The sequence below is a fragment of the Engystomops pustulosus genome, chromosome 2, assembly GCF_040894005.1.
Source record: "Engystomops pustulosus chromosome 2, aEngPut4.maternal, whole genome shotgun sequence".
Classification (NCBI taxonomy): domain Eukaryota; kingdom Metazoa; phylum Chordata; class Amphibia; order Anura; family Leptodactylidae; genus Engystomops; species Engystomops pustulosus.
The window spans coordinates 14,725,468-15,000,691 of record NC_092412.1 but is presented as its reverse complement, the minus strand read 5'-3'; the positions used below and the strand labels follow the sequence as shown (position 1 = coordinate 15,000,691).

At 49.1% G+C, this 275,224-nt stretch overlaps 2 protein-coding genes across 9 annotated transcripts; both read right to left on the bottom strand.

The window, feature by feature from the left end:
• Window positions 1-43,499: 43,499 nt before the first annotated feature.
• ARAP1 (ArfGAP with RhoGAP domain, ankyrin repeat and PH domain 1) lies at window positions 43,500-186,359 on the bottom strand. Of its 8 annotated transcripts, none has more exons than XM_072133782.1 (36): window positions 186,006-186,134; window positions 154,360-154,536; window positions 153,538-154,248; window positions 136,793-136,923; window positions 134,945-135,006; window positions 134,243-134,352; window positions 127,933-128,097; window positions 118,855-118,924; window positions 118,012-118,132; window positions 117,748-117,926; window positions 113,106-113,212; window positions 112,706-112,905; window positions 105,573-105,658; window positions 104,613-104,795; window positions 87,322-87,496; window positions 80,331-80,465; window positions 80,045-80,180; window positions 79,852-79,954; window positions 79,571-79,766; window positions 79,262-79,304; window positions 79,015-79,178; window positions 77,167-77,373; window positions 76,801-76,906; window positions 75,750-75,897; window positions 75,243-75,326; window positions 75,099-75,167; window positions 63,620-63,737; window positions 63,326-63,442; window positions 63,123-63,256; window positions 59,552-59,590; window positions 58,499-58,581; window positions 56,998-57,048; window positions 55,680-55,743; window positions 52,603-52,755; window positions 47,903-47,940; window positions 43,500-43,841 (listed from the first exon to the last, which is right to left on the bottom strand). In XM_072133782.1, exons 3-35 carry the CDS (start codon window positions 154,209-154,211, stop codon window positions 47,926-47,928), a joined length of 4,428 nt encoding a protein of 1,475 aa, XP_071989883.1. In that variant the 5' UTR covers window positions 154,212-154,248; window positions 154,360-154,536; window positions 186,006-186,134; the 3' UTR covers window positions 43,500-43,841; window positions 47,903-47,925. The 8 variants fall into 8 exon arrangements, with proteins under 8 accessions (XP_071989883.1, XP_071989884.1, XP_071989886.1 ...); XM_072133783.1 differs by lacking the exon at window positions 186,006-186,134 and adding an exon at window positions 181,395-181,570; XM_072133785.1 differs by lacking the exon at window positions 186,006-186,134 and adding an exon at window positions 154,636-154,744.
• A 31,481-nt stretch (window positions 186,360-217,840) lies between these two features.
• On the bottom strand, window positions 217,841-254,820 carry STARD10 (StAR related lipid transfer domain containing 10). The gene is made up of 6 exons (XM_072133781.1): window positions 254,513-254,820; window positions 233,861-234,008; window positions 233,630-233,733; window positions 228,093-228,210; window positions 227,919-227,971; window positions 217,841-218,520 (listed from the first exon to the last, which is right to left on the bottom strand). Exons 1-6 carry the CDS (start codon window positions 254,669-254,671, stop codon window positions 218,293-218,295), a joined length of 810 nt encoding a protein of 269 aa, XP_071989882.1. The 5' UTR covers window positions 254,672-254,820; the 3' UTR covers window positions 217,841-218,292.
• Between the last annotated feature and the right edge of the window lie 20,404 nt (window positions 254,821-275,224).

Below are 275,224 nucleotides of genomic sequence, written 5' to 3'. Positions count from 1 at the left end.
GCTGTGAGGGCACAACCCCAGTGCACCCGGACCAACTGGTAATGTTTTGCAAGTGTGGCTACACACATGTGATGGTGCAGGACAGGTGTGTCTACAGGTGTGATTATACAGGGGTAATTATACAGGTGTTATCATACAGATGTGATTATATAGGTGTGAATATACAGGTGTGATTATACTGGTGATTATACAGGTGTGATTATACAGGGGTAATTATACAGGTGTGATTATACAGGTGAGGCTGCACAGGTGTGATTATACAGGTGTGATTATACTGGTGTGATTATACAGGTGTGATTATACAGGTGAGGCTGCACAGGTGTGATTATACAGGTGTGATTATACTGGTGATTATACAGGTGTGATTATACAGGTCTGATTATACAGGTGATTATACAGGTGTAATTATACAGGTGTGATTGTACAGGTGTAATTATACAGGTGTGATTATACTGGTGATTATACAGGTGTAATTATACAGGTGTGATTGTACAGGTGTAATTATACAGGTGTGATTATACAGGTGTAATTATACAGTTGTGATTATACAGGTGAGGCTGCACAGGTCTGATTATATAGGTGTGATTATATAGGTGTGATTATACAGGTGTGATTATACAGGTGTAATTATACAGTTGTGATTATACAGGTGTAACTATGCAGGTGTAATTATACAGCTGTGATTATACAGGTGAGGCTGTACAGGTGAGGCTGCACTGGTGTGATTATACAGGTGTAACAATACAGGTGTAACTATGCAGGTGTGATTATACAGATGTGATTATACAGATGTGATTATACAGTTGTGGCTGTACAGTTGTGATTATACAGATGTGATTATACAAATGACACTGTACAAAAGTGCGATCCGCAGGACCCTTAGTATATAAGCCCCCATGTGTCCATGTTCTTCCCATCTCCTCATGTTTTATCATGTTGTTTTCACCACGGATCTTAGCTCTTAGCATGTTCTCCGCACCTCGTTGTGTTCCTCTCATGTTCCGTGTATGTTTCCGGGATGTAATTACATGGGACGCTGCGGATCTGAGCGGCTGCCGGGAGGGAAGATTCCCGGAGAACGAGCGCCGCACTTCTATTATTCTCCCTACATATTACCGCCATTGTGTAGCGCTGCCTGATGACACGTGTCAGATAATAAGCACAAGCTCCAAGCGTCATGTCACCCCCCCCCCCCACATCAAGAAGGGAGACTTCTGCCCCCTCTACTCATAATGCCCCATTTATAACCCATTTTTATAATTCCCCCATGACTGTTGCCCCTCTACGTAAAGTGCCCCCCATCTTATAACACCCGTCCTTTCTGTACCCTCTGACTTCTAAAGACCCTTCACATTGCAGCCCCCAATCTCTGCCGCAGCTCCGCCCAGTTAGGTGACAGGCGCCATGATGTCATCTCACACACCAGCCTCAGCCGCACCCAGAAGGAACTCACCCGAGGACCCCCGGGACAGACCCGAAAATTATACATTGAAGCTTCCTGGCATCCGGGAAGGGAAACAAAAATGACACATACTTTCCCTTTAACATTCTGGTCCCAGGTGAGACTGCACCTTCTCCACCCATCATGTTACATCCCAGGTGAGGGCGATGCCAGGAGCCGAGACATAGAGTACACTGCTTAGATACATTGCACAGTATCACAAAACTATCGTCATTAATGTTCTTCTAATTGTAGTTATAATATTTCTCCTATTTTTCCTGATATTATTAGGATTATATTATTGTTTTTCATTTTAACATTCTTATAATTTGTATTGGATTTTGCGAATTTTTCTAAAATGATCACTATTATGATTATTATTATTTGTATGAATTATTGTTATTAGTATGGCAATTCTTCTTCTTATTGTTCCTATTACTTTGTGTTTTATGAATACTTTTCTTATCCTGATTATTATTTATTACTATTATTGGTATTTTCCTGCGTGTTTTGGGCTGTCGTTGTCTCGGTGCTCCTTGTGTCTGGTGGAGGTGTCGGCCACTCCTCGTCTTCGCTCTGTAGGATGTAGGACAGTATGGAGGTGTGTGACGCACTTGGCTCAGGACCCGCTGTGTGATCGCTGGCAGTGACTGTCGTCCGGCAGTCCCCGATTCCTGCCCCCCCCCTGTCCTTTGTGTCGATGTCTTCCCATGTTTATCATGGATCATGTTGGAGCGGCTCCTTCCCTCGGAGCAGAGATACTTGTCGTCCCCATTACATGTACAGGTGGATGGCGTGAGCCCGTGTGTGTCATTGGTGCAGCATCCTTATTCCCTGCCACCACGTTCTACATGCTATACGCGCCCCACCATCCTATACAGTATTACTTACTACAGTCTGGATTAGTCTATGACATTCATTGCAGCAGCCGTAAAGCACTCCCCCCTTCCCTGCTGCCCTTTCTTGCCCATAATTCTAGAAGACTGTACAATTTCAAGATCTCCGCTTGACGTCAGTGAATACAACCACACATTGTACGCAGCATCTCCGTTACATCTCACCTGCGCTGATACATTGTACCAAACTAGAATCCAAGCCAGTGTTGGACTGGGATTCCTTAGGTCCAACTGATTGGGTAGTCCTCTGCTGGGCCTCAGAGGTTCAGTATTAGGTTGGAATCTGGGTCCCCGGAGGATCCTCTGGTTGTCTGATGCAGGGTCAAATATATTCATACAAACATCTTAAATGATTCATTGGGGCCCCCTAGATCAACCTGGCCCCGCACTGCCATCTTAAAGACACCAGGGTGGAGGTAATCAACACCAGCAATAGTAAGGACACTGGTAGTGGTGGAGAGCAAACTGGTGATGAGGACACTGGTGATGAGGACACTGGTGATGTGGACACTGGTAGTGGTGGAGAGCAAACTGGTGATGAGGACACTGGTGATGAGGACACTGGTGATGAGGACACTGGTGATGAGGACACTGGTGATGAGGACACTGGTGATGAGGACACTGGTGATGTGGACACTGGTAGTGGTGGAGAGCAAACTGGTGATGAGGACACTGGTGATGAGGACACTGGTGGTGGTGATGTGGACACTGGTGGTGGTGATGTGGACACTGGTGATGTGGACACTGGTGATGAGGACACTGGTGATGTGGACACTGGTGGTGGTGATGTGGACACTGGTGATGAGGACACTGGTGATGAGGACACTGGTGATGTGGACACTGGTGATGAGGACACTGGTGATGTGGACACTGGTGATGTGGACACTGGTGATGAGGACACTGGTGATGAGGACACTGGTGATGAGGACACTGGTGATGTGGACACTGGTGATGAGGACACTGGTGATGTGGACACTGGTGGTGGTGATGTGGACACTGGTGGTGGTGATGTGGACACTGGTGATGTGGACACTGGTGATGAGGACACTGGTGATGTGGACACTGGTGGTGGTGATGTGGACACTGGTGATGAGGACACTGGTGATGAGGACACTGGTGATGTGGACACTGGTGATGAGGACACTGGTGATGTGGACACTGGTGATGTGGACACTGGTGATGAGGACACTGGTGATGAGGACACTGGTGATGAGGACACTGGTGATGTGGACACTGGTGATGAGGACACTGGTGATGAGGACACTGGTGATGTGGACACTGGTGATGTGGACATTGGTGATGAGGACACTGGTGATGAGGACACTGGTGATGTGGACATTGGTGATGAGGACACTGGTGATGAGGACACTGGTGATGAGGACATTGGTGATGAGGACACTGGTGATGAGGACACTGGTGATGAGGACACTGGTGATGAGGACACTGGTGATGTGGACACTGGTGATGAGGACACTGGTGATGAGGACACTGGTGATGTGGACACTGGTGATGTGGACATTGGTGATGAGGACACTGGTGATGAGGACACTGGTGATGTGGACATTGGTGATGAGGACACTGGTGATGAGGACATTGGTGATGAGGACACTGGTGATGAGGACACTGGTGATGAGGACACTGGTGATGAGGACACTGGTGATGTGGACACTGGTGGTGGTGATGTGGACACTGGTGGTGGTGATGTGGACACTGGTGATGTGGACACTGGTGATGAGGACACTGGTGATGTGGACACTGGTGATGTGGACACTGGTGATGAGGACACTGGTGATGAGGACACTGGTGATGTGGACACTGGTGATGTGGACACTGGTGATGAGGACACTGGTGATGAGGACACTGGTGATGTGGACACTGGTGATGTGGACATTGGTGATGAGGACACTGGTGATGAGGACACTGGTGATGAGGACATTGGTGATGAGGACACTGGTGATGTGGACACTGGTGGTGGTGATGTGGACACTGGTGGTGGTGATGTGGACACTGGTGATGAGGACACTGGTGATGAGGACACTGGTGATGAGGACATTGGTGATGAGGACACTGGTGATGAGGACACTGGTGATGAGGACACTGGTGATGTGGACACTGGTGATGAGGACACTGGTGATGTGGACACTGGTGGTGGTTAGCAGTGGTGGCAGTGGTGGAGAGGAAACTGGTGGTAGTTAGGACATTGTGGTGGCAGTGGTGGAGAGGAAACTGGTGGTAGTTAGGACACTGGTGATGAGGACACTGGTGATGAGGACACTGGTGATGTGGACACTGGTGATGAGGACACTGGTGATGTGGACACTGGTGATGAGGACACTGGTGATGTGGACACTGGTGGTGGTGATGTGGACACTGGTGGTGGTGATGAGGACACTGGTGATGAGGACACTGGTGATGTGGACACTGGTGATGAGGACACTGGTGATGTGGACATTGGTGATGAGGACACTGGTGATGTGGACACTGGTGATGAGGACACTGGTGATGAGGACACTGGTGATGAGGACACTGGTGATGTGGACACTGGTGATGAGGACACTGGTGATGTGGACACTGGTGGTGGTGATGTGGACACTGGTGGTGGTGATGAGGACACTGGTGATGAGGACACTGGTGATGTGGACACTGGTGATGAGGACACTGGTGATGTGGACATTGGTGATGAGGACACTGGTGATGTGGACACTGGTGGTGGTTAGCAGTGGTGGCAGTGGTGGAGAGGAAACTGGTGGTAGTTAGGACATTGTTAACGATAGTGAGGACAATGGTGATGAGGACACTGGTGATGAGGACACTGGTGTTGGTGGTGACACTGGTGGTAAGGATATTGCTAGCAGTAGGGAGGACACTGGTGGTGGAGGTGAGGACACAAGTGACACTGGTCGTAAGGACAATAGTAGTGGTGATGAGGACACTAGTGGTTAGTAAACTGGTTGCTAGTGGTAGCGGTGACACTCGTGATGAGGGCCCAGTGTTGGAATGAGGTTCCTTAGGCCCAACTGATTGGGTAATCCTCTGCTGGACCTCGGAGATTCTGGTATTGGTGGTAGCAGCGGAGAGGACACTGGTGGCAGTGATGATGACACTGGTGATAAGGACACTAGTGGTGGTGGTGAGGATATTTGTAGCAATGGTGAGGACTCTGGTAATAAAGACACTGGTGGTTAGTGGTGACACTGATGGTAATGACATTGGTAGGTTGTAGGGAGGACAGTAGTGGCGTTGATAAGGACACCGGTGTTGGTGTGGACACTGGTGGAAGTGGTGAGGACACTGGTTTTGGTGGTGACACTGGTAGTGCTGGTAAGGACACTAGTGATGAGGACACTGGTGGTGGTGGGACACTGCTGAGGAATATACTGGTAGTAGTGATGTTGAGGACACTAGTAGTGGTGAGGATACTGGTTGTGGTGGTGACACTCGTGATAGGGACACTGGTGGTGAGGACACTTGTGGTGAAGACAATAGTGGCAGTTGTGAGGACACTGGTGGTGGGGTTATGGGCAGTAGTGGGCAGTACAGTGATGGTGGTGGGGTTATGGACAGCAGTGGGCAGTGCAGTGATGGTGGTGGGGTTATGGGCAGCAGTGGGCAGTGCAGTGATGGTGGTGGGGTTATGGGCAGCAGTGGGCAGTACAGTGATGGTGGTGGGGTTATGGGCAGCAGTGGGCAGTACAGTGATGGTGGTGGGGTTATGGACAGCAGTGGGCAGTACAGTGATGGTGGTGGGGTTATGGGCAGCAGTGGGCAGTACAGTGATGGTGGTGGGGTTATGGGCAGCAGTGGGCAGTACAGTGATGGTGGTGGGGTTATGGGCAGCAGTGGGCAGTGCAGTGATGGTGGTGGGGTTATGGACAGCAGTGGGCAGTACAGTGATGGTGGTGGGGTTATGGGCAGCAGTGGGCAGTGCAGTGATGGTGGTGGGGTTATGGGCAGCAGTGGGCAGTACAGTGATGGTGGTGGGGTTATGGGCAGCAGTGGGCAGTACAGTGATGGTGGTGGGGTTATGGACAGCAGTGGGCAGTACAGTGATGGTGGTGGGGTTATGGGCAGCAGTGGGCAGTACAGTGATGGTGGTGGGGTTATGGGCAGCAGTGGGCAGTACAGTGATGGTGGTGGGGTTATGGGCAGCAGCGGGCAGTACAGTGATGGTGGTGGGGTTATGGACAGCAGCGGGCAGTACAGTGATGGTGGTGGGGTTATGGACAGCAGCGGGCAGTACAGTGATGGTGGTGGGGTTATGGACAGCAGCGGGCAGTACAGTGATGGTGGTGGGGTTATGGGCAGCAGTGGGCAGTACAGTGATGGTGGTGGGGTTATGGACAGCAGTGGGCAGTACAGTGATGGTGGTGGGGTTATGGGCAGCAGTGGGCAGTACAGTGATGGTGGTGGGGTTATGGGCAGCAGTGGGCAGTGCAGTGATGGTGGTGGGGTTATGGACAGCAGTGGGCAGTACAGTGATGGTGGTGGGGTTATGGGCAGCAGTGGGCAGTACAGTGATGGTGGTGGGGTTATGGGCAGCAGTGGGCAGTACAGTGATGGTGGTGGGGTTATGGGGAGCAGTGGGCAGTACAGTGATAGTGGTGGGGTTATGGACAGCAGTGGGCAGTACAGTGATGGTGGTGGGGTTATGGGCAGCAGTGGGCAGTACAGTGATGGTGGTGGGGTTATGGGCAGCAGTGGGCAGTGCAGTGATGGTGGTGGGGTTATGGGCAGCAGTGGGCAGTACAGTGATGGTGGTGGGGTTATGGGCAGCAGTGGGCAGTACAGTGATGGTGGTGGGGTTATGGGGAGCAGTGGGCAGTACAGTGATGGTGGTGGGGTTATGGGCAGCAGTGGGCAGTACAGTGATGGTGGTGGGGTTATGGGCAGCAGTGGGCAGTACAGTGATGGTGGTGGGGTTATGGGCAGCAGTGGGCAGTACAGTGATGGTGGTGGGGTTATGGGCAGCAGTGGGCAGTACAGTGATGGTGGTGGGGTTATGGGCAGCAGTGGGCAGTACAGTGATGGTGGTGGGATTATGGGCAGCAGTGGGCAGTACAGTGATGGTGGTGGGATTATGGGCAGCAGTGGGCAGTACAGTGATAGTGGTGGGGTTATGGACAGCAGTGGGCAGTACAGTGATGGTGGTGGGGTTATGGGCAGCAGTGGGCAGTACAGTGATGGTGGTGGGGTTATGGACAGCAGTGGGCAGTACAATGATGGTGGTGGGGTTATGGGCAGCAGTGGGCAGTACAGTGATGGTGGTGGGGTTATGGGCAGCAGTGGGCAGTACAGTGATGGTGGTGGGGTTATGGACAGCAGTGGGCAGTACAGTGATGGTGGTGGGGTTATGGGCAGCAGTGGGCAGTACAGTGATGGTGGTGGGGTTATGGACAGCAGTGGGCAGTACAGTGATGGTGGTGGGGTTATGGGCAGCAGTGGGCAGTACAGTGATGGTGGTGGGGTTATGGGCAGCAGTGGGCAGTACAGTGATGGTGGTGGGGTTATGGGCAGCAGTGGGCAGTACAGTGATGGTGGTGGGGTTATGGGCAGCAGTGGGCAGTACAGTGATGGTGGTGGGGTTATGGACAGCAGTGGGCAGTACAGTGATGGTGGTGGGGTTATGGGCAGCAGTGGGCAGTACAGTGATGGTGGTGGGGTTATGGGCAGCAGTTGGCAGTACAGTGATGGTGGTGGGGTTATGGGCAGCAGTGGGCAGTACAGTGATGGTGGTGGGGTTATGGGCAGCAGTGGGCAGTACAGTGATGGTGGTGGGGTTATGGGCAGCAGTGGGCAGTACAGTGATGGTGGTGGGGTTATGGGCAGCAGTGGGCAGTACAGTGATGGTGGTGGGGTTATGGGCAGCAGTGGGCAGTACAGTGATGGTGGTGGGGTTATGGACAGCAGTGGGCAGTACAGTGATGGTGGTGGGGTTATGGGCAGCAGTGGGCAGTACAGTGATGGTGGTGGGGTTATGGGCAGCAGTGGGCAGTACAGTGATGGTGGTGGGGTTATGGGCAGCAGTGGGCAGTACAGTGATGGTGGTGGGGTTAGATTTTTCTGCACACCCATTACTCGTATCTCACGTTCTCACTGGTCACAGACTTGCAGGTTGTCCTGGTTACCTATCAATCTGCATTACTGTATAATATTGCAATCCCACACATATTCTGACTGCCAGTCCTCACTGCCAAGCTAGAATTATAGTCATGTAAGTAACACAGTATAATCAGTCCCATCGCTAAGTGTAATACTAGAGGTTTGGGGCTGCCCTGAACCTGGAGACATCTGGCCTGTGGATGGGTTGTCGTCCCCTTATCCTATAAAGTCGCCGGTGTCTAGAACAGCCAGAAAACCCATCCTAAAAATATCCCGATATCACCGTGACAACGAGTGAGAGATGAAATATGTGCGGGCTGTGATATCCATCATTATAGAGGCATCTATTATAAGACATTAGTCATGTGACCCGTCGGGTCAGCACCACAACCCCCTGGCTGCCGAGACGTAGGAAGTTCTCTGGATATAATGAGGTGTTTGCCAACTGATAAATCACCCAAAGGGAAGAGGAATCCTGCGGAATGTTGGGACTGATACATTGTAACGCTAGAACGGGGCGCCATAGACAAGGGGTGGCACCGGGTACCGGCGATATCTCTCCCTTGGTACTGTATGGCACTATGGCTTCTCTATGTGGGCACAATATGGCACATGCTGGGTACAATATTGTGGGCACTCTATATTTTGCTCTACATGGGCACAATATGGCGCTTTCTTGGCTCTGTCACTATGTTGTGGGCACAATATGACACCTATAGGTAATTCTTATTCATACGGGGTTCAATGGGCGCTGCATTTCTCTATGTGGGCAGAGATTGGCACACTCTGAGTAGTATTTCTCTATGCACTATAGCATACATTGAATGATATTTTGCTCTGTGTTGGCAGAGATTGGCGCACTCTGAGTATAATATGGCAGTCGCTAGACACTGTCTAACCTTACACCCCCATGCCTTTGCCGCTATATTGTTCTGTGTGGGCACAATATGGCACTGCTAGGTCACTATTTGGCGCTACATTTCTCCGTGTGGGTGACATTTGGCACTCAGCGGGCAGCATTTTGCATTACACTATACTTCACTCTGTGGTATCAGCTTTGCCAGTCCCTGGGGACTATTTGGTACAATCTTGCTCTATGTGGGCATGCAGTGGGCACTATAGTTTCCCATGTGGGCACAGGGTGGCACTCCCAATGTGTCATTGCTTTTGGCACTCTCAGGGTTCTGTCTGCCACTATGTGAGTAACATATGCGCACCATTGGCACCATTTCTGGGCACAGTCTTTATGGGCAGCAGCTAACGCCTACACTATATGGTCCATCATCTCCCCCGCATATAATAATGTTTAGGGCACTTTATAGGATTTGCAGATGTAACTTTACTGCGTTCTCATTGCAGAGAACGTTTTTAATTTTTATGTAAATGAGCTTCTCAGTGCACTAGGGGCGGGGCCATATCAGCTGGTGCACCCGTTTTCTTCTACGCTCCTCTCTATGGGAGACGTCAATCATTATGTAAGGGAAAGGAGAATGTGTAGCATAGAAAGAAAAAAACAGGTGCACTATATAAGACTAAGCCCCGCCCCCAGTGCACCAAGAAGCTCATTTGCATAAAGATAAAAACAGAATTAGCTCTGAAGGGACAGATCCCTAGAACACAGAGAAGATATGCCTGGAAATCTTATAAAGTGCCCCATACATTGCTGGGGGGAGCTGGTAGACCCCCATTAGTGTCACAGCCCCAGTACAAGTCATAAGACCCTGTAATTCTCCTGCTGCGCTCAGTAAATAAAACCGCCCTTTACTTTCCAGGAAAATCCGTGTCTTGTGCATCAGATCAATAACAGGACAATCACATCAAGAAGAGCAACGAATATCGACCCTCTAAATGCATCACCGAGACGCAGACATTTCCTCCAGTTATGTCCTCAGGAGGGTCCCACAATGCACTGCACCCGCCAGCACCACATCCCACCAATACTGGGGGTCAAATATTTACTATCAATTATTACTACGCAATTATTTTCTAGGAATTATATTTTATAATTATTTTTATAGTTAATTTCAATACTTTAATATATTCATGTTTTTTTACTATTATATTAATATAACAATAAATAATACATTAAATAAATAAAATAAAATCATTTTAATATAACCATTACTTTTTTCTAATTATATAATATTTTGTATCAATATAAGATTTCATTATTATTATTCCATTATAACTTTGCTTTCATTCATATTCATGATTATTAAAGTAAAAATACAATATATAATTAGGATTATTAATCATTTTCACAATATTTAGAAATATTTAAAAAAAATTATTAATTAGATTTTTATAATTTGATTAATATAATAGCAATTTATATAATTATTTTTACAATATTTTGAAATATAATTTTTTTAATTACTTAGATTTTTATAAGTTGATTAAAATAATAATAATTTTTACAATTATATTAATATAACAAATAGCAATATTTATAATTTTATTAATATAATACAACAACAGTGTAAAAATTCAACGTTGTCAAAATGTGTTTATGGTTATATTTTATTAATATCAGATTTAATTTTAATCATTATTATTATTATACAATTATTACTTTAATAACCAATAGCAATGTCAAAAATAAGAATATTATCAATATTATTTTATTATTTTTTATTAATTTTATTATTATTTAGATATTGATTATTCGTTTCTCTTTTATAATTATACTAATATAATAAATAATAAAAATAATGAAACAACACTGAAAAAAATGTAATTGTTAAAACATCTAAAAACAATATTATTACTGTTATTTTTACATTATTATCTAATTAGGAATCCATTATGGTGTGTTTTGTTGTTATTACCAATAATAATATCATTATCCATGTTATTATAGCATATTATACATTACTGATATTAATAATTTTATTTCATCCCATTTCTGTTGTATTTTATCCGCTCTTTTGGTTAGTTTTTTATTTTGTTTTTGTATTTTTATCCTTTGATTATTCTCTGATATTATTTTCTGTTATTCTCGGATCTTTTGGAGGTTTTTCCCTCTCATTTTCCCTCCAGGTGACTGTAGATACAATGGGGCAGATTTACTTACCCGGCCCATTCGCGATCCAGCGGCGCGTTCTCTGCTCTGGATTCGGGTCCGGCCGGGATTTAAGAAGGTAGTTCCTCCGCCGTCCACCAGGTGGCGCTGCTGCGCTGAAAGTCATCTCATCGCGCCGGAATGCACCACCTCGGACCAGGTGAAGGTAAGCGCTCCCCAAGCGACACTTTTTCGGTTTTTAAATGCGGCAGTTTTTCCGAATACGTCGGGTTTTCGTTCGGCCACGCCCCCCGATTTCCGTCGCGCGCATGCCGGCGCCGATGCGCCACAATCCGGGGGCAATTCAGGTACAATCGGCGCAAATCGGAAATATTCGGGTAACACGTCGGGAAAACGCAAATCGGGCCCTTAGTAAATGACCCCCAATATGTATTGCAGTTGATTTCACATGTAAACATTGTAGACGTCTGATCCCCAGTGATGAGGATGGAAATCCCGGGAAAACCATCGAGAAAATGTCTGTTCTGCAGGAAAGGAGATGGGACACGGATGGATTGGCAGAGAGATGGACTTATTCTAGCAGAAAAGTGAATATAAGGCCGATGCCTTAGAGGTAAAGTCTATACGTAACCAGGATCAGGGGGAGCAGACACTTATCATCCAGGGGGGGAGACAGGTAAGTAGATAGAAATAGAGAACCTACATCAATGATTTATACAGAGGTAGGTGACAGTCTCCTGCAGAGAGTAGGGCAGAGGGACATCCCATATACATCTTACAGGGTTGTCCTATAATTGTCAGTCTGTGGTCATCCGTGGAGTTATGTGGCCTCATCGAGTGGATTTCACCCCCTTGTGGCACAGACAGATGTATATTAGGTGTTGGATGTTACTGGCACCTTCTTCCATATGGTCTCGGAGGTTCCACCCATTCCAGATTATTGGGTGACCATTTATTCCTATGTTAACACCAAGTTTGGGTCTTCCTGGTGTCTGTACAACTCCGGTGTCTCTGCTTGGAATAGTGTGAGCGACAAAAATAAAACTCAGAACATTTCTCAGGCCTAAATAACTGTGTAATAAAACAGTGTTTTTAGCTCTAATAGATCCACTGTGCATCAGAATCCAGTTAGGTACATATTCAGCTGTAGTCACCGCTTCCCGTTCTTCCATAGATAGCAGTGCAGCCTGTAGTCCCTGCTCTCCGATCTTCCATGGATAGCAGTGCAGCCTGTAGTCCCTGCTCCCTGATCTCCCATAGATAGCAGTGCAGCCTGTAGTCCCTGCTCCCTGATCTTCCATAGATAGCAGTGCAGCCTGTAGTCACCGCTTCCCGTTCTTCCATAGATAGCAGTGCAGCCTGTAGTCCCTGCTCCCTGATCTTCCATAGATAGCAGTGCAGCCTGTAGTCCCTGCTCTCTGATCTTCCATAGATAGCAGTGCAGCCTGTAGTCCCTGCTCCCTGATCCCCCATAGATAGCAGTGCAGCCTGTAGTCCCTGCTCCCTGATCTTCCATAGATAGCAGTGCAGCCTGTAGTCCCTGATCTCTGATCTTCCATAGGTAGCAGTGCAGCCTGTAGTCCCTGCTCCCTGATCTTCCATAGATAGCAGTGCAGCCTGTAGTCCCTGCTCCCTGATCTTCCATAGATAGCAGTGCAGCCTGTAGTCCCTGCTCTCTGATCTTCCATAGATAGCAGTGCAGCCTGTAGTCCCTGCTCCCTGATCTTCCATAGATAGCAGTGCAGCCTGTAGTCCCTGATCTCTGATCTTCCATAGGTAGCAGCACAGCCTGTAGTCCCTGCTCCCTGATCTTCCATAGATAGCAGTGCAGCCTGTAGTCCCTGATCTCTGATCTTCCATAGATAGCAGTGCAGCCTGTAGTCCCTGCTCTCTGATCTTCCATAGATAGCAGTGCAGCCTATAGTCCCTGCTCTCTGATCTTCCATAGATATCAGTGCAGCCTGTAGTCCCTGATCTCTGATCTTCCATAGATATCAGTGCAGCCTGTAGTCACCGCTTCCCGTTCTTCCATAGATAGCAGTGCAGCCTGTAGTCCCTGCTCCCTGATCTTCCATAGATAGCAGTGCAGCCTGTAGTCCCTGCTCCCTGATCTTCCATAGATAGCAGTGCAGCCTGTAGTCCCTGATCTCTGATCTTCCATAGATAGCAGCGCAGCCTGTAGTCCCTGCTCTCTGATCTTCCATAGACAGCAGTGCAGCCTGTAGTCCCTGCTCCCTGATCTTCCATAGATAGCAGTGCAGCCTGTAGTCCTGATCTCTGATCTTCCATAAATAGCAGTGCAGCCTGTAGTCATTGCTCCCTGATCTTCCATAGATAGCAGTGCAGCCTGTAGTCCCTGCTCTCTGATCTTCCATAGATAGCAGTGCAGCCTGTAGTCCCTGCTCCCTGATCTTCCATAGATAGCAGTGCAGCCTGTAGTCCCTGCTCCCTGATCTTCCATGGATAGCAGTGCAGCCTGTAGTCCCTGCTCCCTGATCTTCCATAGATAGCAGTGCAGCCTGTAGTCCCTGCTCCCTGATCTTCCATAGATTGCAGTGCAGCCTGTAGTCCCTGCTCTCTGATCTTCCATAGATAGCAGTGCAGCCTGTAGTCCCTGCTCCCTGATCTTCCATAGATAGCAGTGCAGCCTGTAGTCCCTGCTCCCTGATCTTCCATGGATAGCAGTGCAGCCTGTAGTCCCTGCTCCCTGATCTTCCATAGATAGCAGTGCAGCCTGTAGTCCCTGCTCCCTGATCTTCCATAGATAGCAGTGCAGCCTGTAGTCCCTGCTCTCCGATCTTCCATAGATAGCAGTGCAGCCTGTAGTCCCTGCTCCCTGATCTTCCATAGATAGCAGTGCAGCCTGTAGTCCCTGCTCCCTGATCTTCCATAGATAGCAGTGCAGCCTGTAGTCCCTGATCTCTGATCTTCCATAGATAGCAGTGCAGCCTGTAGTCCCTGCTCCCTGATCTTCCATATATAGCAGTGCAGCCTGTAGTCCCTGCTCTCTGATCTTCCATAGATAGCAGTGCAGCCTGTAGTCCCTGCTCTCTGATCTTCCATAGATAGCAGTGCAGCCTGTAGTCCCTGCTCCCTTATCTTCTATAGATAGCAGTGCAGCCTGTAGTCCCTGCTCTCTGATCTTCCATAGATAGCAGTGCAGCCTGTAGTCCCTGCTCTCTGATCTTCTATAGAAAGCAGTGCAGCCTGTAGTCCCTGCTCTCTGATCTTCTATAGATAGCAGTGCAGCCTGTAGTCCCTGCTCTCTGATCTTCTATAGATAGCAGTGCAGCCTGTAGTCCCTGATCTCTGATCTTCCATAGATAGCAGTGCAGCCTGTAGTCCCTGCTCTCTGATCTTCCATAGATAGCAGTGCAGCCTGTAGTCCCTGCTCTCCGATCTTCCATAGATAGCAGTGCAGCCTGTAGTCCCTGCTCTCTGATCTTCCATAGATAGCAGTGCAGCCTGTAGTCCCTGCTCCCTGATCTTCCATAGATAGCAGTGCAGCCTGTAGTCCCTGCTCTCCGATCTTCCATAGATAGCAGTGCAGCCTGTAGTCCCTGCTCTCTGATCTTCCATAGATAGCAGTGCAGCCTGTAGTCCCTGCTCTCCGATCTTCCATAGATAGCAGTGCAGCCTGTAGTCCCTGCTCCCTGATCTTCCATAGATAGCAGTGCAGCCTGTAGTCCCTGCTCCCTGATCTTCCATAGATAGCAGTGCAGCCTGTAGTCCCTGCTCCCCGATCTTCCATAGATAGCAGTGCAGCCTGTAGTCCCTGCTCCCTGATCTTCCATAGATAGCAGTGCAGCCTGTAGTCCCTATTCTCTGATCCCCCATAGATAGCAGTGCAGCCTGTAGTCCCTGCTCCCTGATCTTCCATAGATAGCAGTGCAGCCTGTAGTCCCTGCTCCCTGATCTTCCATAGATAGCAGTGCAGCCTGTAGTCCCTGCTCTCTGATCTTCCATAGATAGCAGTGCAGCCTGTAGTCCCTGCTCTCTGATCTTCCATAGATAGCAGTGCAGCCTGTAGTCCCTGCTCTCTGATCTTCCATAGATAGCAGTGCAGCCTGTAGTCCCTGCTCCCTGATCTTCCATAGATAGCAGTGCAGCCTGTAGTCCCTGCTCCCTGATCTTCCATAGATAGCAGTGCAGCCTGTAGTCCCTGCTCCCTGATCTTCCATAGATAGCAGTGCAGCCTGTAGTCCCTGCTCCCTGATCTTCCATAGATAGCAGTGCAGCCTGTAGTCCCTGATCTCTGATCTTCCATAGATAGCAGTGCAGCCTGTAGTCCCTGCTCTCTGATCTTCCATAGATAGCAGCGCAGCCTGTAGTCCCTGCTCTCTGATCTTCCATAGACAGCAGTGCAGCCTGTAGTCCCTGCTCCCTGATCTTCCATAGATAGCAGTGCAGCCTGTAGTCCTGATCTCTGATCTTCCATAGATAGCAGTGCAGCCTGAAGTCCTGATCTCTGATCTTCCATAAATAGCAGTGCAGCCTGTAGTCATTGCTCCCTGATCTTCCATAGATAGCAGTGCAGCCTGTAGTCCCTGCTCTCTGATCTTCCATAGATAGCAGTGCAGCCTGTAGTCCCTGCTCCCTGATCTTCCATAAATTGCAGTGCAGCCTGTAGTCCCTGCTCCCTGATCTTCCATAGATAGCAGTGCAGCCTGTAGTCCCTGCTCCCTGATCTTCCATAGATAGCAGTGCAGCCTGTAGTCCCTGCTCCCTGATCTTCCATAGATAGCAGTGCAGCCTGTAGTCCCTGCTCCCTGATCTTCCATAGATAGCAGTGCAGCCTGTAGTCCCTGCTCCCTGATCTTCCATAGATAGCAGTGCAGCCTGTAGTCACTGCACCCTGATCTTCCATAGATAGCAGTGCAGCCTGTAGTCCCTGCTCTCTGATCTTCCATGGATAGCAGTGCAGCCTGTAGTCCCTGCTCTCCGATCTTCCATAGATAGCAGTGCAGCCTGTAGTCCCTGCTCCCTGATCTTCCATAGATAGCAGTGCAGCCTGTAGTCCCTGCTCTCTGATCTTCCATAGATAGCAGTGCAGCCTGTAGTCCCTGCTCCCTGATCTTCCATAAATTGCAGTGCAGCCTGTAGTCCCTGCTCCCTGATCTTCCATAGATAGCAGTGCAGCCTGTAGTTCCTGCTCTCTGATCTTCCATAGATAGCAGTGCAGCCTGTAGTCCCTGCTCTCTGATCTTCCATAGGTAGCAGCACAGCCTGTAGTCCCTGCTCCCTGATCTTCCATAGACAGCAGTGCAGCCTGTAGTCCCTGCTCTCCGATCTTCCATGGATAGCAGTGCAGCCTGTAGTCCCTGCTCCCTGATCTTCCATAGATAGCAGTGCAGCCTGTAGTCCCTGCTCCCTGATCTTCCATAGATAGCAGTGCAGCCTGTAGTCCCTGCTCCCTGATCTTCCATAGATAGCAGTGCAGCCTGTAGTCCCTGCTCCCTGATCTTCCATAGACAGCAGTGCAGCCTGTAGTCCCTGCTCCCTGATCTTCCATAGATAGCAGTGCAGCGTGTAGTCCCTGCTCTCTGATCTTCTATAGATAGCAGTGCAGCCTGTAGTCCCTGATCTCTGATCTTCCATAGATAGCAGTGCAGCGTGTAGTCCCTGCTCTCTGATCTTCTATAGATAGCAGTGCAGCCTGTAGTCCCTGCTCTCTGATCTTCCATAGATAGCAGTGCAGCCTGTAGTCACTGCACCCTGATCTTCCATAGATAGCAGTGCAGCCTGTAGTCCCTGCTCTCTGATCTTCCATAGATAGCAGTGCAGCCTGTAGTCCCTGCTCTCTGATCTTCCATAGATAGCAGTGCAGCCTGTAGTCCTGATCTCTGATCTTCCATAGATAGCAGTGCAGCCTGTAGTCCCTGCTCCCTGATCTTCCATAGATAGCAGTGCAGCCTGTAGTCCCTGCTCCCTGATCTTCCATAGACAGCAGTGCAGCCTGTAGTCCCTGCTCCCTGATCTTCCATAGATAGCAGTGCAGCCTGTAGTCCCTGCTCCCTGATCTTCCATAAATAGCAGTGCAGCCTGTAGTCCCTGCTCCCTGATCTTCCATAGACAGCAGTGCAGCCTGTAGTCCCTGCTCTCTGATCTTCTATAGATAGCAGTGCAGCCTGTAGTCACTGCTCTCTGATCTTCCATAGATAGCAGTGCAGCCTGTAGTCACTGCTCTCTGATCTTCTATAGATAGCAGTGCAGCGTGTAGTCCCTGATCTCTGATCTTCCATAGATAGCAGTGCAGCCTGTAGTTCCTGCTCCCTGATCTTCCATAGATAGCAGTGCAGCCTTTAGTCCCTGCTCTCTGATCTTCCATAGATAGCAGTGCAGCCTGTAGTTCCTGCTCCCTGATCTTCCATAGATAGCAGTGCAGCCTTTAGTCCCTGCTCCCTGATCTTCCATAGATAGCAGTGCAGCCTGTAGTCCCTGATCTCTGATCTTCCATAGATAGCAGTGCAGCCTGTAGTCACTGCACCCTGATCTTCCATAGATAGCAGTGCAGCCTGTAGTCCCTGCTCTCTGATCTTCCATAGGTAGCAGCACAGCCTGTAGTCCCTGCTCCGTGATCTTCCATAGATAGCAGTGCAGCGTGTAGTCCCTGCTCCCTGATCTTCTATAGATAGCAGTGCAGCCTGTAGTCCCTGATCTCTGATCTTCCAAAGATAGCAGTGCAGCCTGTAGTCATTGCTCCCTGATCTCCCATAGATAGCAGTGCAGCCTGTAGTCCCTGCTCCCTGATCTTCCATAGATAGCAGTGCAGCCTGTAGTCCCTGCTCCCTGATCTTCCATAGATAGCAATGCAGCCTGTAGTCCCTGCTCTCTGATCCTCCATAGATAGCAGTGCAGCCTGTAGTCCCTGCTCCCTGATCTTCCATAGATAGCAGTGCAGCCTGTAGTCCCTGCTCTCTGATCCTCCATAGATAGCAGTGCAGCCTTTAGTCCCTGATCTCTGATCTTCCATAGATAGCAGTGCAGCCTGTAGTCCCTGCTCCCTGATCTTCCATAGATAGCAGTGCAGCCTGTAGTCCCTGCTCCCAGATCTTCCATAGATAGCAGTGCAGCCTGTAGTCCCTGCTCTCTGATCTTCCATAGGTAGCAGCACAGCCTGTAGTCCCTGCTCCCTGATCTTCCATAGATAGCAGTGCAGCCTGTAGTCCCTGCTCTCTGATCTTCCATAGGTAGCAGCACAGCCTGTAGTCCCTGCTCCCTGATCTTCCATAGATAGCAGTGCAGCCTGTAGTCCCTGCTCTCTGATCTTCCATAGGTAGCAGCACAGCCTGTAGTCCCTGCTCCCTGATCTTCCATAGATAGCAGTGCAGCCTGTAGTCCCTGCTCTCTGATCTTCCATAGGTAGCAGCACAGCCTGTAGTCCCTGCTCCCTGATCTTCCATAGATAGCAGTGCAGCGTGTAGTCCCTGATCTCTGATCTTCCATAGATAACAGTGCAGCCTGTAGTTCCTGCTCCCTGATCTTCCATAGATAGCAGTGCAGCCTGTAGTTCCTGCTCTCTGATCTTCTATAGATAGCAGTGCAGCCTGTAGTTCCTGCTCCCTGATCTTCCATAGATAGCAGTGCAGCCTGTAGTCCCTGCTCTCTGATCTTCCATAGGTAGCAGCACAGCCTGTAGTCCCTGCTCCCTGATCTTCCATAGATAGCAGTGCAGCCTGTAGTCCCTGCTCTCTGATCTTCCATAGGTAGCAGCACAGCCTGTAGTCCCTGCTCCCTGATCTTCCATAGATAGCAGTGCAGCCTGTAGTCCCTGCTCTCTGATCTTCCATAGGTAGCAGCACAGCCTGTAGTCCCTGCTCCCTGATCTTCCATAGATAGCAGTGCAGCGTGTAGTCCCTGATCTCTGATCTTCCATAGATAACAGTGCAGCCTGTAGTTCCTGCTCCCTGATCTTCCATAGATAGCAGTGCAGCCCGTAGTTCCTGCTCTCTGATCTTCTATAGATAGCAGTGCAGCCTGTAGTCCCTGCTCTCTGATCTTCTATAGATAGCAGTGCAGCCTGTAGTTCCTGCTCTCTGATCTTCTATAGATAGCAGTGCAGCCTGTAGTCCCTGCTCTCTGATCTTCTATAGATAGCAGTGCAGCCTGTAGTCCCTGCTCTCTGATCTTCCATAGATAGCAGTGCAGCCTGTAGTCCCTGCTCTCTGATCTTCCATAGGTAGCAGCACAGCCTGTAGTCCCTGCTCCCTGATCTTCCATAGATAGCAGTGCAGCCTGTAGTCCCTGCTCTCCGATCTTCCATAGGTAGCAGCACAGCCTGTAGTCCCTGCTCCCTGATCTTCCATAGATAGCAGTGCAGCCTGTAGTCCCTGCTCTCTGATCTTCCATAAGTAGCAGCACAGCCTGTAGTCCCTGCTCCCTGATCTTCCATAGATAGCAGTGCAGCGTGTAGTCCCTGATCTCTGATCTTCCATAGATAAAAGTGCAGCCTGTAGTTCCTGCTCCCTGATCTTCCATAGATAGCAGTGCAGCCTGTAGTTCCTGCTCTCTGATCTTCTATAGATAGCAGTGCAGCCTGTAGTCCCTGCTCTCTGATCTTCTATAGATAGCAGTGCAGCCTGTAGTTCCTGCTCTCTGATCTTCTATAGATAGCAGTGCAGCCTGTAGTCCCTGCTCTCTGATCTTCTATAGATAGCAGTGCAGCCTGTAGTCCCTGCTCTCTGATCTTCCATAGACAGCAGTGCAGCCTGTAGTCCCTGCTCTCTGATCTTCCATAGACAGCAGTGCAGCCTGTAGTCATTGCTCCCTGATCTTCCATAGAAAGCAGTGCAGCCTGTAGTCCCTGATCTCTGATCTTCCATAGATAGCAGTGCAGCCTGTAGTCCCTGCTCTCCGATCTTCCATAGATAGCAGAGCAGCTTGTAGTCCCTGATCTCTGATCTTCCATAGATAGCAGTGCAGCCTGTAGTCACTGCACCCTGATCTTCCATAGACAGCAGTGCAGCCTGTAGTCCCTGCTCCCTGATCTTCCATAGATAGCAGTGCAGCCTGTAGTCCCTGCTCTCTGATCTTCCATAGATAGCAGTGCAGCCTGTAGTCCCTGCTCCCTGATCTTCCATAGATAGCAGTGCAGCGTGTAGTCCCTGATCTCTGATCTTCCATAGATAACAGTGCAGCCTGTAGTCCCTGCTCCCTGATCTTCCATAGATAGCAGTGCAGCCTGTAGTTCCTGCTCTCTGATCTTCTATAGATAGCAGTGCAGCCTGTAGTTCCTGCTCCCTGATCTTCCATAGATAGCAGTGCAGCCTGTAGTCCCTGCTCTCTGATCTTCCATAGGTAGCAGCACAGCCTGTAGTCCCTGCTCCCTGATCTTCCATAGATAGCAGTGCAGCCTGTAGTCCCTACTCTCCGATCTTCCATAGATAGCAGAGCAGCTTGTAGTCCCTGATCTCTGATCTTCCATAGATAGCAGTGCAGCCTGTAGTCACTGCTCCCTGATCTTCCACAGACAGCAGTGCAGCCTGTAGTCCCTGCTCTCTGATCTTCTATAGATAGCAGTGCAGCCTGTAGTCCCTGCTCCCTGATCTTCCATAGATAGCAGTGCAGCCTGTAGTCCCTGCTCTCTGATCTTCCATAGATAGCAGTGCAGCCTGTAGTCCCTGCTCCCTGATCTTCCATAGATAGCAGTGCAGCGTGTAGTCCCTGATCTCTGATCTTCCATAGATAGCAGTGCAGCCTGTAGTCCCTGCTCCCTGATCTTCCATAGATAGCAGTGCAGCGTGTAGTCCCTGATCTCTGATCTTCCATAGATAGCAGTGCAGCCTGTAGTCCCTGCTCCCTGATCTTCCATAGATAGCAGTGCAGCCTGTAGTCCCTGCTCCCTGATCTTCCATAGATAGCAGTGCAGCCTGTAGTCCCTGCTCCCTGATCTTCTATAGATAGCAGTGCAGCCTGTAGTTCCTGCTCCCTGATCTTCCATAGATAGCAGTGCAGCCTGTAGTCCCTGCTCTCTGATCTTCTATAGATAGCAGTGCAGCCTGTAGTTCCTGCTCCCTGATCTTCCATAGATAGCAGTGCAGCCTGTAGTCCCTGCTCTCTGATCTTCCATAGGTAGCAGCACAGCCTGTAGTCCCTGCTCCCTGATCTTCCATAGATAGCAGTGCAGCCTGTAGTCCCTGCTCTCTGATCTTCCATAGGTAGCAGCACAGCCTGTAGTCCCTGCTCCCTGATCTTCCATAGATAGCAGTGCAGCCTGTAGTCCCTGCTCTCTGATCTTCCATAGGTAGCAGCACAGCCTGTAGTCCCTGCTCTCTGATCTTCCATAGATAGCAGTGCAGCCTGTAGTCCCTGCTCCCTGATCTTCCATAGATAGCAGTGCAGCCTGTAGTCCCTGATCTCTGATATTCCATAGACAGCAGTGCAGCCTGTAGTCCCTGCTCCCTGATCTTCCATAGATAGCAGTGCAGCGTGTAGTCCCTGCTCTCTGATCTTCTATAGATAGCAGTGCAGCCTGTAGTCCCTGCTCTCTGATCTTCTATAGATAGCAGTGCAGCCTGTAGTCCCTGATCTCTGATCTTCCATAGATAGCAGTGCAGCCTGTAGTCCCTGCTCTCTGATCTTCTATAGATAGCAGTGCAGCCAGTAGTCCCTGCTCCCTGATCTTCCATAGATAGCAGTGCAGCGTGTAGTCCCTGATCTCTGATCTTCTATAGATAGCAGTGCAGCCTGTAGTCCCTGATCTCTGATATTCCATAGACAGCAGTGCAGCCTGTAGTCCCTGCTCCCTGATCTTCCATAGATAGCAGTGCAGCGTGTAGTCCCTGCTCTCTGATCTTCTATAGATAGCAGTGCAGCCTGTAGTCCCTGCTCTCTGATCTTCTATAGATAGCAGTGCAGCCTGTAGTCCCTGATCTCTGATCTTCCATAGATAGCAGTGCAGCCTGTAGTCCCTGCTCTCTGATCTTCTATAGATAGCAGTGCAGCCAGTAGTCCCTGCTCCCTGATCTTCCATAGATAGCAGTGCAGCGTGTAGTCCCTGATCTCTGATCTTCTATAGATAGCAGTGCAGCCTGTAGTCCCTGATCTCTGATCTTCCATAGATAGCAGTGCAGCCTGTAGTTCCTGCTCTCTGATCTTCTATAGATAGCAGTGCAGCCAGTAGTTCCTGCTCTCTGATCTTCTATAGATAGCAGTGCAGCCAGTAGTCCCTGCTCCCTGATCTTCCATAGATAGCAGTGCAGCGTGTAGTCCCTGATCTCTGATCTTCCATAGATAGCAGTGCAGCCTGTAGTCCCTGCTCCCTGATCTTCCATAGATAGCAGTGCAGCCTGTAGTCCCTGCTCCCTGATCTTCCATAGATAGCAGTGCAGCCTGTAGTCCCTGCTCCCTGATCTTCTATAGATAGCAGTGCAGCCTGTAGTCCCTGCTCTCTGATCTTCCATAGGTAGCAGCACAGCCTGTAGTCCCTGCTCCCTGATCTTCCATAGATAGCAGTGCAGCCTGTAGTCCCTGCTCTCTGATCTTCCATAGGTAGCAGCACAGCCTGTAGTCCCTGCTCCCTGATCTTCCATAGATAGCAGTGCAGCGTGTAGTCCCTGATCTCTGATCTTCCATAGATAGCAGTGCAGCGTGTAGTCCCTGCTCCCTGATCTTCCATAGATAGCAGTGCAGCCTGTAGTTCCTGCTCCCTGATCTTCCATAGATAGCAGTGCAGCCTGTAGTTCCTGCTCTCTGATCTTCTATAGATAGCAGTGCAGCCTGTAGTCCCTGCTCTCTGATCTTCTATAGATAGCAGTGCAGCCTGTAGTCCCTGCTCTCTGATCTTCCATAGACAGCAGTGCAGCCTGTAGTCCCTGCTCTCTGATCTTCCATAGATAGCAGTGCAGCGTGTAGTCCCTGATCTCTGATCTTCTATAGATAGCAGTGCAGCCTGTAGTCATTGCTCCCTGATCTTCCATAGAAAGCAGTGCAGCGTGTAGTCCCTGATCTCTGATCTTCTATAGATAGCAGTGCAGCCTGTAGTCCCTGATCTCTGATCTTCCATAGATAGCAGTGCAGCCTGTAGTCACTGCACCCTGATCTTCCATAGATAGCAGTGCAGCCTGTAGTCCCTGATCTCTGATCTTCCATAGACAGCAGTGCAGCCTGTAGTCCCTGCTCCCTGATCTTCCATAGACAGCAGTGCAGCCTGTAGTCCCTGCTCTCTGATCTTCCATAGACAGCAGTGCAGCCTGTAGTCCCTGCTCCCTGATCTTCCATAGATAGCAGTGCAGCCTGTAGTCCCTGATCTCTGATCTTCCATAGACAGCAGTGCAGCCTGTAGTCCCTGCTCCCTGATCTTCCATAGACAGCAGTGCAGCCTGTAGTCCCTGCTCTCTGATCTTCCATAGACAGCAGTGCAGCCTGTAGTCCCTGCTCCCTGATCTTCCAGCAGTGCAGCCTGTAGTCATTGCTCCCTGATCTTCCATAGATAGCAGTGCAGCCTGTAGTCCCTGCTCCCTGATCTTCCATAGATAGCAGTGCAGCGTGTAGTCCCTGATCTCTGATCTTCTATAGATAGCAGTGCAGCCTGTAGTCCCTGCTCTCTGATCTTCAATAGACAGCAGTGCAGCCTGTAGTCATTGCTCCCTGATCTCCCATAGACAGCAGTGCAGCCTGTAGTCATTGCTCCCTGATCTCCCATAGATAGCAGTGCAGCCTGTAGTCCCTGCTCCCTGATCTTCCATAGATAGCAGTGCAGCCTGTAGTCCCTGCTCTCTGATCTTCCATGGATAGCAGTGCAGCCTGTAGTCCCTGCTCTCTGATCTTCCATAGATAGCAGTGCAGCCTGTAGTCCCTGCTCCCTGATCTTCCATAGATAGCAGTGCAGCCTGTAGTCCCTGCTCTCTGATCTTCCATGGATAGCAGTGCAGCCTGTAGTCCCTGCTCTCTGATCTTCCATAGATAGCAGTGCAGCCTGTAGTCCCTGCTCCCTGATCTTCCATAGATAGCAGTGCAGCCTGTAGTCCCTGCTCTCTGATCTTCCATGGATAGCAGTGCAGCCTGTAGTCCCTGCTCTCTGATCTTCCATAGATAGCAGTGCAGTTTAATAGGATAGTATAGAGAGGTGGCTGTAAGACATAATGGGGGTCATTTACTAAGGGCCCGATTCGCGTTTTCCCGACGTGTTACCCGAATATTTCCGATTTGCGGCAATTTTCCCTGAATTGCCCTGGGTTGTTGGCGCATGCGATCGGATTCGGAAAAACCGCCGCATTTTAAAGAAAAAAATTGGTCGCACGCGCCATACTTACATGCACCAGGAAGAGATCAGTGAACTTCAACGCAACTCGGCGGACCTCAGCGCAGCAGCGAGACATCAGGCGCAGGACCTTCATGAATCGCTGGAAGACCCGAACGCTCGTCCGAGAAGTCGCTGCTGGAACGCGAATGGACAGGGTAAGTAAATGTTGCTCAGTGTGTATTGGAAGCTTCACTATTCCCCAGCAGTCACACAAGTACATGAGATGCGGGAGAAGTCCGGATTCGTGGCTGCGACTACATTTGACTCACCGGAAGCGTCTGTGGCTGCAAATGGAAAAACAAATGGCTTGACATTGTGTTTTCATCTGAGCAGCACAATGACTCTGCGGGAACCATGGTGACAGCCTCCCCTCAGCACCGCCTTTACCAATGTTACATCTCTTATGTTTTGGGGCTTATGGTCCTCCCTTATCTGCCACCAATTTTCACTAGGACAATATATGACAGCACCTGCCACACAACAGACAGAAAATCCTCAATGTTCACCAGGTTACTCTTATTCTGGTTTGGCTATCACCCAAATCTGTCCCAAATTACCCAAATATGTCTGGTTGGGGATCGCAGAACAACTGGCACACCACACACCACCCATGGTTATTTGCCAGCAAAAACAAAACAGAGAATAACCTGGAGACCCTTCCCCCAGATCAGTGTCATATGTTGTTTTGCTACAATATTATCTTTGATAGCTGTAATAGGGATGTTATGTGCCTTGTGGTCAAATTTTTTATGCAATTTACTAAGTGGTTACTGAATATTTTCACTTCCCATAGATAACAGTACATCCTGCGGTCACTGATGGATTCAGCATCTCATAGATAGCAGTGCAGCCTGTGGTCACTGATGGTTTCTGCCTCTCATAGATAGCAGTGCAGCCTGTGGTCACTGATGGTATTTCTGCCTCTCATAGATAGCAGTGCAGCCTGTGGTCACTGATGGATTCTGCATCTCATAGATAGCAGTGCAGCCTGTGGTCACTGATGGTTTCTGCCTCTCATAGATAGCAGTGCAGCCTGTGGTCACTGATGGTTTCTTCCTCTCATGGATAGCAGTGCAGCCTGTGGTCACTGATGGTTTCAGCATCTCATAGATAGCAGTGCAGCCTGTGGTCACTGATGGATCCTGCCTCTCATAGATAGCAGTGCAGCCTGTGGTCACTGATGGATTCTGCCTCTCATAGATAACAGTGCATCCTGTGGTCACTGATGGTTTCAGCATCTCATAGATAGCAGTGCAGCCTGTGGTCACTGATGGTTTCTGCCTCTCATAGATAGCAGTGCAGCCTGTGGTCACTGATGGTTTCTGCCTCTCATAGATATCAGTGCAGCCTGTGGTCACTGATGGTTTCTGCCTCTCATAGATAATAGTGCAGCCTGTGGTCACTGATGGTTTCTTCCTCTCATAGATAGCAGTGCAGCCTGTGGTCACTGATGGTTTCTGCCTCTCATAGATATCAGTGCAGCCTGTGGTCACTGATGGTTTCTGCATCTCATAGATATCAGTGCAGCCTGTGGTCACTGATGGTTTCTGCCTCTCATAGATAGCAGTGCAGCCTGTGGTCACTGATGGTTTCTGCCTCTCATAGATAGCATTGCAGCCTGTGGTCACTGATGGTTTCTGCATCTCATAGATAGCAGTGCAGCCTGTGGTCACTGATGGTTTCTGCATCTCATAGATAGCAGTGCAGCCTGTGGTCACTGATGGTTTCTGCCTCTCATAGATAGCAGTGCAGCCTGTGGTCACTGATGGTCTCTGCCTCTCATAGATAGCAGTGCAGCCTGTGGTCACTGATGGATTCTGCCTCTCATAGATAGCAGTGCATCCTGTGGTCACTGATGGTTTCAGCATCTCATAGATAGCAGTGCAGCCTCTGGTTACTGATGGTTTCTGCCTCTCATAGATAGCAGTGCAGCCTGTGGTCACTGATGGTTTCTTCCTCTCATAGATAGCAGTGCAGCCTGTGGTCACTGATGGTTTCTGCATCTCATAGATAACAGTGCAGCCTGTGGTCACTGATGGTTTCTGCATCTCATAGATAGCAGTGCAGCCTGTGGTCACTGATGGTTTCTTACTCTCATAGATAGCAGTGCAGCCTGCGGTCACTGATGGTTTCTTACTCTCATAGATAGCAGTGCAGCCTGCGGTCACTGATGGTTTCTTCCTCTCATAGATAGCAGTGCAGCCTGCGGTCACTGATGGTTTCTTCCTCTCATAGATAGCAGTGCATCCTGTGGTCACTGATGGATTCTGCCTCTCATAGATAGCAGTGCAGCCTGTGGCCACTGCTGGTCTCTGCCTCTCATAGATAGCAGTGCAGCCTGTGGTCACTGATGGTTTCTTGCTCTCATAGATAGCAGTGCAGCCTGTGGTCACTGATGGTATTTCTGCCTCTCATAGATAGCAGTGCAGCCTGTGGTCACTGATGGTCTCTGCCTCTCATAGATATCAGTGCAGCCTGTGGTCACTGATGGATTCTGCATCTCATAGATAGCAGTGCAGCCTGTGGTCACTGATGGTATTTCTGCCTCTCATAGATAGCAGTGCAGCCTGTGGTCACTGATGGTTTCAGCATCTCATAGATAGCAGTGCAGCCTGTGGTCACTGATGGTATTTCTGCCTCTCATAGATAGCAGTGCAGCCTGTGGTCACTGATGGTTTCAGCATCTCATAGATAGCAGTGCAGCCTGTGGTCACTGATGGTTTCTGCCTCTCATAGATAGCAGTGCAGCCTGTGGTCACTGATGGTTTCTGCCTCTCATAGATAGCAGTGCAGCCTGTGGTCACTGATGGTTTCTTCCTCTCATAGATAGCAGTGCAGCCTGTGGTCACTGATGGTTTCTGCATCTCATAGATAGCAGTGCAGCCTGTGGTCACTGATGGATTCTGCCTCTCATAGATAACAGTGCAGCCTGTGGTCACTGATGGTTTCTGCCTCTCATAGATAACAGTGCAGCCTGTGGTCACTGATGGATTCTGCATCTCATAGATAGCAGTGCAGCCTGTGGTCACTGATGGTTTCTTCCTCTCATAGATAGCAGTGCAGCCTGTGGTCACTGATGGTTTCTGCCTCTCATAGATAGCAGTGCAGCCTGTGGTCACTGATGGTTTCTGCCTCTCATAGATAGCAGTGCAGCCTGTGGTCACTGATGGTTTCTGCATCTCATAGATAGCAGTGCAGCCTGTGGTCACTGATGGTTTCTGCATCTCATAGATAGCAGTGCAGCCTGTGGCCACTGATGGTCTCTGCCTCTCATAGATAGCAGTGCAGCCTGTGGTCACTGATGGTTTCTGCCTCTCATAGATAGCAGTGCAGCCTGTGGTCACTGATGGTTTCTGCCTCTCATAGATAGCAGTGCAGCCTGTGACCACTGATGGTTTCTGCATCTCATAGATAGCAGTGCAGCCTGTGGTCACTGATGGATTCTGCCTCTCATAGATAGCAGTGCAGGCTGTGGTCACTGATGGTTTCTGCCTCTCATAGATAGCAGTACAGCCTGTGGTCACTGATGGTTTCTGCCTCTCATAGATAGCAGTGCAGCCTGTGGTCACTGATGGTTTCTGCATCTCATAGATAGCAGTGCAGCCTGTGGTCACTGATGGATTCTGCCTCTCATAGATAGCAGTGCAGCCTGTGGTCACTGAAGGATTCTGCCTCTCATAGATAGCAGTGCAGCCTGTGGTCACTGATGGTTTCTTCCTCTCATAGATAGCAGTGCAGGCTGTGGTCACTGATGGTTTCTGCATCTCATAGATAGCAGTGCAGCCTGTGGTCACTGATGGATTCTGCCTCTCATAGATAGCAGTGCAGCCTGTGGTAACTGATGGTTTCTGCCTCTCATAGATAGCAGTACAGCCTGTGGTCACTGATGGTTTCTGCCTCTCATAGATAGCAGTGCAGCCTGTGGTCACTGATGGTTTCTGCCTCTCATAGATAGCAGTGCAGCCTGTGGTCACTGATGGTTTCTGCCTCTCATAGATAGCAGTGCAGCCTGTGGTCACTGATGGTTTCTGCCTCTCATAGATAGCAGTGCAGCCTGTGGTCACTGATGGTATTTCTGCCTCTCATAGATAGCAGTGCAGCCTGTGGTCACTGATGGTTTCAGCATCTCATAGATAGCAGTGCAGCCTGTGGTCACTGATGGATTCTGCCTCTCATAGATAGCAGTGCAGCCTGTGGTCACTGATGGTTTCAGCATCTCATAGATAGCAGTGCAGCCTGTGGTCACTGATGGTCTCTGCCTCTCATAGATAGCAGTGCAGCCTGTGGTCACTGATGGATTCTGCCTCTCATAGATAGCAGTGCAGCCTGTGGTCACTGATGGTTTCTGCCTCTCATAGATAGCAGTGCAGCCTGTGGTCACTGATAGTCTCTGCATCTCATAGATAGCAGTGCAGCCTGTGGTCACTGATGGATTCTGCCTCTCATAGATAGCAGTGCAGCCTGTGGTCACTGATGGTTTCTGCCTCTCATAGATAGCAGTACAGCCTGTGGTCACTGATGGTTTCTGCATCTCATAGATAGCAGTGCAGCCTGTGGTCACTGATGGATTCTGTATCTCATAGATAGCAGTGCAGCCTGTGGTCACTGATGGTATTTCTGCCTCTCATAGATAACAGTGCAGCCTGTGGTCACTGATGGTTTCTGCCTCTCATAGATAGCAGTGCAGCCTGTGGTCACTGATGGTTTCTGCCTCTCATAGATAGCAGTGCAGCCTGTGGTCACTGATGGTTTCTGCCTCTCATAGATAGCAGTGCAGCCTGTGGTCACTGATGGTTTCTGCCTCTCATAGATAGCAGTGCAGCCTGTGGTCACTGATGGTATTTCTGCCTCTCATAGATAGCAGTGCAGCCTGTGGTCACTGATGGTTTCAGCATCTCATAGATAGCAGTGCAGCCTGTGGTCACTGATGGATTCTGCCTCTCATAGATAGCAGTGCAGCCTGTGGTCACTGATGGTTTCAGCATCTCATAGATAGCAGTGCAGCCTGTGGTCACTGATGGATTCTGCCTCTCATAGATAGCAGTGCAGCCTGTGGTCACTGATAGTCTCTGCATCTCATAGATAGCAGTGCAGCCTGTGGTCACTGATGGATTCTGCCTCTCATAGATAGCAGTGCAGCCTGTGGTCACTGATGGTTTCTGCCTCTCATAGATAGCAGTACAGCCTGTGGTCACTGATGGTTTCTGCCTCTCATAGATAGCAGTGCAGCCTGTGGTCACTGATGGTCTCTGCATCTCATAGATAGCAGTGCAGCCTGTGGTCACTGATGGTTTCAGCATCTCATAGATAGCAGTGCAGCCTGTGGTCACTGATGGTTTCTGCCTCTCATAGATAGCAGTGCAGCCTGTGGTCACTGATGGTTTCAGCATCTCATAGATAGCAGTGCAGCCTGTGGTCACTGATGGATTCTGCCTCTCATAGATAGCAGTGCAGCCTGTGGTCACTGATGGTTTCAGCATCTCATAGATAGCAGTGCAGCCTGTGGTCACTGATGGTTTCTGCATCTCATAGATAGCAGTGCAGCCTGTGGTCACTGATGGTTTCTGCCTCTCATAGATAGCAGTGCAGCCTGTGGTCACTGATGGTTTCAGCATCTCATAGATAGCAGTGCAGCCTGTGGTCACTGATGGATTCTGCCTCTCATAGATAGCAGTGCAGCCTGTGGTCACTGATGGTCTCTGCATCTCATAGATAGCAGTGCAGCCTGTGGTCACTGATGGATTCTGCCTCCCATAGATAGCAGTGCAGCCTGTGGTCACTGATGGTTTCTGCCTCTCATAGATAGTAGTGCAGCCTGTGGTCACTGATGGTTTCAGCATCTCATAGATAGCAGTGCAGCCTGTGGTCACTGATGGTTTCTGCCTCTCATAGATAGCAGTGCAGCCTGTGGTCACTGATGGTCTCTGCCTCTCATAGATAGCAGTACAGCCTGTGGTCACTGATGGTTTCTGCATCTCATAGATAGCAGTGCAGCCTGTGGTCACTGATGGATTCTGCCTCTCATAGATAGCAGTGCAGCCTGTGGTCACTGATGGTCTCTGCCTCTCATAGATAGCAGTGCAGCCTGTGGTCACTGATGGTTTCAGCATCTCATAGATAGCAGTGCAGCCTGTGGTCACTGATGGATCCTGCCTCTCATAGATAGCAGTGCAGCCTGTGGTCACTGATGGTTTCAGCATCTCATAGATAGCAGTGCAGCCTGTGGTCACTGATGGTTTCAGCATCTCATAGATAACAGTGCAGCCTGTGGTCACTGATGGTCTCTGCATCTCATAGATAGCAGTGCAGCCTGTGGTCACTGATGGTTTCTGCCTCTCATAGATAGCAGTGCAGCCTGTGGTCACTGATGGATTCTGCCTCTCATAGATAGCAGTGCAGCCTGTGGTCACTGATGGTTTCTGCATCTCATAGATAGCAGTGCAGCCTGTGGTCACTGATGGTTTCTGCCTCTCATAGATAGCAGTGCAGCCTGTGGTCACTGATGGTTTCTGCCTCTCATAGATAGCAGTGCAGCCTGTGGTCACTGATGGTTTCAGCATCTCATAGATAGCAGTGCAGCCTGTGGTCACTGATGGTTTCTGCATCTCATAGATAGCAGTGCATCCTGTGGTCACTGATGGATTCTGCCTCTCATAGATAGCAGTGCAGCCTGTGGTCACTGATGGTTTCTGCATCTCATAGATAGCAGTGCATCCTGTGGTCACTGATGGATTCTGCCTCTCATAGATAGCAGTGCAGCCTGTGGTCACTGATGGATTCTGCCTCTCATAGATAGCAGTGCAGCCTGTGGTCACTGATGGTTTCAGCATCTCATAGATAGCAGTGCAGCCTGTGGTCACTGATGGATTCTGCCTCTCATAGATAACAGTGCAGCCTGTGGTCACTGATGGTATTTCTGCATCTCATAGATAGCAGTGCAGCCTGTGGTCACTGATGGTCTCTGCATCTCATAGATAACAGTGCAGCCTGTGGTCACTGATGGTTTCAGCATCTCATAGATAGCAGTGCAGCCTGTGGTCACTGATGGTTTCTGCCTCTCATAGATAATAGTGCAGCCTGTGGTCACTGATGGATTCTGCCTCTCATAGATAGCAGTGCAGCCTGTGGTCACTGATGGATTCTGCCTCTCATAGATAGCAGTGCAGCCTCTGGTTACTGATGGTTTCTGCATCTCATAGATAGCAGTGCAGCCTGTGGTCACTGATGGACTCTGCCTCTCATAGATAGCAGTGCAGCCTCTGGTTACTGATGGTTTCTGCCTCTCATAGATAGCAGTGCAGCCTGTGGTCACTGATGGATTCTGCCTCTCATAGATAGCAGTGCAGCCTGTGGTCACTGATGGATCCTGCCTCTCATAGATAGCAGTGCAGCCTGTGGTCACTGATGGATTCTGCCTCTCATAGATAACAGTGCAGCCTGTGGTCACTGATGGTTTCTGCCTCTCATAGATAGCAGTGCAGCCTGTGGTCGCTGATGGTTTCTGCATCTCATAGATAACAGTGCAGCCTGTGGTCACTGAAGGATTCTGCCTCTCATAGATAGCAGTGCAGCCTGTGGTCACTGATGGTTTCTGCATCTCATAGATAGCAGTGCAGCCTGTGGTCACTGAAGGATTCTGCCTCTCATAGATAGCAGTGCAGCCTGTGGTCGCTGATGGTTTCTGCATCTCATAGATAACAGTGCAGCCTGTGGTCACTGAAGGATTCTGCCTCTCATAGATAGCAGTGCAGCCTGTGGTCACTGATGGTTTCTGCATCTCATAGATAGCAGTGCAGCCTGTGGTCACTGATGGTTTCTTCCTCTCATAGATAGCAGTGCAGCCTGTGGTCACTGATGGTTTGTGCCTCTCATAGATAGCAGTGCAGCCTGTGGTCACTGATGGTTTCTGCATCTCATAGATAGCAGTGCAGCCTGTGGTCACTGATGGTCTCTGCCTCTCATAGATAGCAGTGCAGCCTGTGGTCACTGATGGTCTCTGCCTCTCATAGATAGCAGTGCAGCCTGTGGTCACTGATGGTTTCTGCATCTCATAGATAGCAGTGCAGCCTGCGGTCACTGATGGATTCTGCATCTCATAGATAGCAGTGCAGCCTGTGGCCACTGCTGGTCTCTGCCTCTCATAGATAGCAGTGCAGCCTGTGGTCACTGATGGATTCTGCCTCTCATAGATAGCAGTGCAGCCTGTGGTCACTGATGGTTTCTGCCTCTCATAGATAGCAGTGCAGCCTGTGGTCACTGATGGTTTCTGCATCTCATAGATAGCAGTGCAGCCTGTGGTCACTGATGGATTCTGCCTCTCATAGATAGCAGTGCAGCCTGTGGTCACTGATACTCTCTGCACCCTCAGCCTGGATGCTCCTCTCCCAGTTCTGTGTCATATAATTTTTGTTACTTTTAGCATCTTAGATTTAATAGGCTGATCAGAGCTATGGACCCGGCTGAGTTCTATTACATTCTGCATTGTCCTTACTTAAACATAACCAAAATTGGGAAACTCTACATAAACTGCAGTCCTCCTATGGCGATACTGACACCGCTGTCTCCAGTTCTGGTTCTGTGTACCATCTGCGCCATCCTGCCACTTTCTCCTTTATATTCCTGGCAGGGAACCTTCATCCATCTTGGATATTTGTGCAGTTTCCTCAGGACCTGGGTGTCTGGATCGGGTCCAGCTCCTCTGCCGGCGGCTGATACCACATTATTACTTCTCCTAATCATCCGCACATTATAGAGGGGAATGTAAATCATAACGACATCATTATCCCATTGGCTCCCAGATGGACACATTTTCCAGAGATTAAGCTGAAAATCAGAGTCATGACCTTCCATGAATTACACGGCGACGATTCGGAGACTCATCACCACCTGATGGTCTCTGCAAATCACCAAGGCGATAAGTGATGGGGGGTCTCTATAAAGGGCTGGATCGGGAGGGGGGGGGGGGGGCGGGTGCTATATGATCGAGAAAACTAAATGAACCCTTCGGAATGACTTGGAATTCTTGGCATTAATTACCAAAACAAACAGGACTGATACAATGTAACAGGTCACAGCCGCATCACAGGGAGATAAGTGAACCCCCCATGTTACTGACGGATGAGATGGGAAGTGAGAAGATCCATCCATTACATGAGACCGAGCGTGGGAACTGCCGAATCTCAGGAAAGAACCTCGGGAAGATCTAAGAAGATCTGTCAGAGATTTGTGATGGTCAAAAACGTTCTACCAGTCCAAGACAAAGGACCCGAAATGCTGCACACGAGACCCCCCAGAAATACTGAGGAGCTGAAACCCATCCGTTTCAAAATCCCCCCTCAGCATTGTACATGCCGGCCTCTCCCCAAAATATTTGGGAGAGCTAAAGGAGGGATGTACTTATAGTTGTGGTGACCTGTGAGGGAGCTGCACATTCTGTACAGAGGGAACCTATCAGCAGCAGCCGCCTCCACCAGATCATTACTATGGATGGAGATAAGATTGGTACAATGCTGCCGAGGGTTTTTGGACCCTGCCTTCCTGCACAGGGTCCTTTTCATCTATTTCTGGGAGGCCTTGTGTGTGGCGTCATCCCAAATGCACAAATTTTCTCTGTCAGGCGTCTGTCGTAGATTTCCTTGTGATTGGGGCTCATTTACTAAGGGTCGCGGCTTGGGCAGGTTTTTAACAAGTGTCACGTTACGTTGGCGTTCAGCTTCAGTTGTGCATCCTTTACGTTTTGACTCCATTGTGTCTCAGAGTCCGCAAAAAAAACGGAAGCTGTATGGAAACATCACACCTGGTCTTTCAGCCTCATCAGGGAGAAAAAACATGTGGCATCTGTTTACTTTGCGGATCCATAGACTTCTATTGCCTTCCCTGATTCGCATCCGTGAAAAAAATTGGACGTTTCATAATTTTTTTCCACGGATAATGTAACAGTGAAAATACAAGCCAATGTGAAAACACCCGGAGAAATAAATGGATTTGTGATCCATCCGGGAAAATCACTGAACCAGAGACGTGAAAAACAAACGCCAATGTGAATGAGCCCCAGGACAGGGCCCTCACTACCGTCTGCGTGTGATTGGTTACATTGTGATTTTCAAAGGGTTCACTTAGTTTTTGCGGCACTTATGTCATTCCGGTTATTTTGCTCCCTATGGTTCCCAGCAGCGCAGAGGGTTTCAGCTTTAGCGGGGACTGATCCCCGGAGGATGAAAGCCGAGACGTCTCTTTCATGTTCCGACACAAACCGTGGAAATCAACACCGGGCGAGATCTTATTTTAATGAGCCCCAAATGCGTCTATTTACCTAATAATACTAATTCCAGGAGCTCGGCTTTCATGTCGCCTCCCCAGCGAGCGCCGCGCCGCTTCCCTTCATCTTCTCCTGATTAAAATTAGATTTTGGAAATTATTTTCGAGGACGTCCTGATCCCCGACAGAGATGATGTCTCTATTTACCGTTATTTCCACTTCTTCTACAACACAACAAGAAACGGAGGAAAATATAATGAGGCCGATGATTGTATCAGCAGGAGGAGGGGCTGTGACTACCTCTCACACATGATGTACAGGCAGGGGGCGGGGCTGTGACTACCTCTCACACATGATGTACAGGCAGGGGGCGGGGCTGTGACTACCTCTCACACATGATGTACTGGCAGGGGGCGGGGCTGTGACTACCTCTCACACACAATGTATAGGCAGGGGGCGGGGCTGTGACTACCTCTCACACACAATGTACAGGCAGAGGGGGCGGGGCTGTGACTATATACTAAACGTAAAACTGATGCAAAGAAACCTCTATTCCACATGTGACAGATCCCACAGCGACATTAATGGAGCCTCCGCTGAGATGATGAACTTGATGCTTAATGATCTGCTGGGGAAAAGAATTAAGGAAGAAGATCACAGCGGGAAGTGTAACATGTGCCCAGAGGAGCAGCAATACCGGAGGAGGCCAGAGATTGTATCCCCCTGTACAGTCTCCTCTCCCCAGGATGTAATGGCTGATAACAGAGAGTAATAGATTGTATCCCCTGTACAGTCTCCTCTCCCCAGGATGTAATGGCTGATAACAGAGAGTAATAGATTGTATCCCCCTGTACAGTCTCCTCTCCCCAGGATGTAATGGCTGATAACAGAGAGTAATAGACTGTATCCCCCCTGTACAGTCTCCTCTCCCCAGGATGTAATGGCTGATAACAGAGAGTAATAGACTGTATCCCCCCTGTACAGTCTCCTCTCCCCAGGATGTAATGGCTGATAACAGAGAGTAATAGATTGTATCCCCCCTGTACAATCACCTCTCCCCAGGATGTAATGGCTGATAACAGAGAGTAATAGATTGTATCCCCCTGTACAGTCTCCTCTCCCCAGGATGTAATGGCTGATAACAGAGAGTAATAGATTGTATCCCCCCTGTACAGTCTCCTCTCCCCAGGATGTAATGGCTGATAACAGAGAGTAATAGATTGTATCCCTCCTGTACAGTCTCCTCTCCCCAGGATGAAATGGCTGATAACAGAGAGCAATAGATTGTATCCCCCTGTACAGTCTCCTCTCCCCAGGATGAAATGGCTGATAACAGAGAGTAATAGATTGTATCCCCCCTGTACAGTCTCCTCTCCCCAGGATGTAATGTCTGATAACAGAGAGTAATAGATTGTATCTCCCCCTGTACAGTCTCCTCTCCCCAGGATGTAATGGCTGATAACAGAGAGTAATAGATTGTATCCCCCCTGTACAGTCTCCTCTCCCCAGGATGTAATGGCTGATAACAGAGAGTAATAGATTGTATCCCCCTGTACAGTCTCCTCTCCCCAGGATGAAATGGCTGATAACAGAGAGTAATAGATTGTATCCCCCTGTACAGTCTCCTCTCCCCAGGATGTAATGGCTGATAACAGAGAGTAATAGATTGTATCCCCCTGTACAGTGTCCTCTCCCCGGGATGTAATGGCTGATAACAGAGAGTAATAGATTGTATCCCCCTGTACAGTCTCCTCTCCCCAGGATGTAATGGCTGATAACAGAGAGTAATAGATTGTATCCCCCTGTACAGTCTCCTCTCCCCGGGATGTAATGGCTGATAACAGAGAGTAATAGATTGTATCCCCCTGTACAGTCTCCTCTCCCCAGGATGTAATGGCTGATAACAGAGAGTAATAGATTGTATCCCCCTGTACAGTGTCCTCTCCCCGGGATGTAATGGCTGATAACAGAGAGTAATAGATTGTATCCCCCTGTACAGTCTCCTCTCCCCAGGATGAAATGGCTGATAACAGAGAGTAATAGATTGTATCCCCCCTGTACAGTCTCCTCTCCCCAGGATGAAATGGCTGATAACAGAGAGTAATAGATTGTATCCCCCCTGTACAGTCTCCTCTCCCCAGGATGTAATGGCTGATAACAGAGAGTAATAGATTGTATCCCCCCTGTACAGTCTCCTCTCCCCGGGATGTAATGGCTGATAACAGAGAGTAAAAGATTGTATCCCCCCTGTACAGTCTCCTCTCCCCAGGATGTAATGGCTGATAACAGAGAGTAATAGATTGTATCCCCCCTGTACAGTCTCCTCTCCCCAGGATGAAATGGCTGATAACAGAGAGTAATAGATTGTATCCCCCTGTACAGTCTCCTCTCCCCAGGATGTAATGGCTGATAACAGAGAGTAATAGATTGTATCCCCCTGTACAGTCTCCTCTCCCCAGGATGTAATGGCTGATAACAGAGAGTAATAGATTGTATCCCCCCTGTACAGTCTCCTCTCCCCAGGATGAAATGGCTGATAACAGAGAGTAATAGATTGTATCCCCTGTACAGTCTCCTCTCCCCAGGATGTAATGGCTGATAACAGAGAGTAATAGATTGTATCCCCCTGTACAGTCTCCTCTCCCCAGGATGTAATGGCTGATAACAGAGAGTAATAGATTGTATCCCCCCTGTACAGTCTCCTCTCCCCAGGATGAAATGGCTGATAACAGAGAGTAATAGATTGTATCCCCCTGTACAGTCTCCTCTCCCCAGGATGTAATGGCTGATAACAGAGAGTAATAGATTGTATCCCCCTGTACAGTCTCCTCTCCCCAGGATGTAATGGCTGATAACAGAGAGTAATAGATTGTATCCCCCCTGTACAGTCTCCTCTCCCCAGGATGAAATGGCTGATAACAGAGAGTAATAGATTGTATCCCCTGTACAGTCTCCTCTCCCCAGGATGTAATGGCTGATAACAGAGAGTAATAGATTGTATCCCCCTGTACAGTCTCCTCTCCCCAGGATGTAATGGCTGATAACAGAGAGTCATAGATTGTATCCCCCCTGTACAGTCTCCTCTCCCCAGGATGTAATGGCTGATAACAGAGAGTAATAGATTGTATCCCCCTGTACAGTCTCCTCTCCCCAGGATGTAATGGCTGATAACAGAGAGTAATAGATTGTATCCCCCCTGTACAGTCTCCTCTCCCCAGGATGTAATGGCTGATAACAGAGAGTAATAGATTGTATCCTTCTGTACAGTCTCCTCTCCCCAGGATGAAATGGCTGATAACAGAGAGTAATAGATTGTATCCCCCCTGTACAGTCACCTCTCCCCAGGATGAAATGGCTGATAACAGAGAGTAATAGATTGTATCCCCCTGTACAGTCTCCTCTCCCCGGGATGAAATGGCTGATAACAGAGAGTAATAGATTGTATCCCCCTGTACAGTCTCCTCTCCCCAGGATGTAATGGCTGATAACAGAGAGTAATAGATTGTATCCCCCTGTACAGTCTCCTCTCCCCAGGATGTAATGGCTGATAACAGAGAGTAATAGATTGTATCCCCCTGTACAGTCACCTCTCCCCAGGATGAAATGGCTGATAACAGAGAGTAATAGATTGTATCCCCCTGTACAGTCTCCTCTCCCCAGGATGGAATGGCTGATAACAGAGAGTAATAGATTGTATCCCCCTGTACAGTCTCCTCTCCCCGGGGTGTAATGGCTGATAACAGAGAGTAATAGATTGTATCCCCCCTGTACAGTCACCTCTCCCCAGGATGAAATGGCTGATAACAGAGAGTAATAGATTGTATCCCCCTGTACAGTCTCCTCTCCCCGGGGTGTAATGGCTGATAACAGAGAGTAATAGATTGTATCCCCCCTGTACAGTCTCCTCTCCCCGGGATGAAATGGCTGATAACAGAGAGTAATAGATTGTATCCCCCTGTACAGTCTCCTCTCCCCGGGGTGTAATGGCTGATAACAGAGAGTAATAGATTGTATCCCCCTGTACAGTCTCCTCTCCCCGGGATGAAATGGCTGATAACAGAGAGTAATAGATTGTATCCCCCTGTACAGTCTCCTCTCCCCGGGATGTAATGGCTGATAACAGAGAGTAATAGATTGTATCCCCCCTGTACAGTCTCCTCTCCCCAGGATGAGATGGCTGATAACAGAGAGTAATAGATTGTATCTCCCTGTACAGTCTCCTCTCCCCAGGATGAAATGGCTGATAACAGAGAGTAATAGATTGTATCCCCCCTGTACAATCACCTCTCCCCAGGATGAAATGGCTGATAACAGAGAGTAATAGATTGTATCCCCCCTGTACAGTCTCCTCTCCCCGGGATGAAATGGCTGATAACAGAGAGTAATAGATTGTATCCCCCTGTACAGTCTCCTCTCCCCAGGATGTGATGGCTGATAACAGAGAGTAATAGATTGTATCCCCCCTGTACAGTCACCACTCCCCAGGATGTAATGGCTGATAACAGAGAGTAATAGATTGTATCCCCCCTGTACAGTCTCCTCTCCCCGGGATGTAATGGCTGATAACAGAGAGTAATAGATTGTATCCCCCCTGTACAGTCTCCTCTCCCCAGGATGAGATGGCTGATAACAGAGAGTAATAGATTGTATCTCCCTGTACAGTCTCCTCTCCCCAGGATGAAATGGCTGATAACAGAGAGTAATAGATTGTATCCCCCCTGTACAATCACCTCTCCCCAGGATGAAATGGCTGATAACAGAGAGTAATAGATTGTATCCCCCCTGTACAGTCTCCTCTCCCCGGGATGAAATGGCTGATAACAGAGAGTAATAGATTGTATCCCCCTGTACAGTCTCCTCTCCCCAGGATGTGATGGCTGATAACAGAGAGTAATAGATTGTATCCCCCCTGTACAGTCACCACTCCCCAGGATGTAATGGCTGATAACAGAGAGTAATAGATTGTATCCCCCCTGTACAGTCTCCTCTCCCCAGGATGTAATGGCTGATAACAGAGAGTAATAGATTGTATCCCCCCTGTACAGTCACCACTCCCCAGGATGTAATGGCTGATAACAGAGAGTAATAGATTGTATCCCCCCTGTGCAGTCTCCTCTCCCCACGATGTAATGGCTGATAACAGAGAGTAATAGATTGTATCCCCCCCTGTACAGTCTCCTCTCCCCAGGATGTAATGGCTGATAACAGAGAGTAATAGATTGTATCCCCCCTGTACAGTCTCCTCTCCCCGGGATGAAATGGCTGATAACAGAGAGTAATAGATTGTATCCCCCCTGTACAGTCTCCTCTCCCCAGGATGAGATGGCTGATAACAGAGAGTAATAGATTGTATCCCCCCTGTACAGTCTCCTCTCCCCGGGATGTAATGGCTGATAACAGAGAGTAATAGATTGTATCCCCCTGTACAGTCTCCTCTCCCCAGGATGTAATGGCTGATAACAGAGAGTAATAGATTGTATCCCCCTGTACAGTCTCCTCTCCCCAGGATGTAATGGCTGATAACAGAGAGTAATAGATTGTATCCCCCTGTACAGTGTCCTCTCCCCAGGATGAAGTGGCTGATAACAGAGCAGTAGCAGTGTGGGTCCTCTGTATACTCCTAGTACATGGGATAATATTCGGATATTACTGCCCCTCCCCCCCCCAGTGTCCGGAGTTTCTTCATCTCATTATAATTGATATTATCTACAGAACGCTCCTGGATTCCTAATTAATCGTCTTTTGACCGTTTCTGCTGAATCCAGAGAATAATAACGGGCAGAGGTGGAAAGTAAATTATTAACAGATCCTAATTAGGTGAGAGGCAGCTTCACGTGTCTCCAGCAGAGGGGCGGCAGCTGGGGGCGCAGTGGGGACCCCGACCTGCAGGGATGACGGACAGGTGAGGTCACCCTATGGAGCCGCAAGGTATTGTATATTATCACAGGCTGCACTGTTACATTGTAGCAGCCCCTCTCCTCTGTATACATGATCACAGGCTGCACGGTTACATTGTAGCAGCATCGCTCCTCTGTATACATGATCACAGGCTGCACTGTTACATTGTAGCAGCACCTCTCCTCTGTATACATGATCACAGGCTGCACGGTTACATTGTAGCAGCATCGCTCCTCTGTATACATGATCACAGGCTGCACTGTTACATTGTAGCAGCACCTCTCCTCTGTATAGATGGTCACAGGTTGCACTGTTACATTGTAGCAGCACCTCTCCTCTGTATACATGATCCCAGGCTGCACTGTTACATTGTAGCGGCACCTCTCCTCTGTATACATGATCACAGGCTGCACTGTTACATTGTAGCAGCACGTCAGCTCTGTATACATGATCACAGGCTGCACTGCTACATTGTAGCAGCATTGCTCCTCTGTATACATGGTCACAGGCTGCCCTGTTACATTGCAGCAGCCCCTCTCCTCTGTATACATGATCACAGGCTGCACTGTTACATTGTAGCAGCCCCTCTCCTCTGTATACATGATCACAGGCTGCACTGTTACATTGTAGCAGCCCCTCTCCTCTGTATACATGATCACAGGCTGCACCGTTACATTGTAGCAGCACCTCTCCTCTGTAAACAAGTATCACAGGTTGCACTGTTATATTGTAGCAGCCCCTCTCCTCTGTATACATGATCACAGGCTGCACCGTTACATTGTAGCAGCACCTCTCCTCTGTATACATGATCACAGGCTGCACCGTTACATTGTAGCAGCACCTCTCCTCTGTATACATGATCACAGGCTGCACTGTTACATTGTAGCAGCCCCTCTCCTCTGTATACATGATCACAGGCTGCACCGTTACATTGTAGCAGCACCTCTCCTCTGTATACATGATCACAGGCTGCACCGTTACATTGTAGCAGCACCTCTCCTCTGTATACATGATCACAGGCTGCACTGTTACATTGTAGCGGCACCTCTCCTCTGTAAACAAGTATCACAGGTTGCACTGTTACATTGTAGCAGCCCCTCTCCTCTGTATACAAGTATCACAGGTTGCACTGTTACATTGTAGCAGCCCCTCTCCTCTGTATACAAATATCACAGGTTGCACTGTTACATTGTAGCAGCACCTCTCCTCTGTATACAAGTATCACAGGTTGCACTGTTACATTGTAGCAGCCCCTCTCCTCTGTATACATGATCACAGGCTGCACCGTTACATTGTAGCAGCACCTCTCCTCTGTATCCATGATCACAGGCTGCACCGTTACATTGTAGCAGCACCTCTCCTCTGTATACATGATCACAGGCTGCACTGTTACATTGTAGCAGCACCTCTCCTCTGTATACATGATCACAGGCTGCACTGTTTCATTGTAGCAGCACCTCTCCCCTGTATACATGATCACAGGCTGCACCGTTACATTGTAGCAGCACCTCTCCTCTGTATACATGATCTTAGGCTGCACTGTTACATTGTAGCAGCCCCTCTCCTCTGTATACATGATCACAGGCTGCACCGTTACATTGTAGCAGCACCTCTCCTCTGCATACATGATCACAGGCTGCACTGTTACATTGTAGCAGCACCTCTTCTCTGTATACATAATCACAGGCTGCACTGTTACATTGTAGCAGCCCCTCTCCTCTGTATACATGATCACAGGCTGCACCGTTACATTGTAGCAGCCCCTCTCCTCTGTATACATGGTCACATCCTGCACTGTTACATTGTAGCAGCACCTCTCCTCTGTATACATGATCACAGGCTGCACTGTTACATTGTAGCAGCACCTCTCCTTGTTATACTCTTCAGTCATTTGGGGGCGACACTGAGTAGAGGAGAACACATGGACCCTGCTTGGGCCCGATGCATGATGGGAGATGACACAGTCTTTATTTGGGGGTTATATACAATCAGTGGGGGAGGAGGAGGAGGATTGGGGGACGGGGGTCTCTGGTGAAGGCTCTCTTTGTTTGCTCTGCTTCCTGATTGGCCACCAAGGTAAGAGGCGCCATCTAATGTGTCTCCCCCGCCATCACCTCCTCCACCGCTATATTACTGCCCCTGAGGGCGGAGCTCCCACTGTACTACTGCCCCTAGGGGTGTTGTCCCCTATAATACCCCTGAGGGTGGAGCTCCCCCATACTAATGCCCATGGGGGCGGAGCTATCCTTATAATACTAACCCAGAGGGTGGAGCTTCCCTCATACTAATGCCCATGGGGGCAGAGCTACCCTTATAATACTAACCCAGAGGGTGGAGCTTCCCTCATACTACTGCTCACGGGGGCGGAGCTACCCTTATAATACTAACCCAGAGGGTGGAGCTTCCCTCATACTACTGCCCCCCCCAAAGGCGGAGCTACCCTTATAACACTACCCCCCTGAAGGCGGAGCTCCCTCTATACCTCCTCACATCAGTGTTAGTGTAGAGAAGGGACAAATCCATATATACATCTACAAGGTCACAGGAGGCGGAGTCTTCCTTCAAGCTTTCCAGGGATATAGAGCCCCTCCCCCCCCCCTCGTAGGTCCAGGGGTATAGAGCCCCCCCCCCCCCCCCCTCGTAGGTCCAGGGGTATAGAGGTCTTCCAGCAGTCCAGGGGTGTAGAGGCCTCCAGAAATCCAGGGGTGTAAAAGCCCCTGCCATCCAGGGGTACAGAGCCCCCCACAGCAGTCCAGGGGTGTAAGGTCCTCCAGCAGTCCAGGGGTCTAAGGTCCTCCAGCAGTCCAGGGGTAGAGAGCCCCCCCAGCAGTCCGGGGTCCATCACCCATGGAGAAAAAAAACGGAAGGAGTGTAAGTACAAGGCACACAATTTTTTAGGAAGTCCAATGAGGGTCAACACTCCTCTTGGACCCCCCAGGGGTGGAAACCTCCGCTCGCTGCATCATCCACTGACCAAGATCAGACCTGCACATAGAAGAGAACATGAAATGTAACTCCTCCCATACTGCACCGGGGTCAGGATGTCTGCAGGGTAATAATATCACATGTTATGGATGATACATGGTACAGGGTCAGGAGGGGCCGGGATGTCTGCAGTGTAATAATATCACATGTTATGGATGATACATGGTACAGGGTCAGGAGGGGGCGGGATGTCTGCAGTGTAATAATATCACATATTATGGATGATACATGGTACAGGGTCAGGAGGGGCCGGGATGTCTGCAGGGTAATAATATCACATGTTATGGATGATACATGGTACAGGGTCAGGAGGAGCCGGGATGTCTGCAGTGTAATAATATCACATGATATGGATGATACATGGTACAGGGTAAGGAGGGGCAGGATGTCTGCAGGGTAATAATATCATATGTTATGGATGATACATGGTACAGGGTCAGGAGGGGCAGGATGTCTGCAGGGTAATAATATCACATGTTATGGATGATACATGGTACAGGGTCAGGAGGGGCCAGGATGTCTGCAGTGTAATAATATCACATGTTATGGATGATACATGGTACAGGGTCAGGAGGAGCCGGGATGTCTGCAGTGTAATAATATCACATGTTATGGATGATACATGGTACAGGGTAAGGAGGGGCAGGATGTCTGCAGGGTAATAATATCACATGTTATGGATGATACATGGTACAGGGTCAGGAGGGGCAGGATGTCTGCAGGGTAATAATATCACATGTTATGGATGATACATGGTACAGGGTCAGGAGGGGCCAGGATGTCTGCAGTGTAATAATATCACATGTTATGGATGATACATGGTACAGGGTCAGGAGGGGCCGGGATGTCTGCAGTGTAATAATATCACATGTTATGGATGATACATGGTACAGGGTCAGGAGGGGCTGGGATGTCTGCAGTGTAATAATATCACATGTTATGGATGATATATGGTACAGGGTCAGGAGGGGCCGGGATGTCTGCAGTGTAATAATATCACATGTTATGGATGATACATGGTACAGAGTCAGGATGTCTGCAGTGTAATAATATCACATGTTATGGATGATACATGGTACAGGGTCAGGAGGGGCCGGGATGTGTGTAGTGTAATAATATCATGTTATGGATGATACATGGTACAGGGTCAGGAGGAGCCGGGATGTCTGCAGTGTAATAATATCACATGTTATGGATGATACATGGTACAGGGTCAGGAGGGGCCAGGATGTCTGCAGTGTAATAATATCACATGTTATGGATGATACATGGTGCAGGGTCAGGAGGGGCTGGGATGTCTGCAGTGTAATAATATCACATGTTATGGCTGATACATGGTACAGGGTCAGGAGGGGATGGGGTGTCTGCAGTGTAATAATATCACATGTTATGAATGATACATGGTACAGGGTCAGGAGGGGCCGGGATGTCTGCAGTGTAATAATATCACATGTTATGGATGATACATGGTACTGGGTCAGGAGGGGCCGGGGTGTCTCCAGTGTAATAATATCACATGTTATGGATGATACATGGTGCAGGGTAAGGATGTCTGCAGTGTAATAATATCACATGTTATGGATGATACATGGTACAGGGTCAGGAGGGGCCGGGATGTCTGCAGTATAATAATATAACATGTTATGGATGATACATGGTGCAGGGTCAGGAGGGGCCAGGATGTCTGCAGTGTAATAATATCACATGTTATGGATGATACATGGTGCAGGGTCAGGAGAGGCCAGGATGTCTGCAGTGTAATAATATCACATGTTATGGATGATACATGGTACAGGGTCAGGAGGGTGCGGGATGTCTGCAGGGTAATAATATCACATGTTATGGATGATACATGGTACAGGGTCAGGAGGGGCCGGGATGTCTGCAGTGTAATAATATCACATGTTATGGCTGATACATGGTACAGGGTCAGGAGGGGCCGGGATGTCTGCAGTGTAATAATATCACATGTTATGGCTGATACATGGTACAGGGTCAGGAGGGGCCGGGAAGTCTGCAGGGTAATAATATCACATGTTATGGATGATACATGGTACAGGGTCAGGAGGGGCCAGGATGTCTGCAGGGTAATAATATCACATGTTATGGATGATACATGGTACAGGGTCAGGAGGGGCTGGGATGTCTGTAGTGTAATAATATCACATGTTATGGATGATACATGGTACAGGGTCAGGAGGGGCCAGGATGTCTGCAGGGTAATAATATCACATGTTATGGATGATACATGGTACAGGGTCAGGAGGGGCCGGGATGTCTGCAGTGTAATAATATTACATGTTATGGATGATACATGGTACAGGGTCATGAGGAGCCTGGATGTCTGCAGTGTAATAATATCACATGTTATGGATGATACATGGTGCAGGGTCAGGAGGGGCCTGGATGTCTGCAGTGTAATAATATCACATGTTATGGATGATACATGGTACAGGGTCAGGAGGAGCCGGGATGTCTGCAGTGTAATAATATCACATGTTATGGATGATACATGGTACAGGGTCAGGAGGGGCCGGGATGTCTGCAATGTAATAATATCACATGTTATGGATGATACATGGTACAGGGTCAGGAGGAGCCGGGATGTCTGCAGTGTAATAATATCACATGTTATGGATGATACATGGTACAGGGTCAGGAGGGGCCGAGATGTCTGCAGTGTAATAATATCACCTGTTATGGATGATACATGGTACAGGGTCAGGAGGGGCCGGGATGTCTGCAGTGTAATAATATCACTTGTTATGGCTGATACATGGTGCAGGGTCAGGAGGGGTCAGGATGTCTGCAGTGTAATAATATCACATGTAATGGATGATACATGGTACAGGGTCAGGAGGGGCCGGGATGTCTGCAGTGTAATAATATCACATGTTATGGCTGATACATGGTGCAGGGTCAGGAAGTCTGCAGTGTAATAATATCACATGTTATGGCTGATACATGGTGCAGGGTCAGGAGGGGTCAGGATGTCTGCAGTATAATAATATCACATGTTATGGCTGGTACATGGTGCAGGGTCAGGAGGGGTCAGGATGTCTGCAGTGTAATAATATCACATGTTATGGATGATACATGGTACAGGGTCAGGAGGGGGCGGGATGTCTGCAGTGTAATAATATCACATGTTATGGATGATACATGGTACAGGGTCAGGAGGGGCCGGGATGTCTACAGGGTAATAATATCACATGTTATGGATGATACATGGTACAGGGTCAGGAGGGGCCGGGATGTCTGCAGTGTAATAATATCACATGTTATGGATGATACATGGTACAGGGTCAGGAGGGGCCGGGATGTCTGCAGTGTAATAATATCACATGTTATGGATGATACATGGTACAGGGTCAGGAGGGGCCGGGATGTCTGCAGTGTAATAATATCACATGTTATGGATGATACATGGTACAGGGTCAGGAGGGGCCGGGATGTCTGCAGTGTAATAATATCACATGTTATGGATGATACATGGTACAGGGTCAGGAGGGGCCGGGATGTCTGCAGTGTAATAATATCACATGTTATGGATGATACATGGTACAGGGTCAGGAGGGGCCGGGATGTCTGCAGTGTAATATCACATGTTATGGATGATACATGGTACAGGGTCAGGAGGGGCAGGATGTCTGCAGTGTAATAATATCACATGTTATGGATGATACATGGTACAGGGTCAGGAGGGGCCGGGATGTCTGCAGTGTAATAATATCACATGTTATGGATGATACATGGTGCAGGGTCAGGAGGGGCCGGGATGTCTGCAGTGTAATAATATCACATGTTATGGCTGATACATGGTACAGGGTCAGGAGGGGCCGGGATGTCTGCAGTGTAATAATATCATGTTATGGATGATACATGGTACAGGGTCAGGAGGGGTCAGGATGTACATTTTTGTATTATTATATAACTGGTCTCTACACCTCCTTCCTGACAACTATTCCAGTTGTCAGCTCCGCCCCTTCCAGCGGATGATTTTGGAGAATAGAAGTTACCACTGTCAGAACAGGGGAGAGAATACATAAGAGGAGAAGTACCTGGAGCGCCCGCTGCTGCCGCCTCATCCGTTTAGGAGCTGGAAAGACAAGAGAGGAAGAGACAATGTAACCAAATCTGCAGCTACAAGAGGCGGAGCCCCTCACTTTACTGCATTGCTGATACTGCACTGTGATAGGGTGTCCTCACACTGCTGTGCTCTGTGTCAGTGTTATTTGTAATCTGAATTTTGTCTATGTTGTTAGTAGCAGCAGGACTGTGATACATGGATTTATTTCTCAATAGCTTCTCCAAGTGTAATATAAGGGCATGTCCTCACACTGCTGGGCTCTGTGCTCTCTGCAGTCAGTGCCAGGTATTGTCCCTTAAGATTAGTGCAATCATACATAACAACATGTTGTTAGTAGCAGCAGAACTGTGATATTGTTTAGTAAAAATCCATATTTCAAACACTGACTGCAGAGAGCACAGAAAACAGGAGGAAGGTGTGATTGCATAGCTCTGAAGGGATAGTACATAACATTGGCTGCTGACAGGTTCCCTTTGCTCTGTGTACATCGCAGTGTTGTGTGACCCCGGGCTAGGCGCATTGCTTGCTGACAGGTTCCCTCTGCTCTGTGTACATGGCAGTGTTGTGTGACTCCGGGCTAGGCGCGCTGCTTGCTGACAGGTTCCCTCTAATCTGTGTATATGGCAGTGTTGTGTGAACCCGGGCTAGGCGCGCTGCTTGCTGACAGGTTCCCTCTGCTCTGTGTACATGGCAGTGTTGTGTGACCCCGGGCTAGGCGCGCTGCTTGCTGACAGGTTCCGTCTGCTCTGTGTACATGGCAGTGTTGTGTGACCCCGGGCTAGGCGCGCTGCTTGCTGACAGGTTCCCTCTGCTCTGTGTACATGGCAGTGTTGTGTGACCCCGGGCTAGGCGCGCTGCTTGCTGACAGGTTCCCTTTGCTCTGTGTACATGTCAGTGTTGTGTGACCCCAGGCTACAGGCAGTAGATTGGCGCGCTGCTTGCTGACAGGTTCCCTCTGCTCTGTGTACATGGCAGTGTTGTGTGACCCCGGGCTAGGCGCGCTGCTTGCTGACAGGTTCCCTTTGCTCTGTGTACATGTCAGTGTTGTGTGACCCCAGGCTACAGGCAGTAGATTGGCGCGCTGCTTGCTGACAGGTTCCCTTTGCTCTGTATACATGGCAGTGTTGTGTGACCCCAGGCTACAGGCAGTAGATTGGCGCGCTGCTTGCTGACAGGTTCCCTCTGCTCTGTGTATATGGCAGTGTTGTGTGACCCCGGGCTAGGCGCGCTGCTTGCTAACAGGTTCCCTTTGCTCTGTGTACATGGCAGTGCTGTGTGACCCCGGGCTAGGCGCGCTGCTTGCTGACAGGTTCCCTCTGCTCTGTGTACATGGCAGTGTTGTGTGACCCCGGGCTAGGCGCGCTGCTTGCTGACAGGTTCCCTCTGCTCTGTGTACATGGCAGTGTTGTGTGACCCCGGGCTAGGCGCGCTGCTTGCTGACAGGTTCCCTCTGCTCTGTGTACATGGCAGTGTTGTGTGACCCCGGGCTAGGCGCGCTGCTTGCTGACAGGTTCCCTTTGCTCTGTGTACATGTCAGTGTTGTGTGACCCCAGGCTACAGGCAGTAGATTGGCGCGCTGCTTGCTGACAGGTTCCCTTTGCTCTGTATACATGGCAGTGTTGTGTGACCCCAGGCTACAGGCAGTAGATTGGCGCGCTGCTTGCTGACAGGTTCCCTCTGCTCTGTGTATATGGCAGTGTTGTGTGACCCCGGGCTAGGCGCGCTGCTTGCTGACAGGTTCCCTTTGCTCTGTGTACATGGCAGTGCAGTGTTGTGTGACCCCGGGCTAGGCGCGCTGCTTGCTGACAGGTTCCCTTTGCTCTGTGTACATGGCAGTGCTGTGTGACCCCGGGCTAGGCGCGCTGCTTGCTGACAGGTTCCCTCTGCTCTGTGTACATGGCAGTGCTGTGTGACCCCAGGCTACAGGCAGTAGATTGGCGCGCTGCTTGCTTGCTTGCTGACAGGTTCCCTCTGCTCTGTGTACATGGCAGTGTTGTGTGACCCCGGGCTAGGCGCGCTGCTTGCTGACAGGTTCCCTCTGCTCTGTGTACATGGCAGTGTTGTGTGACCCCGGGCTAGGCGCGCTGCTTGCTGACAGGTTCCCTTTGCTCTGTGTACATGTCAGTGTTGTGTGACCCCAGGCTACAGGCAGTAGATTGGCGCGCTGCTTGCTTGCTTGCTGACAGGTTCCCTCTGCTCTGTGTACATGGCAGTGTTGTGTGACCCCGGGCTAGGCGCGCTGCTTGCTGACAGGTTCCCTCTGCTCTGTGTACATGGCAGTGTTGTGTGACCCCGGGCTAGGCGCGCTGCTTGCTGACAGGTTCCCTCTGCTCTGTGTACATGGCAGTGCTGTGTGACCCCAGGCTAGGCGCGCTGCTTGCTGACAGGTTCCCTTTGCTCTGTGTACATGGCAGTGTTGTGTGACCCCGGGCTAGGCGCGCTGCTTGCTGACAGGTTCCCTTTGCTCTGTGTACATGGCAGTGTTGTGTGACCCCGGGCTAGGCGCGCTGCTTGCTGACAGGTTCCCTCTGCTCTGTGTACATGGCAGTGTTGTGTGACCCCGGGCTACAGGCAGTAGATTGGCGCGCTGCTTGCTGACAGGTTCCCTCTGCTCTGTGTACATGGCAGTGTTGTGTGACCCCGGGCTAGGCGCGCTGCTTGCTGACAGGTTCCCTTTGCTCTGTGTACATGTCAGTGTTGTGTGACCCCAGGCTACAGGCAGTAGATTGGCGCGCTGCTTGCTGACAGGTTCCCTTTGCTCTGTATACATGGCAGTGTTGTGTGACCCCAGGCTACAGGCAGTAGATTGGCGCGCTGCTTGCTGACAGGTTCCCTCTGCTCTGTGTATATGGCAGTGTTGTGTGACCCCGGGCTAGGCGCGCTGCTTGCTGACAGGTTCCCTTTGCTCTGTGTACATGGCAGTGCTGTGTGACCCCGGGCTAGGTGCGCTGCTTGCTGACAGGTTCCCTCTGCTCTGTGCACATGGCAGTGTTGTGTGACCCCAGGCTACAGGCAGTAGATTGGCGCGCTGCTTGCTGACAGGTTCCCTCTGCTCTGTGTACATGGCAGTGTTGTGTGACCCCGGGCTAGGCGCGCTGCTTGCTGACAGGTTCCCTTTGCTCTGTGTATATGGCAGTGTTGTGTGACCCCGGGCTAGGCGTGCTGCTTGCTGACAGGTTCCGTCTGCTCTGTGTACATGGCAGTGTTGTGTGACCCCGGGCTAGGCGCGCTGCTTGCTGACAGGTTCCCTCTGCTCTGTGTACATGGCAGTGTTGTGTGACCCCGGGCTAGGCGCGCTGCTTGCTGACAGGTTCCCTTTGCTCTGTGTACATGGCAGTGTTGTGTGACCCCGGGCTAGGCGCGCTGCTTGCTGACAGGTTCCCTTTGCTCTGTGTACATGGCAGTGCTGTGTGACCCCGGGCTAGGCGCGCTGCTTGCTGACAGGTTCCCTCTGCTCTGTGTATATGGCAGTGTTGTGTGACCCCGGGCTAGGCGCGCTGCTTGCTGACAGGTTCCCTTTGCTCTGTGTACATGGCAGTGTTGTGTGACCCCGGGCTAGGCGCGCTGCTTGCTGACAGGTTCCCTTTGCTCTGTGTACATGGCAGTGCTGTGTGACCCCGGGCTAGGCGCGCTGCTTGCTGACAGGTTCCCTTTGCTCTGTGTACATGGCAGTGTTGTGTGACCCCGGGCTAGGCGCGCTGCTTGCTGACAGGTTCCCTCTGCTCTGTGTACATGGCAGTGTTGTGTGACCCCGGGCTAGGCGCGCTGCTTGCTGACAGGTTCCCTTTGCTCTGTGTACATGACAGTGTTGTGTGACCCCGGGCTAGGCGCGCTGCTTGCTGACAGGTTCCCTCTGCTCTGTGTACATGGCAGTGTTGTGTGACCCCGGGCTAGGCGCGCTGCTTGCTGACAGGTTCCCTTTGCTCTGTGTACATGGCAGTGTTGTGTGACCCCGGGCTAGGCGCGCTGCTTGCTGACAGGTTCCCTCTGCTCTGTGTACATGGCAGTGCTGTGTGACCCCGGGCTAGGCGCGCTGCTTGCTGACAGGTTCCCTCTGCTCTGTGTACATGGCAGTGCTGTGTGACCCCGGGCTAGGCGCGCTGCTTGCTGACAGGTTCCCTCTGCTCTGTGTACATGGCAGTGCTGTGTGACCCCGGGCTAGGCGCGCTGCTTGCTGACAGGTTCCCTCTGCTCTGTGTACATGGCAGTGCTGTGTGACCCCGGGCTAGGCGCGCTGCTTGCTGACAGGTTCCCTCTGCTCTGTGTACATGGCAGTGCTGTGTGACCCCGGGCTAGGCGCGCTGCTTGCTGACAGTCGCCGGCTTGCTCTTACTGATGGCTCAGTTTAAGCTGCGATTAAGACGACTCTGTGTCGTGTTTGAAGTGATCAAAGAAGATGAAGATGAAATGAAAATAGCGCCCCCCCCCCCTCTGCTCCCCCACTATTACCCCCCCTCCCCCGCCATTACCCCCCCTCCCCCGCCATTACCCCCCCCCCTCGCCATTACCCCCCCTCCCCCGCCATTACCTTCGGCGTCCGTCAGTCACCGCGCAGCGATACTGATCTCCAGTTAATCATCTGCGGCGCAGGAGCAGCGCTCCCCATCCCTGACCACAGGCTTAAAGGGCCGGTAACCCTGCAATGTATCACCAGGGGGCGCCGTCACTCACCGTCAGCTGCTCCGTGGCAAACGCCGCCACGCTCCTCCTGATATCCGTGTCACTTCCTCGTATAGGAATGAGGGGAACATTCCCAAATGTGGGCTCCGGCTGTGCGCTCCGGCTCCGCGCTGCCGCACTCTGCTCCGGCCACAGGCTGCCGTACTGCGGGTACAGAGAGAGACCACCGTGACTACCCACAGCGTCAACAACGCCCCCCACAGCCAGCCCAGGGGGTCTACCTGGGAAATGTATACAGCAATACCCAGAATATACAACAGCGCCCCCCACAGCCAGCCCAGGAGGTCACCCGGGACATGTATACAGCAATACCCAGAATATACAACAGCGCCCCCCACAGCCCGGCCCAGGGGGTCACCCCGGGACATGTATACAGCAATACTCAGAATATACAACAGCGCCCCCCACAGCCAGCCCAGGGGGTCACCCGGGACATGTATACAGCAATACCCAGAATATACAACAGCGCCCCCCACAGCCAGCCCAGGAGGTCACCCCGGACATGTATACAGCAATACCCAGAATATACAACAGCGCCCCCCACAGCCAGCCCAGGGGGTCACCCCGGGAAATGTATACAGCAATACCCAGAATATACAACAGCGCCCCCCGCAGCCAGCCCAGGGGGTCACCCGGGACATGTATACAGCAATACCCAGAATATACAACAGCGCCCCCCACAGCCCGGCCCAGGGGGTCACCCGGGACATGTATACAGCAATACCCAGAATATACAACAGCGCCCCCCGCAGCCCGGCCCAGGGGGTCACCCGGGACATGTATACAGCAATACCCAGAATATACAACAGCGCCCCCCACAGCCAGCCCAGGGGGTCACCCGGGACATGTATACAGCAATACCCAGAATATACAACAGCGCCCCCCACAGCCAGCCCAGGGGGTCACCCGGGACATGTATACAGCAATACCCAGAATATACAACAGCGCCCCCCACAGCCAGCCCAGGGGGTCACCCCGGGACATGTATACAGCAATACCCAGAATATACAACAGCGCCCCCCACAGCCCGGCCCAGGGGGTCACCCGGGACATGTATACAGCAATACCCAGAATATACAACAGCGCCCCCCACAGCCCGGCCCAGGGGGTCACCCGGGACATGTATACAGCAATACCCAGAATATACAACAGCGCCCCCCACAGCCCGGCCCAGGGGGTCACCCGGGACATGTATACAGCAATACCCAGAATATACAACAGCGCCCCCCACAGCCAGCCCAGGGGGTCACCCCGGGACATGTATACAGCAATACCCAGAATATACAACAGCGCCCCCCACAGCCAGCCCAGGGGGTCACCCCGGAACATGTATACAGCAATACCCAGAATATACAACAGCGCCCCCCACAGCCAGCCCAGGGGGTCACCCCGGAACATGTATACAGCAATACCCAGAATATACAACAGCGCCCCCCACAGCCAGCCCAGGGGGTCACCCGGGACATGTATACAGCAATACCCAGAATATACAACAGCGCCCCCCACAGCCAGCCCAGGGGGTCACCCCGGGACATGTATACAGCAATACCCAGAATATACAACAGCGCCCCCCACAGCCAGCCCAGGGGGTCACCCCGGAACATGTATACAGCAATACCCAGAATATACCACAGTGCCCCCCACAGCCAGCCCAGGGGGTCACCCCGGACATGTATACAGCAATACCCAGAATATACAACAGCGCCCCCCACAGCCAGCCCAGGGGGTCACCCGGGACATGTATACAGCAATACCCAGAATATACAACAGCGCCCCCCGCAGCCAGCCCAGGGGGTCACCCGGGACATGTATACAGCAATACCCAGAATATACAACAGCGCCCCCCACAGCCAGCCCAGGGGGTCACCCGGGACATGTATACAGCAATACCCAGAATATACAACAGCGCCCCCCACAGCCAGCCCAGGGGGTCACCCGGGACATGTATACAGCAATACCCAGAATATACAACAGCGCCCCCCACAGCCAGCCCAGGAGGTCACCCGGGACATGTATACAGCAATACCCAGAATATACAACAGCGCCCCCCGCAGCCAGCCCAGGGGGTCACCCGGGACATGTATACAGCAATACCCAGAATATACAACAGCGCCCCCCACAGCCAGCCCAGGAGGTCACCCCGGGACATGTATACAGCAATACCCAGAATATACAACAGCGCCCCCCACAGCCCGGCCCAGGGGGTCACCCCGGGACATGTATACAGCAATACCCAGAATATACAACAGCGCCCCCCACAGCCAGCCCAGGAGGTCACCCCGGGACATGTATACAGCAATACCCAGAATATACAACAGCGCCCCCCACAGCCCGGCCCAGGGGGTCACCCGGGACATGTATACAGCAATACCCAGAATATACAACAGCGCCCCCCGCAGCCCGGCCCAGGGGGTCACCCGGGACATGTATACAGCAATACTCAGAATATACAACAGCGCCCCCCACAGCCAGCCCAGGGGGTCACCCCGGGACATGTATACAGCAATACCCAGAATATACAACAGCGCCCCCCACAGCCCGGCCCAGGAGGTCACCCCGGGAAATGTATACAGCAATACCCAGAATATACAACAGCGCCCCCCACAGCCAGCCCAGGGGGTCACCCGGGACATGTATACAGCAATACCCAGAATATACAACAGCGCCCCCCACAGCCAGCCCAGGAGGTCACCCGGGACATGTATACAGCAATACCCAGAATATACAACAGCGCCCCCCACAGCCCGGCCCAGGGGGTCACCCGGGACATGTATACAGCAATACCCAGAATATACAACAGCGCCCCCCACAGCCAGCCCAGGGGGTCACCCGGGACATGTATACAGCAATACCCAGAATATACAACAGCGCCCCCCACAGCCAGCCCAGGGGGTCACCCGGGACATGTATACAGCAATACCCAGAATATACAACAGCGCCCCCCACAGCCAGCCCAGGGGGTCACCCGGGACATGTATACAGCAATACCCAGAATATACAACAGCGCCCCCCGCAGCCAGCCCAGGGGGTCACCCGGGACATGTATACAGCAATACCCAGAACCAAACCTGAGCAAACAAGAAGGCGGCAAACCATTCCCGCATATCCCCAACCGTATCACAGCACAGATACCTGCAGGGGAACACAAAGATATATGAGATAGATATGAGATAGATATGAGATAGATATGAGATAGATATGAGATAGATATGAGATAGATATGAGATAGATATGAGATAGATAGATATGAGATAGATAGATATGAGATAGATAGATAGATAGATATGAGATAGATAGATAGATATGAGATAGATAGATAGATATGAGATAGATAGATAGATATGAGATAGATAGATAGATAGATATGAGATAGATAGATAGATAGATAGATATGAGATAGATAGATAGATAGATAGATAGATAGATGGAAGATAGATAGATAGATGGAAGATAGATAGATAGATAGATAGATAGATAGATAGATAGATAGATAGATATGAGATAGATAGATAGATATGAGATAGATAGATAGATAGATATGAGATAGATAGATAGATATGAGATAGATAGATAGATATGAGATAGATAGATATGAGATAGATAGATAGATAGATAGATATGAGATAGATATGAGATAGATATGAGATAGATAGATAGATAGATAGATAGATAGATAGATAGATATGAGATAGATATGAGATAGATATGAGATAGATATGAGATAGATAGATAGATAGATAGATAGATAGATAGATAGATAGATAGATAGATATGAGATAGATAGATAGATAGATATGAGATAGATAGATATGAGATAGATAGATATGAGATAGATAGATATGAGATAGATAGATAGATAGATATGAGATAGATAGATAGATATGAGATAGATAGATAGATATGAGATAGATAGATAGATATGAGATAGATATGAGATAGATAGATAGATATGAGATAGATAGATAGATATGAGATAGATAGATAGATAGATATGAGATAGATAGATATGAGATAGATAGATATGAGATAGATATGAGATAGATATGAGATAGATATGAGATAGATATGAGATAGATATGAGATAGATATGAGATAGATAGATAGATATGAGATAGATAGATAGATAGATAGATAGATAGATAGATAGATATGAGATAGATAGATAGATATGAGATAGATAGATAGATAGATAGATAGATAGATATGAGATAGATAGATAGATATGAGATAGATATGAGATAGATAGATAGATATATAGATAGATAGATATGAGATAGATATGAGATATATATGAGATAGATATGAGATAGATAGATAGATAGATAGATATGAGATAGATAGAAGGAGAGGTAGATAATTTGATACAATGTTTCTTCTCTTTCTCACCATTGACTCCTCTCGTTCCTCTCGTTTTTGCACATTATCGTGAAGCCCCAACTGAAACACAGAAACGACACTTCAGCGCCTCTTGTGTTGTACTGTCTCAGCCTGTGTTCCGCTCTGTACAACCCTCCTCCATGCTTTACACTGCAGCCCTGCTCACAGCAGCCGTAAAGCAGGGCTCCTACAATGGAGGTCACTAGTGAGCGCCATCTATTGGCAGTGCGCACGCTGCGGCCCCCTGGATTGTCAGCTCTGTGGTCCAGCACTGATGCCAGTCACCTATCTGTCACTACATAAATTTGGCAACAAAAAAAATAAAACAAAAACTTTTCTTTAAAAAGAAATCATTTTACGGAAGCGGTTACCATGGCAGCACAGAACACAATGTATCGCGGTGGCGGCGGTTTCCATTAGCAGCGGTCGTCTCCAACTCTCACTATGGGGGGGGGGGCTGTTATCCTCTTTAATACTTCATTAATGAGCTGCGCAGACTGTGAAGGGTTAACCCCTGCGCGCCCGGCCTTGGCGTGTCTTAGCAACTGGCGGTGTTTCCATGACACGGAGCGGGCAATGCCCACACACCCGCTGGCAGGGCGGCAGATCCTTGTCCTTGTACACATGGCGCACGCTCGGCTCTGCTAAGTAACGGCACAACACGCTGCGCTGCAGAGCCTCATACACACAGCGATACTGCCACCTACTGGTGACTGACCGCAATCACATGCAATGCAGGGGACATCACTATGTATCTGTCAGGAGGAACAGGAGTAATGCTCTGCAGACCTCTGAGAAGTGTGCGGTGTAATAATCTGCAGATATCTGAGAAGTGTGCGGTGTAATAATCTGCAGATTTGTATCACTATGTATCTGTCAGGAGGTAGAGGAGTGATGTTCTGCAGATCTCTGAGAAGTGAGCAGTGTAATAATCTGCAGAGTTTTTCACTATGTATCTGTCAGGAGGTAGAGGAGCGATGTTCTGCAGATCTCTGAGAAGTGTGCGGTGTAATAATCTGCAGTGTATCACTATGTATCTGTCAGGAGGTAGAGGAGCGATGTTCTGCAGATCTCTGAGAAGTGAGCGGTGTAATAATCTGCAGAGTTTTTCACTATGTATCTGACAGGAGGTAGAGGAGCGATGTTCTGCAGATCTCTGAGAAGTGAGCGGTGTAATAATCTGCAAAATTTGTATCACTATGTATCTGTCAGGGGTTAAGAGGAGTGATGTTCTGCAGATCTCTAAGAAGTGAGCGGTGTAATAATCTGCAGAGTGTATCACTATGTATCTGTCAGGAGGAACAGGAGCGATGTTCTGCAGATCTCTGAGAAGTGAGCGGTGTAATAATCTGCAGGTTGCATCACTATGTATCTATCTGTGGAGGTAGAGGAGCAATGTTCTGCATTTTTCTAGAGCAGGGGTGTAATACTCTGCAGGATATATGACAATGTACCCGTTAGGAGGCGGGTGGATGTTGCAATGCTCTGCAGATCCTTACAGATTCCCTACCTGGTGGGAGGTTTCACTTTCTTCCTGATGCCCAGGTGGACGGTCAGGTTCTTGATGGGCCACTCCCGCTCCGGCCGGTTACTCTGCAATACAAGAGGGTCAGTTAATGTAGTCCTCACACTGCTGTGCTCTGTGCTCTCTGCAGCCAGTGTATTGTCCCTGGAGAGATGTGTAATCAGAATAGTGTGTATTGTTAGTAGCTGCAGGACTGTGACCTATGGATTTATATTCCAGGAGTGTACTGGCAGTGTGTCCTCACACTGCTGTGCTCTGTGCTCTCTGCAGCAAGGGTAAGTTATAATCTCTGTTCAGATAAGCAATCATACCTCTGTGTAGCAGCTGGGCTGTGATACATGGATATATATTCCAGGATTGTACTGGGGCACTGTCCTCACACTGCTGTGCTCTGTGCAGCCAGGGTAAGGCATGTTTCTCTGGATAGATGAGTACTCATACCATTGTGTGTGTTGTTAGTAGCAGCAGGATTGTGCTATAGGGATTCATATTCCACAATTGTACTGGGGGGGCGGAGGCGTGTCCTCACACTGCTGTGCTCTGTGCTTCTTCCAATGAGCTGCTTACAAGCTGCTCCTCTCTACTCAATGCCCAACACTGTCTGCAGTCTAAAGGCTCCAACCTGCTGACAGTCTCCCAAGGTCACAGAACCACAAATCACAATCAGGACCTGACCACTACCATTACTCCGGTTACATCCAAAGCTGCACACACTATTCTGCACAAGTTCGGAGTGTGCAGGTCACTGCTGATTCAGGGTGAAGTGGGGCAGGTGAAGAAGAGGAGAGGTAACGGAGACGGATGCTGCAGCTCTGGATGTGACTTGTGTATAGAGTGAGTAGTACAATCACAGGGGGAGAGTAAAGGAGAAGTTACGATTATGGCTGCAGCTCTGGATGTGACTAGAGAGTAAGATATAACTCAGGATCATTACCAAAAGAGAAACCAGAAAGTGCGACGACTACAACCAATGATTGGTGCAACAGAGAAAGGGAACCGCCACCCCCAGGAAGAGCCGCGCCCACCCCCGATCCTCACCTCACCACCGCTATCTGCCGCTCCCTGCTCCCTCCGGCTCTGCTCAACAAAGGGCGGAAGTTACATCACACATAGAGGAAGAGAGGGCAACATAGCGCCACACTCAGGAGACACAGGGTTACTGCACGGCACCATGAGTGCACGAGGGGTTAAATAATGTGAACCTATTACTATACATAGTGGCAGTATTATAGTAGTTATATTCTTGTACATAGGTGGCAGTATTATAGTAGTTATATTCTTGTACATAGGGGGCAGTATTATAGTAGTTATATTCTTGTACATAGGGAGCAGTGTTATAGTAGTTATATTCTTGTACATAGGGGGCAGTATTATAGTAGTTATATTCCTGTACATAGGGGGCAGTATTATAGTAGTTATATTCTTGTACATAGGTGGCAGTATTATAGTAGTTATATTCCTGTACATAGGGGGCAGTATTATAGTAGTTATATTCCTGTACATAGGGGGCAGTATTATAGTAGTTATATTCTTGTACATAGGGGGCAGTATTATAGTAGTTATATTCTTGTACATAGGGGGCAGTATTATAGTAGTTATATACCTGTACATAGGGGGCAGTATTATAGTAGTTATAGTCTTGTACATAGGGGGCAGTATTATAGTTGTTATATTCTTGTACATAGGGGGCAGTATTATAGTAGTTATATTCTTGTACATAGGGGGCAGTATTATAGTAGTTATATTCTTGTACATAGGGGGCAGTATTATAGTAGTTATATTCCTGTACATAGGGCGCAGTATTATAGTAGTTATATTCTTGTACATAGGAGGCTTTATTATAGTAGTTATATTCTTGTACATAGGGGGCAGTATTATAGTAGTTATATTCTTGTACATAGGGGGCAGTATTATAGTAGTTATATTCTTGTACATAGGGGGCAGTATTATAGTAGTTATATTCTTGTACATAGGGGCAGTATTATAGTAGTTATATTCTTGTACATAGGGGGCAGTATTATAGTAGTTATATTCCTGTACATAGGGGGCAGTATTATAGTAGTTATATTCCTGTACATAGGGGGCAGTATTATAGTAGTTATATTCTTGTACATAGGTGGCAGTATTATAGTAGTTATATTCCTGTACATAGGGGGCAGTATTATAGTAGTTATATTCCTGTACATAGGGGGCAGTATTATAGTAGTTATATTCTTGTACATAGGGGACAGTATTATAGTAGTTATATTCTTGTACCTAGGGGACAGTATTATAGTAGTTACATTCCTGTACATAGGGGGCAGTATTATAGTAGTTATATTCTTGTACATAGGGGGCAGTATTATAGTAGTTATATTCTTGTACATAGGGGACAGTATTATAGTAGTTACATTCCTGTACATAGGGGGCAGTATTATAGTAGTTATATTCTTGTACATAGGGGGCAGTATTATATTAGTTATATTCTTGTACATAGGGGGCAGTATTATAGTAGTTATATTCTTGTACATAGGGGGTAGTATTATAGTAGTTATATTCTTGTACATAGGGGACAGTATTATAGTAGTTATATTCTTGTACATAGGGGGCAGTATTATAGTAGTTATATTCTTGTACATAGGGGGCAGTATTATAGTAGTTATATTCTTGTACATAGGGGGCAGTATTATAGTAGTTATATTCCTGTACATAGGGGGCAGTATTATAGTAGTTATATTCTTGTACATAGGGGGCAGTATTATAGTAGTTATATTCCTGTACATAGGGGGCAGTATTATAGTAGTTATAGTCTTGTACATAGGGGGCAGTATTATAGTAGTTATATTCTTGTACACAGGGGTCAGTATTATAGTAGTTATATTCCTGTACATAGGGGGCAGTATTATAGTAGTTATATTCCTGTACATAGGGGGCAGTATTATAGTAGTTATATTCCTGTACATAGGGGGCAGTATTATAGTAGTTATATTCTTGTACATAGGGGGCAGTATTATAGTAGTTATATTCTTGTACATAGGGGGCAGTATTATAGTAGTTATATTCCTGTACATAGGGGGCAGTATTATAGTAGTTATATTCTTGTACATAGGGGGCAGTATTATAGTAGTTATATTCTTGTACATAGGGGCAGTATTATAGTAGTTATATTCCTGTACATAGGGGGCAGTATTATAGCAGTTATATCCTTGTACATAGGGGGCAGTATTATAGCAGTTATATCCTTGTACATAGGGGGCAGTATTATAGTAGTTATATTCTTGTACATAGGGGGCAGTATTATAGTAGTTATATTCTTGTACATAGGGGGCAGTATTATAGTAGTTATATTCCTGTACATAGGGGGCAGTATTATAGTAGTTATATTCTTGTACATAGGGGGCAGTATTATAGTAGTTATATTCTTGTACATAGGGGCAGTATTATAGTAGTTATATTCCTGTACATAGGGGGCAGTATTATAGCAGTTATATCCTTGTACATAGGGGGCAGTATTATAGTATTTATATTCTTGTACATAGGGGGCAGTATTATAGTAGTTATATTCCTGTACATAGGGGGCAGTATTATAGTAGTTATATTCCTGTACATAGGGGGCAGTATTATAGTAGTTATATTCTTGTACATAAGGGGCAGTATTATAGTAGTTATTTTCTTGTACATAGGGGGCAGTATTATAGTAGTTATATTCTTGTACATAGGGGCAGTTTTATAGTAGTTATATTCTTGTACATAGGGGGCAGTATTATAGTAGTTATATTCTTGTACATAGGGGCAGTATTATAGTAGTTATATCCCTGTACATAGGGGGCAGTATTATAGTAGTTATATTCTTGTACATAGGGGGCAGTATTATAGTAGTTATATTCTTGTACATAGGGGGCAGTATTATATTAGTTATATTCATGTACATAGGGGGCAGTATTATAGTAGTTATATTCTTGTACATAGGGGGCAGTAATATAGTAGTTATATTCTTGTACATAGGGGGCAGTATTATAGTAGTTATATTCCTGTACATAGGGGGCAGTATTATAGTAGTTATATTCTTGTACATAGGGGCAGTATTATAGTAGTTATATTCCTGTACATAGGGGGCAGTATTATAGCAGTTATATTCTTGTACATAGGGGGCAGTATTATAGTAGTTATATTCTTGTACATAGGGGGCAGTATTATAGTAGTTATATTCTTGTACATAGGGGGCAGTATTATAGTAGTTATATTCCTGTACATAGGGGACAGTATTATAGTAGTTATATTCCTGTACATAGGGGGCAGTATTATAGTAGTTATATTCTTGTACATAGGGGGCAGTATTATAGTAGTTATATTCCTGTACATAGGGGGCAGTATTATAGTAGTTATATTCTTGTACATAGGGGGCAGTATTATAGTAGTTATATACTCGTACATAGGGGGCAGTATTATAGTAGTTATATTCTTGTACATAGGGGCAGTATTATAGTAGTTATATACTCGGACATAGGGGGGCAGTGTAGGGGGGGCAGCAGCTCTCAGTGCTTGTGGCTCCTGGATACAATGTTTTGCTGCTCTGATGATTTTGCAGCATTTCTCTCTTGGTGACACCCGAGGTGCACTCACTACTCACCCGCACGTCTCGGTACATGCGCAGGACGCTGCTGTTCAGCATGAAGTATCTCTCATGAAAACTGCCGAATCCCAATAAACTTTTCTCCTCCCGAAACCTCATGTTCCCGTGTTTGGAGTCTCCCACCCGGTTCCCTGGGGAGAGGGAGAGGTGTGAGTTTCGGTACATCAGATATCAGCAGCCGGTGGTCGGTGACTACTCACTGATGTAATACAGCATGGCGTCCCTGTGCAGGTCCTTCTTCACAATTAAGTGGCTGCTGTTGTCAACCTGAGACTGAAAGATTGGAAGCACCTGCTCCGAGAAATGCAGGGGGCGCTCTGCCAACAAACAAGACACATAAAGGCTCCTATACAGGTAAGTACAGGCACAAGGACTCTTTTTGCAACAGGATGGAAAGCAGGATCCTTTGTCAGTCCTTGCAGTGCAATGTAGTGACACCTAGTGGCCGATAAGTAAACTGATTCTCAACAATGACAAAATCTGTGTAAACGCACCAAATTCTACGGAGTCGTCCACCTCAGAGCAGCTCCAGTACTCGCCCTCCGCTACCGGGATGTCCCGTCTCTCCAGCAGAGTTTCCGTAAGCTCCTGCGCCGTCATGGTGACTGCGATCTGGAAAACCAGAGAATCTGAGCAAAATACTAAAAAAGTAATATAGCAACTACCCCTGGTCAGCAGTGTCCTGTAGTTACTAGTCAGTCATGTCCTGTAGTTACTAGTCAGTCGTGTCCTGTAGTTACTAGTCAGTCATGTCCTGTAGTCACTAGTCAGTCGTGTCCTGTAGTCACTAGTCAGTCGTGTCCTGTAGTTACTAGTCAGTCGTGTCCTGTAGTCACTAGTCAGTCGTGTCCTGTAGTTACTAGTCAGTCGTGTCCTGTAGTTACTAGTCAGTCGTGTCCTGTAGTTACTAGTCAGTCGTGTCCTGTAGTTACTAGTCAGTCGTGTCCTGTAGTTACTAGTCAGTCGTGTCCTGTAGTTACTAGTCAGTCGTGTCCTGCAGTTACTAGTCAGTCATGTCCTGTAGTTACTAGTCAGTCGTGTCCTGTAGTTACTAGTCAGTCGTGTCCTGTAGTTACTAGTCAGTCGTGTCCTGCAGTTACTAGTCAGTCATGTCCTGTAGTCACTAGTCAGTCATGTCCTGTAGTTACTAGTCAGTCACGTCCTGTAGTCACTAGTCAGTCGTGTCCTGTAGTCACTAGTCAGTCGTGTCCTGTAGTTACTAGTCAGTCGTGTCCTGCAGTTACTAGTCAGTCATGTCCTGTAGTCACTAGTCAGTCATGTCCTGTAGTTACTAGTCAGTCATGTCCTGTAGTCACTAGTCAGTCGTGTCCTGCAGTTACTAGTCAGTCGTGTCCTGTAGTTACTAGTCAGTCGTGTCCTGTAGTTACTAGTCAGTCGTGTCCTGCAGTTACTAGTCAGTCATGTCCTGTAGTCACTAGTCAGTCATGTCCTGTAGTTACTAGTCAGTCATGTCCTGTAGTCACTAGTCAGTCGTGTCCTGTAGTCACTAGTCAGTCGTGTCCTGTAGTTACTAGTCAGTCGTGTCCTGTAGTCACTAGTCAGTCGTGTCCTGTAGTTACTAGTCAGTCGTGTCCTGTAGTTACTAGTCAGTCGTGTCCTGTAGTTACTAGTCAGTCGTGTCCTGTAGTTACTAGTCAGTCGTGTCCTGCAGTTACTAGTCAGTCATGTCCTGTAGTCACTAGTCAGTCATGTCCTGTAGTCACTAGTCAGTCACGTCCTGTAGTTACTAGTCAGTCATGTCCTGTAGTTACTAGTCAGTCATGTCCTGTAGTTACTAGTCAGTCATGTCCTGTAGTCAGTCATGTCCTGTAGTTACTAGTCAGTCATGTCCTGTAGTTACTAGTCAGTGATGTCCTGTAGTTACTAGTCAGTCGTGTCCTGTAGTTACTAGTCAGTCGTGTCCTGTAGTTACTAGTCTGTCATGTCCTGCAGTTACTAGTCAGTCACGTCCTGCAGTTACTAGTCAGTCGTGTCCTGTAGTTACTAGTCAGTCATGTCCTGTAGTTACTAGTCAGTCATGTCCTGTAGTCAGTCATGTCCTGTAGTTACTAGTCAGTCATGTCCTGTAGTTACTAGTCAGTCATGTCCTGTAGTTACTAGTCAGTCATGTCCTGTAGTTACTAGTCAGTCGTGTCCTGTAGTTACTAGTCAGTCACGTCCTGTAGTTACTAGTCAGTCATGTCCTGTAGTTACTAGTCAGTCATGTCCTGTAGTTACTAGTCAGTCGTGTCCTGCAGTTACTAGTCAGTCATGTCCTGTAGTTACTAGTCAGTCATGTCCTGTAGTCAGTCATGTCCTGTAGTTACTAGTCAGTCATGTCCTGTAGTTACTAGTCAGTCATGTCCTGTAGTCAGTCATGTCCTGTAGTTACTAGTCAGTCGTGTCCTGTAGTTACTAGTCAGTCGTGTCCTGTAGTTACTAGTCAGTCGTGTCCTGTAGTTACTAGTCAGTCGTGTCCTGTAGTTACTAGTCAGTCGTGTCCTGTAGTTACTAGTCAGTCGTGTCCTGTAGTTACTAGTCAGTCGTGTCCTGTAGTTACTAGTCAGTCATGTCCTGTAGTTACTAGTCAGTCATGTCCTGTAGTCAGTCATGTCCTGTAGTTACTAGTCAGTCATGTCCTGTAGTCAGTCATGTCCTGTAGTTACTAGTCAGTCGTGTCCTGTAGTTACTAGTCTGTCATGTCCTGTAGTTACTAGTCAGTCATGTCCTGTAGTTACTAGTCAGTCATGTCCTGTAGTTACTAGTCAGTCGTGTCCTGTAGTTACTAGTCAGTCGTGTCCTGTAGTTACTAGTCAGTCATGTCCTGTAGTTACTAGTCAGTCATGTCCTGTAGTTACTAGTCAGTCACGTCCTGTAGTTACTAGTCAGTCACGTCCTGTAGTTACTAGTCAGTCATGTCCTGTAGTTACTAGTCAGTCGTGTCCTGTAGTTACTAGTCAGTCATGTCCTGTAGTAACTAGTCAGTCATGTCCTGTAGTTACTAGTCAGTCATGTCCTGTAGTTACTAGTCAGTCGTGTCCTGTAGTTACTAGTCAGTCGTGTCCTGTAGTTACTAGTCAGTCGTGTCCTGTAGTTACTAGTCAGTCGTGTCCTGTAGTTACTAGTCTGTCATGTCCTGTAGTTACTAGTCAGTCATGTCCTGTAGTTACTAGTCAGTCATGTCCTGTAGTTACTAGTCAGTCGTGTCCTGTAGTTACTAGTCAGTCGTGTCCTGTAGTTACTAGTCTGTCATGTCCTGTAGTTACTAGTCAGTCATGTCCTGTAGTTACTAGTCAGTCATGTCCTGTAGTTACTAGTCAGTCGTGTCCTGTAGTTACTAGTCAGTCGTGTCCTGTAGTTACTAGTCAGTCATGTCCTGTAGTTACTAGTCAGTCATGTCCTGTAGTTACTAGTCAGTCACGTCCTGTAGTTACTAGTCAGTCACGTCCTGTAGTTACTAGTCAGTCATGTCCTGTAGTTACTAGTCAGTCGTGTCCTGTAGTTACTAGTCAGTCATGTCCTGTAGTAACTAGTCAGTCATGTCCTGTAGTTACTAGTCAGTCATGTCCTGTAGTTACTAGTCAGTCGTGTCCTGTAGTTACTAGTCAGTCGTGTCCTGTAGTTACTAGTCAGTCGTGTCCTGTAGTTACTAGTCAGTCATGTCCTGTAGTTACTAGTCAGTCATGTCCTGTAGTCAGTCATGTCCTGTAGTTACTAGTCAGTCATGTCCTGTAGTCAGTCATGTCCTGTAGTTACTAGTCAGTCGTGTCCTGTAGTTACTAGTCAGTCGTGTCCTGTAGTTACTAGTCAGTCATGTCCTGTAGTTACTAGTCAGTCGTGTCCTGTAGTTACTAGTCAGTCGTGTCCTGTAGTTACTAGTCAGTCATGTCCTGTAGTTACTAGTCAGTCATGTCCTGTAGTCAGTCATGTCCTGTAGTTACTAGTCAGTCGTGTCCTGTAGTTACTAGTCAGTCATGTCCTGTAGTTACTAGTCAGTCGTGTCCTGTAGTTACTAGTCAGTCGTGTCCTGTAGTTACTAGTCAGTCGTGTCCTGTAGTTACTAGTCAGTCGTGTCCTGTAGTTACTAGTCAGTCGTGTCCTGTAGTTACTAGTCAGTCATGTCCTGTAGTTACTAGTCAGTCATGTCCTGTAGTTACTAGTCAGTCATGTCCTGTAGTTACTAGTCAGTCATGTCCTGTAGTCAGTCATGTCCTGTAGTTACTAGTCAGTCATGTCCTGTAGTTACTAGTCAGTCATGTCCTGTAGTCAGTCATGTCCTGTAGTCAGTCATGTCCTGTAGTTACTAGTCAGTCGTGTCCTGTAGTTACTAGTCAGTCGTGTCCTGTAGTTACTAGTCAGTCGTGTCCTGTAGTTACTAGTCAGTCGTGTCCTGTAGTTACTAGTCAGTCACGTCCTGTAGTTACTAGTCAGTCACGTCCTGTAGTTACTAGTCAGTCACGTCCTGTAGTTACTAGTCAGTCACGTCCTGTAGTTACTAGTCAGTCGTGTCCTGTAGTTACTAGTCAGTCACGTCCTGTAGTTACTAGTCTGTCATGTCCTGTAGTTACTAGTCAGTCATGTCCTGTAGTCACTAGTCAGTCGTGTCCTGTAGTTACTAGTCAGTCGTGTCCTGTAGTTACTAGTCAGTCGTGTCCTGTAGTTACTAGTCAGTCGTGTCCTGTAGTCACTAGTCAGTCGTGTCCTGTAGTCACTAGTCAGTCGTGTCCTGTAGTTACTAGTCAGTCGTGTCCTGTAGTTACTAGTCAGTCATGTCCTGTAGTTACTAGTCAGTCGTGTCCTGTAGTTACTAGTCAGTCGTGTCCTGTAGTTACTAGTCAGTCATGTCCTGTAGTTACTAGTCAGTCATGTCCTGTAGTCAGTCATGTCCTGTAGTTACTAGTCAGTCGTGTCCTGTAGTTACTAGTCAGTCATGTCCTGTAGTTACTAGTCAGTCGTGTCCTGTAGTTACTAGTCAGTCGTGTCCTGTAGTTACTAGTCAGTCGTGTCCTGTAGTTACTAGTCAGTCGTGTCCTGTAGTTACTAGTCAGTCGTGTCCTGTAGTTACTAGTCAGTCGTGTCCTGTAGTTACTAGTCAGTCGTGTCCTGTAGTTACTAGTCAGTCGTGTCCTGTAGTTACTAGTCAGTCGTGTCCTGTAGTTACTAGTCAGTCGTGTCCTGTAGTTACTAGTCAGTCGTGTCCTATAGTTACTAGTCAGTCGTGTCCTGTAGTTACTAGTCAGTCATGTCCTGTAGTTACTAGTCAGTGATGTCCTGTAGTTACTAGTCAGTGATGTCCTGTAGTTACTAGTCAGTCATGTCCTGTAGTTACTAGTCAGTCATGTCCTGTAGTTACTAGTCAGTCGTGTCCTGTAGTTACTAGTCAGTCACGTCCTGTAGTCACTAGTCAGTCACGTCCTGTAGTTACTAGTCAGTCATGTCCTGTAGTTACTAGTCAGTCATGTCCTGTAGTTACTAGTCAGTCGTGTCCTGCAGTTACTAGTCAGTCATGTCCTGTAGTTACTAGTCAGTCATGTCCTGTAGTCAGTCATGTCCTGTAGTTACTAGTCAGTCATGTCCTGTAGTTACTAGTCAGTCATGTCCTGTAGTCAGTCATGTCCTGTAGTTACTAGTCAGTCGTGTCCTGTAGTTACTAGTCAGTCGTGTCCTGTAGTTACTAGTCAGTCGTGTCCTGTAGTTACTAGTCAGTCGTGTCCTGTAGTTACTAGTCAGTCGTGTCCTGTAGTTACTAGTCAGTCGTGTCCTGTAGTTACTAGTCAGTCGTGTCCTGTAGTTACTAGTCAGTCACGTCCTGTAGTTACTAGTCAGTCACGTCCTGTAGTTACTAGTCAGTCACGTCCTGTAGTTACTAGTCAGTCACGTCCTGTAGTTACTAGTCAGTCACGTCCTGTAGTTACTAGTCAGTCACGTCCTGTAGTTACTAGTCAGTCGTGTCCTGTAGTTACTAGTCAGTCGTGTCCTGTAGTTACTAGTCAGTCGTGTCCTGTAGTTACTAGTCAGTCGTGTCCTGTAGTTACTAGTCAGTCGTGTCCTGTAGTTACTAGTCAGTCGTGTCCTGTAGTTACTAGTCAGTCATGTCCTGTAGTTACTAGTCAGTCATGTCCTGTAGTTACTAGTCAGTCATGTCCTGTAGTCAGTCATGTCCTGTAGTTACTAGTCAGTCATGTCCTGTAGTTACTAGTCAGTCATGTCCTGTAGTTACTAGTCAGTCATGTCCTGTAGTCAGTCATGTCCTGTAGTTACTAGTCAGTCATGTCCTGTAGTTACTAGTCAGTCATGTCCTGTAGTCAGTCATGTCCTGTAGTTACTAGTCAGTCGTGTCCTGTAGTTACTAGTCAGTCACGTCCTGTAGTTACTAGTCAGTCATGTCCTGTAGTTACTAGTCAGTCATGTCCTGTAGTTACTAGTCAGTCGTGTCCTGTAGTTACTAGTCAGTCGTGTCCTGTAGTTACTAGTCAGTCGTGTCCTGTAGTTACTAGTCAGTCATGTCCTGTAGTTACTAGTCAGTCGTGTCCTGTAGTTACTAGTCAGTCGTGTCCTGTAGTTATTAGTCAGTCATGTCCTGTAGTTACTAGTCAGTCGTGTCCTGTAGTTACTAGTCAGTCACGTCCTGTAGTTACTAGTCAGTCGTGTCCTGTAGTTACTAGTCAGTCACGTCCTGTAGTTACTAGTCAGTCGTGTCCTGTAGTTACTAGTCAGTCACGTCCTGTAGTTACTAGTCAGTCGTGTCCTGTAGTTACTAGTCAGTCACGTCCTGTAGTTACTAGTCTGTCATGTCCTGTAGTTACTAGTCAGTCATGTCCTGTAGTCACTAGTCAGTCATGTCCTGTAGTTACTAGTCAGTCGTGTCCTGTAGTCAGTCGTGTCCTGTAGTTACTAGTCAGTGATGTCCTGTAGTTACTAGTCAGTGATGTCCTGTAGTTACTAGTCAGTCGTGTCCTGTAGTTACTAGTCAGTCGTGTCCTGTAGTTACTAGTCAGTCGTGTCCTATAGTTACTAGTCAGTCATGTCCTGTAGTCAGTCGTGTCCTGTAGTTACTAGTCAGTCGTGTCCTGTAGTTACTAGTCAGTCGTGTCCTGTAGTTACTAGTCAGTCATGTCCTGTAGTTACTAGTCAGTCATGTCCTGTAGTCAGTCATGTCCTGTAGTTACTAGTCAGTCATGTCCTGTAGTTACTAGTCAGTCATGTCCTGTAGTTACTAGTCAGTCATGTCCTGTAGTCACTAGTCAGTCATGTCCTGTAGTCACTAGTCAGTCATGTCCTGTAGTTACTAGTCTGTCGTGTCCTGTAGTCACTAGTCAGTCATGTCCTGTAGTCAGTCATGTCCTGTAGTCACTAGTCAGTCATGTCCTGTAGTCAGTCATGTCCTGTAGTTACTAGTCAGTCATGTCCCGTAGTTACTAGTCAGTCATGTCCTGTAGTTACTAGTCAGTCACGTCCTGTAGTTACTAGTCAGTCGTGTCCTGTAGTTACTAGTCAGTCGTGTCCTATAGTTACTAGTCAGTCGTGTCCTGTAGTTACTAGTCAGTCACGTCCTGTAGTTACTAGTCAGTCATGTCCTGTAGTCAGTCGTGTCCTGTAGTTACTAGTCAGTCATGTCCTGTAGTCACTAGTCAGTCACGTCCTGTAGTTACTAGTCAGTCGTGTCCTGTAGTTACTAGTCAGTCATGTCCTGTAGTTACTAGTCAGTCATGTCCTGTAGTCAGTCGTGTCCTGTAGTTACTAGTCAGTCATGTCCTGTAGTTACTAGTCAGTCATGTCCTGTAGTTACTAGTCTGTCATGTCCTGTAGTTACTAGTCAGTCATGTCCTGTAGTTACTAGTCAGTCATGTCCTGTAGTTACTAGTCAGTCGTGTCCTGTAGTTACTAGTCTGTCATGTCCTGTAGTTACTAGTCTGTCATGTCCTGTAGTTACTAGTCAGTCATGTCCTGTAGTTACTAGTCAGTCACGTCCTGTAGTTACTAGTCAGTCGTGTCCTGTAGTTACTAGTCAGTCGTGTCCTGTAGTTACTAGTCAGTCATGTCCTGTAGTTACTAGTCAGTCACGTCCTGTAGTTACTAGTCAGTCGTGTCCTGTAGTTACTAGTCAGTCATGTCCTGTAGTTACTAGTCAGTCATGTCCTGTAGTCAGTCGTGTCCTGTAGTTACTAGTCAGTCGTGTCCTGTAGTTACTAGTCTGTCATGTCCTGTAGTTACTAGTCAGTCACGTCCTGTAGTTACTAGTCAGTCGTGTCCTGTAGTTACTAGTCAGTCATGTCCTGTAGTTACTAGTCAGTCATGTCCTGTAGTCAGTCGTGTCCTGTAGTTACTAGTCAGTCGTGTCCTGTAGTTACTAGTCAGTCGTGTCCTGTAGTTACTAGTCAGTCATGTCCTGTAGTTACTAGTCAGTCATGTCCTGTAGTTACTAGTCAGTCATGTTCTGTAGTTACTAGTCTGTCATGTCCTGTAGTTACTAGTCAGTCATGTCCTGTAGTTACTAGTCAGTCATGTCCTGTAGTTACTAGTCAGTCGTGTCCTGTAGTTACTAGTCTGTCATGTCCTGTAGTTACTAGTCAGTCATGTCCTGTAGTCACTAGTCAGTCATGTCCTGTAGTTACTAGTCTGTCGTGTCCTGTAGTCACTAGTCAGTCACGTCCTGTAGTCACTAGTCAGTCACGTCCTGTAGTTACTAGTCAGTCGTGTCCTGTAGTTACTAGTCAGTCGTGTCCTGTAGTTACTAGTCAGTCGTGTCCTGTAGTTACTAGTCAGTCATGTCCTGTAGTTACTAGTCAGTCATGTCCTGTAGTTACTAGTCAGTCATGTCCTGTAGTTACTAGTCAGTCGTGTCCTGTAGTCACTAGTCAGTCGTGTCCTGTAGTTACTAGTCAGTCGTGTCCTGTAGTTACTAGTCAGTCATGTCCTGTAGTTACTAGTCAGTCGTGTCCTGTAGTTACTAGTCAGTCACGTCCTGTAGTTACTAGTCAGTCACGTCCTGTAGTTACTAGTCAGTCACGTCCTGTAGTTACTAGTCAGTCGTGTCCTGTAGTTACTAGTCAGTCGTGTCCTGTAGTTACTAGTCAGTCATGTCCCGTAGTTACTAGTCAGTCGTGTCCTGTAGTTACTAGGCAGTCGTGTCCTGTAGTTACTAGGCAGTCGTGTCCTGTAGTTACTAGTCAGTCGTGTCCTGTAGTTACTAGTCAGTCGTGTCCTGTAGTTACTAGTCAGTCATGTCCTGTAGTTACTAGTCAGTCATGTCCTGTAGTTACTAGTCAGTCATGTCCTGTAGTTACTAGTCAGTCATGTCCTGTAGTCAGTCATGTCCTGTAGTTACTAGTCAGTCATGTCCTGTAGTTACTAGTCAGTCATGTCCTGTAGTCAGTCATGTCCTGTAGTTACTAGTCAGTCGTGTCCTGTAGTTACTAGTCAGTCGTGTCCTGTAGTTACTAGTCAGTCGTGTCCTGTAGTTACTAGTCAGTCGTGTCCTGTAGTTACTAGTCAGTCGTGTCCTGTAGTTACTAGTCAGTCATGTCCTGTAGTTACTAGTCAGTCGTGTCCTGTAGTTACTAGTCAGTCACGTCCTGTAGTTACTAGTCAGTCGTGTCCTGTAGTTACTAGTCAGTCACGTCCTGTAGTTACTAGTCAGTCGTGTCCTGTAGTTACTAGTCAGTCACGTCCTGTAGTTACTAGTCAGTCGTGTCCTGTAGTTACTAGTCAGTCACGTCCTGTAGTTACTAGTCTGTCATGTCCTGTAGTTACTAGTCAGTCATGTCCTGTAGTCACTAGTCAGTCATGTCCTGTAGTTACTAGTCAGTCGTGTCCTGTAGTCAGTCGTGTCCTGTAGTTACTAGTCAGTGATGTCCTGTAGTTACTAGTCAGTCGTGTCCTGTAGTTACTAGTCAGTGATGTCCTGTAGTTACTAGTCAGTCGTGTCCTGTAGTTACTAGTCAGTCGTGTCCTGTAGTTACTAGTCAGTCGTGTCCTATAGTTACTAGTCAGTCATGTCCTGTAGTCAGTCGTGTCCTGTAGTTACTAGTCAGTCGTGTCCTGTAGTTACTAGTCAGTCGTGTCCTGTAGTTACTAGTCAGTCGTGTCCTGTAGTTACTAGTCAGTCGTGTCCTGCAGTTACTAGTCAGTCATGTCCTGTAGTTACTAGTCAGTCATGTCCTGTAGTCAGTCATGTCCTGTAGTTACTAGTCAGTCATGTCCTGCAGTTACTAGTCAGTCATGTCCTGTAGTCACTAGTCAGTCATGTCCTGTAGTCACTAGTCAGTCATGTCCTGTAGTTACTAGTCTGTCGTGTCCTGTAGTCACTAGTCAGTCATGTCCTGTAGTTACTAGTCAGTCATGTCCTGTAGTTACTAGTCAGTCGTGTCCTGTAGTTACTAGTCAGTCGTGTCCTGTAGTCACTAGTCAGTCACGTCCTGTAGTTACTAGTCAGTCGTGTCCTGTAGTTACTAGTCAGTCGTGTCCTATAGTTACTAGTCAGTCATGTCCTGTAGTCAGTCGTGTCCTGTAGTTACTAGTCAGTGATGTCCTGTAGTTACTAGTCAGTCGTGTCCTGTAGTTACTAGTCAGTCACGTCCTGTAGTTACTAGTCAGTCGTGTCCTGTAGTTACTAGTCAGTCATGTCCTGTAGTTACTAGTCAGTCATGTCCTGTAGTTACTAGTCAGTCGTGTCCTGTAGTTACTAGTCAGTCGTGTCCTATAGTTACTAGTCAGTCATGTCCTGTAGTCAGTCGTGTCCTGTAGTTACTAGTCAGTCGTGTCCTGTAGTTACTAGTCAGTCGTGTCCTGTAGTTACTAGTCAGTCATGTCCTGTAGTTACTAGTCAGTCATGTCCTGTAGTCAGTCATGTCCTGTAGTTACTAGTCAGTCATGTCCTGTAGTTACTAGTCAGTCACGTCCTGTAGTTACTAGTCAGTCGTGTCCTGTAGTCAGTCACGTCCTGTAGTTACTAGTCAGTCATGTCCTGTAGTCACTAGTCAGTCATGTCCTGTAGTCACTAGTCAGTCATGTCCTGTAGTTACTAGTCTGTCGTGTCCTGTAGTCACTAGTCAGTCATGTCCTGTAGTCACTAGTCAGTCACGTCCTGTAGTTACTAGTCAGTCGTGTCCTGTAGTTACTAGTCAGTCGTGTCCTATAGTTACTAGTCAGTCATGTCCTGTAGTCAGTCGTGTCCTGTAGTTACTAGTCAGTCGTGTCCTGTAGTTACTAGTCAGTCGTGTCCTGTAGTTACTAGTCAGTCATGTCCTGTAGTTACTAGTCAGTCGTGTCCTGTAGTTACTAGTCAGTCGTGTCCTGTAGTTACTAGTCAGTCGTGTCCTGTAGTTACTAGTCAGTCACGTCCTGTAGTTACTAGTCAGTCGTGTCCTGTAGTTACTAGTCAGTCATGTCCTGTAGTTACTAGTCAGTCATGTCCTGTAGTCAGTCGTGTCCTGTAGTTACTAGTCAGTCGTGTCCTGTAGTTACTAGTCAGTCGTGTCCTGTAGTTACTAGTCAGTCATGTCCTGTAGTTACTAGTCTGTCATGTCCTGTAGTTACTAGTCAGTCATGTCCTGTAGTTACTAGTCAGTCATGTCCTGTAGTTACTAGTCAGTCATGTCCTGTAGTTACTAGTCAGTCGTGTCCTGTAGTTACTAGTCAGTCGTGTCCTGTAGTTACTAGTCAGTCGTGTCCTGTAGTTACTAGTCTGTCATGTCCTGTAGTTACTAGTCAGTCGTGTCCTGTAGTTACTAGTCAGTCGTGTCCTGTAGTTACTAGTCAGTCGTGTCCTGTAGTTACTAGTCAGTCGTGTCCTGTAGTTACTAGTCAGTCATGTCCTGTAGTCACTAGTCAGTCATGTCCTGTAGTCACTAGTCAGTCATGTCCTGTAGTCACTAGTCAGTCGTGTCCTGTAGTTACTAGTCAGTCATGTCCTGTAGTTACTAGTCAGTCATGTCCTGTAGTTAGTGATGTCTCCTGGCGGCGGTCACTCACATGGACGCTCTGTTCACACTCGGGCTTCTTCTCCATCAGGTAGACGGTGCAGATGAAGTCGCCTCCTCCCTGCGGAGCCAAGTTGTGAGTTAATATGGAGACTATAACACCTGGCGCCGGCCGCTGCAGCTGCCGCCATCTTACCCGCCGCCTGACTTGGTTGTCCTTTCGCACTTTCATGATAGTTTCGGTGATCTCCAGCTGCTTCTTCACCTCCTGCTCATCCACCTGCGAGGAGACAAGCAACTAAGTGACACTTTACCAGCAGCGAGAATCATTATATACCAGACATATACACAGCACAAACATATATACAGCACATAAACATCTCCAGTGACATCAGCCCGTCCAGTTATCAATATCAACAATTTTGTAAAAATGGAAAAAACAACAGGTAGGAATGGGTTTTGTTCTTTTGTTTCATAAAATTGAAAATTCAATACAGTTAAAAAAAAAAAAAAAAAAAGCGCGGTCCTGTAGGTGGGCACCACAGAACTTTTAACATTTAGCATTTTTCCAACAACGTTTCAATGGAAAACGGAAAAAAAATGTCCTCGGTTAACGCTTCTGACTCTGGGATTATGTTGCTATGAGGAATGTACAGTGACACATTGTAACAGTCATTATTAACCCCTTTTTCCCCGCACTTACGTTGAATATGGGCAGGTAGAAGTTGATCAGGTCCTCCACCACGCAGCCCGGCTTGTAGTTCTGTCCGTCTGTCTGGAAGAGCGTGGGGCCGAAGACGATGGCCAAGTTATGGACGCTCATCTGATTGATTTTCTCGAAATGCTGGATGCTGCAAAAAAAAAAGAGACATAGTATGCGACAGAACTGTGGATGTACGAGAGACAGCACCAGGGGGTACGACAGACAGCACCGGAGGGTACGAGAGACAGCACCGGGGGGTACGACAGACAGCGCCGGGGGGTACGACAGACAGCGCCGGGGGGTACGACAGACAGCGCCGGGGCGTACGACAGACAGGACCGGGGCGTACGACAGACAGGACCGGGGGGTACGACAGACAGGACCGGGGGGTACGACAGACAGGACCGGGGGGTACGACAGACAGGACCGGGTGGTACGACAGACAGGACCGGGGGGTTCGACAGACAGGACCGGGGGGTTCGACAGACAGCACCGGGGGGTACGACAGTCAGCACCGGGGGGTACGACAGACAGCACCGGGGGGTACGACAGACAGCACCGAAGGGTACGACAGACAGCGCCGGCGGGTACGACAGACAGCGCCGGCGGGTACGACAGACAGCGCCGGCGGGTACGACAGACAGCGCCGGGGGGTACGACAGTCAGCACCGGGGGGTACGACAGTCAGCACCGGGGGGTACGACAGTCAGCACCGGGGGGTACGACAGTCAGCACCGGCGGGTACGACAGACAGCACCGGAGGGTACGACAGACAGCACCGGCGGGTACGACAGACAGCACCGGGGGGTACGACAGACAGCACCGGGGGGTACGACAGACAGCACCGGGGGGTACGACAGACAGCACCGGAGGGTACGACAGACAGCACCGGGGATAGGAGAGACAGCACTGTATATACTAGACATCTCTGGCTATGAGCCTTCACTATGGAGGTAAGTACAAGACATCCCTGATACACTGTGCACATGAGACAGCACTGTAGATCCGAGACATCACTGTGGCACAGGGCTTGGCGCCATTAGACACTCACCAGTAGAGGTGGCGGATTAATGCCCCCAGTGTGGCCCTGTTGACCGGGGGTAGAATCTGCAGAAGCTCCTGGTAGCGGCGGATTCTCTCATTTTCTTCCTGGATCCCTGGAAAAGATAAGACATGAGGGACTCAGAGGTGCTGCCTGGTTATATCACAATCAGGTCCCTCAGGGGCGGTGCTACGGCACTTCTCTAGCCTGTCACTCCCCTTCCATTGGAGTGCCCTCCTCTGAGGAATAATGGGGGACATTCTTATAGAACACTGTGCATTTACCATGCGACTCTGGGATGACCCCTGCACCACAGGCACAGATATTAGTACTGACTGGAGTTCCTCTTTAAGTCTTAGACCCTGGAGCTCTCACCTGTTATGTGCAACCACTGCATGCAATGCTCTGCAAACACCCCCTCTCCGATCCCCCGGAAGAACCTTTTGAGGGCGTCAGATACATTGTCCACATGTTCCTCCTCAGTCAGGATCACGCGCCGGGCGTCCTGCTTCAGCGCCTCCAGCAGATTGGTGATCTTGGAGTTCTGGCCGTTCTTCCTGTAGATCCCTTCTGACCCCATCCCTGAGGAGCACAAGATTATCAGACATCACCAGGCACAATATGGGCACACACAAGGGTTTGACTTGAAATATTCAATTTTATTTTTCCATTTTTAATATAATTTTTTCCCCTAAAACTGCCCCCCCCCCTCCACTTCCATGGACAAAGTCTAAAAGTCATTGAGACCTGAGTGACACAACTTTACCAAAATGACAGAGTATAAGAACTGTAATTAATCTAATTAATTACCATAATAGCCCCGCCTACAATCTCTCAGTTTGTGGACTTGGAACGTAGGACCACGGATATGGAAGGCAACAACATAGTATATTGCACTTATTCCTACTATAGCCTAAAAGCCCTAATAGCAATGTTCTTGGGGGTGACATTGTGTACATTGCTATTGAGGTTTTTTGGTTGACTCAATAACTCAATCCAGTAAGAGATGAGATTGTGATCCACATCACTTATTTGCTGCCTTCAGTGCCAGAAGTCTCCCTCACCCTGATATGGAGAGACAGTCACCTCCGGCACCCTCACACTGCCTCAGAGTGAAATATTTTAGCTGGAATTTAAAGGGAACTGGCCAGGACCATCAACATCCCCAAGAATCTCCCAAATATCATACACCACCTGCATGGTTTGTGCAGGAATCAGAGGTTTAAAACTCAACAAAGAGATCTGATAACATTGCCTAAAGTATCCCGAGAGCATAGTGAGAGTGCTGAGAGGTGACTGTCTCTGGACCGGAAGGTAATAACACTGTATGTTATCAGAGGGAGGAAGGAAGGGTCCTAGATATTCGTCCATACAGGCACAAACTGCAGCTACATTGACGTATATCTATATACCAGATACATAAGTTGATACGTAGATACATAGAACATTGCTATTGAGGCTTTCGGGCAGAGAACATCCTCCCTCTGGCTCATGTCTCGCCTCACTATGATGTAACCTTCCATATATGAAGTCCTAGATACACAAATGGATACAAATTACAGGGAGGGCTACAGAGGGCAACAAAAACATAATATTGGGAGCCACAGGATTATCTGTTATTAGGCAGAGAAGCCTCTTAACTGAAGAACCTTAAAGGGATTTTCCCACAAAGCAAAGGGCCTCACTTGCTGATCATCAGCACGACCCCTGCAGATCGAGAAAACGAGGGGTCTGTCGGACCGTCTCATTGATGGAGCAGACGGCAGCGCAAGACCTTCCTGCTCCATTAATCTCTATGGAGCTGAAGGAGATTGCAGAGTGCCGCACTCACCAATCTCCGTCAACGGACCCAACGGACCCCCCCGTTTTCGGGATTTGCGGGGGTCTCAACACTTAGCTCCCCACTGATCAGCAAGTTAGGCCCTATCCTGTGGATAGGGCCTATCTTTCCTTTGTGGGAAAACCCCTTTAATATCCATGTTCTACTACACAGATACATAGAAGAACGTTGCTATTGAGGCTTTTAAGCACATAACAGCTTGTGTCTCACCTCACTAAGTTATCACCTTCCATGTTAGGAGTCCTAGGTTTAGGACCCAGCAAAGACAAGGGGACACAGATAGAAGCTTTCTGAGTAGAGTGACTACCAAATTTTATTTTTTGGGCAGAAAACCCATTTAAGAACCTGTTAAGCCCCGCCCCCCTGACACAACAAAAAGTTACCAAAACTGGAGATGTGGTGGATGCACTTCTCCACAATGCAGGGGACGTCGGCGTCGGTCAGCTGTTGCTCGGACAGGGTGTCACCGGAGGTGCTGCTCGCCTTCTTAATGGCCGCCGACCAGCCACTGAAGTCCAGCTTCCTCTCCGCCATGATGTAGGTTATCCTGGGGGCAGGGGTTAAACGTGCACATAAATAATACAGAATGAGGTGAGACATTACTCCATACTGCAGCTCGGAGACACTTACCTTCCCCTCTCCACCAGGACCAGGACATCTTTATCTTTTGTGGCTGTAAAAAGCAAGAATCTGACGTTATTACTTCTATATATTACTGCCAGGAAGAACTACCTGAGTCCCAGTGTTCTGTGACCTTAGTGCAGGTCCTCTGCCTATGGCAGCGTAACCTCAGCTACTTCACTAGACTTTACTCCTGATATCTTCTACCACATTGCCAAATGTGGCCAAATATATCGGCAACTCCCAGTATCACCTCACATTTCCCTCTGTTAGTTCTTCCTGGCACGTTTCCCAATCCCCCCTATTACCCAGACATACACAGCTCAGTGAGCTTCCTCAGGTTGATGACCTCCACAGTCTCGCTATCTTCCAGGTAGATGTACAGGTAGGTCTTACAGAGGGAGAACCACCCCACCCTGGTCCGCTCCAGGCTCCGTCCCCCCTTGAACTGCAGCCTCCCGATCCGGTCAAAGTCGTAACTTAGGAGCTCCTCCGCCTTCAGAGGCAGAAAACACTGGAAGAGAAGAGGTGACGCTGACCATTAGGGGGCGCTATAACATGGAAGCGCAAGCGGGACCCCGCACAGCAGACGCCGCTACCTTAGTGATGGATTTAACCCATTCCCTGGCCTCCTCCGGGGTCTCCGCAGCAAAAAGGTAGAGTCTCTCTGACTTAGTGTAGATCTCAAAGGTTCTTTCATACCTGCCAGGAAGAGTTATCAGAGGGTCAGAGACACAAACCTGTCAAGGGGGAAGGATGGGGATAGAGAGGGGTGGGGTAGGATCTTCTCACCCGTGGGTGTCCGGGGGCATGACAGCGACACACACAATCTCATCCATGTGGATCTCGCCGTTGGGGGTGGAGCTGTGGTTGTTCTCGTAGTAACTGAGGGTCCCCTCATTGAGGACGCACCAGCGGCGACTAAACTCTGCAAAATCCGGAAAATCTGCTCACATACAATGTAAGTGCAGGATTCTGGTACAAGGTTACAGATTAGACAGGGCTGATCCAGAATCAATGAGGCAGGTGGTGGATTATGTGTAAATCTATAGGGTGCGGCGCCCCCTATGACACGCACCTTCCTTGGACTTCCTGTCAGTGATGGGTCGGGTCATGGACGAGGTCTTGTAGAGGTAGCCATTGTGTGTGATGGAGCGGTGCATGATGTAGTACTGCTTCTCCAGGTTACTGCCCAGGTCCAGACGGGGAATCTCTGATCAGAGGAGAGCGGGATACGAATACATTAATATTATATGGCGCAGCAATACTGGCAGCGTCCACTAGATGTCACAGCCAGACAACACATCATAAATATCATACAACACTGGAAGTACATGGGGGGGGAAGCACAACCCCAACAATACTCTATAGAAGGGAACCCCCTCCATGTCACCGGCGCTCATCTGCCTTCTCTGTGCACCTGGCACTCCTCCGCCAGCACCCAGCCCCCCGGCGCCTGCACCCAGCCCCCCGGCGCTCCTCCGCCAGCATCCAGCCCCCCGGCGCTCCTCCGCCTGCACCCAGCTCCCCGGCGCTCCTCCGCCAGCATCCAGCCCCCCGGCGCTCCTCCGCCTGCACCATGCCCCCCGGCGCTCCTCCGTCGGCACCATGCCCCCCGGCGCTCCTCCGCCTGCACCATGCCCCCCGGCACTCCTCCTCCTGCACCATGCCCCCGGCGCTCCTCCGCCTGCACCATGCCCCCCGGCGCTCCTCCGCCTGCACCATGCCCCCCGGCGCTCCTCCGCCTGCACCATGCCCCCCGGCGCTCCTCCGCCTGCACCATGCCCCCCGGCGCTCCTCCGCCTGCACCATGCCCCCCGGCGCTCCTCCGCCTGCACCATGCCCCCCGGCGCTCCTCCGCCTGCACCATGCCCCCCGGCGCTCCTCCGCCTGCACCATGCCCCCCGGCGCTCCTCCGCCTGCACCATGCCCCCCGGCGCTCCTCCGCCTGCACCATGCCCCCCGGCGCTCCTCCGCCTGCACCATGCCCCCCGGCGCTCCTCCGCCTGCACCCAGAAACCGTCGCTCCTCCGCCAGCACCCAGAAACCGGCGCTCCTCCGCCTGCACCCAGAAACCGGCGCTCCTCCGCCTGCACCCAGAAACCGGCGCTCCTCCGCCTGCACCCAGAACCCGGCACTCCTCCGCCTGCACCCAGAACCCGGCGCCCCTCCGCCTGCACCCAGAACCCGGCGCTCTTCCGCCTGCACCCAGAACCCGGCGCTCCTCCGCCTGCACCCAGAACCCGGCGCTCCTCCGCCTGCACCCAGAACCCGGCGCTCCTCCGCCTGCACCCAGAACCCGGCGCTCCTCCGCCAGCACCCAGTCCCCAGCACAAACTCACTTTGTAGCCAGACCCTGGTGCTCCTCTGACGGCACCCACACGCCTGCACTCTCGGCAGTGGACACTCTTGGCACCCTCACACAGCTGTTCTGGGGCTGTACACAGAATACAGGATGCGCAGGATATCACTTCTACCCTGGAGCACGTTACCAAGTTGTTAATTACAACTAGTTCTACAACTTTCATGACACATTGTAACGATAATATCAGTGCAGCTCAGTGATGGTTCCGTGGCTGGACTTTTGGAGTCTTTTAGACTTTTCAGGGTGTATAAGGATTGTTCTCATTCACTGGCAGAGATCTTATAATAAAGTATAGGAGGAACCTGTAGAACATCTGACTATACACACACATAGAACGCTGCAATACCCCCGCTCATCACTAGATGTCAGCACCAGACCAGAGCAGCGGCGGGGGCACAATGGTCGCATTGTCGCCGCGGTCACATGGTCTGAAGGATGACGCAGTCACTTTTCATTGTTCCCCTTTGGGCCTGAGTCCGGGGGAGGCGCTGTCACCTGCACAGAGGTCACCACACGCCTCCCAAACCTAGTGAAGGTCATCGACCAAAGCCTCCTGTACACGTGGAGGTGTCAGTCCTAACTGTAGTTCTGTTATCGGATTCATCATGTCTATTACTCCAGGGCTGAAGAGCTGACAATCTGCTGTACCATTGGCCTTAGTTACCAAACTTCTTCTACTCCAGTCACATCCGGAGCTGCAGGACCCCATGTCTGCTTTCATGGCTACAAACCCAAAAGTTCTTCAAAAGTTCTCAAATGTACAGAAAAAAAAGGGCTAAAAATATTATGTCACCTGTTTCCATCAATCTGTACATAATCCATCGCAATTATAATGGAACCTTTGACGCGAAATACATGTACATGTCCATTGTATTTAGTGCCTTCTACTCTAGTCACATCCAGATCTGCATATCGTCATGTCTAGGGTTTACAGTGACCTCGGGAAGCAACATCTCTCCCAATATATCAGGTGCTAACACAAAGTAGCAGCATAGGAGGTAAGTACAGAGCAATGCGGGGTCACCTCAGGTCACAGGCAAGAATGTAGATACAGTCTGCTGAGCTGTGTATCTAATCCTCTCCTGTGTGATACTGTCTGCTGAGCTGTGTATCTAATCCTACACTGTGTGATACTGTCTGCTGAGCTGTGAATCTAATCCTACACTGTGTGATACTGTCTGCTGAGCTGTGTATCTAATCCTATCCTGTGTGATACTGTCTGCTGAGCTGTGTATCTAATCCTATCCTGTGTGATACAGTCTGCTGAGCTGTGTATCTAATCCTCTCCTGTGTGATACTGCCTGCTGAGCTGTGTATCTAATCCTATCCTGTGTGATACTGTCTGCTGAGCTGTGTATCTAATCCTATCCTGTGTGATACTGTCTGCTGAGCTGTGTATCTAATCCTCTCCTGTGTGATACTGCCTGCTGAGCTGTGTATCTAATCCTATCCTGTGTGATACTGTCTGCTGAGCTGTGTATCTAATCCTATCCTGTGCGATACTGTCTGCTGAGCTGTGTATCTAATCCTATCCTGTGCGATACTGTCTGCTGAGATGTGTATCTAATCCTATCCTGTGTGATACTGGCTGCTGGGCTGTGTATCTAATCCTATCCTGTGTGATACAGTCTGCTGAGCTGTGTATCTAATCCTATCCTGTGTGATACAGTCTGCTGAGCTGTGTATCTAATCCTATCCTGTGTGATACTGCCTGCTGAGCTGTGTATCTAATCCTATCCTGTGTGATACTGTCTGCTGAGCTGTGTATCTAATCCTATCCTGTGCGATACTGTCTGCTGAGATGTGTATCTAATCCTATCCTGTGTGATACTGGCTGCTGGGCTGTGTATCTAATCCTATCCTGTGTGATACAGTCTGCTGAGCTGTGTATCTAATCCTATCCTGTGTGATACAGTCTGCTGAGCTGTGTATCTAATCCTATCCTGTGTGATACTGCCTGCTGAGCTGTGTACCTGATCCTATCCTGTGTGATACTGTCTGCTAAGCTGTGTATCTAATCCTATCCTGTGTGATACTGTCTGCTGAGCTGTGTATCTAATCTTATCCTGTGTGATACTGTCTGCTGAGCTGTGTATCTAAACCTATCCTGTGTGATACTGACCGCTGAGCTGTGTATCTAATCCTATCCTGTGTGATACTGTCTGCTGAGCTGTGTATCTAATCCTATCCTGTGTGATACTGGCTGCTGAGCTGTGTATCTAATCCCATCCTGTGTGATACTGCCTGCTGAGCTGTGTATCTAATCCTCTCCTGTGTGATACTGTCTGCTGAGCTGTGTATCTAATCCTATCCTGTGTGATACTGTCTGCTGAGCTGTGTATCTAATCCGACCCTGTGTGATACTGTTTGCTGAGCTGTGTATCTAATCCTCTCCTGTGTGATACTGTCTGCTGAGCTGTGTATCTAATCATCTAGCTGTGTATCTAATCCTATCATGTGTGATACTGTCTGCTGAGCTGTGTATCTAATCCTATCCTGTGTGATACTGCCTGCTGAGCTGTGTATCTAATCCTCTCCTGTGTGATACTGTCTGCTGAGCTGTGTATCTAATCCTATCCTGTGTGATACTGTCTGCTGAGCTGTGTATCTAATCCTATCCTGTGTGATACTGTCTGCTGAGCTGTGTATCTAATCCGACCCTGTGTGATACTGTTTGCTGAGCTGTGTATCTAATCCTCTCCTGTGTGATACTGTCTGCTGAGCTGTGTATCTAATCCTCTCCTGTGTGATACTGTCTGCTGAGCTGTGTATCTAATCTTATCCTGTGTGATACTGCCTGCTGAGCTGTGTATCTAATCCTATCCTGTGTGATACTGACCGCTGAGCTGTGTATCTAATCCTATCCTGTGTGATACTGTCTGCTGAGCTGTGTATCTAATCCTATCCTGTGTGATACTGTCTGCTGAGCTGTGTATCTAAACCTATCCTGTGTGATACTGCCTGCTGAGCTGTGTATCTAATCCTCTCCTGTGTGATACTGTCTGCTGAGCTGTGTATCTAATCCTATCCTGTGTGATACTGTCTGCTGAGCTGTGTATCTAATCCTATCCTGTGTGATACTGTCTGCTGAGCTGTGTATCTAATCCGACCCTGTGTGATACTATATGCTGAGCTGTGTATCTAATCCGACCCTGTGTGATACTGTTTGCTGAGCTGTGTATCTAATCCGACCCTGTGTGATACTGTTTGCTGAGCTGTGTATCTAATCCTCTCCTGTGTGATACTGTCTGCTGAGCTGTGTATCTAATCCTATCCTGTGTGATACTGTCTGCTGAGCTGTGTATCTAATCCTATCCTGTGTGATACTGTCTGCTGAGCTGTGTATCTAATCCTATCCTGTGCGATACTGTCTGCTGAGATGTGTATCTAATCCTATCCTGTGTGATACTGGCTGCTGGGCTGTGTATCTAATCCTATCCTGTGTGATACAGTCTGCTGAGCTGTGTATCTAATCCTATCCTGTGTGATACAGTCTGCTGAGCTGTGTATCTAATCCTATCCTGTGTGATACTGTCTGCTAAGCTGTTTATCTAATCCTATCCTGTGTGATACTGTCTGCTGAGCTGTGTATCTAATCTTATCCTGTGTGATACTGTCTGCTGAGCTGTGTATCTAAACCTATCCTGTGTGATACTGACCGCTGAGCTGTGTATCTAATCCTATCCTGTGTGATACTGTCTGCTGAGCTGTGTATCTAATCCTATCCTGTGTGATACTGGCTGCTGAGCTGTGTATCTAATCCCATCCTGTGTGATACTGCCTGCTGAGCTGTGTATCTAATCCTCTCCTGTGTGATACTGTCTGCTGAGCTGTGTATCTAATCCTATCCTGTGTGATACTGTCTGCTGAGCTGTGTATCTAATCCGACCCTGTGCGATACTGTTTGCTGAGCTGTGTATCTAATCCTCTCCTGTGTGATACTGTCTGCTGAGCTGTGTATCTAATCCTCTAGCTGTGTATCTAATCCTATCATGTGTGATACTGTCTGCTGAGCTGTGTATCTAATCCTATCCTGTGTGATACTGCCTGCTGAGCTGTGTATCTAATCCTCTCCTGTGTGATACTGTCTGCTGAGCTGTGTATCTAATCCTATCCTGTGTGATACTGTCTGCTGTGCTGTGTATCTAATCCTATCCTGTGTGATACTGTCTGCTGAGCTGTGTATCTAATCCGACCCTGTGTGATACTGTTTGCTGAGCTGTGTATCTAATCCTCTCCTGTGTGATACTGTCTGCTGAGCTGTGTATCTAATCCTCTCCTGTGTGATACTGTCTGCTGAGCTGTGTATCTAATCTTATCCTGTGTGATACTGCCTGCTGAGCTGTGTATCTAATCCTATCCTGTGTGATACTGACCGCTGAGCTGTGTATCTAATCCTATCCTGTGTGATACTGTCTGCTGAGCTGTGTATCTAATCCTATCCTGTGTGATACTGTCTGCTGAGCTGTGTATCTAAACCTATCCTGTGTGATACTGCCTGCTGAGCTGTGTATCTAATCCTCTCCTGTGTGATACTGTCTGCTGAGCTGTGTATCTAATCCTATCCTGTGTGATACTGTCTGCTGAGCTGTGTATCTAATCCTATCCTGTGTGATACTGTCTGCTGAGCTGTGTATCTAATCCTATCCTGTGTGATACTGTCTGCTGTGCTGTGTATCTAATCCTATCCTGTGTGATACTGTCTGCTGAGCTGTGTATCTAATCCGACCCTGTGTGATACTGTTTGCTGAGCTGTGTATCTAATCCTCTCCTGTGTGATACTGTCTGCTGAGCTGTGTATCTAATCCTCTCCTGTGTGATACTGTCTGCTGAGCTGTGTATCTAATCTTATCCTGTGTGATACTGCCTGCTGAGCTGTGTATCTAATCCTATCCTGTGTGATACTGACCGCTGAGCTGTGTATCTAATCCTATCCTGTGTGATACTGTCTGCTGAGCTGTGTATCTAATCCTATCCTGTGTGATACTATATGCTGAGCTGTGTATCTAATCCGACCCTGTGTGATACTGTTTGCTGAGCTGTGTATCTAATCCTCTCCTGTGTGATACTGTCTGCTGAGCTGTGTATCTAATCCTATCATGTGTTATACTGCCTGCTGAGATGTGTATCTAATCCTATCCTGTGTGATACTGCCTGCTGAGCTGTGTATCTAATCCTATCCTGTGTGATGCTGTCTTCTGAGCTGTGTATCTAATCCTCTCCTGTGTGATACTGTCTGCTGAGCTGTGTATCTAATCCTCTCCTGTGTGATACTGCCTGCTGAGCTGTGTATCTAATCCTATCCTGTGTGATACTGTCTTCTGAGCTGTGTATCTAATCCTATCCTGTGTGATACTGCCTGCTGGCTGTGTATCTCAGCAGATGTACCACAGTACACACAGACCTTTCTTAAGCCATTTATATCTAGACGACCCTGCTGTGCTCTGCGCCCCCTATTGGTGACTGGAGGTTTGGAGCACTGACTACCTTCTATTGTATCCAGAGCACATCCTTACATGTTACAATGTATCATGTACACAGTATAAATAGTGGCCATGGCAGGAGGACAGCCCCCCACATGGAAGAGACCCCCTCCCCCACATGGAAGAGACCCCTGTCCCCTACATGGAGGAGACCTCTGCCCCCCACCCCAAAATGATGACACCCCCAGCCCCCCCACAAGACAGAGACCCCCGGCCCCCACCTGAGGTTCTGTTCTGCTTGAGAAACTCCTCCTGCAGCCTCTGTCCTGCCTGCTGCGCCAACTCCAGGGGCTGCGCCAGGAAGACGTCCCCACAGCTACAACCAATGTCCGCACCACAGAACACCAGCGCCTGGGTCTCCGTCACATCACTGGTGGTCACCGATACACACAGCGCCTGCCGAGGAGGAGAGGATTAGATACACCATATCACACAGGAGAGGAGGGGATACACAGCTCATCAGACTGTATCACACAGAGGAGGATTAGATACACAGCTCAGCAACCAGTATCACACAGGATAGGATTAGATACACAGCTCAGTAGACAGTATCACACAGGAGAGGAGGGGATACACAGCTCAGCAGGCAGTATCACACAGGATAGGATTAAATACACAGCTCAGAAGACAGTATCACACAGGATAGGATTAGATACACAGCTCAGAAGACAGTATCACACAGGATAGGATTAGATACACAGCTCAGCAGACAGTATCACACATGATAGGATTAGACACACAGCTCGGCAGACAGTATCACACAGGATAGGATTAGATACACAGCTCAGCAGGCAGTATCACACAGGGTAGGATTAGATACACAGCTCAGCAGACAGTATCACACAGGATAGGATTAGATACACAGCTCAGCAGACAGTATCACACAGGATAGGATTATATACACAGCTCAGAAGACAGTATCACACAGGATAGGATTAGATACACAGCTCGGCAGGCAGTATCACACAGGATAGGATTAGATACACAGCTCAGCAGGCAGTATCACACAGGATAGGATTAGATACACAGCTCAGCAGACAGTATCACACAGGATAGGATTAGATACACAGCTCAGCAGACAGTATCACACAGGATAGGATTAGATACACAGCTCAGCAGACAGTATCACACAGGATAGGATTAGATACACAGCTCAGAAGACAGTATCACACAGGATAGGATTAGATACACCGCTGGGCAGGCAGTATCACACAGGATAGGATTAAATACACAGCTCAGCAGGCAGTATCACACAGGATAGGATTAGATACACAGCTCAGCAGACAGTATCACACAGGATAGGATTAGATACACAGCTCAGCAGACAGTATCACACAGGATAGGATTAGATACACAGCTCAGCAGACAGTATCACACAGGATAGGATTAGATACACAGCTCAGAAGACAGTATCACACAGGATAGGATTAGATACACAGCTCAGCAGACAGTATCACACAGGATAGGATTAGATACACAGCTCAGCAGACAGTATCACACAGGATAGGATTAGATACACAGCTCAGAAGACAGTATCACACAGGATAGGATTATATACACAGCTCAGAAGACAGTATCACACAGGATAGGATTAGATACACAGCTCAGAAGACAGTATCACACAGGATAGGATTAGATACACAGCTCAGCAGACAGTATCACACAGGATAGGATTAGATACACAGCTCAGCAGGCAGTATCACACAGGATAGGATTAGATACACAGCTCAGACAGTATCACACAGGATGGGATTAGATACACAGCTCATCACACCGTATCACACATGAGAAGATTAGATACTTGTATGTATGTAGTGTGCAGACTATGTGGATGGTGAGGTGATCCTGCAGTACTGCAGGGGGCGCTATTGCACTGACGTCTGGAGAAATAGTCTTATCTGGACAATGGAGCAGAATATTCGGGGAGGTGTCAGTAGATTACACTGTGTGTAGTTCCTGCAGGTCGCTGTCATCTCATGAGATGGAGACAATGACAACCACTGGGTCATATAACGAGACTACACTACAGGCAATCTGCTGTAAGGGAACCTGTCAGAAGCTGTCACCTTACTTTCCTTAGACTGTATGCTTCATTTTCTTGCATTTTACAATATACCTGCTTGCTGTCAGTGAATTTGAATATTTCAACCAGAGACTAGAGAATTCTTCTACTTCTCACAGCTGATGATTTGCTACATTGTATCCACTCACTTCCCCTTTCTCAGCTGAGGCTGCAGCATCCAGTTCCTCTCCGGTAGGAGAAGCCACGATGGAGCCTCTGACATGTGCAGTGATACATTGCTGTTAAGCGTTTTGTTACAGTGTGTCGGATACATTTTGAGTGGAATGTAAGCTCTTGTGATACAGATCAGAAAACAAAACTATTTCCCAATGAGAAGCTGCTCCTCGTATAACCACAAAACCTGTCTGGGAGAGTCTGGCCCAGGCTGGTGCCAGCATGCTGCAGACTATCACCGCAGAGCATCGCACCCCTGACACATCAGTGTAGGCAGAAGCATTGTATACAAATCCTCCTACACACAGTGACAGGAGAACTACAAGACCCAGGAGAGCCTGCCTCTAATCACTGAGTGATGCTGGGAGTTGTAGTTCTACATCACCCAGCAGTTGGCATAGTATAAGAGACATGCACTGAAGATGATGCGTTACCTCTGGAGGGACCTCTGCTCCCCAGGTAACAAGCAGTCCCCAAGATGTGACAGTCTACAGAGATAGTGAGGAGAGTGCAGTGTGACAGTCCTCAGGGGAGGAGATGGTGAGGAGAGTGCAGTGTGACAGTCCTCAGGGGTGGAGGTGGTGAGGAGAGTGCAGTGTGACAGTCCTCAGGGGTGGAGGTGGTGAGGAAAGTGCAGTGTGACAGTCCTCAGGGGTGGAGGTGGTGAGGAGAGTGCAGTGTGACAGTCCTCAGGGGTGGAGAGTGTGAGGAGAGTGCAGTGTGACAGTCCTACGGGGTGGAGAGTGTGAGGAGAGTGCAGTGTGACAGTCCTCAGGGGTGGAGAGTGTGAGGAGAGTGCAGTGTGACAGTCCTCAGGGGTGGAGAGTGTGAGGAGAGTGCAGTGTGACAGTCCTCAGGGGTGGAGAATGTGAGGAGAGTGCAGTGTGACAGTCCTCAGGGGTGGAGAGTGTGAGGAGAGTGCAGTGTGACAGTCCTCAGGGGTGGAGGTGGTGAGGAGAGTGCAGTGTGACAGTCCTCAGGGGTGGAGGTGGTGAGGAGAGTGCAGTGTGACAGTCCTCAGGGGTGGGGAGTGTAAGGAGAGTGCAGTGTGACAGTCCTCAGGGGTGGAGAGTGTGAGGAGAGTGCAGTGTGACAGTCCTCAGGGGTGGAGGTGGTGAGGAGAGTGCAGTGTGACAGTCCTCAGGGGAGGAGATGGTGAGTAGAGTGCAGTGTGACAGTCCTCAGGGGTGGGGAGTGTAAGGAGAGTGCAGTGTGACAGTCCTCAGGGGTGGAGAGTGTGAGGAGAGTGCAGTGTGACAGTCCTCAGGGGTGGAGATGGTGAGGAGAGTGCAGTGTGACAGTCCTCAGGGGTGGAGATGGTGAGGAGAGTGCAGTGTGACAGTCCTCAGGGGTGGAGATGGTGAGGAGAGTGCAGTGTGACAGTCCTCAGGGGTGGAGGTGGTGAGGAGAGTGCAGTGTGACAGTCCTCAGGGGTGGAGGTGGTGAGGAGAGTGCAGTGTGACAGTCCTCAGGGGTGGGGAGTGTAAGGAGAGTGCAGTGTGACAGTCCTCAGGGGTGGAGAGTGTGAGGAGAGTGCAGTGTGACAGTCCTCAGGGGTGGAGGTGGTGAGGAGAGTGCAGTGTGACAGTCCTCAGGGGAGGAGATGGTGAGTAGAGTGCAGTGTGACAGTCCTCAGGGGTGGGGAGTGTAAGGAGAGTGCAGTGTGACAGTCCTCAGGGGTGGAGAGTGTGAGGAGAGTGCAGTGTGACAGTCCTCAGGGGTGGAGATGGTGAGGAGAGTGCAGTGTGACAGTCCTCAGGGGTGGAGGTGGTAAGGAGAGTGCAGTGTGAAAGTCCTCAGGGGTGGAGGTGGTGAGGAGAGTGCAGTGTGACAGTCCTCAGGGGAGGAGATGGTGAGGAGAGTGCAGTGTGACAGTCCTCAGGGGTGGAGATGGTGAGGAGAGTGCAGTGTGACAGTCCTCAGGGGTAGAGGTGGTGAGGAGAGTGCAGTGTGACAGTCCTCAGGGGTGGAGGTGGTGAGGAGAGTGCAGTGTGACAGTCCTCAGGGGTGGAGGTGGTGAGGAGAGTGCAGTGTGACAGTCCTCAGGGGTGGAGAGTGTGAGGAGAGTGCAGTGTGACAGTCCTCAGGGGTGGAGAGTGTGAGGAGAGTGCAGTGTGACAGTCCTCAGGGGTGGAGGTGGTGAGGAGAGTGCAGTGTGACAGTCCTCAGGGGTGGAGGTGGTGAGGAGAGTGCAGTGTGACAGTCCTCAGGGGTGAAGATGGTGAGGAGAGTGCAGTGTGACAGTCGTCAGGGGTGGAGATAGTGAGGTGAGTGCAGTGTGACAGTCGTCAGGGGTGGAGATGGTGAGGTGAGTGCAGTGTGACAGTCCTCAGGGGAGGAGGTGGTTAGGAGAGTGCAGTGTGACAGTCCTCAGGGGTGGGGAGTGTAAGGAGAGTGCAGTGCGAAAGTCCTCAGGGGTGGAGAGTGTGAGGAGAGTGCAGTGTGACAGTCCTCAGGGGAGGAGATGGTGAGGAGAGTGCAGTGTGACAGTCCTCAGGGGTGGAGAGTGTGAGGAGAGTGCAGTGTGACAGTCCTCAGGGGAGGAGATGGTGAGGAGAGGGCAATGTGACAGTCCTCAGGGGAGGAGATGGTGAGGAGAGGGCAGTGTGACAGTCCTCAGGGAAGAAGATGGTGAGGAGAGGGCAGTGTGACAGTCCTCAGGGGAGGAGATGGTGAGGAGAGGGCAGTGTGACAGTCCTCAGGGGAGGAGATGGTGAGGAGAGGGCAATGTGACAGTCCTCAGGGGAGGAGATGGTGAGGAGAGGGCAGTGTGACAGTCCTCAGGGGTGGAGATGGTGGAGGAAGGTGCAGTGTGACAGTCCTCAGGGGAGGAGATGGTGAGTAGAGTGCAGTGTGACAGTCCTCAGGGGTGGAAATGGTGAGGAGAGTGCAGTGTGACAGTCCTCAGGGGTGGAGATGGTGAGGACAGTGCAGTGTGACAGTCCTCAGGGGTGGAGGTGGTGAGGAGAGTGCAGTGTGACAGTCCTCAGGGGTGGAGGTGGTGAGGAGAGTGCAGTGTGACAGTCCTCAGGGGAGGAGATGGTGAGGAGAGTGCAGTGTGACAGTCCTCAGGGGTGAAGATGGTGGAGGAAGGTGCAGTGTGACAGTCCTCAGGGGTGGAGATGGTGGAGGAAGGTGCAGTGTGACAGTCCTCAGGGGTAGAGGTGGTGAGGAGAGTGCAGTGTGGCAGTCCTCAGGGGTGGAGATGGTGAGGAGAGGGCAGTGTGACAGTCCTCAGGGGTGGAGGTGGTGAGGAGAGTGCAGTGTGACAGTCCTCAGGGGTGGAGGTGGTGAGGAGAGTGCAGTGTGATAGTCCTCAGGAGTGGAGATGGTGAGGAGAGTGCAGTGTGACCGACCTCAGGGGAGGTTATGGTGAGGAGAGTGCAGTGTGACAGTCCTCAGGGGTAGAGGTGGTGAGGAGAGTGCAGTGTGACAGTCCTCAGGGGTGGAGATGGTGAGGAGAGGGCAGTGTGACAGTCCTCAGGGGTGGAGGTGGTGAGAAGAGTGCAGTGTGACAGTCCTCAGGGGTGGAGGTGGTGAGGAAAGTGCAGTGTGATAGTCCTCAGGAGTGGAGATGGTGAGGAGAGTGCAGTGTGACCGACCTCAGGGGAGGTTATGGTGAGGAGAGTGCAGTGTGACAGTCCTCAGGGGTGGAGATGGTGAGGAGAGTGCAGTGTGACAGTCCTCAGGGGTGGGGAGTGTAAGGAGAGTGCAGTGTGAAAGTCCACAGGGGTGGAGAGTGTGAGGAGAGTGCAAAGTGACAGTCCTCAGGGGTGGAGGTGGTGAGGAGAGTGCAGTGTGACAGTCCTCAGGGGAGGAGATGGTGAGGAGAGTGCAGTGTGACAGTCCTCAGGGGTGGGGAGTGTAAGGAGAGTGCAGTGTGACAGTCCTCAGGGGTGGAGAGTGTGAGGAGAGTGCAGTGTGACAGTCCTCAGGGGAGGAGATGGTGAGGAGAGTGCAGTGTGACAGTCCTCAGGGGTGGGGAGTGTAAGGAGAGTGCAGTGTGACAGTCCTCAGGGGTGGGGAGTGTGAGGAGAGTGCAGTGTGACAGTCCTCAGGGGTGGAGATGGTGAGGAGAGTGCAGTGTGACAGTCCTCAGGGGTGGAGGTGGTAAGGAGAGTGCAGTGTGAAAGTCCTCAGGGGTGGAGAGTGTGAGGAGAGTGCAAAGTGACAGTCCTCAGGGGTGGAGGTGGTGAGGAGAGTGCAGTGTGACAGTCCTCAGGGGTGGAGATGGTGAGGAGAGTGCAGTGTGACAGTCCTCAGGGGTGGAGAGTGTGAGGAGAGTGCAGTGTGACAGTCCTCAGGGGTGGAGAGTGTGAGGAGAGTGCAGTGTGACAGTCCTCAGGGGTGGAGGTGGTGAGGAGAGTGCAGTGTGACAGTCCTCAGGGGTGGAGGTGGTGAGGAGAGTGCAGTGTGACAGTCCTCAGGGGTGGAGATGGTGAGGAGAGTGCAGTGTGACAGTCGTCAGGGGTGGAGATAGTGAGGTGAGTGCAGTGTGACAGTCGTCAGGGGTGGAGATGGTGAGGTGAGTGCAGTGTGACAGTCCTCAGGGGAGGAGGTGGTTAGGAGAGTGCAGTGTGACAGTCCTCAGAGGTGGGGAGTGTAAGGAGAGTGCAGTGCGAAAGTCCTCAGGGGTGGAGAGTGTGAGGAGAGTGCAGTGTGACAGTCCTCAGGGGAGGAGATGGTGAGGAGAGTGCAGTGTGACAGTCCTCTGGGGTGGAGAGTGTGAAGAGAGTGCAGTGTGACAGTCCTCAGGGGAGGAGATGGTGAGGAGAGGGCAATGTGACAGTCCTCAGGGGAGGAGATGGTGAGGAGAGGGCAGTGTGACAGTCCTCAGGGGAGGAGATGGTGAGGAGAGGGCAGTGTGACAGTCCTCAGGGGTGGAGATGGTGGAGGAAGGTGCAGTGTGACAGTCGTTAGGGGAGGAGATGGTGAGGAGAGTGCAGTGTGACAGTCCTCAGGGGTGGAAATGGTGAGGAGAGTGCAGTGTGACAGTCCTCAGTGGTGGAGATGGTGAGGACAGTGCAGTGTGACAGTCCTCAGGGGTGGAGGTGGTGAGGAGACTGCAGTGTGACAGTCCTCAGGGGTGGAGGTGGTGAGGAGAGTGCAGTGTGACAGTCCTCAGGGGAGGAGATGGTGAGGAGAGTGCAGTGTGAAAGTCCTCAGGGGTGGAGGTGGTGAGGAGAGTGCAGTGTGATAGTCCTCAGGAGTGGAGATGGTGAGGAGAGTTCAGTGTGACCGACCTCAGGGGAGGTTATGGTGAGGAGAGTGCAGTGTGACAGTCCTCAGGGGTGGGGAGTGTAAGGAGAGTGCAGTGTGACAGTCCTCAGGGGTGGAGATGGTGAGGAGAGTGCAGTGTGACAGTCCTATGGGGTGGGGAGTATAAGGAGAGTGCAAAGTGACAGTCCTCAGGGGTGGAGGTGGTGAGGAGTGTGCAGTGTGACAGTCCTCAGGGGAGGAGATGGTGAGGAGAGTGCAGTGTGACAGTCCTCAGGGGTGGGGAGTGTAAGGAGAGTGCAGTGTGACAGTCCTCAGGGGTGGAGAGTGTGAGGAGAGTGCAGTGTGACAGTCCTCAGGGGTGGAGATGGTGAGGAGAGTGCAGTGTGACAGTCCTCAGGGGTGGAGGTGGTAAGGAGAGTGCAGTGTGAAAGTCCTCAGGGGTGGAGAGTGTGAGGAGAGTGCAAAGTGACAGTCCTCGGGGGTGGAGGTGGTGAGGAGAGTGCAGTGTGACAGTCCTCAGGGGTGGAGATGGTGAGGAGAGTGCAGTGTGACAGTCCTCAGGGGTGGAGAGTGTGAGGAGAGTGCAGTGTGACAGTCCTCAGGGGTGGAGAGTGTGAGGAGAGTGCAGTGTGACAGTCCTCAGGGGTGGAGGTGGTGAGGAGAGTGCAGTGTGACAGTCCTCAGGGGTGGAGATGGTGAGGAGAGTGCAGTGTGACAGTCGTCAGGGGTGGAGATAGTGAGGCGAGTGCAGTGTGACAGTTGTCAGGGGTGGAGATGGTGAGGCGAGTGCAGTGTGACAGTCCTCAGGGGAGGAGGTGGTGAGGAGAGTGCAGTGTGACAGTCCTCAGGGGTGGGGAGTGTAAGGAGAGTGCAGTGCGAAAGTTCTCAGGGGTGGAGAGTGTGAGGAGAGTGCAGTGTGACAGTCCTCAGGGGAGGAGATGGTGAGGAGAGTGCAGTGTGACAGTCCTCAGGGGAGGAGATGGTGAGGAGAGTGCAGTGTGACAGTCCTCAGGGGTGGAGAGTGTGAGGAGAGTGCAGTGTGACAGTCCTCAGGGGAGGAGATGGTGAGGAGAGGGCAATGTGACAGTCCTCAGGGGAGGAGATGGTGAGGAGAGGGCAGTGTGACAGTCCTCAGGGGAGGAGATGGTGAGGAGAGGGCAGTGTGACAGTCCCCAGGGGTGGAGATGGTGGAGGAAGGTGCAGTGTGACAGTCCTCAGGGGAGGAGATGGTGAGGAGAGTGCAGTGTGACAGTCCTCAGGGGTGGAAATGGTGAGGAGAGTGCAGTGTGACAGTCCTCAGGGGTGGAGGTGGTGAGAAGAGTGCAGTGTGACAGTCCTCAGGGGTGGAGGTGGTGAGAAGAGTGCAGTGTGACAGTCCTCAGGGGAGGAGATGGTGAGGAGAGTGCAGTGTGACAGTCCTCAGGGGTGGAGATGGTGAGGAGAGGGCAGTGTGACAGTCCTCAGGGGAGGAGGTGGTTAGGAGAGTGCAGTGTGAAAGTCCTCAGGGGTGGAGAGTGTGAGGAGAGTGCAGTGTGACAGTCCTCAGGGGAGGAGATGGTGAGGAGAGTGCAGTGTGACAGTCCTCAGGGGTGGAGAGTGTGAGGAGAGTGCAGTGTGACAGTCCTCAGGGGAGGAGATGGTGAGGAGAGGGCAATGTGACAGTCCTTAGGGGAGGAGATGGTGAGGAGAGGGCAGTGTGACAGTCCTCAGGGGAGGAGATGGTGAGGAGAGGGCAGTGTGACAGTCCTCAGGGGTGGAGATGGTGGAGGAAGGTGCAGTGTGACAGTCCTCGGGGGAAGAGATGGTGAGGAGAGTGCAGTGTGACAGTCCTCAGGGGTGGAAATGGTGAGGAGAGTGCAGTGTGACAGTCCTCAGGGGTGGAGATGGTGAGGACAGTGCAGTGTGACAGTCCTCAGGGGTGGAGGTGGTGAGGAGAGTGCAGTGTGACAGTCCTCAGGGGAGGAGATGGTGGAGGAGAGGGCAGTGTGACAGTCCTCAGGGGTGGAGATGGTGAGGATAGTGCCGTGTGACAGTCCTCAGGGGTGGAGATGGTGAGGAGAGTGCAGTGTGACAGTCCTCAGGGGTGGAGATGGTGAGGAGAGTGCAGTGTGACAGTCCTCAGGGGTGGAGATGGTGAGGAGAGTGCAGTGTGACAGTCCTCAGGGGTGGAGGTGGTGAGGAGAGTGCAGTGTGACAGTCCTCAGGGGTGGAGGTGGTGAGGAGAGTGCAGTGTGACAGTCCTCAGGGGTGGAGGTGGTGAGGAGAGTGCAGTGTGACAGTCCTCAGGGGTGGAGGTGGTGAGGAGAGTGTAGAGTGACAGTCCTCAGGGGTGGAGGTGGTGAGGAGAGTGCAGTGTGACAGACCTTGGGTCGGAGGCAGTGATCGGCCAGTAACCCCACTATTATAGTCCTTGGGGAATGCAGCTGGTGACCAGTGCTCGGAGGTGGTCCAGTGGGGTTAGACAGTCCTCGGTAGATGTGATAGTCCTCAGAGGGTGAAAACAGTCCTCACGGGGTTGAAGGGACGGTGACCAGTGCTGTATAATAGTCTTGGGAGGATGTAATGGTCCTCAGGGGATAGTCTGTTACGGTAATCAGGAGTGTAAACACATGTGATAGTCCTTGGGGGACGTGACAGTCCTTGGGGGTGTAGACAGTCCTCAGGGCCTAAGATAGTGACCAATAGTTTATGATAATTCTGAGGGTGTAGACAGTGAGCACTTTGTGATGGTCCTCGGCGGAGTAGACCGCGATCTATGCTCTACAATAGTCCTCAGGGTATAGACAGTGAGCACTTGATGATGGCTCTCAGGGGATAAGATAGTCTTTGAATGTGTAGATAGTTCTCGGTGGTGTAGATAGTGACCAGTGCTTTATTATAGTCCTCAGGGGATGAGATAGTCCTTGGGGGCATAGAAAGTGAGCACTCGTTCATGGTCCTCAGGGGATGAGATAGTCCTCGGGGATGTAGACAGTGAGCACTGGTTGATGGTCCTCAGGGGATGAGATAGTCCTCGGGGATGTAGACAGTGAGCACTGGTTGATGGTCCTCAGGGGATGAGATAGTCCTTGGGGATGTAGACAGTGAGCACTGGTTGATGGTCCTCAGGGGATGAGATAGTCCTCGGGGATGTAGACAGTGAGCACTGGTTGATGGTCCTCAGGGGATGAGATAGTCCATAGGGGTGTAGAAAGTGACCAGTGCTCTACGATGGTCTTCCAGGGATGTGATAGTCCTCGGGGTGGATGCAGTGAGCGCTTGATGAGCAGAGAAAAGTTCTCACTGATCCCTGCAGCAATGACTGTGAGCAGGCGGTGCCGTAACAGTGTGACAGTGAGTGGTGAGGTGTAGTGGGTGAGCAGTGCTCTGTGTGATGTGCATGAGTGTGGAGAACAGAGCTCTGCTACATCTGGAGCAGCAGTGAGGGTGTATAGTGTGAGGAGTGCGGAGCTCTGCTACATCTGGAGCAGCAGTGAGGGTGTATAGTGTGAGGAGTGCGGAGCTCTGCTACATCTGGAGCAGCAGTGAGTGTGTATAGTGCGAGTAGTGCGGAGCTCTGCTACATCTGGAGCAGCAGTGAGGGTGTATAGTGTGAGGAGTGCGGAGCTCTGCTACATCTGGAGCAGCAGTGAGGGTGTATAGTGTGAGGAGTGCGGAGCTCTGCTACATCTGGAGCAGCAGTGAGGGTGTATAGTGTGAGTAGTGCTGAGCTCTGCTACATCTGGAGCAGCAGTGAGGGTGTATAGTGTGAGGAGTGCGGAGCTCTGCTACATCTGGAGCAGCAGTGAGGGTGTATAGTGTGAGTAGTGCTGAGCTCTGCTACATCTGGAGCAGCAGTGAGGGTGTATAGTGTGAGGAGTGCGGAGCTCTGCTACATCTGGAGCAGCAGTGAGGGTGTATAGTGTGAGGAGTGCGGAGCTCTGCTACATCTGGAGCAGCAGTGAGGGTGTATAGTGTGAGGAGTGCGGAGCTCTGCTACATCTGGAGCAGCAGTGAGGGTGTATAGTGTGAGGAGTGCGGAGCTCTGCTACATCTGGAGTAGCAGTGAGGGTGTATAGTGTGAGGAGTGCGGAGCTCTGCTACATCTGGAGCAGCAGTGAGGGTGAATAGTGGATCCTGGCTGCGGCTGCACTGACTCACTCAGCTCTTCCCCCTCCAGGGTGATGTCAGTGGGACTCACATCTGCAGCCTCTGAGCCTGAGCCTCGCCTATAGGAGGGGCCCCTGTCCCTAACACAACAAAAGTCAGCATGGCAGAAGCGTAACCCTCTGTGTGCCGGAGGAGTCACCTCTCCCCAGGATGAAATGGCTGATAACAGAGAGTAATAGATTGTATCCCCCCTGTACAGTCACCTCTCCCCAGGATGTAATGGCTGATAACAGAGAGTAATAGATTGTATCCCCCCTGTACAGTCTCCTCTCCCCAGGATGAAATGGCTGATAACAGAGAGTAATAGATTGTATCCCCCTGTACAGTCTCCTCTCCCCAGGATGTAATGGCTGATAACAGAGAGTAATAGATTGTATCCCCCTGTACAGTCTCCTCTCCCCAGGATGAAATGGCTGATAACAGAGAGTAATAGATTGTATCCCCCCTGTACAGTCACCTCTCCCCAGGATGTAATGGCTGATAACAGAGAGTAATAGATTGTATCCCCCCTGTAAAGTCTCCTCTCCCCAGGATGTAATGGCTGATAACAGAGAGTAATAGATTGTATCCCCCCTGTACAGTCACCTCTCCCCAGGATGAAATGGCTGATAACAGAGAGTAATAGATTGTATCCCCCTGTACAGTCACCTCTCCCCAGGATGAAATGGCTGATAACAGAGAGTAATAGATTGTATCCCCCCTGTACAGTCTCCTCTCCCCAGGATGTAATGGCTGATAACAGAGAGTAATAGATTGTATCCCCCTGTACAGTCTCCTCTCCCCAGGATGTAATGGCTGATAACAGAGAGTAATAGATTGTATCCCCCCTGTACAGTCTCCTCTCCCCAGGATGTAATGGCTGATAACAGAGAGTAATAGATTGTATCCCCCCTGTACAGTCTCCTCTCCCCAGGATGAAATGGCTGATAACAGAGAGTAATAGATTGTATCCCCCTGTACAGTCTCCTCTCCCCGGGATGTAATGGCTGATAACAGAGAGTAGTAGATTGTATCCCCCTGTACAGTCTCCTCTCCCCAGGATGAAATGGCTGATAACAGAGAGTAATAGATTGTATCCCCCCTGTACAGTCTCCTCTCCCCAGGATGAAATGGCTGATAACAGAGAGTAATAGATGGTATCCCCACTGTACAGTCACCTCTCCCCAGGATGTAATGGCTGATAACAGAGAGTAATAGATTGTATCCCTCCTGTACAGTCACCTCTCCCCAGGATGTAATGGCTGATAACAGAGAGTAATAGATTGTATCCCTCCTGTACAGTCACCTCTCCCCAGGATGTAATGGCTGATAACAGAGAGTAATAGATTGTATCCCCCTGTACAGTCTCCTCTCCCCAGGATGTAATGGCTGATAACAGAGAGTAATAGATTGTATCCCCCCTGTACAGTCTCCTCTCCCCAGGATGTAATGGCTGATAACAGAGAGTAATAGATTGTATCCCCTGTACAGTCTCCTCTCCCCAGGATGAAATGGCTGATAACAGAGAGTAATAGATTGTATCCCCCCTGTACAGTCTCCTCTCCCCAGGATGAAATGGCTGATAACAGAGAGTAATAGATTGTATCCCCTTGTACAGTCTCCTCTCCCCGGGATGTAATGGCTGATAACAGAGAGTAATAGATTGTATCCCCCTGTACAGTCTCCTCTCCCCAGGATGTAATGGCTGATAACAGAGAGTAATAGATTGTATCCCCCTGTACAGTCACCTCTCCCCAGGATGTAATGGCTGATAACAGAGAGTAATAGATTGTATCCCCCCTGTACAGTCTCCTCTCCCCAGGATGTAATGGCTGATAACAGAGAGTAGTAGATTGTATCCCCACTGTACAGTCACCTCTCCCCAGGATGTAATGGCTGATAACAGAGAGTAATAGATTGTATTCCCCCTGTACAGTCTCCTCTCCCCAGGATGTAATGGCTGATAACAGAGAGTAATAGATTGTATCCCCCCTGTACAGTCAACTCTCCCCAGGATGAAATGGCTGATAACAGAGAGTAATAGATTGTATCCCCTGTACAGTCTCCTCTCCCCAGGATGTAATGGCTGATAACAGAGAGCAGTAGATGGCAGGAGGCCATAACTTTGCAGATACGTTACATATAAGACTGATTATGGCTGTGAGCTGCTTTGGGTGTGACTAGAGCAGTATATGAGTTGCTGTTGCTCCAGTGTTGTTGATTCTCTGTAGATCTGTGGGTGGTCTCGCACCCTCGAGGACTAGAAGATTCTACATAATACTTGATAATGGATCTTATCTCATCCTCTAGTCACAACCAGAGCTGCAGTGACAATTCTGCTGATCTCTTGTTATCAGACAGCAGTGCATTGTGGGGGCCTGATGAGTGCACATGAGGACACATGGCAGAATTGTGAGTGGAGCTCTGGAGGTGACTGTAGTAGACGTCGCACATCTTTGTCCTGTACATGAAGAATCCAGATGGAGGAGGCGGCGCTGCTGGAGCAGAATTTATTTTCTCCTTTGTGAAATAATAAACCCGAGATTTTTCTCAAGAATCCAGGAGAAGGAGCGCAGGACACTGGGGGGGAGGGGGCCGGACTCTAATGTCCGGAATATGGATGATGGTGACTGCACTGGGCCCCTGAACTACACAATGCTGGTGGCACTGGGCCCCTGAACTACACAATGGTGGTGGCACTGGGCCCCTGAACTACACAATGGTGGTGGCACTGGGCCCCTGAACTACACAATGGTGGTGGCACTGGGCCCCTGAACTACACAATGGTGGTGGCACTGGGCCCCTGAACTACACAATGGTGGTGGCACTGGGCCCCTGAACTACACAATAGTGGTGGCACTGGGCCCCTGAACTACACAATGGTGGTGGCACTGGGCCCCTGAACTACACAATGGTGACTGCACTGGGCCCCTGAACTACATAATGGTGGTGGCACTGGGCCCCTGAACTACACAATGGTGACTGCACTGGGCCCCTGAACTACACAATGGTGGTGGCACTGGGCCCCTGAACTACATAATGGTGGTGGCACTGGGCCCCTGAACTACACAATGGTGACTGCACTGGGCCCCTGAACTACACAATGGTGGTGGCACTGGGCCCCTGAACTACACAATGGTGGTGGCACAGGGCCCCTGAACTACACAATGGTGACTGCACTGGGCCCCTGAACTACACAATGGTGGTGGCACTGGGCCCCTGAACTACACAATGGTGGTGGCACTGGGCCCCTGAACTACACAATGGTGGTGGCACTGGGCCCCTGAACTACACAATGGTGGTGGCACTGGGCCCCTGAACTACACAATGGTGACTGCACTGGGCCCCTGAACTACACAATGGTGACTGCACTGGGCCCCTGAACTACACAATGGTGGTGGCACTGGGCCCCTGAACTACACAATGGTGGTGGCACTGGGCCCCTGAACTACACAATGGTGGTGGCACTGGGCCCCTGAACTACACAATGGTGGTGGCACTGGGCCCCTGAACTACACAATGGTGGTGGCACTGGGCCCCTGAACTACACAATGGTGGTGGCACTGGGCCCCTGAACTACACAATGGTGGTGGCACTGGGCCCCTGAACTACACAATGGTGACTGCACTGGGCCCCTGAACTACACAATGGTGACTGCACTGGGCCCCTGAACTACACAATGGTGACTGCACTGGGCCCCTGAACTACACAATGGTGACTGCACTGGGCCCCTGAACTACACAATGGTGGTGGCACTGGCCCCTGAACTACACAATGGTGGTGGCACTGGGCCCCTGAACTACACAATGGTGGTGGCACTGGGCCCCTGAACTACACAATTGTGGTAGCACTGGGCCCCTAAACTACACAATGGTGGTGGCACTGGGCCCCTGAACTACACAATGGTGGTGGCACTGGGCCCCTGAACTACACAATGGTGGTGGCACTGGCCCCTGAACTACACAATGGTGGTGGCATGGGGCTCTAGGGCTGCACAATGGTAGGTGGGGTCAGGGGGACAGGTATGTACAGTATTACTTTATTGTATTGGCATAAATGATACTATTATACGGGTACAGGTATGTGCAGTATTACTATATGTGTACAGGTATGTGGGGTATTACTATATGTGTACAGGTATGTGGGGTATTACTATAGGGGGACAGGTATGTGCGGTATTACTATATGTGTACAGGTATGTGCGGTATTACTATAGGGGGACAGGTATGTGCGGTATTACTATAGGGGGACAGGTATGTGGGGTATTACTATATGTGTACAGGTATGTGCGGTATTACTATAGGGGGACAGGTATGTGGGGTATTACTATAGGGGGACAGGTATGTGGGGTATTACTATAGGGGGACAGGTATGTGGGGTATTACTATAGGGGGACAGGTATGTGGGGTATTACTATATGTGTACAGGTATGTGCGGTATTACTATATGTGTACAGGTATGTGCGGTATTACTATAGGGGGACAGGTATGTGCGGTATTACTATAGGGGGACAGGTATGTGTGGTATTACTATAGGGGGACAGGTATGTGGGGTATTACTATAGGGGGACAGGTATGTGGGGTATTACTATATGTGTACAGGTATGTGGGGTATTACTATATGTGTACAGGTATGTGGGGTATTACTATATGTGTACAGGTATGTGGGGTATTACTATATGTGTACAGGTATGTGCGGTATTACTATATGTGTACAGGTATGTGCGGTATTACTATAGGGGGACAGGTATGTGCGGTATTACTATAGGGGGACAGGTATGTGTGGTATTACTATAGGGGGACAGGTATGTGGGGTATTACTATATGTGTACAGGTATGTGGGGTATTACTATATGTGTACAGGTATGTGGGGTATTACTATATGTGTACAGGTATGTGGGGTATTACTATATGTGTACAGGTATGTGCGGTATTACTATATGTGTACAGGTATGTGAGGTATTACTATAGGGGGGTAGGTATGTGCGGTATTACTATATGTGTACAGGTATGTGCGGTATTACTATATGTGTACAGGTATGTGAGGTATTACTATAGGGGGGTAGGTATGTGCGGTATTACTATATGTGTACAGGTATGTGGGGTATTACTATATGTGTACAGGTATGTGCGGTATTACTATAGGGGGACAGGTATGTGCGGTATTACTATAGGGGGACAGGTATGTGGGGTATTACTATATGTGTACAGGTATGTGCGGTATTACTATAGGGGGACAGGTATGTGGGGTATTACTATAGGGGGACAGGTATGTGGGGTATTACTATAGGGGGACAGGTATGTGGGGTATTACTATATGTGTACAGGTATGTGGGGTATTACTATATGTGTACAGGTATGTGCGGTATTACTATAGGGGGACAGGTATGTGCGGTATTACTATAGGGGGACAGGTATGTGTGGTATTACTATAGGGGGACAGGTATGTGGGGTATTACTATAGGGGGACAGGTATGTGGGGTATTACTATAGGGGGACAGGTATGTGGGGTATTACTATATGTGTACAGGTATGTGCGGTATTACTATATGTGTACAGGTATGTGCGGTATTACTATATGTGTACAGGTATGTGAGGTATTACTATAGGGGGGTAGGTATGTGCGGTATTACTATAGGGGGGCAGGTATGTGCGGTATTACTATAGGGGGACAGGTATGTGCGGTATTACTATAGGGGGACAGGTATGTGCGGTATTACTATAGGGGGGCAGGTATGTGCGGTATTACTATATGTGTACAGGTATGTGAGGTATTACTATAGGGGGGCAGGTATGTGCGGTATTACTATAGGGAGACAGGTATGTGCGGTATTACTATAGGGGGGCAGGTATGTGCAGTATTACTTTAATTTACTGGTATGTATTATATAGGGGTACAGACATATTACGGTATTATATGGCTCCTTACCTTGTCGAGCTCCTGCTGGTTCCCGAAGAGCTGGTGGTACCTGCGGTACTTTCCCTGGCGGTACTTGGCGCTGATGAAGGTCTTCCTATCCGGAGAGCCGCTCCATTGGTCGATGGCCTCGCTCGGGGGCACGTTGGCCGCCCAGAACTTGTTACTGACCTGGTTACAAAGTGTCAGGAAGAGCTGGAGAGAGAAGAGCGAGGAGCGGTCACCGCCACGAGCTGCCGCCAGCGCTAATCCACCCGGCAGATGGAGCCGATAAATAGATAATGATCCCGCAGGGTAACCCCTTACATGCCAGCCTGCCCCACGGGAGAACGGGCTGATCTATGGGTCAGGAGGGGGTCACCCAGCTTTCCACAGATCCAGAAAAGCTAAGAAATCTGTGCAAGTGTCAGTCTATACTGCAGTAATGGAATTGTATTCATCAATCAGGACACTGGATATGGGTCCCTTATAGATATAAAGTGCTGCAGAACATGGAATTATGGGAGATCTGGGAATATCTGATACATGATACATCATGGCCGAGGTTCTGGGGTTCGGGGAGAAGATCCGTAAGATCCGCGGCTCAGGTCATTATATTACAGATAATTCTCCAGCGCAAACATCAGCTGATGGCAGCGGCCGAGCTCCATCCCCGGACACACAACAAAGAACATTCCACAGCACCGAGGATTCCATGGATCATTAACCCCTCACACTCCCCACAGGATGGGACTGTACACAGCACAGACACCTACTCCACACTATCAGCATCCCCCATCTGGCTGATACCAGAGAGCAGTAACACGAAATACAGAAGATTGTATCCAGTTTACTGATTACTAGCACAGAAACTGTCAGCAAGTAGATTCTGCGGGTGAATCTTATGGCATGAGTGATGGTGGCACCGACCTCCATGTACTGAGAGTCTCAGAACTAATATTCACACAGGATGGAAGAGCCTGGAAGCCTCACCTCTATCAGCTCCTCCGTCCAGATCTTATTATCCATCTTCAGACTCCGCACTTTACTAATACTGGGTCCCAGACTGCGGTGCTCTCCTTATATAATCCGAGAAGAAAATAGGATCAATTTATTTCATTATACACAAGGCATAGAATAAGGGGTATAGAATACTGCCCCCTATGTGCAAAGATATAACGACTATAATACTGCCCCCTATGTGCAAAGATATAACGACTATAATACTGCCCTCTATGTGCAAAGATATAACGACTATAATACTGCCCCCTATGTGCAAAGATATAACGACTATAATACTGCCCCCTATGTACAAGAATATAACTCCTATAATACTGCCCCCTATGTACAAGAATATAACTACTATAATACTGCCCCCTATGTACAAGAATATAACTACTATAATACTGCCCCCTATGTACAAGAATATAACTCCTATAATACTGCCCCCTATGTACAAGAATATAACTACTATAATACTGCCCCCTATGTACAAGAATATAACTACTATAATACTGCCCTCTATGTACAAGAATATAACTACTATAATACTGCCACCTATGTACAAGAATATAACTACTATAATACTGCCCCTATGTACAGGAATATAACTACTATAATACTGCCCCCTATGTACAAGAATATAACTACAATAATACTGCCTCCTATGTACAAGAATATAACTACTATAATACTCCCCTCTATGTACAAGCATATAACTACTATAATACTGTCCCCTATGTACAAGAATATAACTACTATAATACTGCCCCCTATGTACAAGAATATAACTACTATAATACTGCCTCCTATGTACAAGAATATAACTACTATAATACGGCCCTCTATGTACAGGAATATAACTACTATAATACTGCCCCCTATGTACAGGAATATAACTCCTATAATACTGCCCCCTATGTACAGGAATATAACTACTATAATACTGCCCCCTATGTACAAGAATATAACTACTATAATACTGCCCCTATGTACAAGAATATAACTACTATAATACTGCCTCCTATGTACAAGAATATAACTACTATAATACTGCCCTCTATGTACAAGAATATAACTACTATAATACTGCCCCTATGTACAAGAATATAACTACTATAATACTGCCCCCTATGTACAAGAATATAACTACTATAATACTGCCCCCTATGTACAAGAATATAACTACTATAATACTGCCCCCTATGTACAAGAATATAACTACTATAATACTGCCTCCTATGTACAAGAATATAACTACTATAATACTGCCCTCTATGTACAAGAATATAACTACTATAATACTGCCACCTATGTACAAGAATATAACTACTATAATACTGCCCCTATGTACAGGAATATAACTACTATAATACTGCCCCCTATGTACAAGAATATAACTACTATAATACTGCCTCCTATGTACAAGAATATAACTACTATAATACGGCCCTCTATGTACAGGAATATAACTACTATAATACTGCCCCCTATGTACAGGAATATAACTCCTATAATACTGCCCCCTATGTACAAGAATATAACTACTATAATACTGCCCCTATGTACAAGAATATAACTACTATAATACTGCCCCCTATGTACAAGAATATAACTACTATAATACTGCCCCCTATGTACAAGAATATAACTACTATAATACTGCCTCCTATGTACAAGAATATAACTACTATAATACTGCCCTCTATGTACAAGAATATAACTACTATAATACTGCCACCTATGTACAAGAATATAACTACTATAATACTGCCCCTATGTACAGGAATATAACTACTATAATACTGCCCCCTATGTACAAGAATATAACTACTATAATACTGCTCCCTATGTACAAGAATATAACTACTATAATACTGCCCCCTATGTACAGGAATATAACTACTATAATACTGCCCCCTATGTACAGGAATATAACTACTATAATACCGCCCCTATGTACAAGAATATAACTACTATAATACTGCCCCTATGTACAAGAATATAACTACTATAATACTGCCCCCTATGTACAGGAATATAACCACTATAATACTGCCCCCTATGTACAGGAATATAACCACTATAATACTGCCCCCTATGTACAGGAATATAACTACTATAATACTGCCCCTATGTACAGGAATATACCTACTATAATACTGCCCCCTATGTACAAGAATATAACTACTATAATACTGCCCCTATGTACAAGAATATAACTACTATAATACTGCCTCCTATGTACAAGAATATAACTACTATAATACTGCCCTCTATGTACAAGAATATAACTACTATAATACTGCCCCTATGTACAAGAATATAACTACTATAATACTGCCCCCTATGTACAAGAATATAACTACTATAATACTGCCCCCTATGTACAAGAATATAACTACTATAATACTGCCCCCTATGTACAAGAATATAACTACTATAATACTGCCTCCTATGTACAAGAATATAACTACTATAATACTGCCCTCTATGTACAAGAATATAACTACTATAATACTGCCACCTATGTACAAGAATATAACTACTATAATACTGCCCCTATGTACAGGAATATAACTACTATAATACTGCCCCCTATGTACAAGAATATAACTACTATAATACTGCCTCCTATGTACAAGAATATAACTACTATAATACGGCCCTCTATGTACAGGAATATAACTACTATAATACTGCCCCCTATGTACAGGAATATAACTCCTATAATACTGCCCCCTATGTACAAGAATATAACTACTATAATACTGCCCCTATGTACAAGAATATAACTACTATAATACTGCCCCCTATGTACAAGAATATAACTACTATAATACTGCCCCCTATGTACAAGAATATAACTACTATAATACTGCCTCCTATGTACAAGAATATAACTACTATAATACTGCCCTCTATGTACAAGAATATAACTACTATAATACTGCCACCTATGTACAAGAATATAACTACTATAATACTGCCCCTATGTACAGGAATATAACTACTATAATACTGCCCCCTATGTACAAGAATATAACTACTATAATACTGCCTCCTATGTACAAGAATATAACTACTATAATACTGCCCTCTATGTACAAGCATATAACTACTATAATACTGTCCCCTATGTACAAGAATATAACTACTATAATACTGCCCCCTATGTACAAGAATATAACTACTATAATACTGCCTCCTATGTACAAGAATATAACTACTATAATACGGCCCTCTATGTACAGGAATATAACTACTATAATACTGCCCCCTATGTACAGGAATATAACTCCTATAATACTGCCCCCTATGTACAAGAATATAACTACTATAATACTGCCCCTATGTACAAGAATATAACTACTATAATACTGCCCCCTATGTACAAGAATATAACTACTATAATACTGCCCCCTATGTACAGGAATATAACTACTATAATACTGCCCCCTATGTACAGGAATATAACTCCTATAATACTGCCCCCTATGTACAAGAATATAACTACTATAATACTGCCCCTATGTACAAGAATATAACTACTATAATACTGCCCCCTATGTACAAGAATATAACTACTATAATACTGCCCCCTATGTACAAGAATATAACTACTATAATACTGCCCCCTATGTACAGAAATAGAACTACTATAATACTGCCCCCTATGTACAAGAATATAACTACTATAATACTGCCCCCTATGTACAAGAATATAACTACTATAATACTGCCCCCTATGTACAAGAATATAACTACTATAATACCGCCCTCTATGTACAAGAATATAACTACTATACTACTGCACCCTTTGTACAAGAATATAACTACTATAATACTGCCCCTATGTACAAGAATATAACTACTATAATACTGCACCCTTTGTACAAGAATATAACTACTATAATATTGCCCCTATGTACAAGAATATAACTACTATAATACTGCCCCCTATGTACAAGAATATAACTACTATAATACTGCTCCCTATGTACAGGAATATAACTACTATAACACTGCCCCCTATGTACAAGAATATAACTACTATAATACTGCCCCCTATGTACAAGAATATAACTACTATAATACTGCCCCCTATGTACAAGAATATAACTACTATAATACTGCCCCCTATGTACAAGAATATAACTACTATAATACCGCCCCCTATGTACAAGAATATAACTACTATAATACTGCCCCTATGTACAAGAATATAACTACTATAATACTGCCCCCTATGTACAGGAATATAACTCCTATAATACTGCCCCCTATGTACAGGAATATAACTCCTATAATACTGCCCCCTATGTACAGGAATATAACTCCTATAATACTGCCCCCTATGTACAAGAATATAACTACTATAATACTGCCCCTATGTACAAGAATATAACTACTATAATACTGCCCCCTATGTACAAGAATATAACTACTATAATACTGCCCCCTATGTACAAGAATATAACTACTATAATACTGCCCCCTATGTACAGAAATAGAACTACTATAATACTGCCCCCTATGTACAAGAATATAACTACTATAATACTGCCCCCTATGTACAAGAATATAACTACTATAATACTGCCCCCTATGTACAAGAATATAACTACTATAATACCGCCCCCTATGTACAAGAATATAACTACTATACTACTGCACCCTTTGTACAAGAATATAACTACTATAATACTGCCCCTATGTACAAGAATATAACTACTATAATACTGCACCCTTTGTACAAGAATATAACTACTATAATATTGCCCCTATGTACAAGAATATAACTACTATAATACTGCCCCCTATGTACAAGAATATAACTACTATAATACTGCTCCCTATGTACAGGAATATAACTACTATAACACTGCCCCCTATGTACAAGAATATAACTACTATAATACTGCCCCCTATGTACAAGAATATAACTACTATAATACTGCCCCCTATGTACAAGAATATAACTACTATAATACCGCCCCCTATGTACGAGAATATAACTACTATAATACTGCCCCCTATGTACAAGAATATAACTACTATAATACCGCCCCCTATGTACAAGAATATAACTACTATAATACTGCACACTTTGTACAAGAATATAACTGCTATAATACTGCCCCTATGTACAAGAATATAACTACTAAAATACCGCCCCCTATGTACAAGGATATAACTACTATAATACCGCCCCCTATGTACAAGAAAATAACTACTATAATACTGCTCCCTATGTACAAGAATATAACTACTATAATACCGCCCCCTATGTACAAGAATATAAATACTATAATACTGCCCCCTATGTACAAGAATATAACTACTATAATACTGCTCCCTATGTACAAGAATATAACTACTATAATACCGCCCCCTATGTACAAGTATATAACTACTATAATACTGCACCCTTTGTACAAGAATATAACTGCTATAATACTGCCCCTATGTACAAGAATATAACTACTATAATACCGCCCCTATGTACAAGAAAATAACTACTATAATACCGCCCCCTATGTACAAGAAAATAACTACTATAATACTGCCCCCTAAGTACAAGAATATTACAACTATAATACTGCCCCCTATGTACAGGAATATAACTACTATAATACTGCCCCCTATGTACAATAATATAACTACTATAATACTGCCCCCTATGTACAAGAATATAACTACTATAATACTGCCCCCCGTGTACAGGAATATAACTACTATAATACTGCCCCTATGTACAATTATATAACTACTATAATACTGCCCCCTATATACAAGAATATAACTACTATAATACTGCCCCTTATGTACAAGAATATAACTACTATAATACTGCCCCCTATGTACAATAATATAACTACTATAATACTGCCCCCTATGTACAAGAATATAACTACTATAATACTGCCCCCTATGTACAAGAATATAACTACTATAATACTGCCCCCTCTGTACAAGAATATAACTACTATAATACTGCTCCCTATGTACAAGAATATAACTACTATAATACTGCCCCCTATGTACAAGAATATAACTACTATAATACTGCCCCCTATGTACAAGAATATAACTACTATAATACTGCTCCCTATGTACAAGAATATAACTACTATAATACTGCCCCCTATATACAAGAATATAACTATAATAAAAACCCCTATGTACAAGAATATAACTACTATAATACTGCCCCCTATGTACAGGAATATAACTACTATAATACTGCCCCCTATGTACAAGAATATAACTGCTATAATACTGCCCCCTATGTACAAGAATATAACTACTATAATACTGCCCCTATGTACAAGAATATAACTACTATAATACTGTCCCCTATGTACAAGAATATAACTACTATAATACTGCCCCTATGTACAAGAATATAACTACTATAATACTGCCCCCTATGTACAAGAATATAACTACTATAATACTGCCCCCTATGTACAAGAATATAACTACTATAATACTGCCCCCTATGTACAAGAAAATAACTACTATAATACTGCCCCCTATGTACAAGAATATAACTACTATAATACTGCCCCCTAAGTACAAGAATATAACTACTATAATACTGCCCCCTATGTACAAGAATATAACTACTATAATACTGCTCCCTATGTACAAGAATATAACTACTATAATACTGCCCCCTATGTACAGGAATATAACTACTATAATACTGCCCCCTATGTACAGGAATATAACTACTATAATACCGCCCCTATGTACAAGAATATAACTACTATAATACTGCCCCTATGTACAAGAATATAACTACTATAATACTGCCCCCTATGTACAGGAATATAACCACTATAATACTGCCCCCTATGTACAGGAATATAACCACTATAATACTGCCCCCTATGTACAGGAATATAACTACTATAATACTGCCCCTATGTACAGGAATATACCTACTATAATACTGCCCCCTATGTACAAGAATATAACTACTATAATACTGCCCCCTATGTACAAGAATATAACTACTATAATACTGCCCCCTATGTACAAGAATATAACTACTATAATACTGCCCCTGCGGATCTGAGCATATTGCGGTATATATATACACAGATATGACTCCTCACCCGCACACTTCTTGCAGATGACTACGCACAGGTTGATAGAGGCCCAGTCTGGTTTGGGGGCTCCACAGTCGGCGCAGGTTCTGTTGGACTCCTCTGACCAGATCCTCTGGGCCACCTCATAGTTGGAGAGGGCGCAGGTGATGGACTGCTTCATGGCCTCCACCCAGTCTCTCCTCTCCTGCTCATGATCTGTGATGAAACTGGAGACACGTGGGGGGATCAGGGAACATACAACATCTATCACAGAACACGTGACAGGTGTCTGGACTCCGGGTATAGTCACACATGAGGAGAAGGAGCGATGGTCACAATGTAACAGAATGTTTCTTACACGTCCTGCTCTTATCGGAGGGTCAAAGTTCACCCGGAACAAACATAGAACCTCTCCCCTTCTCCTCACCTGAATGTCCTGTAGGGGGTCGTCAGGTCAAAGCTCTTCTTGTCCACTTCCTTTACATTGCCCAGGTTCATGTCAATAGAGGTGGTCCCAACACCAACCACAAAATCCTGCGGAGAACTGGACAGGTCACCAAGATGTGCAGAGGGCACTGTGTGGTACTATCTAGGGGGTGTATGGCACTGTATATGTGGGCACTGTGTGGTACTATCTAGGGGGTGTATGGCACTGTATATCGAGGCACTGTGTGGTATTATCTAGGGGGTGTATAGCACTGTATATGTGGGCACTGTGTGGTATTATCTAGGGGGTGTATGGCAATGTATATGTGGGCACTGTGTGGTATTATCTAGGTGGTGTATGGCACTGTATATGTGGGCACTGTGTGGTATTATCTAGGGGGTGTATGGCACTGTATATGTGGGCACTGTGTGGTATTATCTAGGTGGTGTATGGCGCTGTATATCTGGGCACTGTGTGGTATTATCTAGGGGGTGTATGGCACTGTATATGTGGGCACTGTGTGGTATTATCTAGGTGGTGTATGGCGCTGTATATCTGGGCACTGTGTGGTATTATCTAGGGGGTGTATGGCACTGTATATGTGGGCACTGTGTGGTATTATCTAGGCGGTGTATGGCACTGTATACGTGGGCACTGTGTGGTATTATCTAGGCGTTGTATAGCACTGTATATGTGGGCACTGTGTGATATTATCTAGGGGGTGTATGGCACTGTATATGTGGGCACTGTGTGGTATTATCTAGGGGGTGTATGGCACTGTATATGTGGGCACTGTGTGGTACTATCTAGGGGGTGTATGGCACTGTATATCGGGGCACTGTGTGGTATTATCTAGGGGGTGTATGGCACTGTATATGTGGGCACTGTGTGGTATTATCTAGGGCAGTAATGGCGAACCTTTTGGAGACAGAGTGCCCAATCTACAGCCAAAACCCACTTATATGTCGGAAAGTGCCAACATGACAATTTAAGCAGTAACCTATTGATCCCTGCTATATCACAGGTTTTAATCGTATTGGTGTCCTGAGTTCACCAACACAATAGTAAGATGATGGAGAAATTTGGATTGTAGCTTCCCTCCAGGGTCCCCTGAAGAGGAACAATCAGGGGACCCAGAGCAGGAGCTCCAATGACAATCCATCTCTATCCACACCTTCTCGCTCCTCCTGTAGCCAAGGAGGTGTTGCTTTTAAAATGGCGCTGAGCATGGTGCGTCCTGGGCTGTATTGGATCACAGGAGAAAGCCTTAAATTCTAGCTGGCAAACTCTGTGTTGGGGTGAAGGCCTGGGTGCCCACAGAAAGGGCTCTGAGTGCCACCTCTGGCACCCGTGCCATAGGTTCGCCACCACTGATCTAGGGGGTGTATGGCACTGTATATGTGGGCACTGTGTGGTATTATCTAGGGGGTGTATAGCACTGTATATGTGGGCACTGTGTGGTATTATCTAGGTGGTGTATGGCACTGTATATGTGGGCACTGTGTGGTATTATCTAGGGGGTGTATGGCACTGTATATGTGGGCACTGTGTGGTATTATCTAGGGGGTGTATGGCACTGTATATCTGGGCACTGTGTGGTACTATCTAGGGGGTGTATGGCACTGTATACGTGTGCACTGTGTGGTATTATCTAGGGGGTGTATGGCACTGTATATGTGGGCACTGTGTGGTATTATCTAGGGGGTGTATGGCACTGTATATGTGGGCACTGTGTGGTATTATCTAGGTGGTGTATGGCACGGTATATCTGGGCACTGTGTGGTATTATCTAGGGGGTGTATGGCACTGTATATGTGGGCACTGTGTGGTATTATCTAGGTGGTGTATGGCACTGTATATCTGGGCACTGTGTGGTATTATCTAGGGGGTGTATGGCACTGTATACGTGGGCACTGTGTGGTATTATCTAGGGGGTGTATGGCACTGTATATCTGGGCACTGTGTGGTATTATCTAGGTGGTGTATGGCACTGTATATCTGAGCACTGTGTGGTACTATCTAGGGGGTGTATGGCACTGTATATCTGGGCACTGTGTGGTATTATCTAGGGGGTGTATGGCACTGTATATCGGGGAACTGTGTGGTATTATCTATGGGGTGTACGGCACTGTATATGTGGGCACAGTGTGGTATTATCTAGGTGGTGTATGGCACTGTATATGTGGGCACTGTGTGGTATTATCTAGGTGGTGTATGGCACTGTATATGTGGGCACTGTGTGGTATTATCTAGGGGGTGTATGGCACTGTATATGTGGGCACTGTGTGGTATTATCTAGGGGGTGTATGGCACTGTATATGTGGGCACTGTGTGGTATTATCTTGGTGGTGTATGGCACTGTATATGTGGGCACTGTGTGGTATTATCTTGGTGGTGTATGGCACTGTATATGTGGGCACTGTGTGGTATTATCTAGGGGGTGTATGGCACTGTATATGTGGGCACTGTGTGGTATTATCTAGGTGGTGTATGGCACTGTATATCGGGGCACTGTGTGGTATTATCTAGGGGATGTATGGCACTGTATACGTGGGCACTGTGTGGTATTATCTAGGGGGTGTATGGCACTGTATACGTGGGCACTGTGTGGTATTATCTAGGGGGTGTATGGCACTGTATACGTGGGCACTGTGTGGTATTATCTAGGGGGTGTATGGCACTGTATACGTGGGCACTGTGTGGTATTATCTAGGGGGTGTATGGCACTGTATACGTGGGCACTGTGTGGTATTATCTAGGGGGTGTATGGCACTGTATACGTGGGCACTGTGTGGTATTATCTAGGGGGTGTATGGCACTGTATACGTGGGCACTGTGTGGTATTATCTAGGGGGTGTATGGCACTGTATACGTGGGCACTGTGTGGTATTATCTAGGGGGTGTATGGCACTGTATACGTGGGCACTGTGTGGTATTATCTAGGGGGTGTATGGCACTGTATACGTGGGCACTGTGTGGTATTATCTAGGGGGTGTATGGCACTGTATACGTGGGCACTGTGTGGTATTATCTAGGGGGTGTATGGCACTGTATACGTGGGCACTGTGTGGTACTATCTAGGTGGTGTATGGCACTGTATATCGGGGCACTGTGTGGTATTATCTAGGGGGTGTATGGCACTGTATATGTGAGCATTGTGTGGTACTATCCAGGTGGTGTATGGCACTGTATATCGGGGCACTGTGTGGTATTATCTAGGGGGTGTATGGCACTGTATATGTGGGCACTGTGTGGTATTATCTAGGTGGTGTATGGCACTGTATATGTGGGCACTGTGTGGTATTATCTAGGGGGTGTATGGCACTGTATATGTGGGCACTGTGTGGTATTATCTAGGGGGTGTATGGCACTGTATATGTGGGCACTGTGTGGTATTATCTTGGTGGTGTATGGCACTGTATATGTGGGCACTGTGTGGTATTATCTAGGGGGTGTATGGCACTGTATATGTGGGCACTGTGTGGTATTATCTAGGTGGTGTATGGCACTGTATATCGGGGCACTGTGTGGTATTATCTAGGGGATGTATGGCACTGTATACGTGGGCACTGTGTGGTATTATCTAGGGGGTGTATGGCACTGTATACGTGGGCACTGTGTGGTATTATCTAGGGGGTGTATGGCACTGTATACGTGGGCACTGTGTGGTATTATCTAGGGGGTGTATGGCACTGTATACGTGGGCACTGTGTGGTATTATCTAGGGGGTGTATGGCACTGTATACGTGGGCACTGTGTGGTATTATCTAGGGGGTGTATGGCACTGTATACGTGGGCACTGTGTGGTATTATCTAGGGGGTGTATGGCACTGTATACGTGGGCACTGTGTGGTATTATCTAGGGGGTGTATGGCACTGTATACGTGGGCACTGTGTGGTATTATCTAGGGGGTGTATGGCACTGTATACGTGGGCACTGTGTGGTATTATCTAGGGGGTGTATGGCACTGTATACGTGGGCACTGTGTGGTATTATCTAGGGGGTGTATGGCACTGTATACGTGGGCACTGTGTGGTATTATCTAGGGGGTGTATGGCACTGTATACGTGGGCACTGTGTGGTACTATCTAGGTGGTGTATGGCACTGTATATCGGGGCACTGTGTGGTATTATCTAGGGGGTGTATGGCACTGTATATGTGAGCATTGTGTGGTACTATCCAGGTGGTGTATGGCACTGTATATCGGGGCACTGTGTGGTATTATCTAGGGGGTGTATGGCACTGTATATGTGGGCACTGTGTGGTATTATCTAGGGGGTGTATGGCACTGTATACGTGGGCACTGTGTGATATTATCTAGGTGGTGTATGGCACTGTATATGTGGGCACTGTGTGGTATTATCTAGGGGGTGTATGGCACTGTATACGTGGGCACTGTGTGGTATTATCTAGGGGGTGTATGGCACTGTATACGTGGGCACTGTGTGGTATTATCTAGGGGGTGTATGGCACTGTATACGTGGGCACTGTGTGGTATTATCTAGGGGGTGTATGGCACTGTATATGTGGGCACTGTGTGGTATTATCTAGGGGGTGTATGGCACTGTATATGTGGGCACTGTGTGGTACTATCTAGGGGGTGTATGGCACTGTATACGTGGGCACTGTGTGGCACTTACCTCCTCGCTCTTGTAGAGATAGACCTTGTCTCCTGCCACCACCACAAACGTCTTTGGCTTACACCCCTTCATCTCCAGGACTCCGCACTTGTCCACGCTCTCGTGGCTGTAGGTTGAGGCTCGGGTCCTCCTGTCCTCCAGGACCTGCTCCACTGCAGTCACCCAGTCGTTTCTTTCCACTGCCGATCATACAACAGGTCAGTGTCATGGTAGCAGAGCGCGGTGTGTACAGGGCTGTAGTCTCAGCCAGATGCCACCACTCACCATCGCTCTCTGCTCGGAACACAAAGTTGCGGTTGGAGGTGGCGACCTCAAACTTCTGGTCCCCGGTGGCGGTCACCCGCGTGATGCAGCTGGTCCTTATCAGGCCCTTAGAGTACATGTCCTACAGAAACCCACCACATGTACAACATTACAACAGAACTAGATAATAATATCCATCGCTGTACCCAGCACCGTCTGCTATCAATCCCATGATGCCTCTCCTCCTGCTGGGAGGACATTACCCATCACTATTTCTATATAACAGTACTAGATAATAATATCCATCGCTGTACCCAGCACTGTCTGCTATCAATCCCATGATGCCTCTCCTCCTGCTGGGAGAACATTACCCATCACTAGTTCTATATAACAGTACTAGATAATAATATCCATCGCTGTACCCAGCACTGTCTGCTATCAATCCCATGATGCCTCTCCTCCTGCTGGGAGGACATTACCCATCACTAGTTCTATATAACAGTACTAGATAATAATATCCATCGCTGTACCCAGCACCGTCTGCTATCAATCCCATGATGCCTCTCCTCCTGCTGGGAGAACATTACCCATCACTAGTTCTATATAACAGTACTAGATAATAATATCCATCGCTGTACCCAGCACCGTCTGCTATCAATCCCATGATGCCTCTCCTCCTGCTGGGAGAACATTACCCATCACTAGTTCTATATAACAGTACTAGATAATAATATCCATCGCTGTACCCAGCACTGTCTGCTATCAATCCCATGATGCGTCTCCTCCTGCTGGGAGGACATTGCCCGTCTTTCTATATTCTCTGGAAAAATCAAATATAAAGAGAAGACACAAATCTCACGGTACCTTGTCACTCTCATAGTAGCGGAGATATTCTGCATCCAGCTTCACCCAGCGCCTCTGGAAGATGTAGGACCTGCAACAGGAAGAAACACAGGACACGTCAGGGACCGCACACAGTGTATTATCCAGTCCCTGCACACAGTCCTCTCAGTGTCTCCTGTGTATTATCCAGTCACTGCACACAGTCCTCTCAGTGTCTCCTGTGTATTATCCAGTCACTGCACACAGTCCTCTCAGTGTCTCCTGTGTATTATCCAGTCACTGCACACAGTCCTCTCAGTGTCTCCTGTGTATTATCCAGTCCCTGCACACAGTCCTCTCAGTGTCTCCTGTGTATTATCCAGTCCCTGCACACAGTCCTCTCAGTGTCTCCTCTGTATTATCCAGTCCCTGCACACAGTCCTCTCAGTGTCTCCTGTGTATTATCCCAGTCACTGCACACAGTCCTCTCAGTGTCTCCTGTGTATTATCCAGTCACTGCACACAGTCCTCTCAGTGTCTCCTGTGTATTATCCAGTCACTGCACACAGTCCTCTCAGTGTCTCCTGTGTATTATCCAGTCCCTGCACACAGTCCTCTCAGTGTCTCCTGTGTATTATCCAGTCACTGCACACAGTCCTCTCAGTGTCTCCTGTGTATTATCCAGTCACTGCACACAGTCCTCTCAGTGTCTCCTGTGTATTATCCCAGTCCCTGCACACAGTCCTCTCAGTGTCTCCTGTGTATTATCCAGTCACTGCACACAGTCCTCTCAGTGTCTCCTGTGTATTATCCAGTCCCTGCACACAGTCCTCTCAGTGTCTCCTGTGTATTATCCAGTCCCTGCACACAGTCCTCTCAGTGTCTCCTGTGTATTATCCAGTCACTGCACACAGTCCTCTCAGTGTCTCCTGTGTATTATCCAGTCCCTGCACACAGTCCTCTCAGTGTCTCCTGTGTATTATCCAGTCACTGCACACAGTCCTCTCAGTGTCTCCTGTGTATTATCCAGTCACTGCACACAGTCCTCTCAGTGTCTCCTGTGTATTATCCCAGTCCCTGCACACAGTCCTCTCAGTGTCTCCTGTGTATTATCCAGTCACTGCACACAGTCCTCTCAGTGTCTCCTGTGTATTATCCAGTCACTGCACACAGTCCTCTCAGTGTCTCCTGTGTATTATCCAGTCCCTGCACACAGTCCTCTCAGTGTCTCCTCTGTATTATCCAGTCCCTGCACACAGTCCTCTCAGTGTCTCCTGTGTATTATCCAGTCACTGCACACAGTCCTCTCAGTGTCTCCTGTGTATTATCCAGTCCCTGCACACAGTCCTCTCAGTGTCTCCTGTGTATTATCCAGTCACTGCACACAGTCCTCTCAGTGTCTCCTGTGTATTATCCAGTCACTGCACACAGTCCTCTCAGTGTCTCCTGTGTATTATCCAGTCACTGCACACAGTCCTCTCAGTGTCTCCTGTGTATTATCCAGTCACTACACACAGTCCTCTCAGTGTCTCCTGTGTATTATCCAGTCACTACACACAGTCCTCTCAGTGTCTCCTGTGTATTATCCAGTCCCTGCACACAGTCCTCTCAGTGTCTCCTGTGTATTATCCAGTCCCTGCACACAGTCCTCTCAGTGTCTCCTCTGTATTATCCAGTCCCTGCACACAGTCCTCTCAGTGTCTCCTGTGTATTATCCAGTCCCTGCACACAGTCCTCTCAGTGTCTCCTGTGTATTATCCAGTCCCTGCACACAGTCCTCTCAGTGTCTCCTGTGTATTATCCCAGTCACTGCACACAGTCCTCTCAGTGTCTCCTGTGTATTATCCAGTCCCTGCACACAGTCCTCTCAGTGTCTCCTGTGTATTATCCAGTCCCTGCACACAGTCCTCTCAGTGTCTCCTCTGTATTATCCAGTCACTGCACACAGTCCTCTCAGTGTCTCCTGTGTATTATCCAGTCCCTGCACACAGTCCTCTCAGTGTCTCCTGTGTATTATCCAGTCACTGCACACAGTCCTCTCAGTGTCTCCTGTGTATTATCCAGTCCCTGCACACAGTCCTCTCAGTGTCTCCTGTGTATTATCCAGTCACTGCACACAGTGCTCTCAGTGTCTCCTGTGTATTATCCAGTCCCTGCACACAGTCCTCTCAGTGTCTCCTGTGTATTATCCAGTCCCTGCACACAGTCCTCTCAGTGTCTCCTGTGTATTATCCAGTCACTGCACACAGTCCTCTCAGTGTCTCCTGTGTATTATCCAGTCCCTGCACACAGTCCTCTCAGTGTCTCCTGTGTATTATCCAGTCCCTGCACACAGTCCTCTCAGTGTCTCCTCTGTATTATCCAGTCACTGCACACAGTCCTCTCAGTGTCTCCTGTGTATTATCCAGTCCCTGCACACAGTCCTCTCAGTGTCTCCTGTGTATTATCCAGTCACTGCACACAGTCCTCTCAGTGTCTCCTGTGTATTATCCAGTCCCTGCACACAGTCCTCTCAGTGTCTCCTGTGTATTATCCAGTCACTGCACACAGTCCTCTCAGTGTCTCCTGTGTATTATCCAGTCCCTGCACACAGTCCTCTCAGTGTCTCCTGTGTATTATCCAGTCCCTGCACACAGTCCTCTCAGTGTCTCCTGTGTATTATCCAGTCCCTGCACACAGTCCTCTCAGTGTCTCCTCTGTATTATCCAGTCACTGCACACAGTCCTCTCAGTGTCTCCTGTGTATTATCCAGTCACTGCACACAGTCCTCTCAGTGTCTCCTGTGTATTATCCAGTCCCTGCACACAGTCCTCTCAGTGTCTCCTGTGTATTATCCAGTCACTGCACACAGTCCTCTCAGTGTCTCCTGTGTATTATCCAGTCACTGCACACAGTCCTCTCAGTGTCTCCTGTGTATTATCCAGTCCCTGCACACAGTCCTCTCAGTGTCTCCTGTGTATTATCCAGTCACTGCACACAGTCCTCTCAGTGTCTCCTGTGTATTATCCAGTCCCTGCACACAGTCCTCTCAGTGTCTCCTCTGTATTATCCAGTCACTGCACACAGTCCTCTCAGTGTCTCCTGTGTATTATCCAGTCACTGCACACAGTGCTCTCAGTGTCTCCTGTGTATTATCCAGTCCCTGCACACAGTCCTCTCAGTGTCTCCTGTGTATTATCCAGTCACTGCACACAGTCCTCTCAGTGTCTCCTGTGTATTATCCAGTCCCTGCACACAGTCCTCTCAGTGTCTCCTGTGTATTATCCAGTCCCTGCACACAGTCCTCTCAGTGTCTCCTGTGTATTATCCAGTCACTGCACACAGTCCTCTCAGTGTCTCCTGTGTATTATCCAGTCACTGCACACAGTCCTCTCAGTGTCTCCTGTGTATTATCCAGTCCCTGCACACAGTCCTCTCAGTGTCTCCTGTGTATTATCCAGTCCCTGCACACAGTCCTCTCAGTGTCTCCTGTGTATTATCCAGTCCCTGCACACAGTCCTCTCAGTGTCTCCTGTGTATTATCCCAGTCACTGCACACAGTCCTCTCAGTGTCTCCTGTGTATTATCCAGTCCCTGCACACAGTCCTCTCAGTGTCTCCTGTGTATTATCCAGTCACTGCACACAGTCCTCTCAGTGTCTCCTGTGTATTATCCAGTCACTGCACACAGTCCTCTCAGTGTCTCCTGTGTATTATCCAGTCCCTGCACACAGTCCTCTCAGTGTCTCCTGTGTATTATCCAGTCCCTGCACACAGTCCTCTCAGTGTCTCCTCTGTATTATCCAGTCACTGCACACAGTCCTCTCAGTGTCTCCTGTGTATTATCCAGTCACTGCACACAGTCCTCTCAGTGTCTCCTGTGTATTATCCAGTCCCTGCACACAGTCCTCTCAGTGTCTCCTCTGTATTATCCAGTCACTGCACACAGTCCTCTCAGTGTCTCCTGTGTATTATCCAGTCACTGCACACAGTGCTCTCAGTGTCTCCTGTGTATTATCCAGTCACTGCACACAGTCCTCTCAGTGTCTCCTGTGTATTATCCAGTCCCTGCACACAGTCCTCTCAGTGTCTCCTGTGTATTATCCAGTCACTGCACACAGTCCTCTCAGTGTCTCCTGTGTATTATCCAGTCCCTGCACACAGTCCTCTCAGTGTCTCCTGTGTATTATCCAGTCCCTGCACACAGTCCTCTCAGTGTCTCCTGTGTATTATCCAGTCACTGCACACAGTCCTCTCAGTGTCTCCTGTGTATTATCCAGTCCCTGCACACAGTCCTCTCAGTGTCTCCTGTGTATTATCCAGTCACTGCACACAGTTCTCTCAGTGTCTCCTGTGTATTATCCAGTCACTGCACACAGTCCTCTCAGCGTCTCCTGTGTATTATCCAGTCCCTGCACACAGTCCTCTCAGTGTCTCCTGTGTATTATCCAGTCCCTGCACACAGTCCTCTCAGTGTCTCCTGTGTATTATCCCAGTCCCTGCACACAGTCCTCTCAGTGTCTCCTGTGTATTATCCCAGTCACTGCACACAGTCCTCTCAGTGTCTCCTGTGTATTATCCAGTCACTGCACACAGTCCTCTCAGTGTCTCCTGTGTATTATCCAGTCACTGCACACAGTCCTCTCAGTGTCTCCTGTGTATTATCCAGTCCCTGCACACAGTCCTCTCAGTGTCTCCTGTGTATTATCCAGTCCCTGCACACAGTCCTCTCAGTGTCTCCTCTGTATTATCCAGTCACTGCACACAGTCCTCTCAGTGTCTCCTGTGTATTATCCAGTCACTGCACACAGTCCTCTCAGTGTCTCCTGTGTATTATCCAGTCCCTGCACACAGTCCTCTCAGTGTCTCCTGTGTATTATCCAGTCACTGCACACAGTCCTCTCAGTGTCTCCTGTGTATTATCCAGTCACTGCACACAGTCCTCTCAGTGTCTCCTGTGTATTATCCAGTCACTGCACACAGTCCTCTCAGTGTCTCCTGTGTATTATCCAGTCACTGCACACAGTCCTCTCAGTGTCTCCTGTGTATTATCCAGTCACTGCACACAGTCCTCTCAGTGTCTCCTGTGTATTATCCAGTCCCTGCACACAGTCCTCTCAGTGTCTCCTGTGTATTATCCAGTCCCTGCACACAGTCCTCTCAGTGTCTCCTGTGTATTATCCAGTCCCTGCACACAGTGTATTATCCAGTCACTGCACACAGTCCTCTCAGTGTCTCCTGTGTATTATCCAGTCCCTGCACACAGTCCTCTCAGTGTCTCCTGTGTATTATCCAGTCCCTGCACACAGTCCTCTCAGTGTCTCCTGTGTATTATCCAGTCACTGCACACAGTCCTCTCAGTGTCTCCTGTGTATTATCCAGTCCCTGCACACAGTCCTCTCAGTGTCTCCTGTGTATTATCCAGTCACTGCACACAGTCCTCTCAGTGTCTCCTGTGTATTATCCAGTCCCTGCACACAGTCCTCTCAGTGTCTCCTGTGTATTATCCAGTCACTGCACACAGTCCTCTCAGTGTCTCCTGTGTATTATCCAGTCACTGCACACAGTCCTCTCAGTGTCTCCTGTGTATTATCCAGTCCCTGCACACAGTCCTCTCAGTGTCTCCTGTGTATTATCCCAGTCCCTGCACACAGTCCTCTCAGTGTCTCCTGTGTATTATCCCAGTCACTGCACACAGTCCTCTCAGTGTCTCCTGTGTATTATCCAGTCACTGCACACAGTCCTCTCAGTGTCTCCTGTGTATTATCCAGTCACTGCACACAGTCCTCTCAGTGTCTCCTCTGTATTATCCAGTCCCTGCACACAGTCCTCTCAGTGTCTCCTGTGTATTATCCAGTCCCTGCACACAGTCCTCTCAGTGTCTCCTGTGTATTATCCAGTCCCTGCACACAGTGTATTATCCAGTCACTGCACACAGTCCTCTCAGTGTCTCCTGTGTATTATCCAGTCCCTGCACACAGTCCTCTCAGTGTCTCCTGTGTATTATCCAGTCCCTGCACACAGTCCTCTCAGTGTCTCCTGTGTATTATCCAGTCACTGCACACAGTCCTCTCAGTGTCTCCTGTGTATTATCCAGTCCCTGCACACAGTCCTCTCAGTGTCTCCTGTGTATTATCCAGTCACTGCACACAGTCCTCTCAGTGTCTCCTGTGTATTATCCAGTCCCTGCACACAGTCCTCTCAGTGTCTCCTGTGTATTATCCAGTCACTGCACACAGTCCTCTCAGTGTCTCCTGTGTATTATCCAGTCACTGCACACAGTCCTCTCAGTGTCTCCTGTGTATTATCCAGTCCCTGCACACAGTCCTCTCAGTGTCTCCTGTGTATTATCCCAGTCCCTGCACACAGTCCTCTCAGTGTCTCCTGTGTATTATCCCAGTCACTGCACACAGTCCTCTCAGTGTCTCCTGTGTATTATCCAGTCACTGCACACAGTCCTCTCAGTGTCTCCTGTGTATTATCCAGTCACTGCACACAGTCCTCTCAGTGTCTCCTCTGTATTATCCAGTCCCTGCACACAGTCCTCTCAGTGTCTCCTGTGTATTATCCAGTCCCTGCACACAGTCCTCTCAGTGTCTCCTGTGTATTATCCAGTCACTGCACACAGTCCTCTCAGTGTCTCCTGTGTATTATCCAGTCACTGCACACAGTCCTCTCAGTGTCTCCTCTGTATTATCCAGTCCCTGCACACAGTCCTCTCAGTGTCTCCTGTGTATTATCCAGTCCCTGCACACAGTGCTCTCGGTGAGTAGGATACGGCATATTCCCCACTTCTGCCGCAGTTTCAGCTTTTTTTCTTATGCAAACATTTCTTTTAATAAGAAGTATCAGAACTTCCTCATATGAATTTACATAAAACAAAAGTAAATATTTTTGACACTAGAAGCAATTGATGCCTTGGCCTAGAAATGCGGTCCTGAATAATAGTCCTAGTAATGCCCTGTACTCCAATCACATCTAGAGCAGAGGGCACCATTCTGCTGCTTTCCAGCTACTCCTCCAGTGGCAAAGCTCTAGGTATGTGGCTCCGTACCCCTGCCCTTATAGCTGATCTTTGGTATTGGGGGGGGGGGGGTGTATAGCTGTACATATGTAGGGTATTGGAGGGGGAGGGAGTATAGCAGTGCATATCTTGGGTATTAGGGTTGGGATGTATAGCAGTGCATATGTAGGGTATTGGAGGGGTGTAAAGTAGTACATATGTAGGGTTAGGGTATTGGTGAGTGGGTGTACAGCAGTGATATGTAGGGTATTGGGGGGAGGGTGTATAGCAGTGATATGTAGGGTATTGGGGGGAGGGTGTATAGCAGTGATATGTAGGGTATTGGAGGGGGAGGGTGTATAGCAGTACATACTTTGGGTATTGGAGGAGAAGGGTGTATGGCAGTGATATGTAGGTATTGGGGGGAAGGTGTATACCAGTGAATTTTAAGGTATTGGGGGGGGGGAGGGTGTATAGCAGTACATATGTTGGGTATTGGGGGTGGTGTATAGCAATGATATGTAGGGTATTGGAGGGGGAGGGAGTATAGCAGTGCATATCTTGGGTATTAGGGTTGGGATGTATAGCAGTGCATATGTAGGGTATTGGAGGGGTGTAAAGTAGTACATATGTAGGGTTAGGGTATTGGTGAGTGAGTGTACAGCAGTGATATGTAGGGTATTGGGGGGAGGGTGTATAGCAGTGATATGTTGGGTATTGGGGGTGGTGTATAGCAGTGATACGTAGGGTATTGGGGGGGTTGTGTAGCAGTGATATGTAGGGTATTGGGGGGGGGTGTATAGCAGTACATATGTTGGGTATGGGGGGGGTTGTATGTAGAGACAGTAGAGTTACCTTCTCTGGGAAACTATATATGGATGTACAACTTGTCACCACAACATATGATTATATACCGCATATGCTGTATACTATATATGGGCAGCACTATATAATAATAACTCAGGAGGCCTCCGAAGCTTCTCACAGTCTCTTATCTCTATCTATAGAAAATCCCTTCCTTCCTTCATCAATAGAATCTGGACTATACTGGATTATCGGATATTGCAGATTATTGGACTGCCATCGAATAGCAGGGACTTCCAAGGATATATTCTGCAGCCTTCACTGGCAACGTCCACAGTGTATTACAGTCCTTTTTTATCAGACTCTACGGATTATTTGATGATAGATTATCTGACATTCCGGATTATTTGATGATAGATTATCTGACATTCCGGATTATTTGATGATAGATTATCTGACATTCCGGATTATTTCATGATAGATTATCTGACATTCCGGATTATTTCATGATAGATTATCTGACATTCCGGTTTATTTGATGATAGATTATATGACATTCCGGATTATTTCATGATAGATTATGTGACATTCCGGATTATTTGATGATAGATTATCTGACATTCCGGTTTATTTGATGATAGATTATCTGACATTCCGGATTATTTCATGATAGATTATCTGACATTCCGGTTTATTTGATGATAGATTATATGACATTCCGGATTATTTCATGATAGATTATATGACATTCCGGATTATTTCATGATAGATTATCTGACATTAAGGATTATTTCAAGATAGATTATCAGAGTGAAGAATAATTTTGTTGGAGCACAAACAATAAAAATGAAAATATTCGCTGGCCCTTGGATGGGAGCGCAGCTGCAGCATCTGGTGGTCGGTGGAGGATGATGGGTGTGGTGGTCAGACAAATCCCCAGCGGGAAGAAGAATCTCAAACCCAAAACCGAGGAGAGAGGAGGAGGAGGAGGTGCAGATGTGAGGGGGAAGACACAGACTAAATCTGCAAAATCCATGTAAATATAAGAAGTGAGGAGGAGGAAGTCTGAGACATGAGGGAGAGACTGTAGACCCTGCTGGTTCAGGTGCTGCTCCATCAATAGCATCAGCTCCCCCAGAATTCACTATAGGGGTCCTCTACCAGAGATCCTGATCTGGTGCTGCTCACACAGCGGACAGATCTGTTACATTGTGTTACTGAATGTATCTGATGTACTGGACTGATACACTGTAACAACACAAACTTTGGGTATAATTAAGAACGCACCCATTCACTGACAGCAAGCAGAGGTCTGCACTATGAGGAATTACTCACCCCTGGGGAGGGTTCTTGTCCAGCCATCCCACTTTAATGACCGGGGTCTGCTGTGTGGACGACTCTCCATCATCCATGTTCACACTTACACTGCGCGAGTGCGAGACCCCCAAGGACGGAGAACCACTGGACTTCCACGTACTCAGACCACCGTCATCCCGGACACTGCAAGAAGATAGCGCCATAAATACAGGGTATACAGCATCATCTACAACCATCATGTGTGAGAGGTAGTCACAGCCCCGCCCCCTGCCTGTACATCATGTGTGAGAGGTAGTCACAGCCCCGCCCCCTGCCTGTACATCATGTGTGAGAGGTAGTCACAGCCCCGCCCCCGGCCTGTACATCATGTGTGAGAGGTAGTCACAGCCCCGCCCCCTGCCTGTACATCATGTGTGAGAGGTAGTCACAGCCCCGCCCCCTGCTTGTACATCATGTGTGAGAGGTAGTCACAGCCCCACCCCCTGCCTGTACATCATGTGTGAGAGGTAGTCACAGCCCCGCCCCCTGCCTGTACATCATGTGTGAGAGGTAGTCACAGCCCCGCCCCCTGCCTGTACATCATGTGTGAGAGGTGGTCACAGCCCCGCCCCCTGCCTGTACATCATGTGTGAGGTAGTCACAGCCCCGCCCCCTGCCTGTACATCATGTGCGAGAGGTAGTCACAGCCCCGCCCCCTGCCTGTACATCATGTGTGAGAGGTAGTCACAGCCCCGCCCCCTGCCTGTACATCATGTGTGAGAGGTAGTCACAGCCCCGCCCCCTGCCTGTACATCGTGTGTGAGAGGTAGTCACAGCCCCGCCCCCAGCCTGTACATCATGTGTGAGTGGTAGTCACAGCCCGCCCCCTGCTTGTACATCATGTGTGAGAGGTAGTCACAACTCCGCCCCCTGCCTGTACATCATGTGTGAGAGGTAGTCACAGCTCCGCCCCCTGCCTGTACATCATGTGTGAGAGGAAGTCACAGCCCGCCCCCTGCCTGTACATCGTGTGTGAGAGGTAGTCACAGCTCCGCCCCCCTGCCTGTACATCATGTGTGAGAGGTAGTCACAGCCCCGCCCCCTGCCAGCACATCATGTGTGAGAGGTAGTCACAGCCCCGCCCCCTGCCTGTACATCATGTGTGAGAGGTAGTCACAGCCCCGCCCCCTGCCTGTACATCATGTGTGAGAGGTAGTCACAGCCCCGCCCCCAGCCTGTACATCATGTGTGAGAGGTAGTCACAGCCCCGCCCCCTGCCTGTACATCATGTGTGAGAGGTTGTCACGGCTCCGCCCCCTGCCTGTACATAAAGTATGTAATATTATATTTGTTTAAGTCCCCTATGATTTGTTAAGCTACGGAATTTTATGCCGCTATATAAATAAAGATTATTATTATTATTATTATTATGAGAGGTAGTCACAGCCCCGCCCCCGGCTGCTGGCATTGCTAAAATAAAACAATATTTTAAAATAGTCTTATCAAGACTTTCTGGGTAACATTGGCTGATACAATGGTTTAGATGTTGTGCAGAAATTGATCTTAAAGGTTCAATAAAAGAACAACTAAGAAAGTTAATAGCAAGAAACACAAAATAGACCTGGAAGACAACAAGGGGTTAAACCAAAAGATTCAGGAATGTGCAGATTATTTCCTTATTGCAGGTTTTTGGAAAAACTCCAGAATTGTCACTAAATCCCTGCACAGAACAGCAAGTACTGCCTGAACTGGCTGATAACAGAGAGTAATAGACTATGTCCCCCCTGTACAGTCACCACTCCCCAGGATGTAATGGCTGATAACAGAGAGTAATAGATTGTATCCCCCTGTACAGTCTCCTCTCCCCAGGATGAAGTGGCTGATAACAGAGAGTAATAGATTGTATCCCCCTGTACAGTCTCCTCTCCCCAGGATGTAATGGCTGATAACAGAGAGTAATAGATTGTATCCCCCCTGTACAGTCTCCTCTCCCCAGGATGAAATGGCTGATAACAGAGAGTAATAGATTGTATCCCCCCCCTGTACAGTCACCTCTCCCCAGGATGAAATGGCTGATAACAGAGAGTAATAGATTGTATCCCCCTGTACAGTCTCCTCTCCCCAGGATGTAATGGCTGATAACAGAGAGTAATAGATTGTATCCCCCTGTACAGTCTCCTCTCCCCGGGATGTAATGGCTGATAACAGAGAGTAATAGATTGTATCCCCCCTGTACAGTCTCCTCTCCCCAGGATGTAATGGCTGATAACAGAGAGTAATAGATTGTATCCCCCCTGTACATTCTCCTCTCCCCAGGATGTAATGGCTGATAACAGAGAGTAATAGACTGTATCCCCTGTCCTCTCCCTGGCCTGCAGTGCACTTACCTATAGACTGTAGAGCAGCTGTCCCTGTGGTAGTCACGGCCCCGCCCCCTGCATTGCCTCTCTACATGCTGTATACACTCTGCACTCGCTGTCTCCTCTATTGTCCCAGAAAGATACAAAACTCTGAAAACTTCCTGCAAAGGGAGAAACTTATCCCAAACCCGTCCATCCAGTTCTACACAACATCTTCCCCGGGAAGCATTAACCCTCCAGGAGCCGCACTCCACACAGCCAGGAGTGCGACTGTACCACACATAACTGCAGCAGGCTGTATCACACAGGATGGGATTAGATACACCGCTCAGCAGACAGTATCACACAGGATAGGATTAGATACACCGCTCAGCAGACAGTATCACACAGGATAGGATTAGATACACCGCTCAGCAGACAGTATCACACAGGATAGGATTAGATACACAGCTCAGTAGACAGTATCACACAGGATAGGATTAGATACACAGCTCAGTAGACGGTATCACACAGGATAGGATTAGATACACCGCTCAGCAGACAGTATCACACAGGAGAGGATTAGATACACAGCTCAGCAGACTGTATCACACAGGATAGGATTAGATACACAGCTCAGCAGACAGTATCACACAGGAGAGGATTAGATACACAGCTCAGCAGACAGTATCACACAGGATAGGATTAGATACACAGCTCAGCAGACAGTATCACACAGGAGAGGATTAGATACACAGCTCAGCAGACTGTATTACACAGGATAGGATTAGATACACAGCTCAGCAGACAGTATCACACAGGATAGGATTAGATACACAGATCAACAGACAGTATCACACAGGAGAGGATTAGATACACAGCTCAGCAGACAGTATCACACTGGATAGGATTAGATACACAGCTCAGCAGACAGTATCACACAGGATAGGATTAGATACACAGCTCAGAAGACAGTATCACACAGGATAGGATTAGATACACAGCTCAGCAGCCAGTATCACACAGGATAGGATTAGATACACAGCTCAGCAGTCAGTATCACACAGGATAGGATTAGATACACAGCTCAGCAGACAGTATCACACAGGATAGGATTAGATACACAGCTCAGCAGACTGTATCACACAGAATGGGATCAGATACACAGCTCAACAGACAGTATCACACAGGATAGGATTAGATACACAGCTCAGCAGTCTGTATCACACAGGATAGGATTAGATACACAGTTCAGCAGCCAGTATCACACAGGATAGGATTAGATACACAGCTCAGCAGACAGTATCACACAGGATAGGATTAGATACACAGTTCAGCAGCCAGTATCACACAGGATAGGATTAGATACACAGCTCAGCAGCCAGTATCACACAGGAGAGGATTAGATACACAGCTCAGCAGGCAGTATCACACAGGATAGGATTAGATACACAGCTCAGCAGGCAGTATCACACATGATAGGATTAGATACACAGCACAGCAGGCAGTATCACACATGATTAGATACACAGCTCAGCAGGCAGTATCACACATGATTAGATACACAGCACAGCAGGCAGTATCACACATGATTAGATACACAGCACAGCAGGCAGTATCACACATGATTACATACACAGCTCAGCAGGCAGTATCACACAGGATTAGATACACAGCAGTCAGTATCACACATGATTAGATACACAGCTCAGCAGGCAGTATCACACATGATTAGATACACAGCAGGCAGTATCACACATGATTAGATACACAGCTCAGCAGGCAGTATCACACATGATTAGATACACAGCAGGCAGTATCACACATGATTAGATACACAGCTCAGCAGGCAGTATCACACATGATTAGATACACAGCTCAGCAGGCAGTATCACACATGATTAGATACACAGCAGGCAGTATCACACATGATTAGATACACAGCAGGCAGTATCACACATGATTAGATACACAGCTCAGCAGGCAGTATCACATATGATTAGATACACAGCTCAGCAGGCAGTATCACATATGATTAGATACACAGCTCAGCAGACAGTATCACATATGATTAGATACACAGCTCAGCAGGCAGTATCACATATGATTAGATACACAGCTCAGCAGACAGTATCACACATGATTAGATACACAGCTCAGCAGGCAGTATCACACATGATTAGATACACAGCTCAGCAGGCAGTATCACACATGATTAGATACACAGCTCAGCAGGCAGTATCACACATGATTAGATACACAGCTCAGCAGGCAGTATCACATATGATTAGATACACAGCTCAGCAGGCAGTATCACATATGATTAGATACACAGCTCAGCAGGCAGTATCACACATGATTAGATACACAGCTCAGCAGGCAGTATCACACATGATTAGATACACAGCTTAGGAGGCAGTATCACACATGATTAGATACACAGCAGGCAGTATCACACATGATTAGATACACAGCTCAGCAGGCAGTATCACACATGATTAGATACACAGCTCAGCAGGCAGTATCACACATGATTAGATACACAGCTCAGCAGGCAGTATCACATATGATTAGATACTCTCATACCCGGTATATTAGTCGGTGACTACTTTCTTGGCTCCTTCCTTCCCATTGATAAACAATCTGGGGGGGGGGGGTGCTGAGGACCTCCCAGAGATGGACATGAATGGGTGGGGGTGGGGGTGGGTGAGGGTCTATGACAGCCGTGAGGGGGAGGGGCTGAGACACAGCTTAGAGGGATTGTCTACTCCCCGGTGGGGTCTGTGTGCTGTGACCTGGAGTGTCTTCTCCTCTCTAGGAATGTAACTAGGTATATGAGAGGAGGCGCGAGGCACAGCTACCCCCATGCCTCACATACCAGACAGTCCTGTGTACACACCACTAGGAGACATATGCAGGGACCTCCAGCGCCCCCTACAGGGATAATATCCCCAATATCCCAATGTTTTGTACTCCTTCAATCCTGAATACAGCGGAGCAGGGGGCAGAATCCAGACTGATACATTCTATGTGCACTGATACATTGTAGCAAACCCTAAGGGTGGAATGTGAAGCCCAGATACCCTGGATAATATAGGATAGTACAACGTATCATAGTGCCATTCACTGACAGCAAGCAGAGACAGCTGAAGAATAGGATACATTCATAGTCCAGACCCGATACATCACCCTGCACAAAGGAGCAGACAGCGACTATCTCTGTGTAGTGGCTGAACTGAGTCACTGCAGCGTAATTTACAGTAGAGTGAATGTGAGCTGATCTGCAGTAACCCGGTCTGACCACTACATAGAGAAAGGCGCTGTCTTCTTACTGATCTGTGGGGGAGCTGGGTGCACGAGCCCCATCAATCTGATATATAGGGTCAGTATGGATAGCCCAGAAAATCCCTTTGTGAGAATGAACAGAGAAGAGTCATATTTCACCTGAGATGAGTGTTATTGCAAAGAATCTCAGTTCATCTTATAACCAGATGTTAAACAGGTTTCTTGATAGATGTCTCTGAAGTAACTCCCCTCTGCAGCCTCTAAAAGTGACTCTTCTCTGATCACTGTAACATGACTTTGGAGGAAATTTAATTAGAGGGAATTCTAGAAAGGATATTTCACCACCTACATAAGGGGAGTAGTAGCTTAATAGGGTAAAATCTGCTGACAGGTTCTCTTTATAGGAAATCTACCACTGAGTGTCCCCTCCACCGCTGCTTTATAGAGGTGAACTGCAACATTGCAATCTCCTCCACCTCTGCCCCAAGTAGATGACATCACCAGGCTCACTGCCATGTGCTACTAATCAGAGCTGAGCTCTGTATACAGCTGTATACAATGTGCTCCCCCTAGTGGTGGCAAGAGAATTGATATTTTAAGAAAAGTTTCTCTAATTTTAGGGATCATTGGGCCACTTGGAGTAAGTGCAGGGTTGTAAGAGAGGTACTGTCGATCCCCAGCAAGTCGCACTGGGGACCCCCAATGTATATGAGGGGTGAACTTACAAAGACTGAACATCATCATAGTCGTGGGAGTCGCTATCCATAACGTCGTCCTCCATCCCCGCACTTTCAATATTCAGCCGCCGGAAACCAGTGAGGACGATTCCCCCGATCTGTAAGAGACAGAGAGAGAGGATCTGGTCGTATCACAGTATATACTGGGCTCAGGAGTCCAGGGGGAGGAGCCTATGGGAATGAAGGGCTGATGGGTAACCACTGCTTCATCAGGAGTGCCTGGCATCACCAGGGGTTCCTGGCATCAATAGGACTGCAGCTTGTCAGCTAATCTATACATCCTGCAGATCCCCGATTCCTCCCATTCACCCCACTGACCCAGACCTTGACACCCCGTGGTGGGCGGGGCCAGTGTCCAGACTCCTGCACTTTGGAATAGATCTTGTTTCAATTCCTTTTGATTCTCAGGTTGAGGAAATGAAAGTTTCTTAGAAAGTTACAGAAAGTTTCATAACACAGAAGGGACGGTGCCCCCTGGAGGAGAAGGGAGGGTCACATGACCAGCCAAACACTACGTCTGTCATCATAGAACACAATGCTGCAGTTGCGTGACAGTGTGACAGTCGATTGACACTTCCTCTATGGAGAAACGTAGAAAAACATGAGATCTGTCAAGCTGGGAAAGTCCTGCACTGCCTAATATTTGAGGTTCTTAAAGGGGCGTGAAGTGTATTAAAGGGAGTGGCTTACATCTTTACTCAGCTCGTAGAAGCTGCCGGGGTTGGGCTCCACCTTCTCCGGCCTCGGAGGAACTGAAAACACAAGAAAAATCAATGAGAAGAAGCAAAAGACAGGGAGGAGACAGATTTGGAACGTTTAAAACCTTGTTTTTTCATTAATCATTACATGGAAGACCTCCGCTTGCTGTCAGTGAATGCCACTGAATTCAACAGCATTCCTATAAAAGCTGAGGGTTTGTAACAAAGGTGTCCAGTCTAGACAATCCCCTGTGACCTGAACACATCAGCAGTGGAAATCCTCCTGACCTGATACTTTGTTACAATGTATCAGTGCAGGTAACACAACTTAACTTTGCTGCATTTGCATCCAGATCCAGGTTAAAGGGAACCTGTCAGCAGGTGTGTCCCTAGAGAATGCAGCAGTGTTATGTATTGTCTTTGGAGAGATGTGTAAGTGTTCCGCTGCGCACGTTGTTAGTAGCAGCAGGACTGTGATATATAGATTTATATTCCAGGATTGTACAGGAGGTGTGTCCTCACACTTCTGTGCTCTGTGCTCCCTGCAGCCAGTGTTAGGTATTACCCCTGGAGAGATGTGTAACTATATGCCTGCATATGTTGTTAGTAGCTGCAGGACTGTGATATATGGATTTATATTTCAGGACTGTACTGGGGGTGTCCTCACACTGTTGTGCTCCGTGCTCTCTACAGCCAGTGTTAGGTATTACCCCTGGAGAGATGTGTAACTAAATGCCTGCATATGTTGTTAGTAGCTGCAGGACTGTGATATATAGATTTACATTCCAGGATTGTACAGGAGGTGTGTCCTCACACTTTTGTGCTCTGTGCTCCCTGCAGCCAGGGTTAGGTATTACCCCTGGAGAGATGTGTAACTATATGCCTGCATATGTTGTTAGTAGCTGCAGGACTGTGATATATAGATTTATATTCCAGGATTGTACAGGAGGTGTGTCCTCACACTTCTGTGCTCTGTGCTCCCTGCAGCCAGGGTTAGGTATTACCCCTGGAGAGATGTGTAACTATATGCCTGCATATGTTGTTAGTAGCTGCAGGACTGTGATATATGGATTTATATTTCAGGACTGTACTGGGGGTGTCCTCACACTTCTGTGCTCTGTGCTCCCTGCAGCCAGGGTTAGGTATTACCCCTGGAGAGATGTGTAACTATATGCCTGCATATGTTGTTAGTAGCTGCAGGACTGTGATATATGGATTTATATTTCAGGACTGTACTGGGGGTGTCCTCACACTGCTGTGCTCTGTGCTCTCTGCAGGCAGTGTTAGGTATTGCCCCTGGAGAGATGTAGTCATACCACTGTGTATGCTGTTAGTAGCAACAGATCTGTGAACAAATGGATTGCTTCTTAGCTTCTGCTGCTGTGCACTGGGAGTGTGGACTCACACTGCTGTGCACTGTGCTCTTTTCATGAATTGCTCCATAGTGTCTGAAGAATAAGCTATTAGTTAAATGCTACAGTAATCACTCACAACGCAACACAGCACCACTGTGGTCTGAGATGTTGAGAGCACAGAGCACAGCAGTGTGAGGACACATCAGAGAGCTACAAGCTGTCTCCGCATTTAAACGCCAAAGTTTCCAATCACTGACCACAAGCAAAGATCTTAAAAATGATTAATATCAGTATGTACCGGGCTGCGGAATATGATGGCGCAAGATTTAGATTTATTATTATTATCATAAGGTATTAGGAAGTTCTAGAACGTTGCACTATGGAATGTTCATTTACATAACCGTTACATTACGGCCCACGATTCTGGACTGTGATTGGTGCAGAGCACCTGTCGACATTACTCCATGACGAGGACGATCACTTACCATCACGAGGAGGCGGCTGCACAGGTAGAGGAGGCGGATCTCTGGGAAACACGCGGGGGAGGGGCTTAGGGATGGAAAGCGGGAACACAGATTCATCACTGACTATTGGTTCATCCAGAGGAGGAGGCGGGCTAAAGAAACAAGACACAAATATGAAATAGAAGTCACTGTACAGATCATGTAGTAGATGTGTCCTGCAGTCCTATGTAACACCACAGATAACACAGTGATATCTCTCTGAGTACAGATCATGTAGTAGATGTGTCCTGCAGTCCTATGTAACAGCACAGATAACACAGTGATATCTCTGAGTACAGATCATGTAGTAGATGTGTCCTGCAGTCCTATGTAACAGCACAGATAACACAGTGATATCTCTCTGAGTACAGATCATGTAGTAGATGTGTCCTGCAGTCCTATGTAACACCACAGATAACACAGTGATATCTCTGAGTACAGATCATGTAGTAGATGTGTCCTGCAGTCCTATGTAACACCACAGATAACACAGTGATATCTCTGAGTACAGATCATGTAGTAGATGTGTCCTGCAGTCCTATGTAACACCACAGATAACACAGTGATATCTCTCTGAGTACAGATCATGTAGTAGATGTGTCCTGCAGTCCTATGTAACACCACAGATAACACAGTGATATCTCTGAGTACAGATCATGTAGTAGATGTGTCCTGCAGTCCTATGTAACACCACAGATAACACAGTGATATCTCTCTGAGTACAGATCATGTAGTAGATGTGTCCTGCAGTCCTATGTAACACCACAGATAACACAGTGATATCTCTGAGTACAGATCATGTAGTAGATGTGTCCTGCAGTCCTATGTAACACCACAGATAACACAGTGATATCTCTATGAGTACAGATCATGTAGTAGATGTGTCCTGCAGTCCTATGTAACACCACAGATAACACAGTGATATCTCTGAGTACAGATCATGTAGTAGATGTGTCCTGCAGTCCTATGTAACACCACAGATAACACAGTGATATCTCTGAGTACAGATCATGTAGTAGATGTGTCCTGCAGTCCTATGTAACACCACAGATAACACAGTGATATCTCTGAGTACAGATCATGTAGTAGATGTGTCCTGCAGTCCTATGTAACACCACAGATAACACTGTGATATCTCTGAGTACAGATCATGTAGTGGATGTGTCCTGCAGTCCTATGTAACACCACAGATAACACAGTGATATCTCTGAGTACAGATCATGTAGTAGATGTGACCTGCAGTCCTATGTAACACCACAGATAACACAGTGATATCTCTGAGTACAGATCATGTAGTAGATGTGTCCTGCAGTCCTATGTAACACCACAGATAACACAGTGATATCTCTGAGTACAGATCATGTAGTAGATGTATCCTGCAGTCCTATGTAACACCACAGATAACACAGTGATATCTCTGAGTACAGATCATGTAGTAGATGTGACCTGCAGTCCTATGTAACACCACAGATAACACAGTGATATCTCTGAGTACAGATCATGTAGTAGATGTGTCCTGCAGTCCTATGTAACACCACAGATAACACAGTGATATCTCTCTGAGTACAGATCATGTAGTAGATGTGTCCTGCAGTCCTATGTAACACCACAGATAACACAGTGATATCTCTCTGAGTACAGAACATGTAGTAGATGTGTCCTGCAGTCCTATGTAACACCACAGATAACACAGTGATATCTCTGAGTACAGATCATGTAGTAGATGTGACCTGCAGTCCTATGTAACACCACAGATAACACAGTGACATCTCTCTGAGTACAGATCATGTAGATGTGACCTGCAGTCCTATGTAACACCACAGATAACACAGTGATATCTCTGAGTACAGATCATGTAGTAGATGTGTCCTGCAGTCCCATGTAACACCACAGATAACACAGTGATATCTCTGAGTACAGATCATGTAGTAGATGTGTCCTGCAGTCCTATGTAACACCACAGATAACACAGTGATATCTCTCTGAGTACAGAACATGTAGTAGATGTGACCTGCAGTCCTATGTAACACCACAGATAACACAGTGATATCTCTGAGTACAGATCATGTAGTAGATGTGTCCTGCAGTCCCATGTAACACCACAGATAACACAGTGATATCTCTGAGTACAGATCATGTAGTAGATGTGTCCTGCAGTCCTATGTAACACCACAGATAACACAGTGATATCTCTCTGAGTACAGATCATGTAGTAGATGTGACCTGCAGTCCTATGTAACACCACAGATAACACAGTGATATCTCTCTGAGTACAGATCATGTAGTAGATGTGACCTGCAGTCCTATGTAACAGATAACACAGTGATATATCTGAGTACAGATCATGTAGTAGATGTGTCCTGCAGTCCTATGTAACACCACAGATAACACAGTGATATCTCTGAGTACAGATCATGTAGTAGATGTGTCCTGCAGTCCTATGTAACACCACAGATAACACAGTGATATCTCTCTGAGTACAGATCATGTAGTAGATGTGTCCTGCAGTCCTATGTAACACCACAGATAACACAGTGATATCTCTCTGAGTACAGATCATGTAGTAGATGTGACCTGCAGTCCTATGTAACACCACAGATAACACAGTGATATCTCTGAGAACGGAGCATGTAGTAGATGTGACCTGCAGTCCTATGTAACACCACAGATAACACAGTGATATCTCTCTGAGTACAGATCATGTAGTAGATGTGTCCTGCAGTCCTATGTAACACCACAGATAACACAGTGATATCTCTCTGAGTACAGATCATGTAGTAGATGTGTCCTGCAGTCCTATGTAACACCACAGATAACACAGTGATATCTCTGAGTACAGATCATGTAGTAGATGTGTCCTGCAGTCCTATGTAACACCACAGATAACACAGTGATATCTCTATGAGTACAGATCATGTAGTAGATGTGTCCTGCAGTCCTATGTAACACCACAGATAACACAGTGATATCTCTGAGTACAGATCATGTAGTAGATGTGTCCTGCAGTCCTATGTAACACCACAGATAACACAGTGATATCTCTGAGTACAGATCATGTAGTAGATGTGTCCTGCAGTCCTATGTAACACCACAGATAACACAGTGATATCTCTGAGTACAGATCATGTAGTAGATGTGTCCTGCAGTCCTATGTAACACCACAGATAACACTGTGATATCTCTGAGTACAGATCATGTAGTGGATGTGTCCTGCAGTCCTATGTAACACCACAGATAACACAGTGATATCTCTGAGTACAGATCATGTAGTAGATGTGACCTGCAGTCCTATGTAACACCACAGATAACACAGTGATATCTCTGAGTACAGATCATGTAGTAGATGTGTCCTGCAGTCCTATGTAACACCACAGATAACACAGTGATATCTCTGAGTACAGATCATGTAGTAGATGTATCCTGCAGTCCTATGTAACACCACAGATAACACAGTGATATCTCTGAGTACAGATCATGTAGTAGATGTGACCTGCAGTCCTATGTAACACCACAGATAACACAGTGATATCTCTGAGTACAGATCATGTAGTAGATGTGTCCTGCAGTCCTATGTAACACCACAGATAACACAGTGATATCTCTCTGAGTACAGATCATGTAGTAGATGTGTCCTGCAGTCCTATGTAACACCACAGATAACACAGTGATATCTCTCTGAGTACAGAACATGTAGTAGATGTGTCCTGCAGTCCTATGTAACACCACAGATAACACAGTGATATCTCTGAGTACAGATCATGTAGTAGATGTGACCTGCAGTCCTATGTAACACCACAGATAACACAGTGACATCTCTCTGAGTACAGATCATGTAGATGTGACCTGCAGTCCTATGTAACACCACAGATAACACAGTGATATCTCTGAGTACAGATCATGTAGTAGATGTGTCCTGCAGTCCCATGTAACACCACAGATAACACAGTGATATCTCTGAGTACAGATCATGTAGTAGATGTGTCCTGCAGTCCTATGTAACACCACAGATAACACAGTGATATCTCTCTGAGTACAGAACATGTAGTAGATGTGACCTGCAGTCCTATGTAACACCACAGATAACACAGTGATATCTCTGAGTACAGATCATGTAGTAGATGTGTCCTGCAGTCCCATGTAACACCACAGATAACACAGTGATATCTCTGAGTACAGATCATGTAGTAGATGTGTCCTGCAGTCCTATGTAACACCACAGATAACACAGTGATATCTCTCTGAGTACAGATCATGTAGTAGATGTGACCTGCAGTCCTATGTAACACCACAGATAACACAGTGATATCTCTCTGAGTACAGATCATGTAGTAGATGTGACCTGCAGTCCTATGTAACAGATAACACAGTGATATATCTGAGTACAGATCATGTAGTAGATGTGTCCTGCAGTCCTATGTAACACCACAGATAACACAGTGATATCTCTGAGTACAGATCATGTAGTAGATGTGTCCTGCAGTCCTATGTAACACCACAGATAACACAGTGATATCTCTGAGTACAGATCATGTAGTAGATGTGTCCTGCAGTCCTATGTAACACCACAGATAACACAGTGATATCTCTCTGAGTACAGATCATGTAGTAGATGTGTCCTGCAGTCCTATGTAACACCACAGATAACACAGTGATATCTCTCTGAGTACAGATCATGTAGTAGATGTGACCTGCAGTCCTATGTAACACCACAGATAACACAGTGATATCTCTCTGAGTACAGATCATGTAGTAGATGCGTCCTGCAGTCCTATGTAACACCACAGATAACACAGTGATATCTCTCTGAGTACAGATCATGTAGTAGATGTGTCCTGCAGTCCTATGTAACACCACAGATAACACAGTGATATCTCTGAGTACAGATCATGTAGTAGATGTGACCTGCAGTCCTATGTAACACCACAGATAACACAGTGATATCTCTGAGTACAGATCATGTAGTAGATGTGCCCTGCAGTCCTATGTAACACCACAGATAACACAGTGATATCTCTCTGAGTACAGATCATGTAGTAGATGTGTCCTGCAGTCCTATGTAACACCACAGATAACACAGTGATATCTCTGAGTACAGATCATGTAGTAGATGTATCCTGCAGTCCTATGTAACACCACAGATAACACAGTGATATCTCTGAGTACAGATCATGTAGTAGATGTGACCTGCAGTCCTATGTAACACCACAGATAACACAGTGATATATCTCTGAGTACAGATCATGTAGTAGATGTGACCTGCAGTCCTATGTAACACCACAGATAACACAGTGATATCTCTGAGTACAGATCATGTAGTAGATGTGACCTGCAGTCCTATGTAACACCACAGATAACACAGTGATATCTCTCTGAGTACAGATCATGTAGTAGATGTGTCCTGCAGTCCTATGTAACACCACAGATAACACAGTGATATCTCTCTGAGTACAGATCATGTAGTAGATGTATCCTGCAGTCCTATGTAACACCACAGATAACACAGTGATATCTCTGAGTACAGATCATGTAGTAGATGTGACCTGCAGTCCTATGTAACACCACAGATAACACAGTGATATCTCCCTGAGTACAGATCATGTAGTACATGTGACCTGCAGTCCTATGTAACAGCACAGATAACACAGTGATATCTCTGAGTACAGATCATGTATTAGATGTGACCTGCAGTCCTATGTAACACCACAGATAACACAGTGATATCTCTGAGTACAGATCATGTAGTAGATGTGTCCTGCAGTCCTATGTAACACCACAGATAACACAGTGATATCTCTCTGAGTACTGATCAAGTATTAGATGTGTCCTGCAGTCCTATGTAACACCACAGATAACACAGTGATATCTCTGAGTACAGATCATGTAGTAGATGTGTCCTGCAGTCCTATGTAACACCACAGATAACACAGTGATATCTCTCTGAGTACAGATCATGTAGTAGATGTGTCCTGCAGTCCTATGTAACACCACAGATAACACAGTGATATCTCTCTGAGTACAGATCATGTAGTAGATGTGTCCTGCAGTCCTATGTAACACCACAGATAACACAGTGATATCTCTGAGTACAGATCATGTAGTAGATGTGTCCTGCAGTCCTATGTAACACCACAGATAACACAGTGATATCTCTCTGAGTACAGATCATGTAGTAGATGTGTCCTGCAGTCCTATGTAACACCACAGATAACACAGTGATATCTCTGAGTACAGATCATGTAGTAGATGTGTCCTGCAGTCCTATGTAACACCACAGATAACACAGTGATATCTCTCTGAGTACAGATCATGTAGTAGATGTGTCCTGCAGTCCTATGTAACACCACAGATAACACAGTGATATCTCTGAGTACAGATCATGTAGTAGATGTGTCCTGCAGTCCTATGTAACACCACAGATAACACAGTGATATCTCTATGAGTACAGATCATGTAGTAGATGTGTCCTGCAGTCCTATGTAACACCACAGATAACACAGTGATATCTCTGAGTACAGATCATGTAGTAGATGTGTCCTGCAGTCCTATGTAACACCACAGATAACACAGTGATATCTCTGAGTACAGATCATGTAGTAGATGTGTCCTGCAGTCCTATGTAACACCACAGATAACACAGTGATATCTCTGAGTACAGATCATGTAGTAGATGTGTCCTGCAGTCCTATGTAACACCACAGATAACACTGTGATATCTCTGAGTACAGATCATGTAGTGGATGTGTCCTGCAGTCCTATGTAACACCACAGATAACACAGTGATATCTCTGAGTACAGATCATGTAGTAGATGTGACCTGCAGTCCTATGTAACACCACAGATAACACAGTGATATCTCTGAGTACAGATCATGTAGTAGATGTGTCCTGCAGTCCTATGTAACACCACAGATAACACAGTGATATCTCTGAGTACAGATCATGTAGTAGATGTATCCTGCAGTCCTATGTAACACCACAGATAACACAGTGATATCTCTGAGTACAGATCATGTAGTAGATGTGACCTGCAGTCCTATGTAACACCACAGATAACACAGTGATATCTCTGAGTACAGATCATGTAGTAGATGTGTCCTGCAGTCCTATGTAACACCACAGATAACACAGTGATATCTCTCTGAGTACAGATCATGTAGTAGATGTGTCCTGCAGTCCTATGTAACACCACAGATAACACAGTGATATCTCTCTGAGTACAGAACATGTAGTAGATGTGTCCTGCAGTCCTATGTAACACCACAGATAACACAGTGATATCTCTGAGTACAGATCATGTAGTAGATGTGACCTGCAGTCCTATGTAACACCACAGATAACACAGTGACATCTCTCTGAGTACAGATCATGTAGATGTGACCTGCAGTCCTATGTAACACCACAGATAACACAGTGATATCTCTGAGTACAGATCATGTAGTAGATGTGTCCTGCAGTCCCATGTAACACCACAGATAACACAGTGATATCTCTGAGTACAGATCATGTAGTAGATGTGTCCTGCAGTCCTATGTAACACCACAGATAACACAGTGATATCTCTCTGAGTACAGAACATGTAGTAGATGTGACCTGCAGTCCTATGTAACACCACAGATAACACAGTGATATCTCTGAGTACAGATCATGTAGTAGATGTGTCCTGCAGTCCCATGTAACACCACAGATAACACAGTGATATCTCTGAGTACAGATCATGTAGTAGATGTGTCCTGCAGTCCTATGTAACACCACAGATAACACAGTGATATCTCTCTGAGTACAGATCATGTAGTAGATGTGACCTGCAGTCCTATGTAACACCACAGATAACACAGTGATATCTCTCTGAGTACAGATCATGTAGTAGATGTGACCTGCAGTCCTATGTAACAGATAACACAGTGATATATCTGAGTACAGATCATGTAGTAGATGTGTCCTGCAGTCCTATGTAACACCACAGATAACACAGTGATATCTCTGAGTACAGATCATGTAGTAGATGTGTCCTGCAGTCCTATGTAACACCACAGATAACACAGTGATATCTCTCTGAGTACAGATCATGTAGTAGATGTGTCCTGCAGTCCTATGTAACACCACAGATAACACAGTGATATCTCTCTGAGTACAGATCATGTAGTAGATGTGACCTGCAGTCCTATGTAACACCACAGATAACACAGTGATATCTCTGAGAACGGAGCATGTAGTAGATGTGACCTGCAGTCCTATGTAACACCACAGATAACACAGTGATATCTCTCTGAGTACAGATCATGTAGTAGATGTGTCCTGCAGTCCTATGTAACACCACAGATAACACAGTGATATCTCTCTGAGTACAGATCATGTAGTAGATGTGTCCTGCAGTCCTATGTAACACCACAGATAACACAGTGATATCTCTGAGTACAGATCATGTAGTAGATGTGTCCTGCAGTCCTATGTAACACCACAGATAACACAGTGATATCTCTATGAGTACAGATCATGTAGTAGATGTGTCCTGCAGTCCTATGTAACACCACAGATAACACAGTGATATCTCTGAGTACAGATCATGTAGTAGATGTGTCCTGCAGTCCTATGTAACACCACAGATAACACAGTGATATCTCTGAGTACAGATCATGTAGTAGATGTGTCCTGCAGTCCTATGTAACACCACAGATAACACAGTGATATCTCTGAGTACAGATCATGTAGTAGATGTGTCCTGCAGTCCTATGTAACACCACAGATAACACTGTGATATCTCTGAGTACAGATCATGTAGTGGATGTGTCCTGCAGTCCTATGTAACACCACAGATAACACAGTGATATCTCTGAGTACAGATCATGTAGTAGATGTGACCTGCAGTCCTATGTAACACCACAGATAACACAGTGATATCTCTGAGTACAGATCATGTAGTAGATGTGTCCTGCAGTCCTATGTAACACCACAGATAACACAGTGATATCTCTGAGTACAGATCATGTAGTAGATGTATCCTGCAGTCCTATGTAACACCACAGATAACACAGTGATATCTCTGAGTACAGATCATGTAGTAGATGTGACCTGCAGTCCTATGTAACACCACAGATAACACAGTGATATCTCTGAGTACAGATCATGTAGTAGATGTGTCCTGCAGTCCTATGTAACACCACAGATAACACAGTGATATCTCTCTGAGTACAGATCATGTAGTAGATGTGTCCTGCAGTCCTATGTAACACCACAGATAACACAGTGATATCTCTCTGAGTACAGAACATGTAGTAGATGTGTCCTGCAGTCCTATGTAACACCACAGATAACACAGTGATATCTCTGAGTACAGATCATGTAGTAGATGTGACCTGCAGTCCTATGTAACACCACAGATAACACAGTGACATCTCTCTGAGTACAGATCATGTAGATGTGACCTGCAGTCCTATGTAACACCACAGATAACACAGTGATATCTCTGAGTACAGATCATGTAGTAGATGTGTCCTGCAGTCCCATGTAACACCACAGATAACACAGTGATATCTCTGAGTACAGATCATGTAGTAGATGTGTCCTGCAGTCCTATGTAACACCACAGATAACACAGTGATATCTCTCTGAGTACAGAACATGTAGTAGATGTGACCTGCAGTCCTATGTAACACCACAGATAACACAGTGATATCTCTGAGTACAGATCATGTAGTAGATGTGTCCTGCAGTCCCATGTAACACCACAGATAACACAGTGATATCTCTGAGTACAGATCATGTAGTAGATGTGTCCTGCAGTCCTATGTAACACCACAGATAACACAGTGATATCTCTCTGAGTACAGATCATGTAGTAGATGTGACCTGCAGTCCTATGTAACACCACAGATAACACAGTGATATCTCTCTGAGTACAGATCATGTAGTAGATGTGACCTGCAGTCCTATGTAACAGATAACACAGTGATATATCTGAGTACAGATCATGTAGTAGATGTGTCCTGCAGTCCTATGTAACACCACAGATAACACAGTGATATCTCTGAGTACAGATCATGTAGTAGATGTGTCCTGCAGTCCTATGTAACACCACAGATAACACAGTGATATCTCTGAGTACAGATCATGTAGTAGATGTGTCCTGCAGTCCTATGTAACACCACAGATAACACAGTGATATCTCTCTGAGTACAGATCATGTAGTAGATGTGTCCTGCAGTCCTATGTAACACCACAGATAACACAGTGATATCTCTCTGAGTACAGATCATGTAGTAGATGTGACCTGCAGTCCTATGTAACACCACAGATAACACAGTGATATCTCTCTGAGTACAGATCATGTAGTAGATGCGTCCTGCAGTCCTATGTAACACCACAGATAACACAGTGATATCTCTCTGAGTACAGATCATGTAGTAGATGTGTCCTGCAGTCCTATGTAACACCACAGATAACACAGTGATATCTCTGAGTACAGATCATGTAGTAGATGTGACCTGCAGTCCTATGTAACACCACAGATAACACAGTGATATCTCTGAGTACAGATCATGTAGTAGATGTGCCCTGCAGTCCTATGTAACACCACAGATAACACAGTGATATCTCTCTGAGTACAGATCATGTAGTAGATGTGTCCTGCAGTCCTATGTAACACCACAGATAACACAGTGATATCTCTGAGTACAGATCATGTAGTAGATGTATCCTGCAGTCCTATGTAACACCACAGATAACACAGTGATATCTCTGAGTACAGATCATGTAGTAGATGTGACCTGCAGTCCTATGTAACACCACAGATAACACAGTGATATATCTCTGAGTACAGATCATGTAGTAGATGTGACCTGCAGTCCTATGTAACACCACAGATAACACAGTGATATCTCTGAGTACAGATCATGTAGTAGATGTGACCTGCAGTCCTATGTAACACCACAGATAACACAGTGATATCTCTCTGAGTACAGATCATGTAGTAGATGTGTCCTGCAGTCCTATGTAACACCACAGATAACACAGTGATATCTCTCTGAGTACAGATCATGTAGTAGATGTATCCTGCAGTCCTATGTAACACCACAGATAACACAGTGATATCTCTGAGTACAGATCATGTAGTAGATGTGACCTGCAGTCCTATGTAACACCACAGATAACACAGTGATATCTCCCTGAGTACAGATCATGTAGTACATGTGACCTGCAGTCCTATGTAACAGCACAGATAACACAGTGATATCTCTGAGTACAGATCATGTATTAGATGTGACCTGCAGTCCTATGTAACACCACAGATAACACAGTGATATCTCTGAGTACAGATCATGTAGTAGATGTGTCCTGCAGTCCTATGTAACACCACAGATAACACAGTGATATCTCTCTGAGTACTGATCAAGTATTAGATGTGTCCTGCAGTCCTATGTAACACCACAGATAACACAGTGATATCTCTGAGTACAGATCATGTAGTAGATGTGTCCTGCAGTCCTATGTAACACCACAGATAACACAGTGATATCTCTCTGAGTACAGATCATGTAGTAGATGTGTCCTGCAGTCCTATGTAACACCACAGATAACACAGTGATATCTCTCTGAGTACAGATCATGTAGTAGATGTGTCCTGCAGTCCTATGTAACACCACAGATAATACAGTGATATCTCTGAGTACTGATCATGTAGTAGATGTGTCCTGCAGTCCTATGTAACATGTTCCTGATATCACCCTAGAAATAACATTATACAGCTGCTCCCGAGCTCCTCCTAGTGGTAACAGGTGGTATGGCAGGATACAGGAGAAGCTCAGTGAATGTCCCTTTGCTGTTCTGCCAGAGACACAAATGTAACAAAGTCTCTATGAAAAATGTAAAAAAAAAAGCAGCAGAGAGACCACAGCGCGTGCAAGACATTGTGCAAAGCCTGGAAATGACAGCACAACATTACTGACACTGCCCCAGCAGGACACACTACAGGCTACTGCTCTCTGTTGTCAGCCATTTCATCCCGGGGAGAGGAGACTGTACAGGGGGGATACAATCTATTACTCTCTGTTATCAGCCATTCCATCCTGGGGAGAGGAGACTGTACAGGGGGATACAATCTATTACTCTCTGTTGTCAGCCATTTCATCCAGGGGAGAGGAGACTGTACAGGGGGGATACAATCTATTACTCTCTGTTATCAGCCATTCCATCCTGGGGAGAGGAGACTGTACAGGGGGATACAATCTATTACTCTCTGTTATCAGCCATTACATCCTGGGGAGAGGAGACTGTACAGGGGATACAATCTATTACTCTCTGTTATCAGCCATTACATCCTGGGGAGAGGAGACTGTACAGGGGATACAATCTATTACTCTCTGTTATCAGCCATTACATCCTGGGGACAGGAGACTGTACACGGGATACAATCTATTACTCTCTGTTATCAGCCATTACATCCTGGGGACAGGAGACTGTACAGGGGGATACAATCTATTACTCTCTGTTATCAGCCATTTCATCCTGGGGAGAGGAGACTGTACAGGAGGATACAATCTATTACTCTCTGTTATCAGCCATTTCATCCTGGGGAGAGGAGACTGTACAGGGGGGAGGATACAATCTATTACTCTCTGTTATCAGCCATTACACCCCGGGGAGAGGAGACTGTACAGGGGGGGGGATACAATCTATTACTCTCTGTTATCAGCCATTTCATCCTGGGGAGAGGAGACTGTACAGGGGGGATACAATCTATTACTCTCTGTTATCAGCCATTCCATCCTGGGGAGAGGAGACTGTACAGGGGGATACAATCTATTACTCTCTGCTATCAGCCATTACACCCCAAGAGAGGAGACTGTACAGGGGATACAATCTATTACTCTCTGTTATCAGCCATTACACCCCAAGAGAGGAGACTGTACAGGGGATACAATCTATTACTCTCTGTTATCAGCCATTCCATCCTGGGGAGAGGAGACTGTACAGGGGATACAATCTATTACTCTCTGTTATCAGCCATTACATCCTGGGGAGAGGAGACTGTACAGGGGATACAATCTATTACTCTCTGTTATCAGCCATTACATCCTGGGGACAGGAGACTGTACAGGGGATACAATCTATTACTCTCTGTTATCAGCCATTACATCCTGGGGAGAGGAGACTGTACAGGGGATACAATCTATTACTCTCTGTTATCAGCCATTACATCCTGGGGACAGGAGACTGTACAGGGGATACAATCTATTACTCTCTGTTATCAGCCATTACATCCTGGGGACAGGAGACTGTACAGGGGGATACAATCTATTACTCTCTGTTATCAGCCATTACATCCTGGGGAGAGGAGACTGTACAGGGGGATACAATCTATTACTCTCTGTTATCAGCCATTACACCCCGGGGAGAGGAGACTGTACAGGGGGGGGGATACAATCTATTACTCTCTGTTATCAGCCATTTCATCCTGGGGAGAGGAGACTGTACAGGAGGATACAATCTATTACTCTCTGTTATCAGCCATTTCATCCTGGGGAGAGGAGACTGTACAGGGGGGAGGATACAATCTATTACTCTCTGTTATCAGCCATTACACCCCGGGGAGAGGAGACTGTACAGGGGGGGGGGTACAATCTATTACTCTCTGTTATCAGCCATTTCATCCTGGGGAGAAGAGACTGTACAGGGGGATACAATCTATTGCTCTCTGTTGTCAGCCATTTCATCCAGGGGAGAGGAGACTGTACAGGGGGGATACAATCTATTACTCTCTGTTATCAGCCATTCCATCCTGGGGAGAGGAGACTGTACAGGGGGATACAATCTATTACTCTCTGCTATCAGCCATTACACCCCAAGAGAGGAGACTGTACAGGGGATACAATCTATTACTCTCTGTTATCAGCCATTACACCCCAAGAGAGGAGACTGTACAGGGGATACAATCTATTACTCTCTGTTATCAGCCATTCCATCCTGGGGAGAGGAGACTGTACAGGGGATACAATCTATTACTCTCTGTTATCAGCCATTACATCCTGGGGAGAGGAGACTGTACAGGGGATACAATCTATTACTCTCTGTTATCAGCCATTACATCCTGGGGACAGGAGACTGTACAGGGGATACAATCTATTACTCTCTGTTATCAGCCATTACATCCTGGGGAGAGGAGACTGTACAGGGGATACAATCTATTACTCTCTGTTATCAGCCATTACATCCTGGGGACAGGAGACTGTACAGGGGATACAATCTATTACTCTCTGTTATCAGCCATTACATCCTGGGGACAGGAGACTGTACAGGGGGATACAATCTATTACTCTCTGTTATCAGCCATTACATCCTGGGGAGAGGAGACTGTACAGGGGGATACAATCTATTACTCTCTGTTATCAGCCATTACACCCCGGGGAGAGGAGACTGTACAGGGGGGGGGGGATACAATCTATTACTCTCTGTTATCAGCCATTTCATCCTGGGGAGAGGAGACTGTACAGGAGGATACAATCTATTACTCTCTGTTATCAGCCATTTCATCCTGGGGAGAGGAGACTGTACAGGGGGGAGGATACAATCTATTACTCTCTGTTATCAGCCATTACACCCCGGGGAGAGGAGACTGTACAGGGGGGGGGATACAATCTATTACTCTCTGTTATCAGCCATTTCATCCTGGGGAGAGGAGACTGTACAGGGGGGATACAATCTATTACTCTCTGTTATCAGCCATTTCATCCTGGGGAGAGGAGACTGTACAGGGGGATACAATCTATTACTCTCTGTTATCAGCCATTACATCCTGGGGAGAGGAGACTGTACAGGGGGGATACAATCTATTACTCTCTGTTATCAGCCATTACATCCTGGGGAGAGGAGACTGTACAGGGGGGATACAATCTATTACTCTCTGTTATCAGCCATTACATCCTGGGGAGAGGTGACTGTACAGGGGGATACACTCTATTACTCTCTGTTATCAGCCATTACATCCTGGGGAGAGGAGACTGTACAGGGGGGATACAATCTATTATTCTCTGTTATCAGCCATTTCATCCTGGGGAGAGAAGACTGTACAGGAGGATACAATCTATTACTCTCTGTTATCAGCCATTTCATCCTGGGGAGAGGAGACTGTACAGGGGGGATACAATCTATTACTCTCTGTTATCAGCCATTTCATCCTGGGGAGAGGAGACTGTACAGGGGGATACAATCTATTACTCTCTGTTATCAGCCATTTCATCCTGGGGAGAGGAGACTGTACAGGGGGATACAATCTATTACTCTCTGTTATCAGCCATTACATCCTGGGGAGAGGAGACTGTACAGGGGGGATACACTCTATTACTCTCTGTTATCAGCCATTTCACCCTGGGGAGAGGAGACTGTACAGGGGGGATATAATCTATTACTCTCTGTTATCAGCCATTACATCCTGGGGAGAGGAGACTGTACAGGGGGGATATAATCTATTACTCTCTGTTATCAGCCATTTCACCCTGGGGAGAGGAGACTGTACAGGGGGATACAATCTATTACTCTCTGTTATCAGCCATTTCATCCTGGGGAGAGGAGACTGTACAGGGGGATACAATCTATTACTCTCTGTTATCAGCCATTTCATCCTGGGGAAAGGTGACTGTACAGGGGGGATACAATCTATTGCTCTCTGTTATCAGCCATTACATCCTGGGGAGAGGAGACTGTACAGGGGGGATACAGTCTATTACTCTCTGTTATCAGCCATTACACCCCGGGGAGAGGAGACTGTACAGGGGGGATACAATCTATTACTCTCTGTTATCAGCCATTTCATCCAGGGGAGAGGAGACTGTACAGGGGGATACAATCTATTACTCTCTGTTATCAGCCATTACACCCCGGGGAGAGGAGACTGTACAGGGGGATACAATCTATTACTCTCTGTTATCAGCCATTTCATCCTGGGGAGAGGAGACTGTACAGGGGGATACAATCTATTACTCTCTGTTATCAGCCATTTCATCTTGGGGAGAGGAGACTGTACAGGGGGATACAATCTATTACTCTCTGTTATCAGCCATTTCATCCGGGGTAGAGGAAACTGTACAGGGGGGATACAATCTATTACTCTCTGTTATCAGCCATTTCATCCTGGGGAGAGGAGACTGTACAGTGGATACAATCTATTACTCTCTGTTATCAGCCATTTCATCCCGGGGAGAGGAGACTGTACAGGGGGATACAATCTATTACTCTCTGTTATCAGCCATTTCATCCGGGGTAGAGGAGACTGTACAGGGGGATACACTCTATTACTCTCTGTTATCAGCCATTTCATCCTGGGGAGAGGAGACTGTACAGTGGATACAATCTATTACTCTCTGTTATCAGCCATTTCATCCCGGGGAGCGGAGACTGTACAGGGGGATACAATCTATTACTCTCTGTTATCAGCCATTCCATCCTGGGGAGAGGAGACTGTACAGGGGGATACAATCTATTACTCTCTGTTATCAGCCATTTCATCCTGGGGAGAGGAGACTGTACAGGGGGGATACAGTCTATTACTCTCTGTTATCAGCCATTTCATCCTGGGGAGAGGAGACTGTACAGGGCGATACAATCTATTACTCTCTGTTATCAGCCATTTCATCCTGGGGAAAGGTGACTGTACAGGGGGGATACAATCTATTACTCTCTGTTATCAGCCATATCACTATGTGCAGTATCCATATCACTATGTGCAGTATCAGGTACCTTATGGGTGGAGGTGGGGTGGTCCTTGCAGGTCTGGCGGGCAGGGGTGGGAGGCATCCAGGGACGGCCTTGTTCTCCATCTTGTGCCGTTTCTGCGGCAGGGGTGGAGCTTGCAGTTTTGGGACCTCCTCTTTGCTTCCATCGATCTCCAGGTATCCGGCAGCATCATCATAGAGGGGTGGGGGGGACGGGGTGTGCAGGAGGGGGCTTCCCGGGCTGTGGGGAGGTTCCTCCGATTCTGGTAAAGACACCGGTGAGATGGAATTGGGGGGACTGATGGAGAATTTAAGGGGGGGTCCGCGGCCAGTCCTAGGGGGGATGGGAGGAGCATAGAAAGTTCTAATGGGGTGTTCCGGATTGGGGGCTGGATCCAAAGTCGGACATGACGTCTGCTGCTCAGACACGGATTTAGGGAGAATATTGCGCTTTTTGGGGACAGGTCTGATCGCGGCGCCCTCCAGGGACTGGTCCTGGGACAGCGACTTCTGCAGAGACGCCAGGATGCGCTTCCGATGTCCCGGGAGGAGAATCCCGATTCTAGTCAGAGACTCGTCGCTGAGGTTCCGCACATCTGTTACAGTGTAGATGTGGTTCTTCTCAAAGAGGTCCGAGTACTGGTCCAACTTTATAGACTGCAGCCACTCAGATACAGGCAGAGAGGACACATCAGACATGGCGACCAATCACAGCATCACTGCTCCGTCCCGACACCTGCAACACAGAATAGAGTGACCAATGAGAGGGCGTGTCCTCACACTGCTGTGCTCTCTGCTCTCTGCAGTCAGTTTAAGGGATTGTCCCTGGAGAGATGTATAATCGTACCTTTACATATGTTGTTAGTAGCAGCAGGACTGTGATATATAAATTGGTATTCCAGGATTGCACTGCTGATGTGTCCTCACACTGCTGTGCTCTGTGCTCTCTGTGTTGAATTGCTCCTCTGCTCCAAGTAAAGTCGTTTGCAGGTTGGACACAACAGTTGTAGACTTTCAATTAAGGCTGTAAAGAAGAAAGCAGAGAGCACAGCAGTGTGAGGACAGATCCCAGAAACAACAAAAAGTATAGAAGAACAAGAAATACCAGCCTGAGACACGTTACCTGCGCTGACACATTGTGCCAAAATGTCACAGGCGATTTACCCCACAGAGGATTGGAAACAACTGTAACAACCCTTCAGCTGTGAGGAGGGATTACTGCCTATAATAAACCCTCCAGGATAAATTAAGGTGCCCGAAATAAACACCGATAAAAACTGCAGCGATAATAACATAAAATAATCCACCCTAATAATACCCAGAATGCACTGCTCCCACAGAGTCAATAAGTAACTTCCACAGAGGGAAAATCCTGGAGTCATCTCCTACAGGAACCAAAGAGGAAAGTACATATAATACCGCAGCTTCCCGGATCACAAGCCAAGACTACCAGATACTGATCATACACTGCAACAACCCACAGGGGGCAGTATAATAGTAGTTATATTCTTGTACATAGGGGGCAGTATTATAGTAGTTATATTCTTGTACATAGGGGGCAGTATTATAGTAGTTATATTCTTGTACATAGGGAGCGGTATTATAGTAGTTATATTCTTGTACATAGGGAGCGGTATTATAGTAGTTATATTCTTGTACATAGGGGGCAGTATTATAGTAGTTATATTCTTGTACATAGGGGGCAGTATTATAGTAGTTATATTCCAGTACATAGGGGGCAGTATAATAGTAGTTATATTCCTGTACATAGGGGGCAGTATTATAGTAGTTATATTCCTGTACATAGGGGGCAGTATTATAGTAGTTATATTCTTGTACATAGGGGGCAGTATTATAGTAGTTATATTCTTGTACATATGGGGCAGTATTATAGTAGTTATATTCCAGTACATAGGGGGCAGTATTATAGTAGTTATATTCTTGTACATAGGGAGCAGTATTATAGTAGTTATATTCTTGTACATAGGGGGCAGTATTATAGTAGTTATATTCTTGTACATAGGGGGCAGTATTATAGTAGTTATATTCCTGTACATAGGGGGCAGTATTATAGTAGTTATATTCTTGTACATAGGGGGCAGTATTATAGTAGTTATATTCCTGTACATAGAGGGCAGTAGTATAGTAGTTATATTCCTGTACATAGGGGGCAGTATTATAGTAGTTATATTCTTGTACATAGGGGGCAGTATTATAGTAGTTATATTCTTGTACATAGGGGGCAGTATTATAGTAGTTATATTCCTGTACATAGGGGGCAGTATTATAGTAGTTATACTCTTGTACATAGGGGGCAGGATTATAGTAGTTATATTCCTGTACATAGGGGGCAGTATTATAGTAGTTATATTCTTGTACATAGGGGCAGTATTATAGTAGTTATATTCCTGTACATAGGGGCAGTATTATAGTAGTTATATTCTTGTACATAGGGGGCAGTATTATAGTAGTTATATTCTTGTACATAGGGGGCAGTAGTATAGTAGTTATATTCCTGTACATAGGGGGCAGTATTATAGTAGTTATATTCTTGTACATAGGGGGCAGTATTATAGTAGTTATATTCTTGTACATAGGGGGCAGTAGTATAGTAGTTATATTCCTGTACATAGGGGGCAGTATTATAGTAGTTATATTCCTGTACATAGGGGGCAGTATTATAGTAGTTATATTCTTGTACATAGGGGGCAGTATTATAGTAGTTATATTCCTGTACATAGGGGGAAGTATTATAGTAGTTATATTCCTGTACATAGGAGCAGTATTATAGTAGTTATATTCTTGTACATAGGGGGCAGTATTATAGTAGTTATATTCCTGTACATAGGGGGCAGTATTATAGTAGTTATATTCTTGTACATAGGAGGCAGTATTATAGTAGTTATATTCTTGTACATAGGGGGCAGTATTACAGTAGTTATATTCTTGTACATAGGGGGCAGTATTACAGTAGTTATATTCTTGTACATAGGGGGCAGTATTACAGTAGTTATATTCTTGTACATAGGGGGCAGTATTACAGTAGTTATATTCTTGTACATAGGGGGCAGTATTACAGTAGTTATATTCCTGTACATAGGGGACAGTATTATAGTAGTTATATTCTTGTACATAGGGGGCAGTATTACAGTAGTTATATTCCTGTACATAGGGGGCAGTATTATAGTAGTTATATTCTTGTACATATGGGGCAGTATTATAGTAGTTATATTCTTGTACATATGGGGCAGTATTATAGTAGTTATATTCTTGTACATATGGGGCAGTATTATAGTAGTTATATTCTTGTACATATGGGGCAGTATTATAGTAGTTATATTCTTGTACATATGGGCAGTATTATAGTAGTTATATTCCTGTACATAGGGGGCAGTATTATAGTAGTTATATTCTTGTACATAGGGGGCAGTATTATAGTAGTTATATTCTTGTACATAGGGGGCAGTATTATAGTAGTTATATTCTTGTACATAGGAGGCAGTATTATAGTAGTTATATTCTTGTACATAGGGGGCAGTATTATAGTAGTTATATTCTTGTACATAGGGGGCAGTATTATAGTAGTTATATTCTTGTACATAGGGGGCAGTATTATAGTAGTTATATTCTTGTACATAGGGGGCAGTATTATAGTAGTTATATTCTTGTACATAGGGGGCAGTATTATAGTAGTTATATTCTTGTACATAGGGGGCAGTATTATAGTAGTTATATTCCTGTACATAGGGCAGTATTATAGTAGTTATATTCCTGTACATAGGGCAGTATTATAGTAGTTATATTTTTGTACATAGGGGGCAGTATTATAGTAGTTATATTCCTGTACATAGGGCAGTATTATAGTAGTTATATTCCTGTACATAGGGCAGTATTATAGTAGTTATATTCCTGTACATAGTGGGCAGTATTATAGTAGTTATTTTCTTGTACATAGGGGGCAGTATTATAGTAGTTATATTCCTGTACATAGGGGGCAGTATTATAGTAGTTATATTCCTGTACATAGGGGGCAGTATTATAGTAGTTATATTCTTGTACATAGGGGCAGTATTATAGTAGTTATATTCTTGTACATAGGGGGCAGTATTATAGTAGTTATATTCTTGTACATAGGGGGCAGTATTATAGTAGTTATATTCTTGTACATAGGGGGCAGTATTATAGTAGTTATATTCTTGTACATAGGGAGCAGTATTATAGTAGTTATATTCTTGTACATAGGGGGCAGTATTATAGTAGTTATATTCTTGTACATAGGGGGCAGTATTATAGTAGTTATATTCTTGTACATAGGGAGCAGTATTATAGTAGTTATATTCTTGTACATAGAGGGCAGTATTATAGTAGTTATATTCTTGTACATAGAGGGCAGTATTATAGTAGTTATATTCCTGTAAATAGAAGGAAGCATTATAGCAGTAAATTGGCATTTTTCCTGGCATGTTGTGGTATTTCTGTGTGCAGGGACCAGACTGGTGATATGGTTGCTGTAGATTCCTCTGGTCCTGGTCATCTGTGTCTTGCAGGGACAATTAGTGACAGAGTGGGATATTTATTAACCTAAGAATCTGATGTCTCCCCTTATGATACACTTGTATTCCCTGATGTATCCTGGGATCACGTGCATGATATCCATTCCAGAATTAGGACAAGGCGCAGAGCACAGGACAAAGGCTTCTGATGGAAGCCCCTGAGGCTCCTGTTATTACAGGAGTCACATGAGACTGCAGAGACTGCTGCCCTGTGTGCACATAGGGAGGAGGCAGTGACTGTAAGGACACATAGCTCTGCCAGGGAGCTGCAGACACAAAACGGAAGAATCGTCAAAACTATTTTAAGTTCCTTTCTTTTCACAAATGATACATTGTAACAAAACAGAATTTACTGTAAACTCCTGAGGTCTGTACCGGGTGACAACACGAGACTGTAACTAATCAGAGAATAAGATGGACACCTCGGCATGCTGGGACTTGTGCTTCCTTACACTGTCAGCAGGAGGCGATAAGGGAAAAGTCACAACACAAACTGATAAGAGAGAGCAAAATCCATGTGCAGAGCGAGGAGCCGCCCAGGAACCATCAACTAATCCCACATCAGCGTCCAAAGATCACAACAAGAACATAACACATAACAGGAGTAGTAGTACTGTGCTATCTTCTCATATACAGGATAGGAGTAGTAGTACTGTGCTGTGTCCTCATATATAGGATAGGAGTAGTAGTACTGTGCTATGTCCTCATATATAGGATAGGAGTAGTAGTACTGTGCTATGTCCTCATATACAGGATAGGAGTAGTAGTACTGTGCTATGTCCTCGTATACATGATAGGAATAGTAGTACTGTGCTATGTCCTCATATATAGGATAGGAGTAGTAGTACTGTGCTATGTCCTCATATATAGGAGGGAGAAGTCGTACCGGGCACTGTCCCATTTAAGCAAAATAGGAGGAGTAGTAGTACTGTGCACTGTCCATGTATACAGGATAGGAGTAGTAGTACTGTGCACTGTCCATGTATACAGGATAGGAGTAGTAGTACCGGGCACTGTCCATGTATACAGGATAGGAGTAGTAGTACTGTGCTGTGCCCATATATACAGGATAGGAGTAGTAGTACTGTGCACTGTCCATGTATACAGGATAGGAGTAGTAGTACTGTGCACTGTCCATGTATACAGGATAGGAGGAGTAGTACCGTGCACTGTCCATGTATACAGGATAGGAGTAGTAGTACTGTGCTGTGTCCATATATACAGGATAGGAGTAGTAGTACTGTGCTGTGTCCATATATACAGGATAGGAGTAGTAGTACTGTGCTGTGCCCATATATACAGGATAGGAGTAGTAGTACTGTGCTGTGCCCATATATACAGGATAGGAGTAGTAGTACTGTGCTGTGCCCATATATACAGGATAGGAGTAGTAGTACTGTGCTGTGCACATATATACAGGATAGGAGTAGTAGTACTGCGCTGTGCCCATATATACAGGATAGGAGTAGTAGTACTGTGCTGTGCCCATATATACAGGATAGGAGTAGTAGTACTGTGCTGTGTCCATATATACAGGATAGGAGTAGTAGTACTGTGCTGTGCCCATATATACAGGATAGGAGTAGTAGTACTGTGCTGTGTCCATATATACAGGATAGGAGTAGTAGTACTGTGCTGTGCCCATATATACAGGATAGGAGTAGTAGTGCTGTGCCCATATATACAGGATAGGAGTAGTAGTACTGTGCTGTGCCCATATATACAGGATAGGAGTAGTAGTACTGTGCCCATATATACAGGATAGGAGTAGTAGTACTGTGCTGTGTCCATATATACAGGATAGGAGTAGTAGTACTGTGCACTGTCCATGTATACAGGATAGGAGTAGTAGTACTGTGCTGTGCCCATATATACAGGATAGGAGTAGTAGTACTGTACTGTACCCATATATACAGGATAGGAGTAGTAGTACTGTGCTGTGCCCTTATATACAGGATAGGAGTAGTAGTACTGTGCTGTGCCCATATATACAGGATAGGAGTAGTAGTACTGTGCTGTGCCCATATATACAGGATAGGAGTAGTAGTACTGCGCTGTGCCCATATATACAGGATAGGAGTAGTAGTACTGTGCTGTGCCCATGTAAACAGGATAGGAGTAGTAGTACTGTGCTGTGCACATATATACAGGATAGGAGTAGTAGTACTGTGCTGTGTCCATATATACAGGATAGGAGTAGTAGTACTGTGCACTGTCCATGTATACAGGATAGGAGTAGTACATTGAAGCATATTGTTATAAGTGGGTCTAAAGTAAATAATAAAGCGACACCCAGTATAGTATCATTTATCAAACTAAAAGGAAAAGAAGGATGTCCACTATGGTTTCCAAAAATTATGTAAATTAAATATAAGTCACAACAATATATTAAAAACATTTAAAAAGCACAACTGAGTGCTAAACAGACCCCACTATCCCAGTGGTGGATGAATCCACTAGAGGTACATCAATAAATACAAATAGCATGGTAGCATACAATACTTAGGCTAAATTCACACTGCCGTGAGCCCGCCGCACCGTAGTACGGCGGGCACACGGCAGCGCGGGGAGAGGAGGAGGAGGTGAGCGCAGCTCACCCCCGCCCCTCTCCATAGAAACTAATGGCGCACGGCGCCGTAATACGGGGAAAGATAGGACAAGTCCTATCTTTCCCCGGGCTACGGAGCGGTACGGTGCCGCACGTGTGCTGCACCGTACCGCTCCCGTACAGGGCCGTGAGCCCATAGGAGTGTATGGGGGACGTATATCGGCCGTATATACGTCGGCCGTATATACGTCCCCCATACTGTAGTGTGAATGCAGCCTTAGACTATATCAGAGGTATTCAAACGTAAGGAAATGAAAGTGCTTAGGAGTGAAATACATGTGTCACCTCCAATAGAGTCATAGATACCTCAATATCTCACGTGTCCAGTTTAGGGATAGGGGGGCAGAGAGCAATCCCCAATCCCAATGGATGGATAAATACATTCATACAATATGAACAAAGAGGGAAGAACTTAAAATACTTTTCTATATACAGAGAGGGTCTGCTCTGGGGCCTGTATACAGAGAGCGCCTGCTCTGGAGCCTGTATACAGAGAGCGCCTGCTCTGGGGTCTGTATACAGAGAGGGTCTGCTCTGGGGCCTGTATACAGAGAGCGCCTGCTCTGGAGCCTGTATACAGAGAGCGCCTGCTCTGGAGTCTGTATACAGAGAGCGCCTGCTCTGGGGCCTGTATACAGAGAGCGCCTGCTCTGGGGCCTGTATACAGAGAGCGCCTGCTCTGGGGCCTGTATACAGAGAGCGCCTGCTCTGGGGTCTGTATACAGAGAGCGCCTGCTCTGGAGCCTGTATACAGAGAGCGCCTGCTCTGGGGCCTGTATACAGAGAGCGCCTGCTCTGGGGTCTGTATACAGAGAGCGCCTGCTCTGGGGCCTGTATACAGAGAGGGCCTGCTCTGAAGTCTGTATACAGAGAGCGCCTGCTCTGGGGTCTGTAAACAGAGAGCGCCTGCTCTGGGGCCTGTATACAGAGAGCGCCTGCTCTGGAGCCTGTATACAGAGAGCGCCTGCTCTGGAGCCTGTATACAGAGAGCGCCTGCTCTGGAGTCTGTATACAGAGAGCGCCTGCTCTGGGGTCTGTATACAGAGAGCGCCTGCTCTGGGGTCTGTATACAGAGAGGGCCTGCTCTGGGGTCTGTATACAGAGAGGGCCTGCTCTGGGGCCTGTATACAGAGAGCGCCTGCTCTGGGGCCTGTATACAGAGAGCGCCTGCTCTGGGGTCTGTATACAGAGAGCGCCTGCTCTGGAGCCTGTATACAGAGAGCGCCTGCTCTGGGGCCTGTATACAGAGAGGGCCTGCTCTGGGGTCTGTATACAGAGAGGGCCTGCTCTGGGGTCTATATACAGAGAGGGTCTGCTCTGGAGCCTGTATACAGAGAGCGCCTGCTCTGGAGCCTGTATACAGAGAGCGCCTGCTCTGGAGCCTGTATACAGAGAGGGCCTGCTCTGGGGTCTGTATACAGAGAGCGCCTGCTCTGGGGTCTGTATACAGAGAGCGCCTGCTCTGGAGCCTGTATACAGAGAGCGCCTGCTCTGGAGCCTGTATACAGAGAGCGCCTGCTCTGGAGCCTGTATACAGAGAGCGCCTGCTCTGGGGCCTGTATACAGAGAGCGCCTGCTCTGGGGCCTGTATACAGAGAGCGCCTGCTCTGGGGTCTGTATACAGAGAGCGCCTGCTCTGGGGTCTGTATACAGAGAGCGCCTGCTCTGGGGTCTGTATACAGAGAGCGCCTGCTCTGGGGTCTGTATACAGAGAGCGCCTGCTCTGGGGTCTGTATACAGAGAGCGCCTGCTTTGGAGCCTGTATACAGAGAGCGCCTGCTCTGGAGCCTGTATACAGAGAGCGCCTGCTCTGGGGCCTGTATACAGAGAGCGCCTGCTCTGGGGCCTGTATACAGTGAGCGCCTGCTCTGGGGTCTGTATATAGTAGAGGTCTGGTCTGGGGTCTGTATATAGTAGAGGTCTGGTCTGGGGTCTGTATATAGTAGAGCTCTGGTCTGGGGTCTGTATATAGTAGAGGTCTGGTCTGGGGTCTGTATATAGTAGAGGTCTGGTCTGGGGTCTGTATACACAGAGGGTCTGTATACAGAGAGAGTTTGGTCTGGGGGTTAAGAAATATAAATGGACAAGGGATATTATTGCTTGTTGGGTCCATAAACTCTCCTCCGTGGACCTTCATCATCTCATGGACTCGCCTGCACTATTTGGGGGTCTACCCCTCCCCTGGGGTCTGTACACAGGGTCCTTTGTTGTGATCACATGACTAAGGACACAATGTAACGGCTACAAAGTGATACAGAACTGTAATACATGGCGCTCATGGATGGGAATTTAGAATATTTTTCTCAGTGTTTTCTATTGTCACTTTCATACGACCTAATACAGAGGGAGCCCGTGTGCCGCTGTATGGTCGCTCCCCCGCCCGGGGCCACATCATTCCTCCTGGTGTAGTGCCGCCATCGCCTGCCTGTAATACCGCTCTGTCACAGCCGCCGCCGGCCCTGGAGTTTTCACTGTAGATTTGTCATATGTCACATACGAGCTGTAGACCGCGCACCACAGTCACACGTCCAACTAACAGCTCCGGCCCCGTTATGTACCAAAATAAATCCCAAAAGTAGCTAATGTTGGGTCTGTAGACAGAGAGTGGTCAGTATGCGAAGAAGCCCGCGGGGAGGGGGGTAGGTAGAGAAGGGTTCTGATCCGGGGTCCGTATACAGAGAGGGACTGATCCGGGGTCCGTATACAGAGAGGGACTGATCCGGGGTCCGTATACAGAGAGGGACTGATCCGGGGTCCGTATACAGAGAGGGACTGATCAGGGGTCCGTATACAGAGAGGGACTGATCAGGGGTCCGTATACAGAGAGGGACTGATCAGGGGTCCGTATACAGAGAGGGACTGATCCGGGGTCCGTATACAGAGAGGGACTGATCCGGGGTCCGTATACAGAGAGGGACTGATCCGGGGTCCGTATACAGAGAGGGACTGATCCGGGGTCCGTATACAGAGAGGGACTGATCCGGGGTCCGTATACAGAGAGGGACTGATCCGGGGTCCGTATACAGAGAGGGATTGATCTAGGGTCCGCATACAGAGAGGGACTGATCAGGGGTCCGCATACAGAGAGGGACTGATCCGGAGTCCGCATACAGAGAGGGACTGATCCGGGGTCCGTATACAGAGAGGGACTGATCAGGGGTCCGTATACAGAGAGGGACTGATCAGGGGTCCGTATACAGAGAGGGACTGATCAGGGGTCCGTATACAGAGAGGTTCTGGTCTGGGGTCCGTATACTGAGGAGTACAGGTCTGGGATCCGTATACTGAGGAGTACAGGTCTGGGGTCCGTATACTGAGGAGTACAGGTCTGGGGTCCGTATACTGAGGAGTACAGGTCTGGGGTCCGTATACTGAGGAGTACAGGTCTGGGGTCTGTATACTGAGGAGTACAGGTCTGGGGTCTGTATACTGAGGAGTACAGGTCTGGGGTCTGTATACTCAGGATTACAGGTCTGGGGTCCGTATACTGAGGAGTACAGGTCTGGGGTCTGTATACTGAGGAGTACAGGTCTGGGGTCTGTATACTCAGGAGTACAGGTCTGGGGTCCGTATACTGAGGAGTACAGGTCTGGGGTCCGTATACTGAGGAGTACAGGTCTGGGGTCCGTATACTCAGGAGTACAGGTCTGGGGTCCGTATACTCAGGAGTACAGGTCTGGGGTCCGTATACTCAGGAGTACAGGTCTGGGGTCCGTATACTCAGGAGTACAGGTCTGGGGTCCGTATACTCAGGAGTACAGGTCTGGGGTCCGTATACTCAGGAGTACAGGTCTGGGGTCCGTATACTCAGGAGTACAGGTCTGGGGTCCGTATACTCAGGAGTACAGGTCTGGGGTCCGTATACTGAGGAGTACAGGTCTGGGGTCTGTATACAGAGGAGTACAGGTCTGGGGGTCTGTATACAGAGGAGTACAGGTCTGGGGTCTGTATACAGAGGAGTACAGGTCTGGGGTATGTATACAGAGGAGTACAGGTCTGGGGTATGTATACAGAGGAGTACAGGTCTGGGGTCTGTATACAGAGGAGTACAGGTCTGGGGTATGTATACAGAGGAGTACAGGTCTGGGGTCTGTATACAGAGGAGTACAGGTCTGGGGTATGTATACAGAGGAGTACAGGTCTGGGGTCTGTATACAGAGGAGTACAGGTCTGGGGTCTGTATACTGAGGAGTACAGGTCTGGGGTCCGTATACAGAGGAGTACAGGTCTGGGGTCTGTATACTGAGGAGTACAGGTCTGGGGTCCGTGTACTGAGGAGTACAGGTCTGGGGGTCTGTATACTGAGGAGTACAGGTCTGGGGGTCCGTATACTGAGGAGTACAGGTCTGGGGGTCTGTATACTGAGGAGTACAGGTCTGGGGTCTGTGTACTGAGGAGTACAGGTCTGGGGTCCATGTACTGAGGAGTACAGGTCTGGGGTCCGTATACTGAGGAGTACAAGGTCTGGGGTCTGTGTACTGAGGAGTACAGGTCTGGGGTCTGTATACTGAGGAGTACAGGTCTTTGGTCTGTGTACTGAGGAGTACAGGTCTGGGGGTTTGTATACTGAGGAGTACAGGTCTGGGGTCCGTATACAGAGGAGTACAGGTCTGGGGTCCGTATACTGAGGAGTACAGGTCTGGGGTCTGTATACTGAGGAGTACAGGTCTGGGGTCTGTATACTGAGGAGTACAGGTCTGGGGTCTGTGTACTGAGGAGTACAGGTCTGGGGTCTGTATACTGAGGAGTACAGGTCTGGGGTCTGTTTACTGAGGAGTACAGGTCTGGGGGTTTGTATACTGAGGAGTACAGGTCTGGGGGTCTGTATACAGAGGAGTACAGGTCTGGGGTCTGTATACAGAGGAGTACAGGTCTGGGGTCTGTATACAGAGGAGTACAGGTCTGGGGTCTGTATACAGAGGAGTACAGGTCTGGGGTCTGTATACTGAGGAGTACAGGTCTGGGGTGGAGGCGGAGAGTCACCTCGGCCGCGGAGGGTAAGTTCATCTGAGTCACCAGCCTCAGAAATCTCAGGGTAACATCAGCTCAGATTAGGCACCAGGTCACACAAGGAATGGACATTACACAGAGGACTATACTGAAGCAGCAGGGTTACCAGCGCGTCCTGCAGCAGGGTTACCAGCGCGTCCTGCAGCAGGGTTACCAGCGCGTCCTGCAGCAGGGTTACCAGCGCGTCCTGCAGCAGGGTTACCAGCGCGTCCTGCAGCAGGGTTACCAGCGCGTCCTGCAGCAGGGTTACCACCGCGTCCTGCAGCAGGGTTACCACCGCGTCCTGCAGCAGGGTTACCACCGCGTCCTGCAGCAGGGTTACCAGCGCGTCCTGCAGCAGGGTTACCAGCGCGTCCTGCAGCAGGGTTACCAGCGCGTCCTGCAGCAGGGTTACCAGCGCGTCCTGCAGCAGGGTTAACAGCGCGTCCTGCAGCAGGGTTAACAGCGCGTCCTGCAGCAGGGTTACCAGCGCGTCCTGCAGCAGGGTTACCAGCGCGTCCTGCAGCAGGGTTACCAGCGCGTCCTGCAGCAGGGTTACCAGCGCGTCCTGCAGCAGGGTTACCAGCGCGTCCTGCAGCAGGGTTACCAGCGCGTCCTGCAGCAGGGTTACCAGCGCGTCCTGCAGCAGGGTTACCAGCGCGTCCTGCAGCAGGGTTACCAGCGCGTCCTGCAGCAGGGTTACCAGCGCGTCCTGCAGCAGGGTTACCAGCGCGTCCTGCAGCAGGGTTACCAGCGCGTCCTGCAGCAGGGTTACCAGCGCGTCCTGCAGCAGGGTTACCAGCGCGTCCTGCAGCAGGGTTACCAGCGCGTCCTGCAGCAGGGTTACCAGCGCGTCCTGCAGCAGGGTTACCAGCGCGTCCTGCAGCAGGGTTACCACCGCATCCTGCAGCAGGGTTACCAGCGCGTCCTGCAGCAGGGTTACCACCGCATCCTACAGCAGGGTTACCACCGCATCCTACAGCAGGGTTACCACCGCATCCTACAGCAGGGTTACCACCGCATCCTGCAGCAGGGTTACCACCGCATCCTACAGCAGCTGCTATTCCATCCGGGTTGCGGCTGCGGGCTGTGTAAGGGCTATGTGACCAAGTAGGAGAGTGATGGGGGTTACACCAGGTGACCCGGACTCCACAGTCACCAGAACTGAACCCAATCCAGGTGGTTTGGGATGAGCTGGAACCACAGGGCCAACAGCATCTCTGGGAACTCCTACAAGAACCATTTCAGGTGACTACCTCTTGTATCTCATCAAGAGAAGCCAAGAGTGTGCAGAGCAGTGACCACAGCACAAGAATAGAAGATTTTCAGTAGTTTCACAGGTTTTTGGTAAGTAGATAATTCCACATGTGATAATTCATAGTTTTGATGCCTTCAGTGCGAATCTACAATTTTTATAGTCATGAAAACACAGAAAACTCTTTGAATGAGAAGGTGAGTGCAAACTTTTGTTCTGTACTGTACATATTATTATACGTAAGTATTATACAAACGGCCCATACACACATACATATATATATATATATGTATATATATATATATATATATATATATATATATATATATATATATATATATATATATACACGCGGTACATACATGTATATATATATATATAATACACGCGGTACATACATGTATATATATATAATACACGTGGTACATACATGTATATATATATATAATACACGCGGTACATACATGTATATATATATAATACACGCGGCCCATACATGTATATATATATAATACACGCGGTACATACATGTATATATATATAATACACGTGGTACATACATGTATATATATATAATACACGCGGTACATACATGTATATATATATAATACACGCGGTACATACATGTATATATATATATAATACACGTGGTACATACATGTATATATATATATAATACACGCGGTACATACATGTATATATATATAATACACGCGGTACATACATGTATATATATATAATACACGTGGTACATACATGTATATATATATAATACACGTGGTACATACATGTATATATATATAATACACGTGGTACACACATGTATATATATATATATATATATATAATACACGTGGTACATACATGTATATATATATAATACACGCGGTACATACATGTATATATATATAATACACGTGGTACATACATGTATATATATATAATACACGTGGTACATACATGTATATATATATAATACACGTGGTACATACATGTATATATATATATATAATACACGTGGTACATACATGTATATATATATAATACACGTGGTACATACATGTATATATATATATATATATAATACACGTGGTACATACATGTATATATATATAATACACGTGGTACATACATGTATATATATATATATATATAATACACGTGGTACATACATGTATATATATATAATACACGTGGTACATACATGTATATATATATAATACACGCGGTACATACATGTATATATATATATATAATACACGCGGTACATACATGTATATATATATAATACACGTGGTACATACATGTATATATATATAATACACGCGGTACATACATGTATATATATATAATACACGCGGCCCATACATGTATATATATATAATACACGCGGTACATACATGTATATATATATAATACACGTGGTACATACATGTATATATATATGATACACGTGGTACATACATGTATATATATATAATACACGCGGTACATACATGTATATATATATAATACACGCGGTACATACATGTATATATATATATAATACACGTGGTACATACATGTATATATATATATAATACACGCGGTACATACATGTATATATATATATAATACACGCGGTACATACATGTATATATATATAATACACGTGGTACATACATGTATATATATATAATACACGTGGTACATACATGTATATATATATAATACACGTGGTACACACATGTATATATATATATATATATACATGTATGTACATATATATATATATATATATATATATATATATATATAATACACGTGGTACATACATGTATATATATATAATACACGCGGTACATACATGTATATATATATATAATACACGTGGTACATACATGTATATATATATAATACACGTGGTACATACATGTATATATATATAATACACGTGGTACATACATGTATATATATATATATAATACACGTGGTACATACATGTATATATATATAATACACGTGGTACATACATGTATATATATATATATATATAATACACGTGGTACATACATGTATATATATATAATACACGTGGTACATACATGTATATATATATAATACACGTGGTACATACATGTATATATATATATATAATACACGTGGTAGATACATGTATATATCTAATACACGTGGTACATACATGTATATATATATATATATATATAATACACATGGTACATACATGTATATATATATAATACACGTGGTACCTACATGTATATATATATAATACACGTGGTACATACATGTATATATATATATATATAAAATACACGCGGCCCATACATGTATATATATATATATATAATACACGTGGTAGATACATGTATATATCTAATACACGTGGTACATACATGTATATATATATATATATATAATACACGTGGTACATACATGTATATATATATAATACACGTGGTACATACATGTATATATATATATAATACACGCGGTACATACATGTATATATATATAATACACGTGGTACATACATGTATATATATATATAATACACGCGGTACATACATGTATATATATATATATATATATATATATAATACACGTGGTACATACATGTATATATATATAATACACGTGGTACATACATGTATATATATATAATACACGTGGTACATACATGTATATATATATATATATATAATACACGCGGCCCATACATGTATATATATATATATATAATACACGTGGTAGATACATGTATATATCTAATACACGTGGTACATACATGTATATATATATATATATATATAATACACGTGGTAGATGCATGTTTATATATAATACACGCAGCACATACATGTATATATATCTAATACACGTGGTACATACATGTATATATATATATCTAATACACGTGGTACATACATGTATATATATATATCTAATACACGTGGTACATACATGTATATATATATATATATATATCTAATACACGTGGTACATACATGTATATATATATCTAATACACGTGGTACATACATGTATATATATATATAATACACGTGGTACATACATGTATATATATCTAATACACGTGGTACATACATGTATATATATATCTAATACACGTGGTACATACATGTATATATATATCTCTAATACACGTGGTACATACATGTATATATATACAATACACGTGGTACATACATGTATATATATATATAATACACGTGGTAGATACATGTATATATCTAATACACGTGGTACATACATGTATATATATATATATCTAATACACGTGGTACATACATGTATATATATATATCTAATACACGTGGTACATACATGTTTATATATAATACACGCAGCACATACATGTATATATATCTAATACACGTGGTACATACATGTATATATATATATCTAATACACGTGGTACATACATGTATATATATATATCTAATACACGTGGTACATACATGTATATATATATATATATCTAATACACGTGGTACATACATGTATATATATATATATATAATACACGTGGTACATACATGTATATATATATATATATATATAATACACGTGGTACATACATGTTTGGCCACTAAACACCCGGCCCATTAACCCCTTCCTGCCCCTGGTGTGACACCTCGGACCCCTCTATTCTGCAGGAGCCGCCAAAGTTGTGACTAATTAAGAAAGAAAACGTGTGACTCCTCCGCCCTGTACAGCAGCAGTGGTGACCGCGGTGTCTGGGAGACTGCAGAGCATCGCATCCCCTGCAGCACATTACACTGTGACATCTGCCCGGATCTCACCCAGCGCTCAGGAAATGTGATAAGAGAGGAAGAGGAATCCCCGTTATGTGTACACAGCCCCGCCGCACCGCAGGGTATCACACAGGATTAGATACACAGCCCCGCCGCACTGCAGGGTATCACCCAGGATTAGATACACAGCCCCGCCGCACTGCAGGGTATCACCCAGGATTAGATACACAGCCCCGCCGCACTGCAGGGTATCACCCAGGATTAGATACACAGCCCCGCCGCACCGCAGGGTATCACACAGGATTAGATACACAGCCCCGCCGCAGCGCAGGGTATCACCCAGGATTAGATACACAGCCCCGCCGCAGCGCAGGGTATCACCCAGGATTAGATACACAGCCCCGCCGCACTGCAGGGTATCACACAGTATTAGATACACAGCCCCGCCGCACTGCAGGGTATCACCCAGGATTAGATACACAGCCCCGCCGCAGCGCAGGGTATCACCCAGGATTAGATACACAGCCCCGCCGCACTGCAGGGTATCACACAGTATTAGATACACAGCCCCGCCGCACTGCAGGGCATCACCCAGGATTAGATACACAGCCCCGCCGCACCGCAGGGTATCACACAGGATTAGATACACAGCCCCGCCGCACTGCAGGGTATCACACAGGATTAGATACACAGCCCCGCCGCACCGCAGGGTATCACACAGGATTAGATACACAGCCCCGCCGCACCGCAGGGTATCACACAGGATTAGATACACAGCCCCGCCGCACCGCAGGGTATCACACAGGATTAGATACACAGCCCCGCCGCACCGCAGGGTATCACACAGGATTAGATACACAGCCCCGCCGCACCGCAGGGTATCACACAGGATTAGATACACAGCCCCGCCGCACCGCAGGGTATCACACAGGATTAGATACACAGCCCCGCCGCACCGCAGGGTATCACACAGGATTAGATACACAGCCCCGCCGCACCGCAGGGTATCACACAGGATTAGATACACAGCCCCGCCGCACCGCAGGGTATCACACAGGATTAGATACACAGCCCCGCCGCACCGCAGGGTATCACACAGGATTAGATACACAGCCCCGCCGCACCGCAGGGTATCACACAGGATTAGATACACAGCCCCGCCGCACTGCAGGGTATCACACAGGATTAGATACACAGCCCCGCCGCACTGCAGGGTATCACACAGGATTAGATACACAGCCCCGCCGCACTGCAGGGTATCACACAGGATTAGATACACAGCCCCGCCGCACCGCAGGGTATCACACAGGATTAGATACACAGCCCCGCCGCACCGCAGGGTATCACACAGGATTAGATACACAGCCCCGCCGCACCGCAGGGTATCACACAGGATTAGATACACAGCCCCGCCGCACTGCAGGGCATCACCCAGGATTAGATACACAGCCCCGCCGCACCGCAGGGTATCACCCAGGATTAGATACACAGCCCCGCCGCACTGCAGGGTATCACACAGGATTAGATACACAGCCCCGCCGCACTGCAGGGCATCACCCAGGATTAGATACACAGCCCCGCCGCACTGCAGGGTATCACCCAGGATTAGATACACAGCCCCGCCGCACTGCAGGGTATCACCCAGGATTAGATACAAAGCCCCGCCGCACATCACACAGGATTAGATACACAGCCCCGCCGCACCGCAGGGTATCACCCAGGATTAGATACACAGCCCCGCCGCACCGCAGGGTATCACACAGGATTAGATCCACAGCCCCGCCGCACATCACACAGGATTAGATACACAGCCCCGCCGCACTGCAGGGTATCACCCAGGATTAGATCCACAGCCCCGCCGCACTGCAGGGTATCACCCAGGATTAGATACACAGCCCCGCCGCACTGCAGGGTGTCACACAGGATTAGATACACAGCCCCGCCGCACTGCAGGGTATCACACAGGATTAGATACACAGCCCCGCCGCACTGCAGGGTGTCACCCAGGATTAGATCCACAGCCCCGCCGCACTGCAGGGTATCACCCAGGATTAGATACACAGCCCCGCCGCACTGCAGGGCATCACCCAGGATTAGATACACAGCCCCGCCGCACTGCAGGGTATCACACAGGATTAGATACAAAGCCCCGCCGCACCGCAGGGTATCACACAGGATTAGATACACAGCTCAGTAGACAGTACCTCACAGGATAGGATTAGATACACAACTAAGCAGACAGTATCACACAGGATAGGATTAGATACACAGCACAGCAGACAGTATCACACAGGATAGGATTAGATACACAGCTCAGCAGGCAGTATCACACAGGATAGGATTAGATACACAGCTCAGCAGACAGTATCACACATGATAGGATTAGATATACAGTTCAGCAGGCAGTATCACACAGGATAGGATTAGATACACAGCTCAGCAGGCAGTATCACACATGATAGGATTAGATACACAGCTCAGCAGAAAGTATCACACAGGATAGGATTAGATACACTGCTCAGCAGACAGTATCACACAGGATAGGATTAGATACACAGCCCAGCAGACAGTATCACACAGGATAGGATTAGATACACAGCTCAGCAGACAGTATCACACAGGAGGGGATGAGATACACTGCTCAGCAGACAGTATCACACAGGAGAGGATTAGATACACAGCTCAGCAGGCAGTATCACACAGGATAGGATTAGATACACAGCTCAGCAGGCAGTATCACACATGATAGGATTAGATACACAGCACAGCAGACAGTATCACACAGGATAGGATTAGATACACAGCTCAGCAGACAAGTATTACATCTAGGCATTTATAAGATCTCTGCTTACTATCAGTGAATGAAACAATAAATGAAAGCTGATCACTGATTGGTTCTTACTGACAACCTGCCTAGTCTCATACTTCTCATTGCTGAGGGTTTGTTACTGTTGTATCAAGTTCTGTGAGATATAATAAAAATGTTCTATGCTGATCACTTGTTGCAATGTATCAATCTGTATAGATTACAGAAGAGGTTCTAGGCATGTAACAATGTAGCAAACCCTCAGCTGTGAGAAGTATCAGGTCCCACTGGTCTGACAGCACAAAGGCTGCAGTATAATATCCGGTTATAATGGATGGGACTGGAGCTCCATCTGATGGCAGGAGTCCCCACAGCAGCATTTATAGGACAAGGCGCATCAGTGTATAAAGCCCCCCCAGGAGCGGACCCCCACACAGAGGAGGGGACAGGAACCCAGAGCAACCCATAACCCCATCACAGGAAGTCACCACCGCTTCCCATAATCCTCACACATTAAAGGGCCAGTAACTACATAGTCTGAGGTTTATTACACTCCAGCAGTGATATAAGAGGAGGGGCTGATATCACATCTTATTACAGTCCAGCAGTGATATAAGAGGAGGAGCTGATATCACATCTTATTACAGTCCAGCAGTGATATAAGAGGAGGAGCTGATATCACATCTTATTACACTCCACCAGTGATATAAGAGGAGGGGCTGATATCACATCTTATTACAGTCCAGCAGTGATATAAGAGGAGGGGCTAATATCACATCTTATTACAGTCCAGCACTGATATAAGAGGAGGGGCTGATATCACATCTTATTACAGTCCAGCAGTGATATAAGAGGAGGAGCTGATATCACATCTTATTACACTCCAGCAGTGATATAAGAGGAGGAGCTGATATCACATCTTATTACACTCCAGCAGTGATATAAGAGGAGGAGCTGATATCACATCTTATTACAGTCCAGCAGTGATATAAGAGGAGGGGCTGATATCACATCTTATTACAGTCCAGCAGTGATATAAGAGGAGGGGCTGATATCACATCTTATTACACTCCAGCAGTGATATAAGAGGAGGAGCTGATATCACATCTTATTACAGTCCAGCAGTGATATAAGAGGAGGGGCTGATATCACATCTTATTACACTCCAGCAGTGATATAAGAGGAGGAGCTGATATCACATCTTATTACAGTCCAGCAGTGATATAAGAGGAGGGGCTGATATCACATCTTATTACAGTCCAGCAGTGATATAAGAGGAGGAGCTGATATCACATCTTATTACAGTCCAGCAGTGATATAAGAGGAGGAGCTGATATCACATCTTATTACAGTCCAGCAGTGATATAAGAGGAGGGGCTGATATCACATCTTATTACAGTCCAGCAGTGATATAAGAGGAGGAGCTGATATCACATCTTATTACACTCCAGCAGTGATATAAGAGGAGGGGCTGATATCACATCTTATTACAGTCCAGCAGTGATATAAGAGGAGGGGCTGATATCACATCTTATTACAGTCCAGCAGTGATATAAGAGGAGGAGCTGATATCACATCTTATTACACTCCAGCAGTGATATAAGAGGAGGGGCTGATATCACATCTTATTACAGTCCAGCAGTGATATAAGAGGAGGGGCTGATATCACATCTTATTACAGTCCAGCAGTGATATAAGAGGAGGGGCTGATATCACATCTTATTACAGTCCAGCAGTGATATAAGAGGAGGAGCTGATATCATCACATCTTATTACAGTCCAGCAGTGATATAAGAGGAGGGGCTAATATCACATCTTATTACAGTCCAGCACTGATATAAGAGGAGGGGCTGATATCACATCTTATTACAGTCCAGCAGTGATATAAGAGGAGGAGCTGATATCACATCTTATTACACTCCAGCAGTGATATAAGAGGAGGGGCTGATATCACATCTTATTACACTCCAGCAGTGATATAAGAGGAGGGGCTGATATCACATCTTATTACAGTCCAGCAGTGATATAAGAGGAGGGGCTGATATCACATCTTATTACAGTCCAGCAGTGATATAAGAGGAGGAGCTGATATCACATCTTATTACAGTCCAGCAGTGATATAAGAGGAGGGGCTGATATCACATCTTATTACAGTCCAGCAGTGATATAAGAGGAGGAGCTGATATCACATCTTATTACAGTCCAGCAGTGATATAAGAGGAGGGGCTGATATCACATCTTATTACAGTCCAGCAGTGATATAAGAGGAGGAGCTGATATCACATCTTATTACAGTCCAGCAGTGATATAAGAGGAGGAGCTGATATCACATCTTATTACAGTCCAGCAGTGATATAAGAGGAGGGGCTGATATCATCACATCTTATTACACTCCAGCAGTGATATAAGAGGAGGGGCTGATATCATCACATCTTATTACACTCCAGCAGTGATATAAGAGGAGGGGCTGATATCACATCTTATTACAGACCAGCAGTGATATAAGAGGAGGGGCTGATATCACATCTTATTACACTCCAGCAGTGATATAAGAGGAGGGGCTGATATCACATCTTATTACAGTCCAGCAGTGATATAAGAGGAGGGGCTAATATCACATCTTATTACAGTCCAGCACTGATATAAGAGGAGGGGCTGATATCACATCTTATTACAGTCCAGCAGTGATATAAGAGGAGGGGCTGATATCACATCTTATTACACTCCAGCAGTGATATAAGAGGAGGGGCTGATATCACATCTTATTACACTCCAGCAGTGATATAAGAGGAGGGGCTGATATCACATCTTATTACACTCCAGCAGTGATATAAGAGGAGGGGCTGATATCACATCTTATTACAGACCAGCAGTGATATAAGAGGAGGGGCTGATATCACATCTTATTACACTCCAGCAGTGATATAAGAGGAGGGGCTGATATCACATCTTATTACAGTCCAGCAGTGATATAAGAGGAGGGGCTAATATCACATCTTATTACAGTCCAGCACTGATATAAGAGGAGGGGCTGATATCACATCTTATTACAGTCCAGCAGTGATATAAGAGGAGGGGCTGATATCACATCTTATTACACTCCAGCAGTGATATAAGAGGAGGGGCTGATATCACATCTTATTACACTCCAGCAGTGATATAAGAGGAGGGGCTGATATCACATCTTATTACACTCCAGCAGTGATATAAGAGGAGGGGCTGATATCACATCTTATTACAGTCCAGCAGTGATATAAGAGGAGGGGCTGATATCACATCTTATTACAGTCCAGCAGTGATATAAGAGGAGGGGCTGATATCACATCTTATTACACTCCAGCAGTGATATAAGAGGAGGGGCTGATATCACATCTTATTACACTCCAGCAGTGATATAAGAGGAGGGGCTGATATCACATCTTATTACAGTCCAGCAGTGATATAAGAGGAGGAGCTGATATCACATCTTATTACAGTCCAGCAGTGATATAAGAGGAGGGGCTGATATCACATCTTATTACAGTCCAGCAGTGACATAAGAGGAGGGGCTGATATCACATCTTATTACAGTCCAGCAGTGATATAAGAGGAGGAGCTGATATCACATCTTATTACACTCCAGCAGTGATATAAGAGGAGGAGCTGATATCACATCTTATTACAGTCCAGCAGTGATATAAGAGGAGGGGCTGATATCACATCTTATTACAGTCCAGCAGTGACATAAGAGGAGCGGCTGATATCACATCTTATTACAGTCCAGCAGTGATATAAGAGGAGGAGCTGATATCATCACATCTTATTACAGTCCAGCAGTGATATAAGAGGAGGAGCTGATATCACATCTTATTACAGTCCAGCAGTGATATAAGAGGAGGGGCTGATATCACATCTTATTACAGTCCAGCAGTGATATAAGAGGAGGAGCTGATATCACATCTTATTACAGTCCAGCAGTGATATAAGAGGAGGAGCTGATATCACATCTTATTACAGTCCAGCAGTGATATAAGAGGAGGGGCTGATATCACATCTTATTACAGTCCAGCAGTGATATAAGAGGAGGAGCTGATATCATCACATCTTATTACAGTCCAGCAGTGATATAAGAGGAGGAGCTGATATCACATCTTATTACAGTCCAGCAGTGATATAAGAGGAGGAGCTGATATCATCACATCTTATTACAGTCCAGCAGTGATATAAGAGGAGGAGCTGATATCACATCTTATTACAGTCCAGCAGTGATATAAGAGGAGGGGCTGATATCACATCTTATTACAGTCCAGCAGTGATATAAGAGGAGGGGCTGATATCACATCTTATTACAGTCCAGCAGTGATATAAGAGGAGGAGCTGATATCTCATCTTATTACAGTCCAGCAGTGATATAAGAGGAGGGGCTGATATCACATCTTATTACAGTCCAGCAGTGATATAAGAGGAGGGGCTGATATCACATCTTATTACAGTCCAGCAGTGATATAAGAGGAGGGGCTGATATCACATCTTATTACAGTCCAGCAGTGATATAAGAGGAGGGGCTGATATCACATCTTATTACACTCCAGCAGTGATATAAGAGGAGGGGCTGATATCACATCTTATTACACTCCAGCAGTGATATAAGAGGAGGAGCCGATATCACATCTTATTACAGTCCAGCAGTGATATAAGAGGAGGGGCTGATATCACATTTTATTACAGTCCAGCAGTGATATAAGAGGAGGGGCTGATATCACATCTTATTACACTCCAGCAGTGATATAAGAGGAGGGGCTGATATCACATCTTATTACAGTCCAGCAGTGATATAAGAGGAGGATCTGATATCACATCTTATTACAGTCCAGCAGTGATATAAGAGGAGGATCTGATATCACATCTTATTACAGTCCAGCAGTGATATAAGAGGAGGGGCTGATATCACATCTTATTACAGTCCAGCAGTGATATAAGAGGAGGAGCTGATATCACATCTTATTACAGTCCAGCAGTGATATAAGAGGAGGAGCTGATATCATCACATCTTATTACAGTCCAGCAGTGATATAAGAGGAGGGGCTGATATCACATCTTATTACAGTCCAGCAGTGATATAAGAGGAGGAGCTGATAGCACATCTTATTACAGTCCAGCAGTGATATAAGAGGAGGGGCTGATATCACATCTTATTACACTCCAGCAGTGATATAAGAGGAGGAGCCGATATCACATCTTATTACAGTCCAGCAGTGATATAAGAGGAGGGGCTGATATCACATTTTATTACAGTCCAGCAGTGATATAAGAGGAGGAGATGATATCACATCTTATTACAGTCCAGCAGTGATATAAGAGGAGGGGCTGATATCACATCTTATTACAGTCCAGCAGTGATATAAGAGGAGGAGCTGATATCACATCTTATTACAGTCCAGCAGTGATATAAGAGGAGGAGCTGATATCATCACATCTTATTACAGTCCAGCAGTGATATAAGAGGAGGAGCTGATATCACATCTTATTACACTCCAGCAGTGATATAAGAGGAGGGGCTGATATCATCACATCTTATTACAGTCCAGCAGTGATATAAGAGGAGGGGCTGATATCACATCTTATTACAGTCCAGCAGTGATATAAGAGGAGGGGCTGATATCACATCTTATTACAGTCCAGCAGTGATATAAGAGGAGGAGCTGATATCACATCTTATTACAGTCCAGCAGTGATATAAGAGGAGGAGCTGATATCACATCTTATTACAGTCCAGCAGTGATATACGAGGAGGAGCTGATATCACATCTTATTACAGTCCAGCAGTGATATAAGAGGAGGAGCTGATATCACATCTTATTACAGTCCAGCAGTGATATAAGAGGAGGAGCTGATATCACATCTTATTACAGTCCAGCAGTGATATAAGAGGAGGGGCTGATATCACATCTTATTACAGTCCAGCAGTGATATAAGAGGAGGGGCTGATATCACATCTTATTACAGTCCAGCAGTGATATAAGAGGAGGAGCTGATATCACATCTTATTACAGTCCAGCAGTGATATAAGAGGAGGGGCTGATATCATCACATCTTATTACAGTCCAGCAGTGATATAAGAGGAGGGGCTGATATCACATCTTATTACAGTCCAGCAGTGATATAAGAGGAGGAGCTGATATCACATCTTATTACAGTCCAGCAGTGATATAAGAGGAGGAGCTGATATCACATCTTATTACAGTCCAGCAGTGATATAAGAGGAGGAGCTGATATCACATCTTATTACAGTCCAGCAGTGATATAAGAGGAGGGGCTGATATCACATCTTATTACAGTCCAGCAGTGATATAAGAGGAGGGGCTGATATCACATCTTATTACAGTCCAGCAGTGATATAAGAGGAGGGGCTGATATCACATCTTATTACACTCCAGCAGTGATATAAGAGGAGGGGCTGATATCACATCTTATTACAGTCCAGCAGTGATATAAGAGGAGGAGCTGATATCACATCTTATTACAGTCCAGCAGTGATATAAGAGGAGGAGCTGATATCACATCTTATTACAGTCCAGCAGTGATATAAGAGGAGGAGCCGATATCACATCTTATTACAGTCCAGCAGTGATATAAGAGGAGGGGCTGATATCACATCTTATTACAGTCCAGCAGTGATATAAGAGGAGGATCTGATATCACATCTTATTACAGTCCAGCAGTGATATAAGAGGAGGGGCTGATATCACATCTTATTACAGTCCAGCAGTGATATAAGAGGAGGGGCTGATATCACATCTTATTACAGTCCAGCAGTGATATAAGAGGAGGAGCTGATATCACATCTTATTACAGTCCAGCAGTGATATAAGAGGAGGAGCTGATATCACATCTTATTACAGTCCAGCAGTGATATAAGAGGAGGGGCTGATATCATCACATCTTATTACAGTCCAGCAGTGATATAAGAGGAGGAGCTGATATCATCACATCTTATTACAGTCCAGCAGTGATATAAGAGGAGGGGCTGATATCACATCTTATTACAGTCCAGCAGTGATATAAGAGGAGGGGCTGATATCACATCTTATTACAGTCCAGCAGTGATATAAGAGGAAAAGATGATATCACATCTTATTACAGTCCAGCAGTGATATAAGAGGAGGGGCTGATATCACATCTTATTACAGTCCAGCAGTGATATAAGAGGAAAAGATGATATCACATCTTATTACAGTCCAGCAGTGATATAAGAGGAGGGGCTGATATCACATCTTATTACAGTCCAGCAGTGATATAAGAGGAGGGGCTGATATCACATCTTATTACAGTCCAGCAGTGATATAAGAGGAGGGGCTGATATCACATCTTATTACAGTCCAGCAGTGATATAAGAGGAGGGGCTGATATCACATCTTATTACAGTCCAGCAGTGATATAAGAGGAGGAGCTGATATCACATCTTATTACAGTCCAGCAGTGATATAAGAGGAGGGGCTGATATCACATCTTATTACAGTCCAGCAGTGATATAAGAGGAGGGGCTGATATCACATCTTATTACACTCCAGCAGTGATATAAGAGGAGGGGCTGATATCATCACATCTTATTACAGTCCAGCAGTGATATAAGAGGAGGAGCTGATATGACATCTTATTACAGTCCAGCAGTGATATAAGAGGAGGAGCTGATATCACATCTTATTACAGTCCAGCAGTGATATAAGAGGAGGGGCTGATATCACATCTTATTACAGTCCAGCAGTGATATAAGAGGAGGGGCTGATATCACATCTTATTACACTCCAGCAGTGATATAAGAGGAGGGGCTGATATCAGTCACGTTACACATGAGGTAGATTTGTGGTGTGTGGCCCCATGTACCATGTAGTGTGGCCCCTGTAGTGACTTACCTGTCATGCACCCGGCTGGCAGCGCCTGGCACCCGTCTCTCCCTCGCACCCTCCAGCTGTGATGATGGCCTTTCCCTTAAATGAGAACTTCCTCATTGCTTACACAGCAGATAAGGAAGCGTCATGAGGTGTAGCAGAGACGTGTGCGCTGGGGAGACAGCGGGTGCTGGGAGGACCTGTGCACCCAACAAAGCAGGAACTACTGCTAGCATAGGCACAAGTGCGGAGCACAGCGCCCCCCAGGGGGATACACACACATGGCAAGTGCAAGGTGCAAGCTGCATATACACTCCCCACCTATAGATGGCGCCACACACTCTGCATCTATTATCATCACAATTCACTCCAGAGCTTCCTGGTTCATGAATATAATGCCAGGGCTACAGTGGAGACCGACACAGGCAGAGGGTGCATGACATCCATCCGATCCTAGAAAAGCTGGGTGACCACCAGTACAGAGCTATGTATATGAGGGTCACCCAACTTTTCTAGGATCAGAGAGTGATCACATAGGCTGTGCCCTACAGCAGGTGGGTGTAAAGGCGGAGCTGCCCGGGCACGCCGCAGCAAGAGAGTGCCAGCGTAGGGGGAAGGGCAGTGCCAGTCCTGCCATACAGTGCTCTGTGCTGCACATCTGAGGACCTAGGAACCAACAGAGACTGCAGTGCCCCCCATACACTGACAGCCACAGTGCCCCCATACACTGACAGCCACAGTGCCCCCCATACACTGACAGCCACAGTGCCCCCCATACACCGACAGCCACAGTGCCCCCCATACACCGACAGCCACAGTGCCCCCCATACACCGACAGCCACAGTGCCCCCCATACACCGACAGCCACAGTGCCCCCCATACACCGACAGCCACAGTGCCCCCCATACACCGACAGCCACAGTGCCCCCCATACACTGACAGCCACAGTGCCCCCCATACACCGACAGCCACAGTGCCCCCATACACTGACAGCCACAGTGCCCCCATACACTGACAGCCACAGTGCCCCCCATACACTGACAGCCACAGTGCCCCCCATACACTGACAGCCACAGTGCCCCCATACACTGACAGCCACAGTGCCCCCCATACACCGACAGCCACAGTGCCCCCATACACTGACAGCCACAGTGCCCCCATACACTGACAGCCACAGTGCCCCCCATACACTGACAGCCACAGAGCCCCCCATACACTGACAGCCACAGTGCCCCCCATACACCGACAGCCACAGTGCCCCCCATACACTGACAGCCACAGTGCCCCCCATACACCGACAGCCACAGTGCCCCCCATACACCAACTGCCCCAGTGCCCCCCATACACTGACTGCCACAGTGCCCCCCATACACCGACAGCCACAGTGCCCCCCACTAAATATTGACAACAGTGCAGCAGTGACCTCTCTATATACTCCTGTATACAGTCCTGCAGTGACCTCTCTATATACTCCTGTATACAGTCCTGCAGTGACCTCTCTATATACTCCTGTATACAGTCCTGCAGTGACCCCTCTATATACTCCTGTATACAGTCCTGCAGTGACCCCTCTATATACTCCTGTATACAGTCCTGCAGTGACCCCTCTATATACTCCAGTATACAGTCCTGCAGTGACCTCTCTATATAATCCTGTATACAGTCCAGCAGTGACCTCTCTATATACTCCTGTATACAGTCCTGCAGTGACCCCTCTATATACCCCTGTATACAGTCCTGCAGTGACCCCTCTATATACTCCTGTATACAGTCCTGCAGTGACCCCTCTATATACTCCTGTATACAGTCCTGCAGTGACCCCTCTATATACTCCTGTATACAGTCCTGCAGTGACCCCTCTATATACTCCTGTATACAGTCCTGCAGTGACCCCTCTATATACTCCTGTATACAGTCCTGCAGTGACCCCTCTATATACTCCTGTATACAGTCCTGCAGTGACCCCTCTATATACTCCTGTATACAGTCCTGCAGTGACCTCTCTATATACTCCTGTATACAGTCCTGCAGTGACCCCTCTATATACTCCTGTATACAGTCCTGCAGTGACCCCTCTATATACTCCTGTATACAGTCCTGCAGTGACCTCTCTATATAATCCTGTATACAGTCCTGCAGTGACCCTTCTATATACCCCTGTATACAGTCCTGCAGTGACCCCTCTATATACTCCTGTATACAGTCCTGCAGTGACCTCTCTATATACTCCTGTATACAGTCCTGCAGTGACCCCTCTATATACTCCTGTATACAGTCCTGCAGTGACCCCTCTATATACTCCTGTATACAGTCCTGCAGTGACCTCTCTATATAATCCTGTATACAGTCCTGCAGTGACCCCTCTATATACTCCTGTATACAGTCCTGCAGTGACCTCTCTATATACTCCTGTATACAGTCCTGCAGTGACCTCTCTATATACTCCAGTATACAGTCCTGCAGTGACCCCTCTATATACTCCTGTATACAGTCCTGCAGTGACCTCTCTATATACTCCAGTATACAGTCCTGCAGTGACCTCTCTATATACTCCTGTATACAGTCCTGCAGTGACCCCTCTATATACTCCTGTATACAGTCCTGCAGTGACCCCTCTATATACTCCTGTATACAGTCCAGCAGTGACCCCTCTATATACTCCTGTATACAGTCCTGCAGTGACCTCTCTATATACTCCTGTATACAGTCCTGCAGTGACCTCTCTATATACTCCTGTATACAGTCCTGCAGTGACCCCTCTATATACTCCTGTATACAGTCCTGCAGTGACCCCTCTATATACTCCTGTATACAGTCCTGCAGTGACCTCTCTATATAATCCTGTATACAGTCCTGCAGTGACCCCTCTATATACTCCTGTATACAGTCCTGCAGTGACCCCTCTATATACTCCTGTATACAGTCCTGCAGTGACCCCTCTATATACTCCTGTATACAGTCCTGCAGTGACCCCTCTATATACTCCTGTATACAGTCCTGCAGTGACCCCTCTATATACTCCTGTATACAGTCCAGCAGTGACCTCTCTATATACTCCTGTATACAGTCCTGCAGTGACCCCTCTATATACTCCTGTATACAGTCCAGCAGTGACCCCTCTATATACTCCTGTATACAGTCCTGCAGTGACCTCTCTATATACTCCTGTATACAGTCCTGCAGTGACCTCTCTATATACTCCTGTATACAGTCCTGCAGTGACCCCTCTATATACTCCTGTATACAGTCCTGCAGTGACCCCTCTATATACTCCTGTATACAGTCCTGCAGTGACCTCTCTATATACTCCTGTATACAGTCCTGCAGTGACCCCTCTATATACTCCTGTATACAGTCCTGCAGTGACCCCTCTATATACTCCTGTATACAGTCCTGCAGTGACCCCTCTATATACTCCAGTATACAGTCCTGCAGTGACCTCTCTATATAATCCTGTATACAGTCCAGCAGTGACCTCTCTATATACTCCTGTATACAGTCCTGCAGTGACCCCTCTATATACCCCTGTATACAGTCCTGCAGTGACCCCTCTATATACTCCTGTATACAGTCCTGCAGTGACCCCTCTATATACTCCTGTATACAGTCCTGCAGTGACCCCTCTATATACTCCTGTATACAGTCCTGCAGTGACCCCTCTATATACTCCTGTATACAGTCCTGCAGTGACCCCTCTATATACTCCTGTATACAGTCCTGCAGTGACCCCTCTATATACTCCTGTATACAGTCCTGCAGTGACCCCTCTATATACTCCTGTATACAGTCCTGCAGTGACCTCTCTATATACTCCTGTATACAGTCCTGCAGTGACCCCTCTATATACTCCTGTATACAGTCCTGCAGTGACCCCTCTATATACTCCTGTATACAGTCCAGCAGTGACCCCTCTATATACTCCTGTATACAGTCCTGCAGTGACCTCTCTATATACTCCTGTATACAGTCCTGCAGTGACCTCTCTATATACTCCTGTATACAGTCCTGCAGTGACCTCTCTATATACTCCTGTATACAGTCCTGCAGTGACCTCTCTATATACTCCTGTATACAGTCCTGCAGTGACCCCTCTATATACTCCTGTATACAGTCCTGCAGTGACCCCTCTATATACTCCTGTATACAGTCCTGCAGTGACCTCTCTATATAATCCTGTATACAGTCCTGCAGTGACCTCTCTATATACTCCTGTATACAGTCCTGCAGTGACCTCTCTATATACTCCTGTATACAGTCCTGCAGTGACCCCTCTATATACTCCTGTATACAGTCCTGCAGTGACCCCTCTATATACTCCTGTATACAGTCCTGCAGTGACCTCTCTATATACTCCTGTATACAGTCCTGCAGTGACCTCTCTATATACTCCAGTATACAGTCCTGCAGTGACCTCTCTATATACTCCTGTATACAGTCCTGCAGTGACCCCTCTATATACTCCTGTATACAGTCCTGCAGTGACCTCTCTATATAATCCTGTATACAGTCCTGCAGTGACCCCTCTATATACTCCTGTATACAGTCCTGCAGTGACCTCTCTATATACTCCAGTATACTCCTGTGTATAGTGCAGGCCTGGGCTGCAGAGCTGACACTCGGATGGGTTGCACTGACCTGTGTTGCTGTGGGGCTGCAGGCTTGGCCGCAGAGCTCGCACTCTCTCGTGTTGTTGTCGCCGCTTCCTTCTCTGTTTTTAACATTTTCAATGAATAGAAGTTTAAAAAAAAAAAAAAAAAGTCTCATTTTCCGGGATGTGACAGTAAACGCCACCTGCCGGCAACTATGTGTAACTACACCCCGGACCTGCGCTGCCTGGGAGCTCCACAGGGGGCGGTGACGAGCAGCTCACCTGGCGCAGACAGTACAGGAGGATTATCACCCCCATCATCTATAGGGGGCCCGGGGGGCAGGGACTATGAAGGTCCCACTGAGGAGCTTTCACTTCTCTCTGGTTCCGCAGGATGAGCCCAGACAGGTGCATGCAGGCAGCGCAGCCCAGAGCCGGCTCCTGACACTCTGCAGGAGATTTATCATCAAGTTTCTGAGGTAGAACTGTTTAAGTTGCCCATAGAAACCAATCAGAGATCAGCTGTCATTTCATAAACAGCTGTGGGGAAATGAAAGCTGAGCTCTGCTCTAAGAGACTTCTGATAATCTCCCCCTCTGTGCTCACCGCCATTCACCTTCCAGGACCTGTGCGATGACGTCACCGCTAGTCCTGGGTCCCCTGCAGCTGAGGGGAGACGTGTGAGTGTCTGTGTGGTGCTGTTTCTAGCTACAGTACTACTACACCTATCCTACAACACTACTACACCTAGCCTACACTAATACAACACTACTACTACTTCTATCCTGTATATGCAACACCCTCGCCGATGCAATGGCGAGGTAGTGCTTGCGAATACGTCCCACCTGTAGGTAACACCATATTACACTACATGGTCCTTATAGGATCAAAGGGGAAATTGCAGTGGTTAATCCTGCCTGGCAAGGCAGGAGTTAAGTATTTTGTATAATGCCAGATGCTGTTATCCAATGATATGTGTTACATCCTGTGCTCTGTAAGCTGAGATGTGATTGGAGGAGCAGCCACCACCTGACCAAAGGAAGGTAATAGGACCTCTGGCCAGGAATGTTCTGGAGAACAGTTTAGTCTGAGCTCAGCTCAGATCAGAACATTAGATGATTATTCTAGTGTGGAATCCTAGGAGAATCAGTGAGTGAGTGAGTAAGTCTCTGTCTAGCCCATACCAGAGCAGGAAGAGCCTAGCCCCTGCCTCTGAAGAGTGGAGCATTAGACTAGAGTTAGTGTAGTGAGGAAAAGGGGTATCATCTTACCTTTAAAGGTGATACCTGAAGCCCTGCAGGACAAGCTGAAGCTTCCTACCAGGACACAGCTGCCTCCCAGCCTGCTCTCTACATCCAGGCTGGTGAACTATCTCCTGAGGCTCCCTCCAACTCACATCTCAGCACCCTACCTACCTGTTAAAGGCACGTTTGCTGCGGTTCCTGCGGTTCAAATAAAGAACTGTAAGTTGTTTTCTTCAACTTCTGTCTCCGTCTGGTCCCTGCTAATACGGCTGCCTTCATCACCGGCACCCTGTCCATCACCCAGAGACTCACACTCGGGACATTAAGGGGTTGCCCCAGGGAGATCCGCTATAGCAGCCGCTCCCTCATCTTTTCTTGCCAACACCACCCTGCTGGAGACCTGCCAGGCTGTAGGACAGCCCTCCGGTTCCCCCCGTACCAAGCACCGTGACAATAGCGTGCTTAGGCCGCAACCGCCAGCCACTCCGGTACTGCGGGCCCCGGCTGACTCCAGGCCTCACCTCAAAGGGCTAGGCCCCGGTGGGGGATGTTGCAAGTGGCGTCACGAATCACAGGATATATACTTCTGTGCCTTATCCTGGCACTAAAGACTGTACTTTATCAAGAAAAAGACTGTGCTGCCTAACCCTGCTGCCATCCGGGTTTAGGCCCAAGTATTTGTGTGTTTCTACATTGAACTTTATACTGCTGCCATGTGCTGTCGAGCGCCGCTCCAGCACTCAAGAGGTTAATTCCTGCAAGAACTGTGTCAGCTCTGCTACATCCGGCACTGCTGCGCCTGAAGCATTTACCTCAGAGGCGTGTGGCGCAGCAAGTATTTCAAGCCCGCCAAATCTTCACTGGCGGGAACTCCAGAGGTGTCACTAGGCTCCGCCCCCTGCGCGAGTGGCGCGAAGCACCGTGGAGGAGGAGCTGGAGCGTGTGCGGCCGGCAACGAAGAGGGTTAATCGGCCATCTTGGATTTCGGCGCAGGCCGCGCCTGAAGCCTGCCAGCAGTGTGCGCCTCATCCGGAGTTCCGGCGCACGTGTCCTGCGACTGGAGAACACCGCGGAGCATCACTGAGCCCTGCTGCCTGCCGGACATCGGGAACGGAGACCTTCGTGTACCGGAGCTGTCCTGTCACCGCGGCTGATCCTGAGTGAGTACCGCTGGGGAAGTTAAAGGGGGGTAGAGATTGTTTCCGATGCTAGGTTATTGGCTCACCTCCCAGGGAATAGTGACTGTGTCTTAAAGTGCCCACGTCCCATTCTAGCCATCGCCCATAGCAACGGACATTGTGTAACCCTACAGGCTTCCCTCAGCTAGGCCAGTCATGTCCGCCCAGGACGAAGATACGGGACTGGCGCAAGTCCCGTCCCCTGGTCCCTCCTCAGGGTACCGGAGCATGTTAAGTCCTCCAGAGAGTCCCTTCAGCCCTGCTACAGCTAGTGTCCCTGGGACTCCCACCATGATGCCTCTGACTATGCCCTACTATCTGGGGGCCCCCTGGTTACCCTACTACGAGGGAGAATCACATACTCTCCCTGAATTCAGGGACAAGTTGTTAGCCACCTTCGCCTTGCTCCCATTTACAGAGGAACAGAAAGTGGGCATCCTCATCGGGCAGTTGAAAGGACCCGCTCTCCGGGAAGTCAAGTCTTGGCCCCGAGAACAGTGTCAGAATGTGGTCCAGATTCTTGATAGGCTACGTAACACCTTTGACAAGTGTACTGTCTCCGAGTTGAAGCAGAAATTCTTCGGGAAAAGACAGAAGCCCCAGGAGTCCCTCCGAGACTTTGCCCTCTCCCTACAGGAGACATGGAAGGCCATCACCTGCCTGGAGCCCAAAGACGCTGAAACCTCTGATCAAACCTTAAGGGAACAATTTATTAATGGACTTGTTGATAGAAATCAAAGGTGTCAACTAAAGATCATCTCTTCTCAACATGCCCAGGCCTCCTTCCTTGAGTTTAAGGAAACTGCCATTGACATATTAGGGGACCGACCGCCTACTGGACCGCAGAAAGAGCCTGAGTCCGTGAAAATGGAGGAATCTGCTCTAGCTTGCTATCCAACGCAGTCGACATCACCTACTCCTGCGGCTACGGAAGTTGCTGACTTAGCAGGACAGGTCTCTAATCTGGCGGACACCCTGCATAAAATCCTCGATCGGTTGACCCAGGTGGAAGTGACTATCTCCGCTATGAGGAGGAAACCTCCAGAGAACCCGGTACGGTCAGCTACTCCTCGTGAATCTCCGACTAAGCAGCGCCCAAAAGAGGCGAAGTCGTTAAGCACCTGGAGTCAGAAGAAACCCCGCCAGCGGTGCAGCTACTGCCATAAATATGGGCATGAAGAGAATGATTGTCGTCAGTTAAACGACAAACCCTTGGAGCTAAGGGACGACCTCCAAGGGAAGAACTTGTAAGTCCCCGAGATGCTAACTGGATGCCCAGGTTCGTGGGGACTCGCCCCATGGTTCATGTAACCATCAATGGAGTTACCCTACCGGCCTTAATTGATACCGGCTCTCAAGTGACCACCCTCCGGAGTGCTGCCTTCGAGAAATGCCGAGGAAAAGCATCCCTAGTCCAGCCTCCAAAGGCTTACTTAAATATTATTGCTACGAACGGAAAATCCGTACCCATCCGCGGCTACTGGGAGCCCACGCTAACCATTGGAGACACTGAGTTAACCAGACAGGGCGTAGTGGTGACACGTGTGCCCGAAAACGGTAACTTCTCCCTGGTACTGGGTACCAATGTCCTCCGCAATTGCTACCCTGAAGTGCTGAAGGCTCTCCACGACTCCCTGCCAACAGTGCCCAACGGTTCCCGGAAGGTAATTCAAGAGACTATGCAGGTTCTAGCGGCGCAACAGAAGTTTGCTGGCCCTAATGGAGAAATCTGCAGAGCCCGGATCAAGGATCCCCAACCTGTCCGCCTTCAACCTGGGACTGAGACGTTAGTATGGTGTCGAGCCTGCATGGGCGTCCAAGGTCAAGACTACCAGGCGATAGTAGAACCTCTACCAGCTGATGAAGACCTGCCCATTCTAGCCGCCAGGAGCCTAGTCACCGTATCCCGAGGACAAGTACCCATTCGATTACTAAATGTGGGAGACTCCCCAGTGGATCTGAGAAAGTACCAAGCCGTAGCCACTCTCTTCAGTGTCCATCCTGAAGACTTGGTGGAAACCGCTCTGTCTGCCTCCCAACAGTTGGAAGTGAAGCCAAGTGCTGAAGGTGAGCCTGCCGAGCAACCCTGGTGGCTTGAGCTCAATATTGGAGACGACGATTTTACTCCTGCAGACCAAGTACAAGGTGTCCTGGATGTCGTTATGAAGCACCACCAGGCCTTCAGCAAACACCCACTGGATTTTGGGCAGACTACTCTGATCCAACATACCATCCCTACTGGCTCTCATCCTCCTATCAAGGAACGATACCGGCCCATACCTCCAGCCCGCTACCAAGAGGTGAAAAAGCTGGTACAAGAGATGAAGACAGCCAACGTTATCCGGGAGAGTCACAGCCCATGGGCTGCCCCGCTGGTCCTTGTGAAGAAGAAGGATGGAACCCTTCGATTCTGTGTTGACTATAGGAAAATCAACAATATCACCCACAAGGACGCCTATCCTCTGCCTCGAATCGAGGAATCCCTCGCAGCCCTAGGGTCAGCTGCCTACTTCTCTACCCTGGACCTGACCAGTGGCTACTGGCAAGTGGCCATGGCGCCAGAAGACCGAGAGAAGACGGCTTTCACCACCCCAATGGGCCTGTTCGAGTTCAACAACATGCCGTTTGGGCTATGCAACGCCCCAGGCACATTTCAACGGCTGATGGAGAGATGTTTGGGTCATCGCAACTTCGAGACCGTCCTGCTATATTTGGACGACATTATCATCTACTCCAAGACTTATGAAGACCACCTCCACCATCTGGCTGAAGTCTTCCAAATCCTGACCCAACATGGGTTGAAGGTCAAGCCATCCAAGTGCCACCTGCTACAACCTAGTGTCAAGTACCTGGGACATGTGGTGAGCGCTCATGGAATTGAGCCAGATCCAGAGAAGATTGCAGCTGTCCACGACTGGCCTACCCCATCAACCGTACGGGACATCAAAAGCTTCCTGGGATTTGCCAGTTATTACAGGCGTTTCATCCCGAAGTTTGCCCAGCTGGCGGCTCCCCTGCAAGAGCTCCTAAGGGGCCTGCCAAAAGAGAGCCAACGTTCCCGAGTATCCATTGAGTGGACGGCCGAACGAGAAGCTGCCTTCCAGATGCTCAAGCAACGGCTGACTGAACCTCCGGTGTTGGGATATCCAGACTACAGTCTGCCTTTCACCCTATACACTGATGCCAGCAAGCAAGGTCTAGGGGCGGTATTATCCCAGCTCCAAAACGGAACTGAAAGGGTCATAGCCTACGCCAGCCGTTCCCTCCGAGAACCGGAGCAAAACGACCAGAACTATAGTTCCTTCAAGTTGGAGTTTCTGGCGTTAGTCTGGGCTGTGACCGAAAAGTTCAAGGACTACCTAGCTGCATCATCTTTCACTGTCTTCACAGACAATAATCCTTTGGCGCACCTGAACACCGCTCGTCTTGGAGCACTGGAACAACGGTGGGCCTCCAGACTTGCCAATTTCAGCTTTACCATCAAGTACCGGGCTGGTAAGACCAATGACAACGCCGACGCTCTGTCCCGTCTCCCTGACCAGTGGGAGGGACCCTCCACGGATGCTCAGTGGGAAGATGTGGAGATGCCAGCGTTCTATGCCCGGTTTGTGCGTCAAGATGCCCAGAGAGTTTACTCCCTACCGACAGAGGCCGAGCCAGCTACTCCTCAAGAAGAGTCAGAGCCCCCTGCGGAAAAGGACCTCTGGATGAGTCTTCAGGCTGATAGCCGTGCCATAGGAGAAGTAATGGACTATCTCTCTAGTGGGCGAGTGCCTGAAAGAATCCGGCGCAGAAGAGCTGATGGAGAACTGTCTCAATTGTGGCGCCAGAGAAAGACTCTGAGCATGCACCAGGGTCTGCTAAAGAGAAGAACTCTGGACCCTATCACTTATGATCGGATATACCAGATTCTGATTCCCAGGAGGGACGCCAAGATAGTACTGGAAATGTACCATGACCAGTCTGGACACTTTGGCGCTCAGAAGACTGAAGCCACCCTCCGAAGGCGATTCTTCTGGGTCAACATGAAGTCTGACATTGAAGCCTGGTGTCGAGAATGCCCGGCCTGCGCCATCGCTCGAGGAGAGCGACACAATCAAAGGGCCCCTCTCCGTCCCATTGTGAGCCAACGGCCCTTGGAGATCCTGGCATTGGACCACGTGAAGTTGGAGCCCAGCAGATCCGGTCACAGTTATGCCCTTACGATCATCGACCACTATACCAAATTTGTGGTTGCAGTACCTGTCAGAGATCTGTCTGCAAGGACCACCGCAGCGGCCCTGTGGAAGAGCTTCATCCTCCCCTATGGCTGTCCGGACCAGATCCTTACAGACCAAGGAACAGCATTTGAGTCCCAAGTCTTCCAGGAGCTGTGCACTCTATATGGCTGCAAGAAGCTGAGGACCACAGCCTATCATCCCCAAGGCAACGGGCTGTGTGAAAAGATGAACCAGACTCTAATCAATATGCTGAGGACTCTGACCCCTGCAAAAAGGGCTGACTGGCCAAAACTATTGCCCGAACTAGTGTACCTGTACAACAATACCACTCATTGCTCCACAGGGTACACCCCGTACTATCTGATGTTCGGGAGACACGGACATCTCCCTGCTGATATGACCTGGGACATGGAGTCCCCTGATTCCCAGTCTTTACTCCCCCAGACTGACTGGGTTCACGAACACCAGAGGCGCCTGGCGGATGCCAGAGAAGTTGTGGATCTGCGGTTGGAAGAGGCCCGAGAGAAACAAAAAAGGGACTTTGATCGTAATGCCTGTGCTGAGCCTTTTGCCCCAGGAGATCGAGTGTGGCTGCGCAACAACCATCCTACCAGTAAGCTAGATGGGCGTTGGGAGCGTGAGCCATACCTAGTTAGGGACAGTCTCTCCCCTGAAGTCTACGAGATTTCAAGAGGAGACCGTCCATCACTCCGGGTACATAGGAACCGGCTGAAGAGATGTCTTCGTCCTTTTGCCCCTATGTCTACACCTCTCACCTCGTCCCCCAACTTACAGACCTCCTTGTGTTCGCCTACCCCCAGTTTCTTGGAACTTGTGACTGTGCCTCAATTCTGTTTTGTTTCCACTCCAGTAAGAGGTACCTCGCAGAGACCATCATCCCCACCGCAGTCTCCAATACTGCTGCCTGTGGAGGATGATCCGGCTCCACTGTCTGCAACCCCTGAAACATCAGAGCCAGCTGAGACTCCGACTCCAGCGCCTGAATCAGAGGACGACGATGAGGAGGTTGTTATCTTCTCCAGGCCGGAACTTCGAAGGTCTCAAAGGGAGACAAAAGGTAAAGCTCCTGCGTACCTGCAGGAGTACCAGCTGGTGACCCGCAGGAGCAGGAGGCAGGTACGTTTTTCTGACACCGAAGTACTTACCACCGAAGAAGATGCAGACTAACCCCTGAAGGGCTGTAGCCCGCTTCAGGTACTGTACTATGTACATATTGTATATTTCTCCATTTACCCCAAAGAGCCAGAGACTGTCCTGAGACTCTTACCCTTATTTATCTCAGTCCAGAGATTATGTGCTATGATAGCACCCTTCCTCTGCCACAGCAGAGATGTCATCAAAGGACTCTGTCCCTCACCAAATAGAGGAGACCCTTTGTTTTCTTCATTGCACTTTTCCCCACCTCAAGGGCTGTACCCAGAAGATGGACTTTGTCAGTAGAGACCTTCTGAGAGACTTTTGCCAACCTCCAGGAAAAGTTGCGATGTAATTTATTATCATTTTGCACTTAATGCCTTCCTTTTTAGGTATGGACATTCTGCTTGCACTCTTTATGCCTTTCCTTTGCAGGAAAAGAGACATTTACTACCGTGCTACCCTGAGTAGCCTATCCACCTCTGTAACGTTTGTAACGTTCAAGATGTGTACCCATTGGGCTCCTAAGCCAATGTGATTTTGCCAAATATTTGCACACTGTCATATCTGCCAGTAGTCTGCATTAACCCTTTCATAGGCTTTTCAGGTTGTAGTGTGGCTGTGTCGGACCGTCTTTTTTGTAAAACACTGACCGCTACCTGATCCCTCAAACTGAGGTTTGCACATGGGGGTAGTCCGTAAACTGCGGGTCTTTAGGGGACCGGGGGTGTTACACAGATAGCACCTGGATGCCACTCATACATGGGTAAGGTTGTCAGTCAGGAGGTACTCGTGTCGCATATGCTAACGCAATGCAGATAGACACACTATATAATTGCCGCCAGGGAAGAAGCGTTGATCAAACAAATATACAGGCCTTGGTGCAAGGAGTGGATTACAGGACATGACACCACACCTTTCCTACTGTACAGTTCGGTTTAATGGCGTCAGCGACCAACTGTCATACAGCTACATATTTTTGTCTTAGTCCGACACCAACCCAGGTGCCTGTCTCCAGGACCATGGGCGGTTTGTCCCTACACCTCACACAGCCTGCACTTCCCAGAAGTGTCCTTAGCCCCCTTTGTGCCCCAAACCATCTGTAGTCGAGCCGAGGGCGGCTCTTTCAATTGCCCCCGGGGTATGCAACACCCTCGCCGATGCAATGGCGAGGTAGTGCTTGCGAATACGTCCCACCTGTAGGTAACACCATATTACACTACATGGTCCTTATAGGATCAAAGGGGAAATTGCAGTGGTTAATCCTGCCTGGCAAGGCAGGAGTTAAGTATTTTGTATAATGCCAGATGCTGTTATCCAATGATATGTGTTACATCCTGTGCTCTGTAAGCTGAGATGTGATTGGAGGAGCAGCCACCACCTGACCAAAGGAAGGTAATAGGACCTCTGGCCAGGAATGTTCTGGAGAACAGTTTAGTCTGAGCTCAGCTCAGATCAGAACATTAGATGATTATTCTAGTGTGGAATCCTAGGAGAATCAGTGAGTGAGTGAGAAATCTCTGTCTAGCCCATACCAGAGCAGGAAGAGCCTAGCCCCTGCCTCTGAAGAGTGGAGCATTAGACTAGAGTTAGTGTAGTGAGGAAAAGGGGTATCATCTTACCTTTAAAGGTGATACCTGAAGCCCTACAGGACAAGCTGAAGCTTCCTACCAGGACACAGCTGCCTCCCAGCCTGCCCTCTACTTCCAGGCTGGTGAACTATCTCCTGAGGCTCCCTCCAACTCACATCTCAGCACCCTACCTACCTGTTAAAGGCACGTTTGCTGCGGTTCCTGCGGTTCAAATAAAGAACTGTAAGTTGTTTTCTTCAACTTCTGTCTCCGTCTGGTCCCTGCTAATACGGCTGCCTTCATCACCGGCACCCTGTCCATCACCCAGAGACTCACACTCGGGACATTAAGGGGTTGCCCCAGGGAGATCCGCTATAGCAGCCTCTCCCTCATCTTTTCTTGCCAACACCACCCTGCTGGAGACCTGCCAGGCTGTAGGACAGCCCTCCGGTTCCCCCCGTACCAAGCACCGTGACAATAGCGTGCTTAGGCCGCAACCGCCAGCCACTCCGGTACTGCGGGCCCCGGCTGACTCCAGGCCTCACCTCAAAGGGCTAGGCCCCGGTGGGGGATGTTGCATATATATGGACACAGCACAGTACTACTACTCCTATTCTGTATATATGGACACAGCACAGTACTACTACTCCTATTCTGGATATATGAGCACAGCACAGTACTACTACTCCTATCCTGTATATATGGACACAGCACAGTACTACTACTCCTATTCTGGATATATGAGCACAGCACAGTACTACTACTCCTATTCTGGATATATGAGCACAGCACAGTACTACTACTCCTATTCTGGATATATGAGCACAGCACAGTACTACTACTTCTATCCTACAACACTACTACACCTAGCCTACACTAATCCAACACTACTACTATTCTATCCTGTATATATGGACACAACACAGTACTACTACTCCTATCCTGTATATATGGGCACAGTACTACTACTCCTATCCTGTATATATGGGCACAGTACTACTACTCCTATCCTGTATATATGGGCACAGCACAGCACTACTACTCCTATCCTGTATATATGGGCACAGTACTACTACTTCCATCCTGTATATATGGGCACAGCACAGCACTACTACTCATATCCTGTATATATGGGTACAGTACTACTACTCCTATCCTGGAAGGTGGAGTATCTGGACCCTGGAAGGTGGAGTATCTGGGCCCTGGAAGGTGGAGTATATGGAAGGTGGAGCGTCTGGGCCCTGGAAGGTGGAGCGTCTGGGCCCTGGAAGGTGGAGCGTCTGGGCCCTGGAAGGTGGAGCGTCTGGGCCCTGGAAGGTGGAGTATCTGGAAGGTGGAGTATCTGGAAGGTGGAGTATCTGGGCCCTGAAAGGTGGAGTATATGGAAGGTGGAGCGTCTGGGCCCTGGAAGGTGGAGCGTCTGGGCCCTGGAAGGTGGAGCGTCTGGGCCCTGGAAGGTGGAGCGTCTGGGCCCTGGAAGGTGGAGCGTCTGGGCCCTGGAAGGTGGAGAATCTGGGCCCCGGAAGGTGGAGCGCCTGGGCCCTGGAAGGTGGAGCGTCTGGGCCCTGGAAGGTGGAGCGTCTGGGCCCTGGAAGGTGGAGCGTCTGGGTCCTGGAAGGTGGAGTATCTGGACCCTGGAAGGTGGAGTATCTGGACCTTGGAAGGTGGAGTGTCTGGGCCCTGGAAGGTGGAGTACCTGGAAGGTGGAGTATCTGGACCCTGGAAGGTGGAGTGTCTGGGCCCTGGAAGGTGGAGTGTCTGGGCCCTGGAAGGTGGAGTGTCTGGGCCCTGGAAGGTGGAGTGTCTGGGCCCTGGAAGGTGGAGTGTCTGGGCCCTGGAAGGTGGAGTATCTGGAAGGTGGAGTGTCTGGGCCCTGGAAGGTGGAGCGTCTGGGCCCTGGAAGGTGGAGCGTCTGGGCCCTGGAAGGTGGAGCGTCTGGACCCTGGAAGGTGAAGTATCTGGGCCCTGAAAGGTGGAGCGTCTGGGCCCTGGAAGGTGGAGCGTCTGGGCCCTGGAAGGTGGAGCGTCTGGGCCCTGGAAGGTGGAGCGTCTGGACCCTGGAAGGTGGAGTGTCTGGGTCCTGGAAGGTGGAGTATCTGGGCCCCGGAAGGTGGAGCGTCTGGACCCCGAAAGGTGGAGCATCTGGGCCCTGGAAGGTGGAGCGTCTGGGCCCTGGAAGGTGGAGCGTCTGGGCCCTGGAAGGTGGAGTGTCTGGGCCCCGGAAGGTGGAGCGTCTGGACCCCGGAAGGTGGAGCGTCTGGGCCCCGGAAGGTGGAGCGTCTGGGCCCCGAAAGGTGGAGCATCTGGGCCCTGGAAGGTGGAGCGTCTGGGCCCTGGAAGGTGGAGCGTCTGGGCCCTGGAAGGTGGAGCGTCTGGGTCCTGGAAGGTGGAGTATCTGGACCCTGGAAGGTGGAGTATCTGGACCTTGGAAGGTGGAGTGTCTGGGCCCTGGAAGGTGGAGTACCTGGAAGGTGGAGTATCTGGACCCTGGAAGGTGGAGTGTCTGGGCCCTGGAAGGTGGAGTGTCTGGGCCCTGGAAGGTGGAGTGTCTGGGCCCTGGAAGGTGGAGTGTCTGGGCCCTGGAAGGTGGAGTGTCTGGGCCCTGGAAGGTGGAGTATCTGGAAGGTGGAGTGTCTGGGCCCTGGAAGGTGGAGCGTCTGGGCCCTGGAAGGTGGAGCGTCTGGGCCCTGGAAGGTGGAGCGTCTGGACCCTGGAAGGTGAAGTATCTGGGCCCTGAAAGGTGGAGCGTCTGGGCCCTGGAAGGTGGAGCGTCTGGGCCCTGGAAGGTGGAGCGTCTGGGCCCTGGAAGGTGGAGCGTCTGGACCCTGGAAGGTGGAGTGTCTGGGTCCTGGAAGGTGGAGTATCTGGGCCCCGGAAGGTGGAGCGTCTGGACCCCGAAAGGTGGAGCATCTGGGCCCTGGAAGGTGGAGCGTCTGGGCCCTGGAAGGTGGAGCGTCTGGGCCCTGGAAGGTGGAGTGTCTGGGCCCCGGAAGGTGGAGCGTCTGGACCCCGGAAGGTGGAGCGTCTGGGCCCCGGAAGGTGGAGCGTCTGGGCCCCGAAAGGTGGAGCATCTGGGCCCTGGAAGGTGGAGCGTCTGGGCCCTGGAAGGTGGAGCGTCTGGACCCTGGAAGGTGGAGTGTATGGACCCTGGAAGGTGGAGTGTATGGACCCTGGAAGGTGGAGTGTATGGACCCTGGAAGGTGGAGTGTATGGACCCTGGAAGGTGGAGTGTCTGGGCCCTGGAAGGTGGAGCGTCTGGGCCCTGGAAGGTGGAGCTTCTGGGCCCTGGAAGGTGGATTTTCTGGGCCCTGCAAGGTGGAGTGTCTGGGCCCTGTAATGTGGAGTATCTGGAAGGTGGAGTATCTGGATCCTGGAAGGTGCAGTATCTGGACCCTGGAAGGTGGAGTGTCTGGACCCTGGAAGGTGGAGTATCTGGGCCCTGGAAGGTGGAGTATCTGGGCCCTGGAAGATGGAGTGTCTGGGCCCTGGAAGGTGGAGTATCTGGACCCTGGAAGGTGGAGTATCTGGAAGGTGGAGTGTCTGGGCCCTCGAAGGTGGAGTACCTGGGCCCTCGAAGGTGGAGTACCTGGGCCCTGGAAGGTGGAGCGTCTGGACCCCGGAAGATGGAGCGTCTGGGCCCCGGAAGGTGGAGTGTCTGGGCCCTGGAAGGTCGAGTATCTGGGCCCTGGAAGGTCGAGTGTCTGGGCCCTGGAAGGTGGAGCGTCTGGGCCCTGGAAGGTGGAGCGTCTGGGCCCTGGAAGGTGGAGCGTCTGGGCCCTGGAAGGTGGAGCGTCTGGGCCCTGGAAGGTGGAGCGTCTGGGCCCTGGAAGGTGGAGCATCTAGGCCCTGGAATGTGGAGTATCTGGGCCCTGGATGGTGGAGTGTCTGGAAGGTGGAGTGTATGGACCCTGGAAGGTGGAGTGTATGGACCCTGGAAGGTGGAGTGTATGGACCCTGGAAGGTGGAGTGTATGGAAGGTGGAGTGTCTGGGCCCTGGAAGGTGGAGTATCTGGACTCTGGAAGGTGGAGTATCTGGAAGGTGGAGTGTATGGACCCTGGAAGGTGGAGTGTATGGACCCTGGAAGGTGGAGTGTCTGGGCCCTGGAAGGTGGAGCGTCTGGGCCCTGGAAGGTGGAGTGTCTGGGCCCTGGAAGGTGGATTTTCTGGGCCCTGCAAGGTAGTGTGTTTGGGCCCTGGAAGGTGGAGTATCTGGACCCTGGAAGGTGCAGTATCTGGACCCTGGAAGGTGGAGTGTCTGGACCCTGGAAGGTGGAGTATCTGGGCCCTGGAAGGTGGAGTATCTGGGCCCTGGAAGGTGGAGTATCTGGGCCCTGGAAGGTGGAGTATCTGGGCCCTGGAAGATGGAGTGTCTGGGCCCTGGAAGGTCGAGTATCTGGACCCTGGAAGGTGGAGTATCTGGAAGGTGGAGTGTCTGGGCCCTGGAAGGTGGAGTACCTGGGCCCTGGAAGGTGGAGTACCTGGGCCCTGGAAGGTGGAGTATCTGGAGCCTGGAAGGTGGAGTATCTGAATGGTGGAGTATCTGGACCCTGGAAGGTGGAGCATCTGGACCCTGGAAGGTGGAGTTTCTGGGCCCTGGAAGGTGGAGTGTCTGGGCCCTGGAAGGTGGAGTGTCTGGGCCCTGGAAGGTGGAGTATCTGGGCCCTGGAAGGTGGAGTGTCTGGGCCCTGGAAGGTGGAGTGTCTGGGCCCTGGAAGGTGGAGTGTCTGGGCCCTGGAAGGTGGAGTGTCTGGGCCCTGGAAGGTAGAGTGTCTGGGCCCTGGAAGGTGGAGTGTCTGGGCCCTCGAAGGTGGAGTATCTGGAACCTGGAAGGTGGAGTGTTTGGACCCCGGAAGGTGGAGTGTCTGGGCCCTAGAAGGTGGAGTATGTGGGCCCTGGAAGGTGGAGCGTCTGGGCCCGGGAAGGTGGAGCGTCTGGGCCCTGGAAGGTGGAGTGTCTGGGTCCTGGAAGGTGGAGTATCTGGACACTGGAAGGTGGAGTATCTGGAAGGCGGAGTATCTGGACCCTAGAAGGTGGAGTATGTGGGCCCCGGAAGGTTGAGCGTCTGGGCCCTGGAAGGTGGAGCGTCTGGGTCCTGAAAGGTGGATTATCTGGGCCCTGGAAGGTGGAGTGTCTGGGCCCTGGAAGGTCGAGTATCTGGGCCCTGGAAGGTCGAGTGTCTGGGCTCTGGAAGGTGGAGTGTCTGGGCCCTGGAAGGTGGATTGTCTGGGCCCTGGAAGGTGGATTGTCTGGGCCCTGGAAGGTGGATTGTCTGGGCCCTGGAAGGTGGATTGTCTGGGCCCTGGAAGGTGGAGCGTCTGGGCCCTGGAAGGTGGAGCGTCTGGGCCCTGGAAGGTGGAGCGTCTGGGCCCTGGAAGGTGGAGCGTCTGGGCCCTGGAAGGTGGAGCATCTAGGCCCTGGAATGTGGAGTATCTGGGCCCTGGATGGTGGAGTGTCTGGAAGGTGGAGTGTATGGACCCTGGAAGGTGGAGTGTATGGACCCTGGAAGGTGGAGTGTATGGACCCTGGAAGGTGGAGTGTATGGACCCTGGAAGGTGGAGTGTCTGGGCCCTGGAAGGTGGAGTATCTGGACCCTGGAAGGTGGAGTATCTGGAAGGTGGAGTGTATGGACCCTGGAAGGTGGAGTGTATGGACCCTGGAAGGTGGAGTGTCTGGGCCCTGGAAGGTGGAGCGTCTGGGCCCTGGAAGGTGGAGTGTCTGGGCCCTGGAAGGTGGATTTTCTGGGCCCTGCAAGGTAGTGTGTTTGGGCCCTGGAAGGTGGAGTATCTGGAAGGTGGAGTATCTGGACCCTGGAAGGTGCAGTATCTGGACCCTGGAAGGTGGAGTGTCTGGACCCTGGAAGGTGGAGTATCTGGGCCCTGGAAGGTGGAGTATCTGGGCCCTGGAAGGTGGAGTATCTGGGCCCTGGAAGATGGAGTGTCTGGGCCCTGGAAGGTCGAGTATCTGGACCCTGGAAGGTGGAGTATCTGGAAGGTGGAGTGTCTGGGCCCTGGAAGGTGGAGTACCTGGGCCCTGGAAGGTGGAGTATCTGGAGCCTGGAAGGTGGAGTATCTGAAAGGTGGAGTATCTGGACCCTGGAGGGTGGAGCATCTGGACCCTGGAAGGTGGAGTTTCTGGGCCCTGGAAGGTGGAGTGTCTGGGCCCTGGAAGGTGGAGTGTTTGGGCCCTGGAAGGTGGAGTATCTGGGCCCTGGAAGGTGGAGTGTCTGGGCCCTGGAAGGTGGAGTATCTGGGCCCTGGAAGGTGGAGTGTCTGGGCCCTGGAAGGTAGAGTGTCTGGGCCCTGGAAGGTGGAGTGTCTGGGCCCTCGAAGGTGGAGTATCTGGAACCTGGAAGGTGGAGTGTTTGGACCCCGGAAGGTGGAGTGTCTGGGCCCTAGAAGGTGGAGTATGTGGGCCCTGGAAGGTGGAGCGTCTAGGCCCGGGAAGGTGGAGCGTCTGGGCCCTGGAAGGTGGAGTGTCTGGGTCCTGGAAGGTGGAGTATCTGGACACTGGAAGGTGGAGTATCTGGACGGCGGAGTATCTGGACCCTGGAAGGTAGAGTGTCTGGGCCCTGGAAGGTGGAGTGTCTGGGCCCTCGAAGGTGGAGTATCTGGAAGGTGGAGTGTTTGGACCCCGGAAGATGGAGTGTCTGGGCCCTAGAAGGTGGAGTATGTGGGCCCTGAAAGGTGGAGCGTCTGGGCCCCGGAAGGTGGAGTGTCTGGGCCCTGGAAGGTGGAGTGTCTGGGCCCTGGAAGGTGGAGTGTCTGGGTCCTGGAAGGTGGAGTATCTGGACACTGGAAGGTGGAGTATCTGGAAGGTGGAGTATCTGGACCCTGGAAGGTGGAGCGTCTGGACCCTGGAAGGTGGAGCGTCTGGGCCCCGGAAAGTGGAGCGTCTGGGCCCCGGAAAGTGGAGCGTCTGGGTCCCGGAAGGTGGAGCGTCTGGGCCCCGGAAGGTGGAGCGTCTGGGCCCCGGAAGGTGGAGGGTCTGGGCCCTGGAAGGTGGATCGTCTGGGCCCTGCAAGGTGGAGTGTCTGGGCCCTGTAACGTGGAGTATCTGGAAGGTGCAGTATCTGGACCCTGGAAGGTGGAGTGTCTGGACCCTGGAAGGTGGAGTATCTGGGCCCTGGAAGGTGGAGTGTCTGGACCCTGGAAGGTGGAGTATCTGGGCCCTGGAAGGTGGAGTGTCTGAGCCCTGGAAGATGGAGTGTCTGGGCCCTGGAAGGTGGAGTATCTGGACCCTGGAAGGTGGAGTATCTGGAAGGTGGAGTGTCTGGGCCCTGGAAGGTGGAGTACCTGGGCCCTGGAAGGTGGAGTACCTGGGCCCTGGAAGGTGGAGTACCTGGGCCCTGGAAGGTGGAGTACCTGGGCCCTGGAAGGTGGAGTATCTGGACCCTGGAAGGTGGAGTATCTGAAAGGTGGAGTATCTGGACCCTGGAAGGTGGAGCATCTGGACCCTGGAAGGTGGAGTTTCTGGGCCCTGGAAGGTGGAGTGTCTGGGCCCTGGAAGGTGGAGTATCTGGGCCCTGGAAGGTGGAGTGTCTGGGCCCTGCAAGGTGGAGTATCAGGGCCCTGGAAGGTGGAGTGTCGGCCCTGGAAGGTAGAGTGTCTGGACCCTGGAAGGTGGAGTGTCTGGACCCTGGAAGGTGGAGTGTCTGGACCCTGGAAGGTGGAGTGTCTGGACCCTGGAAGGTGGAGTATCTGGACCCTGGAAGGTGGACGGTCTGGACCCTGGAAGGTGGAGTATCGTGGTCCTGGAAGGTGGAGTATCTGGGCCCTGGAAGATGGAGTGTCTGGGCCCTGGAAGGTGGAGTGTCTGGGCCCTGGAAGGTGGAGTATCTGGGCCCTGGAAGGTGGAGTATCTGGACCCTGGAAGGTGGAGTATCTGAAAGGTGGAGTATCTGGACCCTGGAAGGTGGAGCATCTGGACCCTGGAAGGTGGAGTTTCTGGGCCCTGGTAGGTGGAGTGTCTGGGCCCTGGAAGGTGGAGTATCTGGGCCCTGGAAGGTGGAGTGTCTGGGCCCTGGAAGGTGGAGTGTCTGGGCCCTGGAAGGTAGAGTGTCTGGGCCCTGGAAGGTAGAGTGTCTGGGAACTGGAAGGTGGAGTGTCTGGGCCCTCGAAGGTGGAGTATCTGGATCCTGGAAGGTGGAGTATCTGGAAGGTGGAGTGTCTGGGCCCTCGAAGGTGGAGCGTCTGGACCCCGGAAGATGGAGCGTCTGGGCCCTGGAAGGTGGAGTGTCTGGGCCCTGGAAGGTCGAGTATCTGGGCCCTGGAAGGTCGAGTGTCTGGGCCCTGGAAGGTGGAGCGTCTGGGCCCTGGAAGGTGGAGCGTCTGGGCCCTGGAAGGTGGAGCGTCTGGGCCCTGGAAGGTGGAGCGTCTGGGCCCTGGAAGGTGGAGCATCTAGGCCCTGGAATGTGGAGTATCTGGGCCCTGGATGGTGGAGTGTCTGGAAGGTGGAGTGTATGGACCCTGGAAGGTGGAGTGTATGGACCCTGGAAGGTGGAGTGTATGGACCCTGGAAGGTGGAGTGTATGGACCCTGGAAGGTGGAGTGTCTGGGCCCTGGAAGGTGGAGTATCTGGACCCTGGAAGGTGGAGTATCTGGAAGGTGGAGTGTATGGACCCTGGAAGGTGGAGTGTATGGACCCTGGAAGGTGGAGTGTCTGGGCCCTGGAAGGTGGAGCGTCTGGGCCCTGGAAGGTGGAGTGTCTGGGCCCTGGAAGGTGGATTTTCTGGGCCCTGCAAGGTAGTGTGTTTGGGCCCTGGAAGGTGGAGTATCTGGACCCTGGAAGGTGCAGTATCTGGACCCTGGAAGGTGGAGTGTCTGGACCCTGGAAGGTGGAGTATCTGGGCCCTGGAAGGTGGAGTATCTGGGCCCTGGAAGGTGGAGTATCTGGGCCCTGGAAGATGGAGTGTCTGGGCCCTGGAAGGTCGAGTATCTGGACCCTGGAAGGTGGAGTATCTGGAAGGTGGAGTGTCTGGGCCCTGGAAGGTGGAGTACCTGGGCCCTGGAAGGTGGAGTACCTGGGCCCTGGAAGGTGGAGTATCTGGAGCCTGGAAGGTGGAGTATCTGAAAGGTGGAGTATCTGGACCCTGGAAGGTGGAGCATCTGGACCCTGGAAGGTGGAGTTTCTGGGCCCTGGAAGGTGGAGTGTCTGGGCCCTGGAAGGTGGAGTGTCTGGGCCCTGGAAGGTGGAGTATCTGGGCCCTGGAAGGTGGAGTGTCTGGGCCCTGGAAGGTGGAGTGTCTGGGCCCTGGAAGGTGGAGTGTCTGGGCCCTGGAAGGTAGAGTGTCTGGGCCCTGGAAGGTGGAGTGTCTGGGCCCTCGAAGGTGGAGTATCTGGAACCTGGAAGGTGGAGTGTTTGGACCCCGGAAGGTGGAGTGTCTGGGCCCTAGAAGGTGGAGTATGTGGGCCCTGGAAGGTGGAGCGTCTGGGCCCGGGAAGGTGGAGCGTCTGGGCCCTGGAAGGTGGAGTGTCTGGGTCCTGGAAGGTGGAGTATCTGGACACTGGAAGGTGGAGTATCTGGAAGGTGGAGTATCTGGACCCTGGAAGGTGCAGTATCTGGACCCTGGAAGGTGGAGTGTCTGGACCCTGGAAGGTGGAGTATCTGGGCCCTGGAAGGTGGAGTATCTGGGCCCTGGAAGGTGGAGTATCTGGGCCCTGGAAGATGGAGTGTCTGGGCCCTGGAAGGTCGAGTATCTGGACCCTGGAAGGTGGAGTATCTGGAAGGTGGAGTGTCTGGGCCCTGGAAGGTGGAGTACCTGGGCCCTGGAAGGTGGAGTACCTGGGCCCTGGAAGGTGGAGTATCTGGAGCCTGGAAGGTGGAGTATCTGAAAGGTGGAGTATCTGGACCCTGGAAGGTGGAGCATCTGGACCCTGGAAGGTGGAGTTTCTGGGCCCTGGAAGGTGGAGTGTCTGGGCCCTGGAAGGTGGAGTGTCTGGGCCCTGGAAGGTGGAGTATCTGGGCCCTGGAAGGTGGAGTGTCTGGGCCCTGGAAGGTGGAGTGTCTGGGCCCTGGAAGGTGGAGTGTCTGGGCCCTGGAAGATGGAGTGTCTGGGCCCTGGAAGGTGGAGTGTCTGGGCCCTCGAAGGTGGAGTATCTGGAACCTGGAAGGTGGAGTGTTTGGACCCCGGAAGGTGGAGTGTCTGGGCCCTAGAAGGTGGAGTATGTGGGCCCTGGAAGGTGGAGCGTCTGGGCCCGGGAAGGTGGAGCGTCTGGGCCCTGGAAGGTGGAGTGTCTGGGTCCTGGAAGGTGGAGTATCTGGACACTGGAAGGTGGAGTATCTGGAAGGCGGAGTATCTGGACCCTAGAAGGTGGAGTATGTGGGCCTCGGAAGGTTGAGCGTCTGGGCCCTGGAAGGTGGAGTGTCTGGGTCCTGAAAGGTGGATTATCTGGGCCCTGGAAGGTGGAGTGTCTGGGCCCTGGAAGGTCGAGTATCTGGGCCCTGGAAGGTCGAGTGTCTGGGCTCTGGAAGGTGGAGTGTCTGGGCCCTGGAAGGTGGATTGTCTGGGCCCTGGAAGGTGGATTGTCTGGGCCCTGGAAGGTGGATTGTCTGGGCCCTGGAAGGTGGATTGTCTGGGCCCTGGAAGGTGGAGCGTCTGGGCCCTGGAAGGTGGAGCGTCTGGGCCCTGGAAGGTGGAGCGTCTGGGCCCTGGAAGGTGGAGCGTCTGGGCCCTGGAAGGTGGAGCGTCTGGGCCCTGGAAGGTGGAGCATCTAGGCCCTGGAATGTGGAGTGTCTGGGCCCTGGAAGGTGGAGCATCTAGGCCCTGGAATGTGGAGTATCTGGGCCCTGGATGGTGGATTGTCTGGAAGGTGGAGTGTATGGACCCTGGAAGGTGGAGTGTATGGACCCTGGAAGGTGGAGTGTATGGACCCTGGAAGGTGGAGTGTATGGACCCTGGAAGGTGGAGTGTCTGGGCCCTGGAAGGTGGAGTATCTGGAAGGTGGAGTGTATGGACCCTGGAAGGTGGAGTGTATGGACCCTGGAAGGTGGAGTGTCTGGGCCCTGGAAGGTGGAGCGTCTGGGCCCTGGAAGGTGGAGTGTCTGGGCCCTGGAAGGTGGATTTTCTGGGCCCTGCAAGGTAGTGTGTTTGGGCCCTGGAAGGTGGAGTATCTGGAAGGTGGAGTATCTGGACCCTGGAAGGTGCAGTATCTGGACCCTGGAAGGTGGAGTGTCTGGACCCTGGAAGGTGGAGTATCTGGGCCCTGGAAGGTGGAGTATCTGGGTCCTGGAAGGTGGAGTATCTGGACCCTGGAAGATGGAGTGTCTGGGCCCTGGAAGGTGGAGCGTCTGGGCCCTGGAAGGTGGAGTGTCTGGGCCCTGGAAGGTGGATTTTCTGGGCCCTGCAAGGTAGTGTGTTTGGGCCCTGGAAGGTGGAGTATCTGGAAGGTGGAGTATCTGGACCCTGGAAGGTGCAGTATCTGGACCCTGGAAGGTGGAGTGTCTGGACCCTGGAAGGTGGAGTATCTGGGCCCTGGAAGGTGGAGTGTCTGGGCCCTGGAAGGTCGAGTATCTGGACCCTGGAAGGTGGAGTATCTGGAAGGTGGAGTGTCTGGGCCCTGGAAGGTGGAGTACCTGGGCCCTGGAAGGTGGAGTACCTGGGCCCTGGAAGGTGGAGTATCTGGAGCCTGGAAGGTGGAGTATCTGAAAGGTGGAGTATCTGGACCCTGGAAGGTGGAGCATCTGGACCCTGGAAGGTGGAGTTTCTGGGCCCTGGAAGGTGGAGTGTCTGGGCCCTGGAAGGTGGAGTGTTTGGGCCCTGGAAGGTGGAGTATCTGGGCCCTGGAAGGTGGAGGGTCTGGGCCCTGGAAGGTGGAGTATCTGGGCCCTGGAAGGTGGAGTGTCTGGGCCCTGGAAGGTAGAGTGTCTGGGCCCTGGAAGGTGGAGTGTCTGGGCCCTGGAAGGTGGAGTATCTGGAACCTGGAAGGTGGAGTGTTTGGACCCCGGAAGGTGGAGTGTCTGGGCCCTAGAAGGTGGAGTATGTGGGCCCTGGAAGGTGGAGCGTCTGGGCCCGGGAAGGTGGAGCGTCTGGGCCCTGGAAGGTGGAGTGTCTGGGTCCTGGAAGGTGGAGTATCTGGACACTGGAAGGTGGAGTATCTGGACGGCGGAGTATCTGGACCCTGGAAGGTAGAGTGTCTGGGCCCTGGAAGGTGGAGTGTCTGGGCCCTCGAAGGTGGAGTATCTGGAAGGTGGAGTGTTTGGACCCCGGAAGATGGAGTGTCTGGGCCCTAGAAGGTGGAGTATGTGGGCCCTTGAAGGTGGAGCGTCTGGGCCCCGGAAGGTGGAGTGTCTGGGCCCTGGAAGGTGGAGTGTCTGGGTCCTGGAAGGTGGAGTATCTGGACACTGGAAGGTGGAGTATCTGGAAGGTGGAGTATCTGGACCCTGGAAGGTGGAGCGTCTGGACCCTGGAAGGTGGAGCGTCTGGGCCCCGGAAAGTGGAGCGTCTGGGCCCCGGAAAGTGGAGCGTCTGGGTCCCGGAAGGTGGAGCGTCTGGGCCCCGGAAGGTGGAGCGTCTGGGCCCCGGAAGGTGGAGGGTCTGGGCCCTGGAAGGTGGATCGTCTGGGCCCTGCAAGGTGGAGTGTCTGGGCCCTGTTACGTGGAGTATCTGGAAGGTGGAGTATCTGGACCCTGGAAGGTGCAGTATCTGGACCCTGGAAGGTGGAGTGTCTGGACCCTGGAAGGTGGAGTATCTGGGCCCTGGAAGGTGGAGTGTCTGGACCCTGGAAGGTGGAGTATCTGGGCCCTGGAAGGTGGAGTGTCTGGGCCCTGGAAGATGGAGTGTCTGGGCCCTGGAAGGTGGAGTATCTGGACCCTGGAAGGTGGAGTATCTGGAAGGTGGAGTGTCTGGGCCCTGGAAGGTGGAGTACCTGGGCCCTGGAAGGTGGAGTACCTGGGCCCTGGAAGGTGGAGTACCTGGGCCCTGGAAGGTGGAGTACCTGGGCCCTGGAAGGTGGAGTATCTGGACCCTGGAAGGTGGAGTATCTGAAAGGTGGAGTATCTGGACCCTGGAAGGTGGAGCATCTGGACCCTGGAAGGTGGAGTTTCTGGGCCCTGGAAGGTGGAGTGTCTGGGCCCTGGAAGGTGGAGTATCTGGGCCCTGGAAGGTGGAGTGTCTGGGCCCTGCAAGGTGGAGTATCAGGGCCCTGGAAGGTGGAGTGTCGGCCCTGGAAGGTAGAGTGTCTGGACCCTGGAAGGTGGAGTGTCTGGACCCTGGAAGGTGGAGTGTCTGGACCCTGGAAGGTGGAGTATCTGGGCCCTGGAAGGTGGACGGTCTGGACCCTGGAAGGTGGAGTATCGTGGTCCTGGAAGGTGGAGTATCTGGGCCCTGGAAGATGGAGTGTCTGGGCCCTGGAAGGTGGAGTGTCTGGGCCCTGGAAGGTGGAGTATCTGGGCCCTGGAAGGTGGAGTATCTGGACCCTGGAAGGTGGAGTATCTGAAAGGTGGAGTATCTGGACCCTGGAAGGTGGAGCATCTAGACCCTGGAAGGTGGAGTTTCTGGGCCCTGGTAGGTGGAGTGTCTGGGCCCTGGAAGGTGGAGTATCTGGGCCCTGGAAGGTGGAGTGTCTGGGCCCTGGAAGGTGGAGTATCTTGGCCCTGGAAGGTGGAGTGTCTGGGCCCTGGAAGGTAGAGTGTCTGGGAACTGGAAGGTGGAGTGTCTGGGCCCTCGAAGGTGGAGTATCTGGATCCTGGAAGGTGGAGTGTTTGGACCCCGGAAGGTGGAGTTTCAGGGTCCTGGAAGGTGGAGTATGTGGGCCCTGGAAGGTGGAGTATCTGGACCCTGGAAGGTGGAGTATCTGGACCCTGGAAGGTGGAGCGTGTGGACCCTGGAAGGTGGAGTGTCTGGGCCCTGGAAGGTGGAGTATCTGGGCCCCGGAAGGTGGAGTGTCTGGGCCCCGAAGGTGGAGCGTCTGGGCCCTGGAAGGTGGAGCTTCTGGGCACTGGAAGGTGGAGCGTCTGGGCCATGGAAGATGGAGCGTCCGGGCCCTGGAAGGTGGATCGTCTGGGCCCTGGAAGGTGGAGTGTCTGGGTCCTGGAAGGTGGAGTATCTGGACCCTGGAAGGTGGAGTATCTGGAAGGTGGAGTATCTGGACCCTGGAAGGTGGAGCGTCTGGACCCTGGAAGGTGGAGCGCCTGGGCCCTGGAAGGTGGAGCGTCTGAGCCCTGGAAGGTGGAGTGTCTGGGTCCTGGAAGGTGGAGTATCTGGGCCCTGGAAGGTGGAGTGTCTGGGCCCTGGAATGTCGAGTATCTGGGCCCTGGAAGGTGGAGTGTCTGGGCCCTGGAAGGTCGAGTATCTGGGCTCTGGAACGTCGAGTATCTGGGCCCTGGAAGGTGGAGCTTCTGGGCCCTGGAAGGTGGAGCGTCTGGGCCCTGGAAGGTGGAGCGTCTGGGCCCTGGAAGGTGGAGCGTCTGGGCCCTGGAAGGTGGAGTGTCTGGACCCTGGAAGGTGGAGCGTCTGGGCCCTGGAATGTGGAGTATCTGGGCCCTGGAAGGTGGAGTGTCTGGGCCCTGGAAGGTGGAGTGTCTGGGCCCTGGAAGGTGGAGTATCTGGACCCTGGAAGGTGGAGTATCTGGAAGGTGGAGTGTCTGGACCCTGGAAGGTGGAGTGTCTGGACCCTGGAAGGTGGAGTGTCTGGACCCTGGAAGGTGGAGTATCTGGACCCTGGAAGGTGGAGTGTCTGGACCCTAGAAGGTGGAGTGTCTGGACCCTGGAAGGTGGAGTGTTTGGGCCCTGGAAGGTGGAGCGTCTGGGCCCTGGAAGGTGGAGCGTCTGGGCCCTGGAAGGTGGAGTATCTGGACCCTGGAAGGTGGAGTATCTGGAAGGTGGAGTGTATGGACCCTGGAAGGTGGAGTGTATGGACCCTGGAAGGTGGAGCGTCTGGACCCTGGAAGGTGGAGCGTCTGGGCCCTGGAAGGTGGAGCGTCTGGGCCCTGGAAGGTAGAGTGTCTGGGCCCTGGAAGGTGAATTTTCTGGGCCCTGCAAGGTGGAGTATCTGGAAGGTGGAGTATCTGGAAGGTGGAGTATCTGGACCCTGGAAGGTGCAGTATCTGGACCCTGGAAGGTGGAGTGTCTGGGCCCTGGAAGGTGGAGTGTCTGGGCCCTGGAAGGTGGAGTATCTGGGCCCTGGAAGGTGGAGTGTCTGGGCCCTGGAAGGTGGAGTATCTGGGCCCTGGATGGTGGAGTGTCTGGGCCCTGGAAGGTGGAGTATCTGGAACCTGGAAGGTGGAGTGTTTGGACCCCGGAAGGTGGAGTGTCTGGACCCTGGAAGGTGGAGTGTCTGGGCCGTGGAAGGTGGAGCGTCTGGGCCGTGGAAGGTGGAGCGTCTGGGCCCTGGAAGGTGGAGCGTCTGGGCCCTGGAAGGTGGAGCGTCTGGGCCCTGGAAGGTGGAGCGTCTGGGCACTGGAAGGTGGAGCGTCTGGGCACTGGAAGGTGGAGCGTCTGGGCCATGGAAGATGGAGCGTCTGGGCCCTGGAAGGTGGAGCGTCTGGGCCCTGGAAGGTGGAGCGTCTGGGTCCTGGAAGGTGGAGTATCTGGACACTGGAAGGTGGAGTATCTGGAAGGTGGAGTATCTGGACCCTGGATGGTGGAGCGTCTGGACCCTGGAAGGTGGAGTATCTGGACACTGGAAGGTGGAGTATCTGAACCCTGGAAGGTGGAGCGTCTGGGTCCTGGAAGGTGGAGTATCTGGACACTGGAAGGTGGAGTATCTGGAAGGTGGAGTATCTGGACCCTGGAAGGTGGAGTGTCTGGGCCCCGGAAGATGGAGCATCTGGGCCCCGGAAGGTGGAGCGTCTGGGCCCCGGAAGGTGGATCGTCTGGGCCCCGTAAGGTGGAGCGTCTGGGCCCTGGAAGGTGGAGGGTCTGGGCCCTGGAAGGTGGAGCGCCTGGGCCCTGGAAGGTGGAGTACCTGGGCCCTGGAAGGTGGAGCGTCTAGGCCCTGGCAGGTGGAGTGTCTGGGTCCTGGAAGGTGGAGTGTCTGGGCCCTGGAAGGTGGAGTATCTGGGCCCTGGAAGGTGGAGTGTCTGGGCCCTGGAAGTTGGAGTGTCTGGGCCCTGGAAGTTGGAGTGTCTGGGCCCTGGAAGTTGGAGTGTCTGGGCCCTGGAAGGTGGAGCGTCTGGGCCCTGGAAGGTGGAGCGTCTGGGCCCTGCAAGGTGGAGCGTCTGGGCCCTGCAAGGTGGAGCGTCTGGACCCTGGAAGGTGGAGCGTCTGGGCCCTGGAAGGTGGAGCGTCTGGACCCTTGAAGGTTAAGTATCTGGGCCCTGGAAGGTGGAGTGTCTGGTCCCTGGAAGGTGGAGTGTCTGGGCCCTGGAAGGTGGAGTATCTGGGCCCTTGAAGGTGGAGTATCTGGGCCCTTGAAGGTGGAGTATCTGGACCCTGGAAGGTGGAGCGTCTGGGCCCTGGAAGGTGGAGCGTCTGGGCCCTGGAAGGTGGAGTATCTGGACCCTGGAAGGTGGAGTATCTGATATTGTGGCCTTTCATATTTGTGCAGCTTGCCTCACTTTTGATACCTCTGGGCCAGTGTGGTCATTTTTGCTGTGATATTATTTCTTCGCATAGTGTGGGGCTTAACAGTTATCCAGGTTACATTATAATGTAAGTGACTGTGATATTTTTAGGGGTACAGTGTGGAGATGTGCTGTACAGAGCTCTAGACATCTGGTGGTAAATTGTGCAGTGAAAAGTCCTGACTGGGAGAAGTTGTCATGTCCTTCTGGACCTGCAGGAGAGGACATGTCACAGGTGAGGTACTAGATGTCGCTGCTGCCTCTGTCTACTCAGTCCTGTGGTTAGTAATTAACTATCCAGATTAAAAGACTGCTCTCAGCGTGTGTAGTGTCACAGAGTGTCACTCAGCCGAGTCTCCCTTCTCTATGCCATGACCTCAGATGTGTGTGTGGGGGGGGGTTTATGTCCATCAATTAATAGTAACATTGATGCTGACACTTACATCCCTAACCAAAGCCCAACCACCAGCAGAAAGCTCCGGAAATCATAGTATCCCCAACATTAATGTCCTGACATAACGTCACCTGCAGCCGCTGTCACACCGGAAGAGATGGAAGGAGAAAGATATTTTTTTTTTTCACACTCCAGTGTCTAGAAATTCCCTGATCCCAAACTACTGCACTACAGGTAACATGTAGGGTGACCCCGAGGCACCTCAGACACCGCAGAAGGTTATTTGGACTTATATATTTTAGCACATGCTCAGCTGTGAGACACATTAGATTAGTACCAAAAAATATGTTTTCATTCACTGACAGCAAGCAGACACAACAATTAACGCAAATCTGACTTATGGCAGCACATTCCAAGCCTGTGCACTACACTTCGATATCTCTGTTCATCCACCAGGGGGCACTATTATCACGTAAGTCACAAATGTCATCCACAACAGAGAGACAATACTGATCCCCTAATACAAAGGTATCTACTCCTAGGAGATCATATCAGCTCTGGAGTATAATACAGGATGGAATCGGCTGGTGCAGTTTGCGCCCCGGCTCCTTTCGGGGACCCAGCACTGCTCTGTTCCAGGCCGCAGTACATTTAGTGCTGTGCTTTGTGTCTGGGAGGCAGTCAGGGCCGGCTCCAGGTTTCAGTGGGCCCCTGGGCGATAGAGCTTCAGTGGGCCCCTTAACAGTGAACTTATGTAGCGACATTAAAAAACAGACATTTAAAATAGCAAAACACATACGCACAGATATACAGCATATATACACACGCATCCAGTATATACAACACATACACACAGCTATACAGCATATATACACACACATCCAGTATATACAGCACATACGCACAGATATACAGCATATATACACACACATCCAGTATATACAGCACATACGCACAGATATACAGCTTATATACACCATACACAGCATATATACACACCCATCCAGTATATACATCATACACACAGATATGCAGCATACATACACACGCATCCAGTATATACAGCACATACGCACAGATATACAGCATATATACACACGCATACAGTATATACAACACATACACACAGCTATACAGCATATATACACACACATCCAGTATATACAGCACATACGCACAGATATACAGCATATATACACACACATCCAGTATATACAGCACATACGCACAGATATACAGCATATATACACCATACACAGCATATATACACACCCATCCAGTATATACATCATACACACAGATATGCAGCATACATACACACGCATCCAGTATATACAGCACATACGCACAGATATACAGCATATATACACACGCATACAGTATATACAACACATATGCACAGACATACAGCATATATACACACATCCAGTATATACAGCACATACACACAGATATACAACATATATACAACACATACGCACAGATATACAGCATATATACACTATACACAGCATACATACACACACATATACATGCATTTACATATGTACAATCATACTCACCCCAGCTGGATGTCACTCGGTCAGGACAGGGTGGCAGGTGAAGAGGACCGCATAGGAGAGGGCGGCCAGGCTGGACATTCGGCGCGCAGGCGGGGGCGCAGACCGGGCTGAACATTCGGCGCCCAGGCCGGGCTGGACATCCGGCGCGCAGGCCGGACGCGAGACGCTCGTCCGGAAGGCGCGCGGGCCGAGCCGCAGGTGAAGCGGGCGGGACAGGGAGCGCAGGGCGGGACAGGGAGCGATGGGTGTTCCGGGGAGCGGAGGGCTGCGCAGCAACATGTGAGGTGGGTAGGGCAGGGCGGGGCTTCAGCAGCAGTGAGGGGAGGTAAAGGGACGGGCCGGGAGTGGGATGCTGAATTATACTTTGCTCCCGGGCCGATCCCACTACCTCTCCGCCCACCTCCTATGCGGCCTGCAATCAGCGGCGAACCTGGGCCCCGTAATACGGTGCCACATCGTCGTGGTGGGCCCCTCTGGAGCTGTGGGGCCCCGGCACTTGCCCGGGTCAGCCGGGTGCTGACGCCGGGCCTGGAGGCAGTGGAGCAGGGCAGGGCTGGTAACTGGAAGGGGTACTTGCTGTCCTTGGATCAGGCAAAAGCGTTTGATCGGGTTAACCACGAGTACCTCTGGTCTGTCCTTCTGAGGTATGGCCTGCCGGGGGAGTTTGTCAATTGGCTTAAGGTTTTGTACGCAGGGGCAGAGAGTTTCCCGCTTGTGAACGGTTGGATTGGCCGCTCTTTTGAGGTCGGGTCTGGTGTTCGCCAGGGTTGTCCTCTGAGCCCACTACTGTACGTGTTCGCGATTGACCCATTCCTTAGGAGGGTTGATCGTGGGCCGTTGGTGGGAGTCGGGATGGACCGGGCGGCACCGGAAGCCACTCTAAGGGTGGTAGCGTATGCCGATGATGTCACCATTTTCGTGTCCTCGGGAGGGGAGGCGCAGTGGGTGATGTCAGAGGTTGACCACTACTCAGAGGCTTCTGGGTCCAAGATCAACCGGGATATGTGTGAGAGTCTCTGGCTGGGAGAGGGGGATCCAGGCTTTGATCTCCCGGACACTCTTCCAGGGCCCCAGGACTCTGCCAAAGTTCTCGGCATCGAATTTGGCCAGGGGGATTACCCCATGCAAAACTGGGACGGCCGGCTTAAGATCGCCGCCCAGAAGGTGGACCAGTGGAAGGGTTGGTCTTTGACCCTCAGAGAAAGGGTGAACCTGTTCTGTTCTTCCAGCTGTTATGGGGGAATAGGCTGAACCTAATCAAGAGGGAGGTTACTTACCGCACGAGGAGACAAGGAGGGTTGTGTATGGTCAACCCTGTGGTGTTTCTAGTGAATACCTTTCTTAAGATCAATGTAGCAAACCTCTGGAAAGAGAGGGCTCCTCCGTGGGTATACTCCTGCAGGGGATGGGCTCCTCCGTGGGTATACTCCTGCAGGGGATGGTTTCGGCCTTTCTTCCAGGAATGGGAGACAGGAGGGCGAGTGAAGGATCTCCGTACACCGCATGGGCATCTTCCGGCTTACGCTACCCCGGTTCTGAAGGTGATTCGCCGGTGGGGTCTGGGAATGTGGGAGATCAGGACCATGTCGAGGAAACTCCTTGACAAGAGGGTTCTGTTGACCCATTTCCAGAAGCCTCTGGCCCTCAGGGATTGCCCAAGTCGGGATCTGGGGGTGGGTTTAGGTCTTTTGAATTCCATCAGGATCCCCTTGAAGTTTTGGGACTTGACTTGGCGCTGCTTCCATGGAAAGCTGTGTGTGAGGGACAATCTGAAGTGTAGGAGCTCTGAGGAAAGGGGTTGTCCCCGGGAGGAGTGCGGTGGCCTGCTGGAGAGCATGGACCACTTCCTGCTTCAGTGCCCCTTTAACACAGACGTGTACAACCGGGTGGGCGCTTCCCTCCATTGGCCCGGGTTGGCCGGTCTCTCCTATGCGGAGTGGGCCTATGGAGCATTCAGAGGCCTGGGTGGCCGGGACCGCTGCACGTTATTTCTAGTTAGTCTAGTGGTCAGGTACCACACGTGGAACGCACGGTGTTTAGTATCGACGCAGCGTAAAATCCTCCCGGTTTATTCATTTTGGTGCATTTTAAGTTATTGTTTTTGCTAGGAGTGAATGGGGCTGGACCAGCAGGTAAGATATTGTATATATTGTATATTATGTTTGGTTTGTGTTATGTATTGTTATGTTTTTTTACTTTTATATAAAATAAAAGATCTACAGGATATAACTCTGATATCTTAGGGCTTGTATGCTACTTTAGACTGTGTTTCCTGGTGATGAGCCGCTCTGGGGCTCGGCCTCATTAGTTTCTGGTTGCAGAAGTCTCATGAGATTGTAGGTTCTGCTCATTTACATGCAGTCTCTCCCGGGGATGTGGAGCAGCAGAGCTGTGCGGGTTATTCTCTCTGGATATGGGTTCATTATCTCACTATAAGCCAATTATTCCTGCAGGAGGTGTTATGTACAGAGGAGAGGACACCCGGATAAGCGCGATATAGGGTGCAGTCCAGGTCTCCCTACATACCATGGAGTGATGTCACACGATACCACTTATATAATAGTCCTATAACGAATCATTATGAAGATCCAAACATAAGAAACCGGCAGCACCTCCAGCTAGAGGTGGAATAAACACTGAATTGATTATTTTCACTATTTTAGAGTGCTGACGTTTTCTTATGTTTGGATCTACTATCAACCCGGTCCTGTCGCGATCCAGCGGCGCTTTCTCCGACGAGGATTCAGGTCTTTCGGCGATTCACTAAGGTCGTGCGCCCGATGTCCAACAGGTGTCGCTGCTGCACCAAGGTCCTCTGGAGTTCACCATCCTATTCATAGTGCATGTAAGTGCGTGTCAAGCGACAAATTTTTTTTTTTTAAATACCGCATTTTTTCCGTATCCGTCGGGTTCTCCGACGGCTACGTCACCCCGATTTCCGTTGCATGCAAGCCAGCGCCGATGCGACACAATCCGATCGCGTGCGCCAAAAACCCGGGGCAATTCGGCGCAAGCATTGTTCGTGTATAATTCCCTGTGCCGCGATTCACTAAGATCGTCACTCCCCGCTCTGGTCCCCGGAGTTCACCTTCTTCTTCCCGGTGCATGTAAGTGTATTGGTTGCGTCACAATTTAAATGTTAAATCCCGCGCTCAGACCGAATCAGTCGCATCGTCCGACAACACGCCCCATGATTTCTGTTGCATGAAAGCCGGCAAAATCTGGGCGTGTGCGACTCCAGGTGTCACAAAGCCAAAAATATAGCCCCCTGAAGTGGCAGGCAGCTACAGGGAGAATTTGCTGCTCACAGGAGCTGCTGCACCTCACAGATTATGGAAATATTGGGATTTACCTTTCAAATTGTGTCGCTAGCCATGCACTTACATTATACACCGGGAAGAAGAAGGTGAACTCCGGGGACCTGAGCGGGGAAGCGACACATGCGGGATATCGGGCGCCTTAGTGGACGGGTAAGTAAATGAGCCCCATTGACTTCATGGCGCAGATTTACTTACCCGGTCCATTCGTGATCCAGCGGCGCGTTCTCTGCGCTGGATTCGGGTCTGGACGGGATTTATTAAGGCAGTTCCTCCGCCGTCTACCAGGTGGCGCTGCTGCGCTGAAAAGCATCGGAACGCACTGGTGTTCACCGAGCCGGGCTGAGTGAAGGTAAGTGCAAGCTCAGCGACAGATTTTTTTGTTTTAAATGCAGCGTTTTTCCGAATCCGTCGGGTTTTCGTTTGGCCACGCCCCCCCCCCCATTTCCATCGCGTGCATGCCGGCGCCGATGCGCCACAATCCGATCGCGTGCGCCAAAATCCTGGGGCAATTCAGGGGAAATCGTCGCAAATCGGAAATATTCGGGTATCACGTCGGGAAAACGCGAATCGGTAGTATTAGGAAATGACCCCCCATATGTTACTAAATTTTGAGGGATAATATCAAATGATGTTCAATGTTCAGGACGCACTTGTTCTCTTACGCCTTTTATTATGCCATTTTTTTTTTTTGGCGAAAATTGACTGATACGATGAGAAAAAAAACTTCATCACATTATTAAATAAGAATAAATTTTTAATATCTCTATGGCGAGCAGATGTATGAGAGGGCGCCAGCCACCCGTTATGAGGTCCCCGAATACACGAGGCACAGTCATCCCGGTGACACCGCGGCCGGACAATCACATAAGAAACAACCAAAACATGAAACTAAAAATTCACAGACCCTCCCCCCCACAGCCCCACTGCTGAGGGTTTGTTACAGTGTTACAGGGTGACCAGCACTTGTTGTGGAGTTGACCATGTGACCAGATCCTCCTCATCCTCCGCTCTTTCTGGTGTAGAAGTTACTGACATAAGGACAAGATACAAGAATTACCCTGCACCTTTGGGTTTAGTAAAAAATTAAATTTTTCCCCTTTAAAATCTACTCCCCCCCCCCCATCCTGGGCCGGTCCACAGAGCTGGGGTCCTGTGTGGTCCCCATGATAGTCTCAGAGTCCAGCAGCGGCTCAGTTGACGCTGTCCTCATCGCTGCCCTCCCCTCGGTCGTCCTTGGTCTCGGCCACGCAGCTCTCGTCTATGTTCTCCAGGGAGTCGGCGTGCTGCAGCGACACCTCGGACAGGCTCAAGCTCGGGAGGTTGTTCTGCTCCGGGTACAGCCACGGCTTATGCTGAGGGTTATGCTTCTTCTTCCAGTCCGGATACTTCAGGCAGGCCTTGTACATCTTCTTCAAAGCCTGGGGATAGACAGGAGAGGTCAACGGTGACCCCTGACCCCGTAACCCCAACCCTCCCATACACCAAGGACAACCAAACCAACAAGCGCTCCTCACGCCAGAACATAGCCCCTCTATCCCATGGCACCCCACCCCAATATACCAACCAACACCCCTATCTCTGCACTCTGCATCCTTCTCTCCTCCTCCCCCCCCCAGCACTCTGCATCCTTCTCTCCTCCTCCCCCCCAGCACTCTGCATCCTTCTCTCCTCCTCCCCCCCCCCAGCACTCTGCATCCTTCTCTTCCCCCCCCAGCACTCTGCATCCTTCTCTCCTCCTCTCCCCCCCAGCACTCTGCATCCTTCTCTCCTCCTCCCCCCCAGCACTCTGCATCCTTCTCTCCTCCTCCCCCCCCAGCACTCTGCATCCTTCTCTCCTCCTCTCCCCCCCAGCACTCTGCATCCTTCTCTCCTCCTCCCCCCCAGCACTCTGCATCCTCCTCTCCTCCTCCCCCCAGCACTCTGCATCCTCCTCTCCTCCTCCCCAGCACTCTGCAGCCTTCTCTCCTCCTCCCCCCAGCACTCTGCATCCTTCTCTCCTCCTCCCCCCCCCAGCACTCTGCATCCTCCTCTCCTCCCCCCCAGCACTCTGCATCCTTTTCTCCTCCTCCCCCCAGCACTCTGCATCCTCCTCTCCTCCTCCCCCCCAGCACTCTGCATCCTTCTCTCCTCCCCCCCAGCACTCTGCATCCTCCTCTCCTCCCCCCCAGCACTCTGCATCCTTTTCTCCTCCTCCCCCCCAGCACTCTGCATCCTTCTCTCCTCCTCCCCCCCAGCACTCTGCATCCTTCTCTCCTCTCCCCCCCCAGCACTCTGCATCCTCCTCTCTTCCCCCCCCCCCAGCACTCTGCATCCTCCTCTCCTCCTCCCCCCCAGCACTCTGCATCCTTCTCTCCTCCTCCCCAGCACTCTGCATCCTTCTCTCCTCCTCCCCAGCACTCTGCATCCTCCACTCCTCCTCCCCCCCAGCACTCTGCATCCTCCTCTCTTCCCCCCCCCCAGCACTCTGCATCCTTCTCTCCTCCTCCCCCCCAGCACTCTGCATCCTTCTCTCCTCCTCCCCAGCACTCTGCATCCTCCTCTCCTCCTCCCCCCCAGCACTCTGCATCCTTCTCTCCTCCCCCCCCCAGCACTCTGCATCCTTCTCTCCTCCTCCCCCCCAGCACTCTGCATCCTTCTCTCCTCCTCCCCCCCAGCACTCTGCATCCTTCTCACCTCCTCCCCCCCAGCACTCTGCATCCTTCTCTCCTTCTCCCCCCCAGCACTCTGCATCCTTCTCTCCTCCTCCCCCCCAGCACTCTGCATCCTTCTCTCCTCCTCCCCCAGCACTCTGCATCCTTCTCTCCTCCACCACCCCAGCACTCTGCATCCTTCTCTCCTCCTCCCCAGCACTCTGCATCCTTCTCTCCTCCTCCCCCCAGCACTCTGCATCCTTCTCCCCTCCCCCCAGCACTCTGCATCCTTCTCTCCTCCTCCCCCCCAGCACTCTGCATCCTTCTCTCCTCCTCCCCCCCAGCACTCTGCATCCTTCTCTCCTCCCCCCCCAGCACTCTGCATCCTTCTCTCCTCTCCTCCCCCACAGCACTCTGCATCCTTCTCTCCTCCTCCCCCCAGCACTCTGCATCCTTCTCTCCTCCTCCCCAGCACTCTGCATCCTTCTCTCCTCCTCCCCCCAGCACTCTGCATCCTTCTCTCCTCTCCCCCCCAGCACACTGCATCCTTCTCTCCTCTCCCCCCCAGCACTCTGCATCCTTCTCCCCCCCCCCCCAGCACTCTGCATCCTTCTCTCCTCCTCCCCCCAGCACTCTGCATCCTTCTCTCCTCCTCCCCCCAGCACTCTGCATCCTCCTCTCCCCCCCCCCCACAGCACTCTGCATCCTTCTCTCCTCCTCCCCCCAGCACTCTGTATCCTTCTCTCCTCCTCCCCCCCAGCACTCTGCATCCTTCTCTCCCCCCCCCCAGCACTCTGCATCCTCCTCTCCCCCCCCAGCACTCTGCATCCTCCTCTCCTCCCCCCCCAGCACTCTGCATCCTCCTCTCCTCCTCCCCCCAGCACTCTGCATCCTTCTCTCCTCCTCCCCCCAGCACTCTGCATCCTCCTCTCCTCCTCCCCCCAGCACTCTGCATCCTTCTCTCCTCCCCCCCAGCACTCTGCATCCTTCTCTCCTCCTCCCCCCCCAGCACTCTGCATCCGCCTCTCCTCCTCCTCCCCAGCACTCTGCATCCTTCTCTCCTCCTCTCCCCCCCCCAGCACTCTGCATCCTTCTCTCCTCCCCCCCAGCACTCTGCATCCTTCTCTCCTCTCCCCCCCAGCACTCTGCATCCTCCTCTCCTCCTCCCCCCAGCACTCTGCATCCTTCTCTCCTCCTCCCCCCCAGCACTCTGCATCCTTCTCTCCTCCTCCCCCCCAGCACTCTGCATCCTTCTCTCCTCCTCCCCCCCCCAGCACTCTGCATCCTCCTCTCCTCCTCCCCCCCCAGCACTCTGCATCCTTCTCTCCTCCTCCCCCCCAGCACTCTGCATCCTTCTCTCCTCCCCCCCCAGCACTCTGCATCCTTCTCTCCTCCTCTCCCCCCCAGCACTCTGCATCCTTCTCTCCTCCTCCCCCCCAGCACTCTGCATCCTTCTCTCCTCCTCCCCCCAGCACTCTGCATCCTTCTCTCCTCCTCCCCCAGCACTCTGCATCCTTCTCTCCTCCCCCCCCCCAGCACTCTGCATCCTTCTCTCCTCCCCCCCCCAGCACTCTGCATCCTTCTCTCCTCCCCCCCCCCCAGCACTCTGCATCCTTCTCTCCTCCCCCCCAGCACTCTGCATCCTTCTCTCCTCCCCCCCCCAGCACTCTGCATCCTTCTCTCCTCCTCCCCCCAGCACTCTGCATCCTTCTCTCCTCCTCCCCCCAGCACTCTGCATCCTTCTCTCCTCCTCCCCCCAGCACTCTGCATCCTTCTCTCCTCCTCCCCCCCAGCACTCTGCATCCTTCTCTCCTCCTCCCCCCCAGCACTCTGCATCCTCCTCTCCTCCTCCCCCCAGCACTCTGCATCCTCCTCTCCCCCTCCCCAGCACTCTGCAGCCTTCTCTCCTCCTCCCCCCAGCACTCTGCATCCTTCTCTCCTCTCCCCCCCCAGCACTCTGCATCCTCCTCTCCTCCTCCCCCCCCAGCACTCTGCATCCTTCTCTCCTCCCCCCCCCAGCACTCTGCATCCTTCTCTCCTCTCCCCCCCAGCACTCTGCATCCTTCTCTCCTCTCCCCCCCAGCACTCTGCATCCTTCTCTCCTCCTCCCCCCAGCACTCTGCATCCTTCTCTCCTCCCCCCCAGCACTCTGCATCCTTCTCTCCTCCTCCCCCCAGCACTCTGCATCCTTCTCTCCTCCTCCCCCCCAGCACTCTGCATCCTTCTCTCCTCCCCCCCCCCCAGCACTCTGCATCCTTCTCTCCCCCCCCCCCCCAGCACTCTGCATCCTTCTCTCCTCCTCCCCCCAGCACTCTGCATCCTTCTCTCCTCCTCCCCCCCAGCACTCTGCATCCTTCTCTCCTCCCCCCCCCCCAGCACTCTGCATCCTTCTCTCCTCCTCCCCCCCAGCACTCTGCATCCTTCTCTCCTCCCCCCCCCCCCCAGCACTCTGCATCCTTCTCTCCTCCCCCCCCCCAGCACTCTGCATCCTTCTCTCCTCCTCCCCCCCAGCACTCTGCATCCTTCTCTCCTCCTCCCCCCAGCACTCTGCATCCTTCTCTCCTCCTCCCCCCAGCACTCTGCATCCTTCTCTCCTCCCCCCCCCCAGCACTCTGCATCCTCCTCTCCTCCCCCCCAGCACTCTGCATCCTTCTCTCCTCCCCCCCAGCACTCTGCATCCTTCTCTCCTCCCCCCCCCCCAGCACTCTGCATCCTTCTCTCCTCCCCCCCCAGCACTCTGCATCCTTCTCTCCTCCCCCCCCAGCACTCTGCATCCTTCTCTCCCCCCCCCCAGCACTCTGCATCCTTCTCTCCTCCCCCCCCCCAGCACTCTGCATCCTCCTCTCCTCCTCCCCCCAGCACTCTGCATCCTTCTCTCCTCCTCCTCCCCAGCACTCTGCATCCTTCTCTCCTCCCCCCCCCCAGCACTCTGCATCCTTCTCTCCTCCTCCCCCCAGCACTCTGCATCCTTCTCTCCTCCTCCTCCCCAGCACTCTGCATCCTTCTCTCCTCCTCCCCCCCAGCACTCTGCATCCTTCTCTCCTCCTCCCCCCCAGCACTCTGCATCCTCCTCTCCTCCTCCCCCCAGCACTCTGCATCCTTCTCTCTTCCTCCCCAGCACTCTGCATCCTTCTCTCCTCCTCCCCCCAGCACTCTGCATCCTTCTCTCCTCCTCCCCCCAGCACTCTGCATCCTTCTCTCCTCCTCCCCCCAGAACTCTGCATCCTCCTCTCCTCCTCCCCCCAGCACTCTGCATCCTCCTCTCCTCCCCCCCCCCCAGCACTCTGCATCCTTCTCTCCTCTCCCCCCCCAGCACTCTGCATCCTTCTCTCCTCCTCCCCCCCAGCACTCTGCATCCTTCTCTCCCCCCCCCCCAGCACTCTGCATCCTTCTCTCCTCCTCCCCCCCCCCAGCACTCTGCATCCTTCTCTCCTCCTCCCCAGCACTCTGCATCCTTCTCTCCTCCCCCCCCAGCACTCTGCATCCTTCTCTCCTCTCCCCCCCAGCACTCTGCATCCTTCTCTCCCCCCCCCCAGCACTCTGCATCCTTCTCTCCTCCTCCCCCCCAGCACTCTGCATCCTTCTCTCCTCCTCCCCCCCAGCACTCTGCATCCTTCTCTCCTCTCCCCCCCAGCACTCTGCATCCTTCTCTCCCCCCCCAGCACTCTGCATCCTCCTCTCCTCCTCCCCCCCAGCACTCTGCATCCTTCTCTCCTCCTCCACCCCAGCACTCTGCATCCTTCTCTCCCCCCCCCCAGCACTCTGCATCCTTCTCTCCTCCTCCCCCCAGCACTCTGCATCCTTCTCTCCTCCTCCCCCCAGCACTCTGCATCCTTCTCTCCTCCCCCCCAGCACTCTGCATCCTTCTCTCCTCCCCCCCAGCACTCTGCATCCTTCTCTCCTCCCCCCCAGCACTCTGCATCCTTCTCTCCTCCCCCCCCCCAGCACTCTGCATCCTTCTCTCCTCCCCCCCCCAGCACTCTGCATCCTTCTCTCCTCCCCCCCCCCAGCACTCTGCATCCTTCTCTCCTCCCCCCCCCCAGCACTCTGCATCCTTCTCTCCTCCCCCCCAGCACTCTGCATCCTTCTCTCCTCCCCCCCCCAGCACTCTGCATCCTTCTCTCCTCCTCCCCCCAGCACTCTGCATCCTTCTCTCCTCCTCCCCCCAGCACTCTGCATCCTTCTCTCCTCCTCCCCCCAGCACTCTGCATCCTTCTCTCCTCCTCCCCCCCAGCACTCTGCATCCTCCTCTCCTCCTCCCCCCAGCACTCTGCATCCTCCTCTCCTCCTCCCCAGCACTCTGCAGCCTTCTCTCCTCCTCCCCCCAGCACTCTGCATCCTTCTCTCCTCTCCCCCCCCAGCACTCTGCATCCTCCTCTCCTCCTCCCCCCCCAGCACTCTGCATCCTTCTCTCCCCCCCCCCCCAGCACTCTGCATCCTTCTCTCCTCCCCCCCCAGCACTCTGCATCCTCCTCTCCTCCTCCCCCCCAGCACTCTGCATCCTCCTCTCCTCCCCCCCCAGCACTCTGCATCCTCCTCTCCTCCCCCCCCAGCACTCTGCATCCTTCTCTCCCCCCCCCCCAGCACTCTGCATCCTTCTCTCCTCCCCCCCCAGCACTCTGCATCCTTCTCTCCTCTCCCCCCCAGCACTCTGCATCCTTCTCTCCTCTCCCCCCCAGCACTCTGCATCCTTCTCTCCTCCTCCCCCCAGCACTCTGCATCCTTCTCTCCTCCCCCCCAGCACTCTGCATCCTTCTCTCCTCCTCCCCCCAGCACTCTGCATCCTTCTCTCCTCCTCCCCCCCAGCACTCTGCATCCTTCTCTCCTCCCCCCCCCCCCCAGCACTCTGCATCCTTCTCTCCCCCCCCCCCCAGCACTCTGCATCCTTCTCTCCTCCTCCCCCCAGCACTCTGCATCCTTCTCTCCTCCTCCCCCCCAGCACTCTGCATCCTTCTCTCCTCCCCCCCCCCCAGCACTCTGCATCCTTCTCTCCTCCCCCCCCCCAGCACTCTGCATCCTTCTCTCCTCCTCCCCCCCAGCACTCTGCATCCTTCTCTCCTCCTCCCCCCAGCACTCTGCATCCTTCTCTCCTCCTCCCCCCAGCACTCTGCATCCTTCTCTCCTCCCCCCCCCCAGCACTCTGCATCCTCCTCTCCTCCCCCCCAGCACTCTGCATCCTTCTCTCCTCCCCCCCAGCACTCTGCATCCTTCTCTCCTCCCCCCCCCCAGCACTCTGCATCCTTCTCTCCTCCCCCCCCAGCACTCTGCATCCTTCTCTCCTCCCCCCCCAGCACTCTGCATCCTTCTCTCCCCCCCCCCAGCACTCTGCATCCTTCTCTCCTCCCCCCCCCCAGCACTCTGCATCCTCCTCTCCTCCTCCCCCCAGCACTCTGCATCCTTCTCTCTTCCTCCCCAGCACTCTGCATCCTTCTCTCCTCCTCCCCCCAGCACTCTGCATCCTTCTCTCCTCCTCCCCCCAGCACTCTGCATCCTTCTCTCCTCCTCCCCCCAGAACTCTGCATCCTCCTCTCCTCCTCCCCCCAGCACTCTGCATCCTCCTCTCCTCCCCCCCCCCCCCAGCACTCTGCATCCTTCTCTCCTCTCCCCCCCCAGCACTCTGCATCCTTCTCTCCTCCTCCCCCCCAGCACTCTGCATCCTTCTCTCCCCCCCCCCCAGCACTCTGCATCCTTCTCTCCTCCTCCCCCCCCCCAGCACTCTGCATCCTTCTCTCCTCCTCCCCAGCACTCTGCATCCTTCTCTCCTCCCCCCCCAGCACTCTGCATCCTTCTCTCCTCTCCCCCCCAGCACTCTGCATCCTTCTCTCCCCCCCCCCCAGCACTCTGCATCCTTCTCTCCTCCTCCCCCCCAGCACTCTGCATCCTTCTCTCCCCCCCAGCACTCTGCATCCTTCTCTCCTCCTCCCCCCCCAGCACTCTGCATCCTTCTCTCCTCTCCCCCCCAGCACTCTGCATCCTTCTCTCCTCCCCCCCCCAGCACTCTGCATCCTTCTCTCCTCCCCCCCCCAGCACTCTGCATCCTTCTCTCCCCCCCCAGCACTCTGCATCCTTCTCTCCTCCTCCCCCCCCCAACACTCTGCATCCTTCTCTCCTCTCCCCCCCAGCACTCTGCATCCTTCTCTCCCCCCCCAGCACTCTGCATCCTCCTCTCCTCCTCCCCCCCAGCACTCTGCATCCTTCTCTCCTCCTCCACCCCAGCACTCTGCATCCTTCTCTCCCCCCCCCCCCAGCACTCTGCATCCTTCTCTCCTCCTCCCCCCAGCACTCTGCATCCTTCTCTCCTCCTCCCCCCAGCACTCTGCATCCTTCTCTCCTCCCCCCCAGCACTCTGCATCCTTCTCTCCTCCCCCCCAGCACTCTGCATCCTTCTCTCTCCCCCCCCCCAGCACTCTGCATCCTTCTCTCCTCCCCCCCCCAGCACTCTGCATCCTTCTCTCCTCCTCCCCCCAGCACTCTGCATCCTTCTCTCCCCCCACCCCAGCACTCTGCATCCTTCTCTCCTCCTCCCCCCAGCACTCTGCATCCTTCTCTCCTCCTCCCCCCAGCACTCTGCATCCTTCTCTCCTCCTCCCCCCAGCACTCTGCATCCTTCTCTCCTCCTCCCCCCAGCACTCTGCATCCTTCTCTCCTCCTCCCCCCCAGCACTCTGCATCCTTCTCTCCTCCTCCCCCCAGCACTCTGCATCCTTCTCTCCTCCTCCCCCCCCAGCACTCTGCATCCTTCTCTCCTCTCCCCCCCAGCACTCTGCATCCTTCTCTCCCCCCCCAGCACTCTGCATCCTCCTCTCCTCCTCCCCCCCAGCACTCTGCATCCTTCTCTCCTCCTCCACCCCAGCACTCTGCATCCTTCTCTCCCCCCCCCAGCACTCTGCATCCTTCTCTCCTCCTCCCCCCAGCACTCTGCATCCTTCTCTCCTCCTCCCCCCAGCACTCTGCATCCTTCTCTCCTCCCCCCCAGCACTCTGCATCCTTCTCTCCTCCCCCCCAGCACTCTGCATCCTTCTCTCCTCCCCCCCAGCACTCTGCATCCTTCTCTCCCCCCCCCCCAGCACTCTGCATCCTTCTCTCCTCCCCCCCCCCCAGCACTCTGCATCCTTCTCTCCTCCTCCCCCCAGCACTCTGCATCCTTCTCTCCCCCCACCCCAGCACTCTGCATCCTTCTCTCCTCCTCCCCCCAGCACTCTGCATCCTTCTCTCCTCCTCCCCCCAGCACTCTGCATCCTTCTCTCCTCCTCCCCCCAGCACTCTGCATCCTTCTCTCCTCCTCCCCCCCAGCACTCTGCATCCTTCTCTCCTCCTCCCCCCAGCACTCTGCATCCTTCTCTCCTCCTCCCCCCCTGCACTCTGCATCCTTCTCTCCTCCCCCCCCCCCAGCACTCTGCATCCTTCTCTCCTCCCCCCCCAGCACTCTGCATCCTTCTCTCCTCCTCCCCCCCAGCACTCTGCATCCTCCTCTCCTCCTCCCCCCCAGCACTCTGCATCCTTCTCTCCTCCTCCCCCCAGCACTCTGCATCCTTCTCTCCTCCTCCCCCCAGCACTCTGCATCCTTCTCTCCTCCTCCCCCCCAGCACTCTGCATCCTTCTCTCCTCCCCCCCCAGCACTCTGCATCCTTCTCTCCTCCTCCCCCCCAGCACTCTGCATCCTTCTCTCCTCCTCCCCCCCAGCACTCTGCATCCTTCTCTCCTCCTCCCCCCCCAGCACTCTGCATCCTTCTCTCCTCCCCCCCCCCCAGCACTCTGCATCCTTCTCTCCTCCTCCCCCCAGCACTCTGCATCCTTCTCTCCTCCTCCCCCCAGCAATCTGCATCCTCCTCTCCTCCTCCCCCAGCACTCTGCATCCTTCTCTCCTCCCCCCCCCCCCAGCACTCTGCATCCTTCTCTCCTCCTCCCCCCAGCACTCTGCATCCTTCTCTCCTCCTCCCCCCAGCAATCTGCATCCTTCTCTCCTCCCCCCCCAGCACTCTGCCTCCTTCTCTCCTCCCCCCCAGCACTCTGCATCCTTCTCTCCTCCTCCCCCCCAGCACTCTGCATCCTTCTCTCCTCCTCCCCAGCACTCTGCATCCTTCTCTCCTCCCCCCCAGCACTCTGCATCCTTCTCTCCTCCCCCCCCCAGCACTCTGCATCCTCCTCTCATCCCCCCACTATGAGACCCCATAAGCAGCCACTTACCTTTGGGGCCAGAAACTGTGAGGACTTGTTCACCACCCATTTAGGCAAAGACCCTACAGGATAGAATAGAGCAGAGATCAGGGTGCAGCCCCTCATACAGGACCCCCAGAAGACCCCAGTAAATGGCAGCCCTGTCCTCCCAATGCCCCTACAGCAGGAGGGGTCCTCACTCACCTCTCGGGTCCACCTGGGCCAGGTAGACGAGGGTGCAGCTGCTGGGGCCCCCTCCCTGGATGAGGTATCCGGTCTGTATGGACACCGCTCTCACCAGATCCTTTTTTGGGGGATATTTCTGAAATTGAAAAGAGGTGAAATATTTAGTGACACATTTCTTAACCTGTGAGTGACCTCTGACATCCTCTGCATTACTCCAATCACAACCAAAGCTGCAGGGAAAAGTCTTCTTGCGTCTACTGAACTATCCCCCTGGATATTTATATGGAGAGCTCTGACTACAATTGTGACTGCAGCTTTGGAAGTGAGTGGAGTATAAGGCACATAGGGAGCAGATGTATGGAGCGTGCGGACCTCTCCATGGTGCTGATGAGGTGCGACGCTCTGCAGACTGCGGCCTCCCCTGCTGACTGTATCCATAGTATATGACCCAGTATATACTATATACAGATAGGGCTATACAGCTCCTATATACAGTATATAAGGTGCAATATACACAAAGACTTGAGAGTCATGTGATATATAACTGCAGACCCCCAGACACTATCACTGCCCCCCAGGACCCGGGTCACACAGTGCGGCACAGGACCACGTTATACACATCAATCCTGGGGCTTCAGGCCACGACTGAGTGACCTACATTTATAGAGAATCCAGAGCCCGAAGCATCTCCATACACAGGGATCAGCCCACAGGACGTCAGACGCTATAGAAACAGAACTGCAGCTGTGAGCAGCCAGGAACGTCTGAGATACTAGGCGGGAGCAAATGCACCCCAGCTTATGTTATACCAGCTGTACATATATCACTATATACAGGAGATCCACAGGTTATACCAGCTGTACATATATCATTATATACAGGAGATCCCCAGGTTATACCAGCTGTACATATATCATTATATACAGGAGATCCCCAGGTTATACCGGCTGTACATATATCATTATATACAGGAGATCCCCAGGTTATACCGGCTGTACATATATCATTATATACAGGAGATCCCCAGGTTATACCAGCTGTACATATATCATTATATACAGGAGATCCCCAGGTTATAACGGCTGTACATATATCATTATATACAGGAGATCCCCAGGTTATACCGGCTGTACATATATCATTATATACAGGAGATCCCCAGGTTATACCGGCTGTACATATATCATTATATACAGGAGATCCCCAGGTTATAACGGCTGTACATATATCATTATATACAGGAGATCCCCAGGTTATACCGGCTGTACATATATCATTATATACAGGAGACCCCCAGGTTATACCGGCTGTACATATATCATTATATACAGGAGATCCCCAGGTTATACCGGCTGTACATATATCATTATATACAGGAGTTCCCCAGGTTATACCGGCTGTACATATATCATTATATACAGGAGATCCCCAGGTTATACCAGCTGTACATATATCATTATATACAGGAGATCCCCAGGTTATACCAGCTGTACATATATCATTATATACAGGAGATCCCCAGGTTATACCAGCTGTACATATATCATTATATACAGGAGATCCTCAGGTTATACCAGCTGTACATATATCATTATATACAGGAGATCCCCAGGTTATACCAGCTGTACATATATCATTATATACAGGAGATCTCCAGGTTATACCGGCTGTACATATATCATTATATACAGGAGATCCCCAGGTTATACCGGCTGTACATATATCATTATATACAGGAGATCCCCAGGTTATACCAGCTGTACATATATCATTATATACAGGAGATCCCCAGGTTATACCGGCTGTACATATATCATTATATACAGGAGATCCCCAGGTTATACCGGCTGTACATATATCATTATATACAGGATATACCCAGGTTATACCAGCTGTACATATATCATTATATACAGGAGATCCCCAGGTTATAGCGGCTGTACATATATCATTATATACAGGAGATCCCCAGGTTATACCGGCTGTACATATATCATTATATACAGGAGATCCCCAGGTTATACCGGCTGTACATATATCATTATATACAGGAGATCCCCAGGTTATACCGGCTGTACATATATCATTATATACAGGAGATCCCCAGGTTATACCGGCTGTACATATATCATTATATACAGGAGATCTCCAGGTTATACCGGCTGTACATATATCATTATATACTGGAGATCCCCAGGTTATACCGGCTGTACATATATCATTATATACAGGAGATCCCCAGGTTATACCGGCTGTACATATATCATTATATACAGGAGATCCCCAGGTTATACCGGCTGTACATATATCATTATATACAGGAGATCCCCAGGTTATACCAGCTGTACATATATCATTATATACAGGAGATCCCCAGGTTATACCGGCTGTACATATATCATTATATACAGGAGATCCCCAGGTTATACCGGCTGTACATATATCATTATATACAGGAGATCCCCAGGTTATACCGGCTGTACATATATCATTATATACAGGAGATCCCAAGGTTATACCAGCTGTACATATATCATTATATACAGGAGATCCCCAGGTTATACCAGCTGTACATATATCATTATATACAGGAGATCCCCAGGTTATACCGGCTGTACATATATCATTATATACAGGAGATCCCCAGGTTATACCGGCTGTACATATATCATTATATACAGGAGATCCCCAGGTTATACCAGCTGTACATATATCATTATATACTGGAGATCCCCAGGTTATACCGGCTGTACATATATCATTATATACAGGAGATCCCCAGGTTATACGGCTGTACATATATCATTATATACAGGAGATCCCCGGGTTATACCGGCTGTACATATATCATTATATACAGGAGATCCCCAGGTTATACCAGCTGTACATATATCACTATATACAGGATATACCCAGGTTATACCGGCTGTACATATATCACTATATACAGGAGATCCCCAGGTTATACCGGCTGTACATATATCATTATATACAGGAGATCCCCAGGTTATACCGGCTGTACATACATCATTATATACAGGAGATCCCCAGGTTATACCGGCTGTACATATATCATTATATACAGGAGATCCCCAGGTTATACCGGCTGTACATATATCATTATATACAGGAGATCCCCAGGTTATACCGGCTGTACATATATCATTATATACAGGAGATCCCCAGGTTATACCGGCTGTACATATATCATTATATACAGGAGATCCCCGGGTTATACCGGCTGTACATATATCATTATATACAGGAGATCCCCAGGTTATACCAGCTGTACATATATCACTATATACAGGATATACCCAGGTTATACCAGCTGTACATATATCACTATATACAGGATATACCCAGGTTATACCGGCTGTACATATATCACTATATACAGGATATACCCAGGTTATACCAGCTGTACATATATCATTATATACAGGGGATCCCCAGGTTATACCGGCTGTACATATATCATTATATACAGGAGATCCCCAGGTTATACCAGCTGTACATATATCATTATATACAGGAGATCCCCAGGTTATACCGGCTGTACATATATCATTATATACAGGAGATCCCCAGGTTATAGCGGCTGTACATATATCATTATATACAGGAGATCCCCAGGTTATACCGGCTGTACATATATCATTATATACAGGAGATCCCCAGGTTATAGCGGCTGTACATATATCATTATATACAGGAGATCCCCAGGTTATAGCGGCTGTACATATATCATTATATACAGGAGATCCCCAGGTTATACCGGCTGTACATATATCATTATATACAGGAGATCCCCAGGTTATACCGGCTGTACATATATCATTATATACAGGAGATCCCCGGGTTATACCGGCTGTACATATATCATTATATACAGGAGATCCCCAGGTTATACCAGCTGTACATATATCACTATATACAGGATATACCCAGGTTATACCGGCTGTACATATATCATTATATACAGGAGATCCCCAGGTTATACCGGCTGTACATATATCATTATATACAGGAGATCCCCAGGTTATACCGGCTGTACATATATCATTATATACAGGAGATCCCCAGGTTATACCGGCTGTACATATATCATTATATACAGGAGATCCCCAGGTTATACCGGCTGTACATATATCATTATATACAGGAGATCCCCAGGTTATACCGGCTGTACATATATCATTATATACAGGAGATCCCCGGGTTATACCGGCTGTACATATATCATTATATACAGGAGATCCCCAGGTTATACCAGCTGTACATATATCACTATATACAGGATATACCCAGGTTATACCGGCTGTACATATATCACTATATACAGGATATACCCAGGTTATACCAGCTGTACATATATCATTATATACAGGGGATCCCCAGGTTATACCGGCTGTACATATATCATTATATACAGGAGATCCCCAGGTTATACCGGCTGTACATATATCATTATATACAGGAGATCCCCGGGTTATACCGGCTGTACATATATCATTATATACAGGAGATCCCCAGGTTATACCAGCTGTACATATATCACTATATACAGGATATACCCAGGTTATACCGGCTGTACATATATCACTATATACAGGATATACCCAGGTTATACCAGCTGTACATATATCATTATATACAGGGGATCCCCAGGTTATACCGGCTGTACATATATCATTATATACAGGAGAGCCCCAGGTTATACCAGCTGTACATATATCATTATATACAGGAGATCCCCAGGTTATACCGGCTGTACATATATCATTATATACAGGAGATCCCCAGGTTATAGCGGCTGTACATATATCATTATATACAGGAGATCCCCAGGTTATACCGGCTGTACATATATCATTATATACAGGAGATCCCCAGGTTATAGCGGCTGTACATATATCATTATATACAGGAGATCCCCAGGTTATACCGGCTGTACATATATCATTATATACAGGAGATCCCCAGGTTATACCGGCTGTACATATATCATTATATACAGGAGATCCCCAGGTTATACCGGCTGTACATATATCATTATATACAGGAGATCTCCAGGTTATACCAGCTGTACATATATCATTATATACAGGAGATCCCCAGGTTATACCGGCTGTACATATATCATTATATACAGGAGATCCCCAGGTTATACCGGCTGTACATATATCATTATATACAGGAGATCCCCAGGTTATAGCGGCTGTACATATATCATTATATACAGGAGATCCCCAGGTTATACCGGCTGTACATATATCATTATATACAGGAGATCCCCAGGTTATACCGGCTGTACATATATCATTATATACAGGAGATCCCCAGGTTATACCGGCTGTACATATATCATTATATACAGGAGATCCCCAGGTTATAGCGGCTGTATATATATCATTATATACAGGAGATCCCCAGGTTATACCGGCTGTACATATATCATTATATACAGGAGATCCCCAGGTTATACCGGCTGTACATATATCATTATATACAGGAGATCCCCAGGTTGTGGCGGCTGTATATATATCACTCACCGCGTGTTTCACAGAGTAGTTCATGATGATGTAATCGCTCCCCATTGGCAGCCAGGAGCGCAGGGTGATGACATCACGATTCTTTAATGGTTTCGGACATTTCCCTGCGGAGAATGGAAGCAAATGGGAAAAGTAAAAATGTCATCCATGATGTAATGCAGAGTGCAGCTGCTGCGGAACCTCTTTTATAGTGGAGGCAGATGCCCTGGAATGATGTTATTACAGTCTTACATGCGTAATATCCAACATCCGCATTGACCGTCAGTTTTCCGATGTCGAATGTCTCGATGACGTTGCTGTCCCATTTCTTGCGATATTCTATGTCGTGTAGAACATCATAGAGAACCTCAGCAGATACGTCCTTACACTGCATCCGCCCCTGCAGAGGTACAATAAGGCAGGATGTGGTCACTATACATATATAATCACAGTATAGAGAGACCCTATATACTATCAGCACTGCAGAGGTACGATAAGGCAGGATGTGGTCACTATACATATAATCACAGTATAGAGAGAGCCTGTATACTATCAGCACTGCAGAGGTACAATAAGACAGGATGTGGTCACTATACATATAATCACAGTATAGAGAGAGCCTATATACTATCAGCACTGCAGAGGTACGATAAGGCAGGATGTGGTCACTATACATATAATCACAGTATAGAGAGAGCCTATATACTATCAGCACTGCAGAGGTACAATAAGACAGGATGTGGTCACTATACATATAATCACAGTATAGAGAGATCCTATATACTATCAGCACTGCAGAGGTACAATAAGACAGGATGTGGTCACTATACATATAATCACAGTATAGAGAGATCCTATATACTATCAGCACTACAGAGGTACAATAAGACAGGATGTGGTCACTATACATATAATCACAGTATAGAGAGATCCTATATACTATCAGCACTGCAGAGGTACAATAAGACAGGATGTGGTCACTATACATATAATCACAGTATAGAGAGATCCTATATACTATCAGCACTACAGAGGTACAATAAGACAGGATGTGGTCACTATACATATAATCACAGTATAGAGAGAGCCTATATACTATCAGCACTGCAGAGGTACAATAAGACAGGATGTGGTCACTATACATATAATCACAGTATAGAGAGATCCTATATACTATCAGCACTACAGAGGTACAATAAGACAGGATGTGGTCACTATACATATATAATCACAGTATAGAGAGACCCTATATACTATCAGCACTGCAGAGGTACAATAAGGCAGGATGAGGTCACTATACATATAATCACAGTATAGAGAGATCCTATATACTATTAGCACTGCAGAGGTACAATAAGGCAGGATGAGGTCACTATACATATAATCACAGTATAGAGAGAGCCTGTATACTATCAGCACTGCAGAGATCAGATAATACAGGATGTGGCCACTATACATATAAATCACAGTATGGAGAGATCCTATATACTATCAGCACTACAGAGGTATGATAAGGCAGGATGTGGTCAATATAGATATATAATCACAGTATAGAGAGATCCTATATACTATCAGCACTACAGAGGCAAGATAAGACAGGATGTGGTCACTATACATATAATCACAGTACAGGCAGTCCCCGGGTTACATACAAGATAGGGTCCGGAGGTTTGTTCTTAAGTTGAATTTGTATGTAAGCCGAAACTGTATATTTTATAATTGAAGTTCTAGACAAATTTTTTTCTTTTGCCCCAGTGACAATTGGAGTTTCAAAATTTTTGCTGTAATTGGACCAAGAATTATCAATAAAGCTTCATTACAGACACCGTACAGCTGATTATTGTAGTCTGGGTCTATAGTAAAGCATCCAGAGAGCTTCACAAGAGGTCACAGTGGGCAGAGGGGTCCGTCTGTAACTATGGGTTGTCTTTAAGTCGGGTGTCCTTAAGTAGGGGACCGCCTGTATAGAGAGATCCTATATACTATCAGCACTGCAGAGGTACAATAAGACAGGATGTGGTCACTATACATATATAATCACAGTATAGAGAGACCCTATATACTATCAGCACTGCAGAGGTACAATAAGACAGGATGTGGTCACTATTCATATAATCACAGTATAGAGAGAGCCTATATACTATCAGCACTGCAGAGATCAGATAAGGCAGGATGTGGTCACTATACATATAATCACAGTATAGAGAGACCCTATATACTATCAGCACTGCAGAGGTACGATAAAGACAGGATGTGGTCAATATAGATATATAATCACAGTATAGAAAGATCCTATATACGATCAGCACTACAGAGGTACAATAAGACAGGATGTGGTCACTATACACATAATCACAGTATAGAGATATCCTATATACTATCAGCACTGCAGAGATCAGATAAGGCAGGATGTGGTCAATATAGATATATAATCACAGTATAGAGAGATCCTATATACTATCAGCACTGCAGAGATCAGATAAGTCGGGATGTGGTCACTATACATATAATCACAGTATAGAAAGACCGTATATACTATCAGCACTGCAGAGGTACAATAAGGCAGGATGTGGTCAATATAGATATATAATCACAGTATAGAGAGATCCTATATACTATCAGCACTACAGAGGTATGATAAGGCAGGATGTGGTCAATATAGATATATAATCACAGTATAGAGAGATCCTATATACTATCAGCACTGCAGAGGTACGATAAGGCAGGATGTGGTCAATATAGATATATAATCACAGTATAGAGAGATCCTATATACTATCAGCACTGCAGAGATCAGATAAGGCAGGATGTGGTCAATATAGATATATAATCACAGTATAGAGAGATTCTATATACTATCAGCACTGCAGAGATATGATAAGACAGGATGTGGTCACTATACATATAATCACAGTGTAGAGAGATCCTATATACGATCAGCACTACAGATGTACAATAAGACAGGATGTGGTCACTATACACATAATCACAGTATAGAGAGAGCCTATATACTATCAGCACTGCAGAGATCAGATAAGACAGGATGTGATCAATATAGATATATAATCACAGTATAGAGAGATCCTATATACTATCAGCACTGCAGAGATCAGATAAGTCGGGATGTGGTCACTATACATATAATCACAGTATAGAGAGAGCCTATATACTATCAGCACTGCAGAGGTACGATAAAGACAGGATGTGGTCAATATAGATATATAATCACAGTATAGAGAGATCCTATATACGATCAGCACTACAGAGGTATGATAAGGCAGGATGTGGTCAATATAGATATATAATCACAGTATAGAGAGATCCTATATACTATCAGCACTGCAGAGATATGATAAGACAGAATGTGGTCACTATACATATAATCACAGTGTAGAGAGATCCCATATACGATCAGCACTACAGAGGTACAATAAGACAGGATGTGGTCACTACACACATAATCACAGTATAGAGAGAGCCTATATACTATCAGCACTGCAGAGATCAGATAAGACAGGATGTGATCAATATAGATATATAATCACAGTATAGAGAGATCCTATATACTATCAGCACTGCAGAGATCAGATAAGTCGGGATGTGGTCACTATACATATAATCACAGTATAGAGAGACCCTATATACTATCAGCACTGCAGAGGTACGATAAAGACAGGATGTGGTCAATATAGATATATAATCACAGTATAGAGAGATCCTATATACGATCAGCACTACAGAGGTACGATAAGACAGGATGTGGTCACTATACACATAATCACAGTATAGAGAGATCCTATATACTATCAGCACTGCAGAGATCAGATAATACAGGATGTGGTCACTATACATATAATCACAGTATAGTGAGATCCTATATACGATCAGCACTACAGAGATACGATAAGGCAGGATGTGGTCAATATAGATATATAATCACAGTGTAGAGAGATCCTATATACTATCAGCACTACAGAGGTACGATAAGGCAGGATGTGGTCACTATTCATATAATCACAGTATAGAGAGACCCTATATACTATCAGCACTGCAGAGGTACGATAAAGACAGGATGTGGTCAATATAGATATATAATCACAGTATAGAGAGATCCTATATACGATCAGCACTACAGAGGTACGATAAGACAGGATGTGGTCACTATACACATAATCACAGTATAGAGAGATCCTATATACTATCAGCACTGCAGAGGTACGATAAAGACAGGATGTGGTCAATATAGATATATAATCACAGTATAGAGAGATCCTATATACGATCAGCACTACAGAGGTACGATAAGACAGGATGTGGTCACTATACACATAATCACAGTATAGAGAGATCCTATATACTATCAGCACTGCAGAGATCAGATAATACAGGATGTGGTCACTATACATATAATCACAGTATAGAGAGATCCTATATACTATCAGCACTGCAGAGATAACATAAGACAGGATGTGGTCATTATCACATAGACTCTTGGGGACATTTACCACCTGCTGCAGCTCTGGGGCTCTAATCCTATATCACACTTGGCGGCTCAGGTGAACTATTTTACGGATTACAGCTATAATATAAATGCAGTTTATAGTTTTGTGCAAACTCTAGGTAAGATTAAACAGCTCCAGAAGACGGGATTATACAGATCAGTTTGACAGATTAGCACAATGATCAGTAATCCTCAGATTACACAGACTAAAGAAAGACCCGCAGATCCAGATCTATATTACACAGAGGAAGGTATACAGGGGCTGCGCCACTATCTATAGGTCACCTCTCTAAGTGCGCTCACCCTAGAACTACCCTAATAATGTATACATAGACAATGGTCAGGATAACTAAGGCCAGCTTGACTATTTGTCAGCCATTGATGCTCCACTAACGGATTTTGGGAACTATGGAAATACATTTTCCAGGATGAGATAAGGAAATACTGCCTCTTAGCACAGCCCTCTTACCATCAAGCATGACTTTCAGGAAGCCTAATGACATGATGTGGGATTAAAGCTAAACGTTTTTTTTAGCTCAACTAAAGTTTGCCGAGCCTAACTAAACTATGTGCCGGCATCAGCATTAAGTAGCCTACCGGGTGGTCTGCTTGCATGATTTCATCATGCGGGCAGTGGTAGGTTTCCTTTAAGGGATTGCACACCTGGTGCATTGTTAGACTCATTGTAATGTGGAAGCTTTGGTCTGGAGCAGGGATCACACTTCTGTCCCCACTCCAGCAATTAGAGTCCTGTACCAGGTCTTCCCAGAGACCAACACATGGAGAACAGCTTCCAGTGTGACCTAATGCACATTGTGGTCGCTGTAATACACATGAACACTCATTTTCTCTCCAATTCAATAGTGACTTTGTCACAATGTATATTCTAGAAGGAACAGAATCCCAACTGTAGACTACTACTCCTATCCTGTATATATGAGCACAGCACAGTACTACTACTCCTATCCTGTATATATGGGCACAGCTCAGTACTACTACTCCTATCCTGTATATATGGACACAGCACAGTACTACTACTCCTATCCTGTATATATGGACACCACACAGTACTACTACTCCTATCCTGTATATATGGGCACAGCACAGTACTACTACTCCTACCCTGTATATATGGGCACAGCACAGTACTACTACTCCTACCCTGTATATATGGGCACAGCACAGTACTACTACTCCTATCCTGTATATATGGACACAGCACAGTACTACTACTCCTATCCTGTATATATGGGCACAGCACAGTACTACTACTCCTATCCTGTATATATGTGCACAGCACAGGACTACTACTCCTATCCTCTATATATGGGCACAGCACAGTACTACTACTCCTATCCTGTATACATGGGCACTGCACAGTACTACTACTCCTATCCTGTATATATGGGCACAGCACATATATCTACTACTACTCCTATCCTGTATATAAGGACACAGCACAGTACTACTACTCCTATCCTGTATATATGGACACCACACAGTACTACTACTCCTATCCTGTATATATGGGCACAGCACAGTACTACTACTCCTATCCTGTATACATGGGCACTGCACAGTACTACTACTCCTATCCTGTATATATGGGCACAGCACATATATCTACTACTACTCCTATCCTGTATATAAGGACACAGCACAGTACTACTACTCCTATCCTGTATATATGGACACCACACAGTACTACTACTCCTATCCTGTATATATGGACACAGCACAGTACTACTACTCCTATCCTGTATATATGGACACAGCACAGTACTACTACTCCTATCCTGTATATATGGGCACAGCACAGTACTACTACTCCTATCCTGTATATATGGGCACAGCACAGTACTACTACTCCTATCCTGTATATATGGACACAGCACAGTACTACTACTCCTATCCTGTATATATGGGCACAGCACAGTACTACTACTCCTATCCTGTATATATGGACACAGCACAGTACTACTACTCCTATCCTGTATATATGGACACCACACAGTACTACTACTCCTATCCTGTATATATGGACACAGCACAGTACTACTCCTATCCTCCATCTATTCTGTTCTGGCTTGGTTTTAGCTGCCACTATGACTAATAATAAACCCCTTTTCGCGCCTGGTTGCTGTGACAGCGTCTCCTGTGATGTAGTCAGACACTGGACGCTGGAGGACATTTTTATTTCCCTGGAAATCCCATTTTGTGACGACAATCTCCCAGACACAGGCCTGGGATGTGACAGGGCTCCGCGTGATGAGGGGGCGACATCTTCATACACGGCTCCTGTATATCCAATGTATGTGCCCCCAATATACTATCTTCCCCCCAGAAACTCTGTAACATCCTAATATGGTCCCACCAGGGACTGACATTACAGCATCAGGGGCCCCAGTCCTGTATATGTGTTATTAAGGGAGGGAGGAACATTTATTCTAGAATATGAGCAGAGCAGTGGATCTGGGAATAAAGGGGATATCCATTAGTGCCGGGCTGTTACACAACCTCCAGAACCCCTTACATGTACATGATACCTACTGGGTCCTATCCATCACCTTCCCCCTCTAGCAGTTGTATATGTAGTCCTCAGTGAGGCCCTAATCTCTTTCCCCTCTAGTAGTTGTACATATAGTCTCCTTCTCACAAAAAGTTCCCAGTCAGTCTCCTTCCCCTTCTAGTATTTGTATATATAGTTGCCTATAAGTTCCCAGTCAGTCTCCTTCCCCTTCTAGTATTTGTATAAATAGTTGCCTGTAGGTTCCCAGGTAGTCTCCTTCTCCCTTTAGCAGTTGTATATATAGTCATGAGTAAGTTCGTAGTCAGTCTCCTTCCACCTCTAGCAGTTGTATATATAGTCACCAGTAAGTCCTGAGTCTGCTTCTCCCTCTAACAGTTGTATATACAGTTGCAGGAAGTCCATAATAAGTCTCCTTCCCCTTCTAGTAGTTGTACATACAGTTGCCAGCAAGTTCTTAGTCAGTCTCCTCCCACTTCTAGTTGTATATTTAGTTGCCAGTAAGTTTGTAGTCAGTCTCCTTCCCCCTCTAGCAGCTGTATATATAGTCACCAGTAAAGTCCCAAGTCTGATTCTCCCTCTAGCAGTTGTATCTATAGTCACAGTAATTTCCCAGACAATCTCTCCCTCTAGTAGTTGTATATATAGTTGGCGGTAAGTTCTTAAGTCAGTTTTCTTCCCCTTCTAAAAGCTGTAGACAGTGAAGTAAGTCCATAGTCAGTCTCCTTCCCCCTCTAGCAGTTGTATATGTAGTCTCAGTAAGTAGAAGCTAATGATTTCCCACTACAACGAGCAGTAACTACGGTCCGCAGCAAGTTCCCCCTCAGTGCCCCCCCCCCCCCCATGGCAGAAGTTTCTATAGTCCCCAGTAATTAACCAGTCAGTTTCCTTCCCCCTTTTGCAGCAGTAGCTGTAGTCCCTAGAAGGTCCTAGATAGTAACCCCTTCCATTCCTTTCAGCAGTAGCTGAATAGTGCCTTTAGGTTTCCCAGCATTGTCCTTGTCCCTCTGTCAGTCAGTCCTCTCCCCCTCCTGGCAGCAGTTATTACCATCCCTAGTAAATTGCACCGTTTATATTGTGCTGAATGTATCCTTCCACACTGATGAGGGATGTTCCTCCTGTACAAACTTTAATAATTTCAGTAAAAGCTAAAAGAGACAAAGCTGCCGGGTGACGCCCAGAAAACAGTCTCCATACTGCAGCGGGCACCAGGCACCATATTCCTGAGATATCCCTCCAGAACTTCAGCTAAAGTAGGCACAGATGTTGGGCCAAGGGCCCCTTTATGGTGTTTCCCCCTGGTTAGGCGGATGGCACCAGTACCTGGTGTTGGCACTGCCCCCTGGTTAGGCGGATGGCACCTGTGCCGAGTGTTGGCACTGCCCCCTGGTTAGGCGGATGGCCCCTGTGCCCAGTGTTGGCACTGCCCCCTGGTTAGGCGGATGGCACCTGTGCCCAGTGTTGGCACTGCCCCCTGGTTAGGCGGATGGCACCTGTGCCCAGTGTTGGCACTGCCCCCTGGTTAGGCGGATGGCACCTGTGCCGAGTGTTGGCACTGCCCCCTGGTTAGGCGGATGGCACCTGTGCCCAGTGTTGGCACTGCCCCCTGGTTAGGTGGATGGCACCGGTGCCCGGTGTTGGCACTGCCCCCTGGTTAGGTGGATGGCACTGGTGCCCGGTGTTGGCACTGCCCCCTGGTTAGGTGGATGGCACCGGTGCCCGGTGTTGGCACTGCCCCCTGGTTAGGTGGATGGCACCGGTGCCCGGTGTTGGCACTGCCCCCTGGTTAGGCGGATGGCACCGGTGCCCAGTGTTGGCACTGCCCCCTGGTTAGGTGGATGGCACCGGTGCCCAGTGTTGGCACTGCCCCCTGGTTAGGTGGATGGCACCGGTGCCCGGTGTTGGCACTGCCCCCTGGTTAGGTGGATGGCACTGGTGCCCGGTGTTGGCACTGCCCCCTGGTTAGGTGGATGGCACCGGTGCCCGGTGTTGGCACTGCCCCCTGGTTAGGTGGATGGCACCGGTGCCCGGTGTTGGCACTGCCCCCTGGTTAGGCGGATGGCACCGGTGCCCAGTGTTGGCACTGCCCCCTGGTTAGGTGGATGGCACCGGTGCCCGGTGTTGGCACTGCCCCCTGTCCCTGTGGATAGGTTGTTGCCGGGCAGGGATAGAGATGCTCTGTGTTGCTAGGCAACGGCTATGCTGAGGACAGGGAAGCACTTAACCCTACGTGTGCTGCGGAGGTGTTGGTGTGGATGCTGCAGATCCCCCCGCACTGCATCTATCACAGCGGAGACCCCCGGGGGGCCGGGTGCATTATCTAACTAGGACACAGATTGTTATCTCCCTGAGTCACATGGACCATGATGCGGGGGAGACTGCGAGAGCAGAGGAATCACTGCCAGGACCCCCGCAGAGGACCCCCGCAGCCTGGAGACCCCGCAATATGCAGCCCTCCTCACCACCTTAACTACTGGACACTGTGGGGGTCTCAGGTGCCGGACCCTCTTAGCTCTGGACTCTGTGGGGGTCTCAGGTACTGGACCCTCTTAGCTTTGGACACTGTGGGGATCTCAGGTGCCGGACCCTCCTAGCTCTGGACACTGTGGGGGTCTCAGGTGCCGGACCCTCCTAGCTCTAGACACTGTGGTGGTCTCAGGTACCGGACCCTCCTAGCTCTGGACACTGTGGGGGTCTCAGGTGCTGGATCCTCCTAGCTCTAGATACTGTGGGGGGTCTCAGGTACAGGACCCTCTTAGATCTGGGCACTATAGGGGTCTCAGGTGCCGGACCCTCCTAGCTCTGTACACTGTGGGGGTCTGAGGTACCGGACCCTCTCAGCTCTAGATACTGTGGGGGGTCTCAGGTACAGGACCCTCCTAGATCTGGGCACTGTAGGGGTCTCAGGTGCCGGACCCTCCTAGCTCTGGACACTGTGGTGGTCTCAGGTGCTGGACCCTCCTAGCTCTGTACACTGTGGGGGTCTCAGGTACCGGACCCTCTCAGCTCTGGACACTGTGGGGGTCTCAGGTGCCGGATCCTCTTAGCTCTGGACACTGTGGGGGTCTCAGGTACCGGACCTTCCTAGCTTTAAACACTCTGGGGGTCTCAGGTACCGGACCTTCCTAGCTCTGGACACTGTGGGGGTCTCAGGTACCGGACCCTCCTAGCTCTGGACACTGTGGGGGTCTCAGGTACAAGACCCTCCGAGCTCTGGGCACTGTGGGGGTCTCAGAACCCCCCACAATTGCGCCATTATTACACGTTGTGTCCTTGATGTCCGTGTGGAGTCGGGTTGACCCCTGTGATTTGCGCCTCCTTCTTCAGCCTTGAGTAAACACTGACGAGTCCTTGAGAATTAACCCCTTCTCTGCTGACATCAGAGCAGACAAGTTATTATAAGTTATTATAAAGCACCACGGCTTAGGCCACACCTCCAGGCCCACATCCACGTACAGCAAGGGGTTAACTCTGCACTTAATCCCTGCAGGATGGAGTCTGGAATATTCCCGACACAGAGGATGTCAGATACATTACAGATGGAGGATATCCAGCTCCACCACACTGCGCGCCCAAAACTACAGCCGCACTGCACACCCCACAACCGCACTACGCACCACAAACTGCACCTCCGCCACACAGCGTGCCCAAAACTACAACTGCACTGCACACCCCCATACTACACCTCCACCACACTGCACGCCCCAAACTGCACCTCCACCACACAGAGTGCCTAAAACTACAGCCGCACTGCACACCCCATACTACACCTCCACCACACTGCACGCTCCAAACTGCACCTCCACCACACAGAGTGCCCAAAACTACAGCCGCACTGCACACCCCATACTACACCTCCACCACACTGCGTGCCCAAAACTACAGCTGCACTGCACACCCCCATACTACACCTCTGCCACACTGCACGCCCCAAAACTACAGCCGCACTGCACACCCCATACTACACCTCCACCATACTGCACGCCCCAAACTACAGCCGCACTGCACGCCCCACACCTCCGCCGCACTGCATGCCCACACTACACCGCCACCTCAAACTACAGCCCCACTGCACTGCACACCCCATACTAAACCTCCGCCACACTGCACAACCCACTGCACACCCCATACTACAACTCCCCCTACACTGCGCGCCCCAAAACGACAGCCGCACTGCACACCCCATACTACACCTCCAGCACACTGCGCGCCCCAAACTACAGCCGCACTGCACACACCGCAACAGCACTGTGCACCTCATACTACACCTCCGCCACACTGCGTGCCCCATACTACAACTCTGCCACACTGCACACCCCACACCGCAACTGCACACCCCATACTACAGCCGTTCTGAAAGCCCCGCACTGCAACCACACGCCTCAACTGCACTACACACCTCGTAATACACCTCTACCGCACTGCACGCCACAACAGCATTGCACACAACAAACTACACATCTACCGCACTGCACGTCCCACGCCACAACTTCACTGCACATCTCACTACACCACACTGCACTGCAAGCCCCACATCACAACCACACAACACCCCTTGCCTCAGCTCCACTGCATACCCCACACTACATCCCTCCTGCAGCCGCACAGCACGCTCCAGGCAGCAACCACACACCCCTCACTACGCCACAGCCGCACTGCTCTCCTCAACTGCACTGCAAGCCCAACATCGCAACCACACTGCACCTCTTACCGCAGCTGCACACCGCAAACATACTGCACACCACACAGTTCACCTACACCGCACTGCATATCCCACACCACACCCCACTGCACACCCCCCACCTTCGCCACACTGCACACCTTAACTGCACGCCCCAGACCACAACCGCACTGCACACCCCACACTAGACCTCCGCCGCACTGCACACCCCACACTAGACCTCCGCCGCACTGCACACCCCACACTAGACCTCCGCCGCACTGCACACCCCACACTAGACCTCCGCCGCACTGCACACCCCACACTGTACCGCCGCACTGCACACCCCACACTGTACCTCCGCCGCACTGCACACCCCACACTGTACCTCCGCCGCACTGCACACCCCACACTGTACCTCCGCCGCACTGCACACCCCACACTGTACCTCCGCCGCACTGCACACCCCACACTGTACCCCCCACACTGTACCTCCGCCTCACTGCACACCCCACATTGTACCTCCGCCTCACTGCACACCCCACACTGTACCTCCGCCTCACTGCACACCACACACTATACCTCCGCCTCACTGCACACCCCACACTGTACCTCCGCCTCACTGCACACCACACACTATACCTCCGCCTCACTGCACACCCCACACTGTACCTCCGCCTCACTGCACACCACACACTTTACCTCCGCCTCACTGCACACCCCACACTGTACCTCCGCCTCACTGCACACCCCACACTGTACCTCCGCCTCACTGCACACCACACACTATACCTCCGCCTCACTGCACACCCCACACTATACCTCCGCCTCACTGCACACCCCACACTGTACCTCCGCCTCACTGCACACCACACACTATACCTCCGCCTCACTGCACACCCCACACTGTACCTCCGCCTCACTGCACACCACACACTATACCTCCGCCTCACTGCACACCCCACACTGTACCTCCGCCTCACTGCACACCCCACACTGTACCTCCGCCTCACTGCACACCCCACACTGTACCTCCGCCTCACTGCACACCACACACTGTACCTCCGCCTCACTGCACACCACACACTATACCTCCGCCTCACTGCACACCACACACTATACCTCCGCCTCACTGCACACCCCACACTGTACCTCCGCCTCACTGCACACCCCACACTGTACCTCCGCCTCACTGCACACCACACACTATACCTCCGCCTCACTGCACACCACACACTATACCTCCGCCTCACTGCACACCACACACTATACCTCCGCCTCACTGCACACCCCACACTGTACCTCCGCCTCACTGCACACCACACACTATACCTCCGCCTCACTGCACACCCCACACTACACCTCCGCCTCACTGCACACCACAAACACACTGCATGCCCCACACTACACCCCACGCCATAACAGCACTAGACAGACCTCGCCTGCGCTGTACCCCACACTCCTCTGCTCTATAATCATCTATAATGTATGTAGCACTTTATATAGAGAGCAGCTCCTGCATAATACATGAGGCGCTGACAACACCGGAATATACAGTCACCGCACAGCCGGGTCCTGGGGGGTCTGTATACAATGTTATGGGGGGCCGTATATCTGATATCCACAGCTGTAATAGGGGCCATGTTACACCCAGATACTGCAGTATGGATAATGCTCTGCACTGCAGACTATCTCCCCTAAAGGGTAAGTGGGACAAGTAACAAGATGGGTGCGGAGACCTGGAATTATCCGCTCTTCTAGATTATAACATGGGGGAGGGAAGGTCGCTGTATCTAAGCCATATGTGTCTGCTGAGCTGTGTATCTAATCCTATCCTGTGTGATACAGTCTGCTTAGCTGTGTATCTAATCCTATCCTGTGTGATACTGACTGCTGAGCTGTGTATCTAATCCTCTCCTGTGTGATACTGTCTGCTGAGCTGTGTATCTAATCCTCTCCTGTGTGATACTGTCTGCTGAGTGGTGTATCTAATCCCATGCTGTGTGATACTGTCTGCTGAGCTGTGTATCTAATCCTATCCTGTGTGATACTGTGTGCTGAGCTGTGTATCTAATCCTATCCTGTGTGATACTGACTGCTGAGCTGTGTATCTAATCCTCTCCTGTGTGATACTGTCTGCAGAGTGGTGTATCTAATCCTATCCTGTGTGATACTGTCTGCTGAGCTGTGTATCTAACCCCATCCTGTGTGATACTGTCTGCTGAGCGGTGTATCTAATCCTCTCCTGTGTGATACTGTCTGCTGCGCTGTGTATCTAACCCCATCCTGTGTGATACTGTCTGCTGAGCTGTGTATCTAACCCCATCCTGTGTGATACTGTCTGCTGAGCGGTGTATCTAATCCCATCCTGTGTGATACTGTCTGCTGAGCGGTGTATCTAATCCCATCCTGTGTGATACTGTCTGCTGAGCGGTGTATCTAATCCCATCCTGTGTGATACAGTCTGCTGAGCTGTGTATCTAATCCTATCCTGTGTGATACAGTCTGCTGAGCTGTGTATCTAATCCTCTCCTGTGTGATACTGTCTGCTGAGCTGTGTATCTAATCCTCTCCTGTGTGATACTTTCTGCTGAGCTGTGTATCTAATCCTATCCTGTGTGATACTGACTGCTGAGCTGTGTATCTAATCCTCTCCTGTGTGATACTGTCTGCTGAGCTGTGTATCTAATCCTATCCTGTGTGATACAGTCTGCTGAGCTGTGTATCTAATCCTATCCTGTGTGATGCAGTCTGCTGAGCGTGTGTATCTAATCCTATCCTGTGTGATACTGTCTGCTGAGCTGTGTATCTAATCCTATCCTGTGTGATACTGACTGCTGAGCTGTGTATCTAATCCTATCATGTGTGATACTGACTGCTGAGCTGTGTATCTAATCCTCTCCTGTGTGATACTGTCTGCTGAGCTGTGTATCTAATCCTATCCTGTGTGATACTGTCTGCTGAGCTGTGTATCTAATCCTATCCTGTGTGATACTGTCTGCTGAGCTGTGTATCTAATCCTATCATGTGTGATACTGACTGCTGAGCTGTGTATCTAATCCTCTCCTGTGTGATACTGCCTGCTGAGCTGTGTATCTAATCCTATCCTGTGTGATACAGTCTGTTGAGCTGTGTATCTAATCCTATCCTGTGTGATGCAGTCTGCTGAGCTGTGTATCTAATCCTATCCTGTGTGATACTGTTTGCTGAGCTGTGTATCTAATCCTATCCTGTGTGATACAGTCTGCTGAGCTGTGTATCTAATCCTATCCTGTGTGATGCAGTCTGCTGAGCTGTGTATCTAATCCTATCCTGTGTGATACTGCCTGCTGAGCGTGTGTATCTAATCCTATCCTGTGTGATACTGACTGCTGAGCTGTGTATCTAATCCTATCCTGTGTGATACTACCTGCTAAGCTATGTATCTAATCCTCTCCTGTGTATCTAATCCTCCCATGAGCTGAGTCACAGTAGTGCATGCTGGGTCTTGTAGTCCCCCCGGTCCTGAGTCATGCAGCGTCATCCTGCGTTGTGGCGCCGCTGGTCTCCGGGACCAGATGATTATTTTCCGCACATTTCCCACACAGGTTACTCCGCATCCAGAAATACTCCACAATCTGTTCTAACTTTATCCGGCAGCAGCTGTTCCCTGCGAGGCTGCGGGTCTGAGTATTATCCTCTGACTGCCGTCACCCGGGACAATGCAACCATAGAAACCACCAGGAGAGCGGCCAGAAGCTTAAAGGGGAACTCCTCTCATAATGAACCACTTCACTCCTTCAGCGGGAGAGCGCCCCCTACAGACTGCATTACAGGACTAAGGTAATCTAGTCCAACTCCTGCTTTACCCAAGCTGCTCATCCTCAGTATGTTACAGCCCATTCTCCTCCATGCTTTACACTGCAGGTCAGCACCATAGCCGGGGTAGCGCTGTCTCCTCTATAGGGCTGCACAAATTAAGAATCCGATTCCCTAGGCCAGGATTCCCTAAGTGGCGGCTGTCCACCCTCCTGTGCCAGTCTCGTGTGGCAGCACCCTAAGAGGCGCTGGTCCACCCTTCTGCACCAGTCTCGTGTGGCAGCACCATAAGATGCGGCGGTCCATCCTCCTGCGCCATTCTCGTGTGGCAGCACCCTAAGAGGCGCTGGTCCACCCTCCTGCACCAGTCTCGTGTGGCAGCACCATAAGAGGCGCCCTCCACTCTCCTGCACCAGTCTCGTTTGGCAGCACCCTAAGAGGCGCCCTCCACCCTCCTGCGCCATTCTCGTGTGGCAGCACCCTAAGAGGCGCCCTCCATCCTCCTGCACCAGTCTCGTGTGGCAGCACCCTAAGAGGCGCCCTCCACCCTCCTGCACCAGTCTCGTGTGGCAGCATCCTAAGAGGCGCCCTCCACCCTCCTGCACCATTCTCGTGTGGCAGCACCCTAAGAGGCACCCTCCTGCGCCAGTCTCGTGTGACAGCACTCTAAGAGGCACCCTCCTGCGCCAGTCTCGTGTGGCAGCACCATAAGAGGCACCCTCCTGCGCCAGTCTCGTGTGACAGCACTCTAAGAGGCACCCTCCTGCGCCAGTCTCGTGTGGCAGCACCATAAGACGCGCCTGTCCACCCTCCTGCACCAGTCTCGTGTGGCAGCACCATAAGACGCGCCTGTCCACCCTCCTGCGCCAGTCTCGTGTGGCAGCACCATAAGACGCGCCTGTCCACCCTCCTGCGCCAGTCTCGTGTGGCAGCACCCTAAGAGGCACCCGTCCACCCTCCTGGGCCAGTCTCGTGTGGCAGCACCCTGAGAGGCGCCCCCCACCCTCCTGCGCCATTCTCGTGTGGCAGCACCATAAGACGCGCCTGTCCACCCTCCTGCACCAGTCTCGTGTGGCAGCACCCTAAGAGGCACCCTCCTCCCTCCTGCACCAGTCTCGTGTGGCAGCACCCTAAGAGGCACCCTCCTCCCTCCTGCACCAGTCTCGTGTGGCAGCACCCTAAGAGGCACCCTCCTCCCTCCTGCACCAGTCTCGTGTGGCAGCACCCTAAGAGGCACCTGTCCACCCTTGTGTGGCAGCACCCCGGAGCCTCGGGCGGCAGACACATTATTGGAAAGTTTCTGTGGTTAGAACATTTCCTTGTAAGAAGTGACAGAACCGGTTTGTCTCCTGTTCTCCGGCTCGGTCGCGGCTCACGGATCAGAGCTCTGCGCCAACTTTCTCCAAATACGGAAAGTGGTGACTAAGAGGGAAGTCACTGGAAACCTGCACAGGTGAGCCGGGCTTAACCCCTTCCTCTACCATCTTACAACTGGTCACGGGGAGCCGCTAGGAAATCAGATTCTGGCGGTCGCCCCCACATGACTGCGAGCTGAACTCATCACCCCAGACCTCGGAGTGACCCCGAGCTGTACAGCTGCCTACAGACACTGTGCACTCACTGCTGCCTCTACATGCAGAAGGGGCGCTGCAGCAGCTATAACCCGGTATGGCCCATGTCCTTCATACTAAGAGGTGAGCAGGAGGCGCTGCCAGGCCTCACACGTCACTTCCACATCATGTATAATAGAGGAGGATGATGGGGGGAGTCATACACTGCCTCTGGGGGTGTACAGTGCACGACACACAGACATCACTCACCATACAGAGTGCCAGGGCATGAGCAAGCGGGTATAATAGTGGTGATAGCACAGCGGGTGCCACACGTCACAGATACACAAGACCTCACATACAATCTACACACATATACTGGTACATACACATCATACTAATACACACATATACTGGTACATACACATCATACTAATACACACATATACTGGTACATTATACTGATACACACATATACTGGTACATTATACCGATACACACATATACTGGTACATACGCATTATACTGATACACACATATACTGGTACATCATACTGATACACACATATACTGGTACATACACATTATACTGATACACACATATACTGGTACATCATACTGATACACACATATACTGGTACATACGCATTATACTGATACACACATATACTGGTACATCATACTGATACACACATATACTGGTACATAATACCGATACACACATATACTGGTACATTATACCGATACACACATATACTGGTACATACGCATTATACTGATACACACATATACTGGTACATCATACTGATACACACATATACTGGTACATACACATTATACTGATACACACATATACTGGTACATCATACTGATACACACATATACTGGTACATACACATCATACTAATACACACATATACTGGTACATTATACTGATACACACATATACTGGTACATTATACCGATACACACATATACTGGTACATACGCATTATACTGATACACACATATACTGGTACATCATACTGATACACACATATACTGGTACATACGCATTATACTGATACACACATATACTGGTACATCATACTGATACACACATATACTGGTACATACGCATTATACTGATACACACATATACTGGTACATCATACTGATACACACATATACTGGTACATTATACCGATACACACATATACTGGTACATTATACCGATACACACATATACTGGTACATTATACCGATACACACATATACTGGTACATACGCATTATACTGATACACACATATACTGGTACATCATACTGATACACACATATACTGGTACATACGCATTATACTGATACACACATATACTGGTACATCATACTGATACACACATATACTGGTACATACGCATTATACTGATACACACATATACTGGTACATCATACTGATACACACATATACTGGTACATTATACCGATACACACATATACTGGTACATTATACCGATACACACATATACTGGTACATTATACCGATACACACATATACTGGTACATACGCATTATACTGATACACACATATACTGGTACATCATACTGATACACACATATACTGGTACATACGCATTATACTGATACACACATATACTGGTACATTATACCGATACACACATATACTGGTACATTATACCGATACACACATATACTGGTACATTATACCGATACACACATATACTGGTACATACGCATTATACTGATACACACATATACTGGTACATCATACTGATACACACATATACTGGTACATACGCATTATACTGATACACACATATACTGGTACATCATACTGATACACACATATACTGGTACATACGCATTATACTGATACACACATATACTGGTACATCATACTGATACACACATATACTGGTACATTATACTGATACACACATATACTGGTACATACGCATTATACTGATACACACATATACTGGTACATCATACTGATACACACATATACTGGTACATTATACCGATACACACATATACTGGTACATTATACCGATACACACATATACTGGTACATTATACTGATACACACATATACTGGTACATTATACTGATACACACATATACTGGTACATCATACTGATACACACATATACTGGTACATCATACTGATACACACATATACTGGTACATACGCATTATACTGATACACACATATACTGGTACATTATACCGATACACACATATACTGGTACATACACATTATACTGATACACACATATACTGGTACATCATACTGATACACACATATACTGGTACATACGCATTATACTGATACACACATATACTGGTACATCATACTGATACACACATATACTGGTACATCATACTGATACACACATATACTGGTACATACGCATTATACTGATACACACATATACTGGTACATCATACTGATACACACATATACTGGTACATTATACTGATACACACATATACTGGTACATTATACCGATACACATACATACACATCATACTCATACATACGCGTTATACTGATACCGATAGACACACACACACACGTATATATATATACACTCACACATCATACTGATCCATACACATATAAAACTGATGCATTCACATTTCACTCATACATACATACACACAATACACATACACACAGCATACACCTCACACATGTATACAAATATATACACACGTTTCACTCATACTGATACACACATACACAATGGACTAATGCACACACATACCATACTGATACACACATACACAATGGACTAATGCACACACATACCATACTGATACACACATACACAATGGACTAATGCACACACATACCATACTGATACACACATACACAATGGACTAATGCACACACATACCATACTGATACACACATACACAATGGACTAATGCACACACATACCATACTGATACACACATACACAATGGACTAATGCACACACATACCATACTGATACACACATACACAATGGACTAATGCACACACACATACCATACTGATACACACATACACAATGGACTAATGCACACACACATACCATACTGATACACACTTACACAATGGACTCATACACACACACATACCATACTGATTCAAATGCACTAACATTCATGCCATACACACACATGTAACATGTTATACTTGAACATTCACAAGTGTGCTCATCTAGTTTTACATCACATACAATTACTACACACACCATACTGACACAATACTATATATACATAGATCTCATACATACACACATACATTTACATGCAGATACATACATTACACACAAACTGTCCCATTGATTATACATATCCACACGCACATACATATACACAATGAAGTGATTTACCCCTACATACATACACATACATATGATTACATGTCACAGTGATGGATACATACACACATATAGTCGCGTCATACTGATACTTCCGCACAGTCACATACGTATCCTTGTCCCAGGATGACAGACACACCTACTGTATATACACCTGTTCTCCCAGTATCCTACCTACCTCCCACACCCAAGGCCTATATACTACTGCTCTACTCTATCCTCAGCACTGACCGGGGGTCCTCCAAGAACAGCCCCAAAGAAAGCAACAGGAGGCGACTACTCCCTGCCCTGGTGGAACCCCCCTGCAGATACATTGTAGCAGAACCTCTCCTGTGCAGACGCTTAGTAACAGCAGGTGTCCTACAGAACACATCTATGGATATATAGTAGTGGTGGGAATCAGAACCAATCAGATACATTGTAACAACAAGTGATACAATGTAAGGACTGAAGCCCCTATAGATACGTGGTAGTGATGGGGATGGGTGCCCTCACCTTGATCTTGTGCAGCGCCCTCTCCTCCTCCAGGATCTGCACCCACACGGTGATCCCAGACTTGTTGTAGGTCAGGGTCCATCCATCCTCCGAGACGCACTCCGACCTGAAGTTCTGGAAGTCCTGGTCATCAGGGATCTGGACGCTGTCCCTGGGCATGGTGCTGGGTGCTACTCACAGGCAGGTGCTGGCAGGTCCGGAGCTCTGATCCATATGGATCCCCTGGAGAGGGCGAGTGATGCTGAGATCCAGAGGCAGCGCTGCCTGCCAGACACCAATATATGGCTGCACTGCTATGTACACACTGAGCCCCCTCCCACACTGTGCACACACCCTCTGACGCCCTCTGGGTCCTACTGCCGCCTGCTCTCCTCCTGACACCTGAACCGCAGAGCTGACGCTTCATATGGAGGACATGATGTGTTATGTCTTATACAGTATCCGGGTCTGGAATTAATAAAACCGATGACATCTGGTACACAGATCTGTCTGGTATCAGGGAAAGCTGGGTGCTACCTACTGTCTGGTATCAGGGAAAGCTGGGTGCTACCTGCTGTCTGGTATCAGGGAAAGCTGGGTGCTACCTGCTGTCTGGTATCAGGGAAAGCTGGGTGCTACCTACTGTCTGGTATCAGGGAAAGCTGGGTGCTACCTACTGTCTGGTATCAGGGAAAGCTGGGTGATACCTGCTGTCTGGTATCAGGGAAAGCTGGGTGCTACCTACTGTCTGGTATCAGGGAAAGCTGGCTGCTACCTACTGTCCGGTATCAGGGAAAGCTGGATGCTACCTGCTGTCTGGTATCAGGGAAAGCTGGGTGCTACCTACTGTCTGGTATCAGGGAAAGCTGGGTGCTACCTACTGTCTGGTATCAGGGAAAGCTGGGTGCTACCTGCTGTCTGGTATCAGGGAAAGCTGGATGCTACCTACTGTCTGGTATCAGGGAAAGCTGGGTGCTACCTGCTGTCTGGTATCAGGGAAAGCTGGGTGCTACCTACAGTGATGATCTCTTCTTGTGTCAGTCTTCACTGCGACACTCGCATTCTATTCATGATTCATAATGAGGCTACAGCTGTAGCTGGGAACTATGGAGGGGTAACATACAGGATCTGGGGTTGCAGAGGTGTTACCCTCTGACCCCCACCCAACCCCTGGGCCTCTGTGTAGGGTAACTGGTCACCCCACCCCCACAGCCGATCCCCCAAGCTATAATATAGGACCCCTCTGATGCAGTATACATTGATAAAGGACAGCAATGACTACATGCTGGGTGACCAAGTGAGCAAGTGCCCCATCACTAGAAATCCTGGGGGTAAGAGTTCAGGCGCGGTGTGCCCGTGCGCTAAGGATAAAACAACGGGGAAAGTATCTGCTCCACAGAAATAAAGAGCAAAGTGTTCAACTCCTGCTGACTAGGTGGGTAAGAGCTCAATTCCCAAGTGACCAAATACGTATCCATGTCCTAGCGATGTAGAAGGTAGAATCCGTGGTGACTAAATAGGCAAAAGCACTGATCATTGATGACCAACTGAGCAAGTATCCAGTACTACAGTAGATATTTTTCGCCAAGGTGACCAAGTAAGCAAAGCTCCTGGATCACAGTGTATCCATGTCTGAACAAAAACTGGAAAAATATTCTACTTCATAAAGACTAAGGAGCAAGTATTCAGGTTCTGGTGACTCAGTAAGTAAGAGTTCTCTTCTTAGGTGTCAATTTCCCAGCACCAACGTTGGCAAAGTTCTCCAACCCTGACTAAATGGGCAAAATTACCTGTCTCTGCTGACCAACTAAGCATCTTAATGACCAGATGTTTAACCAATGGTGACCAAGTAAGCAAAAGTGCCCAAGTCTGTGGAGAATACATGTAGCGAGACAAGATGTATCTGTTCCGTTACTGAGGACTTAGTAGGTAAGAGCTCCTGTCTCTGATAACAAAGGATAGGAAGTGGACAATATTGATGACTAAATGGACAAGTGTGCTGACCTCTGATGATCACATGAACAAGCAGCCAGCCATATGATTGATCGCTAGTGACCAAGTGAGTAAGATCTCTTTGTCTTTGGTGGCTAAGTGGGTATTTAACAATTTCCCAGTTATCAAATTGGAAAAAAATTCCTTGGTCACTAAATAAGTAAAAATCACCCCTTTCTGATGTACAATATTTGATCCCTGGTGACCAAGTGGGCAAGAGTTCTTAGGTACAATCAAATTGTCCAAACCTCAGGGACTAAATGGGCAAGAGTTCTAGTCTCTGGTGTCCTGTTTGGACTACTGCAGTAATTGTGGATTTTGCTGACCAAATAGCCAAGTATCCAATCTCTGGTGGCTCAGTGGTCAAATGCTTCATCCTATGAACTAAATACATGAGTGTTTGGACCTTGATTTCAGGCTAAGCTTTTACCTGTTGGCACCTGATGCCCAGTGGGGGGGCGACCAGTAGAAGGGGAAGGGATAACTCACCGCGCAGGTACATATAGAGGGGTACCATACACCCACCAATCACATCGCATCGCCCAATCAATTACTGTGATGCGGGGGGGGGGGGGCACCCACATTCCACCCAGCATGCACCTGAAGGATATAATGTATATATATTACTCAGTGTTACCCTGTCCCCTCCGGTGTCAGTCTCCACTGCAGAAGAGCGATGAGCCCTTATCCGCGGCATCAGCAGGGGCGGGGTCCATGGAATGTCCCTTTAAGGGACTTTTCTGCATTTTCCTGTTCTGTTCTCAGCCAAAACGAGTAAAACCTGCGCAGCCACCAGGATCAGGTGTCACCACAGGCCACGGAGGGAGCCGGACGCTGGAGGCCACGTCAGTCCTGTGCCGCTCCTAACCCCTTGTGTGCTGGGATATTCTGCAGGGTTATAATCCACACAACAGAAAACAAGGCATTGTCATGTAGTAGCAGCTGGACTGTGATATATGGATTGTACAGGGACGTGTCCTCACACTGCTGTGTTCTGTGCTCTCTGCAGCTAGGGTTTTGTATTGAAAATTGGAGGGACATGTAATCATGCCTTTCTGTATGTTGTTAGTAGAAGCAGGACTGTGAATCATAGCTTCTCCAAGGGCACTGGGTGGTGTGTCCTCACACTGCTGTGCTCTGTGCACTGAAACAATCTGCAGCCCCTTCTTCTTCTGCTGCATATAAAAGCTGTGGTAGGATACCGGCTTAATACTACAGCAGTATCTGGGGGGTAGAATGGTCCAGAGCACAGAACCAAGAGCACAGCAGTGTGAGGACACAACCTCAGTACAATCCTGGAATGTACATCCATATTTCACAGTCCGGGTCTCGTGCTCTTCCCCCATGCTTTACACTGCAGCTCTGCAGGGGGTCAGTGTATGGACAGAAGACTATAACATGACCTTACATGGGACTGCAGGTCAGGCGGCTCAGCCAGGAGAGGGATGAGAGCCCCGCGGCCTCCTATAAGTGCCCCCCCCCCCCCCCCCCCTATAGATGCCTCCTACTCCATTACCTCCACAGTCTGCAGCGAGGCTCTTCCAGGTCACTTGTCCTGAATGGATCAGGATGGAGCAGATTCCAGAGGAGAATCCGGTGACAGCTCCGCACAAGGGAATATAAGACTATTATACGTGCAGAACGAGGGACACAGCTCTGGGTGTGACTAGAGCATAATACATGAATTTAGGTGCAGCTCTGGATGTAACAGGAGTATAAGACATCATGTAACAGCAGAATGTGGATGCAGCTCTGGATGTAACAGGAGTATAAGACATCATGTAACAGCAGAATGTGGATGCAGCTCTGGATGTAACAGGAGCATAAGACATCATGTAACAGCAGAATGTGGATGCAGCTCTGGATGTAACAGGAGTATAAGACATCATGTAACAGCAGAATGGGGATGCAGCTCTGGATGTAACAGGAGTATAAGACATCATGTAACAGCAGAATGTGGATGCAGCTCTGGATGTAACAGGAGTATAAGACATCATGTAACAGCAGAATGTGGATGCAGCTCTGGATGTAACAGGAGTATAAGACATCATGTAACAGCAGAATGTGGATGCAGCTCTGGATGTAACAGGGGTATAAGACATCATGTAACAGCAGAATAAAGATGCAGCTCTGGAGGTAACAGGAGCATAAGACATCATGTAACAGCAGAATGTGGATGCAGCTCTGGATGTAACAGGGGTATAAGACATCATGTAACAGCAGAATGTGGATGCAGCTCTGGATGTAACTGGTGTATAAGACATCATGTAACAGCAGAATGTGGATGCAGCTCTGGATGTAACTGGTGTATAAGACATCATGTAACAGCAGAATGTGGATGCAGCTCTGGATGTAACAGGAGTATAAGACATCATGTAACAGCAGAATGTGGATGCAGCTCTGGATGTAACTGGTGTATAAGACATCATGTAACAGCAGAATGTGGATGCAGCTCTGGATGTAACTGGTGTATAAGACATCATGTAACAGCAGAATGTGGATGCAGCTCTGGATGTAACAGGAGCATAAGACATCATGTAACAGCAGAATGTGGATGCAGCTCTGGATGTAACTGGTGTATAAGACATCATGTAACAGCAGAATGTGGATGCAGCTCTGGATGTAACTGGTGTATAAGACATCATGTAACAGCAGAATGTGGATGCAGCTCTGGATGTAACTGGTGTATAAGACATCATATAACAGCAGAATGTGGATGCAGCTCTGGATGTAACAGGAGCATAAGACATCATGTAACAGCAGAATGTGGATGCAGCTCTGGATGTAACAGGAGTATAAGACATCATGTAACAGCAGAATGTGGATGCAGCTCTGGATGTAACTGGTGTATAAGACATCATGTAACAGCAGAATGTGGATGCAGCTCTGGATGTAACAGGAGTATAAGACATCATGTAACAGCAGAATGTGGATGCAGCTCTGGATGTAACTGGTGTATAAGACATCATGTAACAGCAGAATGTGGATGCAGCTCTGGATGTAACAGGAGTATAAGACATCATGTAACAGCAGAATGTGGATGCAGCTCTGGATGTAACAGGTGTATAAGACATCATGTAACAGCAGAATGTGGATGCAGCTCTGGATGTAACTGGTGTATAAGACATCATGTAACAGCAGAATGTGGATGCAGCTCTGGATGTAACTGGTGTATAAGACATCATGTAACAGCAGAATGTGGATGCAGCTCTGGATGTAACTGGTGTATAAGACATCATGTAACAGCAGAATGTGGATGCAGCTCTGGATGTAACAGGAGTATAAGACATCATGTAACAGCAGAATGTGGATGCAGCTCTGGATGTAACAGGAGTATAAGACATCATGTAACAGCAGAATGTGGATGCAGCTCTGGATGTAACTGGTGTATAAGACATCATGTAACAGCAGAATGTGGATGCAGCTCTGGATGTAACTGGAGTAGAAGAGGTGATGTAACAACAGAATGTAGCTGCAGCCCTGGATGTGATAGGAGTAGGATTCTTGATGTAATACATGATAGGAGGATCCATTACAGATCTCACACAGGGGCCCCATTATCTCTATATTACAGGTCACCTGACCCATTATTAGGGTTAGTTATTACAAGGTGGAATGTGGGAGCGTCGTCTCTCGCTCCAGTGAGTGTTTACTCAGGGTGGGGGCTCGTGCTGCACAGCTGCTGTATCCGGATCAGCCTGTGCAGACCACCTGCCCACCAGGAGGGTCCCCTGTATAACATATATACATGACTATGGTGGGTTCCCTCTCCTCTCAGCATGGGGGCGCTCTTCTTACACAGATCCACCCAGTAGTGCCCAATTAGTCCTATGTTATTACATTAGGCAATCGCTTAGAATGCAATTCCCTCCGTTCATACGAGGTCTGATGACACCCCCACCACATATTTGTGAATCCCCCCGTTGTCAGGACTGTCCCTTTAACAAGCGGAGTTTGGAGGAGTCGCAGGATCCAGCAGGTTCTATAAATAGAGGCAGGATCCGAGGGCTGGTGCGGAGACCCCCCTAATACCCTCCTATTCAGCCCTCAGAGTCTTATTCTCCTGGATGAATCTACATGATAATGGCGCACGGCGGGGGGAAGGCGAACCAGAGGAGAACCATGAGTCACCGCTCCGGCTGCAGCGCACACATACAATCACCTGAGTCATGACACCCAACACGCAGACCTGGCTATTACCCGGATCCGGTGCAGCCTGAGCTGTGAGCGGAGCACGGGGTGTACAAGGGGCACTACAAATCACTGGACACCAGGTAGCAGGACATCCGACACTAAACCCCTGGACACCAGGGACCGCGACACTAAACCCACCGGACACCAGGGACCGCGTCACTAAACCACTGGACACCAGGGACCGCGTCACTAAACCACTGGACACCAGGGACCGTGACAGTGACACTAAACCCACCGGACACCAGGGACCGCGTCACTAAACCACTGGACACCAGGGACCGCGTCACTAAACCACTGGACACCAGGGACCGTGACAGTGACACTAAACCACTGGACACCAGGGACCGCAACACTAAACCCCTGGACACCAGGGACCGCGACACTAAACCCACCGGACACCAGGGACCGCGTCACTAAACCACTGGACACCAGGGACCGCGTCACTAAACCACTGGACACCAGGGACCGTGACAGTGACACTAAACCACTGGACACCAGGGACCGCGACACTAAACCCCTGGACACCAGGGACCGCAACACTAAACCCCTGGACACCAGGGAGCGGGACACTAAACCACTGGACACCAGGGACCGCGACACTAAACCCCTGGACACCAGGGACCGCGTCACTAAACCACTGGACACCAGGGACCGTGACAGTGACACTAAACCACTGGACACCAGGGACCGCAACACTAAACCCCTGGACACCAGGGACCGCGACACTAAACCCACCGGACACCAGGGACCGCGTCACTAAACCACTGGACACCAGGGACCGCGTCACTAAACCACTGGACACCAGGGACCGTGACATTGACACTAAACCACTGGACACCAGGGACCGCGACACTAAACCCCTGGACACCAGGGACCGCAACACTAAACCCCTGGACACCAGGGAGCGGGACACTAAACCACTGGACACCAGGGATTGGGAGACTAAAACAAACTAGTTTGCATGATGCATTATTTGTGGTAGTGATGGGATTTCTCTTGGATATTATATCGTGTAATCTGTGTGTGATATATGGATAAAGGAATTATTATATTATTTTCTTTACTGCCGATGTTGTAGTTATATATAGTCATCGTTATAGTGTATAGGGGGTACCTGGTGATTAGGAAGGTTTCCCCCATGCTTTACACTGCGGTGTATGTGATGTATTTCCTGCTCAGTCACCGTTCACATCCCTGGGAAAGCTGAGTGACGGCCATACCGCTCTATAATAGATCCTCTTAAAGGGGCAGCCCCTGTTCTGCAGGAGGAATGTGTCAATATTTACCCAGTGATGACGATGAGATGATCAATAGTCAGACAATGGCGGCTCTGAGCGCGACGTCACTCCGTATCAGCGTGACCCCAGGGGCCAGGGATTAACTCCTTCATGTCTGGAATCAAAGAGGGAACCCAAAACTACTCCCCCCAATAATGGAGCACCCATGCTTTACTTATTACACACCAATCATACATATCCAGAGCTCAAGTCTTCTACTCTCATCACATTCAAAGCTGCAACCTCAAACCTCCTGCGAAATCATCATTCTACTCAAGTCACATTGAGAGCTGCAGTCACCATCCTGCCATTACTGTACATGATGTGACTTAATCGCTTGTAGTATGTCTTATACTCCAGTCACAGCTCTGGGGGTGACTGGAGTATAGGAATAGTGTGTGCAGCCCTGGAGGTGACTGCAGTATAGTAATAGTAAGTGCAGCTCTGGAGGTGACTGGAGTATAGTAATAGTGTGTGTTGCCCTGGAGGTGACTGGAGTATAGTAATAGTCTGTGCAGCCCTGGAGGTGGCTGGAGTATAGTAATAGTGTGCAGCCCTGGAGGTGACTGGAGTATAGTAATAGTGTGCAGCCCTGGAGGTGACTGGAGTATAGTAATAGTGTGTGCAGCCCTGGAGGTGACTGGAGTATAGTAATAGTGTGTGCAGCCCTGGAGGTGACTGGAGTATAATAATAGTGTGTGCAGCCCTGGAGGTGACTGGAGTATAGTAATAGTGTGTGCAGCTATTGAGGTGACTGCAGTATAGAAATAGTGTGTGCAGCTCTGGAGGTGACTGGAGTATAGTAATAGTGTGTGCAGCTCTAGAGGTGACTGGAGTATAGTAATAGTGTGTGCAGCCCTGGAGGTGAGTGAGTATAGTAATGGTGTGTGCAGCCCTGCAAGTGACTGAAGTATAGTAATAGTAAGTGCGGCGCTGGATGTGACTGGAGTATAGTAATAGTATGTGCAGCCCTGGAGGTGACTGGAGTATAGTAATAGTGTGTGCAGCCCTGGAGATGACTGGAGTATAGTAATGGTGTGTGCAGAACTGAAGCTGAGTGGATATAGTAATGGTGTGTGCAGCCCTGGAGGTGACTGGAGAATAAGAATAGTGTGTGCAGGTCTGGAGGTAAGTTGATTATAGTAATAGTGTGTGCAGCTCTGGGATGATTGGAGTAGAAGAATAGTGTGTGCAGCCCTGGAGGTGACTGGAGTACAGTAATAGTGTGTACAGCCCTGGAGGTGACTGGAGTACAGTAATAGTGTGTGCAGCCCTGGAGGTGACTGGAGTACAGTAATAGTGTGTCCAGCCCTGGAGGTGACTGCAGGATAGTAATAGTATGTGCAGCCCTGGAGGTGACTGGAGTACAGTAATAGTGTGTGCAGCCCTGGAGGTGACTGGAGTATAGTAATAGTGTGTGCAGTCCTGGATGTGACTGCAGGATAGTAATAGTGTGTGCACCCCTGGAGGTGACTGGAGTATGGTAATAGTGTGTGCAGCACCAGAGGTGACTGGAGTATAGTAATAGTGTATGCAGCCCTGGAGGTGACTGGAGTATAGTAATAGTTTTTGCAGCCCTGGTGACGACTGGAGTATAGGAATATTGTGTGCAACCCAGGAGGTGACTGGAATATAGTAATATTGTGTGCAGCCCTGGAGGTGAGTGGAGTATAGTAATAGTGTGTGCGGCCCTGGAGGTAAGTGGAGTACAGTGATATTGTGTGCAGCCCTGGAGGTGAGTGGAGTACAGTAATATTGTGTGCAGCCCTGGAGGTGAGTGGAGTATAGTAATAGTGTGTGCAGCCCTAAGGGTGACTGGAGGATAGTAATAATGTGTGCAGCCTTGGAGGTGACTGCGATAGAAGAATAGTGTGTGCAGCTTTAGAGGTGACTGGACAATAGTAATAGTATGTGCGGCCCTGGAGGTGAGTGAGTATAGTAATGGTGTGCGCAGCCCTTGAGGTGACTAGAGTATAGTAATAGTATGTGCAGCCCTGGAGGTGACTGGAGTACAGTAATAGTGTGTGCAGCTCTGGAGGTGACTGGAGTATAGTAATAGTGTGTGCAGAACTGAAGCTGAGTGGGTATAGTAATGGTGTGTGCAGCCCTGGAGGTGACTGGACAATAAGAATAGTGTGTGCAGGTCTGGAGGTAAGTTGATTATAGTAATAGTGTGTGCAGCTCTGGGATGATTGGAGTAGAAGAATAGTGTGTGCAGCCCTGGAGGTGACTGGAGTACAGTAATAGTGTGTACAGCCCTGGAGGTGACTGGAGTACAGTAATAGTGTGTGCAGCCCTGGAGGTGACTGCGATAGAAGAATAGTGTGTGCAGCTTTAGAGGTGACTGGATAATAGTAATAGTATGTGCGGCCCTGGAGGTGAGTGAGTATAGTAATGGTGTGTGCCGCCCTGCAAGTGACTGAAGTATAGTAATAGTAAGTGCGGCGCTGGATGTGACTGGAGTATAGTAATAGTGAGCGCAGCCCTGGAGGTGACTGGAGTATAGTAATAGTAAGTGCGGCTCTGGAGGTGACTGGAGTATAGTAATAGTATGTGCAGCCCTGTAGGTGACTGGAGTACAGTAATAGTGTGTGCAGCTCTGAAGGTGACTGGAGTATAGTAATAGTGTGTGCAGAACTGAAGCTGAGTGGGTATAGTAATGGTGTGTGCAGCCCTGGAGGTGACTGGACAATAAGAATAGTGTGTGCAGGTCTGGAGGTAAGTTGATTATAGTAATAGTGTGTGCAGCTCTGGGATGATTGGAGTATAAGAATAGTGTGTGCAGCCCTGGAGGTGACTGGAGTATAGTAATAGTGCGTGCAGCCCTGGAGGTGACTGGAGCACAGTAATAGTGTGTGCAGCCCTGGAGGTGACTGGAGCATAGTAATAGTGTGTGCAGCCCTGAAGACGATTGGAGTATAGTAATAATGTGTGCAGCACTGGAGGTGACTGGAGTATAGTAATAGGGAGTGCAGCCCTGGAGGTGACTGGAGTATAGTAATAGTGTGTGCAGCCCTGAAGGTGACTGAAGTATAGTTATAGTGTGTGCAGCCCTGGAGGTGACTGGAGTATAGTAATAGTGTGTGCAGCCTTGGAGGTGACTGGAGAATAGTAATAGCGTGTGCAGCCCTGGAGGTGACTGGAGAATAGTAATCGTGTGTGCAGCCCTGGAGGTGACTGGAGTACAGTAATAGTGTGTGCAGCCCTGGAGGTGACTGGAGTATAGTAATAGTGTGTGTGGCTCTGGAGGTGACTGGAGTACAGTAATAGTGTGTGCAGCCCTGGAGGTGACTGGAGTATAGTAATAGTGTGTGTGGCTCTGGAGGTGACTAAAGTATAGTAATAGTGTGTGCAGCTCTAGAGGTGACTGGAGTATAGTAATAGTGTGTGCAGCCCTGGTGGCAACTGGAATATGGTAATAGTGCGTGCAGCCCTGAAGGTGACTGGAGTATAAGAGTAGTGTGTGCAGCCTTAAGTATAAGAGTAGTGTGTGCAGCCTTAAAGGTGAATGGAGTATGAGAAGAGCCGGAGCATTTCTAGATTTGCTTGGAATAGAGTACAGGATACAGCCGTGGAAGTGAAGGGGTTACATGAGTAGTGTGTGCAGCCCTGGAGGTGAAGGGGTTACATGAGTAGTGTGTGCAGCCCTGGAGGTGAAGGGGTTACATGAGTAGTGTGTGCAGCCCTGGAGGTGAAGGGGTTACATGAGTAGTGTGTGCAGCCCTGGAGGGGACTGGAGAATAGTGGTTGCAGCACAGGAAATTATTGGAGAATAACAACAGTAAGTGCAGCCCTGGAGGTGACTGGAGTATAGGAATAGTGTGTGCAGCCCTGGAGGTGACTGCAGTATAGTAATAGTGTGTGCAGCCCTGGAGGTGACTGGAGTATAACAATAGTGTATAGGCTCCCGTTATCTGTGTGACACTGGCGGTCATCCCCAATTACCCTACATGAGATGTTGTGATGCTTGCGCTGTGTGCGGAGGAGAGTGGTCAGAGTCTGCCCTCTAGTGGTCGTCAGAGGCTGCACAAGTCACATCCGACGTCTCTCTACACATTAATAGCTAAAAAAAACATTGTTATGGCCCCATCAACATTAGGAAAAAGCTAAATGGAGGGGACCCTGAGATACTTGTATGGGGGGCTGGAGACGTCCTCCTATACCCGCTCACACCCCTGAGGAGACCCTGAGATACATGTATGGGGGGCTGGAGACGTCCTCCTATACCCGATCACACCCCTGAGGAGACCCTGAGATACTTGTATGGGGGGCTGGAGACGTCCTCCTATACCCGCTCACATCCCTGAGGAGACCCTGAGATACATGTATGGGGGGCTGGAGACGTCCTCCTTTACCCGCTCACACCCCTGAGGAGACCCTGAGATACTTGTATGGGGGGCTGGAGACGTCCTCCTATACCCGATCACATCCCTGAGGAGACCCTGAGATACTTGTATGGGGGGCTGGAGACGTCCTCCTATACCCGCTCACATCCCTGAGGAGACCCTGAGATACTTGTATGGGGGGCTGGAGACGTCCTCCTATACCCGATCACATCCCTGAGGAGACCCTGAGATACTTGTATGGGGGGCTGGAGACGTCCTCCTATACCCGCTCACACCCCTGAGGAGACCCTGAGATACATGTATGGGGGGCTGGAGACGTCCTCCTATACCCGCTCACACCCCTGAGGAGACCCTGAGATACATGTATGGGGGGCTGGAGACGTCCTCCTATACCCGCTCACACCCCTGAGGAGACCCTGAGATACATGTATGGGGGGCTGGAGACGTCCTCCTATACCCGCTCACACCCCTGAGGAGACCCTGAGATACATGTATGGGGGGCTGGAGACGTCCTCCTATACCCGATCACACCCCTGAGGAGACCCTGAGATACTTGTATGGGGGGCTGGAGACGTCCTCCTATACCCGCTCACACCCCTGAGGAGACCCTGAGATACATGTATGGGGGGCTGGAGACGTCCTCCTATACCCGCTCACACCCCTGAGGAGACCCTGAGATACTTGTATGGGGGGCTGGAGACTTCCTCCTATACCGGCTCACACCCCTGAGGAGACCCTGAGATACATGTATGGGGGGATGGAGACGTCCTCCTATACCCGCTCACACCCCTGAGGAGACCCTGAGATACATGTATGGGGGGCTGGAGACGTCCTCCTATACCCGCTCACATCCCTGAGGAGACCCTGAGAGACATGTATGGGGGGCTGGAGACGTCCTCCTATACCCGCTCACATCCCTGAGGAGACCCTGAGATACATGTATGGGGGGCTGGAGACGTACTCCTATACCCGCTCACACCCCTGAGGAGACCCTGAGATACATGTATGGGGGGGCTGGAGACGTCCTCCTATACCCGCTCACACCCCTGAGGAGACCCTGAGATACATGTATGGGGGGGCTGGAGACGTCCTCCTATACCCGCTCACACCCCTGAGGAGACCCTGAGATACATGTATGGGGGGCTGGAGACGTCCTCCTATACCGGCTCACACCCCTGAGGAGACCCTGAGATACATGTATGGGGGGCTGGAGACGTCCTCCTATACCGGCTCACACCCCTGAGGAGACCCTGAGATACATGTATGGGGGGATGGAGACGTCCTCCTATACCCGATCACATCCCTGAGGAGACCCTGAGATACATGTATGGGGGGCTGGAGACGTCCTCCTATACCCGCTCACATCCCTGAGGAGACCCTGAGAGACATGTATGGGGGGCTGGAGACGTCCTCCTATACCCGCTCACATCCCTGAGGAGACCCTGAGATACATGTATGGGGGGCTGGAGACGTCCTCCTATACCCGCTCACACCCCTGAGGAGACCCTGAGATACATGTATGGGGGGGCTGGAGACGTCCTCCTATACCCGATCACATCCCTGAGGAGACCCTGAGATACATGTATGGGGGGGCTGGAGACGTCCTCCTATACCCGATCACATCCCTGAGGAGACCCTGAGAGACATGTATGGGGGGCTGGAGACGTCCTCCTATACCCGCTCACATCCCTGAGGAGACCCTGAGATACATGTATGGGGGGCTGGAGACGTCCTCCTATACCCGCTCACACCCCTGAGGAGACCCTGAGACACTTGTATTGGGGGGGTGGAGACGTCCTCCTATACCCGCTCACACCCCTGAGGAGACCCTGAGATACATGTATGGGGGGCTGGAGACGTCCTCCTATACCCGCTCACACCCCTGAGGAGACCCTGAGATACTTGTATGGGGGGCTGGAGATGTCCTCCTATACCCGCTCACACCCCTGAGGAGACCCTGAGATACATGTATGGGGGGCTGGAGACGTCCTCCTATACCCGATCACATCCCTGAGGAGACCCTGAGATACATGTATGGGGGGCTGGAGACGTCCTCCTATACCCGCTCACACCCCTGAGGAGACCCTGAGATACATGTATGGGGGGCTGGAGACGTCCTCCTATACCCGATCACATCCCTGAGGAGACCCTGAGATACATGTATGGGGGGCTGGAGACGTCCTCCTATACCCGCTCACACTCCTGAGGAGACCCTGAGATACATGTATGGGGGGCTGGAGACCTCCTCCTATACCTGCTCACACCCCTGAGGAGACCCTGAGATACATGTATGGGGGGGCTGGAGACGTCCTCCTATACCCGCTCACACCCCTGAGGAGACCCTGAGAGACATGTATGGGGGGCTGGAGACGTCCTCCTATACCCGCTCACATCCCTGAGGAGACCCTGAGATACATGTATGGGGGGGCTGGAGACGTCCTCCTATACCCGCTCACACCCCTGAGGAGACCCTGAGAGACATGTATGGGGGGCTGGAGACGTCCTCCTATACCGGCTCACACCCCTGAGGAGACCCTGAGATACATGTATGGGGGGGCTGGAGACCTCCTCCTATACCCGCTCACACCCCTGAGGAGACCCTGAGATACATGTATGGGGGGCTGGAGACGTCCTCCTATACCCGCTCACACCCCTGAGGAGACCCTGAGATACATGTATGGGGGGCTGGAGACGTACTCCTATACCCGCTCACACCCCTGAGGAGACCCTGAGATACTTGTATGGGGGGCTGGAGACGTCCTCCTATACCCGCTCACACCCCTGAGGAGACCCTGAGATACATGTATGGGGGGCTGGAGAAGTCCTCCTATACCCGCTCACACCCCTGAGGAGACCCTGAGATACTTGTATGGGGGGCTGGAGACGTCCTCCTATACCCGCTCACACCCCTGAGGAGACCCTGAGATACTTGTATGGGGGGGCTGGAGACATCCTCCTATACCCGCTCACACCCCTGAGGAGACCCTGAGATACATGTATGGGGGGCTGGAGAAGTCCTCCTATACCCGCTCACACCCCTGAGGAGACCCTGAGATACTTGTATGGAGGGCTGGAGACGTCCTCCTATACCCGCTCACACCCCTGAGGAGACCCTGAGATACATGTATGGGGGGCTGGAGACGTCCTCCTATACCCGCTCACACCCCTGAGGAGACCCTGAGATACTTGTATGGGGGGGCTGGAGACGTCCTCCTATACCCGCTCACACCCCTGAGGAGACCCTGAGATACATGTATGGGGGGCTGGAGACGTCCTCCTATACCCGCTCACACCCCTGAGGAGACCCTGAGATACATGTATGGGGGGGCTGGAGACGTCCTCCTATACCCGCTCACACCCCTGAGGAGACCCTGAGATACATGTATGGGGGGCTGGAGACGTCCTCCTATACCCGCTCACACCCCTGAGGAGACCCTGAGATACTTGTATGGGGGGCTGGAGACGTCCTCCTATACCCGCTCACACCCCTGAGGAGACCCTGAGATACATGTATGGGGGGCTGGAGACGTCCTCCTATACCCGCTCACACCCCTGAGGAGACCCTGAGATACTTGTATGGGGGGCTGGAGACTTCCTCCTATACCCGATCACATCCCTGAGGAGACCCTGAGATACATGTATGGGGGGCTGGAGACGTCCTCCTATACCCGCTCACATCCCTGAGGAGACCCTGAGAGACATGTATGGGGGGCTGGAGACGTCCTCCTATACCCGCTCACATCCCTGAGGAGACCCTGAGATACATGTATGGGGGGCTGGAGACGTCCTCCTATACCCGCTCACACCCCTGAGGAGACCCTGAGATACATGTATGGGGGGGCTGGAGACGTCCTCCTATACCCGCTCACATCCCTGAGGAGACCCTGAGAGACATGTATGGGGGGCTGGAGACGTCCTCCTATACCCGCTCACATCCCTGAGGAGACCCTGAGATACATGTATGGGGGGCTGGAGACGTCCTCCTATACCCGCACACACCCCTGAGGAGACCCTGAGACACTTGTATGGGGGGGCTGGAGACGTCCTCCTATACCCGCTCACACCCCTGAGGAGACCCTGAGATACATGTATGGGGGGCTGGAGACGTCCTCCTATACCCGCTCACACCCCTGAGGAGACCCTGAGATACTTGTATGGGGGGCTGGAGATGTCCTCCTATACCCGCTCACACCCCTGAGGAGACCCTGAGATACATGTATGGGGGGCTGGAGACGTCCTCCTATACCCGATCACATCCCTGAGGAGACCCTGAGATACATGTATGGGGGGCTGGAGACGTCCTCCTATACCCGCTCACACCCCTGAGGAGACCCTGAGATACATGTATGGGGGGCTGGAGACGTCCTCCTATACCCGATCACATCCCTGAGGAGACCCTGAGATACATGTATGGGGGGCTGGAGACGTCCTCCTATACCCGCTCACACCCCTGAGGAGACCCTGAGATACATGTATGGGGGGCTGGAGACCTCCTCCTATACCTGCTCACACCCCTGAGGAGACCCTGAGATACATGTATGGGGGGGCTGGAGACGTCCTCCTATACCCGCTCACACCCCTGAGGAGACCCTGAGAGACATGTATGGGGGGCTGGAGACGTCCTCCTATACCCGCTCACATCCCTGAGGAGACCCTGAGATACATGTATGGGGGGGCTGGAGACGTCCTCCTATACCCGCTCACACCCCTGAGGAGACCCTGAGAGACATGTATGGGGGGCTGGAGACGTCCTCCTATACCCGCTCACACCCCTGAGGAGACCCTGAGAGACATGTATAGGGGGGCTGGAGACGTCCTCCTATACCCGCTCACACCCCTGAGGAGACCCTGAGATACATGTATGGGGGGCTGGAGACTTCCTCCTATACCGGCTCACACCCCTGAGGAGACCCTGAGATACATGTATGGGGGGGCTGGAGACCTCCTCCTATACCCGCTCACACCCCTGAGGAGACCCTGAGATACTTGTATGGGGGGCTGGAGACGTTCTCCTATACCCGCTCACACCCCTGAGGAGACCCTGAGATACATGTATGGGGGGGCTGGAGACGTCCTCCTATACCCGCTCACATCCCTGAGGAGACCCTGAGATACATGTATGGGGGGCTGGAGACGTCCTCCTATACCGGCTCACACCCCTGAGGAGACCCTGAGATACATGTATGGGGGGGCTGGAGACCTCCTCCTATACCCGCTCACACCCCTGAGGAGACCCTGAGATACATGTATGGGGGGCTGGAGACGTCCTCCTATACCCGCTCACACCCCTGAGGAGACCCTGAGATACATGTATGGGGGGCTGGAGACGTACTCCTATACCCGCTCACACCCCTGAGGAGACCCTGAGATACTTGTATGGGGGGCTGGAGACGTCCTCCTATACCCGCTCACACCCCTGAGGAGACCCTGAGATACATGTATGGGGGGCTGGAGAAGTCCTCCTATACCCGCTCACACCCCTGAGGAGACCCTGAGATACTTGTATGGGGGGCTGGAGACGTCCTCCTATACCCGCTCACACCCCTGAGGAGACCCTGAGATACTTGTATGGGGGGGCTGGAGACATCCTCCTATACCCGCTCACACCCCTGAGGAGACCCTGAGATACATGTATGGGGGGCTGGAGAAGTCCTCCTATACCCGCTCACACCCCTGAGGAGACCCTGAGATACTTGTATGGAGGGCTGGAGACGTCCTCCTATACCCGCTCACACCCCTGAGGAGACCCTGAGATACATGTATGGGGGGCTGGAGACGTCCTCCTATACCCGCTCACACCCCTGAGGAGACCCTGAGATACTTGTATGGGGGGGCTGGAGACGTCCTCCTATACCCGCTCACACCCCTGAGGAGACCCTGAGATACATGTATGGGGGGCTGGAGACGTCCTCCTATACCCGCTCACACCCCTGAGGAGACCCTGAGATACATGTATGGGGGGGCTGGAGACGTCCTCCTATACCCGCTCACACCCCTGAGGAGACCCTGAGATACATGTATGGGGGGCTGGAGACGTCCTCCTATACCCGCTCACACCCCTGAGGAGACCCTGAGATACTTGTATGGGGGGCTGGAGACGTCCTCCTATACCCGCTCACACCCCTGAGGAGACCCTGAGATACATGTATGGGGGGCTGGAGACGTCCTCCTATACCCGCTCACACCCCTGAGGAGACCCTGAGATACTTGTATGGGGGGCTGGAGACTTCCTCCTATACCCGCTCACACCCGAGGAGACCCTGAGATACTTGTATGGGGGGCTGGAGACGTCCTCCTATACCCGCTCACACCCCTGAGGAGACCCTGAGATACTTGTATGGGGGGCTGGAGACGTCCTCCTATACCCGATCACACCCCTGAGGAGACCCTGAGATACTTGTATGGGGGGCTGGAGACGTCCTCCTATACCCGCTCACACCCCTGAGGAGACCCTGAGATACTTGTATGGGGGGGCTGGAGACGTCCTCCTATACCCGCTCACACCCCTGAGGAGACCCTGAGAGACATGTATGGGGGGCTGGAGACGTCCTCCTATACCCGCTCACACCCCTGAGGAGACCCTGAGATACATGTATGGGGGGCTGGAGACGTCCTCCTATACCCGCTCACAACCAATCATCTCTCACTATTCAAATACTCGTTGTAAAACGTGAGAGGGTACATGGAGGGTAACTGGTCATTTTTTACTTTTTTTAATGAATGTAATTACAGTTTCAGGAGAGACAGAAGTTTTTGAATACTTTTCCTGGGGGATGTGACACCATATAGTGCAATACAACTGTATGGCCTCCAGAAGGGGCTATTGGGGGTCTTGCTATGATGGGTTTCACAGGATTGGGAAGACCCCCATCTATCACTGTAAGCGACAGGCATCCAACCCCGATGACAACACCGAATGCACCAATGCATCGGTTGCAGCATGTAAACAGTTAACACCCGCAATCAGGATGGCCGTTGATTGTGGCTGCTAACATAACCTTCCCCTTATATCCCAAGCGCCGTTGATCTGTACTTGTACGTCACTTGTCGTTATGGGTTTATACCAAGAGCTGGACCCCCCAGTAACTGCTCCGCCAGTCACCGGCCTCGTCAATAAACACATTGGGGCACATTTACGTACCTGGTCCGGTCGCGATCCCCGAGGTGCGTTGTCCGACGAGGTTGAAGTCCAGCGTGATTCACTAAGGTCGTGCGCCCGATATCCTGCATGTGTCGCTTCCCTGCTGAGGTCCGCCGGAGTTCACCTTCTTCTTCCTGGTGTATAGGAGTGCTTGGCTTGCAACACAATTTGAATTTTAAGTCCCGCGCTTAGACCGCCCACCAATTTGTGTTGCATGAAAGTCGTCACGATTACACCAAAATCCGATCGCGTGCGCCAAAAACCCCTGTTAAATGTGGCGCAAATCGGAAATAGTCGGGAAACCTGACAAAAATGCGGGGTGCGGACCCTTAGTAAATGTGCCCCATTGTCCTGTGTCAGATTATCAGGATTGCCGGATTATCGGGTCACATCTGCAACATCCCCCACCGGTGCCTAGCCTTTTCTCGGGGCCTGGAGTCAGCCGGGGCCCGCGGTACCTGAGTGGCTGGCGGTTGCGGCCTAGGCACGCTTCTGTCACGGTGCTTGGTATGGGGAACCGGAGGGCTGTCCTACAGCCTGGCAGGTCTCCAGCAGGGTGGTGTTGGCAAGAAATGATGAGGGAGAGGCTGATATAGCGGATCTCCCTGGGGCAACCCTTTGGTGTCTAGAGTATGAGTCTCTGTGTGGTGGACAGGGTGCCCGTGATGGTGACAGCCGTAGTAGCAGGGACCAGACGGAGGCAGAGGTTGAACAAAAACAACTTACAGTTCTTTATTGGAACCGACAGGAACCGCAGCAACGTGCCTTTAACAGAGTAGTGGAGTGCTGAGATGCAGTTGGAGGGAGCCACAGGATGTAGAGCGCCAGCCTGGATGCAGAGGGCAGGCTGGGAGGTAGCTGTGTCCTGGAAGGAAGCTTCAGCTTGTCGTGGGTTGCTTCAGGTATCACCCTTGAAGGTAGGATGATACCCCTTTCCTCACTATACTAGCTATTAGCTCCACTCTTCAGGCAGGGGCTAGGCTCTTCCTGCTCTGGTCTGGTATGCTAGCTGTACAGAGTCTGTACTGGAGTAACTCCAGTCTGCTTCTGCAGACTCATAGGTCTGACTGCTCTCTACAAGTGTCCTCTAGAACATTCCTGGCCAGGGGTTTTGTTACTCCCCACTGGTCAGGTGGTGGCTGTTCCTCCAATTACATCTCAGCTTACAGAGAATAGAGTGTAATACATGTGATTGGATGACACATCTTTCATCACACTAAACACTTAACTCCTGCCTTGCCAGGCAGGATCTACCACTGCAATGTTCCCCTGTGTCCTATAAGGACTATGTAGTGTGATGTAGTGACCTGCTGTGGGGCTGACTAGACCCTACACAGGCTGCAAGCTACATAGTGGGACGTATTCGCAACCACTCCTCTGCCTTGCATCGGCGAGGGTGTTGCACATCCCTATATTAATCCCTGTGGAGGTGGCAGGAGTAGATCTGTATAACTGTAATATAGACCCCAAATATTCCCGACACCTTGGAACATCCTTATATACTGGATTATTACCACATCTCTCTGCAAAACGGCGGCTGCAGCATGTTTGGGGTTAATGTCGCGATCACATGTTGCAGGTCTTCGTATTAGCGCTAATCACCATCGCACAATCTCCTAGGAAGCAAAAAATATATATTCTGTATAAATATCCACATACAAACCCCCCAGGGAAGATATTCTAGATCTTTCCATTATAGGTGCAGCTCTGTCATGGATTATTCTCTCATAAATCTACATATAATGATAACTCCAGGACGCACCGGACTCATCCTGTGATAATA

Excerpts from the sequence above, each read along its gene's own strand:
- ARAP1 (XM_072133784.1), bottom strand. The coding sequence starts at position 154,211 with ATGTCTGATGTGTCCTCTCTGCCTGTATCTGAGTGGCTGCAGTCTATA. Across the intron at positions 80,466-87,321 it reads CAAGCAGAACAGAACCTCAG|AGATTCCCCGTCTGGACCTG; the intron begins GTGGGGGCCGGG and ends TCCTCTGATCAG. Across the intron at positions 59,591-63,122 it reads GCATGTACCGAGACGTGCGG|AGCCGGAGGGAGCAGGGAGC; the intron begins GTGAGTAGTGAG and ends TTTGTTGAGCAG.
- STARD10 (XM_072133781.1), bottom strand. The coding sequence starts at position 254,671 with ATGCCCAGGGACAGCGTCCAGATCCCTGATGACCAGGACTTCCAGAAC. Across the intron at positions 233,734-233,860 it reads GGATGTTGGATATTACGCAT|GGAAATGTCCGAAACCATTA; the intron begins GTAAGACTGTAA and ends CATTCTCCGCAG. Across the intron at positions 227,972-228,092 it reads GGCCCAGGTGGACCCGAGAG|GGTCTTTGCCTAAATGGGTG; the intron begins GTGAGTGAGGAC and ends TCTATCCTGTAG.